Source organism: Pagrus major, chromosome 7, assembly GCF_040436345.1.
Source record: "Pagrus major chromosome 7, Pma_NU_1.0".
Lineage (NCBI taxonomy): Eukaryota > Metazoa > Chordata > Actinopteri > Spariformes > Sparidae > Pagrus > Pagrus major.
Genome location: NC_133221.1, coordinates 15,160,842 through 15,449,199, shown reverse-complemented (window position 1 = coordinate 15,449,199; position 288,358 = coordinate 15,160,842). Strand labels below are relative to the sequence as shown.

Sequence of the window (288,358 nt, the reverse complement as noted above, 5' to 3'; positions counted from 1 at the left end):
ATGTATTTACAACAAAAGAGTGAAGATGGGCTGTATGGATGTTGTTCTGTAAAACCAAACTAAAGGAACCCAGAAGCCACAGTGCAAAGATGTGTAGTGAGGTGTTCTGCCCAAAGACTGGCTGCTGCTCTGGTTTTATATTCATGAGGCACACCAGGCCCAGGTGTGTCCAATGCTGATGATTAACCTCCCATTAGGTCTGCAGCCCTGAAGACAGAAAGCAAGCAACAGCAGAGTGACCATCACAATCACCCCGTGCAGTACACACTGAACAGGTACATGAATCTGTGTAGCCCTCTTGCATTATAGTATTTTACTTTAACCTAGAGGTACTTTTTGTCATATCTCACAGGTGCTTTATTCTATCCTTCCAATGTTTCATGATTTTGTAAATGCATTCTTCATGACTTCTTTTTTAAAATTATTATTATTATTATTATTATTATTATTATTATTATTATTATTATTATTATTATTATTATTAACATTATTATTATACCAATGGTGGTCAAAGTGCACAGATGCAGTTTTAAGTGGAAGTGTTTGGGTTCATGTTTGCCATGAGTCCTGATTTAAAGTATAGGATACAAGTGATGGACTCAAATGCAAATCTGAGGCAAGGCTTGATGCAGTGTGATGATTTATTTATACCAAAATGAAAGTGAAAAGGCTTACTGGAAGGTAGGCATGAGTCAAAACCAGGAAGGCAGTCCAATACTAGTAAATAAATCACAGGGGCAGGCAGAAAACCCAATGTCCAAAAAAACCAAGGTCCCAAACAGATGAGCAACAGGTCTTAAAGTGACTACGAGGAACTTTTAAGTGTTTATGAAACAGTCTTGTGATTACTCTGATGATTATAAATGACCTGTAACAGCAAACTAGACCATCAGCGAAAAGATTGCTATTTTTATATAGTTATTATTAATGTGCCGTCGATAATCGCTAACAAAGATCTTTACAACAGCAGACGCTGATCTCGTAAGGCTTTTGTCAAAAGGGGCCGCTAGAATCAACAAAAACAGAAAGTTCCTGTAGTCACCTTAAGTAAATCAGATAACACAGAAAACATTGACTAGCGAACCAAGATGTGAAGAGCAAAACGTTCTGACAACTGAAAGGGAGACAGACAAGACAATAAATTCACTGAGGACTAATTAACTAATGGGCAACAGGTGACAGAGGAAACTGGCAGGAAAAACAAAGACAGGAAGTTTAAAGCAAAACATTACACAAAGAGTGTGAACTTTCAAATTAATACAGGAAGTTACTAAACTAAAAACCCAAAGCCATGACAGGGATAGAGGTGTTCTGTCAGTCATTCTGAAGAAGACAGACACAGATGCAGAAAACAGTTTAGAAAGTGCTGAATGATTGTGGGTTTGTTTAGATTGATTTAATTGCAGTCAAAATGACCCTGACTGGTTTCACCATATGAATTAAAACATTTCAAATAACTAAACATAATGATACTCGACTCAAACAATGGTAAATAAGCTTTGAAGCCCTAATGAGGATTGCACTCGGGATAAAAGCTGCAATTTGCATTACAGAAACACATACCTTTGTTTTGCAAAATATGCAAGCCATCTGTAACTGTTCTAAAATAATAATTTTTAGATGACATTAATAACAGAACTAATAATAAAGAAGCCAACTTTTTTGCTATAATGATTGTTGTTAAATATGTTGGTAGGTTGAGGATTAATGTGTGTTTTTGTTCTAATAAACATGCTAATATGTGATCGCTTGTAGCGTAATCAGATAATTCTGTTCCCCAACTGATGCTGTTTGTGTGTATGTGAGTCTAATAGCAATTCTTAACCTCCTCTGTGAAAAATGTGACTTAAAGTGTCTCTGGTCAGCTCTGATCTATAATGAGCACAGTTTACGGATATAAATGCTGAGGTAAGGCTGATAATTAATTTCACTTCCCTATCGCTCTCGCTGCTGTTATCTTGATACCTCTGCTGACTGCTGATGGCCACCTCAAGGCCACACACACACACACACACACAGACACACACACACACACACACACAGCATTCAATAAAAATAAACACAACTATTTCCCTCGTATACACATTCCTCAGATGAGTGAACGCAGAGGCTTTGTTTTGACATTTCCCTCATTGTGCATTTGTTTGTTTGTTGCTGGCTTCCTTGAGTTCAGCTATTCATAAATTCCCCCACAACCTGCCTACTTAGTTTGTCTAATCCCCATTAGGTATCTCAAATCTTCCAGTGGGGATTTAGTCCCTCACTGTGGTGGAGTTTATCCTTGGTGTGCCAAACACTGACTTGGCAGCCCCTCTGTCTACTGTTCAGAGAGGCAGTCAGTGACACAGAGGGGGTTATAGATGTGCTTTTGGCCCCGTTCCAGCACACAAAGAGACCAAGACAGCAGATCCTGTAAAATATCACGCTTCCTCTACTGGTGCCCAAACTGAGTTGGCTCTCACTGAGCGACCAGGGGTGCAGTGCTGCCAGAGCAGTCTCTGTATACTACCTCAAATCACCCTTTGATTTGACTGTAAATCATCGTGCTCATTTCAGGAAAGTAGCAATAACCACTGTTGAGTTTTCACTCGTCAAGTTGGCTCGTTTGTTGTACACTTTTAGAAATGGAAGTATTAACTAGAACCAGAAAGGGTTCTTCGGCTTGTCCCCATAGGAGAACGCTTTCTTGTTACGGGTAGAACCTTTTATAAAGGTTTGACTGTGAACCCTTTTAGAGGGTTCTACCTAGAGCCCAACAGAAAGGGTCCATCTGTGAAGGTTCCACCCAGAAACCTCCCACAGAGGTTCTACAGATAACCTTTCTATAGTGTAATGGTTGCACCCAGAACTCTTTCTGGAGGTTCTATCAAGAACCTTTTCACATTCTCACGTGCTAATAAGAACCCACCGAGGTGGTTCCACTGAGAACCCTTTTTATATTCCAGGGGTTTCATCTCAAACCCATCCAGGGGGTTCTACGGAGAACCCTTTTATATTCCAAGGGTTTCATCAAGAATCCAATGAAGGGGTTCTACTGGGAACTCTTTTATATTTCAAGGGTGTAATGTTGAACCAAATGTTCCAATGGATGAAACCAATGGATGAAACCTTTCACACTTTTTAAGAGGTCAAATATGAACAATGATGGATAAGTAGGGGATACAATCTGAGGATAAGCCAACAGGAGAGCCTGTGAGGGTCTCAATGAGGATGGAACCATTTGCTTCTGAAGAACCCTTAAAAAAAAGGGTTCTACAGAGGCAAATGGTTCTGGGTAGAACCTCAGCCCTTAAAGAAGAATCCATTTGGAACCCTTATTTCTAAGAGTGTAGCTCAAAGATGAAGGACAAAACCCAATCAAAACTCAGGGATTGTGCCAATGTAAGGAATGTGTGATACTAACAATGTAGATTTAATTCCACCAGGGTCATGTTATGTAAGAGCCAACAATGAATTTGCAAACAGGCTCGAGGATCATTTTCACCCTCAAGCAGTGACGCTTGTAGAAAAGTTCTGAAACTCACCTCTGACTCTCTACTCCCAATTTTCTCTTTCATCAGCCTGCACCTCAGGGCAGAACAATCAGAGGTGAAAAGAGGTCGTTGATATTCTGGACATATACTAACGCTCACAGAAAATGTAGTGCCAACGAACATCCAACCTCCCTGTAAACACATCCAGACCCTTCAGTATATGTTGTAGGATCAACCAATAAGGTAGTCTGTGTTGTTCCATCAAAGACAGCTGTATATTCATTAAAGATGTGTTATACCTTACTATCTGAAAATGGCTAAAAACCTACATCTTTCTCACACCGTCTATATTAATTTAAGCGTCACATATTTTTGCTTTTCTTTGCCAGTTGTGCTGATCAAGTGGTGTTTCGGGAAGGCCACTCACTTGAAACCGACCGGTTTAATAACGTGCAAACAGAACAGGTTTGTGTATCCCCTTGTAGGAAAATTAATTATAGCAAAATCTCCTGCTGATAAACAGAGCAGAAGACTGGCTGGTAGCATCATTTTTCCTTTTCTGTCAGTGCTTCAAGGGACTAATGTGATTTTTTTCGTTCTTTTTTTATTTGCACTCTGCCTTAAAGTTTGGAGGGTAAAAACTGCTGACGTTGTGAAAAAGAAGAGCATCTTTAATTGATTTTGAAGTGTTGCTCAGAGAGCATTATGTGCCATCCTATTAAAGTGTGATGAGTGCATTATAATGGAATCAGAACATGATTTAAAATACATTACGGATACGGCTTTGTGCTGCTATCAGGACATTAAGGACCATAAGTTCATCACTACAGGTCTGCAATGGGCCTGCATCTGTTCTTTCTGTTTTGTTTTTTAATTTAACTGAAAATCCTTAAGGTATACTATGAACAATTTTATGCAGAGGGCACCAGCACGCAGAAGGTCGTGATATATTTTAAGTGAAGGGAGGGCACTTCACGACAATTTGTCCACTGGAGGGGCACCCTACAGGCCCCTCCTGCACCCACCCTGAAATACACCAGTGCTCTGGCATCAGTGATTCTGGGGAAAGTTGTTAAGCGTTAAGTGTCATTCCCAGGTTGTCACATACAGATGCTTCGGTATAGCTGCTCGCTAAATTAAAGCATCGGTATTTGATGTCCTGGGAATGGGTTCCAAAAATCACTAACTGACAGCAGCTGAGAAATCTTGCATTGTATGCCTGTAAGCAAGAAATGGGTCCTTAGAAATTAGTTCATTTGCCCGTCATTTGTCTAATCACTGGAGATCAGCCAAGGAGGATAGTTATGTTTTGTTTTCCCCAGAAGCCTCATCAGACTCAGTTAGGTGCAGCTTTAGCTTGGAGATGTAGCCCCTGAACATGCCTCAAGTCTAAATGGTGTCTCGTCATGCTTAGCTGTGATTGACAGACTTTGAAAGGAGAGGAACACAGCTGTGAGACCCACCACAAGAATGTTGGTTCCATTTCCAATAATACCTCGTCCGTTCTGTTACTGGCCACCCTTCGACTGAAGGACAGTCCATCTTTATGAGAAAGAAACGTGGTCTTGTAGGAAGACACCATCATCACCTTGACTGCATTAAATTTACCTGCAATAACAGGTGCATAATAAAACCTTTGAATGGTAAATGGTTGCATTTATCCAAAGCGTTTTACAGTTTGCCCTAAATTCACCCATTGGCTGGCATGTGAGGTGCTGACTATTGGGAGCATTTTGGGGCTCAGTGACTTGCCCAAGGACACTTTGAGTTATGGATGGGAGCAACCAGGGATTTAACCATCCACCCTATGATTAGGAGATATTCCGCTCTACATCCTGAGTCACAGCCGGAAACTGAAGCAGTAATTTGACCCTGAAATGCAGCTGAAGGCAGAAACAGATTCAATGCAAGAGGGTGCACAAGGAACTACTGTGATATGCAACTCTGAATTACCAATAAAGAGACGGGTAGCTATAATTGAATAATTGACAGGAACGGGATAGCATAACTGTAATAGTAATTTTAAAAAAAAACTAATAAAAATGCGTAAAACTGACAGAGAGATCCAGGCTAATGCAGTAACACCAATTCAATACATGTTAAATAATTCACTCCTATATTTTCCTGGAGTGAAATTCATCACCTTCCAACAATGATGGTGTTCAGGACTGTGTCTTCCACAGAGAAGTACACTCATGTAAGTCACAATCTACCTGTCAGGGCCCTACCATCACATTTACATTGAGCAGACACACTTTTCCTTTAATCAGTCACAGTCAGTGTTGAACATAGAGCCAGAGGGACACACAGCGAGAGTAACCTTTTCAGAGCAACACACACATCCATACAACAGCATACTTTACTTTACAAGGGCAGGAATGTAATACAAAGTGTGCTTTTTTTCTAGCTTCAATCTAAACACCTTTCACAGATCATTCATACTAATACCCTGATGGGACCGATATGGCAAACAGTAGATATATAATTTAAAACCGCCTGTATAAGGTTTACACCCTCAAGTAGTGCTGGCACAATACAAGAGCTCTGACTTGGACTTTTTGTGTTTACAATGTCTATGTAAATATTTGATGGTACAATAATATCAGAATGAACCTGGAAGTCACCACTAGCTGAGCTTTATTTGTTTAAGTGAAAGCCATGCCAGCTGCGTGGCAATATTGGTCAAACACTTGGATTCACTGCCTGTATCTCAACAACTATTAGATAGATTGCCACGAAATGTACAACAAGCAATTCATATATCTAAATCTAACAAATGGCCATTTGCCCCAGCTGTAATTCAACATTAATGCTTTTGTTTAACAAATTTACATCAACATGCAACTCCCAATGAGTACAATACAGCATCAGCTTGTCAGTAGCCCTACGCTTGTAAGTTTGGGGCTTTAGTTACCCCTCTAGCATCACCTGAAGCACCACTCTTGTGCAGTAGTATAAAAACAGTAGACAGCCACAGGGGTGGTTGGATGGGAGTGCGCTTGACTTTACCCCAAGGGACCAGACTCCTGTGTGTGACCAAGAGTCAAGACTGATTTGTTTTCAAGTTATGTTAAGATAAGTTATGGTACATATTAACATAAGTATGATCTTTTTCCTAAACATAACTCAGTAGTTTTTATTTTTTTAAGGAGGATGAAACTGCCCAGATCAGTAATACATAAATAAAAATAGCTCAATAAATTAATTAATATGTCATTTAATGCAGCAAAAATAACATTGAAAATAAATGTAGCTATTAATTAAGACATTTGCATAAAGAAGCAAAAATGTATAAAGAGATGTAAACTTAAAATAGACGGAGATAAATAAATAAATGAATACAGATTTTTTTTTTAAATGAACAAATTACTACATAACGTTGAAAATTAAATGGGAAAGTAAATAAATAGTTGAATAAATGATTTCATAGTTTCTGTGCTTCTGATGTTGGATATGTATTATGACACTAGAGGTGTGGGTAGAGTGTCATAGTTTGATGCTTAAGGCCATGCGTTTGACGAATTGGGAGTAAGAATGTGTTGCAATATGGCATAGTTCACTTGTCAAACATTTGTTTTGATATGATAGTAAAAACACAGACTTATTACATTTATGACAATGCTACTGTGGGTGAAACATTGCTAAGTCTTACAGTAATGCAGTAATTGAGTCTGAAAAGCGGAGTCTGACATATCACACAACAGTCACAGTACAGGGGATAAACAGCTTCCATGTACGTGGTCCCGTTCAACCTCCAGGTCAAGTTTCTTTTTTAATCTATCACCTGATGTCTAATGACCAACATTAAGCCAACCGAAGCCTCCGGTTTCTTCTTCTACTTTATTTGAATGCGGACCATTAATGCCTTGACAGCCACTGTACAAGTGTAGCAATTAGGGGATTTATAGTCAACCCAGTATTGGCTTTTTTAGAGCAAGAAAAAACAAACAAACAATAGAAATGTTCTTGATATATTGACCAATATTGAGTGGGATATTTTACATTCGAAAAATGTTTCTGAACGCTGCCTCCTCTGGCTTAAGAGGTTGATGGTTCCCTGTCTCCTCCAGTCTACACATCGAAGTGTCCTTGGGGAAGATACTGAACCCCAAATTGCTCCCAAATTGATATGTAAAATGCAAATAGCGAATGAGTATGTGTGAATGGATGAGCACAGAAATATTGCGAGAGAGACTTGCCATAGAAAGCGCAGCACTGCTCCTGATGATCTGGTTGGCACCTGGCATGGCAGCCTCTGCTGTCAGTATATGGATGTTTGTGTGTGAATGAGGCATTTCTCGTTTCAAGTGCTTTGAGTGGTTGGGTAGACTAGAAAAGCGCTATATAAATGACGTCCATATACCATTTTACACCTCTTTGGTGTTTCTGCAGAGTGATTTGTCTTCACTTCAGCTGACATATACATCAATACCAATATGTCTGCAATCAGGTAATGTTGGGCAATTCCTCTGTAAGTTTGGCTCTAGAGTCAAGCAGGTCATCAAATAATGAAGACCACCAACTTCAACACAAACACACAAGCACGCACACACAAGGAGTTATTCCTTTGTGTGAAAAGTAATCTTCTAGTCAGTCCAAGGTGAAAGGAGCATTATGTTTATCCAGTCGTCTGCGTTCATAGTCTCTGTGACTCATCTTTAATGCTTCTAACTGAGATTAATAGAGCGTTCAATTCTCATTCCAGTGGCTCCTGTGCATCCAATTACGCAGCATACGCAATCAAACATAGTAAATATCTAGGATCACATGGAATCATTTTGCTGATTTTTGGCCGGCGTAAATCCATCAGACAAAGGGACAAAAGCAGAACAGAGCCCTTTGATTCTGTCTTTGACAGTTTTGCCAATCCATACAGTCATTAAGTCCTGTGCGCAACTAAATAGCGATTCACTGTTTTTGCCTAATTAAACCAATCTCTTTTCAAGGCTGGTCGTCTTCTTTTTAATTTGTATAAGGAGTTGGGAATCTTCTTGGATGATTGCTTAAATACCTGGAACTGCACTGCATCCTAATGGTGATGATGAGAACTAATCATTGAAGGTTAATAAGGGTGCACAGCACTAATCAGGGCAGGTCTGTCCGGTAGAACAGTTGGTGCCTCCTGGCTTTTTATCAACAAAGTCAGCAAGGAAAGGACCATAAAACTCTGCCTCGCAAAATGCAAAACAGAATTTTGTCTAGTTAAAGGGGCAGTATGTTGTTTAGACGTAGAGGACATTCAAACTCAGAACTTCAATACTTATTACAATATTAATGAGGTGATAATTCAAACTCAGAAATATTTATTTTTTCCATAACTGAACAAACAAGCTGCTCTAGAAAAATAAGTGCCCATGAACACTGTTTGAAGCTAGAAAGGTGGCAGGGTCCGCCAAAAATAAACAAAGTATAACAGTTAGTTTGTTTATTCAGTCATGAAAACGTTTATTTATTTAGTTTGTTCAGACATAAAAAACATCAGTCAATGAAGATCCTTCTCTTCTGATAAGAATTTCTTCCCCAAAACTACATAGTGCACCTTTAATTTAAATTTTTTACCAAAGTACTGCAGCTCAATTTTCACATCTAGGCCTACTCTCTATAATTGAATAAGTCAAAAAATGTTCCAGCTATCTCCTATTGAACTCCCCATCTTCCTTATCTCTTCAAAACAGGAAAAGGCAAGTTGAGGTTTGACAGGTAGATGATGATGGACGGATAAAAAAAAAGTTATTTTTCCTCAGATTCTCACTATGCACACATCACTTGGAGGATTTACTGTATATTTTATACGGTTTCCAATCACCCCTGGCTGAGACCTGGGGGGTCGACACACGCTGTTATCACTCTTAGAAGCGTGGAGCTCCTTCCTTCCACTTCTCATCTGTGTTTCCACTCCTTCTCACTTCGATCTCAAGTCTGCTGGGGATTAACCGAAGGGACCTGTAAGACACAACAAAATAATGAAAGACACAAAAATAGTGCTGCTGCCACAACCTCTGTCACACATGCAAGTGCAAGAACACATTTGCAGCGATCCACTGGGACAACGATAGGCACAGTCACGAAACACGCTCACACAAGGACAAAAACACACACACACACACACAAAAAAAAGTGGTTGTAGCCACTCACCGGGTTTGGCAATGTGAGCAGTGACTTTGACAAGATCAAATGTAACTCGGAGAGAGAGCTGGCTGTCCTTTTGTGGTAGAGGAGAGAAACTGATGACTGTTAAGGATAGGAGCAGACAGAGTAATGGTCTGGGGTGGTGGTGAGAGGCTTGGCGCTGATCACACCGTCACTTTTAGGTGGGGAGATGGGGAAGAGGCCAACGCTTATGCGGTAACCACAGCAACGCTGCCTTAAAGGACAAAAGCATGGCTGTTTGATTTTCTATTTTCCGCGTGCATGCAACATATGAGTGTTTAATAAGGGCATAAATAAATGGGTGGTAGCACGTTTCATGTATGCATACGTGCATGTTGTGTGAATATGTTTTATATAGAGTGGACATAAATGAATTATTCAAATGTGTGCATGTATGTGTGTGTGAGTAGGTGTTTGTACTAAGGTGGTATGTTACAGTTTCATTTTTTTATATTCAGTGCTTTGAGATTGCATCTGTCTCTATGCATATGCATTATTTTCTATACATAGCTAATATGGCGGAACATAACCCTGCCATGAGTGATCTGTGGACTAATGAATACATCGCAGTCCATACAGGGAATTCAAGTGGGAATACTGGCCAGGGAGAAAGATTCTATTTTAGTATAAGCATTCAGAGTAATTTTTACACTTTAATGGAGAGGACAATGCCAATGTCAAAATCCATCAATCAAATTCCAGTGTGCCCTCTCTGAAGAAGTGAACTGACTGCACTGCACAACATTTTCTTGCCAAAGTGAAAGGCTTACTCTCTAGATAGATAGATATATAGGTATATATATATGTGTGTGTATATATACATATATATATGTAGATAGATAGATAGATAGATAGATAGATAGATAGATAGATAGATAGATAGATAGATAGATAGATAGATAGATAGATAGATAGATACATTGGATTGTATGTCACTGTTGCATGTGACCTACTTTTCCATGTTTCTGGGCATTATGGCCATGTGTGACATCTACCCCGTCTGCGGATTGGCTCAGGATGTGTCCAGGACTGTGTGACTGTGTGGTTCAGTAGGGACCAGTTCTATTTGTGGCCCCACTTTGCGGGATCCATAGTCAGGTTCAAGCCGGGGGGAGAAGGGATATCAGCTCAGTTTTAATGTGTGTCTGCTCTGGACTTGGTAATATGCAAAAGCATATGGAAAGTCATGCACTGCTCCATTTATGGAAAGTTGCAGTGACCTCAAATATGGTGTTAATAAAGTATTTAAACCCTCAGACCTGAGACTGTAATTAATAAGAGGTTGGAGCCATCATTCAAGGGCATGAGGGATATTGCAGGATGGCAGGCTGTAATCTATTTTAAATTAGTTTCCACTAATCTGTTATTCAGGAGTTCTGTTTATGAATTCAGCTTTCAAGGCGATAGTTACACTTCACCAATCTCACCACAGACATCTGGTTCGATATCCTATTGATGCTGCATTACTTAACTCACCATGTACATCTCATTCTCTGTAGTAACCTCCACACACACATAAACATTTCCTCCTGTTCCCAATGCATATCCCGAAGGTTCAAGATCTGTGCATGGAGTGCATCCTAATCCCTCTTATCCTACAGCAAACATACTTTATCACATCTGCGCATGTTGGCAATTAGAGCAGGTTGTGTCAAACTTTGCCGACAGGAGCGTTGGGGATTTGGAGGGGTCTAATTAAGAGAGCAGAGTAAACTACCCCTGGCCCAGCCAGTGTATGGGCTCAGCCCTCCTGCTCTCATCTGGCTCATTTTCATTATCGGCAATAAAGAGGGGCTGTGTGAACAGAATATATCAATCCTGAGACAGATAATTGCCAGCTAAACATGCAAACTAGTTGTAAAAGACAGATAGAAGTGAGATATGTCAGGATCAGTTACAGGGGAAAGGAAGAAGTTGATAATAATGATAATAATAAACATGCCTGGCGGGGATGTTCATTAATTAATTAGATGTACTGAAAAATGGGCACTTAGTGTTGTTAAGAGTTGATGAACTCAAGAGTTTTCAGAAGACAACACGGCTGACATAGAAGGTTGTGCACAGGTTTCCCAAAATGATTTATCTGTTTGCATATCTTAATTAACTGGCCCTCTATTTTCACTGATTAAAGGATGGACTCACAATTTTCAAGTGTGTCCTATATTATCCGTACAATTTTAGCGTAAGACGGGAGCACAATCCACAAGCCTGGCTCTGTGTAGAAATGCATTACAAAGTTCAACAAAAGTTAATATAAACCTTTTTGTGCTTAAATCGACAAACTTGCGGAGAGACAAACAGCAACACAAAGAGGGATTTTGCCCTGGAAGTTTGAAAGATATGCATCGGTGAGCTGGGAGACCGTCAAAAAATCCATAAAGTTATTACCGGCTGTATGGCCCTGTCCGTCTCTTTACCAGCCCCCTCTGTGTGCCTGTCATTTGGAATGTGCATGAGAGCGTGCTGCACGTTTTCAGGACTGGACTGGACTAAATTTCTTTACCATGTTAGATACCATGTTGTTCAGAGTCATAAAGCCTGAAGCCTCACATTGGTTTCAGTTGAAGTTTAGAATGCATTTTTGCAAAGGAAAACTTACCAGGAGGAACCGTCACAGGAGGCATTCACTTCCTCTGAGTATTGTACTAATAAAGATATTGAAAAACTCCATTTCCTTCTCCTCGTTTATCCTCACCACTGTCTTATTTCCTTTCATTTTGTTGTTATCCCGAACCTCTTAAGTTCACTCCTGCTCCAAATTTGAGCAATGCTTTAATATCCTTCCATATTTTCCTCTGGCCTCACTCCAATCGCACCAATTATAACCTGCGCATCAGTAGTGGACTGAAACTGGTACAATACATATATAGGAGAACGCAAAGGTGTTAATGATAAAAGTCAGCCACTAAATGTGGCAGCCCATCTCCCTCCTTCAATTGCATTCACCTTACAGCACTGCTGTAGCTAGAATCACCTGCCCCCTCAACTGATTGCCAGTTTGTATACTAGCTAACGTTGCTAACACTAGCTAACGTTAACAAACCTATATAAAAATATACTTTGCTAATGTTAGCTAGCAAACATTAACTAACGTTGCTAATACTAGCTAGCTAACGTTAGGGCAGTACAGTATGCTGGGTGCATACTGTGGAAATCAGCCATTTTTAAACGTTATACTATTGGCTGACAAACCTTGTGAGAAGGTGGAACCAACTGTCAGAATTCTTACACAGAGATTAACAATAGAATCATTTTGGACCTGACAAACATTTGAAAATTATTGATTCTCAATCATAATAATGTTTATAAGGAAAATAGAGTTTTATTCTGCACCTTTCTACAAGCTCTGTAGATCCATATAAATGGATTTGAATCACCTTGGACTATCGTGGAGATTTACATTGAAAAAAATAAAATAAAATAAAATCATAGTTGCAGAGTAGACTTATATATTTTGATCCACTGTCCCATACAGTTGGCATTTCTGTCACTCTGGCATCTGTTAATCCCTGCTACTCAACGCTAATAATTTATCAGCATATGAACAATTAGCTGTGACCTTATTAGAATTCAGTGCATTCATTTGTTCTTTCTAACTGACAGGCAGCCTCAGCTAATCTAACATCTGTTCTATAATTGATTACATTTATTGTATAATTCAAAACTTCCTATAAACTTAATTAACATCCAATTTCAACTGTAAAAAGAATATTACAACCCTAGATACATTTTGCTTTCCAGTCTCACATGAAATGAAGTAGAAATGGTCTATGGTTTAAAAAAGCCTAATTTGTAGACACATTAGTCTTTTTGATTAAGTTCCATCCACCGCACATAAAAAAGGAAATGGGCTAAAAGGCAACATGTGATTCAGAATTTAAAGAGCCCTTTAAAAAGTCCATTGGTGGTAGCGTCCACCCAGTGGCCCCAAGTAATTTGGTAATGGAGAGTCCAGGGGCGGGGAGAGCTGGACTGTATTCAGAGCAGATGAATCCAATCATAATGAGATGTAATCTCATTTACTCTGTGGCATATGGTTTAGTTTGCTGTTGTGTTCTTGCTGAAAATGCACTTCTCGTCCAAAAACCCGAAAAGAGAGGAGCACAGTAGATTCAGGAAGCTCCTCTGAAGCCTTATTACCATAAATCAGACAGGCATGAAAAGAAGATTCAACATTGCTACAGAGTATCCTTGTATTTCTGCCTTCTGCTGATTCAGTGCTTCGCCACATTAGTTGTGTGATAGGGGGACACAAGAGATATCGCTGCCAAATAGTGGTCCCTTCAAGAAACTTCAGCCTCAAAGAACAGAAAAAAGTATAGATGAGTTGTAAGAGGTATAGGAATGATGGTAACACTTTATATTCATGTAAAAATCAAATCATATATTTAACTAATGGATGACTCTTTGTGATTGATAGGATGTATCATGATTTCCTCCTGCTCACCTTTAAGAAATGATCAAGTCAGTATGACTGTTTGATCAATTCACACTTCATATATCATCAGTTAAAGAATGTTAATTCACAGTTTCTACATACATTTATGAATATGTGAACAAATGAGCTCAATTCCAGTCACATAAAACTTTCAGACTCATGTACTATTCGCTCAGCCTTGCTGGATGCACAGCAGTGCCTGTTCTTATAGAAATATGAAGCTATTTTTATTTTATTTTTTAAATCAAGCTGGTTGTAAGATGCAAACATTTACATATTAAAGGAACAGTCCACCCCAAAATGAAAATTCAATCATACTCATTCCCATGCTGATGGAATTTTTGGAGCTTCACAGCAAAACAGCATTCTCCAAAACAACTGAAGTAGATGGGGACTTCTTTTAAATAAAAACAACAGAAGAAAAAAAACAAAAACAAAGTCAGTTAACATAAAGAGAGCTCTGGCAAAAGGGGATCTAAAGTTCATAACGCTGACTTTCCACAGACTACCACTCCATCACCAAAAAAGCCTAAAGCCGTGGCTAATGGCTCCTCATCTGGATCTCAACTCCTCTGTTGAATCCCACCAAGGTCGAGGTGTGTGTTAAACACTTTACAACAGAGGATTACCGTCCAACAGTGATGGACAAAATGTACGCATGCTTGAGCTTAGTAGCTTAGCAGCCACAGTGAAGATTTCAGCTTTAAAAAGGATGTAAATAACGTCTTTTCAAATCATGATATTTCTATTTATCTAGTCCCTATCTACTCCAGATGTTTGTGAGAATGCTGCAATATTTTTTTCACGTGAAGCTCCAGAAATGTTTTGTGGACTAAGAAACGTAACCCGGCTTTCCATCGGCATGAGGGTGAGTAGATAATGAATGAATTTTCATTTGTTAATGGTGGGCAACAGGAATTTATGATATGTCCTGCATTAGTCCATGCCTCAAATTATTGAGTTGAATTATTATTACTGTACTTCCTGCAGTCTTCAGTCTTCACCTGAGCATTGCTGTCACAAACACTGCACACTCAAAATTACAAAAACAATCATACTATGATCATTCTTTTGATAGGTCCTCCGCAGTCAACAACTCATATCTGCCACTTTGATTGTTTTATTTCATTTCTGTTCCTTCAAAGTCAGATGAGAGCTTTCTTTATGACGGTTATTGTAGAGAAAGACATCATCATCATGTGAGGGATAGCGAGCTGGATAATGATACCTGCATCAGGGAAGACGCCTTCTCCTCGGCAGGCCAGGCGGAGCCTGACGACATGGCGTGATACAGAGTTATTGATCACCTCTGTCAGACCAAGGCTTGAATTCACAGGGGCTTACCCTCCATTCGTTATGCCAATGATTAAGATGTGTCACCCAGCCTTAGATCCTCACCACATGGGTGGAAACTGATGACGGCAATGACAGGCGCTCTGAATGCTGATGCGTCTCCGTCTCTTTTTGTAAAAATTAAGACTTTTTTTTTGCACAGAAACGCTCAGAATCAGTGACACAGACAGCTATCTCTTTGTGGTATACGTATTTTCAGGGCTAAAATGGGCTACAGACCATGAAACAGCTGTGTACTCTTGACCTGCTAGAGACATTTGTGTGTGTGCACGTACGCACACACGCGTGGGTTTGTGTGTCTGTCGGTTTGTGTCTGTGTCTTTGTTTGCATGTGTGTGTTTTTGCATTATCGCCCCGTCACACAGTAATTATAAAATGCACCTGATCCACTACCCTATCGAAGGAAAAAAAAACAAAACACCAACAGCCTCTCCGCCTGTTAGTTTAGAGGGGACTGAGAGGGAAGGAAACATTTGATCTGGTTTTCATCAGTCGCTCCTAAACCTGTGTGCCTCGCTGAGTTTCTGCGGTTCTCTGACTGCTGTGAAAAGATGATCAAAGTCAGCGAGGAGAGTGTGATTATAGCGTCTCAGCCTGAGTGATTATAACAATCCAAGTTGATTAATAATCAGTTGATTTGCCCTTTGCTTCAGAACAGACACACTCGTCTGCGACATCAAGGTTTCCTCAAACAATGCATCAGTGTTTTTACCATATCGAAGCGCGCACGCACACACACTCTCACACAGACACACATAAAGCCTTTGAAGTACTCCGAAATGTTCAAACAGAATGTATTCTACTGAAGTTGGAACACCTGCGTGAACAACTCTCACATTGTACAATGCGACCACCTCTAGCATAACACCATGACTGTATTCTGAGCCTACCCCACATCATTTACATACTGTGTCAAGCATTTTCCTCGACATCTTTGCTGCTGGCTCCAACACTGATAATGTAGGTATACATGGAAACCCACAGAGAGGCAATCAGAAAGCAGCACGAGTGATCTGCCAAGACATTCTGGGACACCCATCAAAACAGGGAATTAATTAGGCCCTCCAGCAGAATATACAGTATATATATGCTCTGAATTCCCATTCCATTGGAAATCGATAACAGGCGGCCCTTCTGAGCAGAAACTGCTGTTCACTGAGAAGCTGATTTCACTGGAGCTGTCATACTTTGTTGATTTAGCTGAGCTTCGTGTGTCAAAATAGAGAGACAAAGGGGGGAGGCAGAGAAGCAGAAAGGAAGAGACATGGGAAAAAGACAGAGAGAGGGAAGGAGGATGTGTTCAAGCTACAGCTGAACACTGGCTGACCAAGCATGCGAGTCCACAGCTGGTGGCTGCCGACAGCTTGCTATTCCATTTTAGATGAGCCCATCAATTAACTACAGACGGACAGAGTTTTGCTCCAAAATGAGCCATCCACGTTAAGCTGTGGGAGAGAAATACATTATTGAATTATCTTAAAGTCACGGTTAAATAACAGGTTTATGAACCTTTTTTTTGGCTTGTGACCTCTTAAAGGCCGTGAAAACCCATTTTCTCTATCAGCTTCTTACTACAGTACGAGCTATGGGTTCTGCATGGAAAATATTTTGTCTCTGCTTCACTCAGTTGGAATAGGGTAAAGTGTCATGAGCAGGCTAGACCTTTGTAACGCACTTCGGTCAACCAAAGAGTACGATTAATCAGTTACAAGTCATTCTAAATTCTGCTGCTTGAGTGCAGTCTAAGACCAAAAGGAGAGCTATCATTACGCCTTTTCTGAAGTCTTTACACTGGTTACCTGTTTTCATATTGATTTTTTAAGTCTTCTAGTAGTTTACAAGGCACAACATGGCCTCGCACCAGACTGTACCCCAGAAATGCTTTCGGTGTATGAACCAGGAAGGTCCCTTAGTTGCTCCGGTTCCTCTCATTTAGCTGTTCAACAAAGCACAACAAAAACTGATGCTTCTTATGCTGCAAGCCATTTGAACAGCTGAGAGGTATTGATATTTTAAAACATAAACCAAAAACCCATCTATTCAGCCTGACTTTTATGTAGTTCCATTGTGAAATGGGGAACCATTTAACAATGGCACAGCTGTAAATGCTGGACAAAAAAGTTTTAAGGATATAATATGTAAGAGCTCTGCAATAAAATGTCTAAACTGACTAGACCTTTGTTCAAACCCAGACGAATCAATAGTTTTACTGAAGGTAACGGTGGGTTTCATTTTGTAGCCTGTTGCTATAACTTCCAGAATACAGTCAGGAAGGAAGTCCGCAAATATGACCAGACCATTAATACCATGTCCATGAGCATTTGTGCCTGAGTCATGTCAGATAGATTTTTATCAGCAACAGTGGTTGTTTTTAAATGGTGTTCATCGCTTACCTGTGCAAGTGTTTATTCGCCCCGAACAGCCAGATTACTTAAATGTCCATTAGCCAAAAGCTAGCAAACAATGACACACATCAAAGGTGTGTGTGTCTGTATGTTTGAATTCAGGTCAATCATCAGAGACTCCAGTTCTCTCTCTTCTTCTTCCCCTCTCCTCTCTGTAAAGTTACATTAATAAAGTAAAGTATATTTCCCCTCCAGCTGCAGTCAGCATTACAATGAATAATCACCCTTCATGGAATGATGCTGCAGTCAGGTTGATAAACAGGAGTGAAGATAAATCAGCTTTTTAATCCCATAAGATTGAAAGAAATCTATGAGCTCTCCTCCTGCTGGAACAGAGCGCCACCCGATGTGACTCTGGGTGTTTATTCCTCCAGAAGGCCTGGCTCTCCCCTCCAGTGCTCGCTGGCTCTGATCAGCTGATCAACAGCTATACCCCCCAACTCTGCCCGGCCCCCGGCAAATATCCTTAGTTCTGTTCAAACTGGCAAACACTGGTTTCATAACAGCAGTGTACTGTATTTACCTTTAAAGTAGTCTAAATAAGGTCAAATGAGGTTTTGCCTCTCCACAAGTGTCTCATCAGCTACTTAATGTGATCTCTCCACTGCTCCTGCTGATATGAAAAAACTATTAACATTGACCTACATGTGAACTGGTTAAAGTACTTAATTATTCTGTTCTCGCAATCACAGTAATGATAGGACGTATGCAAATCAGAGCTGAAGACACCATCATAGTCATCTGTAAAAGGTGAGGTCAAGTCACCGCGTGTGTGATTGCATGTATTGATTTCCTCAGGAATATCAGCGCGGATTTACAAAGGAGATACCTCCTCCCAGGAGTCACCTTCTCTGCTCCAAGCATCCTTCACCTTTCACTCGCTTCCTCTCCTGCTGTCATTTCCACCCCTTTTTCATCCCACACCTTCCACCAATCCATTCCTGAGTGTGTTTTATCTCTTTAATTCATGATTCCCTTTTCAGTCTTCCTTCCAGATCTCGATTCTTTTTTATCCACCCACATCATCATGCTCTCTCAACTTGATCTGCTTCCTAAACCCCTCAACAATCTCCTTCCAATTCTGCCTTCATCTGTCGCCATCCCTCTGCCGCAGCGTCTAGCCCTCCCTTCATCTCTCCGGTCTCTCTTTCTTCATTCACCTTAAGCCGCAGTTAATGATGAATGAGATGAACCTCCCTTGGGCTCAGACCTGGGCAGCTCTGTGGGATAGCGGTCAGCTGCCCAAAGGACGTTGGGGCCTAATTCCTTATTCATGGGCTGCATCCACGCCAGTACTACTAGTCCTCGGCATCTCTGGAGACCCATCCCTCTCATGACACCCCGTATTCAAAGTTAACGCTTTTTTTCACAGCAAATTCTACCCAACTTCTTCTTCTTTTTTTTTCTCAAAGCAGCTTAGCATTTCTTCTGTGCTACTTGATGAGCAAGCTATTTTTGTGGAATTTATCCTCACGCGTTTTTCTAACCAAAGCCCATTTAAGACAGTGACACCTTCCCTTCTGCGTTGAAGGCAGCTTCATTGAATGTGTCACTCACGGTTCAGCAGTCTATCTGAGAATGTATGCATTTCCACAATACAGTAAGGAGAAGTAGACAAAGAAACTTAAATGCGAGAATACAGAGTCTGAGTACTGCAGAAGTATAATCCGACTGTTTTGCATTTTACACATGCCACAGTTGCCGCATTCCCCTAAGTCAAATGAAGTGTCAAAATCCTTCCCCATCTGAGAGATTACTTAGCAATAAGAAACCATTTTAAACAGGATTGTTGTTTTATTTGCAATCTTTTTGCGCATTTCAGAAAGAGAGCTCACAAATATCATTCTCTCTCTACTCTCTCCCGCACCATTCCCTGATAAATTACACAACAATCACAGAGCAATCACTTCCAGCAGCTCTTTTCGGTGGAGTAGCGCGAGGTGATCCAAGCAGAGTGCCAGTGGTTCAACCGAAAACGGGAGGATTCACTGGGAAAACTGCAAGTGGCTGCTATCGGGGACACAGTGCCCTCCTTTCAAGCGAGCCAGCCAACAAGTCTGATCTGCAGCATGACAATGAGAAGAGCAAACATGTGAGAGAGGACAGAGAGAGCTTTTACGATCACATGTTCCTACAGTTTTCCTGTTTATGCATCTGTGCTTGTCTTAGTACATTCAGGCTCATAATTAATGCAGTCTTCTCTACGTTGAGTTTATTGCAATTGCATGTGGGTCAAATCCCAAGCCTCTCCACTGGCGATGTGACTCCAGTGTGAAACGTTGGCCCCCCAAACACTGTTACTGAACACTTGTCACTGCTCATCCACACACATCCCACTAATGCATACAAACACAGCATTGAAATAGATTGCATCATGCTTCGCTTGTGTGAGGGAGAATATTCATGCGCTCATGTGGTCTTTTCTCATAAGGGCGTGATAAATGCAGCCTGTTGGGGTCGGTGGTGGCAGCGGAGGAGAAATGAAAGAGGCAACAGAGAGAAAAGGGAAAGAGGAGGGAGGTTGTTGCTTTGCTCCCTTCAAAGCCTTGAGCCACATTGATCACTCCGTTCTCGTTCGCACATTAATATGGAGCATTAGTCACGGTTCATGAACAAAGAGGCCGAATGTGCCGGATTATGATATAAGAGAATTGGATGCAATCAATGTTAGCAAGAACTCTTCTGGTAGCTTTAAACACAACTTTTCAATGAAATCATTACTTTTCATATCACCGTGATTATTGTGATTATACTTGGTAACATATTTTATTTTTTATTAGGCATATCCGGTAAAGATAATGTAGGCGATTTTTTACCCGTACAAGTGTCATCCAAGTAAACCGTACCAAATTCCGGATCAACCCATATCAATCACAGGTTTAGATGAACAACTTCTGTTTAGTCCCACCCACTTCCGACTGAAGCCCCACCTAATCCAAGTATGGATATGGTTTCAGTTCATTTCGTTGGTCTGATAGACACAGTTAATTGTAGCTAATGGTGGCTCACCCCTACACGTTAAGCAGTTAAAAGTAGCTAAAATCAGTAAAAGGTTGAGTTTTGGTTCCACATAGGACACACATAGGGATCTGCTGGGCAAAAGTCTGGGTGAGTTGGCCCTTTCAATCCACCCCAGCCTCCTTCATGTGCTGACATTGCTGCTCATTATACCATGTCACCTGCATTCGTTCTTTACTCCTGTCATAATTACTACAGCCACTAGAGATCATCGCTCAAGAAATCCACATACCACACAATAAATGGAAAACATTAGTTGTGATAAGCTCTTTGTAGAAACGACCTACATGGCCAGTTTTCTGACAAGGACAAGCTGTATAAAGCATAGTAATCGTGGTCTGATGGTAGGCTGACATTGCTCCTGACTGAAACATCTAATTGCCATTAGATTTTGTAAATTGTCTTTTGTGGGTTGTGTCTAGAAAGCGCGCCTATGTTGGGGTTAGGAGGTCATCACACCATGCACACATCACAGAGACACATACTGAGAAACTATAAACATGCTTGATGCAGTAAAAATAGTGCAGTATGTCAGCAACAATAAGATTGCCTTACCCATACATGCACGTGTTAAACCTCTACTATAAGGAAATACACGCACATAAACATACAATAGGTTTCTACAGTGATAAATTGAAGCTTGACAGCCTCAATCAACACAGGTTTTGCTGTCACAAGCCAGGCTGTTTGACACAGATGAACACACTCACATCAGATTAATGTTACTGATCCAAGCCTGAAACAGACCGCTTCACTTTCCAGGCAGAGTCTGGCTGCTGTGCTCCTTTGGTTAGTTAGATGTTCTTTTTTTCTCCTTACAATATTTATCAGTCTTACAAACTACTTTCAAATTGAATAACATAAACTTTTAGCTGTATCCCAAAAATTGTAACTTTTTATTTCTTCTTCGGGGGAGCACATAACTTCTTAAAAGGGAGCTCAGCTGCTCCTGGAAATCTGGTTGCACAATTCATAAGAGCTTATCTAATTGATTAGAGGTTTATAAACTTTTCTTATTCTTCAGTTTCAACCTCATCAACCTCTTCCACCATCAGTCTGTCTGTCAGTCTCCTCCTTTAAGCCTCTATTACCCTGGCATTGGCTATCTATACCAGGCAATGGCGGTATCATTTATTTAAGCCTGCAATATTCAAAGCTGAACGCATGCATAATGGATGACTCTTATCATAAAGAATCGCAGCGCAGGTTGGTTCCCCCCCACCCCCCCCCACCCCCCCCACCCCACACACCCCACACACCCCACACACACACACACACAGAGAACTAAGGGCTGCTGGGTTATTTCTCCCGAGCCGGCAGCTCAAGTATTTCAGTCAGTCTGAGCCACGCAGCAAACGTCTCTCTCTTAACAATATTTACATCTTAAGACACGCGGCTACGCCCACATTTACCGCTTGCTTGACCCCTCGATCACTCCTATATGTTTTATTCATCGCCGCTGTCACATGAATGTTTTATCGAGGCGTCTAGCTTTTTCTTTAAAACCTCCGTTCTTCACCGGCCTCTCAATGTAAACATACAAGCATGAGTGTTGATCACATACTGTTTCAGTGGGTGTGTTCTTGGATTATCAGCTCATTGCCTTTAAGTATCAAATTAATTGCAGCATCATTGTGTATATTCCCCTGAGGACAGAGAGATTTAATTAGATATTCAATATAAAAAACCAAAATGAAATATTCATGACTTAACATAAAAATTCCTTTGATGTCCTTTGGCAGTGTTCTTTTTACATATCAAGTGAACACTTATTGATAAAGAAAATATCACACATTTACATTTGGTGCTGTGCTGCCGGGAATTTCCCTCAGTCATTTCGGAGATTTATTGGGTTTAAGCAGTATATACTGTATTTGTTACAGAATGCAAATGTTGAAAGAACCCCCCCCGTCATAAATTCTGTTTGCATTAGCCCTGTGAAGGTTAAGTGACATTAAAGGTAGGTGCATCAAAATTCAAACATATGCTTAGCATTCGCATACAGAGTGGAAGCTGGCTAGCGTGAGATGTGTCATTTGTTTAAAGGTGCAGTGTGTCAGAATTATGGTTTAAAATATCCAAAAGTAACTTGATATTTTCAACGTAATGGGAGGAAATGACAGGGTTAACTGTGTCAAAGACCTCTATTTCTTGTGTTGCAGAAATATCTACTAAAACGCTGGACTGCTGGCTGTTCGGCTAACCAGCTACAGTTAGCAGCAGTCAGCTGTTACCCTGCTATGGCCAAATCTTACATATTGCACCTTTAATCTGCACAAAAACAAGTAATAACAGATTGTGGTTTTATGTGCTGAGCTGTTGACCAAAACTTTTAGCTGTTCCTTTAAGTTGATATGGTGCAAAAGGCAATATAAAATATTAAAGCTACGCTGAGCCAGTTTTTGGCCACCAGGGGGCAGAGAAACAGACATACATAAATCTGACATACTATCAGCTTATCAAGATGTGAACAGTCACCTGCTTAGACAGTGCATTCGCACCCCACATGAGTGATGCTGTGGGATCTTTCTAGCAAAATGTAAATCCCACCGCACCTCAAATCTGAACTCAAGTTAAAGACGAAGAGTTGAGCCCACAAACTTTTACCGCAGTAAAATGAGAGTATGTAACAGAATATTTCATCGGGTCGACATTTTCCACCCCCTGGTGCTTCATAATAAATCTTGAAATATGTTATTCATAAAATGCTCATGTACTGTATGCTTTACAGGAATAGAAAATGTCTTGACTGTGCAGAGCAGAGAGTAGATGCACTGCAGTGGAGTTACACTGCAGCAGAATTAATGGAAGGGAAAGTTCTGTTCTGTCCCATCCTGTCAACTCTCAAGGTGAAAGACATGTTTTTCCATCTGACTGGACCTGTACCATGTGGGTTGGTGTCAATTTCGCTGGCCCAGACACTGAAGTGGTGAATCACGTAGAGATTGCATTCCTCCCCCTGGAGATTTCACCATCATCATTGCTTTATACTGGGGAGGATTGCACCCAGGCCCCCTGGGTTCCTCGAGACTCAGCTCACTGTGTTGAGACTGTCTGTAGCCCCCCTGAGACAGTAGCACCGTGCTTGGCTGGGCGAGGGCACTTACCTGGCAGGGCTGTAGTCAAAAATTAAACTGTAATAAAGTTTTGTCTGAAGGTCTAAAGGGGAGTAAACTAATCACAGCCCATAGGGGACAAAAAGACATTTACACTCAAAGACAGTGCAACGTGATGCTTTATCATCATAAAGCACCGCAAAATGTATGTAGATACACCATTGTAATGAAGGGGATTTAGGAAAGATTAAGGGCTTAAAACTTCACTGTTTCCCAGAAGTGCCTATTCAAATTAGGTCAATGGTATTTTAAGGATTATTATAAGATGACAGTAGGTTTAGACTTGAGAATTTAAGTATAGACCTGCTAACTCCCTTTCAGTGTCTAGATTTTTGATGTCCTTCTCCAATTAACCAGGTGAATCTTCTGCAGATTACTCAGTCAGAGCGCTCAGTTGTTTTCTTTCTGGTATCGTGTTCATTGCTGCTGAGGATGGTAGTAGGGCATAGCAGCGCGTTTGGAGTCAGATGAGGACATGGGAACACGAGAATGAATCCCAGTAGAGGCCGAGGAATCTAATAAACAACCCAGATAGGAGGCTGAAACATGTCTGGTTTCACCACAGACAGCTGACAGGGGAGCTTGTCAAACAACAAACTAGATTAAAAAAAAAACAAATAAAAAAAAACAACAAAAAACCTGAATGCAAATTTCCAACAACAGATGGTTTGTGGTTAGTTTGTAAAAGTACATTTGTATGGGAAAATAATGACCACAATCTTACAGTGCTGTTATCTCACTTTCCAGAAACATCAAACAAGAATTTTGGGAGCCATGTGCATGCTAAAATCATGAGGCTCAGCTTGTGGTGAACCCAAACAACGTTCTGAAAGCTTCATAGAGCTGCAGACCACACTGTTGACTCAGTACAACCAACAAAACTTTAAGAGCTACACTGTGCAGGTACATCATTAAACAAACTAATGTTTATTGACTTGACAATGGACCTATGAACTTAGGAAGTTAAAACATGTTTATGGTATACAGTATTCAGCACACTTTGTGTGAAAAATGTTAAAATAGATCGACTAAAAGCTTATTGCCTCTGTGAAGGAGGTTATGTTTTCATCCGTGTCTGATTTTCTGTTGGTTTGTCAGCAGGATTACACTGCCCGGAAAAGACCCCATTAACTTTTGGTTACGGATGAAGGTAAGGATACAGGAATTTTTTCTCACTTTCTTTAACATTGCGAGACAGGGCATTTTTTTGTTAATTTCATGCATGGATCTTGATGAAAATTGTATTTAGGTTTCTGGTATTGATGAGTGAGTTCAAAAGGGGATTGTTGGGCCTTGGCAGAGGTATATACGCTCCATGGAGTGCCATTCTAGTTGTAGATCAGGTCGCTGTACTAAAGAAGTTAACACATGAAAGTAGAGGTGTGAATCTTCACTGGCCTCACCATTCGATTCAATTACAATTCAGCCGTCAACAATTCGAATGCAAAATGATTCTCGATGCATTGCAATGCATCTCAGTGTATGACATCCTCAATGATCTATATTCCTCATGGCTACTTTTTCATCATTTAAATTCCCCTTTTATTCAGAAAGTCCTTCCAATACTCAGACTGCAGCAATCTACAAAATAAAAGCACCATCTTTTCAACACATGAACATTACAAAAACAAAACATTTATCCATCTACAGTGCCTTGCACATTTGTTGTAGTATATAGTGTCCATATTGTACAATAATATTGTTTTCACATAGCAGCTCTAAGGTAAGGCATTTATTGACTCTGCTGCACACACCTCTCAGAGTTATTATTTATGGCTGCTAACGTGATTAGTAATCGTTGTGAGGCGGAAGTCACGCTCAGTGTGGGTCTCGTCCAGTTCGTGCTTCCCAGCAAGTTCATAAAATCCGACATGTCCCCCGAGATGTCCGTTGAAAAAAATAGCAAGTTTTAATTTTATAACTTGCACTTGATGTCCACCTCCCTCTGACATTCCTCCTACATAAGTAGCATTAACCTAATGTCCGCCCACAACTGAAAGCGTGGGAGCAACGTTGCGACGTAACCCTTATTGTCCAGCTGAGGCCAGACAATCAACAATCAATATAAGCTGCAGACTCTCGATCGAGCTCTGTCTTTGCGTCGATGCAGAATCTTCCACGTCTGCATTGCGATGCATCGTATAACTGGAATGCACTAGCAGTAAAATAGCAATGAAGTCAATTTGGCCACCGATCAAAAGACGGAGGTGGAACACACCAGTTGCCAACAAAGGATGCAAAGAAAACATGTACGTAAACATTGTCTGGATTTGGAAATACTTGAAAATTCAGTGCATTTGTTGGCGCTCAAGATACACACAATGCAATTTGGTGAGTAACACTGAATGTACACATAACTGTGGTTTGTTTAAAAGTCACATCTGACCCTTCAGTAATATGTCATCATAAATTTGAGTTTTACATCTTATGACCCCTTGATTGTAATCAGTAACATCTGTGCCAAAATTAGGGAATAGACCTTTGAAAAAACACACACACGTGCACACACACACACACACACACACACACACACACACACAAGTATGACCTTTCACAATACAGTGCATTGCTTCAGGTCCTGGACAGCACTGTGCATTTACGTCACACTCTATAGCACCAAGGACCTCTTACCCTGGTGCTGCCCCCCACTGTGAAGCTCTTAGGAGAGAAAACACAACACACACACACACACGTGCGCGCACACACGCACACACATGTGCACATCGTGGCCTGCAGAGAGACATCTGGAGCAAGAACATCAGAGTGATGCCACTGCAGACTGAACACCTAGGGCTGTGTCACATGCACATCCATATGCATGTGATACAGCACAAAACACACACAGCTACAATATTGTACAATGTTTGAAATACACTCCGCAGGCAGTTCGTGATGAGGTCAGAACAATTATAATTATCACACAGTGAGGTCTCTCAAGATTCTGCAGAGGAACCAAAGATGGACTGAGTGTCCACGGGGAGGAACAAGGTCAAATTTAAGTGCGAGTCCATGTGGAAGTTTCATGCTGTTGATGAGTGGTAAACGCACTATGCATAGTTTCAGATCAGATATTCAGAGGGCTTCTCAGTTTGATGATAATAACTGGACCACGGCCAGTCACTTGTCTTCTTTACTCAACTAGAACATAAATAAGTAGATGATTACAATTATACAGTGTAATTATACACAAAGGGTGTCGTGTGTCCCCGTTGATCGTGATCACTCGATAATCCACAAGAAATTACATCACAATGCTCAAATGTCAACTCCAATCTGTTTCATACTCACAGCAATAAACAAATTTTGTAACAGGCACATACTCTAAACAACACAACAACAGCTAAACAATATCGCTGTGTGACATACAAATTAGCTCTAGTCATTGGAATAATTCATGTGAGTTAATTAAACTTGATTCCCCTCAGTATTCTTGTTAAAACTAATTAAATGTGGTGGTAACTGACACTTTCTAAGTCTGTCAAGAGATCCGCATAGATATAGTGGCAATTAGAGTGACAAGCGAGAGCCAAACAGCTTTTGAAGTTCAGCTCAGCTTTAACGTTGACAGCAGCATTAATGGTAAAATGTTATGTGCTCACTAACTACCTGCCAACTCTCCAGCCTTGCTTTTGAAAGTTGTTGTAAGTGTAGTGTCCCTGTATGCAAATACATCACTTTGGCCATAATGACATGTCATCAGTATTGTACAACATCACGCAGTGCTGCTCCTTCAATGGTTTAATCTGTGGATCTCCAATTGTGAGGGATCATTTGTGTATATTGTAAATGGCAGACCATTGTTTGTGTCTAATATCCAAACATGTCATAAAATTACACAAATACTGAGAGATGTCCTTCACATGTCTCTCTCCTTTCTCTCACTCTTTCAGCCAGTCATAATGTTCCTGTCAACGTACGTTTCTGCAGACCACTGTTAAGTTGAAACTTTATATTTCTTTATGGTGCAACTTTCTTTAAGTTAAATTTTCTATTTATGTTGTGACAATGCTGTGCTTATGATCTGATTGGGTTAAGGCACAGAAACCATTTGGTTAGGGTTGGGGAAAAGATCATATTTTGGCTTGAAATACCTGTTTCGGTTGCCACCAACACAACTGGAGATGTCCCGAGGTTGGCAAAAAAATATCCAGGGGTTCCACACTTACAAATGTACAAATGTAAAACAGTTAATTTAAGGCTAAATTGTCATCAGACTAAAACCAGTGGGTAACGAGATTGCATTTCAGCCAAATCATTCCGCCTCTGCACAGACCTGCATGCATCCAAAGCACAGTCAAGCATGATTGGTCAGTACTACAACAAATGTACTACTTTGATTCCAAAATCTTGTCTCTTGCCTTCAGATTCTTCATTCATATCCAGAGATCTCTATGAAATTGCAGATGAGGTGTTGCTAAAGGCCAACCACAAAGGAATCAAAAAATGGAGCGGAAGTAATGAATAATCTTGTAAGGAGTGCAGGGCAGCCAGTTGATTTGCTCTGTTTGGTCATGCCAAGCAACACTTGATGGCCGCTGACTGTGGCTAAGGTCACAGATTGTCACTCTATTGCGAAAATTTGAACCCAGCAAAAGTTGCCCCCCATGCCTCACTGTCAGTGTTGCAGAGGAGCACCACAGGAGGGAAGTGCAGCAAATAGGCAGTGCGTTCTGGATGCCAACAGGAAGGTGATCAAAGTCAGCATGTGGCATTTAGAGCATGGCTGGTGCGGGTCTTTGAGACAGCCGAACCAGGGCAGGACAAAAAAGAAATGCTGCTGTCAGCTGACCACTGATAGAAATATACCGATACTGATAAAGACAAGTCACTGTTTGGAAGTCTAGGCAATAAAATCCTCTTACTTTTGTCCCCTTTAGGTCTGTTTAGCCTGGCAAGTGTTGTGGCACATAATCTTACGGAGTGTGTCTCGCCTTAATCAACCATATGCTGAGAGTCACAAACATGAATCAAGCAACAAGAATCAGCTCCAGATTAGTTCAGCAGGGATCACAATACCTGATTCACTTTGAAGCGGTGATATTTTATTCCTTAGCAAGCCCCTGTGATGTAGTCTGCGTGTGTTCGATGTGATACCACAACTCAGAAATGAAATGCTGAAAGCTGCAAAAGTGGATGTGTTGGGCGTCCAGATGAGCTAATGTAGCTTTGACTGAGGACTCTTTTGAATCATGCTCTCGGGATGCAACTCTTCAAAAGCTTCAAACACTCAAACAAGGAGCTACTTGGAACAAAAATGTGTCTATTTGAATTATGTGGCGGTGAATGAGGAATTAAAAATAACTCTAAATAACTTAGAGATATAATACGTAGGAATTCTGTCTAAAAACCCAGAGAAATCCACAAGTTTACTCGAGTTAATGGTGCATTTCATTTGGTCACCCATCGCGACTTCCGGGATAGGGAAGCTGGTAAATGAGACTAAAATCAACACAAATAAAACTTTAAAACATGACCTCCTCTGTGAACATTTGTGCCTGATTCACGTCGGATAGATTTTCATCAGCGATGGTTGTTGTTAAATGGTGTATTCACCACCAGCGAAGTGAGTTTGACCGCAGGATCATTTGTGTTTACTTGCGTTACTCATGCTCCAAACAGCCTGATTAGCCATAAGCACACGCGTGTGTGTATGTGTTTAAATTCTGGTCAACTCTCAGTGAATTCAGCACTGACCAGAGACTCCGGTTCTCTCTCTTTTTACAGTCTCCTCAATGTAATATCTTCATTAAGTAAAGTACATTTCTCCTCCAGCTTCAGTCAGCATTCATCATTACATGAACACCCAGCAATGGAGGTCACCTCCGCAGATTGCTGCAGTCAGATTGATAAACAGGCGTGAAGATAAATCCACTTTTCAATGTGAGCCCCAAAGCAGAAGTTATTTGGAAGTATTTTCAACATTGCTTTAAGATATCTTTTTGCATCAATGCACCATTGGGAACTCAGTTGAGCATTTTCCAAACAGCTGCAAACATTCATAAATTTGTAACAGCCCCAGGTCCTCATTTATAAAACTGTCCTGAGAATCATACTTTAGTCTTAGGATCACTTCAAATCAGATTTCATAGATAATTACTTTGACGTTTTCTGCTTAAGTCATACTTTAGATCAAAACTTATCTCGAGTCCTTTTTCTGAGGCCCCTGACCACAATTATCAGCCATCTTTGGTGCTATTCCAAATGTGGAACATCAGATATGACATTATTTATGCATTGTGTGGGCAAATGCTTTCATCGTGAGCACCGAGGCCTGAGTGAGAATGCTATCCCCCCAGACATCGATCTGCTTCCAGGTTTTACATTTTTCACTTTGATGTAAACACCAGGAGTGTGGCAGAGGGGAATGCTGACCATTGCCCCAGGGCCTCCTGCATCCATACCACAGATGACATCATGGTGCGATTTTGAAATGTAGTGAGGAGCATTCATTTTCTTTCAGGAGCATGAGGGTCAGTTTGCGGACAAAACACAGGTTTTCCATTACACTCTCCCGGAGCTGGTTGTCGCCTGCGGTTGGATATTAGGGAAGTGGGAGTCCTATCTGTCACAATGCAGGTCCCACAACACTCAGCTGGCCCAGTACTGTCAGCCATGAGAGGAAAATTGACCCAAAAAAAATGATTGTGGGGAAGAGGTCTGAGATAGAGAATATGGCATGAAGAAAATTGCCTATGATTTTTTTTCTTTGAAGAAAGAGAGTTGCAAGAAAAGAGGCCTGGGAGACCACACAAAAGTCTCACAAGAATGAAACTCGGTTCAGCCAAAGGGCTTGGTTATGCCCGAACTAATTCGAACACTGTGTTGTCCAACCACGTCAGAGGGAAAAAGTGTTTATAACTGTGCAGAATGGCCACTGTAACAGGCAGGGTGAAAATTCAGCTGTCATATGGGAATAAAGAAAGAGACAATTTCTCTTGGAAGACATTTGTGGTGTAGCACTCATATGTTCACACAAAAAGTGACAGAAATCTAGTGTTAAGAATGGAAAAGAAAAGGGTACGAGAGAAGTTCAAACCCAGCTGTCTTTCACACCTCCACATACCTGGCCAATCACTGGGAGAAATGGCGTACATATCCGATTGCCAGATTCAAAAAGTTCATCCAACCATCCAACAATCACTTCAAATGGAGCATAGTGGCCCCTAATGGCTATGTAGTCCATTAAATCCTGGATAGTTGTGAAATTTGCCTTCCGAATTAAATATCTTCACACACGATAGGCTTTTTCACATGTGAACCGAAATTTTAACGTGAAATGAAGATAATGTCAATGGAAACTGGACGTTTTCACAAGTGAATGAAAATTAAAGTAAAAAGTAAGAAATTTCACATTTCACATTTAATGACATTGTGATTGGCTATTTCAAATCCAGATTCAAATTTCCACATGTACATTTTTCTATCATACCCAAAGTGAGACCATTCATAGATGCCTTTCTTTATTTCTCAGCAGTTTAGTGTGTTGAATGGTGAACTTGTGTTTTAGAATTACATTAGAGTTGAAGTGACACACACACACACACACACACACACAGTAATTGTATTCTTTAGAGGTGGCAGCACACTGTGACTGTGTGCAACAGACTGAACTGTTATTGTTCTGACCATAAATAGGGATTAAGAGGAACACAAGCTATATAGCTTAAACTACACTCAGCTGCCAATGTAATAGGTATACACAATCTGATATGAGTACGTGTTGAGTGATATGGAAAATTAATGTTGCTCTAGGGCCATTATTGCAATGGAACAATCATGCTTTTGTAATATCATAGCTTTGCTTCCCTGGAAAAAGACCGAGAGGAGTTATCCTTTCCAGGTTAAAGGTAGCATGATCTGTTTATCTTATCTAGGTGTTCCTAATACATTGGCAGCTGAGTGTATATCTGCTCCACCAACATTAATCACCGTGTTTACCACTTCAACCAGAATCAGACCATCTCTGACCACAGACCTGCAAAAACCTCTAATATGTAAAACTTTATACGGTCCTCATCAAATAAAGGCAAATATAAATAGACTGATATATATTATGTCCCTGGTAAAGATGTTTATGTAACCACACCTGCCTACACACAACCTCTTTACGTCCCAACTTGAACATGCACAGTACTCTACAGTCGCAGCATAGCAATGGATACTGAAGATAAGTAGAAAATGAAATGATGGTAGCGATGTGTTTCCACACGGTGACCTGGCTGATCCTCCATGCTCACCCGGGCCCTGATGTGTTAGGTCAAAATTAATAATGATGAGAAACATTTGAATACTAATGAATACAGAAACTGTTGAGTGTTCTCCACAGAGCCGGGCTAATGCTGCATATCAGCGTGCTCCTGCGTACGTGTGTGAGTGTCTGTATTTTTGCTCAAGTGTATGTGGGCTGCCAGCTACTGTTCATCGTAGGTGGAACCATGCTTCAGAAGTTTAGTGGCAGTCAGTAACTTGGGTTAAATACAATACAAGTGATTATCTGAAACTTTTCATCCTGCTAACAAGGTCTTTTTAAGAAGTTCAGGTGACCCTCTGCATTTGAATTTCATCCGAGCACATTAGTCAAGAAAAGTGTTCTGAAAGGGGAGTGAAGCAGTATGGCAGATTAATTTGACTTTTGCTAATCTCTTTAAACAGATACCTGCATATTAATGCAGATTCTGCAGAGAAGGGACAAGGTTTTGCTATCAGAAGCGTAGTTCTGTTTGCGGTCCGTTTCCACTCTTAGTCCAAGTAGTATTCAGGCCTACCTGCTGGCATGTCTGAGGATGGCTTGCAAAAATCACGTTGCTGCAAGCTAAGGGGAGAGTATGATGCGCTAGTCTGAGGAGATATGCTGCCAGCCAGCGTGGTAGAGCTCTGATGGATTCAAAAAGCTAGCTCAGTGCCTCGAGCGGGACAATGTAATGCCATCAAGAGCTTGTGTGACACATGGAAAAGCATTTTGAAAAGACGTATGAGCTAGAAATAGTCAAGCTAGCCGGGGAACACAAGCAACTGCTGGACAGCTCTCACAAACTAAAGTTAACTTCACAACTACCTGAAACATCAATGCAGTCCTACATGCTTCTCCAGCACTGAAAAACAAAGTGTACAACTCAAAGTCCAACTATGCAAGATTTGTGACCCCCTAACTCAGAACTGCTTCTTCAGGCACGCGTCAGACAGCCTCACTGAGAAGCTAACACCGTGTGCCAGTGCTCATTGAGTCTACTGAGCACTGGACTTAAAGCAAAGCGCCTTGTATTTCACATTATTTTGCGCTTTAATCTTTCTTAATAATGAACTGTTTGGTTACCGGTTAATGGGTGTCAGGCTATCGAATGTAAGACAAGAAATGCAGACCCATCAGTAGCCATGGCAAACATTTCAATTGATTTGCAACTAGATTTGTTTATGACTGCCTCCAAGGTAAATTACACTAAATTATATGTTTGCTTGGTATTGTTAATTTAGAATTATCTTACATAAAGCCCACTTTAAAAAATCACTTTAAAGGCGTGTGGGCATGCATATATTTATGCAAGTATGTGTCCCTGTGTTTGTGTGCTTAAGCGTTTGTGCTTAGCAGTATGAGACATTCAAGATTAAAATAGGAACGTGATTAGATCCAGTAAAACACACTCATATGTACTGATCTGACAAGCCTCAGTCAACAAGAGTCATTCATATTTTTTTCCCGAATCCTTTACTCTCTGAGACAGGTGTTGTCAGCTCTGAGCCATGCCCTGCAGAAACTCAGTGCAGTGGATGATGATATAGTAAGAAAGTGTGATAGTTACAAAAGACCATGTGTTTGTCCCATAACCCAAATTTTTCAGACCTCTCAACCAAACCATATTCCACTCCCTGATCTCGCAAATGTCTTCTGAAGTCGACTCAACCTGTGTGAGAGAGCAGTCTTTGTCCGAAGCCTGCTGAGTGACTTTGTACAATGTGTACAGCGTCGGAGCGTGTAACATGAAGCCAGGCTGAGAAGCAAACATAGCTGACTGATCCAGCACTCAATCAGGGATTGACTTCTCTTTTTCCATTTCGTCAATCCTACCATTCCTCTGTTGCACCACCCTCTTATCCCTTCTCCTCATCCCGCTCCAGCAGAATAAATCAGGATAGAGAGATAGGTACTCACCCAAATAATCAAACGGCTCATGAGATTTTGCACTGGAAAATGAGTCTGGATCTGTAACAATAGCTGCACAGTGACATTGGTTTGACTTTCTAAAGGGGAGAGAAATTGTTCTACAACTGAAGACACTTTCTTCCATGTCAGCATACACATGAGACCCCATTACCTTTGTCACATAGAATTAAGTATGCACCACAACATATAACTCTAATTATTAATATGGCATAGGGAGCATAATTATAGACCTGTATCAGATCAGAACTGGCCCTGTTTTCATAACCTGTCTGCTTGTTCTCCACAGAGTTGATAATTAGCCTTCTTTTTAATGTTCTCAGCTCTTTGTCAATGAGAACACGGGAAGGGAAAAGGCAGGGCATAAATTACACATAATTTATGCAAATGGAAACCATTTTATCATTAGGGGGACTGTGATAGAAGAAATTGTGTGTGTCCGTGTGTTTTGAAAGTTCCACTGAGAGACAGCTAAAGCTGAGGACATGCCTCCGACAAGCTGAAGCCTACTCAGAATTAACAAACCACATGACACAAGACTGTTTTTTTACCAGTTTGTACACATTGTTTTTGTCTAATCACCCAGAAAGGGGCACGCATTAAATGACGGAGTAAATAAATAGAGAGACTATGAGTGAACATGATCAGAGTGAGGTGAACTTCAGGTGAGTTGTAGCTCTGCACCAAAATCTTGTGCATCATAAAATAATAACCACTCTCACTCACAATGCATCAAAGCTGTTTTACGAACTATGCCAGCAGTGCGGCTCAGGGGATGACAGTGTTGTTCTGTCTGTCAGTCCAGGTCTGCCACCTTGGTCCAGACTAATATATCTCAAAATGTATTAAATGCATTGTCATGAAATTTGGTCAATCATGTTTAAATTGATTGTGATGAAAATGAAGGGAAACATAAAAGTTAAAGTAAATGTTGCTATAGAATATGGACAGATAACATTCGCATTAAAGGGCAACTCCACCAATTTTACTCATTAAAGTGTGTTTACAGGTGGGGAATACTACAGCATATGTGAAAAAGTAGTATAAAGTGTTTTGTGGCTCCAGAGGAAGCTGTATGTATTCTGATACATTGCCTCCAGTGATGTCGCTCAGTTGCAGTAGTACTCCCAAAGACCTGTAAACATACTTTTATGTGTAAAATTCATAGAGTGACCCTCGAAAATGATAGGGCTGTGGAAATTTATTTTAGTACGCTTGGAAAGTCTGCATTAGCCTATAGGCTACTTGTATGAGCTTGCTTATATTAATGTTTCCACTGAGCCTCGGTGCAGATTAATATTTAGAGTGCAGCAGGCGGCTATCGGAGCAGACTAACAGGCCATATAGTCGAAATGGTAAAGAGAAATCAACAGCAGTTATCCAATCTAAGTGTGCTGCCGGCTACTCCTTGTTCCTCTTAACAGCACTCGCAACACTGCCCGTCCCTCTCCATATGCTGTTTTTGATTACTGCAACAACCCAATAAACACACACACAAACACCAACACACACACACACACACACACACACACACACACACACACACACACACACACACAAGTCATGCAGCTCACAGCTGTTTTTGTGCAAAGCGAGTGCGAATGGTCAGGTCACTGATTTTCCAGCCATTTTTATCCCCTCTATTTTGGGACCCTCAAGAGAATACCCTGATTAGTTTTCACCTTCAGAAAATAATCAGACTCAATCGGTTAAAAATGCTGCAAGTATGTCTCAAGTGAGCTGTAATGTGTAAACATTTTCTATAGTCATCATCATCATCATCTCCTGTGCTGTCACCATATTTCTCATCCTCATTTTCACCTCTTCATGATTCATCACATCATTATCTATCCTCCTTTATGGTACAGTTAGAGTGTGTAACTGTGCCTTACACCTCTAAATGTGATTTATGACCATGGAAGCAATGATTATGACTCTGTTACACAGATTGACCGCAGGTACATGTTACGCTGACTTCCCTTATATTCTCTGTATGAGCTCACATGAATGAATGGACTCACTTCCATTCTGTATCGACTGTTTGTCGACTGTCATTCAGGTGCTGGATGGTGGTTTGTGTCTGTTCTGTGCAGCAATGCAGAAGTTAAGCTAAAGCAGTAGAACAGTGGCATTACTGTTTCATCAAAACTGACCCATGCAGTGACTTCATACAGGACTGCTTAGGGAGATCAATGCAGGATCATTTGCAAGATTAAATTAAATCAGCACTAAATACCACCATAAAGGCAACCAAAGGAACATCACATCCACTGGAGAAGACCACTGACTGTCAAGGGACCAGACCATGACCATAAAACTTCAAGGTTCAAAGTGATTTATTACACAACAATTTGCGTCTGGGTGAATGTAAACAGCAACAACAAGATGGTGATAACATAAAAGTCCGACATCAGGGAATTATTGTCCATCCACTTTGGACTGCATTTGAGCACCAAGCATCAATGACGTAAACACCTTTCATCATGCTGCCTTCTGCTGGCTCTAAACACGGTCTGCCCATCGAGAGCAACACCTTGATGCAGGATCTTGGGGTGGAGACAGGTCTCTGTAAAGATGTGTGCACAACACTCTCTGATTTCCCATTGCTCGGCCAGCCCATTTGAGCCCCATTTCGTCAATTTCATTTCCCTGTGACCAGAAGTTAGCCAGGAGCAGCCTAAGATTCAAGCTGGATTAGCATGTCTCTTATCCCGACTCTCTTCCTCTCCTCCCTGGAGTGGTGTTGGATCCTTTATTCTTGCCATAGACAATACATGTGTAGCAGCAAAGCCAAAAATAAACAGTAAGAAAAACAAAGATTTAGCAAAATTGTATTGCATCTACATTTGCAGCCGTTGCTACGACATTCCCTCTAATTCCAGATCAATTGGGAGTTACAGGGCCTTTATGCCTTTATGCCTTACAACCAAGTAGAAAAATAATGATTAATCATTTATGGGAGTAGCATTTTCAACACAACTGAATAGAATATATACAGTACGATGTTTTATACTATGTAAATCCAACATATTCCATTAATGAGTATAAGATAAATCTCTTCTGTCAATGAATAGACAGTAGTGTTCATCTCCCCTCATTAAGGTTTTACATAGGAATTAATTTTGCACTTGCATCATTCATAAAACCCATTGTCTTTAAACAATATCTAAGAAAATACATTCTACTGAATGATTACACTGCCTTCAGCATCTTTACATGTCATTAGCATGTCTTTGTACAGCATGCAAAAAGACATGCCGATATGAGCTTAGTCCTGGCTGAAACATACCAGTGTTACTGCTTTGTTGTGACCAACTGGATAAGACTGCCTGCACTTGGTGGTTCTCATTTCTATGCCACTGCCTGCGATGATAACTTATTCAAGTGTGGCTTTGTATGATGTGACGCAGTCTGATCACTGTTGTCAATTCCCATGAGCAATGAGTGTCTCAGTGCCGAGCATGGGTCTCAAGGGGTAATGGAGCAGCTGGAAATGCACAGGCTGTTGGGCTCTTTTTGCTCAGAGGTATCAGCTCCATTGAAACCATTTTGACTGCTCCCCAAAGCTGTGACTAACTGTCGCAGTATGTGAGTCCAACTGTCACAAGAGTGACTTTCGTGGGTTAGGGTCAAAACCTCAACTATGGAGGACGTCAATGCTCAAGTGACAGAGGTGAGACTTTTGGATTCTAGATGACATCTGGGAGAGCCAATTAACATCACTGACATAATACTTTAAATACCTTTTTTTGCAATTACCTGGCTTGGCTAGTTGGTCAGGGAGTAGGAGACCTAAACCATCTGGCAGCAGAGTGAGCAAAGGCGGATAACAACCTGGTGCCGTTCAACACGTTTCTGTCCTAGCTTGTACTCAGCAAAACCTGTTTAATTTGACAACCTTGACTTTACATCTCGCAGCTAAACTCATCAAGGCTGTTATGACTGTTGAAGGCTGTGTCATGGCCCCGTCTACAGTCTAAATGTAGCATATGTGTTGATGATGAAATGATTAAGGCCTCAATCCCCCTTGACATTCAATAGTTCTCTCACATTGATCATTCTAACCTTTGGGATGCTCTTCTTTGCCAGGAAAGGAAGGGGAAACACTTGTCCCTGACCAAAAAGGAAGGTTACTCTGGGTCTTTAGGGCCTATTCTCTTTATAGACAGAAACACAGATGGCTGGTTTGTGTCCACAATCCACAAGCTAAACAAGCTCAGGTGCTGAGTCCAGCAATTTATTTCTGCTGTCTTTGGAAGAGACCATCCTCCCAAGAAAAACGGCTGAATCAGTCGTTCCAGCAAGGGCCCCAAAACGACATATGTTAACATTCAAAGCTCTCTAGCGGCCATAGTAATTATGATAGATAGGAGCAAAGGAGTAAGTTGGTTGAGATTATTACAGAGCAAAGAAGAAAAGTCTGCGGAGTGAGGAAATGGATGGGTCAGTAAAACACTGGACTTTAACAGCTGTTTGTTTTTTTTAACCATGACTACGATTTTTAACCCTTACCCTAACCCCCAAAAGTAATCAAACAATGGGCTGTCACATCCTAAAAGAAAAGTATTCTTTTGATAATGATTTGTAAGGGTTTTGAAAGACACAGACAAATGCCCAGATAGGAAAATGCTTCTATGTTTCGTGTTTTGTTGTTTAATTTGGAGCACATGTTGCAAATTTAGAGCAAAAAAAAAAAGATGATCAGGCACTGAAAGAAATGTAAGAGTCAAGAGAAATCCCCTGCTGCTATTAGAACTGTAGAATAATTATCACCAGATATTTATCAGTGACCATTTTACAGTAAGTGGAAGTGTGTGTGTGTCACGGTCCAGTTCGTGTCGGACCTATTGGACATGTCTGGGTATATTTCCATGTTAGCTCACTTTTGGGCTCAGAACCTGTAACGCAGATGGTTTACACTTGTGTTTGAACACTGGACACTGACACTGAGAGCGTTCACTGCATTAGTCATGGCTGTGAATCTCTGTGCTTAAGTACTGACAGGCACAACATGAGGTTAGCTCCCTTTCCACTATCAACTGATGAAAGAGGCGCTGACCCCGTCTGACTTATTTGTATGCATGGTGTCAGGTAATCAGATCTGCGCGTGGCAAGTTGTCACCGTGATCTTATTGCAGCAGGTCAGCAGAGTCATTGGGCTCCAGTCCCAAAGAGAATAGAGTCCTGTTAGAGGTAGGAATAAATACAATTATTACATATGGAAAGTGCAAGGTAGAGCATACTAACGAGTTACCATCAGTGTTGCCAGATCTCACGAGAGAAAAAAGCAACCAGGCCAATGGTAACAAGCCCAAAAGAAGTGACTTGGATCTAAGAGTAAAAAGACTCAAAACAGGCGACATTACATAATGTGTGAGAAAGAGAGGCCACTTGATTAATTATACTGTATATACAGTACACGTATTGTAACACTATCAAACAGTTATGTAAGCTAAGAAATGGTTAAATGCTAAAGTTAGCTGTGGTCTAACGGTAGCTAACGGGTTATCAAATACCTTGTTTTACCTTGAAAAAAGGCTTAATGTTTCCTCCTTTTCAGTTGCCAATCAATCAGGGAATGGTGAAATGATAACAACTAGTCAGATTCCCAAGAATGTGAATATGGTCTATACGTGTTTGTGTTGTGTATGGCGGGAGAGGAATATTTGTAAACGACTTTACAGAAAAACAAGTCCAAAGTTGCTCATAATAAGCTGACTTGTCAACCCTGGTTTACATGCTATCTCAGAGGTGTCTGTGGACTGGATGAAGAGTGCAGTTGCATGGTTGAGCCAGCTGATCCTGACTGGCCGAGTAAAGGTTTGCTAATTTAATTACATCTTGGAAACTAATTTAGTTTTTAATTAATTGAGTTGATATTTGAACAAAGAGAAAGGATTAGATGCTTCCCTTAAGTTTAATAACAATTCTGTGTGCACTTATTTTCTATGCTTACAAGCATGTCTTGATACTTCAGGTCAATTATTTACTGTACTGATTGGTTAACAGTGTAACTGATAATGTATCTCTGTCTTTGCAAATATACTGAAGTGGGAGTAATATGTCATCGGTGTTATTGTGGCCAAATGTTCAGTTTACATTCTGCATTCAATACTTCGGTATGATTAAGTCACAGTAATAATGTTTCTCCCATCATCTATCATCTTTTACTTTAATAATTTAGCACGGTCAAATTAGAATGTATGTATCGGCCGTGAATTAAACATGAGCAGTAATTTGTGCAGGAAATGGAACCTGATTTGCCAAGGTATGTAGTGACATCCAAATGTATGACTAAATGACTCACCAAAGCAGATTTGAGAAATAGCTGCGAAAACACATGAAATATGCATGGTAGAAGGGATATTATTAGATCACAGATGTTCTATTCAGTCTACACAAAGGTAACCCACAGTAAGCACCAGGGAACCGGCGCTCACACCAACCTCGCTCAGTCAGTGTTAGTTAGCCAAGAGCCAACTGGAGAAGCGGCAGGAATATGAACACTGATGGGATGCGAAGGTGTGTTTCTAAAAAATTATTTATGGTTCTTTCAACTTGTATGTTTGATCTGCAAAAGCCCTGACAGCCTTAAATGCCTTGTTTTTGGAAGGCAAAGGCAACTGTTGAAAGTTAATCTGCAGTAGCCTTTTGGTTGGGATGACAGAGAGCAGCTTTAAACTGCAGTGTGGAGGGTTTAATCACAGTGTGAAAGCACCCCTCGTTTTGAACCATCATGCTAATTGTAAGCCTTGGACCCAAATTAAGAAAAGCAGTGAGAGGATATGATGCAGTCTTCCTGACCGTCTGTTCCAGATATGAATACACTTTTAACTCCCCTCCCCTGCCTCTCTCTCCCTCTCCAAACACTGGATATCTACAGATTCCTTTTCACACTATTTAGTCTATTATTTGAGGCAGCAGAGTTTTTCTGATCCAGGGTCAACATTGAGCGATTCTCATATAATGCATGCAACCAAACCGGCTCTCCTTTCCCACTGGAAGTGAAGGGAATAAATCAGCAGCAGGAGTACTGATCGTGTTGTACGTTTTTTTGTGAATGAAATGAGCCATCTTTATCTCAGCAAGTGGATACGGCTGAATTATGTCTGATGCTATTGAATTGTTATTTTCATTTCCTGGCTTTTTCTTTTGGAAAATCGAACAATAAGAATACAGCATTGCAGAAGTGAATTCTTCTTTTGATTACAATGTCTGATGGGTTTTGCCTGGGAAACACGTACACACACGTGACATTTCACTTGCTGTATTCTCCACTTGCACAATGTAGTGTGACGTATATCCGCTTTATGTACCGCACGTCCTTTTGCTTCTGGTGCCAACTCTGCAGTATAGGGTTATTGCTGAATAAGACATTTAAATGACAAATAAGAGAGAAGGGTGACTGGTTCTACTATTATGTGTATATACAGAGCTCAATAAGAAGACAGCTAGGCTGACAGGCTAACCTCGCTAGTTAAAAACACCTGCGTGATTATGTAAATGATCGAAAATGCTAAGAACACTTTACACAAAAACAAACAGTAAATGAACTCAAGGGTAAATGCCTGTTGGTAACACCAAATGCACTCCAGCTGAATTAAAACACCAACAGAAGCTGTAAATGACTCCCGACACATTTTGAACCAGAAGCCAAATGTAGGAAAAACAATACTCTGTTATGCTAAGTAATGAAGGGTGATCCTGTCCTGCGCTACCTATCATTAACAGTGCCTGAAGTGCTTGAGTGAAGCACCGTTAACAAGTCTGCTTTCAAACAGACAAACCAGCCCTAAAACTAATTCACATGGTTGTGTAAATGACTGAATAAGAGCAAAAAAACAAACTGAAATCCATTTGGCCAGAAAAAAACATCCTGCATGATGGTGCTTTGGTGAAAAATAAACTTTAAAAGTAGAGCAGCGCATGTGTGTGTGTAAGCCATTGTGTGTCAGAGGGTTACAGGGAAAGATAAAGGGGTTTAGTGGAGTGTGATAGATCCTCTTCCCAGCTGTCAGAAAAAGGAGGGAAAGCAGCAGATGCTCCTGCGGTGGTCAGCTCAGGTCAAAATGGACAAAATTTCCTTGGCTGTATTACTCCTCAATGGAGATCTCAACCAGTTTACCTTTTTCTATCACCCTGTGTGTCTGCGCTCTATCCGATGAGAAATATATCGTAGTCTGAGATGACATGTTGAGTGGATTTATTGTGTGGGAAATACACAAGGACAGCAACATAGCAGACTCAATTCAAAGGGGCTCTCTGTGCATTTATCACTTTTTTATTGGCCATATTTAAACACATTGTAACATGACGTGAAAAATGAGACCTCCCACGTCTCTCTCTGTCGCCTATACAAGCCTGTGGACGATTTGTTGAGTCAGATAACATAAACCGGTGGCTGGCTTCCAGCACAACTCAGAGGTTCTACAGAGCCCCTTTGAACTAAAAATCTTACATATTGCACCTTTAAGTCTGAATAGTCGAAGTTAAAGCTACTCTCTCAATATGATGTCCTGTACATTGCCAGAAGGTTGATGGTAGTCATAGTGCGGTACATTGGAAATCACCTCTCTCTATTAGAGCAGAAAGTTTTGTTGGAGTTTGCAGATATGTTTTGAGGGTGCTGATTTTCTCTTGCAATACGAATAAATGTTCAAATGGTAAAAAAACCCAGACAACCCAATATCTCAAGTCCACAGCCTTAAATAAAAGATAGACCTGGAGGCATATCAAACCTTTGATTTTTGAATCATAAGTTCAGTGAGCCAACTGGTATTTGACTCTGAAATCTACATCGCTTTGTACTGCAAAGTTCACAGGCGCTTGTGCAAGGACCACAAAGGTTGTTTAAATGGGAACGTTTCTTTTTTCCTTATTTTCCTGTGTTGAAATACATTGTAATTACTTTCTTTCACAGTATTTTTGATTATGCTAAAATCATGTCTTAAGTTAAATGATGTGAAACTTTGGGTGTGATTGACTACATCACCTGACCACAGCCGCTATAGGTCGCTGCCAACAATTATCCTAAATATGGCTCCTTGCACAATGACTTACTGTACAGACTGAATCACAATGTTTGTTTACAGTAACTTCCAGGTAGGAAACTCTTCATCATGCATTCAAAGTGTTTACATCTAATTCATCTATAATCCATGTTTGATGCTTTCATATCTTATTATTAGCAACACTTTCACTAACGTTACGTTGGAGACCTAATTTGCCAGTAATGAAAATTAATTCTTAGTTTACCCAAAACTAGCAGTTAGTCTTAGACATCGCTGTTATGGAGCTATCAAAGATGTTTGCAAAGCAGCACAGTACAGCAGTAATGTCAGATAGGTCGGACCAACATGGCTAACTATACATCTTGCTGAAAATGACAAAAGAAAAACACAAGTTTGACGATTTCACTTATCTCCACAATGCAAACTGCCAGTTTTCTACCAGGAAGTGACTGTTGTTGTTAGCCTGAAATCACAGTGATTCGGTCTATACAGCTGATATTGAGCCTAAATTCAACCTCAAATAAACTTGACTGTAACTCCTGCTTTTTTTTACAGCCTTCTCCACCGTCGTCCTGCCGATACCGACTACAAACTACAAACAACATATTTTGTAGTTTAATTTGGATGACTTGTTGAGTAAAAGAACAAGCAGAGCACCGATGGCTTAAGTACATCGCCTCGACGAAAAGGCTGCCTTGGATATATGTCGCAGTGAGGTTGTAGCGGCGGACTCAAAATGACTGCCTGAACAAGCTCACAGGCTTTGCTTCATTAGTTGAATTATCCGCATGAGCTGGCTTGTAGTCTCTGTTCCATGTAGACAGTTCTCATTATAAACTTTGAAGACTCAACAGTGTGTAATATAATATATTTTACATGAGTGGGGGGGGGGTATTGTGGTGCTACTGCAATATGTGATGTTTTCATTAAATACAAAGGAAAAAAAAAGACAGAACAATGAGCTTGCACAAATTTTACATGTCACTTTTTTCATCATCTGCAATGTAAAAGCGAGGATACTGTGGATGAGGCCAACGTCACTGCAGTTTGGATGAAATATCTGTAGCTTAAAGCCTTATGTCTCCGGCAGCCGTGACAAATGAATAACTCTAATCATATGTCTCCCAACTCTGAGACTCATGAATCATTCCCCGTGAACAGATTAATAGCTCATAAATCTTATGAGGAACATTATATCTCTGCAATTAGAGCAGTCGAGCTGCAGCATAAGCCTCATGGTATATTCAAAATGTTTGGTGAATATTAAAGTGAAAAGACCAGCCAGGAATATAGATCTGAGTGCAGGGAGAAACAGACTCTCACTCCAGGAATACATCACAATAGTCGAGAGCGGCTTTGGTAATGACAGAGAAAATACCAGGGAGGGGAAATTACAGCACTTGACGTGAATGATGCGCTTGTTCTGCCACAGTTATCGCAATGTTGAGAATCTTCTTCGGCCCATTTATAGATGGCTGCTGTTTAAGGATGTGGTCATTACATCACATACTTCCTGGAGAATGCAGCTTCGCAGAGACTCAATCAAATATTGGATGGATGACAAAGATGAATGAAAAAGCTTTTTTGGTGTCAGCACCCAGGCAGAGTTACTGTATGAAATGTTAAACAACACAGCCAGTGTACACACAGGGAAAACACACACAGCTTGAGCATTCGACTCTTCCTGACTGTCCAACGTTTCAACAAGCTTTCTGCAAACATCTCTGATTGCTGCAGCATGTGTTCTCGTGATGGAGCAGCAGATATTCCTTGCGGTGCTGGAGAAAAGTGGTGTATTCAGCAGCATGTAATTATAATCTGGCTATCTGACAACTTGTGAGTGATTATGTCTGGAGCATGGGCCATAGACAAGCAACCTACACTATGTCAAACCCCCTTTTATAATCTACTCATACTATTTTAGGTGATGTCCTTGGGTCCCTCCGCATTCATTTCCTTGCTGATGATTCATAAAACAATTCAATAAGGCTTAAATCATCCCTGTGTGTTACTAAGTGTGTCCTGAAGCTGAATCGCTCGAAAATGAAGCACTCTGGATCAGGTGATGTGTCAGACGAGTTTTTGTCTTGCCACCAGCAACTAGGTCTATTTAAAGTGTCACTGTCAGTGGCTCACCCTCTGCTGCTCTAACCCTCACCAGTACCGCAGCATCCACCTGTGGGTATGTTGAAGTTCCCCAAGCGGACTGTTATTAGACACTCTCTGCTTTTGCTATTTTTTGTAGGCTAACCTGGAAGTTAGCATCGACTTTGTTCCCCTCCGCCTGTAGAGTCGGACTAGTGAGTAAATGAGTCTCCTTGTTCGGTCCACTAAAGTATGGTTCTGAAAATGTTTTAAGCAAAAACTACGCTTTAAAAGTAACACATATTTGAGCAGAGTGTCTTCAGATGCCACATTGTGTTGATCCCAACTTCACTGAATGAGCACAGCATGCATTTGTTCTGGTCTAAGATGCTGGTGTGATATCTAGTGGCAGTCAATCTCGTATATTTAACCTTTGAGGTTAGGAAAACATTGTGGTTTGGGTCAAAATTATCACACTTACAAATGTATTGATTGTGCCAAGGTTACACAACAAATAAGCAAAATATTGGTGATGACATGACCCTACTTCGTCCATCGAGGCTTTACGATAAACCCAACCAATTTATTTTCTTATCATTTCTGAAGTTGATTTATATTCTTCAGGCTAGCATCAGTCGCCTGCTTCTCAGGGCTCAATCTGAATAATGCGGTCCTATGTGGTTTTCTGTTTGTGTGTGTGGCCATATCTCCCTGTGTGTAGCAGTCCACACATGCACATAGAGACCCAAATGGAAATCTAATAAAAAAGGGTGACTGTTTTTTTTAGTTTTTTTTATCAGAGCTCTTTTGTTATGCGTGTCCTCATTTCACTGTAAGTGTGTAGGTATAAGAGAGGTGAAATTGAATTTGCTCCCCTTCACTCTCCTATTTATTGTGTTAGGCCAAGCCTGCACGGAACACCCACACTGAATGACAAATAAAAGACGCGTGTTTGTAAAACCGTGTACAATATGCCCCGTATGTGCAGCAGCACATACTAGCACGTAATGAAGCAGCTTTGCTTTTTGTGGCACAGTGGTTACAGTGCTGGGTCAGACTATTGTGTTACTGTGATTACTGACTCACTACCTGCCATCTCCATGCACACCCACAACCACACAAAGCCTTTGTGAGCTGTTCTATGAAAAAAAAAAAAAAAGAAACATACAGAATATGTCCTGCATGCCACATAATGTGATTACTCCCATGATTCTTTGTGCTACCAATGTTGGGCAACTTACTTCCAAAATGTAATGTATTACATAATACTAGTTACTATCGTTTGAAAGTAATAAGTAACCTTACAATATAACTGTCTGTGTAAAGAACTGTGTTACTAATTACACTACTTTTGAGTTACTTTATCAAAAGAACAACAGAAGTGTAACTTGGCATTATAAAATGAAAGAGGCAGTGGTGGACTCAGGGTGTTTGAGGGGCAGGGGGTGAAATTTTTTTTAAAAAAGGGCACTAGGTGTATGTGGTGGTGCACCAGCATGCAGGAAGGGCACCCTCAAGGACACTTTATCAGGTTTTATCTACCATAGGGGCATCCAAGAGGGCACTTTTGCTACCTTTTTTTTTTTTTTTTTTTTTTTTTTAAATAGTATGGCTTCCATGCATCCCAACTACCCACCTATGCAAACGGAAAAGAGAAAATAATTGGCTACAATCGTGGGTTCATTTGTTGTTAACCATTAACAGCTCCTTCTACCATGGCAGCAAAGATACATGAAAGAGCTGGTTGGCCTTCCAAACTGTGAGCACTTGCAAAACTCGGGAGGCTGTCCTGGGGTGAAAACTAAACAGTAAAAGATGGGGACACTTTAATGTTGTAGGCAGCTACACAATGAAAACAAACATACCCAACAACAGCGGGCAGGAAGAAAAGCTATATGTCTCCTGCCAAAAGAAGGTATCGTTTTATTGACGAACGAAGTCGGCAGACAGTAACTGGACTTCACAGGACACTTTTCCCAATTTGGATTCATTTTATGATAAACTGTTTTTAATTCTTTTGATCAGTGGACCCTTACGCACTAAAGGAAAATAAATTATCAAACGTTATTACCACTTCAAAGGTAGAGAGTCATCGCTTTTTTCTATCTCTTTTGCTTATGAGCTGAATGACAGAATTTGAGTCCAATCTAACCATGTATAGCATGACTATATTGACAAAGGTTAAAATGGATGGGGTCTGACCAGGTTGAAAAATATCTGTTGACACTTAATTCGGGTTGTAAAGCATTGCTGGACACAGTAACTGTAATAATATCACTGCAACTCCTATTAGAAATGTGATACATTAGTCCATTACTGCTTAAAATAATACATACTCCTATACTCCATTATGCCTCTGATAATCACCTGGGGATGAAAATGGCCCGCGACACTGTCAGTCACTGCCAAGAGCACTGGCTATAAAACAGAGCCCTGACTGGCCTTTAAGAGTCATACCATGCTTGTGAATATTCATAAGAGTTTGGAACATGCACTGGCATTCAAAGCAGAACAGAGTGTACCACGGTGACAGATATCAGTCTGACTGGTGGGCTCCCTCAACAGTAGATTTTTTGTTTTTTTTACAGCCATATAAAGTCTGCTAATGAAATCTTTTTCACTGGAGCATAAACAACTCACAGTGAGGTTGTCCATCAAAGCAGTCTCCAAGGACTCTGATTTAGACCATGGGGAAATTAAATCATGATCCACATCGCATCAACTCTGTCTGCATCTCTGTCTTAATATGTCATTGTCTTTATTTAACACTCATTATATAACATTTAAATAAAAAATGCTCTTGATTGAGTGCAGAATCATCGGCGTGAAATAAATTAAGCCTGCAGCAGCACATATATATGTACGTACATGCATGAGTCACACACCACAGAGAGAGAGACAGAGAGGGAGCAAATGACCAGTGTAGAAAGTGCAAAAATTGGGAAAGAAAGTGGAACTGACTGGGAAGAGTAAACCCTTTTTTCCCTGCATGAGTGACAGGTCTGTGTGCGTTGTGTGCATGCTGAGTGCAAAGTTGAGTAGAGTTTCATCATAATTCAAGCTGACAAGACCAGAAAGATGAGATGCATTTAATTAGAGACACATGGGAATTCCATTTACACCTGTATACTTAATTCAGTATTTTATCACCTGAATAAAAGCTCACAGAAGAGCACAATACTTAAGAATCAATACCAATACCTTAAAGCTGGGGTTGGCAAATTATCCTAGAAGCATTTTTGCACTCATTGCATGTGACCAGAGTTTTCCACAGGGCCAGGAGGATGTATTGCTGAAGCTATTCGCAAAGCTAGCAGCACAGGATAGCAGAGAAAGTGCAGCCAAAATGTCCTAATACTAACATACTAGCTTGACAGCGGTGTGTGCTAACGATAGCCATTTTGTTGTTTGCCTTCCTTATGATAACAGTAGGTGTTTTATTACCTGTAAGTGAGACATGAGGTAGTTGGGTATGTTTAGCGTTGACACAATGTGCTGCGCTCACAGTACACAGCCGCTGAGCCTGCTTTTTAGCAGCTTGCTAACGCAGTAGCACAAAGCACACAGACCCTGTGAGCAGCAGCGACAGACTGTCGTTCAGCCGCTAACCAAGTACCACAAAGCACACAGCCCTTGCGCCCAGGCAGCAACACACTTCTGAAGTGGATAACGTTAGCATAAAGCACGCACCCTAAGTAACTGTCGCGCTGGGTGGCCTTTTCGGACTAAGGTACGCTCATGACAGCTATTTTTCCTTTTGTACGCTGTATCATATATATTTTTTATGTCTAATCTCAAAATAGCTTGTAAATACAGCTGTCAGTTAAATAGAGTGGAGTAAGAAGTATCATATTTCGTACTCCTTACGAGTCACACATAATGGAAACATGAGTATAATACCTCTCAATTGTCCGTAAGTACAGTACTTGAGTAAATATATGACTCAAGATTCTCGTGAGAATCTCAAGAGCCTCTAATGGTAGGGGCCCTCTTCGGTTTGTGTCTATATTCCCCACTTATGGAGAACTCAGGAGTTCAGTGTATGTTTCAACCTTATTTTTATTCACAGCACCACATTCAGTCGGCCCATATGGCAGGGGAACAAAAATTGCCCTGAAATTCACAAGTTCACTTTAACATGAAAAAAGATTTTCAGCTTTATGAGTAACACTCTTGCATAATTATCCACAATGTCACATGAAGAAAACTCAGTATTGACAAAAGGCCAACACTGGCAGCTTGCGTTAATTACTTGGACAACACAAGTGGTCAATAGCAGGTCCAAAACAGCTGTCGTGCCCTTTTTTTCCAGCCGATTGCAATAATTAATGTTACATCATTGGACATTAGTCTGTATATTTGTGCACATGCTAATTTTTCCTCTCCTGGCCATACGCTGTCTGTGACCACAAACCACACTGAATTGTCAGCAGTGACCTGTGTTCCTTTGAGGCACTGATGTGGTTAATCATGTGCTGGGAAACTTAACAGCCTGCCACTTCAATGACCAACAAAATATATGTGTGAAACGGTTACAGAAGTGCTGTACTAGCATATGTTTGACGAGGGGGGGATTTAGTTGACATGTGTTTTGTAAAAGAATGAGAATGAAATAGCGGCGGAAAGCTGCCAGGAAGGCACTGTGCCTGAGGGTCAATCACGTCATAGGCAATACCAGTGACACTCAACCGCATCAAGCAGCAGGCTTGGGAAAAGTTTTCAGACACAAAATGGCTTTCCAGTATCTGAAACAAGTACTAGATCTCAGTCAGAACTAGTTTTATAAGTACTTTGGGAAATACAGTACCGCATGTGTCACTGTTTGGCTTTAAAAAAGACGTATGTCTGCTGAAACCCGAGTGTCTGAATATGAAAACGTTGGAAACAATATAAAACACGGTTCCCAAAGCAGGCTCTAAAGTGAATAAAGCCTCATTTAAAATTAATGAAATAGAGGAAAAATGGTCTCGGTCAATAAAAGCAAATGACAGTCCTTAGGTTGATTTACAACTTGAGAGGTGTGGTGCAGAACAACAGTAGGTTTTTCATCAAGCTACTAGCTCCCAGCTACTGTATTAAGGCACAAGTCAACCAGCAAAGTAGTAAGCAAGCTTTATCAAATATTAAAGTGTGTCAGGTATAATTTTCCAATGTCAGTGTAGCGGAAATGAGGCCATGACAACGCACACTGAGGTGATAAAACAGCGGCAGACTGCTGAGTTATATGAGTTACAGGTACAGTTTGAGAAGTTAGTTAGGACAAAAAAGCGGATGCGTGTCTGCAGAAATCACTCATGTGTCTGGTGTGTGTGTATGTGTGCGTGTATGCTGTATATATTGTATGCGAGCAAGAATGAGATGTGTACGTGAGCACAAGGCTGACAGTTCTCATTAACCAGCAGACTGTGTGAGATGAGGTGTACTGAGACATGTTACAGATTGAAATGACAAATATCTCTCTGTTGGTTCGGGCAGCCGCTCCCACAGAGAGATGAGGGAGGTGGCAGGGAATGGCAAGGTGCATATCACATGTCTTTCACACAAATACAGGTTTTCTGTCCAAGTGCTATGCAGCAGCAGCACTTACATAACCTGTATGTAGGGTAAAATCTGTTCCATTGAGGTCCACAAGATGATATGGGTGATGTCGGTGGTATTGAGGAGGAAAAAAACATGCTGGGTATCAGTGTTGTCAGAAATATCAAATTGTCAAAAAATATCCATTCAGAATATTTCAATACTAATTTTCCACAGTATGGATACACCAGTATATCCATCGTCTCTGACAGTGAGTTGACACACAAACAGTTTCAGTGCCCACATAGGTTTACATGCTTTAGTGCTCAAAAACACATCAGTTTTCTCATTCTGTTTGGCGCTGCGGCACTGTATTCCCCCTGAAAATACCTGGATCGCCGACCAAGCCGGCTAACTTCAGGTTTAGCGCCCAGCTAACTTGAAGGAGGATAAAATAATTGAATCATGTGGCTGTTCTAGACTTTCCAAATGTTATTGGACCTAATGGCTCAAATTATGATCGCGGGGGTTGTGACGCTCAAAAGAATTTATCATCCGTTTTACAGAAGCTTCTTTCACAATGGGTCTAGTGTTGTTTTCTCTTAAGTTACAACCGTTTCTGGTGCATTCTTGACGTGAAACGTGACATCAGTGACGCGACGCTTCAGATAAAAATCACAGACAGGCTGCCTTGCCTGCGGGAAGTGTGAATGGGGTCAATAGTCGATTTTTAGTGGGTCGACCCGCGTTTAGAAAACCCGTGGAGACCCGCTAAATTTGGCGGAAAAGCAGTATAAGTCACAGAATCAAAGGCGTCACTATGATTGCTGTTGCTATTTTCTTCTTTCTAGCTCTGAGTTAAAGCAATTACAGCAATCACTGCTGAATCAAAGCAACGCATTTACCCTTGCTCTGATATGTAGAAAGATTTTTTTTTTTTCTTTCTAGAATTTTTCAGGCATTTGTGATCAAACCATTCTCCTTTTGTACTCTCTATAGTCCCTCTCACATCTATATTTAACGACAGGGTATACTTGTACCTTACTGGTTCGACTGCTGTGTTGAGTGAGCACGCAAATTGCTCACAGCCATCACGATGCCAGACTGTACCTCCCATACAACCAAACAGGGCTGAAATAGTTATTGTACACTACTGGGTGCATCAGGAGAAGTAGAAATAAATCCACTGAGCTGGAAAACAAAACTGTTGTGAGCAGGTATAAAATGTACATATGAGAGTCCATCAGGATGGGTAATGGTCTCCGAAGACTGAAATCATCCGGTACAATAAAGGTGCAATCAAACTTTGGCAAGAGTGCGTACGTTTTGTGTTTTAATACTGGTGTTTACAGCAAGCCTCAGAAGGACGGTTGCTCTAATGATGCAGGTATTACATCTGAGGTGAGTCATGGTTGTATCGCTTCAGCCCCTGTTGCGAACACTCACGACGCAGAATATCAAAGCTTTTGTTAATATTACATTTCAGTCACACGCAACTAAAGCGAGCTAATAGGCAATTACAGCCACAATTTGCTGCCACCTGGATCGGTCCGTTATTCTAATATTGTTGTGACTACAGCCATCGTTATCTGCACTTCTTTCTGATCATTATCCCAAATGAATTAGTTTTCCAATCCCCCTCCAATGTCTCAACCTCTGCCTTCCACTTATCGCTGAGAGCAGAGAAGTGAAAGTCCTTTATCCATCAGTACTGAGATCCAACTCCTCAGTGGAGAAATAGCCTCTCTTCTGTTCTGGCATTTATCATTTATTGATGACGGTAATTGTTCCTGGCACCACTGAACAGAGCGGCCCAGACACAGTGGATATTAAGTCGCTTTATCACCCTGAATGAAGGCTGCAGTTTCCCCGGCATCAGATATCATGTGATAGTTTACTTTCTGAAGCTTTTCATCGTCATTTAGGAAGCGAGTTTGTTGTTTGCAAGTTTTTACACTGCCCTGTTTATATGGGTGTTTCTGTATATGAAACTTCTTCTCTAATTGGATCTGAGCCTCCCTCTCCGTGGCAGCCGGCGCATGAGGTGAAGCTGTGCATCTGCTATACTAGGATGAGCAGGATATTAAACGTGTCGTTTACACTCCACAGGCAGATGGGGAGTGCTCATTGAACCTGCCCTTTCTTTAATTATTTTTGATGCCAGTAAGTGGGTTGAAAATAAACCTGCATCACCCGGGCAATGGGTGGCTCAGCTGCTAGAATCATTGCGCTGCAGTTCCACATACAGTATGAGGCATATTTAGGGATTTAAACATGTTGTTTCAGAGAAAGCTACAGATTATTGGGCCAAATTATATATGTTCACTTTGCCAATTGAAGATCTGTTGGATTCATATGAAGAAAGTTAGGCTGTGTTAGAGCCAGAGAACTGGAAAATCCAACTACGTATGAATGCAACTTCAGAAAGAAGAATAATAAGAACAATGAAGTGTTACTACAGTGATATGAAATCTTATATTCTGGTCCATTTTGAGTTCAATTTTTCTGTCTGTTGACTCTTATCTCAGCTTTCCAGTCTACAAGTTTCCTCCACATTTGCCTTGAAGGAAATATAAATGATTGAGCCTCAGTTCAGAATAACTTCTCCGACCACTTACTTTGAAATCTACATAGTTTTCCTCTCTCTTCTCCATTGAATTCTCAACATTTCTCAAAACATTTTTTCCAAATATAAGGTTAATGCTTTAGATCACTGAACAAAACTATTCCTGACAATAACACTCCTAAATACTTCATTTCGTATTGCCATTAGATTATTTGGGTGCCACAAGAGAGTTTTGAGCCAATCGGAAAGTATAAAAAGCGAGAAACATAGTTACAACAGAGACTTGTGGGGACGGATAAAGGGTAATCAGGGCATGAGAAAGCAGATATAGCATTATAGTTATCACTCACATCGTTCTGCCAATTCTATTCAGCAACTCAACTCTGAAATCACTTTCTCCCATTAATATTCTCTCATGATTTTCCAAGGGTTTTTATCTGTTCAAAAAGCTTAACGGGCAAGTGGGAGGTCCTCTGAGGCTAAGAAACCTGCATCAAAATGAAGTGATTTGAATATTAACTATGATGCCCAGAAAATGTATCCTGCGCCAGTAGCTGGAGGCACAAAAGCAACTGAGCTGGGAGATGGGAAGAGACGAAAAGGGAAGTGCAGATGCCTGTGCGATATGATAAAAACCCAGATAAGGAATCAATTAGCTGCACCAAATATCAGCTTTGTTTATCTCAACCATCTATAGATCTACATTAACTCTAACAGCCACTGAGTGTGTCGGTGCTCCAGAGGTGTGCAGAATCGCTGCCAATCAGCTTTATGTGCACGTAATGTTGTCTCACAGAGAGTGTTTTAGAGGCTCCATCCAAAACGGGAAAAACATCAGAAATGATAAATGTGTTGGCCTCAGTGTAAGATGAAATAAATCAAACAGGAAAACAGCCCTGTCATGGTGTAAAAGTAGTGCCCGCATGAAGTGAGTGAGTGAGTGAGTGAGTGAGTAAGTGAGTGAGTGAGTGAGTGAGCGTCAAACAGATTGTTTTCTCATTCATTGGCGGACTGTGGATGTTTGAGGGGCAGGGTTGAAAGAAACAAAAAGGGCACCAACTGTATGCGGCACCAGCCCGCATACAGAAAGGGCACTGGAAGGGAACCCTAGAGGGCGTTTTGTCATGTTTTATCTACCATAGGATCCAAGAGGGCACCTTTGTTGCGTTTTTTCAAACATGGGGGTACTGGGGGGGGGTGCTCGAGTGAAGGAATGATGGTGTGATTACTTAACGAATATCTGCATATTGAATGATGAGGTGTTTGTGCTTTCTTCTGCCTGATGTGTGTATTCTAAAATGTCATAATGTAATTGTGTAATTTCAATCAATAGGTCTCACTGTATCACCATGCCCTATCTAACCCAATCACCAGAATAAATGTTGGCAATGTGCGTTTCTGCAAACCAAGGACATTGAAACTTTACATTTCTCTATGTTGCAAGTTCATGTTTCTTTAGGTTCAGTTTTTTGGTTTTATGTTGTGACAACGCTGTGCTTGTGGTCTGGTTAGGTTAAGGTACAAATCCACTTGGCTAGGGTTGGAAGAGATCATGTTTTTACTTAAAATACCTGTTTTGGTGGCCACAAACACGGCCGGAGATGTCCTGAGGTCTCCTTAAAAATATCCAGTGGGTTCACACTTAGAATTGTTGAAATGCCATGGTGCCTTGTCAAAACCATCCAGTGGTTTCCCAATTAAAAATGTTGAAACACAGTCTTGAACTGTGGTCATTGGCTTGCCAGCCTTCTTGCCTGTAACTCCACACCCATCCTCTCCACCTCCAGATATGATGTTACGGTACGTAGCCCATGATTCACAAATGTGATGTATCAGTTCAGATACATTAACTGTTGACATTTTATCCTGGTGGCTGGGCTGCCCTATCACCACTGTTATTGTGTATCATCTCCCTCATGGCTTGCTTATCATCAGTGCTCATAAATCCATCAAACACATAAAAATGTAATTCTTTTGATAAATTCTATTGGGGTTGCAAACCCGAAGAAAATGCTGCTGGATGTACACGAGTCAGTTTTATAAAGACAGTTGAGATATGAGTTCTAAAACATTTATGTGGTGATTATTGCAAATACTTGTCAGCTGCACTAAAGCTTCAGATAAACAACTTTGCCTTTGATCAAGTGATTTAAACATTCTGACTAGGCCTTTGTCCCACTTCACTCTCTGCTGCCAGGAAAAAAAAAACAGCCAATAACAATTGAAGCATTATGCTTCAATGCAAACCACTTACACGAAAGAGCAGAAAAATGGCTCTTCAATGGCATTTGTTTCTGAAGAAGGCAATGAGTCCACCTCTTCTTGGCTGTCAGGGACACGACATGACGTAGCTAGCAATCCTATCTCTTCTGTTACAGATAATAGCTGGCCTGTTTCTTGATCAAGGGGAGCAAGAGCAACTGAGAAGGATCGTCAGAATCCGAAATGCAACCCTCTGGCATGAGGCTTTTGACAGATCAATTACACCATCTTGTCAATGCCACCCGCGGTAGGTGGGTGGAATAAAAAAAAAGAGACTGGCATAAGCTCCAGGATGAATTGCAATTCTGTCCTCTAGGTTGTTGGAAACAGCGGTGAATGCATCCAAGCTTGTGGTGTTGTGCCTGGGCATAGGGTTACACATAATCGAGTCTTTGAGAGGAGGACAGAGGCTGAATAGGGAGGCCAGGATATCATCGGTTCTATCGTCTAGGCTATTGTATCTGCGTCAGTGTGGTGAATGCATGAGGACAGGGAAAGGTATGGAAACATCTCAGACATTATCTCTGAATGACAGCTGAAACCAGCCTGGGAGAGAACGAGACATTAAGTACTGACAAGGTGTGTGTGTATTGAAGTGGTGATGGAGGAATGTGTGTGCATGCTAACGTTTTTCTTTTATTGAGTTCTAAGTGTGTCTGTGTGTGTTTGATGTTTGTGCTTTGTAACTTGGGCGTATTCATGTGAATGCGAGGTGAAGTGATGACACCAAACCTGCAGCTATCTGTCTCTTCCATTCCTTGCCAGGGCTTGGTGAGTTGTTGAATATTTCATCAGTGCTGGTGGTGCTGGGTTCTGCTGGCCAGGCAAGGTTTGATTTTCACCTCAGGTAGCCTGAAAGCAACATTATGCAATAATTGTTATTTTTTGCAACTTGGCGCCTCTACAGTTTTCGAGTGCAAACCACTTTTACACCACTGTCATGAATATAAAGGCTCAAGCGTATTATTTATTCATTGCTTTAAGTGAAACTGGATCATATTATCTCTGATGTCCTCCGACGGCTCTGCCTAAACTATTGGTGATTTATAGAGCATCCTGATCACCAGATAGCTTTACTTGTTGCTAAAGAAACGGCTTTCTGCCACTAACTGTAGCTGCTGTTCAGTTAGCCATGCAGCCTTTGGTCCTATGCGTATACTGGGAGTTCAGGGCACCAGAAAAGTGTCGATTACACCACTAGCACAGCTAGCTTTGACCTGCAGAGAGAATTAGGTTTTTGGAGCCTGGGTACCAAGCGGTGGAATGCTAATAGGGGCCCGGCCTGTCTGCTCGGCCTAGCCTGGTGACACTGCAGCAATGACAGCCGAATAAGATGGTGTGTTTACTGGGGAAACTACAGCTTACAATCTGCTGTACCAGCATCACAGATAGCTGTTTGTTTTACAACACCCACTGAACATACAGTTTGGAAATAGCATGCAAGCTAGCTAATCATTGTCTCACTTGTTGTCTGATTAAAGTCATCGTGGCACACTGACTTTCCTCCATCACCCTCTTGGTCCAGTGGACTACTAAGGCACCAAGAGGTGTGTGGGCGGGTGTATGAAAGTGTGTTCGACGGGAAGAAGGCACCTTTCAGTTGAACTCTCGCCTTCTCCCATCGACAAACAGGATCAAGTTTCCTCCGTATGGTGACTGGCCTCAGCCTCAGAGAAACAGTGGAAGAGGATGTTTGATGGATAGAGGAACTGAAGTTTTTAAGGTAAAATAGTTACATTATGTTGCTTTAAGTTGCCTGGTAAAATGAAATCATGAGTGCAAAAAAGATATCCTGAACTATTATTTCAAACAAGACTGAACAAACCTCTCTGTCATCCAAACTTCTAGAGAATGTCAGGGGTAGGAGAGCAAGAGTTGCAGATGGATCGAGGACATCCAAGTAACAAAAGGCCAGCTAATAGAGTTTACCTGGGAGTCAGCAGCCTCAAGTGAACTCTTTACACCAATGGTGTGCATAAATCTGCTTTAATATATCCTTGGGACATACACTGGGTAGTGCTTGCACACACACACACACACACACACGCACACACACACACACTGACATACAAACACACACATAAAAGAAGACCGATGGGTGTGCACAGAATCTGCCCTCACGAATGGCCACTTTTCTATTCTGAGATTTTGGTTCATGTGAGGATAAGCTAGCCTGGAGGATCACACACGAATAGGCTGATGTGTACATACTGTAGATGCACAGAAATTCACACAAATGCAAAAGATAAAGAAAGAGAGATGGGTGGATGGATGGATAGATAGATAGATAGATAGATAGATAGATAGATAGATAGATAGATAGATAGATAGATAGATAGATAGATAGATAGATAGATAGATAGACCTTTTGGTATTTTTAGACTTCAGGTTGCCATTTTGTCCTAATGCCGACTACTTCAGCGATGATGGTCAGGATCGGCAGCTGGTAAGCTGGGAAACTGTCTGTGAAAATGCTGTTTGAGAATTAGGTGCTAGAGAAACTGAGAAAGAGACAGCAATAGAGAAAGATGTCACCTGTTCCACAAACAATATTACAAGTTTTTTGAACAGAAGTTCTCAACCGATTTATCTTATTTCAGGGGGTTTGAACAGCAAACAGACGTGTATTACATTGGGCCTACAGTGTGGAGCCAAAGATAAATTGAGAACAAAGCATGGAGGGTAATGACAGCCACAGAAATATTTTCCTATGAAACATCGCTTTTGTAGGAGCCAAAAAAATTGATCTCCCTCTGAAATGAAATAAGCCAGACTGTCTTGTAACATTTTAATATATCATCTTCTAATATATCATCTGAATCTGAGATGCTGCAGGCCACAGGTTGTCAAAAGAATATTCATGATGTTTGCGGACATGAGCCGATTCTCCTGGTGACAGACTCGACATATTGGTCCATCAATGCTCCCTTCTGGAGGTGGTAATGACAGACCAGGATAGGATTCATAAATCAGAAGCCGGTGGGGAGGGCGGCTGACATTGATGCATGCTGGGACATAGAAAACACAGCAGAGGGAGCGCAAAAGACAAAGGGACATGTTGAATGACTTCATATGTGGAAGACAGTGATGTGTAGTACAGACAGCATAATGACCCCACATTGGTGTGGGGTATATAATCCGGGGTTTGTGAATGCCAAAGGCTGCAATATATCTGCATAATGGCCCACATGAGCTGCAGAGCTCCACACTGACACCAACGCAACCACAGTTGCACATACAAACAAACACATGTTCTTACACATACACAACCTTAGCAGTGTCGTGCCTTCAAGGTCATTGTCCATAATGAGTCACATTACCATAAAGCTGAGGTTGAGTGGTGTTGTTCAACACACGCCAGTCCACCCACCCCGAAGGATCAAAGAGAAGGTGGACTACATTATCTTAAAGGCCAGCCCTATCCTCCCACACTTTATTAAGACACAAGCTGTAAAATACCTGCTAAGCCTACATTCATCACTGTGGTTTTATGAGGCAATAAAATTCACTGGTAATTTATTTTTTACTATAGGAGGACTTAGACTGACATTTCTATATTAGATCAGTTAGTAAATCTTTGTGGGTGTTGGTTGGCCTCATCGTCCTTTCAATGTAAAATGGACACACTGTATCCAACAGCGTGTTGCTTGGTGGAAACCGGAGAGGACATCTGCTCCAGTGTTACACTCTGTGAACACCTGTGACCGTGGCTCAACATTAATCCCAGGGTCAGCCGTTTTATTTATTTATTTATTTTTTTTTTTTTGAGGAAGGTAGAAAAGTCCTTTACTTCAAGTGCAGTCCATTTACTGTGTATGTTGTGGTGGTGACGCTGGGGTCCCGACGCAGTAGTGCCAAAAACTGCAGCTCCTTGGATGGCCAGTTGAAATTTGCTCCAAAAGCGAGTCGATGCCAATAGACCACATAATAAAATGCCCATTTTCAAAGGTCATGATAGAAAACATAGACCTACAATACATAGGTGTAATACACATAATAGGTTGATTGTCAGCAACTCCCAAAAAAACATAACCATTGCAGAGTACCAGCAATAGTGCCGGACCTTCATCATATGGTTGCAGTTTGGTTAGGTTTAGGCAAGAAAACTACTTGGTTAGATTTATGAACTACAACTACTTGGTGAAGTTTTGAAAAACATTGTGGTTTGGGTTAAAATCACTACATTATTTCTGTTACTTTAGTTTCAAACATACTGTACTTACTGTACGTAAGTAACTTGCGTTACGTTATGTATGTGACAAAACTATGTTAGGGACTTAAAAGATCTTCACAGTGGACACGGACAGCTTCCTGTGTTTGTTTAACCCAACCGTCCACCTCCCGACCTCCTCCCTATACAGACTTTTCGCTCTTTATACTAATAATTACTCCAGCTGCTAGGGGTCGCCACCTAACACACACTTTACAGTCAGTCTATGGTCGTGTTTCTGATGAGGATGGGCTGGCTAATCACACCGTCTGTTCCTTATCACACATTCATTTTTATAAATAATTGTGTTTTTCAGACTTCTAAAACTTACCAGTCTTCCATTAAATATATATTATATTGTTGCTGGCCCATGACAACAACAAACATCAGATCAGATAATGCGTAGAACACCAAATTTCCTGTTGTGGAGATTAGATTTCTATCTGTTTCAAAAAACAATGCACTGTGAGATATACGGTAGCTAATGACCTCATTCCTCATTCCTTTTCTATTACATAATGCAGTTTATTCTGCTGACACAAGATATGCAAGAATGAACTAAATACATCTTTGTTTCCAGCTTTGGCTTTAATCCAAAGTGCATGTAATAGTGCATCTTATTTTACATGCTATTTGACTGCTAAGGCTGCATTCTTTGCTTTCTGACAAAAGCAATTTAATGCCTTGTGTATGGATGGAAAGGTTTTTTAACACACAGGTTGGTGAAAGCATCCCATGTGGGCTCTGGCCAAAGCACTAGCGCTCAGTCAGAGAAAAATGTAATCTCCAGCTAACGCCTGAAACACACTGTTCCTCCCCAGCAGTGAATGATGTTGGTGAACAAGTCTCAGAGGGTAGCAGAAAAGATCAACCTGAACAGATTGGGCCTGGTTCCACTCACAAGTGATTGATTGCCAGGTAAACATCATTACCATTTCAGATCTGCCCGCAGGGTTGTCTCCTGAATTGATTGGAGCTTCAACACCTATTTAAACCTCTTTTTTTCATTAAGATCATGGATGACTTTTTAACAAGGATGTATTTAGAGCAACTTGCTCTGAGAGACATCTATTATAATGCCCGCTAGGCACAATGCCATACGTATGTTAGTGTTAGCACTAACTATGCGAACAATTCAAACGAAAGAATAACACATCTCTGCCTCTGTGTTTGTAGCAGAAGTAAGAAAATCAGGTTATGCTATGCAGAGGCGTGTAACATCTCTCCCCCAGCTTCAAATCACTGTGTCACCCACCCACATTAAAAAACAAAAAAGCTGCATAAGATATTCATGCGTGCCAGTAACCTAGATTTTTAAATGTTTTAGTTGGCTGCGTGTCTCCTGTTGCTGAACAGGGCCGATGAGGCTCATCTCAGCAAGGCCTCCTCCCGACGCTTTGATGTCTGGACCGAGGCTGTGTATGTGTGCATGCATGTGTGTGTGTGTGTGTGTGTGTGTGTAAATGGGAATGAGTGTGCATATCTTTATTTTTGAATGCCCTGTAATGATGCCAGCCATAAAAAAGAAGCATTTCTGGAGCGATGCTTATCATGCATCAAAGTAGGGCACTGCCAGAGACCTGCAGCCTGGCAACTCTTGTAGAGGATAGAGGATAGGTGTGCGCAAGCATGGTCAGACTGGCAGTGGATATGACAAGGTAACAAAAACAGCTCCTCGCGTATTGCGTTACACGTGAATTGACACTAAGGATCAAAATATACGCAACTAAAGGGATAACTCATGGCTATCAGAGTCTCAGTTACTGACAGGATGACCAGCCAGAAGCTTACCAGACACTCCCCTGGTGCTGATGTCACCCGAATCCTTGTTTACAAGGAAGGCGGTAAGGAGAGCAGGTTATTCCAGTAAGACAACATGTAACCACTGCCTGTTAACATGCACGTCAGCGGCAGATGTATCAGGGACACGGGCAAAAAAATAAAACGGGCGCCTGTATGCAGGGGCACAGAACGTTGTGATATATTTATAGTGAAGAGGGCACTTCACCATGTTTTGTCCACTGGAAGGGCACTCAAGAGGGCAATATTTTATGTTCTATCTACCATAGGGGCATCCAAGAGGGCACTTTTGCTGCGTTCCTTTGAACATCTGAGTCCACCAGTGAGGCACATACACATGCACACAGCAATAACAGCTAACTGAATTTTAAATGAAAAGAGAAGAAAAGAGAAGGTTATAGTGGAGTGTAGACAGGAGTTTAAAGTCTCTCTCTCCCTCTCTCACGTGTTCTTGTTCTGGGACCCTGTCTTGTGTGATGTCTCATTCATTGGCTGCTATTATTCACATTCAGAGCTGACACAAAGAGCAAGTCTGGGCTAGAGAATAAAAAAATTCAGAGACGAGCAGAGGAATCTGCTACAATACCAGTCTGGGATTATCTAAAGCTGAGCTCTGCTGTCCACAATCAGAGGGTATTCACAGTGTTTTCATGCATGTATGTCACAGCTTTGCAATGCTTCTGGGAGAAGAAGAACTTTGGTGTTGTTGTAGATTTATTGTTTGGATGTAAACTGGAAATAAGTGCAAATCTAACAACTAATTTCTGGGAGCTACCTCTAAAATGGATATCGTGTGGCTGGTAGATACCTATCACTTACTCTGGATTAAAACTGACACACAAGCATGCCCACTGTGCATTAACATTCAATGGAGCACATCCTCACTTCAAAGACGCTCACTATCACTGGTGGCATGGTCAAAGGTTACAGCAGACACCGGCAGCCAGAGCAATCAGCTCAGCCTTTAAAGCAGACAGCAGAAGAAAAAAAAAGCCTAACTTCAGGCCACACAACAGTGAGAGGAGTCTGAAACAAGCAAGTTAGGTGAAGGCTGGATGGACAAGGCACATGAGGTACAAGGAGTTGGTATGTGAGGGCCAGATGTAACATAAAGGGTTGTTGCAGAGGCTTCACGGGGCAAACTCTCCATAGGGCCATTAAGCTCCTTGTTAGCACAGGTGTGCCGCAGGAGAAAGCCATTAAGTGCATCACAGGGGCAGCAAGAGAGACGAAAAAAGGCTTTGGATAAAGAGGGTTGGTCCAGTTGTTCACTGGCCTAATCAACCCCTGGCCAAGTGGCCTGAGAAAGATGCAGGATTGCTGAACGACCCAAAAGTCCCTGTGATACAGATGATGTACAGGAAATTGCAAAAACATTTGAAACAACCTGCTAAGTCACATGCCAGTAACACAAGCAAAAGCTGACATGTGGTCAAAACTCCTGGCCACCTATTAATGGGTTTTCCTTTTATAACACTGCTATTACTGCTGTACAGTACAATACAGTGTACAGTAGCAGCACTTGCCTGACTTCTCTCATCATAATGTAGAGTTTTTGAGTATGGCTCAGCAAAAATCAATGGAAATGTATTTTAGCACATCAATGATGAGCTCAGGCTGCAGGATTACTCTGCTATTAACGCTGACACTGTTGGACAGCCTGTGTGGCTCACTGGGCTTCGGTATGTTTCTGTGTGTTTAAAAAAGAAGCAAGAGAACCAGTGAGAGTGTGTGTCTGCCAGTCTGTGCCGCAAACCTCCCCGTGATGGGGCAGACATTATCCACGATGTACAAAATCTTTGTTTTGCACTGAGTGGTTAACAGTTCAAATTGTCGTCTCGTTTAAAATGCTATTGACTCCAATCCCTTTAACTGGCCTTGCCTACTTTCACTGAAAACACAATTTGGCTTTTAAAAGCTTTGCTTAGCAAAACAAAAAGAGTAACCTTGTGCATGGAATGTAAAATGTGGGGAACCAATCAGGCACACTCAACCTGCACTGCAGAAATATCAACCCACCTCCCTCAAAGACACATGCCGACCTGCCATCATTTCCACATTCATTCTCTCTTTTCAGTTTTCTTTTCTTCCTTTCTTCATTGTATTCCTTCTTTGTCGTCCTCTTTTTTATCCTTGTTACCTTCTTTTTCCTAACCTCCCCTTTGGTCTTTTTTAGTGCCAGATTTTCATCTTAACTTATTTCATCCTTTCACTCTCCTCCCTTGCCTCCATTTGGCAAAATTACTTACTAAGTTGGCAGAATTGCACTGCATGTACGAAATATGGCCAGCTTTGCCTTGTCCTGATTGCCAGGAATATCACACAGCGTTTTGTCAATACCGACCCTCCAACCTGCTGTCCTGCTTTTATTCCTTCTCTCCTCTCCACTTCCCTTTTTCTTTCTATCCTTGAGGCTTTCTAGGGGTTTGTAACTCTATTTTTTTTCCTTTCTCTTGCACACCCTCTTGACTCAAACCCCAAAGTACCCACAGAGGCACAAGTTGGTCATATTTTGTGATCACTGAATCGCTGGTGAAGCAGAAATTAGTACCCCCCTGTGGTGCAAAGTCAGTGTCTAGGTGCTGACCCAGCTTGCTACAAGACAGCTGGATTTGTGTCACATGGCCACGCCAGGCTTCAAGTTGGGCACATGCTGCCAGACCACAGTGGTTCAACTAATCAGAGTCCTTTCACGAACTACTGGCAGCAATGGGCGTGGTTTAGATGTGATGACTGTTCGTTTGAAAATGGCTGCTCCTTAAGAGGTTAGCATAGATGCTGCTATAGCATCAGTTATATCAGAACTGGAGAGTATTTCTTCATTGAAAGAAGAGAAAAGAACAGTACTGAAGGCTTTGATGGAACAGTTTCTAGCAGTGACTTCCCAGACCATGTGGCATGTCAGGTTATGACACAGCACGTATCAAGACAAATGTTTTCTGTCTTTTATTTGAGCCAACAGTTTGATAGAAAAATATTGTTACATCACAGTCCTGGAAAGGCATTTCTTCGAAAATATAACCTGAAGAGCTTTTTCTGTTTGAAAGAGCAACAGTATAATAGAGCACAGCCAGAGTCCTGGCAAGTGTTACAGCTTCTCTGATTCCCCCTGCAATATATGTTGTTTACTATCTAAAGATTGGAAGTCTACTGGTGAAACCAAGTGCATCATGGCTTATAACCTACTTGTTTGTTGACATTTCAGCTCAGCACATGATTTGGAACGCACAGATAGAGAGGGGAGTCCGATGATCACACCCTTCAATGTGTCAATCAAGGGCATGAACAATGTATTTTGTCATTTTATTGGGAGGACATGCTGGTATAGATACTTCCATTTCCCTGTAATGGCCTGTGATTGACAACAAGAAAATATCCAGGCTGCTTACTCTCTTTGAAACAGCTGTTTGTCTGTCTGTTCATTATGATTTCAACTTTGACTCTGGTCCAGTGTTTAGGATTTAGTCACATCTAGTGGTGAGGTTGCAGACGGTGGCCCCCAGAACCAAAAAAAGAAAAGAATTTGAGCTAGTGTTTGGTTAGTCTGTTATGGTTTCCATTAGCATAATGAAAATATTGCAAATCCAAAAATGTTGATATTGGTCACATCAGTGAAATGTTAACAGACAGCATATTTCTGTATATTTTGTGCCGATATGTTTTTTTTGGTTATGTTTTGGCGCTGGCAGCACTTGTTTCAGGTTAGGGAAAGATCACAACCTTAGTTTTAAACAGACAAAAGTCAGCAGAGACACAACATGTTTGTTAACACTTACGGAAACAACAGTCTTTGCTAACCTTAACCAACATGTTTTTGATGGCTAAACTCAACGGACGCGGCTCATGTAACCCTGATTTCTGGAGTCAAAGTCCTCCATCCACCCTGACCACTAACATGCAGCTCCAGTGTGGTTCACAAATGAAGGCTTCATTCACTCAAAAAATGTTTGCTCCAAACATAATCCAGAAAGCTATTATGCTTGTCTGCACAACTGGGAAAAGGATTTCATAATATGTTTACATAATGTCTATGAGACAGGGATATTTATAACTTGCAGAGGTTTTCCATGAGTCAAAAACATCCAGCAATCAGTGACTTGGTGGGTATGACATAGTCATATTGTTATTTCATAACTTATTTGAGGGGGAGGGGCAACAAATTAATAAAAAGGTCACCAAATGTCAGCGGTGGGGGCACCAGCACGCAGAAAGTCGTGATATATTTATAGTGAAGAGACAGCACTTTATCACATTTTGTCAGCTGGAAGGGCTCCCAGAGAGCAATTTATCATATTCTGTTTACCATAGGAGCATCCAAGAGGATACTTTCACTGTGTTTTTTTGAACATGGGGGTACCAGGGTGGGGCGATCGCCCACCAGTGCAGACTAGCACTCAAAGGATTATGGGACACAGATTTCCAAGTTTTCATTTTTTTTGTTTGCATTAGGAGGGGCTTTCAAATTTGTGTCACAGAAACCTGGAGGGTGGAAGTTTTGAGAATACATTTTTGACACTTGGTTTTAATAAAGCTCATTTTTGTAAGATTTTTTTAAAATTTATGATGTGTGGTCAAGGTTGTGACAGAAACATAAACTTTTCATCTAGACATTCACAACAAAAAATAACTTTATTCATCCAGAGATACGATGTTGGACTTCAGTTTCAGACTGTTCAGACTGCAGTTTACAGAATTTTGAACAAAATTCCTGTCTGTACTTTCCAGTGACCCGAAGAGATTTTCCCAGCATCCCACCTACAGTGGGAGCTAAAGGGTTTAAGAAGAGCTTGGAGACTTTTGACCTTGAATATTTTGTAAACCTCTTTCCTGTTGACAGTGATTAATTTCAGGTAGAAGTACAAGGTCATGGAGGCAGTAAAAATAAAGATGTCTGATCACTGCACAAAACACTAAAAGACAGGTACAACCCATTCAGCCCACTTGCTTTCAGCTTTGGATAATAGCTAGACAAAATCCATCAGAGGAAAATAGATGTGAACACTATCACTGTATCATCAACACAATACAGTACACTATAAACAAGAGACATTAATCATTGTCAAGCATGATAAAAAGCTTTGAAAGACTGCTTCTGCTGCGTAATTATCCAATAGACCTTGTTTATGTTGAAGCCTTCTGACTTAATTCTCAAGAGAATGAAGGTTAATGATAAACCTCCTTGTTTACTCACTCGCATGTTAAAGATCTGCCTCCAGTTAATTATCCTATATTGCTGCATGTTGACAAGAAGTTGCTATGAGCCTATGAGAAAAGGCCCGTAACGACAGCAGGTCACATAAAACAATACATGGGCCTTCAGATTGTTCCTGTGTGTGCGCACATACATGCATCTAACCTTTGTCTGTGTATGTGTGCGTTGCTAGACCAAGAGGAGAAAGATAATTAAACATGATATAAAGGGCACAAGAAGAGCCCCATCCAGAAAATGAGAAAGCCACCATTTAAAAAATGTGACACCCGCTCTGACACAATGATCGGTGGCATGAATGTAAAACTCATTACAGAATATTAATGAAGATATTAGGCATCAAAATAGAATCACTTCAGATGAGGCTATCAATCATTTGTGTTCTTTAAATATTGAGTAATACATTTCAGGTAACAGTCTACTCTTCAAAAAAGGATATAAGGTTATGGATAGTGGCAGCTCCTGCCAAGGGGCAACTGTTGTGACGATATCTTTATAAATTAACCTGAGTCAGATGATATTGTAATATTGCATTGTACTATTTTTACAATTTGGCTGCACATTACACAGATCACAAACAGATGGGCTGCCTTTCATGATTTCACCATCAAGACACCTTTAGATGTAAAGGTAATTGCTTCTTGGAGTAGAATAAAGAACAGTGATAATGTGATAAGTTCAATTAATAAAACTACTTACAATTCAACTATTGGACAGATATAAATGAAGACATACATGCAATGTTGGGAAAATTCTCCTCCTTCTCAAGCTCTTTAAAAACCCTCTTGGATAAGCTGGAAAATGCTTTGTCACAAAGCTGAAACAGGCTGTTTTTCTGACACAATGAGAAGGACAGTGACACTATAAACATATGATGATCTTATAGAATAGGACAGTGATATGAATATGACATGATATGACAATAACAGTATGTAAAGTACTTAAAGAGCTCATCTTTAAAAGTCCTATATGTAAATTTTGATTGAAAGCATTCAAAAATGAACTTACATTATCAACACAGTGTAAAGAAAGAATAGTGTTGACATTATGTCAAAGATGTCAATGTACTGTGTTGCAGAGATACTGTATCTACTGAAGTGAGTATGCTAACCAGCTAGCAATTTTGTATCTCAAGAGGTGATAGATCGTAAACAACACCAACACTCCCAGAATACTCCATGCCCCCAGTCCAGGCAGAGTTAGCTAATAGGAGCAAAGCTGCATGGGTAGCTGAGCTAACTATCTAATGCCAAATACAGTTACCGGCAGTTGGCTATTACTCTGGTGATATGCTGCCCCCTATGTCTTTTGAGTATGAATTCGACAGGGGATGACCTTTAAACATCTACAGCAGTAAAATGCAACATACAGATAAATGCAGCCCTATAGGCGCCCTAAAGCCCTTTATTGGCCAGCCGCCCCTTTGATTCAAGTTGTTCAATGTCAAGATATCTCTCTTATACAGATGTACATCTGTGATCGACAATCTGGTCAAAAAACTCACATTAAATACAAAGCTAAATTATGTATGGATTACAGATTACACCTGAGTGAAATCCTGAAGGCCCCCAGGGCAGGACAATCTCTGTAAAGCATCAAGGTCAACTGAGGGACAAAAGCCAAATTTGCCATTGTACTTAGATTAGGAGGATAAATGAACACATAGACATGCATTCACTTGAAATCAGTTCATCTTTGGCCGAGGTTCACTGTGCACGTGCACGTTTATACACCACTGTAATCCAACAATCCTACCTCATCTGTCTCTGTCTGACGCTGGATATGAAGGCCAATTGGCATTCGCTAGATAGCAGGCTAAAGCTGGGGTGATCTCCCTCCAAACATACATCACCCAAACTCATTTGTCCATGGATTGACGGATAATAGGAAACAGTGTGTATGATGTTGTTGTTTTTTGGGTTTTTTTTGCCTGACCTGGACTTCTACTAGTGTCAGCAGGTGTTATGTGAATAAAGGAGTTTTTAACCTTTGCTATACTCAAACATTAAGTGCCTTGGGTGCCCTTATTGCTACTCTGTGCATAAGGGTAAACATAAACAAGGATTATCATATCACTTGGCCCGTATCATCAAAAAGCATTAGTTTGAGTGAAAAGCAGCTATTTCTATTGTGTCTGTAAGGTGAAACAAGTGCTCAGTGATTACAGTGCATTTCAGTGCATTGTGCTGAGTGCTGTGCAGTGGGGGCTGTTTTAACAGGGGGAGTATGGTGTGCGTGCTGCAGCTTGCTCAGACAGGAAAATGAGTGATCTTCCCAGCACCCTAATGAGGATGGATAGCATTCTGTTTTCACAAACACAAACAGTGGCTTTATGAATCACAATCGCACAGCCCTGAATGGGAAACAGCAGAAATAAATCACTCGCATCACCGAGGGATGGTAAGTAGATGTATTGTCATCATTTGAATGCAACAAGGAAGAATAGCTTTGATGTCGAGGAATCTGTGTGGTTTAAAGTTAGTTGTGTTTGTGTTAGTGCTGCGTGGATAAAGGTTCACCTGTACCTCCTAGGTGAGGTATTTTAATCTGTAAAAAACAAATTCCGGATTAAAGCTTTTAATGACAATAGCTGTTACTGGTGTGAAACGTTGCCAGTTTAATCTTTTCCGCCACTTGAATAAACAGCCGTTCATATACTTACAGAAAGGATATAAAACTCTTGATAGACAAGCCCTTAAGCTTGGAGTCGTGATGTTGATGTAGGTTGTTGTGGTTTTTTCACATCTGCATTTCTTTTCAATGGTTGTTTTTTATGTAACACACAGTATGGAACATATACACAGTAGATTATAAAGCAGCAGGAGTTAAGAAAATATCTGAGAGTGTATTGACAACTGCGGCTTGGTGGACTGTTTGCAACAAAGAGAGTGAAGAAATGTATCAGGCACCACCAGGTTTCTCATTATTATCCTTATTTTCCATTTGGTGGTTTACCCAACAATCACAAAGCACACATGAAATGTTCATCATTAAAGTTGTCACTGCAATCACATTGCAGTTATGAAAGATATGAAAAAGAAACTTTGCGTAGAAACTTTGTTTTCCATCACAACTAGCCTATCCCGTGTAATGGTGTGATGTGCCTTTGGTGTGTATGTATCTGGTGAACCCAAACATCAGATAGATAAAGCTAAATTACCAGGCCTAGTCCCTGACATGGATGAAGAACATTTATAGAGTTGTTGGTAAAATGGGTGTGGTATTGCAGTCACAAGAAAGTGTTCTCCCAGCCCAGTCGCTGGGAAAAAATGTTGGTAGTTAACGTTTCTGCAAACCACTGATACATTCACAAGTGTCATATCATCTTCACATCACATGTCTACAGCCAGACATGTCGGCAAGGTGAAAGGGACGGTTGTGGAGTTACAAACGAGAGAACTGCCAAGCCAGTGACCGCAGTTCAAGACTGTGTTTCAATATTTGTAAGTGGCTTTGGGAAAATCTGTTGAAAAAACTAAATAAATAAAAATAAACATAAATAAATAAATAAATCAACACCTTATTGGCATGTAGATGGCAAACTAAATAATATTCATAGTTGTGTTTTGCTTCAGATGAGCAGTATAATTCTTTTAAAACCTCATCTTTATATTTATTTTTAATTAGTATTCTACCTAAATGTATGTACAGTGTTGACCAGCTTTCAACTGTGTATGAATGACATTTTTGTCTACTTAATATTACTCTAAGTTTTGCTTTTTTCTATTTATAGTGATGTATACAGATGTAATTTTTTGTACATCAAGCAATTTTTCATTCATCATGTAACATGTTATGTACCGTATGTCAGGTGCAAAACCCCTGGAAGATCAGCTGATTGCCATGGTTTCAGCATAAAGGGGATCCTTTAAATAAACAAATAAAGTATGTGTAGGCGAGCAAGGAAGGAGGTAGGAAATTGTAAGATTCAGTTTGGATGTCAGCTATAGTGACAAAGCAGGGCTTTACAAAGGTTGAAGACAGACTCAATGGGCTGACTATTCTGTCTACTGAGAGGATCAGTGCGTGGGATGTAGATATAAAAGATTTCGTTCAGGATTAGGCACAATGCCAAGCTTGCTGGATGCAGTTTTGAAAGGTGAGCGATTACCCGAGGGGATTTTTGGGCTTCTGATTGGCTGCTGTGCTAACCTGTTAGAGCTTATTGAAAATGGATTGTTGCTGACTGGGTTTTTTAGATATGGGCAAAGGCTACTGTATAAAACAGCAGCATTATATTATATGTGCTGTGTGCAGCTTTGTGTTTGATTTGTTGTGCTGCTCTTCTCTTTCTGACACATTATTAGTGTTGCGACAATAGCAGTGCATTTCGCAAATGACGAGTGTGTCTTGAGAGTTTCACTACATGTTTGCATTTTTAGTTTTAAAGAAGACATATCATGCTCATTTTTAGGTTTATAATCTCTAAATTACATGCCAATCTAACCGCTAGGCATAAATTATGCAAATGTGTGATCTGGTGATGTAGTGTGATGTCACAAAGTCACAAAATTAAAGGCAACACTACTGATGAGGTAGTTTTCTGTGGGAGAGAGGAGCTTTTGTTGGAGTGGACTTTGACCTTTTACATGCACAAGTACATAAAAACACTGAAGGAAAGGAGAAAACAAAAGCATAATAGGTCTCCTTTAACAAGAGTCTACAACCATGCTAGCGGCTCTGTGAGGATGTAATTTGGTCTAGTGGTGCTGAATGCAATGTCAGCATGCTAACATGCTCACAGTGACAAAGCTAACATGCTTATGATTAGCATGTATTATGTTTACCATGTTCACCGTCTTCGTTAAGCTTTCTAGCATGCAAACATTTGCTAATTAGCAGATTAGGTTGATGGGAATGTCATTACTTTGGCAGATATTTGATCATAGACCAACATTTGGCTTCATGAAATAAGGATAAAAAATCACTAGAATTCATGAATGGGTTCCAAATTCAATGACAATACATCCAATTCCTTTTGGTGGCTTTAGAGGGTGTAGGTGTGGAGAGGGGGTCCCGATCAGGGCGCCTTTCATAACAACCAACTCCTACTGGCCTCCTTCACACACACCTCAAACAAATAGAACAGACTTGTGACCTTTGTGCTACGGTGCAGCCGGAGCTTTAACCTCCTAAATCAGCAGCCACCATGCTGGAAATAGCCTATTTCACAGGGGATGAGAGGCTAATCTTGCTGTAATGACCATTCTTGGGCACACACACACAGTATGACACTCATACAATACTCATATATTGTTGAGTGTGTGTGTTTGTTTGTGTGTGTGTGTGTGTGTGTGTGCATGTGTGTGCAGCAAGTCAGAGGCTTCTGATAAACCAAACGCCTCCGTTTGCTCTTTCTTTACATTGTAGGTTTGTACCCTTTTTTATTTTTCCTTTTACCTGCTCGCTGCTCCCATACATCATCTCTCTCTTTGTATTGTCTTACCTTTAACTGATGAATGAACACCAATATTGATCAAAACTGGCACCCAAAACTCAACAAACAGCAGGTCTGGGGAATTTATTCATATTCAACCACTTACAGAATAACAGGTGGCATCCAGGTGGTGCTGTTGGCCTGTAGCGTTTGCACCAATCATCCATTTGGGGGTCATGGGAACAGCATTGGTCCTTGATAGTGACAGTAAAGATAGAAATCCGCTCTAAACATCCAGATGCACCTAATGAATAGCGTCATCAAGTGAATGGTTCGATATTCATTTCCTGTAAGCTGTTTTAAGTGCACTTGTGCTCTCATGAGAGTGCTTTGCCCCGCGTAATATAGTTGAGGGTCTGTCCATGTGCGGATGTTCGTGCGGTTGCGTGCGGATCAAACTTTGATATAATTTCATCCGTCTGAAAATGAATTTCAGTGACATTCCGGTTCCTGTTGCACAGCGTCGGTCAGTCTCAAATGGAATTACGTCTCAACATACATACGACCTTCTCACAAAAATGTGAATTTTTAATAAGAATAAAATTGGCCTGTCGTGTCGGCTTGCTAATGCTCTGTATTATTCATGGATGTAGCAATAATGTTCTTGAGCCATTTCTTACAATCCACGGCAGCGTTTTATACCACACAGCCTGAGGAAAGCGGCCCAGGTTGTCTATCTAGTTTCCCTGCTAAGACAAGCCAAAGCAATTGATTTAAGATTCCACATTTGTTATTCTTAGAGTCTCCGACAGCCTGATCAATATTTTTGAGCATAAACAAATCTCTTCTGAAACAAGAGAGATCCAAACTCCAAATCTTGAGAGCCGAGGCCGCTCACTGTCTTTCCCATCTGTCTTAGTCACAACTCGTACAAATCAATGGTTTGATTGGCCTCTCTAAAGATACACACAGCTTATTTCGACGCGTTTATGTGCCCTTGTGTGCACACAGCACACTCTCTGCTCCACATCAAAGCTCCACACTTTGATCAGAATGCAACACAGTCCACCTCCTCTTAAGAAATGAGTTGGTAATTGATGACGTTATCAGTTCCGCAGCAGGTGATGACGAATGCCATTACAAAAGGCGCTCATTCGGTCGGAACATGGCAATTCAGTTATTATCCTCCTGCCTGTTGGGAGACGCGAGTTATTTTCTGTCAGAGACACCATGTCCTGACAGATTTTCAAGGAAAACAGCTATTAGGAGCTCACCATGCTATCCAAGGCTTTCACATCCACCCATTTTCCCTGAAAAGCAACTGCAAACACCCAGATTATTCAAAGCAGCAAGAGATTTTTTTTTTTTTTTTTTAGCTTTTGAAGACACCCCGCCCTCAATCAGCCCCCAACTTCCCCTAAAGCACAATCGATGCTTACCAACAAGGTTGCCTAGCACCAGTTGCTTAGTAACCGGCAGTCCATTGCTTTCTACTACAGAACGTCTCGCTAATTCTATGTCAGGGCTAAATTTAGAAACGCCTTTGATTCATCCCCCTCACTGGATTGACAGAAGTTGGCTGCACAGAGGGAGTCTTTCTCCAACGGTAGCATGCTTGATTTTCACCCTCGGCGCCGCCTTTCTCGTGCTGAAATCAAAAGCTGCCAGCTATTATAAACAGCGCAGTCCCATTACATCAGTGCCAAGATGGAAAAAATGATTCATTCTTGTAGTCATCTGTAGGCTCGTGCAACTGATTACAACCAATCAGATGTTATTGCTGCTGACTGACAGATGAAGAACAATCGCCACCATTATGCCGGGTTTATCAATAAGATCAATAAGATCACCTTGATGCATTTAACTAAAGCACACTGTAGGGAGAAAATGATTGTGCTTACTGCATGTTGCTGTCAAGTCTTTCTGGTAAGCTGCGTTTTAAAGAAGAGGGGTGTGTTTCTACAGTAGACATATATCCCTTTGAATCATCAACATTGTGAGTCAAAAAATATCTAACATGCAAGTTTGGCTTGGAGAAAAATGACATTACACGCACTCACAAAATATTCTTCCTAATCACTCCATCACATTCCCACTATTCAACAATTTCTTTTTTTTCAGGCTTTGCCAACTGTAGACTGACAACTTAGAGCTGCTGACACATCCTCCTCACTCCTCCAAATTCAAAGAGACAGGGAGGGAAAGTAAAGCCAGCGAGGCTCAGAGGCAGAGAGACTAAAGGTAGAAAAACAAGAAAGGATGCCAAGTAATGAAACGGCAGAGGAAATTGAGCAGGACCGAAAATGTCGAAGCGATGGCTCATCACATCCTTGTCTATGAGTTCTCCTCACGTTAATGAACTTAGAGTGAAAGTCTGTTTATGCCTGTTTGCATTCGTTGTATCTCCATTTCTGTGTGTGCATGAGTGTGTGTGTGTTTTCGCATGTTGTCTTATTAAGACATAGTAGCCTTCACCTCCTTGCTCTCCAGACATCCATCAGAGTATTAAACATTTAGATGGGAGACAGGGCTCCCAGAGGTACCTAGTAACCTGCATTATAATGCACAACACACTCAAAACACAGATTAACATACAGTGCTTTATCTCTCCCTCTCTGACTGTCTCTCACACGCAGAGATAACCAGAGTGTACAAGATGGCAAATATGTTTTCTTATGAATATACAGAGCCACCACACTCAGGAAGTCACTGGTGTGATTGAATTGTGTTTTACAACAGACAATGCAAATATTGAATGTGGTAGTCGAAGGCAAACAATAGTATTCATCTTGAGAGGGGAGCTTCTGGAATTGTACACTGTCCCGGCCTGAGCTACAACACAATGAATTAAGTCATGTGTCGCACTCATATATTTTATTTAATTCTCTGTCTTAGTTCCCCTGTACTGTATGCGTTATCATTACCTGACTAAGATGTTAAAAGTCCTCTATATTTCGCACTTCAAAGGGTTATATTTGATAGTGTAATACCTAAATGCGCGGTGCATTATTTCCAATACTTTAAGCTCTCTCAGCTTTGCTCTCTTATCGCTTGTAGGGATATGAATTGTTACACAAATGGATCAAACCTGAGAGCCCCTTTCATATCGCTGTGAATGCTAGCAGTCTGTTTCAGAAAGCTTTGTCGAGGCAAATCTCCCGCTATGCCAAGTTTATATGGTCAACCGTGCCAAGCGGCTGACTATGAGCCTCCGAATTTAAGACAGAGAGGCATTCAGGCTCACTTATACTAAACCACACAGTGCATTAAAAACGTTCTTCCAGCCATTACATAATTTCACCAATGTGGATCCCTACGCCACAATCAACATGTTTCTACGGGGGAGCTATGTGTGGGGACCTTTTGCTAAATGTTAAAACAATTATCCCCAGTCACACATACAGAATGAAAATGCTGTTGATTTGATTACGGCACAGCTGTCATCTTCTTCAGAGGCAGAGCCGGGGACACTTCACATGGACAAACAAGCCCAAAACTTTGGATAATTGACAAAAGCGCAGGCGCCCACTGTTAACAAATATTACATTAGCCGAAGGGTATGGAAGCATGTTGAATTAAAAGAGACAGGTCATCAGAATCTCAATCAGGACTGTGTGATCGTGTTGCTGCAGAGCTGATGAAGCAGCTAACAGGTTCGGTCTGTCGGTGCTCTTCAGGTGGCGTGACAGTTTTATCTGCTGCTTCTTTTCTCTGGAAGAGGAAATGAATGGCCTGACTAGGACAACACATGCCATGTTCTCATTAGGTAGATAACGCCTGGTGTTTGATTTACTGACAGAGGCCGTGGTTGGCTCAATGATGTCATGCCGTGATATTCATGCTGATGTCATTTCATGCAACAATGAAACATGTCTTACTTGGAAATGAATGTGTTTTTTATGGTTGTGTGAGATGCAGGAACAATTAAAATGCATGGATGTGTTATAAGATCTGGATACCGGACCCAGTGATGGCATCTTTTAAGCCAAATAAGAATGGACCCTTCCCAAGTTCTGCCCATTTTCACTATGTGCTAAATCACAGTTGAGCAAGCTCGGTATCCAGATAAACCTCGGTCAACTTTCCCATTTCCTGTTAAACTTATATGTACTATGAATTACTTGAAAACAAAAACAAGCTAAAAGAAGATGGTTAAAGCAACACGCTGGGGGACCTGTACCTGTACCTCAATTACCCTGAGCATGTGGAAGGAGTTTTGTTTTTAGTCCGTCCCCGAAGACAAATTTTGTCCCATGCAAAGACTGGAGCAGGCATCACCTATTTCTTTAAAGATAACGTTACGATGTAAAGTCACATTGTATAAATGCCACGATCCTCATGGCCACATCATGTTGTAGTCACATCTCAGGTTAGCTAATGTTTGTAAAAAGCTACCTAACTATCTTGCAAACATTTAACAGTTAGCTAACATTACATCAAGAGGAGCCTAGTCAGATCACTTACATCAGCCAGATTTGCTTCCTCCTTATTTTTATGGTAACCTTAATAAGATTTGGAAAAGGACATATGAATGGAATGACTTTGCCTCAATTTGCGCTGTTTTGTCGTGTTCATAAAACTTAACAACGTGAATATATCCTTTCACTGGGTACTGTAGTCCTTGCTGTCGGCTTCTTGAAGTTTGACTCCCAGAAAGACATCTAATAAAGCTGGCTAAACAGGAGCGGCGTCGCCATCTCACTGTCAAGCTGGTCCAACTTAGCAACAGTAACTAAGGGGGACGGGACTTTGGACCGATCAATTGGATCAATTGTACAGGAGTGTACAATCCAATTCCGTTTGTGGAATACCGTTTTGAAGCTTACAGTTTTGTTTTTTTGGAGCCAGAAGTGGCCATATTTGAATGAGTCTCTATCCTGATATATGGTCACCACGGTAGCAACTTGACAGTCACAAGGTAGCCATACCCTAAAGCAAACCCTGCTTTACTGTCTATTTAACTCTAAATAGGCCCATCATTTACACAGTGAACATCATGCTGTGTTGACGAAGGCTTGAAACGAGCAATTGAGACCATAAACTCTACTGAGGTAGTGAATCAAGTGAGGAGTAGGATAATTTTCTCATAAGCTTACTTCTTCTTGAAACCAGTGGCACCACCCCCTGTTGGCTACTAGAGAGATGCCCTTTTGCATTCACTTTTCCAACCCAGAAGCTCCGTCCATATTTTATACAGGCAAGGGAACAGACGGACAGGTATGTCAGACACCACCTGTGTATTGTCCACCACCCATCAAACCGTGACATGTCACTGCACTGTGTGTTGCCGTGGCTCCAGCCCTCCTGCTGTCAATGTGCACATGCCACAGTGCTTTGACATACACTCCGACGAGACAGAATGATTGTGGCATATGAAGAAGAAAAAAGCCATTGCTGGACAGAATAGATTTAAGGAAACAATATTCTGTATTGTGTTACATGAATAACGTCAGCCAGTCGTCACAAAGCAGTGGACCATTTCCACATCAGATATTTAATTATGTCATTTAGAGAAAAGTGGTACGATTAATGATGGCCACATTTCATCCAAGTGAGCCATTTCCTGGGACCTTATTGTGCATGCTGGCTCACTGGGATGGCTGAATGAGACACTTAATGGAACTGAGCCATCATTAATGTTATTAGTTACACTGCTACACGCTGCTTTTCCTGCAATGACAAGTCAAAACATTTGCTGTGAAAAAATTTTTATGTGTTCCCTCCGTTCACTCTTTCTCTTCCTCCCTGGGAGAAGTGATGGGGGGTGATGGGGACTGAGTTGAATTCAGCTTCACTGAATTAAATTGATTTGACAAATGAAATCAAGTTGAACTCAACTGGACTGAGCCAACATTTGAGATAGCAGCACTGTATCTGCTGTGATCTTCCTGCTCTGCTCTTCTGCTCTGTTTCCATAATGAGACCTTGAGCCTGCCGGTTAGGCTATCTGTGGGCAATACAGATAAGTCCAGATGTCCACACTTGGCTGATTGCTTTTCTTTAAATCAGCCCGAATGACTCAGCCTCCTCTATTCTCCTGCTTTGATTTCCCCTGAGTTCTACTTTTCCCTTAAGCATGTGTACATGTGTGTGTATGTGTTTGTGTGCTCAAGCATTGGTAGATGTCTTTCTAGGTTTTTCCTGAAAACTTGTTGAAAAGGCTGTCTAGCTGCCGCATGGAGCTGTCGTTTTGGTTGTGTATTGAAAGCGATGAAGAAAAGTAATGATTGATTAGTCAGCTAGTTGTGTGATAGTCTCCACAATGATGACATTGTGTTACTTTAATGTGTAATTATCTAAACTACAAAACCGGCCATGTTGTTTGCATAAAGTGCTGAAAAAAGCATGTATGATAAAATGACATTCTGAAAAATGCATACTCAAACATTTTTATTAGAGGCACAGACTGTGATGAAAATGTAAACATGGAGGTCACCCAACCAATAACATTCAAAAGATAGGATTTGAACCTGCTATCACCTTGAAACTGATGCCTATTTTTAATTAACACACTAGACTGAGATAATGATGTGTTTTAATCTATAGGTCCTCTTCAATAATGAATGTAAATGTATATCCAAAAAAATATTGATTGGTCCTGTCATAAACACCTTTTCATGTTGTATTTCTAAAAGATTAAGTCAGTATTTATGAATTCAAGCAATGTAATGGAATAATGAAACTTTTACATTGATTTCTCCCATTGTAAGCAGAAACATGTGTTTTTTTCCACACCTCATACCTAAACGATTGAATAGGTCAAGTGCCAGAATCCCAAAAACGACATGACTGTTGCAGCGTACCAGCGGCAGGCGTACATGACCTTTGCCGTACGCTTGCAGTCTTGTTAGGTCTAGTCACTACAACTACTTGGTTGGGTTTAGGAAAACATTGTGATTTGGGTTTAATTACCTACATTACTCATGTATCTTCGGTTAAAAATAAACCTAGGTTACATCCATAACTGCCCCAGGATGTCATGTTTGACAAAAACAGGACCCAAATGCAGGTTAAAAAACTAAAAGCAAGCCTAGATGAAAGCTGATCCAAAGGACAAAAATCCCAAAATATGAGCAACAAAAGGCAGACAAGAGGCTGGTAACAAGAGTAATTCAAGAGCAAAAAAAAACTAAACTAAGAACAAACCAGTATAAGACAAGGACAGAGGCTGCAAACGAAGGCAAAACACGACAGGAAGACAGGGCCAGGGAACAGACGAGAGACACGGGAAGAAAACCGACAAACCAACGAAGAGTGAGGGAATAACACAAGGACTGATTAACTAATTTGACAGAGGTGCACACACATAAAGGGCGGGAAAACAGACAAAGAGAGGAAGTGGAAAGTGAAACATGACACATGACACATGAGGATATACTTTCATCATAAAACAGGGAAGCCTTTAAGTGGACATGTTGCCCTTCATGTTCTACTTTGCCTGACTTCCCCCTCTGCTGGCGTAATAATTACTACGGCCACTCGAGGTCGCAGCCTCACAAAAAATGTAAATATGCTTTCACAGTTGACCTATACGGTCGTTTTTCTAATGAGGATAATCTTTTTTTAAACTCTCCATGAGTGGTTCTCACAGATTTGTAGTTTTTTCTTTTTTGAACCATATAAAACCACTTGAGCATACGGACTAGGTTCCATGTATCATTTAACATGATTTACACCCTAACGTGTTGGACATGCATCATTTAGCAGTTACAGGCCAGAAGAGTCAGTGCGGTACCATCCATGCGGCTGCCTCCTCGCAGCTACAGCCTTACAGCGGTGAGGAAAAAGAGCCGGGAGGTTGAAAGGTCCTAGCGGCGGAGCAGTGGGTTGAGAGCACCTTACAAAAGCTCAGCTCTCCACATGACACTTTATGGCATGACCTTCGATCACAGCATGAATGTGTCTTTTGTGCTGTACATTTTCAAGCACCGGCTAAAAGCTTTTCCAGCCTCCTTTGAGGAAATAGATTTGGTCATGGAGAGATGAGAGTGACACAGAATGGCAATCTATACTCTCAGATCTACAATCTCTCCCTCTTTCACTCTCTAGTTGTAGTTTCTCTAATGCAGGTAGAAATGGTGCAAAAAGCAACACTGTGCAGCAGATGGATGGAGTTTGCGGAGACCTCTTTCCATTCCCTCTTCTGAGCCTCCTCTGACGACAGATTTTTATCTCTTTTTCTCCTCCTTCTCTCGCATATATGGATGAAAGAGATCAACACAGTCTCACACAGGATTCTTCACACACAGTTTCCTTCCTGGCTTGCTTGAAAATAAGCACTCGTCTCTATTCACTCCTTTGAAAAATCACCCTTTTACATAACCGTTTTAAAAAAATTTGCCATAAATCCCAGAGAAATAAAGGTGTCCCACATGTGCTCCTGTTTACTCATGAAGTGGGACAGACCATGTGTTGGTTACTTGAAGATAATTGCAGTAACATGGCTCTGGGTCATTCACTGATTATATCCACAAATCGTTTATTCTGGTCACGGAAGCAGAGACTCTCCTCTGGGCTGAGAGAGACTGATGTCTTTATAGAGATGACAGCTTTTATCCTTTGATCTTCTTTATTGACAACCAAGATGGATCAGATCAGGAACTGTTGCAGCACTGTACGTCGGGATTAAAGTTAGCAACACCTCTGCCAGCTTCCTGCGGAGTCCTAGTGTGCCCCACATGTCAAAATGCTGTGTGATACATCTACGTGCAAGAGCTTTTGTGTGTTTGTATGCGTAATGGAAAAGGTTTGCTAAGCAGGAGGCTTAGTAATTAGTAATCATCTCACCGTATGTTACATGCAGGGCTGTGTGTGTGCCTGCAGTGACAGCTCACGAGTGATGCAATAGAAATGAGAAGAGAGAAACAGTCGAGAAACGTGGCCGGACTGCATAAATAGCTGCCGTGGAAAGGCATTTTCTTGAAGAGGCACATTTTTAAAAAATAAAAAACAAAACAACAAACAGCTCCAGCTCACACATGAGAACAAGTAAAACCATGACAGAACAACTTTTGTTTGGAAAAAGAGAAATCTTAAATATAAAGTCACCCTTGCCTTCCTCGGATGGATGTTACCGTCTCTATGCTTTCGAAACACTGTGAATGGATCTGCACCAAAATAGCGGCTTTTTATTTGTGTGCATGCTGAACTGAAGACTTCTGAAGGTCAGTTTAAGGGTGCTCAATGCAACCTAAAGCAATTCATCACAATTTACTGAGTGAAACAAATGTGCTGCTGAACGAGTTTGTGAATGCTTTGACCTGATGTCGATGCTAAATGACAAGTCAGAGAATCATCCTCTGGGGACCATGAAGTCTATACTTTTGGGGCTTATCATGGCACTTTTGGCCAGGTCAGGCTGTGCCGCACAAACCTGCTTTTCCATCACCAGATTTGCACTTGCTGAGTTGAGCCAAGCCAAGCCGTGCCCAACCCGCCTAAGTGGGCTGTGGTGACAAGCGTGTCTCTGACAGAGAGATGTTTTGAAAAGTCTGTGTGTTGACATCAGTACTCTTGTAGCTTCCAACGTAATCTCTTAATGTCTCTCCTCCGTCCCTAATTGTACTTTCAGACATGCTGTGTTTTACTGTTTCAGGGGTCGTGTTTAGTTACTGCTGGTGAAAACTCAACATTTCCTGGAATGCTGCTTCATAATCAAAGATTTTAAATGACAACATTTTTATTGTGAAGAAGTTAGGAAATGAAACTTGTTTTGAAACCAAATTTGCGGAGCCCCTTTGTTAGCTGTAATTGTTCGATAGTACTCCGGTGATCGTGACAGTTTACTCCATACTGGTTAGCCACTCCTTTGACCGTTACCCAAGACAAGCGCGTCATTAAAGACACACCCTCAAGTAGGTAGCCCAGTTGTAGTGGAAATGCGAACTGAGTAGAGCCAGGCCAGCAGTTATACATGTGAAAATTCCAAGAGCAACAAAAGTGTTGGACGGACAACCAGAAAAAAAAAGACACACTGACTATATAATATAACCATATCTAGACCTAAAAAGAAAATCATAAGAATGATGGTAAAACCAGTACGCCAAAATAGCTGCAGGGGTGAGAGCAGCAAAAGAAGCTGCTAGATGAATGATTTACTGTCAAAATAAATAACACAAAAACCAGAAAATGTCAGAATGAGACCATCCAGCAGAGACTTATTTCTAACTCATATCATCACTTTTCTGATAACAGCTGGCAGCTCTGTGAGGAAGTCTTTCCAAAAGTCCAGAAGTTATTTCAATCTATATCAGTGAAACTTGCTCATACTTTAAGGTTACTCAACTGCTTTTAACTGTATAAAGTAAACTCTAGATAAGGAACAGCCATTAAGATGTTGTACAGTTTATTAGGTGCACTGTATGCTTGTAATTAAAGCTGTTTCAAATCTTTAGCCTCATTTAACAAATTATTCAAAACACTTTCATGATAATGCATTAAAATGCTTCTGAGGGACTTTCTCGACTACACTGCGTGGGAAACATATAAAAAGGAGCTGCTTTGTGAAAGATTAAAAAACCCACAGGAGCAATACTGTCACTATGGCAGGGTAGTTCATCAGTCTGAGGTTGTGCTCATGTACAAATTCCTCGTTCCACTGTTGTGAGCATAGCAGACACACACACACACACTCACAGAAAGGGATGCGCATGGCTGCATACACATCCAGCAATATACAGCTCAGTTAGAAACACATTTGTCAAGAAACTGACCACTAATACAATGGTTACACAGTTAGAAAATGCTCTTCTCTCAAAGAACCTGAACAACATGCTGCAACTAACTATTCCCCCATCATTCTTTAAATCTGAGCCAACTCGGTTCAGATAAGGATAGCACTGGAGGAGCTGTGGCAACCAACAGCGATGGCATGAGCCAAAAGCGTGCATCAAACCGCTGATGCCAACACAGTCCTAGCTTCGCTGCTCTGCCTGAACTAAGGCTATGCTCAGACTCCCAGCCAAAATCTGTTTTTTGGCAATTACAGATTTTATCCAGATTGAGTTTCGAAAGTCTGGACAGCGAGAGAAACACATAGATTGTGATTTTTGCTAATCTGATCCAAACCACATTTGGAGGTTTTCTGAAAATGCAATTCAAATCAAATTTCTACCAAATTGATTCAGTCCGGACACTCTGGACGGCTGCTCATTTCAGATTTCAAAGTGCAGAGCAGTATGAAAGGCAACACTGAGAACAACAGTCCGAGGACACTGAAATAAACTGTCTGCTCCGTGACTTGACAGCGCAGGCGTTTTGAAGGTGAGATAATGGATCTCCATTTCTCATGCTTCAGTGTTGGAAAGATGCATCACCAGCATAAGTTTTTCCTTTCCTGCTAAGAGTCAGAATGATACCACTCTCATATCTGTATGGTAAATATGAAGATAAAGCCAGAAGCTGGATAGCTTAGCATAGCACAGGGGGGGACACAGCTAGCCTTGCTCTGTCCAAAGGAAACAAAATCCACCAACAAGCATCTCAATGAAGCTCAATAATAAACACATTATATCTTGGTTGTTTAATGCCTGATGTTAAAAATACATGATAAAACATTTTTGTTACCTTCATACAGAGGTTCACTGTTTCCAGTATTTATGCTAAGCTAAGCTAACCAGCTGACAGCTGTTGCCTTATGTTTAACAAACACATATGAGAGTGGTGTAACTGCTGTAAGGTGCCTCAAAACATAAATATGTTTGCTGTAAATAAACCGATATACTTCCTGGTCATTGTTTCTTTAGTTGCTGCTTCTTTTAATGGTGTAATTTTGTGTGCGTGTGTCCGTGTGTGTGTGTCTAGTGTTGCAACCTTCAAATATTTATGTGTGTGTTCTTGTGGTCTCTCACACCTTGGGCTGTTCAGGCAGCAGAGTAGTGTCAGACAGGTATAAATAAGTCAATAACATGGCCTCATATCTAACACATAGATACACACATCTGTAATATCCACAGTGTTGTGCACTGTGTTCAACAGCAGCTGGGAACATTAGAGAAGGAGAATAAAAGCACACAAAGAAGTACGACTCCCTTAACGTCACTGCATCATGGACTGTCCAAACAGAAAAACAACCTTCTGTATGTATCAAGCAGATATTTGCCTTGTATTAAAAATGAAATGCTGGCCTGTTGGTGTCATCATTCAGAAATAATGGATGTGATGCAGATTGTTTACATTTTTATTGTCTGACTCATTCATATACAGTAAACATCAGATTCTCGACCAGCAGCACCAGTTAATTCTAGCCTTCAAAGTATTGATCAAAATCTAATGTTTACGTGTGTGTGTGTGTGTGTGTGTGTGTGTGTGTGTGTGTGTGTGAGTACCACTGCTGCTCCTACAATGTGGCAATGATGATAATGGATGGTGGGTCAGCATGGGAGGCTGTGTGATCCATGAGCAGTGTAAGTCCGTCACCACACTGACAGGCAAGGCTGGAGTATGATTAATCCCCACTTCCTCTGGGCATTTGTTATGAAGCTTCAATGTATATTCGTTTCCCACAATGCACTTCTTTCCATGCTGACGATGACTGAGTTTGCTGAGAAAGGTGTGGGAAATGGCTCAGCATGCATCTTTCTCAGGGAAGATTCTGTAATTTCTGTTAGTTACAACTTGGTTTTTATCCCCATTGTTATCGCCCCCATATAGAGGTAAAACTGAAAGCCATGGCACAGGAAAACACTAAGCTTGCATAGGAACATCTCAAGATTGAACCAGAAGTCGATTTGTAAGGTGTGGATGATGGCATCGCTCTGTTTTCTTTCCCCATCAAACTCATTTATAGCAATGTATACTAATTAGGTTCAACCTGTGGAATTTTCCATTACAAGGGTCTGAACAGCTGAGGTAGGCAACTGAGACTTTGGGAGAACCCGTGCACTCAGTGAGGCAGCTAGGTGCCAAACCATCAAGAGCTTTAAAACAGCTCTTCATACAGGCTGTGCGCTGTTAACATGGAGCTTCCAGGGAATCATAATGAGAGCAGTAATAGACCTTAATGCAAAATAACACACTGCACTTAATACTGTAAAGTGCATGCTCAAGTACTTGCTACTACATGCGCTTGTGGATTTGTGGGGTGGTGTGCACAAGCTGACGAAATAAAAGTGAGGCCTTACAGTAGAAGTACAGGGAGCGGTTGTGGCTCAGAAGGTACCTGTTCCTGTTCACTAATCAGAAGTTAGGTGCTTGATCCATTGCCCCTTAAGTGAAATGCAGGGTTTGTACACTGTTTGGAACATATTGTACTTTTCAATGTTTATATTTTTACACTAAGTTCACTTGTTATTATCCATTTCTTATCAGTTTCTGTCGCTGTTTGGTTAGGTTTTAGGAAGTAAAAGACTCAAAAATACTTGTTTAGGTCTAGGCAATAAAAATACATGGTTAGGTTATGGAAACATGGTTTGGGTCAAAATACCCTTTCATAATGTTAAACAATTGTTTGAAAGGATTACTTTACACGTGCATATTTTTTGCCAGTCTGTTTTCTGGAGTCACTCAGCTGTGACATTACAAAAGAATGACTGGTCAGTTTCAGTGATGGTCCTGAAGCAACATTTATTATGATGATCCAGGACCAACACCGACTTGACCTAATTCAGATTGTTTTTTTTAAAACGCCCTTTAAACAGGAAAATGCTCATCAGGGAGTCTTGTCAGCTTTGATAGAGGAATTAGGTACTCAGACTTTAATAGAACATTTACCACCGTTGAGCTCTTCTTATGCTCTCTGACAGATGTAATTGACTGTAACATCAGCAGCTAACAAGGTAAGCTTGGTTGGTTTGGACCGTCACTAATCCATCGTGTTTGCTGCTCTCTCGTTGTGAGGTTAAAGAAGAGGGAATTACTAGATTTTCCATCAGTAAATCCATGTCGGGTTGGCACAAGCGACAGAGCCAAAATCCAACTAATGCACGTTATAGGACCTTTCTGTTCCTTCCTTTGGGGATTACAGAGTTTACCTCTGAGGGCAAAGTAAGATGAGTTTGATACATATCACACATGCGCAGGCACGTACACACCTATAATCTGATGGAAACATGGCACATGTGTCAGTGTGATGTGTATTTTACTGTGTATTCGATGCGCATTTCTGAAAATCTCAACTAGGATCAATGTCAGAATGGTTGACACAGTTAGAGGCTTTAGTATGATAACAGCTGTGTCACCCTATACATCTCAATAAGCCCCAGACTTAGTCATACACACCAGCTGCAGGGGACACACAGAAACACACACACACAGATGCAGGGAGGAAGAGGGATGGTGACACATTGTAACAGGGTGAGAGACATACACAGAAATAGATACTGTCTTTTATGGGATTCAACAGTGCTGTAAATGAGGAGCACGACGGTGGAGGGTGGTGTGGTCAGACAATGGTGATGCCTATCTGCACAACCCAGTGTCACCACGGCCATCTTTCTGATTACTTATAATGGCACTGCATATATCACATTTCATCAAATAAAACTGTCCTCGCCTTAATTGTGTCCGGTCCTGTAAAGCTGTCTAAAATGTAAATAGAAGGCATAACCGTTTTGTCACCATTTCTTCAAGAGTCTTGATTAAAGAGTCAAGGCAACTTTACTGACATATACGGATGAGTGACAAATTAAAGAAAAAACAGGATAAATGAGTTTCGAGGCTGATATCCAAAGTTAATCTATAACAATATATTTGTTGTGCTTTTTCAAAAAAATGCAAACCCAAATGCAAGACAAAGAGACAGATGGATGAAAAAACAAAAAGCAAGCTTCAAATTGGCACTACGTAGTTTTGGAGAAGAAATTCATAGTCAGAATTTTAAGATTTACAATATTATTGAGGTAATTATACATCCTCAGAAATGTTTTTTTTTTACAGAACTGAATAAACAAGCTGTTCTCAGACAAAATAAGGTCCCCAGTTTATTCAGTTATGAAAACGAAGAGATAAAATTAAGTGAATCATCTGGTTCTGGTGGCTAATGACTTGACCATTTACTAAGAAACCATCCAGGTTGTCCTGCAGTTTGTTCCAGAGAACCAGTCCGAAGCACCCTCACTAGCCTTGGATCCTATTCTATATGGATAACCTCCACATGAAGACCTGAGGGGTTTGATTGGATTGTTTCAGTGAACACAAAAAAATGTACTGGAGGGAACAATTCAGAGCTTTATGAAATATTAGTATAACATTTCTGAGATTGATTCTGTGTTGTACTGAAAGCCAATGAAGAGATTTAGGTACTGGAGAGAAATGTTCAGCTTTGTATGCATGGCTGAGAAGTGCTGTATTTTGAATGAGCTGGAGCCGTGCCTTTTCAGCAAAGACCGCATTACAGTAGTCAAAGTTGAGATGAGTGCATGAACCAGTTTCTCAGAATCAGCTCGAGATATAAATGCTCTAACTTTCTGGTAGATTTTTCAAGTGAAGAAAGATGCCCTACTTATGTTGCCTGAAGTTCCTTAAAGGATAAAGCTCAAGCTCTGTTTTTTTTTTAAATATTACCAAGAAATCCAATCTAAGGAAAAAAATCATAATTGAATTTACCCTGCTAAAGTCGTGCCTGTATAGCCACAAACCAAATGCTGCTTATTCCTCTGTGCCGCAGCCCTCCATTGTCATCCAAAACCTATTCAAATCGCATAATAGAGGCATGATGTTGCATTTTGGTGACATATTCCTTCATTATGAAAACAATGCCAGCGGTATCCTTTAAAATAACCTCCAAAAATATGGTCACATGGGCTGACATTTCCAAATATCCCCCACAAAGCCAAAATGGAGCCAAGTTAACAGTTAAAAAAAGAAAACACTGCAGCTTGCCAGATTTAAATTGAGACTGTGCAACTTTCAAAAGTAGAAACAACACAGTCTTCCTCCTCAAGCCACCCCCGCCCATTTCATTACACTCAGGATCTTTGTCACTACATCCTTATTTGGTCTGGTAATGACGACCAATAGCTCATGATGGCTGAATGCTTTAGATAGATGCTGTGTAATTGACATTAATAAGTACGTTCTCTGACTTTATGTCTCTTTTTCTCCTGTTACTCTATATTTTAGCACGTCACAGTTAAATGTGATGTTGTATTTTTAACAACTGACTCACAACAAACTTAGAAAATGAAGGCAAATTCCCTGTGTTTTCTATCTTGTAATCATCAGAGCACACTGGCTGCCGTTCAGCAAAAGTGCACTTTAAACATTGGTAGTATAAACTTTGCCCTCACTTGCAGATCCTCGAATAAGACTTATTTAAGATGTAGAAGTATGGCTTTTCCCTCCTGTTGAGCATCTGTCTGTATGTAATTGGAGTTTTGCAGGGCACATGTGTCTCTTTAGTGTAGCTGTGTATATGTGTGTGTATTTGTACTAATCTCTGCCCTACTAGTAAGCAGGGTCAGTAGTCAGTCAGACAGTGGTCACATATTCTGAAGCCAGGCGCATGTCCAACAAACAAGCAAAACTCTAAACCCTTCAAAACAACCCAAAGATGGATTGAGAGATTATGAGTTCTCATCTCCAAGCAGCTTTCACACATTCTAAAAATGCCCTCAGTATTAAAGAGCAATCTCCAAATATGACCTTAAAAAGCCCCGGGTGTATACAGCTGCTGCTGCAACCAAAACACATATGTTGTTTTTGCAAGTCAGGGTTCATAACTGCTTACATCTGGTCTGAACAGACTCCACGCACACATATATTGTGCATACTATTCAGGCTGAACTGAACTGATTCACATGTCGGTTCACGTTTACTCATTAAGGGCATTGGTTCCCAACCTTGGGGTCAAGAACTTCCAATGGGTTGCAAGGTTAATCTGTGGAGTTGCAGTTGAAATTACTGATGAATTTTAGCTCTTCAGGCCAAGGTGCGCATAAAAAAGGAGAGAAATGACTTTTTGGGTGGAAGCACCGCTTTAGGGAACATAGTGAATACATCATGTGATATAATGAAGATATCTTCAGGTTCCTTGATTCTCAAGCACTTTAAACCCACAGTATTTACATTATGCCGCTAGGTCGTGTGGGATCATGGGAGTTGTTGTCTCCACTGTTAAACAACGACCTCTGCTGATGAATATCTATGTATGTGACTCAGGCAGAAATGTTCACGGACGAGGTAATGTTTTACATTTTCATTCACGTTACGTTTAGTCATGTTCGCCGTTGTCCCTCCTCACTCTGGGTTTAAACACTAGTGGAACCATTTTAGATCAAATAAGTACACGACTCAACAAAATTTATAACAATGGCCTAGTTGTTTTTTATTTTCATGCAGAAATGTTACAGATTGTATCTTTTTTTTAAAAAGGTGCATGGTGTAATATATATAGGAATTGGCCACCTGTTGGAGCAAGGCCACTTCACACAAATAGGCACTGCATTTAACCAGGGAAATCACTAACTGCTGTTAACTGTTGCTGCCAGTCACTAGTTAGCTCAGTTAGCTGTGCAGCTAGCAGTCCAGACATGAAGCGTAGGGTGCTATTACAGGACAGGATAGACTGCGGCTAGCTGTTTAGCATGCTAACTTCAGTTGATATCTCTGCAACAAACACATGGATGTCTTTGACACAATGTCAGAACCCTTATTTCCTCACATTCTGTTGATACATTTAGTTAGTCTTTCAATGTTTTAGACCAAAATTCTTACATATTGCTCCTTAAAGTTCAGAAAAATAAGAAATTAAATAGATTTTATTTAGATGTACATGTTCCAACATGATGCATTCTTTAAAAGTTGTTGTTATCCATGATCCATTTGTCTTTCCATCCATAACAGATATTGTTTTCTGATGTTCTTTTTAACCTACATAACTTGTGCAATAGCTTAGTGGAAGTGATGAAATGATGGCTCTGTAAACACTGCATTTAGTTAATTATAACAGTGCATTATGATAGCAGTCAGATAAGGACACCACAGACACTAACCACAGCTTTCTACCCTCGGGCTGTTTGAAGCATCAGCCTGGCGCTACATGGAGCTGGGATTTAAAATCACAAGTAACTGGCTGTGTACCTCTCAGAAATCCTTTTGAAAGGCGGCAGAATGTGGAGCGACTGGATTTAGTGGATTCAGAGATCGAGCGCACGCCACTGACGACAGTGATGGAGTTCCGGTCTTCACGGTCTTGCTCTTTACAGTCCAGATCTATGTAGGCTTCACTGCCCTCCCTGCTCACTCTGCACTTTCCTCCCACTCCCCGTGTCAGACAGGAAACAATGTAATGGACTCTCAAGTGTTCAAGCCCCGACGACCACAAAACTCTGGCCCAGGCCACTCCCACTGCCAGACTGGAGTGGAATCTTGTTTCATGTAGTGTACCGGTGTGTGTAATCAAGTGCTGCTCTAAGAGAGGGAACGACAGGCAATTTAGGAATGATTAAAAGCCACTAAATCACCCTGTCACTGTACTGTTTGTGTGTGTGAGTGTGCTGTAAATCCACATAGGCTATGTGCTCTCTTGTTTCTTGGTGTGCTTTTCCACGGCAAAGTTGCTTTTCATCACAACAGCTCGCTTGGACGAGCAGCCATAACTCATCGAAAGTGGCCGCCAGACGGAGGACATGATTTCCTGTCTAAATTAATGGGATAGATTGGACACCGGAGTTGGCATCGAACAAGTAAACATTACACACACACACCCCGAAGCTTGCATCAGTGTCTCTATCAGTCTTGCATACAGATTTTATTCCCCTAACCCTCCCCTCTCCCTCTCTTCCCTCTGTTTTCCCTCACCGTCTAACAGAGAAAAAAAAACTGTACCTACATTTCCCGTCTCACAAGTATGTGAAACATAAAGAGACAGAAGGTCTAAACTCTGCGGTGTGCCGTCACAGTGATGCAGGTGTGTGACTTTGCAGTAGCTGAGTTGGGACACAGTCACAATGTTACTCAGCTCCCTGGGGTGGGGGGTCCCTGTACCTGCTGCTGCACAGAGACATATTGCACCAGGCTCCTCTTGTACATACTGCTAGTGCTGTAAGAAGTGCTCATAACCTTTACTTATGGAAAAGTAGCAATACCACAATGCAAAAATACTTAATTTACACATAAAAGTGTCATGAAATATTTGTGATTAAATGTTTACATCAACTGATAGTTAAAGCAGCATTATGTAGAAACTAGCATTTTGTGCGATTTGGCACCTCCCATAGTTTCTGAGTGCAACACCACTGTCGTAAATACAAATCCCAGGTCTGTAACAATTTGTCAGATGTAATGTAGGTGCTAACTACAAACAAAACTCGTTACTTCATAACATTGTTTTGTGTTGAAAACTTTCTATCTAAGGAAACATGTATGTGATGCTGTGATCTCAGCCTTATCCTACCTTATTTTAAGGTTTAAAAAAGTTACTTAATGTTGCTTTAAGTTTGAGAATGTTTGATTTAGATAAAATGGTGTGAGAAGTTTAGAAGTGAAATCAAAATGTGGTGCAGCTGCTAACAACTCATAGTAAAGTAAAGTAAAGTATTTCAAGGAGCACCAACTCCAAACCTAAATTATTCAAGAGGTCACAAGTCAAAAAGGTTGGGATCCACTGAAATAATCTTCATTGTATCTATGATACGATCAGATATTTCTCTATATACAAATTCCACCTAGATTGTAACTCCAGCTGTCAGATAAGTTAAGGGGATGAAAAAATACAATATTTAACCCTAAAATATGGTGAGGTAGAGCACAGAGTGGCATACAATGGAAGTATAGCAAATGTGGTTAGTTACCTTCCACTACTGGACACTGATACTGTCGAGGTTTTGCAGCCAGACGAATGCCCAGAGGACTAAAAATAATTGGCAAAAGGTACAGCAGCTTGCAGAGAGAATCTACAGAAGCACAGAGCAATGAGCTGCTAGAAGCTAAAGAACACTGATTAGAAAGTGTGTGTCTCATCATTTCATTTCATCAGAGTGAATTGTGATAGAGTAGGCGAGCGTATTGTAAAATTAATAAGGCACCATATTATATGACCTTTTAAAAGGCAGGAAAAGGTTATCTATGAAAGACGAGTGGCCGTTCACATCTTAATATCTACCAGCTCTCTTGCTGTCTGATGTGGCTATCACAAATGTTACCCTGCACTGCCCTCTGCTGGTGAACACACCAAAGTCTTATGCAGCCAGAATATGACAAGAATTATATGTCAGTAAAAAGCAGTCATAATGAAACATTTTCTGTTTCAAGTGCTGACCAGATGGCTTTCAGCTGTGCATCTAAGATAGTGATTGTGCTATAAAGTGACTTTCCTTTGCCCTTCAAAAACTACCGGGCAATAACAGTCGTCTGCCTCCTCTCCATGCTGCAATTTAAAACATCTCTTCCTCCTGTCCAACAGCTGCGGCCAGATATTCCCATTTCTGCCCAGCATGACTCACCATGTACTGCTTACACATGCACGGCAGTAAGAGAGAGAGACACACACACATAAACCCCCACACAGCCGCACACACACACACTCACTGGTAAAAAAAAAAAAAGAGAAGGTGACATTCACCAGGCCGTCCGCCAAATCACCAGGCAAGCCACGGTGGTCATGGCCGACCGCAGGAGAGTGCAATTAACATCTGACATCTCTGCCACTTTATGTGTGTATTTGTGAGAGTGACCAAAAGTGTAATAGTGCTGTCTGACTCTCCATTAAAGGAATAAAAAAAGGCATGGTTTTATTCAATTAATCAAAAACATGAAGGCATATTCATGCAGTAATGTGCGTGAGTGTGTGTGGCAGAGAGAGAGCGTTGCGGTCAGTTTGTTGTGTGTCTCATTACAACTCAGGTTTGCTGTAATCTGGGCAGATAGGCAGGTGTCCCTTCCAATGTCACAGACTCTCTGAGGCTCGGAGCTGACAGGAGGAGCCCAGACTTCATTAGCAGGTCAATTACCATTTCCCAGACAACATCTGGAGGACACATCGGCCACCCAGCTGCTATTACACACCTCTTAATTTCTCTCCCCCCTCAGAATAGCATCAAAAACTGTGTAACTGCAGTCTAATGACTCCATCTTCGACTTGTACTGAATGTTGAACTGCATTAAGGCGTGTAATTGAATACTGACTGACAAAGCACCCAGGAGCAACTTGAAACAACTTGTCAGAAATGTTAGCTTTGAACTCTGGAGAAATTCCAGTCTGTTTGATATATTTGCGCATTATTCTCAGTCTTCCCCCTGCTTTGTGTTCAGACTTCATCACTGGTTGTTTCTTGTTTCTTTTGGCCTCTCTTCAAAACTATATCTGTCTCTCATGGCCTTCTCTCACTTCTACTTGGAAACTCATCTTTCCAAGATTGATCTGAGGCAAACCGAGAGCAGCAGCAGCAGCAGTACTGCTCAGCGTAGCGCTGCAGGCAGACAGGCATTTGCAAAATTGTGGGCACATAGCACGCAAATACACACACACACACACACACACACACACAGAGTGTTGACATTGATTCATTCACATGGGATCACAGAAATACGAGAGACGAAATGAGAAAAACAACTCTATTTATTCTCAGCTGACCCAGCCACAGCCAAAGGCGGCCTCCTCACATCGCAATGGGCCTGTCAGCAGGGGCCGTCTTTTTGTGACTTTGTGATGGAGGTTTTGTTTTATTTATTTATTTCTCAAATCAAGGAAGCAAAAATGGATCTTACAAGATGGAGTGTGGGGATGACAGGAAACTAGAGCATTACGGGAGACACTGACAGATGTGATGTCCACATAGGTTAAACAAGAAGTGCTGTTGTTTGTAGCAAAGATGGTTGTGAAAGCAGATTTCATAGGTCTATGCAAAAACAGTTTGTACACCAACCCGTCTTCCTATGCAGTTGCAGTAAAATGTGCTTCATGCATTGACCAGAAAGTGGCCAATTGTGGTTTTTAAGGTACACATACCAAAGCTGACTGTCAAAATATTGCAGAGGTCCGTTCACCTGTTGTGTCACACTGTGCCCAAGCCAGGCAGAGAAGACACTTACCTCTCCATTTGTTGTTTTTTTTATCAGATATTTTTCAGCTGCCACTGCCACAGTACAGATACTGTAATTTACATATCTATGTGATACCACTGGGACCAGGATATATGGCAGATATCTATAATGTATGACTTGAGAAAGTGAAAGAGAAATAGAGACTGAGAAAGAATTTAGAAATGTATAACTTCGCAGTCATATGTGCTCCTGCTGGGCCCATATTTATAGTGGCCCTGAAGGTCAAAACACAACAACATCACAGAAAACGCAACATTTCATAAAACACAACGGCATTTCAGAAAACACAACATCGCAGAAAAAACAACAAAATTACAGAAAACAACCTTTCACAGAACACAACATAACAGAAAACACAACGGCATTTCAGTAAACACAACATTTCAAAAAACAACATTTCACAAAACACAACAACATTACAGAAAACACAATATCTCAGAAAAACAACAAAACTACAGAAAACACATCTCACAAAACACAACATAACAGAAATAACGGCATTACACAAAACACGACAACATTACACAAAATACAACAACGTTACACAAAACACAACATTACAATAACACAACATTTCACAAAACACGACAACATTACACAACATACAACATTTGACAAAACACAACAACATCACTGAAAAAACACTTTTCTGTAATGCTGTTGTGTTTTGACCTTCAGGGCCACCGTACATATTAGTCTATTTTCAAACAGTCAGTGGGAAGTAACTCTAACTAAATACAGAAATACAAAATCAAGCAACTTACTTATTAATCACCTGTAACTGTGCATAAAACCTTTGACCAAGCTAAAGCCATCACTGCAGCCATAAACTGTGTGGAAAAATAACTGACAGCAGCAAATACGGCATGATGCATACGACTAAAGGTCGACAGGGATTTATCTAACTTCTTCCCTCGATTACCTCAGGCTCTGTGTGGACAGGAAACAGACCAAAGTTGACGACAATGGACTGTTAAAAAGCATTAACATTTGATATAGTAGTAATAAGAAGGAGAAGAAGAAGAAAGAGCAAAAGTGAATTCCATAAAAAAAAAACATTAAAAATGATTTATAGGTCTATGTGAGTCAACTCTTGAATTAATTGGAAAACTGTACATCCTCTTATATTCATTTGTCACCAGTTTTGGACGTTGTAATTTTCTTAAGCCTTAATAACTCTGTCAAGTCTGCTTCTATGAAGCACAGGGTGATTTGTTTATTACATAACTAATCGGTGGCCATTTTTTATCAAAGGCATTTTTAAGGAAGACATGTTGACATGTCAGAATCAGAAAAGGCACAGGTGTGGAACATGGTTTAATGCCGTTTATCTGCTTCAGTGTCAGGGTCTCGCTGTTGTGCTTGCCTTCATTAATGTTATTAGTCCCAGCTGTGCCTTTCCTACTATGTCAAGTCCAAATGTCTGCTGTAAACCAGGCCTGTTTGACAGTAGGCCAGCGAACGTTTCATGCCATTCAAACAAGAAATTCTGGTTGATACTTGTGTGTCACTGTTTTTCATCATTTATATTCACTGCTCCTCTTACAGTAGGCAACAGTACTGCCTTTGTTTTGTTTGAAAAGATGAAACACTTGGCATTTACTACGTCCCTTTGACCTGAGCCAAATTTCAGTGAATGAAAGAATTATTCAGTCAAAGCTGGGGGTGAACACAGGGTTTTCACTCTTTCTCCCCATGTTCCCACTCCAATGAGCTGAGCACCAAATCACAACAGTGACTGTGCAAAACATTTGTTTCCACCGACATACCTCATTTGTCATGGTTTTAAAATGGTTACTTAAATAATGAGAAAATATTGTTAATATTTCATCTCCTGATGAAAAAGGCAGCAATCATGAGAATATTACTCTGTCAGGACTTTTTTAGATCCTTTACAGATTACAAAGTAGTAGGTGAATGGTCACTACCTTCAGTTGCTCAGCACATTAGTACATCTAACTTGGACCACTGGGACTAACTGTGAAGATAAGATGTTGCATAACTACCACCCAGCAGCAAGCATGTTTTCCACCGTTGGGCCCGCCTCTTCTCGGACCTTAAATACTCTGACAGGAGGGAGTAGGTCAACTGAAGTCAGCAGGAGTTCAAGATGGGCTTCTATCCGGACTTTTCCATCGAGACCTGGACTTTAATAGCAATTGTCATCACTCTCATCGCAGTGTAAGTGTGTTTTGCTTTTGTTACAGTCCTCTGTGTTTGTATACAGAAGTATTTTGTCTGATTTTACAGCGTAAGTGAGGATCGAAATCAACAAGTGGGAAGTGAAGCTGTCGCAAACCGATGAGTCAGCGGATAAAATGATAGTTGATAAAAATGCATCCGAATAGACTACAAGAAATCTGAAACAGTTCATATTCACTGTTATTTGTTATTCACCTCGTAAAGATCTGCAGGTTTTCTATTAGAGCCGATGGAGACAGGAAGTGTTTACAGTATCGTTAAATCTCGGAGCTACTTCAGTTACGTCATCAACTCAAACAAACTCTATTACATAACATGTGGTGATTGTTACTGGACTAAACGTCGCAGGCAGCCGCACATCACATTCCTTGCACTATAAACAAAGGCAGAGGTTATTCCACCCTGACAGGCGCAGCAAAGTCACCAGGGCACAGCCCCACACCTGAGTCAGTCAGAGGGAGTGCACCTGTGTGGGTGCACCAAGGCTGGTTGGGCGTTGGATAGCTATTAACATAAAGGCTGCTGGATTTTTGTTGTTGTTGAAGAAATTAAGAAATAAATAAGCTTTAATAAAATGACTTGTTTTTTTAAATTACATTTATTTAGCTGATTATCAGTTATAAAACAAATACAATTCTGTGTCATTCTTTTTGAACCTGTTACATAAATTGGCCAATAATATCATTAGTAGACAGGTACTGATACCTTGTGTTTTCTCTTTATGAAGATCGAAAACTGCAGGTAAGACTGCAGAATCTTTGGGAGGGGAAGGGACTTGCGCAAGAAATGATGACATGGGACTATGGCTGGGCTGTATGACCTTGAAACAGTATCACAATATTTTTAGGCCATATTGCAAATATAATATATACTTCAATATTTTGAAATGTTCTCCAAAGCACTTCATAAATGTGAGGACTGGGCGACAAAATCAAATATCGCAGTATTTTTGACCAATTAGGCCCTACCTCGATGTTGATATTGCGACAATATTGTAGAAATAACTATTGGTGCTTAGACAATAGACTAGAATATTAACACAATGAGATTTCTGATCAATTATCATTAGAAATGGGGATGTTATGACAAAGTGGGTACAGCCAAGTATTAGAACCAGTAGTTCAGTCTGGTAAGCTCAGAAAATTGACAGCACTTTACTGTAATGCAGCCTTTAAAACTGGTATAGATAACAGTTTTGCCATGTCACGATGTAAAGACATCCAAACTCTAAGACGACATATAGTCTGATATCATGATAACTATATTTATCAAATGTATTGCGCAGTCCAACTCGGGACTTACTTGAAACCAAATGGCCTGTCACATGTCTGCTAAACAGGAACAATGGAGCTGACATGAAAGAAAGGGAGAGGTCAGTCAAGCTCAGTCTGTGCACTCCCACGCGGCCGTGAGAAGAGATTTAATCACCTTAAATAATTAAAATCACCTGTGTGAGTGTACCATAGGTGTGCAGGAGCCTTTGAATTAACAGAACCTTTATAAAATCAGTGCAATCAAATTATAGCTAAATAACATTAGGGACATTTCTGTCACAATTTGAGGGAATGTAAAACACAACTTGACTCATGACAGATAAAAAATGACGTTCACTGAGGTACAAAGAGCTGTAAAATGCATGTCATTAAATGGCTACCAGGCAGTTTTATCAGTTCTTCTAATAATGCTTTGCACTGCAGGACTGAATGTTTAGACTATACAACTTGCTAGAGCTAAAAAAAACACTTGAAATGTTGAAATGAAATAAATGCGATAAAGTAGACAGGACAAGGGGAACAGGGCAATCTATCATTTGGTTTATGGTCGGCTCACCTGACACACTGGTCTGTTCAAACTGGATAATGTCACAGTGGATCTAATTATTACAGTATGACAGATAAAGTGGTTTAACATGTAAAGTCCTAGTATTAAGAAAGAAGTACACATTATCAAAAAACTATTTATTTTCAAACGTGTTCGTGTTCCTTACACTAACCATAAAAAACAGTAAGGCAGTATGAACGAAACTCTATACAAAGACAAAGCATGAAAAGGATCAAGCCCAGAGGGATGTTACGAAAGAACAGTGGGGTAGATAAAACAACTTGGAATAACAGATGGATTTGGTGTCAGTTCTCTAATCCTGCTTATGATTCTCAGATATGGATATGCTCCATATGGCTTTTTCAAGAAAATAGGCGTCCCTGGGCCCAAACCTTGGCCGTTTATTGGGACGTTTTTGGAATACACAAAGGTGAGACACGTGATTGGTACAGTGATCTAAGCAGATACTCTGCTGATCATGGTTTTGACTGATTTGATACCTTTTTCTCTCATTTTCTTCCTTAGGGCATCCACAATTTTGACACAGAATGCTATCAGAAATATGGAAAGACGTGGGGGTAAGTGTGTGCTTATATTGTTTGTTATTAAGGAAGAGGGAGTCTTTCACAGCACACATTTTTCGTGCAGTGCTCCAGGCTGTAACTGAGTTCCTACAATATCTGCTTTTGCATTACAAGGTTGTACGATGGCAGGCAGCCTGTGTTGGCCATAATGGACACAGCTATGATCAAAATGATCTTGGTTAAGGAATGTTACTCTGTCTTCACTAACAGACGGGTAAGAAAAAAACACCAGGGGCAGTTTCCCAAGTTAATATCTCAATACTAATCGAAAAAACACAATGTCAAGAAGGCATCCTATGTGTGTGTGTGTGTGTGTGTGTGTGTGGTTTAGGATTTCGGCCTAAATGGACCATTGCGCGATGCTGTATCAATAGTCGAAGATGAGGAATGGAAGAGGATTCGCAGTGTACTCTCTCCATCATTCACCAGTGGACGACTGAAGGAGGTTTAAAAAACACTGCTGGTTTAAAGCAGACATATTATGCTCATTGTCATGTTAATAATTTTATTTTGGGTTACTACTAGAATAGATTTACATGTTTTAATTTCTCAAAAACACATCAGTTTTCTCATTCTGTCCAGTGCTGCAGCACTGTCAGCACAACTCCGTCTGAAACACTGTTATAGCTCCTGCCTCTTTAAGGCCCCTCTCTCAAATACCCAGTCTGCTGTGATTGGTCGGCTCACACACGCCTGAACCAGCACCACTCACCGTGTCAGCTTGTCAGCTTCCAGTTGGCTTCACTTCTACAGTGAATATAGTTATAAATTATGCAAATCTGTGACATGGTGATGTAGTGTGATGTCACAGAATAAAAGGCGGGACTACTGACGATTGACTACTGATTTCAGGCACTTTAGGAGCAGTATTTTCTGTGGCGGATAGGGGCTCCCATGGCGTGGATTTTGGGCTTTTTAACTTTCAAGATCTTTTACATGGACAAGAACGTATATAACACACTGAAGGAAAGGAAAAAAATGAAAAAAGCATAATAGGTCTCCTTTAACATATTTTTAATGCACACCATTTTTTTCGCATGTGCAAACATTTAATGATTTAATGTTTTTGTTATTTATCCTTTGGGGCAGATGTACACGATAATGCTGCACCACTCAAGTAACCTGATGAGGAGTCTTCAAAAGAAAGTAGAGGCAGACGAAGTCATCGAGGTTAAAGAGTGAGTAATGGTCTTGTTTGTCATGATATTTGGGCTCAGACTCTTGATCAGTATTACTCAGTTCTAATATCTGATATTGTTATTTGTACCCAACAGATTTTTATTTGTAGGTGATTATACACTAATGAAAACATGACTATGATTAACATATTCAATTTCTGCCTCTTAATCCCCTTAAATCGTACATCCTGGACCTTAACTTTTTTCCTGGTCCTTCTTCTTTTTCCAGAATCAGTTAATTGAAATGACATGTTTGCTTTCTTCTGCAGAGTATTTGGACCTTACAGTATGGATGTTGTGACCGGCACTGCCTTCAGTGTGGACATTGATTCCATCAACCATCCCTCTGACCCTTTTGTAACAAACATTAAGAAAATGGTCAAGTTCAACTTCCTGAATCCCTTGCTTGTGTTTGCGGGTATGTCAGACATTATGCTCTAACCAGAGTGTCTATCTTGTCATTTCAAGCCCTGAGTTAATGACATCTTTTCAATTCTTATTCATTTCAGTTCTGTTTCCATTCATGCTGCCAATTTTTGAGAAGATGAATGTGTCCTTCTTCCCCGCTCAAGTGTTGGATTTCTTCTACAGCTTTCTAAACAGAATCAAATCAGACCGGAATAAGAATAAACACCAAGTATGTGTCTACAGTGAACAGCTACAGTGGATTTGATAGCCTTTTTGTTGTTGGCCAATTAGTTACATTTTGTGTTCATTACCTTTCCCTTAAACACAATTGAAATAGGATGTCCACTTGTTTTGTCATGCAGAACCGAGTGGACTTCATGCAGTTAATGGTTGACGCTCGGATTTCAGAGGACAACAAAGTGGATCCAAATTCCACAAAAGGTAGAGATGGAAGTAAAGCTTGTGATTTTCTCTGAAGTCATAGCTGAGGGGTCACTTTCTTCTTCAATAAAAAGCTTTAATTTTGCTCGTACTGCAAAAGACCTTAAAAAGTTAAAAGGTCAAAGCTCCTCTCTCCCACAGAAAACACTGCTTGTGAAAGCTTTGTCAGGAGTCCCTCCTTTAATTCTGTGATTTTGTGACATCACACTATGTCACAATGTCACACATTTGAATACTTTAGCGGCTAGTTTGGCACGTAAGAATTGATCTATTACAGCTGCATTGTTGTAAGCGGTGCTGGGTCAGGCATGTGTGAGCTGACCAATCAGAGGAGACTGCGTATTCAGGAGGGGGGCCTTAAAGAGACAGGCGCTAACACAGAGTGTCTGACAAAGGGGGAATACAGCACTTCAGCACTGGACAGTATGAGAAAAACTGATGTAAACCTACTCTAGTAGTAACCAAAAATTAAATTATGAACCTGAAAATGAACATAATGTCTCCTTTAAATGTCATCTTACAAATATGGTCTTATGAATGCTTTCCATGGCAGCTAGCCGTTGACTGCTGAAGTCAAACAAAGAATCAGGTTGAAAAGTCGTGAAAGTGTTGGACCAATCAGCAAAACTACGGGGAGTCAATTGTGGGATATCCAGAATTTTTGGCTGACAGTTTATAGGAACTTTGACATTGTTTCCAGTCACAGTCTTTTACCAGTTTTAAAATCACAGTTAAAGACTAGTGACGACCCACTGAGTGCCATAATCGTCCAGTCAGATATTGGAAGGTAAAGTTCAAGTTGATTGAATGAAAGAAAGACTGCTCAGTCACAAGCTAATGCTTGTTGAGACTCTCCAGACAACAAAGTTAGGATGTGTTACTTGATTGACGTGATAGTATAACTAGTTTAATCATGGTGTCTTTGTGTTGCAGGGCTGACTGACAATGAGATCCTTGCTCAGGCCATGATATTCATCTTTGCTGGCTATGAAACCAGTAGCAGCACACTGGGATTTACATCCTACCTCCTGGCAACCAACCCTGAGATACAAAAGATCCTGCAAGAAGAGATTGACGAAACCTTTCCCGAAAAGGTCACTTGAGTATTTTTTAATTCTTCGGTTCTGGCGACAGCTGCTGCAGAAGGCAGTGTGTTTTGGGGTTTTTCATCCGTCTGTCCATCCATCCCATTCTCATGAACACAATTTTTCAGACACACCTTGAGGGAACTTCTTCAAATTTGGCAAAAAACTCACTTAGTTTTTTGTAGTCAAGACGTCAGAGATCACTGTGACCTCACGTCCGTCCAATTCATGTGGACGTGATGTCTCAGGTTACGAAATGGAAGAAAACCTCAGGAAGAGCAACGGAGGAGGCATCCCTTTCCCTGGACAGACAGATGTGAAATAGATGTTGCATGTACAGAATAGACCAACGTTACATTATACAAGTCTATAAGAGAAGACAGCATGTTTCTCACTAGAAAATATTCAATGCAGCAACTGGTTCTGTACTACTTACTAATAAATACTTTATGTTGTACCTGCCTTCAGGGTAAGCCGACCTATGAAGCCCTGATGCAGATGGAATACCTGGAAATGGTGATCAATGAGTCAATGAGGCTGTATCCTATTGCTAATCGGTTAGAGAGAGTATCAAAGGCCTCCGTGGAAATTAACGGTTTGACCATCCCTAAAGGAACTGTCACCATGGTACCAATTTACACTCTCCATCGTGACCCTGCTTTGTGGTCTGAGCCTGAAGCCTTCAAACCTGAAAGGTATACTCAAAGACCAATGGCAGGTTAAGGTCAGATTTAACCCAAATTTAGTCATCAATTTAAAATAATTGTTCATCTTTTCCAGGTTCAGCAAAGAGAACAAAGACAACATAGATCCTTATGCTTTCCTCCCCTTCGGAGCTGGGCCAAGGAACTGTATTGGCATGCGATTTGCTCTCTTGATGATGAGGTTGGCCTTAGTGGAGATCCTGCAGAAGTTCAGTTTTGTCACCTGCAAAGAGACAGATGTAAGAAGACATTTTATGGTCTGGCAGATTTTTATGTGTGATTGGGTGTTTAGAGCTCTGTTGGAGGTTCATTTGTGACACATTTCTTGTTTTCCTAGATCCCACTGGAGTTGGGTAATGATGGATTTACCACACCCAAGAATCCCATCAAGCTGAAGCTGGTCCCAAGAGAATATGTTGCCGATTCTCCTTCGAGCTAATTCTGTAACCTGTAAGGCAGTTCTCACTTTGTTTTTAAATGTCGAGCATAAAGCTTTACCTAACACCTAATTAAAAGAGAGCATTTAAAATGACAAAGCATGTTGCAAAACTTATATACTTTCATTAAGCAATTCAGTAATAAGAAAAACTTTAAAGTCTGGCCAATAACTTGGCTTGGCTAAATTCTACTAACCAAGCTGCTGCTGATGTTTGTTGTCATTCTGATTTACTGACACAGTTGTGTTTTTATTTCCATGTATTTTAAGGGACTACTGTACAATATATGATTTGTTGTAATCTTTTTGATATCTTGAATATTAAAGAATACCAATATGTGGGAGCACCATCGCTGTTTTAAATGCCTTGTCACACATACTATAGAATTGAATTGTGATGTTACCACCACTGTGTGCGTCAACTTTTGTTGCCCTAACTTTTCCTTGGTTATCTTCTCAAGTTAAATTCCTTTTATAACAGAATACAATTTAACATTACTGTTAAAAATGTTTGTGAAGACTGTTATTAGTTTATTGCAAAAACTCATTGTAGAAAGTTTACATTTGTTCAGTTGTATCAATCCAGCTTAGCTAATTTTCTACATCGTTGGTATTTTCTGGGTGGCATTGTCCTTTGCTCCTTATTTTGCACGTCAGTGAAGGTGGAGCTGAGAAGTTGTCACGAGTGTGCTTGGCTCAGGACACAATATAAACAGGCATGATCACATTCTGTTCTCCAGGCCTTTAAACTCACATGGTACGTTTGATTTATTCTGCATTAATACACACTCATACCTACATCACATTAAACTCATGGCATCAAAGACATTACTGATTTGCTCACAACCACACCTCGTTTGTGACTGAGTTTTTCATTTATTTAATAAAAGTATGTTTAATTTGGTAAATGCTTTTGATAAACCTTATATCTGTCAGTCAGTCAGTTACTTAACGTTAAAATAAACTGGTTGAATATTTCCTTTTCATGCCACTTTAAGCATTTCAGAGGTAGATATTTTACTGTATACTCCATTAAGATTACTTGAAGATTACTTTGACTTACTGCAAAATATTTTTCATACAAATGACATAACCCATTTATAATGTATGAATCTGTGTTACAAATTAAATGACCTACCAGTAAAGTAGCTAAAATTAGCTCCACCTTAACCAGCTATAACATTTAAATATTAAGTTACACATGAATGCATCAACAATAAAAAAAAATAAACCAATTTTTAATAACAATATTAATAATAATGTAATCAATACACTTACATGTTACATGTTTTTATGTAACAATAAAAATTGCGGCTTAAATAAGATTTACAGGATAATTTTATTCAGGAAAATTTAAATGCAGGATTTTTACTTGCAATGGATTATTTGTTTTTTTTCTTGCTATAATTTTACTTTAAGAAGGAATCTGAATACTTCCACCAGCAGTAAACTCACAAGCGTTGCCATTTGTGCTATCATGTTACATCAAAATACAACACTAACATACTCTCACATGATGATACAGGATGACTTGCAAAATAGGTTGTTACTGAGTTTGATGTGATCGTAATTGCAATTGTAACCGATTGTATTGCAGTGCTTTACACCTTTCCAATGTTACAGTTACTCTGGGAATATGAGACTGAACTTTGAAATATGTCATCATCAGAGCCTCACCTATAGCCTGCTGGATTTACAGTCTAGTTTGTACAAAGGCGACAATGACATGCAGGTGTGTAGTGTGAGAACACTGTTGTGGAAATCCTATTCTTTCAGCCTCAATGACTGCACACAATTGGGAGCAGATGCTTTAACAAAAAACATCTCGTCTATCAGGTTTCTGTTCCTATACCTATCAGTCGGACCGGGTCTATAAACAGGTCATAGAGCAGCACAAGTAGATAAAATCAAGAATGCCTTCCCTCTTTTCTATTCTATTTCACTGAATAACTGGCCTACTTTTAAATGTAAGGATATTATGTCTCTGAGCTTATTCCTCACTATGGCCTCACACTGATATTGTTTGACAAAAACCTAAACTACTTGCTTCAATATTTTGAGTCATGATCTCCATGTATCACTGACAAGGGCGTCAGCTGGTATCGAAAAGTCCTGGGGAGATGAGGGCTCCAATGAAAACCACATTTTTAAATAGTCTTCCGCATGTGATTTAAGGTAGATAGAGGTAGATAATTACAGCAGGGGAATAAAATGCACAATGGCACATGAAGATTAATTTAAATTCATTTGTTAGTTAATATTTTTTGATAGCCTTGCTCATGCCCAGGACAGGATGATCCCCAAAGGAAATTTTAAAAGGCCCTTTTTGGAAATAAGGTATTTTAAAAAAAAATGGTGGGGAACAAATCTTACTGATGTACAAACGTAAAGTGCCAGCGTTGCCCCCCAAATCAGGCTGATTTCATTGATCCTAGGGCTGCACACCCAAATGAGATAATAGTCGAAATACACCAAACTGAGGAAACAGGCTGAAAGACATGGCTGACATGCTCTCATCATGCTCACCCCTCGGCATGATGAGAGGTCATGGGCCATGTTGCTATACTGTCATCTGACCATTAAGGGGAGTTGAAACACTGTGTTTACACGATGCCAGCCCCTTTTCTCCACCAGGCGTCAATTTTAAGAGGATTTGAAGTAATGTATGTCTATGTTTATGGCTGTGTCTGTGCGGGAGCATAACTCACAATCGTTTCTTTAATACATCTTTGGCTTGTATTTCAGATGATTACATTATTCACTATTAACTGGAGTCGTTTGCTTAAAACTTAGACAGTTCTTCTCATTAACAAACGGGGTGAACTGCGCCATCGTTAGGACGAATCCGCGAGCACTTGACTGAGACCAAGCGACGGGCGCAAAACCCAACACTGGACGTCCGAAACAAAGAGGTTTATCCCACAAACCCGGGAACGCCCTTGTCCCCGCCCCCCAGCGAAAAGCCCGCCAGCCATTGGTCAGAACGCTGCACTACGCCCCTTTGATTGGCTGGCGGCCTCGTCCCTGAACGTCTGTTGTTCGCCCTCGCCTCAGAGCGCTTGTGACAGTGGACGGCTTTGATTCACGCTGTTGTGGAGCCTCGTTTTGGGATCCGGAGAACAATTAATGCGGCCGGAACGGAGCGCATGAAGGTATGTTTACACGGAAGGTTGTGGAGATTTCTGCTTCTGCTTTCTAGTGATTCTCTCTCCAATTTTGGCTTTTTTTCCCCCCTCTTTCTTTTTTAGTGAGAAAGCAAAAAATGCAAAAGTCCATAGACAGATCTCTGATATGTGCTCGTCCTGCACGGGGCTTTGGCATTTCTGGCTAAGTGAAACTTTACAGCCATTACAGCAAAATAGGCAGGACTTAACGCTGAATGATTATGTCAAAATAGCATGAAGATAGATGGTAGATGAGAGCAGCAGCCGCTGGGATCCAGGGGTCCTGTGTTGAGTTCATTTTCAGGCTAATGGGTGTGTGTACTTCACTGCTATTGATGCAGTATTGATTTTACCATTATCACTCCTGGCAATCTATATAGATAATGGCTAATTTGTTGTGTTGTGTGATATCTGTGACACTTAGAAATTGAACTGCATGTTGCCAGCACGGAAAATAATGACAGTCCCTTGTGTCAGACAAAGGCCCAAGACGGCAGGTGGATCCTCTGCTGTTCCTCAGCAACCACTGCGATCATTGATAGCCCTGAGCACACTGAGCAGCAGCCTGTCCTGCACTTTGAGCACGCTAGCACAGATCCTTCCTGGTTCCTCAGCCAAGATGACTAAAGTTTAACCCAGATGTTGTTTGCTATACCTGAGAGAAATGACTGTGAAGAGGGTGAAGGAAAATGAGGCGGAAAAGAGTCAACAGTTTGACATGGAGCCATTTTTGGCTTGTGTTGTCAGCTGGCTTCTGTCATGACTTGATCATTTGCTGATTTGCATTAATGTACCATCTCATGACAGCACTGTCGAGATATTTACATCCAATCAGTTTATCTACCAAGCCTCACAAAGCCAAACTGCAGCACTGCCACTTGAAACCAATGTGGGCTGCAGAGTGGGATTCAAGGATTTACCCCTGAGTGATGATTCCCATGGTGCGGGCATCCCTGGAATGCTGGAATGATTTTCCATGGAAGCTGATTTTCAGATATCATGTGACACAAAGCGAGTTTGGCCTACTTTGACAGCCCAACACATCAAACACACACTATTATCCGAGCCAGCTAATATCACAGAACTGCAAGCCACCCTCGCTATAGCCTGCACGTCAAGTAAGGAGCCAGTAAATATCTGCTGATTCACACTTTGATGATTTGTGGCGATCCACAAAGTGCACAGAGGAATTTGGACTCTGCTGCAAGAAAGTAAATAGGAGAGGAGAGGAGAGGCTGTTGCTTTCACTTTGAATACAGAAGACGGGCGACAAATTCAAGGCAGACCCAGAACAAATAAGTGGAAAAACATAACAAACGCAGATGCTTCCTTACGGGGAATGAAGGGTCACTAAGGCTTGAAAAGGATAAGGATTGTATGCTATATCCTTTGCAGAGAGCAGATCTAATGTCAACTGAACACGGGTAGATTTGGGACCCATTAGATAGAGAGTGATCGCCACCATCACAACACTAAAATCTTCTGGAGGAATGGTGTTAATCCCTCCAGCAGAGGAACAAGTCTGAAGTTGTTCTGGCAGCCCAACACCTTACCGAGACACCTTATGTGGGATTTATTTTCATCTGACACCCATCTGTATCTTGTGTAGGTTAAAGAGGTATACACACTGCATAGGAATAGCAACTGCAATAGAAGTATTGGGGCTGATATTCAGCATTTTAACAATTACCGGTATCAGTGTTGTTTGTGTCCTGTTGCTGATGCTCTGTCTGTAGTCACCACACTCACTCAATGCCCCGCCCAAAACACTATCTGACTGATTACACTTCCCAAACAAGAGCCAATTAAAACTGAATAATCAGAATCTGCAAAGTAACTAGTAACTAAAATGATCAAATAAATGTAGTGGAGTGGAAGTACAAAGCAGCAGAAAATTGTACTTGAGTGCAGAACTTGAGTAAATTGTAATCCCATCACTGCTTATTCTAAGTTTTGACACCAAGATTGAAATTTTTACTGCAAATGCGGATCAGTCATCGGTCTGCTTGATCACCAATAATCGGTATCGGACTGTAAACTCTTAAGTGATCCTGCACTGGGCTTTTGTTTTTTGACGTGAGTCATGAGAGACAGGCTGATCATTATAGCTTCTTTTGTCTGACTTCACAGCCTGTACATGATTATGACCTGAAAGTGACCTCATCCCTGCTTAAAAAAGGATGAAGCCAACTGTGTTTTCTTTTCTCTCTTTCTTTTAATTTTAAGGGTGATGTCAGCTGAGTTTGGCGTGTTATGTCTGGACCCTGTGACTAGACTGGACCTAGCTGATGAATCACAGGATACAGTGCATGGAGTGGCGGGGGTGGATAGTACATTAAAAGTGTGTGCCAGACAATTACATTTGCCTAACTCTGTTGGTATTTGGAGCACACTGAACCTGGACAGTGCAGACTGAATGGAGCAGACAGCTGTCCTCAGTCCCTTAGCAACTTAACATGCAGATATGCTAATGGCTTCCTGTTTATAACCCTGAGCACAGCCCAGTGAGACCACAGATGGGACCCCGAGTCCCATCCAATATCAGCTCCGTGCCACTCACTCACTCACTCAAAATGAACTCAGACATGCTACCACATAAATCCATTTATAATACCCAGAAGCTTATTTAACTCTTGAAATAACTCCTCTTTCTCTTTTCTCTCTCACTCCCTCTATATCTTAAGGATGAGAAGATGAACGTGGAGGCTCTTAGCCGAGCAGAGCTGCTGACTCTCCTCAGTATCTTGGAGGGAGAGCTGGAGGCCCAGGATGTGGTCATACATGCCCTCAGGGTGAGTTGGCCACTGATACACACGGATGGACATATGTCATACATATTGCAGCACACCTCACATATATAACTAATTATAACTGAGAAAGAATACAAGAAGTAACTCTGCGACCCATGAAATAATAACACGCTCTCTCGCCTGCCTTTACTGAAGGACACCAAATGAACCTGTTTCAGCATTACACCCCCCAAAAAGAATGTGAGCTAGCAGGGAGGGGATGTGTAAACAGGAAAACAGGGAAACAGAGCTAGTAAAGACAATGGCACAGGAGTCATTCTGGTTTCCCAGGCCTTTCTTTCCACTAAGCACCGACATTAATGCTGGTCACAACAGATAAAATCCTTATTTCTCTTTTTAAACTTTGTTTTTTTTCCCAATTCGGGCTCTACACAGACCCAGATATGTCCCCATTGTGTCGACACCCAGTTCAGACAGGCTGCAGTTGTTACCTGTTGTGTCTCAAATGTGCCTTGAGCAATTTTGCACTCACATTAGTTTTAATCCAGGAATATCCGCTTGCTGCTAAGCAGAAACAAAATGTTCCCTGAGGAGGAGGACTTTGGTGGCTACTTGGTACCTTGCCTAGGGTGCATAGTTTAAATCCTTGTAATAGTTGTTTGCCTCTGACAATCAGCTGCATCCAACTGCGTAGTGAGCACTTAGAAAATACAGAGAAGATGCAGTTTTTCAAGTCAGTCAGAGATTGCTGTGCATTTCCACTAATTAATATGAAGACACAGACACCTCGGACAACCTCTGATACAAGGATGTAGCGATATAACATAGTATTGAAGATATCCATGATAGTTGAGAATAAAAAACTCTTATCATGTTAATAATACAGATATGATAATACTGTGAAAATAATCCAGCACCTCTAAAAAAAATTTCACTTCTTTCTGTTCATGCTTTGTCGTAGTAGGTGGCCGTACTTAAAGGATAAGTTCACCCAAAAATTATCCACTCACTCTCATGCCAATGGAAAGTTGGGTAACATTCGAAGAGCTTCCCAGAAAAACAGTGTTGCAGCATTCTCCTCGACAACTGAAGTAGATGGGGACTTAACCTAACTAAGTCTATTAACCCTATAAGATGCCACCATACAGCTTGTTGGGTAGAATCCCAGTCTCCAGAGGCCCCGAGATCCCCAACTGATTTTAAAAGACGTTTTTTTCACTCTCCACACGCGGTTGAGCTTGTGCACCCACTTCAGATAAGGCTTATAGCTAAGTAGCTAGAGTGAAGATTTTGGCTTTAAAAAAGGTGTGAATGAGATTTCCAATTAATTTGGGATCTCGAACCTTCTGGAGACTTGGATTGCACCGGACGAGCTGTATGGATCCATTAATGAGGGTTTTTTTCAGTTGTTTTTTACATTTTAAAACAAGTCCCCAGATACTTCAGTTGTTTAGGAGAATGTTGCAACACTGTTTTGGCTGTGAAGCTCCAGAAATGTTTTGTGGACTACCTCACCCGACAGCCGATCCCCATAGCGATGAGTGGATAATGACTGAATTTTCATTTTTGGGTGATCCTTTAATGCTGGCTTTACTCAACAACAACAACGACCATATCACATTGAAGATGTCTAATGTTTAAAGATGATTTCTGTCACAGGCTTTCCTCCTTTAATCCTCAGTTTTGTGCAGTTCATTCACTCAGCTTTTCCTCGGCTACAAGGCTTCACAGTGTTTGAGTCTAGTCCAATTGTCTCTCTCTCCGTGCCTCTGGCCGCCTTTCATACTGATGACCACAGCAGCCGCTCCATGAGGCTGCCTGAGCCCTAAACGCTTGACTCATTGTCTGAAGTAGTGATCGAAGCTGTGACGAGGACAAGTAGCAACATTGACTGTCTCGGTCTAATAAACAGGCTTTGATTGTGAAGTTTATCTAGCCAGAGAGCGAGGCTTTAATCATGAGACCTGAGGGGAAGCTGCTCCAACCAGCACCAGCTCAGATGCATCTTCAGTGGCATCTGTCCAGATCTGACGCATGCAGGGTTTGAACCGAAACTCAACGCACACACACACACAGTCATTCCCTTAGGACAAATGTACAGTCGCCTTATTGTCTGAACTTCTCCTCTTTCCATATCTCTACTTATACTGCTTTCCCCCCTCTTCCTCCTTTCCTCCTTCTTATTTCCTCACACACAGCCACATTACGGGGGGTCTTTCATCTTTGACCATGACCCATGTCCTATCTGCCCACTCACTCTAACACACACACACACACACACACACACACACACACACACACACACACACTCTGGTGGTCTCTTGTGGGCCAGTTAGAGGCTGCGGTGTTTATTGTGGAAAGGATGTACAGAGTTGTAGGCTCAAATCACTGACTTCCTTTCTACCCACTGGGGGTGTGTATACCATTTTGACTGAGTGGTCCATGTTCGGGCAGATTGTGTGCATGACATGTGGCTGCAGAAGGGGTTGATAGCAGGCCAATATAGTCCAATATCGAGCTCTGTCTCTGCGCGTTGTTCTGGCACCCAGGAAGTACTGTCTGTCCCTCTCTGTCTCTTGGCTCATTTTCTAGCCTGGATCTTGATTTGCCACAAACAGTGTTTTTCTCTAACTAGAGCTCTCCCCTCTCAGTCTGTACAGCTTAAATACTGCATTGACCAAACTCGCTGTGTTTACTCGCATGTGAGGAGGGTTGTGAAAAAGGCAGGGAGGCTCTCCAATCCAAACTTTAAATATTTCCTCCTCTCAGCAGCAAGTACTTGGGATGCCTTTAGATTGCTCGGGACAACCGCATTCAGGCGCTTTTTAACCCTTCCTTCCCACCCAGAAAATCCCCTGAGGACTTGGAAGTGTATCAGTGTTTGCTTTCATTACTCATAAGATGGTGTCACCTTTGGGGCTTGTCTCTACAGATTGTTGATCGCACTGTTTTTGGCTCTCGTCACCAAGGACACAGATAAGCAGTTTTACGAGAGGGAACATTCCTGAGAACTTGACGGCAGAAACAGGTCCTGCATTCCAACAGGAGTGGCATATCTGTTGAATAGATGATTGTTTACGCCAATATTGGAACTAATGCTGTTATTGTGTTCTGTTTAATGACATAAATCCATCATAGAGCAAGTTCTCAGTAGCTAAAACTGCTTCAGCTTCTTGTAAAACATATCGCTGTTTGACAGTGGTTTTCATTCGCACTGGCAACCAGGTTTGCGGTGGTTAGAATGTTCCAGTCATGCTCAGCAGGGCCTGTTTTGTTTTTCATATGGTGTCATATCCTGTAATCCTAAAATGCTTTATCTATTTTTGCAGGCTGACGTCTTTTCCTGACTCCATAAAACAATAGGGCCTGGCTAGAGTGTGCTGTTCAGATAAGATTGTGTATTCTGTCACTGTACAAGAATCACTGCCCAATTTGGACATGTTGTCAAGATTGGTTAGGGGAAAGTATGATTAAGTAAAGAGCAGAAACTACACAGCAAAGCAGTGCCTATCTATAACACTGCAATGCACACTGGTGTATGATGTCAGTGAAGCCCTTCCAAATCAACAGCCTGAGCCCGGGGGCCTGCGAGAGTAAAGCTCTCTGACCTGAATGTTCGGTTGACATCAAAGCACCCGATGATAGCGTCTTGCTTTTATTGTTAAAAACGGTTGCACAGAACCACACACCTACACACAGCGCACCACGCACATGTTGTTGGTCGGATGCCTTTTGTCTGGAAGCCTTTCCTATCTTTAGATCCAGAAGGGTGATACCTGTAATGGTAAAAAAACTCCACCTTGTTTGCACTGAACAGGAGAGTATTTGCCTGCTACAAATAAAATAGTGATATCAGAGGTCAGGCCAAACCACGTCTGAGATAAGAAAAAAATCGCTGCTTTCTCAATGAGGTTTGTGCTTGTGTCGCCATCAGAGAGCTAATTCTGTTTATTTATTTATTTTTTCAAGAAACACCGGAGCACTTCCTTGTTCCTCCTAATGATATGCTATGCACTGTCTGACCAAAGGGTGAGAGCACCTGCTTCCATGTTTCATCAGAAACCACTGATGATAGCGTCTGAGGCTGTTAAACATTACTTGGAAGTTGTCTCATTGCACGGCCCATAAAGTAAAGTGAGGTTTTGCTTGGTGTCTGCCCAGTTATCTTAGTGCCATCTGTGGTTAATGTGTGGGTGGGAGGTGTGGAGGATACAGCTTAAGCCGTAAGTACACCTTAGCTTACACTTAAAAAAGCAAACACTTAAAATCTCATCTCTCTCTCCCTCTCTCTCTCTCTCTCTCACACACACACACACACACACAACCTTGAAACAATAGCATGATCCCTCACTTGAAACACTGATACTTAGTGGTTCTGCATCAACTGGACAAACTAATCAGTGTAACTTTAACTAACTGAAGTGAATGTACTAACCTGTGCTGTGCTGTGCTGCTATAAATGAAAAGGGGGCTATAAAGGCTCTCTTTCTCTCTCTCTCTCTCTCACCCAACTCTGTTTTCTGCAATGTCTGCGTGAGGCACTAAATTATGTTTTTGACAAACGTTTTCATTCTCCGAATATCAGTTAATCAGAGATGGAGAGATGCCACGATGTTAAGACTGAATTGAATCTTCTGAGAAATTGATCGATGGGTAATTCAGCTTCTATTTTGTTTGTGGCCATGGACACTGTTTAATAAGTTCTTGGAGTTTCCCCAGCTGACTGTTCTGTAATTTCTTAATGCTCTAATGCCCAGCACACAACAAAATGGGTCAGAGCCCTTTGTGTCTGTTTGAGTTTGCAGCCTCACCAGCTCTGTTAAATCAGATGTGACTGCCAGTGGACTGATACCCCTCACCTGCCAAGAACTGTTATTCAACACGGCTGACAAGTGGTCCATTGACTGTTTCCTTACAGAAGTAGAGCAGAGTAATTGTCCACTCCCTGGGAGATAAACTGCACTACTGAAGTCTTGCTTCTTCATCCAAGAAAACTCTGAGGCCAGAGTCATAAATCTGAACAGGATCCAACACAAGTGTGTCTGCATCTGACCTACTGTCCTCTTTTCTTTTCTCAAACAATTGCCCGAGACTTTCCCTGCACTGCAGGTTTATAATCAAGATTCTTGTTACATGAACTACTTTTTGGTTTGGCAAAGACAACCTCATTATTAGTTTATTTTGCTGTTTAAAGGTGCAAACATAAGAATAGGCCACATGTCAAATTTATACTCAACAAATAGTGGGCAGCATATCACCAGAGTAACCGCCTCATGTTGCTAACTGTAGCTGCCATTAGCTAGTTCGCTCAGTTAGCTGTACGGACTGGGAGCTTGGGGAACAGCGGAAGGTTAGCGTTTACAAAGCGAATAGGATATTTGGATTGGGCCGGACAGGGGCTAGCTGGTTAGCATGCTAACTTCAGTATATCTCTGAAAACACAATGCATAGACATCATAATTTCAAAACGGCTATTTCTTCGCATTTTGTTGATAGTTTTAGCTATTTTTTAAAATGTTTTAATTAGAATTTCAAGAATTGGCCACCTGTCATATTCATACTAAAAAAAAATAGGGGGCAGCATATCACCTCAGCAACCACTTTCTGCTGCTAACTGTTGCTGCCGTTAGCTCAGTTAGCCATTCGTATTGGGAACTCGGGGACCAGGGGAGTGTTGACACCGCTAGTAGGATATGTGGACCGGGATGAGATGGGGCTAGCTTGTTAGCATGCTAACTTCAGTAGATATCTCTGAAACAACGCATCACAATATCAAAACTGCTATTTCTTCACATCCTGATGATGAATTTTGGTCAACTTTTGAATCTTTTAAAATTCTTACATATTGCCCCTTTAACCAAAGTGAAATGTTGGAGCATCCTGATGCATTGTCCTCTGTCCTCTTGTTGCAAAGACTCTTGCACAGGACTCCTTAAATTCCATGACATTAGCTTTTCATATCTGACAGGTCTGGTCCTGCTGTCCTTTTGTCTCTGCGTCTAACTGTTCTTCTGGAGAGCGGACTAATTCACCAGGAATGCATACTTTTCCCATAACCCCCACTGCAAAGCTTCTGTATATTACGCTGGAGACAGCCAGTCATGCTAAGAACCACTTAGGCAGACATGTGCCAGCTTTGCTCATAGATGCACATGCATACTGTATATATGTCCATGAATATGTATTCATCTTCATTTTTGATTGCAATGTTGTTCTTTCAGCATGATTTTAGGAGCCAGATTAAGGGCTAAGCAGTACATTTGTAAGAGGAGATATGCACCCAGTACCATTCAGAGCTGTAATTTTGTCCTTGCTAGAAGCTTACTTCATTGTTTGAGAGTCATTACAGAGGCTCACTAAGGTAACAGGACTCCCTGGCTCTTTTCAGCTCACACAAGGACATGATTGTGCCCTAAGGCTGTAGCTAACTGACTGACAGAGACTTTTTCCAGGTGAAAAGCATCAGATTGTCTTTCACACCTCGTTAAAGCTGCGAGAATGCATCGGAGGATACAGGCTGTTGAAGAAGGAAATACCCGAGCACAACCTTTTTGATCACTCCAACATTGCATGAAATTGTGGATGAATTCTTACATACTTGATGAAAGTTAAAAAGCGTAACTGTTGATAATGAAACAGTGGGAAAAGGTATATTAGCAGCATATAACACAGCCCCTTCCCATGACTTATTTGGAGAGACAGTTGTCATCAGTAGTCGGGCAGAAATGAGAGCTTTGCAGCAGAGAGGGTTTGCTTGTTGTGCCCTCTCATAAAGAAAAGCACACTCTGTCATTATGATCAGAACTATCCCAAGAAAACCATGGGAGACCAGCTAGGACTGCTACACGCACACACATGCACACACACACACACACACACACACACACACACACACACACACACACACACACCCACACACACACACTCACACACTCACACACACAATCCAATCTCAGCCCGGCCCTTAATGGTCTGTTTAAACAGTTATTTACCTCAGGAAGCTGCAGTTTTGTCCCGAGCTTGATGAAAAAAGCCTTACAGCTTTACTCCAAAGCCCAGCACAAAAACGCGAGCACACAGCCACAAGTAAACATACACTCAGACTTTTACACACGTACACATTCAAATTCACAAAAAAAAAGGAAAAAGAGACACATACTATACTCGTACCCACTCTCACACACTGAGGCCCACTGGGTCAGCCATGGAGACAATGCACGAGACTGAAGGCATTGAGACAGTGTCTTTGTTGAAGTCCTGTAATCTCTTCACTGAGGGTCACATTCTTTGTTCAGCGGGAGAAAGAGCCTCAAATACAGCCTCCTTACTGATGCCCTCAGGATGTGTGTGTGTGTGTGTGTGTGTGTGTTTGTGTCTATGTGTGTATTTGTGCTGCCATAGCGTGTGAAAAAGAGCGGTTGACAGAGAGGCGGAAGTGAAGAGAGGCATTTTCTGAGAAACGATGATGAACAGGCAGAGGAATGCACTGCCATGCATGTTTGGGCAGGGGGATTGAAGGGAGGCCAGAGAACCGCGGTGTCTGATGAGGACTGCGACGAGACAGCGACGGCTGTCCCGAAGGCACGTGGTGTGAAGTCCGCGGCATGTGCTGACATCACTAGCCCCACCAGCTGATCCTGCATGCCTCTGGAACTCAAACCAACTCACTGTATGCAGTTAATGAGACCTCATGACGTTGTATCAGGGTGACCCGGAGCGAGGTCAATAAGGTCCCATCACGTTTCACACTGACGTTGGTTGAGCTGCAATATTTTGTCCCTCAGGGTCTCATTTTTACTCTTAAACAAGTCGCTTTTTATTCAATTATTTATTTATTTATTTTTCGGTTTAATCTAACCTCTTCATTAGAAACAGCTCTATGTGTGCGTCTGATTTCATGGCCCAGTCCTTCACCCCTGCGTCCCAGGGGAGGAGTTAACATCTGCCCCTGGTGGGGGTTGACAGTCGTGCCTCACCTCTTTGTGTTTGGGTTGAGGGGAGAGACCATCTGCTCACACTGACAATAACATCAGTCCGCAAAGATGTCCTGCACACACACACAAACACACAAACCTACTGTGGTGATATTAATACGTAAACGTATTACCTAAAAGCTCTTCTCTTGTGCGCGAGTGTGTGTATTTACATACAGTGAGTTTGAAATGAGTTACTTTGTGTTTTTCTTGGCACTGGCAGTCGGGCTTCGTGTTATATTCTTACCACATTTTTTCCTGTGCTGCAGTGTGGAAAGGAGACCTCATCCTCTCAAATCGGCGCACTGACGTACACAAACACACTGGTCATTTTCTCTGCTCAGACAGGACTGAACATGTGCATGGATTATCATACACAACTCTTGGCACCTGCTGTCTTATTGCCACTATGTTGCCTGCTTTGCTTTAAACTGTGTAGTAGAAATTAATGAAATGACCCAACAACACAATAACACGTGTGCTGTATGTTTGTGTGTATCCATCAGGCTCAGCACAGAGACGCTTTCGTCCAGGAGCGTTACGGCCAGTATGACCTCAGCGATCCATTCCTGGCCCTGCAGCGGGACAGCGAGCCCGAGGAGCGCCAGAACACGCTCACCCAGCCTCACACACACCTCCAGGGCCGGGCGGTGGGCCCAAACCCTCTGGCTGTGCTTAAGCTGGTCATGGCCCACTGCAAGAGGATGCAGGAGAGGATGATGGGACAGTTGGCTGCTGCTGAAAACAGACACAGGAGGGTGAGAGGCAATGCACACTCCTATACGATTAACACACTTTCACACGTTCAGTGAGCTCCACAGCTCGCCCATCTCAAATTTGCGTGTGGGGACGATGCCGCAGTCAGCCAGCCAGTGTCAGACTGGAGCTCACACTTGTACAATAGGCTTGTTGTGTGTGTGAATGTATGCGTGTATCTATTGGTCCCCATGATTCAGCTGTAGACTTGGCTTGGAGGAGCGAGGCAGACAGACGGCAGCCGCACCCAGGGGTGATATGCAGCTTTATCAGAGCAGAGTGTGCACCCTGAGTCATAAACACTGAAGCTATAGAATGTCTATTAGTGGACTGTAGAGAGTTGATGAAACAGACAAATCCTTGCAATTAGTGCTGAACCGAATAGTTTGAAGTTTTATTGATATTGTTGACAATTAAAACATTTCAATGCTGCACAGCTGCAAGTTTTCAACACATTACATTGTTAAAATGTAATGAGTTTGTAGTTAGCACCTACAATTACGTCTGATAAATTGTTACAGACCCGGTATTTGTGTTTACGACAGTGGTGTTGCACTCAGAAACTGTGGGTAGCGCCAAATCACACAAAATGGCAACTTCTACATAATGTTGCTTTAAACGTGGTATTTCTGCATAGTTGCAGATTAAAGTTAGGCTACACTAACATTACTAGAATTATACTATTTGTAGAATTAGATTCAAGTGGTGGCTGCATAGTATTGCCTCCGACTCATGCGATCCAAACATGTCCAAAAACTCCAGAGCTTTGTTTAGTCAAGAAGTCCAACTGAGGGGGGAAAAAAAAGATAGATGTAACCACTTAAAAACAGCATTTATGCTGTGGTTTGATCCCACTTGCTGCTTAATTGGGAACAAACAGCAGCAATCGAACAATTGAAACATTACATTTATATAATCACAATGACAAAAAAAACAGTAAATTGCTTATGTTGTTGCACAAAAGAAGGATCATATTGTGCATCTGCATTCACTTGACGCCCGGCGCTCCATTTAGTCGTATGAATCGCTTCATTCAAATTGGGAATTTTGTGTGAGTGTACTTTTAGGGTGATGACATCATTGGTCCCAAAACATGAAGAAAAACATTTGACGCTTCGTTTGAATCCACAATAGAAGCTTGTAATGAAAAGGAGGCTCTGCATCACGGGCTGAATTTGTCAGGGGCCACGTGTCACAGCAGCAATACTGTGCGGTGCAGGGAACTTCCTGTAAGGAAAATAAATCAAAGAAAGGTAATTAGCTAGTTTGAGAAGGATGTAAAATTCATGCACTGAATCCTGCAGCAAGAAATCCATCTGCATGTCGTGTCATATAATTGTTTCATTGGGCTGTATGTTTGATAGATGATAGCTGATCTGGAGGAGGAGAAACGACGGCGTGCCCAAGAATCTGCGCACAGCGATGATTTCACCTTCATGCTGCGGACAGAGAGAGACAAACTGCTGCAACAGGTATGACTGACGTGTAATAGATCAAAAAGCCCACGTGTACTGTAAGCCTCAGCAAAACTGGTGCTCACAGCTCTCACTTGCTGATAGACGAGCACATCTGGTGGAAGAGATTTTTCTGCTTCCCTTTCCCCCTCCTCTACCTGGCTGCACCGTGTCGTTCACAGTAGGGTAGCTGTAAGATGGAAGGTGCAATCCTTGTGTAACTCAGTAGGGTAGGGAGGGCCTGCCCTGTTACAGTACAGACACACACAGGCACCCGTACGCACAAGAACAGGGCTGTTCCATAGGAAACAGAGGAGGAAGAGGCCATTGTTTAGTTGTCCAGCAGCCGCGGGGCTTTATGGCCCCAGGAAACCTGAGATAATGGATGTCCATGTCTAATGCAAGGTCAGCTCACGCACGCACACTGCGAGCACACAATCAGCCACTATACAAACTTCGCTCAAGGGCCTTATGTAAGACAGGGTTCCTGAGTGTCTCCCACTCTTCCTCAAGCTTTCCCGCACGTGTTGTTTTTTGTCCACTAATCATACACCCGATTGTATTTCATCACCTCCCATTTCCCTCCATTACTCATCAAAGCTTTTAAGCTGCGTAGTCACCCTTTACTGACCTCATGGAAAGCTGAACTTTCCATAAACATGCCCTGTAAGCAAATAATTATTTAACAAGGCAGAACATGAACAACTACATGTCTTTCTCTGCCTTCTAATGCTGAAACAGCACAAACTGTCCTTCATCCCTTTTCCTACTTCTGTATGACTCAAGTGGACCTCGTTTGAATGTAGTTTATTAGACACTATGTAAGCGGGGAGGGAAACGGGAATTTGATCGCCTACAAAGGATGTCAGTCATTTCAAACCTCACTGCTTTGTGTGAGCCCTATTTTTATAAGCTTTGTGTCTAATAAACCAAATAATACATGTTTTATACCACTTGATCTGTTTCAAATCAGCTATTTGAATGAAATCATGAAGACGTTAGAGCCAGGATCATGGATGTTGTTGGCAAATAATGGAAAAATGGAAAATAATACCCTTGAAGTAGGCCTAAAACAGAGAGAAATGAGGTCCATTTAAACATTTATACAAAGACAGTCAGCTGCTGCCAATTTAATTATAGTAACAAGTGTGGTTCAAAATACATATCAGAATGTTTTACACAGAAAACTCCTTTTTTGCGAACTGTAATTTTAAAAAAAGGGGGACTGTTTCTCATCCTGTGTTGGGTCTCATGTAAAGCAGTGTTCTTTTGCCTCCTTGTGGCCAAATTTGGAAAAGCTCCCTCACACTGACTCCTTAATCTTTCTCCCTCTCTTTCCAGTTGGAAGTGGAGTGTGCAACAGTGCGAAGGTTAGAGAGGGAGCATGAACAGGCAGTCAGCCAGGTGGAGGAGTCACTGTCCCAGCAGCAGCAGCTCTCCTCATCTCTGACTCTTGAGCTCCAGAAAGCCAGCAGCCTGGCTCAGGAGGAGGCTCAGAAGGTCTCTCAACTCCGCACCTTGCTCCAAGAGGAGACCAGTGCCCTGGAGAAGCTCCGGGGGGTTCTTGAAGACGAGAAGAGCAGGGCAGCCCAGCTGGAGGCCGGGTCGAAGTGCCAGCTGGCCGAGTTCGACGCAGAGCGAGAGCAGATGAAGGCCAGGATCAGCAAAGAGGAGGAGAGGAGTAGGGAGCTCGAGAGACAGCTGGAGGAGCTCAGGAAGAGGTTAATTGAAACAGGTGGATGTAAAGAGGAGGCAAAGGAGGCCGTGACAGAGGTGAAAGAGTCGCTTTCCAAGATGATGGTGGTGTCCACCTCTGTTCAGACTGAGCCAGACGGAAAGGCAACTGTCACTCCTAAATCCACCTCACTGTCAAAGGTCAACGGCTATCACATTCATAAAGAGACAGAACTGACACAGGAAGGCAGGGGAGCAGAAAATGGAGGGGTGGTGGAGAATACAGGAGGAGTACTTTTACATTCTCCTCTTCACATTCATCCTCACCCTCATCCTCAGTCTCCCTCCAGCACAGCCTCCTCTTCCCTCTCCTCTTCCCCCATTTCCTCCCCTGTTCTTGCCAAGCGCCTGGGCAGCCCAGGCTTCCATCAGTCCTCCTACCAGGCTGGAGTCAACCAGCGTTTCCAGGCCGCCAGGCACAAGTTCCAGAGCCAGGCCGAGCTGGAGCAGCAGCAGCACGGTGGCCCTCTCTCCCCCAGGGACCTCTCGCCCACCACTTCTTCCATCCCTCCCCCACCAGAGCACAGCACAGCCAAGCAGCTGGCCCGCAACACTGTCACTCAGGTGCTGTCCCGCTTCACCAGCCAGCAGTCTGGCGTCAAGCTGGCACCAATCAGCAGCTCGCCATTTGGTACAGACTACCGCAACGTAGCAGCATCACCTCCTGGGGGGAGGTCACCTTCTTCAGGGCCTCTGTCTCCAGGCATCCGCTCCCCCCTCACTCCCCGCTCTGAGAGGACCCATCCGCCTCCGATCCCTCCCAAGAAGCCGGGCATGAGTCCAACTCCAGGCTCCCCAAGTCACTCTAGTCGGACCAGTCTCTTCCCAGAGCTGACAGGGAACTGTGGACACAGCAACAGTGGGCAGGAGGGAGCCAAGGAGCCTGACCTGGTTTTGTCTTCTAGCAGCTAACTAAATGAGTCAGGCCCAAACCAACAGTTACTGGATTCTCCATCTTAAACCCACTTCATAGCACTAATATCTAGTTGACACTTCAAAGCTGGACTGGTTCAGACTCATTTAAGTTTGTCACACCTTCAATACTACAACTTGAAGAACAATTGGAAAATAAATATTTGAAATAAAATGTAGTATATTATGGATTTTCTTTATTTGATTTAATATTTCTAACATTCATGTCTTTATTCCTTTATATAGATTTTTGTCAAAGTTTTAAGTTTTAGAATATAAATATTTATGTTATTTTCCACTTTAAACCTGTATTAAGGGTATTTAAAAAAAACAAAAAGAAAAAACATATATTAAAAAAAAAACGAAGACCTGTTTGGTCTCAAAGAAAGAAAGAGATTTTGCAAAACTTCTTTTTTCCGTTTTCTTTTAATGCTCAAATCGTCTTGTTAGAATCAAAAGAAGACTACTTCGGTCAGAAGCAAAACTGTATAACAAGTTGAAGGGCTAACGTACAGTATATGGATGTAAAGTATAGCAAATGTGTAGCTTTCACCATTTCACAATAAACTAGTGAGTAGTTTTTGTATGTTTTTCTAATGCAGTTGTTGTGGAGGGGCTCCATGAAAACAATGTTGTACTGAATGGATGGTTTACAGAATTCACAGATGATTCTTGTCTCTCTATGAATGAACTACACATGCATGTTCTGCTTTTTCTCTCTTGAACTTGTCATGAATACACTGAATCTTATCTTGAAAAGGGAGAGCACACTTTGTACTACATTACTGTAAGATACATTGTCTACACTTTGTGATATTTTGTTCAGGGAAGCTTAATCCGCCCAAATCAAGGACTATTGGTCATGAATATGTGATAACCCTTTGGGATATTCCAATAATGGACATATTGAATCTTGCTACTGTAACTGTTGTTTCTATAGCATCTGTCAAATAGTTTACTTATTGTCTTGTGTCTTGTTCTAACAGTGCTACACATCAGATGATTGTTTTAGATTTACCATGTTTTTTAAAAAAATATTTCTGGCTTTAAAACCAAGAATTGATTGAAAGCAATTGTTATTTTTGCCAATCAGTTTCAACCTGTAGTTTTTTACACCATTTGTCTGTCTCTGTCAGCTGTCTCTAGTAAATATGCATATCATGATCAGCTTCAAGATCTAGTGGTTTTAAATAAATTGAAAATGCCTTAAAAGATTGCAGTTTACAGGTGTCAGAGTTTTTCTATTAAAAAAGTTTCAGCTGCCAGTCTTCACAATCAATCTTGATTAATAGGCTATCAGGGTTGTGTGTGACGACATTGAAGGAAAATAACAATCTAGCCGAGATGTTCAATCCATTTATTTGTACAACAGAATGGGGCAGTACAGTCTTGAGCTTTATAACTGATCGGCGCACAGTTGTAGTATAGTGTGAGGGTTGAACACTGCACATAGTATAGCTAACAAGTAACTGATCCAGAGTCAGCCTACTGAGAAGTCATGTACACATACAGTATGATGTGGCCTTACAGAGGTCATGTAACATATACAGTATATGATCTTGCCTTACTGCTTTGCTCTCAATTGGCATTGACCAATACACAAACAGCTTGTTACAGTCAGGAGTGCAATATTCTAATACTCCAACAAAAAAACGGCATATTAAAATAGAAATTTGCATACATGGGTGGGAGGATGGAGTTCTTTACCATAGGAAAGAGATTTTGGCAAATAAATCTTGGTTAATATGAGTATGTTTTTCCTTTCACAAAGGAAAAGCTGTACAGCAATGAAGGTGGTGTTGCCGAAGTAAAAGAACAGAGAATGCATTATAGATGCAGCAGCGTAGAAGTTGCTTTATCTTATTTCAGTCATCATAGCTTTCATGGGTGGAGACACGTACATCAGTGGAGCACAACAGAAAACAGGTAAACATTCCCTCAGCCCTGACGGACACCGACAAACATAAATGTCTACAGTGCAAGGACAGAGCTATGCTGAGGATCATGCTATTATGTGAACAGGTAGAAATACTGTCAGTTTTTTATTGGCAAATTATAACCAAGTTGTCAGTTTAGCAATACTTTAAGCTTGATACCAGCTAAAATGTCAGATGAAAATGTCCCGATTTTACTGATGCACCTGATTCCCAATTCTACCATACACGACACCAACAATGAAATGAAAACCTTCAAACAATTCATATTTTTATGCCTCTGAAATGTGTGCTTAGTTTCTCTCATCAGCTGCCTTGGTTGTTTTCCATGTGTGCTAAGATCTTTACTGAACAAGTTCTGCATCAGTTTAACTAAAAGAAATATTTTAATGTCCGACACCTGAATCTAGGGAGGTCTGTGATTCCTTCTTTGATGTAGCAGTCCTGAGCACAGCCCTGCACACTGACCCAGCACAACTCTTTCACAACACACATCCAGACGTAACCTCTTGTTCTCCAAACCAGGATTATCTCCATAACTGCAACCTTACAGCAGATGGATATCTGTGCCTAACAATCTGCAACTCTTCAGTTATACTTTTTTTTTTTGTTTATTTTTAAATATTAATTCCATGCCCCATACTGATATAGTTTTGCTTTGGTTAGTCCTTGCGCATGTATAGGTGGGTTGTGGGCCCAGTGGAGCAGGTGTCTCCCTGGTCAGTCCCTGACCTTCCCCTAAGCATTCTGCATCTCCTTGCCAATTTTGTAACTTAGGATCTTATTCCAGTCGATCTTAGTGCGTGTGACAGGCAGCTGGCGACGCAGGGCCTTGAAGGTGGTGTCAGACATGGTCTGGTAGTTCTCACTGATTGCAGTCTGAGGGCAAGAAGAGGAGGAAACAAACATCTAGTATAATATTTTTACATTTCAAAAAAAGGTTCTTCATGTATGCAACAGCTGTAATTTTAATTATTAGTATACAAAACATGTAGTCAATAAAAGGTAGCTTACCTGGTAGTCATTTTCTGCATTCTCAATGATGTCAACAAATTCCTTGGCTGTCTGGCTTTCATTCTGTTTCAAAAACACATCACAACCATCACCTTTTACCCAATAACAATGAATGATATCTTCTGTGAATACACAGCCAGTCTCAATCTAAACAACATAACGTTTAAACTACTGTTGAAAGACTGCTTATGTATAAGCTTTTTACTTACAGTCACTGGTATTGATTCTTCTACCTCCTTATGGCTAACAAGCTGCACATTCCCATCTTCATAATAGTGCACCTGAGGAGACAGAGAAGAACTTCATGAGTAAGCTGGAGGTTTTAAAAAAAAAATATATAATTAAGAAAGATGAGCACAGTGAATTCAAGTCACCTGGATTTTCAACACTCCCACCACCTGAGCAGTGGACTGACCAATGGTAAGCTTCCACTCTGACCTACAGCGACCATTCCTGCATTAGAGAAATAAAGAGCAGTCCTACATTATAACCAGACAGCAGCATCAGGAACCTTAATGGAACTGAGAGACCAATTATATCACTTTGAGCATGTATTTTTTTTAAAAAGGCAAAACTGTTCATGTTTCACATTTATCTCATCTCTCATCTCATCTCATTTTCTTAACCGCTTTATCCGTGAGGGTCACGGGGATGTTACCGCTTTACTGGGGGTTACTGGAGCCAATCCCAGTTTTCATATGGGCGGAGGCCAGGGTATATCCCTGGACGAGTCGCCAGCTCATCGCAGGGCCCTTTTCTGATGGCAGAGGCTGCCACACAAGGTGCCAACTGCGCGTCAGGAGCAATTTCGGGGTTCAGTATCTTGCTCAAGGATACTTTCACATTTATGATTAGGTAATATTATATCAATTAGCACCATTTCCTATCAAATGTACACATACTTAGAGATGCTTTTTAACAGAGGAGGTCACTATACCAGAAGTTTTTGGGTTGAAACTGATGTCCTTCAATGCAGGCTATGATCGTTTGCTGACCATCAACCGTTTTCCCATATACCTGCAAAACACAAATTATATAGGTAAGTATGGACATGCGTCAAATGTAGTCTATATCGCTTAGATTGCTATTTTGTCACAATTTTTTGTGTGCCTTACCGTGGAGACTCCAGTAGGGTAGTGCTCTTTGACATAGGCACTAAGGGAAGTATCACAGGCATCTCTCCAGCTTCTCAGGGCCGTTTCTCCTTCATAAGGCTGCACGTCGCTGACCTCTTTTCTTAGGTGGTCGAAGCGGAACGACAAGCGGTTGCGGGGGTCCAGGAAACGTCCTTGACCCAAGTCACCATGCTCTGTGATCAGCACCTATAAAGATAGGAGAGGAAGATTGAAAATTCTGGCTTTGATGCTTGCTTTGCAGGAATAAATAGGAGAAACTTAAGGTTGAATCATACCGGCTCATCGTAGCCCTCTAGTTTGGCAGGAGTAAACTGATCCATGTTGTACTGGGCAAAGGAGCTGGACAATGACACCAGAAAGCTTTCAACATATGTTTTCCACTGACCATTTTGAGAACACTGGCCTTACTCATATTCTTCATTGTCAAAGATATAATATACCACAATTTGCAAATATATCCTTATATAGAGGCTCAGGTTATTCAAACTGTGTAAATGTAATGATTGTCTTAATTGAGCGTTACTTACTGTGATGCCCCCTCCCTGAGGAGGTTGTCATTGTTGAGAAGAAGCCGCACATCTAGCAAGACAAAAGAAACCACTGTTATCATAGTGCTTTATAAGACAAAACATTAAAATATTATTATCAGATTATATTTACTACATTACAGTATTATTATCATTGGCATTTTGTCAAAATATGCAAATTCTTACCATTGAAGACCTCATTGAACTCTCCCGGAGGGGCATGAGTCACAAAGTTGGCCGCTATGCGGACCTATTGAAGCAAATTTAAAGTGATTAACTAATTTAGCTATCACAATAATCAATTAATCAATCAAACTTTTTTATATAACACCTTTCAACAATATAGAAAACTTCAATCGTGTCTATTTATCTTGTTGTATATATTTTACTATTTTTATCTATTTCTATACTTATTTATATTTGATATTTATTTGTCAAACTAAGAGCTGCTATCTATGTTTCATTGTTTTTGAAATGATGGCAATAAAAATCTTTTCTATTCTCTTCTCTTCTCTTCTATTCTATTCTATTCAAACATTTACATTTAGGGCATTTGGCAGATGCTTTTGTCCAAAGCGACTTACAATAAGAACATTTGTCACAAGAAAGAGACCACAACATATTACCGTCGATAAAGTAAGAATGAAAAAATAGAAACAATTTTCAAGCCCTCGTCTGACCATAGTAGCTGCTATTTATCAAGGATACCTTAAGTACATAAGTGCTATGATTTAAGTGCTAAGGGTAAGAACATACAGACCAAAATGAAATTCAAAGTGCTTTACAAGTGACTGAAAAACCAGGGGATACTAAGAAAGCAAAGATGGGTTTAGAGACTAATGCACGCCAATTGCAATTAAATAAGTTAAGATAATAAAAGATAAAGCATAAAAGATAAATACAAGTAATAAAAATGGTAAATAAAATACAATAATACACGTACAAGTTGATTTAAAAATATTAATAAAAATAGAATAGGATAACGACAATAAGCAGTAAATATAGATTATATAAATATATAAAATACAGATTGAAAGAATAATGTGCCTTGCTGTACAATCAGTATACAGAGAGACACTACAAACTAATGTTTTTCCCTGTGATAAACATGATTTTCTCTCTTCAATAAGAAAAACAAATCTGTACTCAAACATCAACAAGTCGACAATCCAAAGAGTTATGAATACAGACTGGACACTCACTGAATTACACACAGCTTGTCTAGACTATGTGTCATGTCACTGTAAAGCCATGCCATCATCTTGCCCTCAGTCATTCGGTTGATCGTCAACAGATCTTTAATCTTAAATGTCGCCCGATTTTATCAGGAGAATGTCGCCACTCCTTGTTTCTAGCTTTGAATCAACCCTGCAGATGCCCAGATAATTGTCTTATAGGGTACATGGAAATTACAGTAGCAGAAGTGCAGCAGTCTGTCATTCACAATAACTTCAGCAGTGCCTCTCCAAATGGTAATGTATCCAGCTGCCGCTGGTATTACGGGGGTGTCACTATCAGGCTCCATCTAAACTATGGGCACACATATCCTGATCTCGAGCCATGTGAGGCTAACAAGTATTTGAGCTGCAACTGAATCTGTTTGACCCAGAAATCCAAAGCAAAGTAACGTTAGCCGCTAATGCAGGCTAGCGTTATATGGAGGGATACGTAGCCTACACTGTAATTAATGCAGATGTACATTAACACTGCAAAGCGAATTTTGGAAATGGGCGTCTGTACTTCTATTTCCATGAATCCTGATACAACTACTAAAAGTTTTCGGGTCCAGGTGTCCACAGTTTAAACCCTTTTATCAGCGTTTGATTCCGCCGCTAGCCGACTATAAGCTTTGACTAGCACTGGCTAGTTAGCTAGTAGTAGCCTAAAAACACAAGTTTATCGTTTCAATACGTGAGCAAAAAGTGGCATTCTCTTTCCAAAACTTAACTGTTACTCCATGTGAACATATAACACCTGTACCTCTCTACAATTCAAAGAAATTGGCGTTAAGCAAATACTTAAATAGTGTCCAAACCTTCTCCTCATCTGACAGCGGCTCCTCAAAGTCAGCCATCTTGGCTCTTTGTGACCCCACCTACCCCAGCTGACTGACAGAAACAGTGCGGCGGTTGTCATTCACGCATAAGAAATTGAATGAATTCTTACTACGAAGTGATTTTGAAACGTGTTTACGTGCTTTGGCAGAGAATGCAACACACTAAAATCGGTGACTTTGAATAAGCACAATGTAATATACTATAATCACTATGGTTTACAACACAAGAGGGCGATGAAAGCGCAGTTATTTTATTTGTCTAGCGCTTCCTGTTGGGTGTTGTGGATGTGATTTGCCTTCAAAATAAAAGCATAGGCATATGAATAAACCGTACTATTTAGTGGACAGCGTACCAAGTTGCCTGCCACTGTTTGTAGATTTCTGTAGGAGATATTTGTATTCTTATTCATCATTAATTCATTCCTAAATTCCGGCATTTTGACACATTTAGTTTACTGTTTACCAGGTGTTTCCTTTTATTTGTTAGCTTGCCAAAGGAAGCTGTAGTAGATGTTACGTGCATTTTAAGCTAGCTCCCGACAGGAACACCAATGGGAACACCCCTCTCCATTGTGCTTACACCGGATTGATATCTGCAGACTAGCGACACACACCGTTCCTACCATGGAGTCACAGGTATGATTACACTTCACTACGTATTCTTTGCTTCTGGACAGAAACCATATCCAGCAAAAAATAAACCTCATATGGGTGCAAATGTGTCACATTAGCTGGCGTTAATTACGCGGTCATTGCTATTGGTAATAGCTAGTTTACCCCAATTACTCAACGGTAGCCACCTTCCAAGTCAAGCTAGCTGACTGAGAGTGAATCGGTTGTTTTCTGTCAGCTGCCACAGGAACTTCCTGGTCAAATTGAATCCACCAAACATTGCTAGAAACAGACCAGACTCTTTACTTGGTTGCTTTGTTGATCACGCCGCAATTGCTTGTCTGGTGTGTATAAAGGAATAGGCCGGCGTTTAACGCTATAAAAGTTACTCCTGCTTGTGGTGGTAAAGTGTGTTAGCTAACTATACAAACTTGTTTATGGCCGGTTGGCTAGCTTCCTAGCTAGGGCATGAACAGGGCATTGTTCGCTGTTAGACAGTTTATATCACTGAGACGCAGTGTGAGTTATTCTGCTGCTTGTTGTCAGGTGATGACCAACCCTGGGGAAATTGCCAGTCTCTACAGAGAACTCAGTCTCTTCCCTTCTTTGAGCAGAGCAGATCTGGGACCTGTCGTCACCTCTCAGTATGGGGGCAAATACAGCAACATCTACACAGGTAGGTTTAGTCTCTGCCATACTAAGATTCTCAAATTTGCACGTGTTTATTGATACTGATAGTATTTACTCTCTTCTGCAGAATGGAGCCAGCGTGATCTGGAGAGGAATGAGAATGTCAAATTTTGCAGACAGTACATTGTGTTCCACGATGACAAGACGGTGGTCTACTCTGGAGCCTCAGGAAACTGCACTGAGATCAAGGGAGAGTATGTAAACATTTTGTCCTTTTACCTGGAGTTACCCACATAGATCTAACCCAGAGCAAACAGTGTCTCATGAATATGTTTCTCCTGTCAGGTTACTAAGTAAGGATTCCCCCACGGGTGAAATGAAGGCAGTTGTCAGAGAGTGCACAATCAAAGGAGAGGACAAACAGTTTCTGGAGGTGTGTGGCTGTCTGTCTGGCTCAGACTCAGCATTGAGTCCCAGCATTGTCCCCTGTATGGTGCTCATCTGTATCTCTGCTCTGCTACGTTTTCCACCCGTAGCCTGTGTTTTAAACCTCATATGACGTTGCATTTTGAACCTGATGTCTTTGTCTTCTCTCATCTCCTGACCTCTGTGACCCTTCAGATCTGGAGTAAAAACATCAAGATGAAGAGCATCAATCTAACAGCCTTAAAGAAGCATGGCAAGGTCTATGAAGACGGTGAGTCATACATTTATGCACTTAAAATCCTTTTTTTTTGTGTTTACCAATTTCTTTGAAACTTTGCTTTTACATGTGCCAGTCTAGGTGTTAATCACAATGTGCTCTGCACTCACAGATCAGTTTGGCTGCTTGGTTTGGTCCCACTCCGAGACCCATCTCTTGTATGTGGCGGAAAGGAAGAGACCTAAGGCAGAATCCTTCTTCCAGGTCTGTCAGCAAAACTTAATTTGATGGTTAATCAGTATTCAATCAGAAAATGGCTGCGCTGCTCTGTTGAAAATTTCAAGCATGTTGATTCTCCTCGATGTCGTTGAAAGGTTTTTAAAGTAGTTGGTACAAGTTGGTATCTATTCTGTGGTTCTCTGTTAGGAAGAGTTAGAAAATCTTTAAGCTCCAAATTCATGCTGGATATTGCATTACTTCAGTGGTGGACTAATGGCTTCAGCTGATAAACACTCGCCAAACCGGATCAAATGAATGAGAAAGTTTTTTTGCACACCACTGAAAGGAATGTTATCACTTAATCATAGAAGCGTTGCAAACCAGGTTATTTTGCAAATGGTTTCATTCTGAATTCACCACAGGTGTTTTCCATTGCCTTTCCAAAGAGAAATACCTTCCGCACTGATTGGGTGTGGCCGTAAGAATAGAAAAGCTCTTACGGCAAATTGCTCTTTATATAATTTAGTGTTCATTTATCGTAGATAGGGGAGGATTACTTTAATATAAAAGGTCAGACTAGTAGGTAATAATTTGTTATTCTATTTCTCATTTTCTGCTTGTAGACTGAGTCACCAGAGCTGTCTTCTATTGGGGACGAGGAGGAGACCATGAGAGTGGAGAAAAAGGAGGCTGTAAAAGTGAATGCAGTTAATAGTTCTGAAACCTAAAATATTTCTCTCACAAGTTTACAGTCCCTTTTTAAGCTGTAGTGTTTTTGCTTTTCCATTCCTGCAGGGGGAGCAGTTTGTCTTCCACGAGGACTGGGGAGAGGCACTGGTTAGTAAGAGCTGTCCAGTGCTTTGTGTTCTGGACATCGAGGGTGACAATGTGTCTGTGCTGGAGGGAGTGCCTGAAGATATTTCACCTGGACAGGTTGGTACAGCAACATGTGCAATGACACATGTTTTTATGCACTTCTAGTGCACTCACCCCCTTGTACTCTGTCTCTGCAGGCATTTTGGGCTCCAGGTGACACAGGAGTGGTGTTTGTGGGCTGGTGGCATGAGCCATTCAGACTTGGCCTCAAGTACTGCCCCAACAGGAGGTGATTACTGTTCACGTTAAATAAAAATAAGAATGAAAGCTTTCAGAAAATTCCTTTGTAAGACTCACAGGCTAAAACTGCAAGTTATTCACATTTTCTTCTCTCTGTCAGGTCATCTTTGTTTTATGTGGATCTAATTGGTGGGAAATGTGGTAAGTGTGTCTTTATACATACATACATACATACATTTTTCATTCTGTGTTCAGCCATACATTTTTCATTCTGTGTTCAGCCTTGGAGACAATACAGCTAAATGTGCATGAAGTGAGGCACCACAACAAAATACGTGACCTTTGATGTTTCTAGAGTGGATCATTTGTACCCAAACGGATCGTTTCACACTAAACTAACTAACTGAATATTTCACATCGACAACTGGTCTGGTTTAAACGGATATAGCTTGACTCTGTTGCAGATGTTCATGTGTATTGTATTTGTTTGTTGTGTCCCTCAGAGCAGCTGTCATCAGGCACCAGTGCAGTGTGCTCCCCCAGGCTGAGCCCAGACCACTGTAGGATTGTTTACCTGGAGTGTTCCCTCTATGGACCACACATGCAGTGCAGCAGGCTCTGTATGGTAAGACAGGATCGAGCCTCTTTTCCACATAAGACACATGTAGTTTCCCTTCTTTACAAAGTGCTTTGTACACACTTAAAAGAATAAGTAGGACTGGATGTTTTTATTCACCCGATGCTCCATCTTGTGGCTTTCTGTTCCGTAGACATACATCTGTTGAAGCAAAAATACATTCATGAGTTAATAAATGCATTTTTTTCATATGCTTTCCTCTGTGTTTGCAAATTTTATTTCTAGTACGACTGGTATACTAAGAAGACCTCAGTGGTAGTGGATGTGGTGAAGCGACCTGGAGAGGGTAACGAATACTTGTTTGTTTTTTTAAATAAATGTACATTCCTTTTTTTTTTTTTTTAACAATATATGAAACTTTGTTGTGTTGCTGCTTCACAGATGGCTTCGCCGGTATCTACAGTTCTCAGTTGTCCCCTCAGTGCTGGTCAGCTGATAGTCAGAGTGTCATTGTTGCTTGTCCTCAGCGCAGCCGCAAGGTACAGTCAACTTCTTGGAAATAGCTTGTTATTATGACAAAAATTGACAACAAAGCTTTAAATTTTTCTGATTTTGCACAAAGTCTTTAGACTGACAGTACTGTAATTATTTTTACATTAAAAAAAGTTGTCTTTCTTGTAGGATCTTTTGATGGTGGATATAAACACTGGGAGCGTCACTTCTCTGACTTCAAGTGAGTCTCTAGACATATTTATCATTTTTGGCATCATGCTCAGGTTCTTGTTTACTGATGTTTGATGTTGACAGTCTCCAAGAACTGATTGGTTCATCACATCAGCGTGCTGGGACTGCTTGAATGAATCTAATGATGCTCTACATTTGTTTGTCTGTAGAGTCTGATGTTGGTAACTGGTGTCTGCTGAACGTAGAGAGAGATCTGATGGTGGTTAGCTGCTCCTCTCCAAACTGCCCACCAAGTCTGGTACGATCAGTGTTTTCATAGTATATATTAAGTATACTATTGCATAAGTTAAACTTCTGTACTCTTAACAAAACAGTTGTAGTACTCAAAAAAATAAATCTAGCTACTGTATCACCTATTTGCAATGTCACTTCTATGCCCAGAGGGTAGGTTTCCTTCCAGCCAGGGAATCTCAGGAAGAAGTGGTCTGGGTTACTCTGGAGGACTCTCAGAAGTTGCCAGATATTGATTGGCAGATCTTGAGTTTCACCCCTCCCCCAGAGCAAGACAACAGTCAATACCGTAAGAATACAAATTCTTCATTTTAGTACAAGCTAGATGTACATTCGTTTTTTTTCTGTTTTTGTCAAATTGCCAGAAACATCTCTAAATATACTGAAGACTAGTACGATGCCACCACTAATCTACAACCTAAGAATAATCAGAGGGTTGAATCAACATCTTTTGGACAATAAAGTGGAAATTATGAGCTTTAAAACATAAGATTGATCTCAGTTATCAAATTGGATTACATTTGTTTGGACAGGTAACTTATAAAATGTTAAGGAAATGTATATTATAATATTTTTGGGGCTGTACATTCAGTTAACAACTACCTGTTTTTTTAAAGAATAAACATAGGCTGAATTTAGTAACTGGGTTTATCGGATCTGTCAACATACTGTTTTTTTAAAACGTGTACAAAATAATAATACATGCAACATGAGGTAGTATAAGTGATTATGATAAAATGGCAGACAATTCTGTTGACAGAACAAGGAGTAAAGGAGTTTACAGGAAGAAGCTCCTGAGATGACTGGTTTATTTTAAGCCAGAAAGGATAGTTTAGGAGTTTGTAGAGAGGGTTGAAAATATTTAGCTGTTTTTAGGACACCTGAAGAACAGTGTATGACATCTTCATGGGTCTAACTAATTTTTCTGTGTTCTAGCTGGCCTTGATTTCGAAGCTTTGCTGATCAAACCAAAGGAGGTGAAGGATGGAGTGAAACTGCCTCTTATTGCCGTTCCTCATGGTTGGTTACTGTCATTATGGTTCTGTAGTGTGATAAACAAATTGAACAGTTAGGTCATTTTTGTGTTATAATTATAATGTTATACAGTGTTAATGTAGTATAAACAAAAACATATATATATTTATCAATGCTCTTACATTCAGAAGTAGGACACATGTATAATTAATCCATGCTGAGTTTATTTTTAGAATTGAATCTGGGAATCTGTATCAGGATTTGTTCTTGTTCAATCAAGAGCTACTGCTACAGCTAAGTTTGGCATTGTCAACAGTTGCTATGACAATGGTGCTCTTGGTGGCAAAATGTTTAAAGGAGACACATAATGCTCACTCTCAAGTTCATACTTTCATTCTGGCTGACTGCTAAAATAGGTTTACATGCTCTAATGTTCAAAAAACACATCAATCTCATACTGTCCAGTGCATCACCAGCTCTATTCCCCCTGTCTCTAGAGATACACACTTTTGCAAAGCAAATGAATCCTGCAGTTTGACTTTTGTTTTTCACATGTAGCTATATTGTTATCTTCAAGGCATCTCTATGAAGTAAATTTGCACACTGTTTCAACACACACACATACAAGCGAGGAGCCCAGAGCAAAACAGGCTTCATATAACACCAAAGCTCATGCTAGCACTGTCATACAAACACAAAAAGCAACATGAAAAAAACAGTTACCACCATCAAACCGACTACTAGCTTCTCTTGACTGTCCCCCAATATTACAACATTAGTCTAACAATGCCCCAGACTGGGAGTATCCACATTAACCAAGCAACATGCTGACACCTAACTCAACAGGCTGAGCTACAAAATAAATAAACAGCAAAACAACATAAAAAGTGGCATAACTTACAGTTTACAAGTTTGAAGTCAGGTCTCAATTAGCCCTTCATTGATCCATTCTTAAGCTTGTCCAATCGTGGATAACACAGTCAGTAAAATTCACACAGCCTTGAACTTCCTCAGGAAAGTCAGTGGAGCAGTCTCGGAATGAAATACACACACATAATTCAATAGATTTCCAGTCATTTCTGTCACGTTTCCATCAAAAACAAAGTAAATCCACTGGGTCTTGACATCCTCACATTGGGAGGCCTTTGGGTTGATATTTGCGGACAACAACAGAGCAGTGCCCATGTTTAGCTCATAGCTTTGGACTGGCTCTCGGAAGTATAAAGGTTAGCATGCACAAGAGGTTTCCAGTTGTTATGGGGATGTGGCCATCAAAAATAAACTTAATCCACTCAGCTCTAATGTCCTCTGAGGCTGGGGGCCGATGTAGTGATTTGTGACGGTCTGTGCAGCCAACAACAGAGCAACTGTGCTTAGCTCTTACCTTTAACATAATGCTAGCAGTGTGGTGCTGATGGGAAAAAAATAATGCCGTAGCTTGGCAAAGGTAGTTCTCAAACTGTGGATAGAGATTCTCAGATTGAGGGTGTTATTGCTCTAGTTTACACAAGGAGGACAAAATCTGAATGGCTTGTGGAATCCCATGATTTCTGACTTAGACAGCCCCCAAAAACTGACTTGGATATCTTATTTCAACTTTTTGTTGGTTGGTAGGCACTCATAATATGTCCCCTCTTATCACATTCTCAAAGTCAAAATGTTCTTCAATAACAGTCCTGAGATGCGTCACATATTGATTCTTCTGAGCACATGAAGACACACAGCTTTTAACACAAACTGCCTATCTGTATATTACATACCTGGTTTCTTTGACTTAGGGGGTCCTCATTCAGTGATTGTAGCTGAGTGGCTTCTGTCCCCGTCTGTGCTGTGCAGGATGGGCTTCGCTGTATTACTGGGTGAGTTCATGTTTAAGCTGCTCAGAGCTCGATTATCTATTGATAGGATATGTACTCTATGTGTAGAAGGGAATGAGCACGGTTCACATGCTGTTTCCTACTGACACAAGGTAGTTGGAGACATAGTGTGGATTGTAATTGCTGTTTTGGTCTTGTGTGTTTTACTGTGTTGTTGTTGTATGTACATATTTTGCGTACCATCAAGGCATTTCCCCTTGGGATAATACAGTCTTGAGTCAAATTTTTTAGCCACTTCAAGATGCTTTCTCGTTTTTTCTATCTTGTGAACATTTAACAAGCTCTCATGTGCTTAAGAACCAGGCTGCTCTCTTCTCACAGGCACCAATCACAACTGCGTGTTGCCTCGTACATTTAGCTGAGAGAATGTGAGAGTGTGAAGCTTTTCTAGCAAATGGACTGTTGATTACTTAGAGTGTCTGCTTGAGCCCTTAAACAGATCTTTAAAAAATTGTGAACTTGTGTGTAGTATATGCCGGTTCATCCATCCTATTTAACTTTAAAGTATGACTACATTTTAAAAATGCAAATTCATGGTTCATGGTTTGGTTTTGTTAAAATGGGGAAGTTGTAGCAACTCAGTATATCTTGAATCTGTTGAACCATGCTTAAGGTTGTAGTGAGGTTGTAAGCCACAAAAAGCACGACTAGTTCACTTTTCTTGTCCATGTTTTCAGTTGGCCCAGGGTTTGAACCAGCAACCTGTTCTCAAGCTCACTTTGGTCATTGCTAGAGTGCTGTCGCCTTTTAAATAAATTGTGTTGACTGTATAAGAATACATCATAATGTCACCAGCACTGATACGATTGTTATTTTTTTGTTTGTTGTTTTAATTTGTTGTTTCTTAGTGAACTATCGTGGCTCTCTTGGTTACGGCCAGGACAATATCCTCTCATTACCTGGCAATGTTGGCACCCAGGACGTCAAGGATGTTCAAGTAAGAATGCAACAAATGCAGTTGTAAAACGACGATGGTCAAGTGTTTTAAGTCATGAAATGTATAATCTATAATAGTATCTTTTTCTCCCACTGGTGAAAATCAGTTTCAGTGTTGCTTTATATTTATAAACTGTCGATTCAATTGGTTTCTTTATGTAGCTAAGGTTACTGTAGTTTCTATTTAAGTCATAGTTTTATTGAGTCTTCCCTTCTTCTTTTCACTCCCCGACTTGTGATTGGTGATGTGTCTTTCTTTTTTTCACCACCACCAACCTTGCAGTTCCTCCGTGTTTTTCTTCCCACCAGTTTGCTGTTGAAAGTGTCCTTAAAAGTGGCGAGTTCGACATGAAGAAGGTGGCAGTTTCCGGGGGCTCCCACGGTGGTTTCCTGGCCTGTCATCTGATTGGCCAGTACCCAGGGTTCTACAAGGCCTGCGTGGCTCGCAACCCCGTCACCAATTTGGCCTCTATGGTTTGCAGCACTGACATCCCAGACTGGTACATCTTGGCATGCACATTCCCACACTCTTGCCCACATTTGTTTACTCATTTCCTGACTGTGTCAGTCATGCACAACCACTCAACATTTCTTGTTTTATCATTTGTACCCCTTGCGTTCAACTCTGACAGCTGTAAGCAAGTGAGTGGGATAAAGGGCATGTGTCTGCCTCACTGTTGAGGAAGGAACTGTTCAATAATGCACACAAACACTGCAGGAACAAAAGAGCTCAAAGCCATTCAGTTTTTCAGATTTATTTTTCCCCTCCTTCTGTTGATGTTGTAACTATGACTTTTGCAGGTGCATGGTTGAGGCTGGGTTCGACTACAGCACAGACTGTCTACCTGATCCTGCTGTTTGGGAACAGATGCTGAACAAGTCCCCCATCAAACATGTCCCACAGGTATGTGTATTTCTGTCTATGTCTTTTGACTGTGTGTATATCACTTCATAACACTTTGGTGTTGTTACACAATGCAGTAACCTTAGATGATCTGTCATGTAGGTACAGACACCAGTATTGCTTACCATAGGAGAAGATGACAAGCGTGTACCTAACAAGCAAGGACTGGAATATTACAAAGCTCTGAAAGCAAAGCAGGTCCCAGTCCGGTAAGCAACGTGTTTTATCAGTTATGTCAGATTTGCACTCCACAACAGGGCTTTTATTGTTCATTCACTCATGCTCTGATGTGTGTTGTTTAGGTTGCTGTGGTACCCAGGGAACAATCACTCTCTCTCTAAGGTGGATGCTGAGTCTGATGGCTTTATGAACATCGCTCTGTGGATGATTCAACACTTGTGTCAGTGATTGTACATTTCAGATAAATACCTGGTAGTGTGCCGTTTCTGCTGCCAAGAAAAGATAGGAAGACACTACTGTGTGTACGAGATATTCTGTTTCCAGGACAGTGTGAGGTCCGATCCAAAGCCAAAGCATTGAAAGTGCTCTCCGACCAGAACACACTTTGTATTCCTTTACTTTATTTGTAAACTGCCTGTGGCTAGCAGGGTTGACTAATCAAACAAATTTTATTCATACAGTTTTTAATTTTTATTTTTGACTCTTTACATTCACACAGAAAATAAAGGGCTTTTCAGTGTGTTAACTTGCGGTTGGATTCACAGAAATGAAGATCACAATCTGTCTTTTCTCTGCTTATTGTACCTGTTTGTTTTTTTTTAATAATGAATGCTGTTTTGGTTTCATGATACCGTGCACTTAATAAAGCGATTGTAAAAATACTACCAGTGTGGGATGAATCTTTGGATGCATGTGCATATGTTAAGGATTTTTGAAGCAGATGGTGAATTACTTCCTTACACATTTTCTTTAGAATTTGTAGCGAATTAGGAAGTCATCCAACTTCCACCAACAGAAAAACACTTTCCTTTCACTGTTCTTTTTTGTTTGTCTCTCCCCTCAGAGAAGGAAAGCCTGAGGTAATTTTGTTTTTTATATATATTTCCCGAAGTGGTTCTAATAAAGGACAATCATTACTGTAAAATCTTCACTTCAGGTGAAATCTATATCCAATGTTCATGAACCATGTGGATTTGACTTACAGTAGGTCACATGATTTGCAAATGACCACAAGTTTTCACTTCTGCTTAAATGAAGCTAGTTTTATGTCACTGCACAGACCTTGGCACACCACAGATGATGTTTCCACTCCCGACCTGGATTAAACATTTCTTCATCTTGATCCCATTATGAGTTTTAAGATGCATGCTATATCCACTATGGTAAGTAAAATAACATTTGATTCTGCCATCAAAATGCATTACGTTCCACAGTGAGAAAATTATGTGCCTGCTCTGTCGTTGCAATTATAAGCACAGAAATGGCTGATTTCAGTGATGTCTTTCGCAGTTTGTACCTGTCTAAACAGCAGATATACACATTCGGTGATATTGATGAAATGTACTGAATAATATCGGATTTAATGCGAAATTGAAGCAACATTATGTAACCTTTTTACCTTATCATAACAACTTCAAAATCATCTTTGTAATACGGTGAATGGTGTCTGTCTCAGCCGTTCCACCCCTATCATTTGTGTCTGCACTATGTAATTTCAGGGAGAGGGTAGGATCACAGCATTACATGCTTACTTGAAGACACAATTTCACAAGAAGACATAACGTCATGATGTAATAATAATAATAGTAATGAATTTGTTTTGTAGTACAAACTAAATTAAGTCTGACGGACGTTACAGACCTGGGATTTGCACTCAGAAACTGTGGGGAGCACTAAATACCCCCCAAAATCCCAATTTCTACATAATGTTGCTTTAGATTGACTACATCAACAAACAACTAAAATCAATTTTCTCTTTTCAGGCTATGCTGAAATATATCACCGTCCTTTGCCAGCTTCTTCAATTAGCGAGGACCATAAACACCAGCTTCTTCCCATGTGACACTGATATGAATACCACCTATGTAGACTGCTCTGACAGACCACTCAAGCGTGTCCCCATCATCAAGTCTGAAACTGTAGAGTCACTCAATTTAGGTTGGACTCAGATACAGCAGGTGGGGCCGGATGACTTATCAGGTCTCAAGAACCTTCGCACTCTGAAAATCATGGGAAATTGTCTGCCAGGTCACCTGAGAGCTTACGATGACCGCTCATGCAAGATGGAGATCCATGATGATGCCTTCAGGAGCCTATCGAACCTTACATTTGCTAATCTGTCAGGAAACAGCCTCACCCGTATACCTTGGTTACCTGAAAGCCTGAAAGTTCTCGATCTGCATGAGAATTGCATCTCGCACATTATCCACCCTTTAAAAACTCCAAATCTCGAAGCGCTCTATCTCTCCAGGAACTGCTTTTATGCAAACCCTTGCCACCAGCCCTTTAACATCAGCGAGGAGGTTTTCAGGGGGCTCCCTAAACTCAAAAACCTTACTTTGGGGTATAATAACATGACGGCTATCCCTAAAGGGCTTCCACGCTCACTGGAGCTTCTGGATTTAAGGGAGAATACAATCACAGAGGTTTTAGAAGGATCATTTGCCGACCTGATTTTCCTCAATCATTTAGTTTTGGAGTGGAATTGCCAGCGTTGCGATCATGCTGCCAGGCCCTGCTTTCCTTGCCCAGATAACCATCCGTTAAAACTACATTCCAATTCATTCTATGCTGAGAACAGCTCCATCACCTTCCTAAGCTTGAGAGGAAACTCTCTGAGAACATTTCCAAAGGGTCTTTTCCAACCTTTGAAGAATTTAAAGGGCTTGGACCTCTCTGACAACCTCCTGGCATATGCTATAAGGAATGGCACCTTCTTTTCAGATCTGAAGGGCCTCACTTGGATTAGCCTTATCTATAACTATGAACCACTGAAAACATTTCACGAACTGGTCCTCTCCCCACATATTGGCAATATATCTGGTCTAAAAACTCTTCTCCTGAGTGGCAACTTTTTCCACATCGTTTCAAACCAGAGCCTAGACGTTCTGTCCAAACTTAAAAATCTAAGGAAACTAGAACTGAGAATGAACTTCATCAATAATTGCAGATTGAAAGCTCTGACACAATTACCGTCTCTTATTGATATTGACCTCTCCCAAAACATTCTTAATTTCCTTCCAGGCTGCTCGAGTGCGTCATCTGAGATCGCAGCACAGGAAAGCTGTCAGAGGCAGAACTTGTATACACAAGATTTTACTGCGCCACCCCTAATGCTAATAGATCGAAAGATCACACCTGGAAGTGACGTCCTGGAATCCAATCAGTTAAACAGGCTGGATTTGTTGGAGGAGGCTGGGTCAAAATCTCCATCACAATGGCGCAGTTACTGCCGAAATAACCTGACATTTGACCTGTCTCAAAATGACATCATGTCTCTTCACAAAGAGGTGTTTGTAGGCATGGAAAATGCTGTTTGTTTAGACCTTTCCTTCAATTACATGAGCCAGGCATTGAGGGGTGGGGTATTTAATAGCATGGAAGATTTAGTTTTTCTTAACTTGTCGTACAATAGACTGGATTTTTATTATAACGAGTCTTTCAGTGAGCTAAATGCCACTCTTAAGGTATTAGACCTCAGCAACAATGAGTTTCACTTCAAGATGAGAGGCATGGGCCATCGTTTAGTTTTCATTCAAGGTCTGGTTAACTTGGAAGTTCTTAGTCTGGCAAACAATGGCATTGGGATGCGAATAGATGAACGGCTGGTTAGCAGCTCTCTGAAGTACCTCTACTTCAATGGAAACAACCTGAACATTATGTGGGGGTATGACAACAACAGGTACACTTATTTCTTCCAAAACCTGACAAGCCTCACATACCTGGACATCTCTACCAATGAACTGAGCTCAATCTCACCAGAGGATTTGTGCAGCCTCCCAGGAAGCATTGAGACCCTCATCATCAGCAACAACCAGCTGAACTACTTCCCATGGCAGAACATCTCAGCACTCAGAAATTTAAGTCACCTGGACCTCAGTCAGAACAGGCTCTCCTATTTGCCTCCTGAGGTCATAGAATTTGGAGAATTTCTTTCTCTCTTGGACCTCAGTCACAATTACTTTAGCTTTATTCCTCAGAATTTCTTCAAACAGGCAAGATCCTTGCGAAATTTGTATCTCAGCCACAATCAGATCAAAGAGTTGATCCAACAGTTTCTCCCTGACCCCTTTAAAAAAGGTAGTGCCCTTCAGAAACTCACCCTGCATGCCAACCCCTTTAAATGTGACTGTGTTTCATCTTGGTTTGCGGACTTTTTGCGTAGCACTCCTATAAAGATTCCTTATCTCACCACACATGTTCACTGTCAATTCCCAGAGTCCCAACAGGGCGAGAGTATTCTGTCTATGGACCAGCGTTCCTGCCAGGACATATATGGTGGTTTAGCCTTCCTCGTCTGCTCCTTCTTGGCTGTGGCGTTCACTGTCCTGCCCCTACTGAAGCATCTCTATGGCTGGGACCTGTGGTATTGCCTGCAGGTACTTTGGGCAGGACATAAGGGCTATACCCAGCTGGCTGGGAATGATTCAAAATATCACTATGACGCTTTTGTGGTGTTTGATACCAGCAACAATGCTGTGAGGGATTGGGTCTACAATGAGTTAATGGTCAACCTAGAGAACTCCGATCACAGGAGGTTTTGTCTCTGTTTGGAGGAGAGGGACTGGATTCCTGGGCTTTCATGTATTGAAAATCTACATAATGCTGTGTACAGCAGTGTGAAGACAGTGTTTGTGCTGTCCAGCGGTGCTGCTGGTACTGAGACAGTGAACGGTGTGATCCGCCAGGCTTTCTTCATGGTTCAACAGCGGCTTCTGGATGAGAAGGTGAGTAAAATGAGCTTATTTTCATGTGTGTGAATCTTACCCTCGCTGAGATGTTGCCATGGTTTCACAGCACCAAATTAACTCTGATTACATCTAAAGGTGGATGCAGCTGTGCTGGTTCTGCTCGATGAGATGTTTCCCAAACTGAAGTACCTTCAGCTGAGGAGACGGTTGTGCAGGAAGTCTGTGTTGTCCTGGCCGAGGAACCCAAGGGCACAACCCCTTTTCTGGAACCGAGTGAGAATGGCACTGTCATCAGATAACCTCAAATTTTATGACAACAACATGAGTGAAAGTTTTATGTGATCACACTTTGGTGATTGAGAATTTTCATCTTCCCATTACCTCATTTTGACAAACTTACCCTATCTTGTGTCACAATGACAGCTACATGGGTGATGTTCATCAATATGTAAGCATCATTTTTAAAAACTGAAAAGTAACAACCTTTCCATGTATGTATTTTACTTTCCAAGATTGTGTTCTGTTGTTTTATCCGACATAATTTGTTGTTGATTCTTTAAACGTTCTCTCGTGCGGTTTCTTTTTTGTTTTTCTGATCCTTGTCTTCGGACAGGTTGGGCTGGTTAGGGACATGCTGCTATTGTTGGCTGCAAAGTTAATCGAGACACTGTATACATTGTAAACTGAGAAGTTGATATCTGACTGTACAAATAAACTGGACCTGATGTCACTTGACTGGCTTGATTTCACAAGTATTACAAGAGAGTAGGTTGGCGTGCCTGCATGTAGAACACCCCCCACCCTCTCAAAATTTCACTTCTCTTTGGTTAGACGTTAGGAGGAAATGAAACTAATTATTCTTTCTAACAGGTTGCATATGACGGAAAACTTCACCTGCTGCACTCACTCAAAGTAACATGAGTCACCTGTTATGTCTCAGTTTCCTCTTTGACAGTTTCACAGAGGAAGAGATAGACATAACTTGGGGCAGGTCTGGTGTGCAGCAACACTAATTTCCTAATAATATATCAGACAGCAAGGAAGCTTTGCTGAAGTCCTTCTGCAGGCTGCTGACCAGTAGAGGAGTAGAACGATAAATGACAAAAGGACATGGAGAAATGCTGAAAGAAATAAAGGAATCATGCAACAAACAGACCTGCTGCGTGGGTGATGCAGCTTGTTGTGCTGTACACCTATTTTAGACTGTGGGCTGAAATCCAAATTTCATTTATTGCCTCGCTGCTTGTGAATACCATCTGAGAAACGCCACCTCTTTTCTGAGAGTGAAACCTCTAACACAAAAATAGTCATTCTTACTCGTTTTCAGGGTGAGCTATATTGAGTGAATGAGAACTGAACACCTGCAGTCCTTTCATAAATCTCACAAAGAGCTACAGTGAGCCCTGCCCCAGGTCTGCAATTTTTAGCATTTTTGAGAGAAGTTGCGGCTTTATCCAACCATGTATTGTAATTTTAGATTACTTATATTGTCTCTACATCTGATATAATAAACTCAATTGGACTTTATTAAAAAAATGTGGTCATTAATAATTATGACATGAAAAATTGAAATTATAAGAAAAAAGTCATGATTATGAAATAAAAAATCCTAATTATTATATTAAAGGTCAAAATAACGAGATAAAAAGTCACAATAAATTTGATTTTTGATTTTATCTCATTATTTGGACTCTGCACCTCATATTTATGACTTTTTATGTCAAAATGTTGACTTTCTGTTTACAATTTTGACTTTTTATCTCATTATTTGGACTTTGCACCTCATATTTATGACTTTTTATGTCAAAATGTTGACTTTCTGTTTACAATTTTGACTTTTTATCTCATTATTTGGACTCTGCATCTCATATTTATGACTTTTTATGTCAAAATGTTGACTTTCTGTTTACAATTTTGACTTTTTATCTCATTATTTGGACTTTGCACCTCATATTTATGACTTTTTATGTCAAAATGTTGACTTTCTGTTTACAATTTTGACTTTTTATCTCATTATTTGGACTCTGCACCTCATATTTATGACTTTTTTATATCAAAATGTTGACTTTCTGTTTACAATTTTGACTTTTTATCTCATTATTTGGACTTTGCACCTCATATTTATGACTTTTTATCTCACAATTATGACTTACCAAAGGAATACTTTTTTTCCACAAAGCCTGGTTTTCATCTTATCTTTTGTCTTTAACTGGCAGTAACGGGTTTCCATAGCCAGCTGACGCTCATGTAGGTGTATGAACAAATCAAGCCCTCCAATCATCAGGCTGCTCCTGCTGCCCCATCATGCCGCGTGGGTCGCGCACGCGCCAGCTCGGCAGAGCGCGCCCACGAGGACCCGATGGCAGGACAGGTCATCATGAGAGAGCTGAGCCGATGAGATCATGGAGCCTGAGCCGAAGTCGGACAGGGGTCGGTCGGGACTTCACGGTGATGGAGAGGTGCCTGTCCGGTAAGCTCGAGCTCAACAGTCGTTGCGTGCACACCTGGATTTCGTGACATCATGTCGGCAACATTTAGGAAACAAATGAAACTCTGCGCTCTCAGTTTGTGCGGCAGATTAATTATTATGTAAGGTACTAGCTCGAACTCATGTAGCCGTGTGCATATGAGCAAGAAACTAATCCTTCATGCCGTGGTCGTAGTAGAGTTATTCGGGCGCCCGTGTCCCGGCTGTGTGCTCACATGCACAAAGACCGTTTTATTCGTGCCCGCCCGTGAAATGTGGTGCTGTGTGGGGTCACGGTTGGGACGTCAGGTTGGCAGCATGTGGAGCTGAGAGAGAGGGGCTCGTGTGGACAAGTGTTACCGCGCAAATGATCCCGCTGTCGCTTGTTCGGGGAGGTGACTCGAGTTTTCTCTTCGCGGCAACAGCTGGCTGCCAACTCAGAAGTAAGTGCAGAGGTTTGAGGCCGGTACATGAAGTGAGCTGTCTCCTGCTGGTTACACGGGCTCCACATTTTATTTTCCTCTTTCTTTCTTTGCTAGTTTTAACGACCTGCTAGTTTGAAAAGGAGGTGTGCAGCTGGGCGCGTGCCCACCGGAACTGACCAGATGCGCTGACTCGTGAAAACCTCCATCTTAATGCAAATGACATCTGATGTCTGTAGCCAAAGATTTTAATAGTAGCGAGCTGACATGTGTGCAGCTCCTTTGTTTTACACACAGCTGTCTTTGCTGTTTAACTTTGGGCGTCATCATTTGGGATGAAACTGCAGAGTCAACGCTCCAGAGTTATTCTCAGAACTGGTGGCTCCATTGCTATCATCACATAAGGCTAAATTCATTGTCTCCAACAATGATGGATAAGGGATTGACAGCAATGTTATGACTGACAAGCAGACCTAACCAATCTCTCAGTTGCATCCCGTGCACTGACTACCAGCATCCAATCCTCTTGGATTAGAGGTGGGATTATGATTTGGATTTGCCTCTGCTTTGCAGACAGTCCCCAATATCTGGTCCATCCTGGACTTGGTTGTGCTTACTTTGATTTCCTGTGGACCTTCTTTTTGTACAGCTTTTTGTCTCAAAAGACAACAAGTGAACAAAAATAATGTATGATAGACATGTAGTATAATGCTAAATTTATACCAAAAATAATCACAGTGTTATCATGCTGTACTTTCCAATTGTGATTTAGCCTAAATTCCTTGTGCCTATTTTTAGTGGAAGCCTAAGGTACCGGTATGTTTTCAGCCCTGATTATGTCTGACAATGAGTTTTGTAAGTGCCCCAGAGGGACTGCAGATAATAAAGACCGGTCTTCCAATTCCCTCAGCAATCTGCCATGGCAATGGCCAATTACACTATTATTTTCCTGTTTCCTTCAGACCTGATCAGGCATTAGAGCCCATGCTTATGACGGTAGATTGATGCTGTCCATGGTGCTGAAATGGTGAAGCTGCTCCCTTTTCTCTCACCATTTACTGAAGTGATGGTGGCTGTGCAAGGTGTTTTGTGCCTAATGAGCAGGAAACTAGTAGTATTCTACATAACTAATTTATAGCTTGGTGGTTATACAGACTTTGTTTTCCTGTATTCTCTTCACTGAATACTGTACTAATAGTAAGATAACTTTTTCCTCTACATCAGTGGTCCCCAACCGTGCTCCTGTGGACCCACCATCTTGCTTATTTCCGTCCCCTGTGCTCTGCCCACACGTGATTAGTGGAGGTAGAGGTTTTCAGTTGATCAAGAGCCTTTCAGCTCTTGATCGGCCACACCTGAGCTAGAAAAGGTGGGGAAAAAACAGGACTGTGGATTTCCAGGAGAAGGGTTGAATACCACTTAATCACGATGTACTAAATGGCCGTCTCTTATAGAGCCTGAGTGATATATTTGTTGGACAATACCGGCCTATCACAGATACTATGGTATCGGTGTATATGTTTGTCTGATATGTTGCGATAAGAAAACTTTTTTCAGACATTATAATTCAGAAAAAGATGCTTGGGGGGTATCTTAAAAAGTTTACTGTTTCAGTGCACTGATGTCATTTTGGACATGAAGTTTATTGTTATATTGAAAATTGGCATTGAGATCAGTTTTCAAGGCTTGGTAACTTATTCAGATATTTCTGGATTTAAATCATAACTCTGCCATTTTAGACGTTTTTGTTTTATTTAGACAAAATTCTTGTACAGATGCTTCTGTTTAGACAGCATTTGACATTTGACAAGCTTGAAATTGGGTAAAGAAAAAAGTGATTTGCCTTAAAGCAAAATAACCAAGAAGTTGTTTTGGTATGAGTGTGAAAACCATCCCTATGACCAATGTGGTGATACTCAGCTGCCTATTTTTCCCTTTTAAAAATGATTGGTTTTTCTCTCAATGTTTGTCCCTCTCTCACGTGTCTAGAATCCATGATGTCCTGCTCTGTAGCTGAAAGCACAAGACCTCAGGCCTGTGTGTCCTCTAGCAAACAGTCAGTGTGCCACTTTCTTCTAATAGGACTAAATAAGACTCAGCCTCAAGCCCTTTACAATCAAGGATGGACACGTGAAAACTGAGAGGCCAAGAGGTGGCCTTTATTTTCAACCTTGTTATTCATTCTGGCGCCATAAAGAGACATGAAAATATTCCAGACCTTAACGGTTTCCTGTCAGAAGTCGACCTTTGCCATATAAAAAAATGCCTATTAACATTAGAGCCAAGCCCTCGCAGAGCAAGCTGTCTGCTGGCCCGAAGAGTAGTGGGCACACTGATGGCAGCACATCTCATTCACGCTTTTCCAGATCCCCCAAACAGGGGAAAGGAAAACAGGCTGTAACCTCAGCACCAGGCTCCCGCTCAGGGCTAGAACCAGGCTCTGTGTCAGGAGGTGGCCCTGCACCAGCGTCTAAAGTGGCTGGAGGTCAAGGGTCGGTGTCGAGGCCAGGTTCTAAGATCAAACCTGGCACAGCAGCAAACAAAGGAGTGACTCATGGTTCAGCAACAGCGCCAGGGGGTAAAACCCTGTCTATGGAGAATATCCAGTCTTTGAGTGCCGCATATGCCACTTCAGGCACCATGTACCCCAATGAGCGGGAGTCCTTGGAACCCTCTGGAGGGTATCCTAAAGGTACCATGACGCTGGGCAGGAGCACCAGCCGCTCGTCCTACACTGGCCGCACAACAGCCACGGGCAGCAGCCCAAACATCACCTCCTATGGGCTGCATCACCCGTCAGACCCCTATGGAGACCAAACCTCGCAGCCTGCAGGGACTTCCAGTCTGCGGCGCCAGTCAGGGAGACATCCACAGGGAGTGGATTCAGCTGGACAGGGAGAGGTTGATCTTCAGGCTCAGCTGAGGGATCTGCAGAGGGAGAATGACAACCTGAGGAGAGAACTGGATGGCGGGAGGGACGGAAGGATGGGGCCCAGCATGAACAACGTGAACTTCTGGAGCCCAGATGTGAAAAGAGACAAGGGGGTTAGGCGGGAGGAGGGAGTGAGGACCTCGGTTTTGAAGGACCATATCAGGACTAACCAAGAGGATTTGCAGGTGAGAAAAATGACAAATTGAAGAGTTTGTTCAAATCTTTCCACTCTGAAGACGAACAGTAAGTCTCTTTATGAGAGAAGACGTCAAATGGTGGAAATCTCATTTTGAAACCAAACTCTTTGCTTTGTCCGCTCACACATCACTTTGAGACTTTTTGTGTTGACGCGCCCATCTCCTCTGCACTTCATACCTTTTGTTCCTGTCTTCAAGGTTGCACAGAGAGACTCTTGTGCAGTTCATTTGTAAAGATGTTTGCCAGGCTCAGCGCTGTCTGTGTTTCCATGGGAACGGGCCCTGGTGGCATCCATTCTGTGTGTTAGCCAGATTGTAAAAAATGCTCACAGCTACTCCTGAATGGACAGTGACCAGTCTGTCCCGTCCCACTCATTCGGAGGCATTATCCATCTGACTGTCTCACTGCATAGTTGTGATAAAGTATCTCTATGTTCTGTCGTTGTCTTTCGTTTCCTGTCTCACACTGTCCGTCTGCATGTCCATTTGTCTGTGTGGCACTTTAATTCCCTGTGTTTCTGTGATTGTTTGGTGGGAAAATAGAAGGATGTGAATCTGCATAAGATATATGTAATTAATCCTTTATAGGGATCATTCACACTATGTAGTTTGCGAAGTCGCCGTTGAATGTGTTTAATACTCATCATCTGACTCATACAAGCGTGCAGAAACTTTGATCATATCTGCGTTATTCTGTCTGACTCCTCCCTTTTGTAACCAAGGAGCCATCTCTGCATTTGTATTTATAGCTTTTTTTATCTCACATTGTCATGCAGTGAGAGGACACTGTGACACGCACACTCCCTTTTTTCTGGTCTTGAACCAAACATGATAAAACAGAAACTTTGAAAATGAAAACAGACTAACAATCTTCCTTTATAGAGTTTTAGTTTTTCAATGTTTCACAAAATGCCTCCTTAACAACCAGAATTATATGCTAAATTTGCATGAAGATCTGCATCTAGCACTACTATAAATTAAAAAAAATCATAAACTAGAATGGCACTCAGTAGAGAGCATATCTCCGCACCGGCCCAACCCCGTTTGATTCAATCAAACCAAATCCAAAATCAAATCAAGCTACATCTAGATTTTTTATTTGGATCTGCATCATCGATACCAGCTGCCTAAATACACCTGATTTGTTTCATCAAGATCCATGCATTACTCCCTTACTTACTGAGAAATGAATGAACATGTTGAAAAACGCGGTATCTTGCAATGTTAGAAAGTAAGGAAAAAATCCTGGATTTGTCCCTTTATCTGGATCCACACCAAATAATATAATATAATATGACATGATATAATAAAAAAAAACAATGGATAATAAAAAAACTATGCACGCACCAATCACATACAGGTCTACACCCACAGAACTACCAGATTAGTAAATGTGTGTTGCCGCTCAACTACTGGTGCTGAGATTGTGTCTGCAGCATTAAAATGGAGCAGGACACTCAATGTTATGAGTCTCTGTCTGTAGGCTTGTCCTGACATGGCTCTGTCTGTTATAGATGGATCTGTTCGTCTCTGTTCTGCTCCTTCAAGTGACAGACCAATACAACTAGTGTATTACTGTCATGTGTCGGCTCATTTGTCTCTCCCACACCAATACATTCTTGTGTACTGTCTTTTACTTTTTTTATTTTTATCTATCTATTGATACTGATTATGATCTTGTATCTCTTACGTACCTTCTGACAATGAAAGCATAGGTGTACCTTTAGTTTTTAATACTAACTAGCGCTGCATTGATTAATCGATTAGTTCTCACCAACTATTTCAATAATCGATCAATTCTCTGATTCTTAAATGTGAATATTTTCTGGTTTCTTTACTCCTCTATGACAGTAGATTGAATAACTTTGGGTTGTGGACAAAACAAGACATATGAGGATGTCATTTTGGGCTTTGGGAAACAACATTTTATAGACCAAACAATAATTAATCGTGGAAATAATCTGCAGATTAATCTATAGTAAAAATAATCATTACTTGCAGCCCTAATAGCAACATTGAATAGGATACTAAAGCAGAATTAGTTAATTTTCATAGAATCCATTTTAAAATCTTTGGGAATAGTGGCACCGGAAAAACTATCCTGAGAAAAATTAACAGAAGCGATCTTGCACACTGTACAAGGCTCTGACGGAAACCAATAAATGTGTAAGTTGCGATGCGTTCTCCTACCCTCATATGTGGCCTGTCCTTTTCCTCATGCTGAACTCATTGTCCTTGATCAGTCCCCTGCAGCATCCTAAGTCAGACCATCTTAAATGTGTCTAGCAAGATTAATAAAAGTGAATCTTATACTAAAAATCAATGCGACACACCCTCTTGTGATGTGTCCAATTTTAGTAGTCATAGATGAGTATGTCAACTTGCTTTACCTTTGCTTGCTAGGAAAATATTGATGATAAAACATTATATTATAATCTCTTATGTTTCCCTTTCTGTCTTCTCTTACACTCTCCCTCCCTCTCTCTTGTAGACACACAAGGCTAATTCAGCTCCAGCTCATAATGATTGCAACTTTAACCTCAACTTTATCTCACAATTTTCACAGCCCTATCATTTAAAATCAGATAAAAGCACCTATTTGTCCAATTCCTTGTTTATTTTGAAAATAGAAAAATAAAAAGCGATATCTCATGCAGAAAATGTTATTCTCACTCTTATCTGCTGTCACCGCACTCTTCCTTTATCACCTCTATCCGCCATCTCGCCTTTCGCATTATCACTTTCCTTCTCTTTTTTCATCTGTTTCTCCTGTTTTTTTGACCTTTGAGACACTCTGGCAAGAGTTCGATCTGACAAGGAAACTTTTTAATTAGCATAAGGAATGTCACCTTTTCTCTCAGCTGCAGTGACCAGGCTTGTCCCCTAACCATCTGTTTGTTTGGTGTGTGTGTGCGTATGCTTGTGTGTACACGTGCATATGTATTTGTGTCTAGAGTCTTGGCTGTGTGTGTGTATGTGTGTTTGTGCGGAGGACTGTCCACCCACTCTGACTTGATATTCAGTGCTAGCTTGTTGCATTGATTATCTGTGTCCACCCTCGCCTTCCTCCTACATCTCAACTCTGTGTCCTTGGTGCTCCCCACCCTCTGGACTCGAGCAGAGGAGTAAGAATATCGAAGCAAAAATTAGTAATATCGTCACACCGAGGCAAAGATTAGTCATTTCACTTGTGCTCAGTGTGTGTGTGTAAATGAATCTCTCACTCCCATACTATGGGTTGAGTTAGATGCCGTGTGTTTCTGTTCTTTCCCTTTTGTTCGATTTCCTTACAGCCTTTTCTACTGTGCTCAGTCAATCATCAAGAATGTCCTGTGTCCATGGTTTCAAGCTTAGAATGAATTTCCATTTTCCAGTCAGTAAAGCTGAGAGGTTTAAATGTAAAGTAGCATATTGTATTTTGGTTTACTTTCCACTGTGTCATACGCCAAAAGCAGGAATGTTGAGTGAAATGTATTGTCCGCAGCAACACTCAGCACCCAGCCCATTTGTAATCAGTTGTTCAAGCGATTGACAAATCAGTCACTGCAGTAGTAAACCTCATCAGTCCATTTTTACATCGTTTACAGTGTGCAGACAAACATTGTTAAAACCCATAAAAGTTATTTTTAGGTAAAGGTTTTTTCAGAGTTTTTTAAATGTCATGGGTTTAAAAGACACGACATTCAAATTGTTCTGTTCTATACGATGGTACACCGAAGAAAAATTCTGGAAAAATGTACCTACAGATGGATGAATTAATAATTATTTTTGCATTTTGTTTAAATACAAACTAAACTAACGAGGGGATGAGGTGCAGGTGGAGAGACTCTGGGAACAGGGCAGAGCTAACAAGGCTGATGTGAGACAGGTGTGGGGGGAATATCGGGCAGGGGAGGAGCTCAGGAGTGGAAACAGAACACTAGGAACACAGGTGAGCAAGTAGAAAGTGACAACAAGTCAGAAGAGGGTATAACTACAAAATAAAACAACTAAAAAATAAAACAGTAACTGACCAAAAAACAAAACCTTGATAATGAACTGTCTAATGGGTTGAAAAATTTCTTAATTGTGTCCTCAATAAATTATTGATTATTGAGTGTCACAATGTGGCCCTCATAAAACTCACACAGTTGGCGAGTAACAGTCTTTCTGATTCTGAGGTAATCTGTAAATTTGGAAAATGTAATTCTCTTTGTTTTCATAAATTGCAGATTTGTTTGTGTGTCTTGTGGAATAACATCACCTTTCATCCTGTCCTTCTCACTGTACGCTCATCTCCTGCAAACAAACCCAAGTCACTTTGGCTTACTGTACCCTCTTTACATTCTCCTTGTGTTTTGAAGAGAAATATCACCCCCTGGTGGCCAAATTAGGTAACCATCACCCAACAGCTTGAAGTAATCTACATAATGGTTTGATATATAGGGTATATATTTTTTCAATCTGCTTTCTGTTTTTGCTTTCATTCATGTGTTTCTCTTTCTTATGTCACACATCACACTCTGCTGCAGCCTGGGGATATCAGAAGAAACAAGGTCTGTTTTAATCATATTTTTTTTGTATATGTGTTTGCCATCAAAGTGTGTTGATTTATTTGTTTTTTAATGTATCAGATTTTAATCAATCTCTGTCTTTGTAGCAGCTTCCGTTGACAGTTCAGGAGCTTCAGGAGGAGCTGAGGGCTCACAGGGAAATGAACAGTCGCTTGCAGCAGCAGCAGCGATGGCAAGGAAACTCTGGCTCCTATCGAGAACTCCATACGGAGCAGGACCACAGAGGAGGGCTAAGCCCTGGCCACAGCCCCAGACAAAGCCCCAGCAACCTGCACAGTCCTGGACCGAAGAACAGCCCAAGAGCCAGCCCATCCAACACCTACAACTCCAGGCAACAGGAAGCTGACGTCATCATTCACAGCCCCGGTTATGGTTGTAACACTGCAGTAGCTGCGCAGAGAGTCAGCCCAGCCAACACCCTTCAGCCCGGGCCAAGGAACAGCCCAAATCAGCCCCTCTACAGCCCCAGCCAAGGTCCGGTGGTAGCACCCAGCTCTAGCTCACTCCGGCCCTGCAGCCCCTGCCAGGTGCCTGGGTGTGACGGCTTCTCCTCATCTCCTCCTCTGGATCCATCAGAGGAGAATTTCTTCCGGTTGCAGTCGGAGCACGAGCGGCAGGCCAAGGAGCTGTTCCTGCTGAGGAAGACCATGGAGGAGATGGAGATGAGAATCGACTCGCAGAAGCAGACGCTGGGCGCCCGGGACGAGAGCATCCAGAGGCTGCTGGAGATGCTACAGGGCCAAGGCCAAAGTCAGGCTCAGGGACACTGGGGTCGGGGACAGCGGACTGGTATCATAACCATGGCGGCGCAGGAGGCTGAAACACAGCTGGAGAACATGCATGTGAGAGAGGTGGGTTTTTCTTCCTGTGGGGTGAATGGTTATATATCTAAACCATTCACCTCAAATATCACAGTGATTGTAACAGCAGGGCTGGGCAGTATGTTGGTATATATATTTATTAATGATATATCATTTTAATTGGATAATTTTAGTTTTTTAGTTCTGTGAATTAAATACCACAAATGTGTTGCCCGTATTAATAATACAAAGCAATTACTATGTTAGAACATTTTTGAGTGCTGAATATCACTTTGACCATTACTCATACTGACTAGTGCATGGTGACTATTTAAAAGCTTGAGGATAGCATTTCATCTTTTATACCAAACAGATATTATGATACATATTAATGGTTAAAGTGATATATTTTTTCATGCTGTACTTCTGCGTTTGTGTACCCATGAGTGTGTCTGTATTTTGGCGAGTGTGTGAGCAGAAAGCAGCTCAGCAGGTCTTATCAATGGGCCAGATTAACATACGGAGAGCTCTAAGCCTGTGTTCAGCCATGCAGTTTTACAATCTGACTGGTTTGTGTGTGTGTGTGTGTGTGTGTGTGTGTGTGTGTGTGTGTGTGTGTGTGTGTGTGTGGGTGTTTGTGTATTCCTGGGTATGCACATGCTGATATGGCAGTTGCTCGTATGCCACTTGTCTGTGCCTTGTGCATAACATTTGGCTTTAATTCAACAGCATGTAGCATGCAGCGAGCTTGTTGTGGCAGTGTAGCTAAAAATAATCGCAGCCCATCAAAAATTCTCTATCTAAATGCAACAAAAGATACTTGTTATTGATATGCTCATACCTCACTCTCTCCTGTTTTTCTGTCTTCCTCAGAGACTCTTTATTGATTGCAAATGTAAGGGTACGAGCCCTCCTGTGAGCGATGGTGAAGCACAGGTGTCTCTGTAGCCTCTGCCAGGAGGGCTAGTAGTAGGCTGCTCTGTGCTCCTCACTCCTGCCTTGTTTATTTTTAACTCCTAAATCTTCTTAGCCTTTAATTTCTCTACCTCTCTGTCTGTGTGTGTGTGTGTGTGTGTGTGTGTGTGTGTGTGTGTGTGTTTGTGTGTGTGCATTGCATGTCTGTGCAGCCTCTGGTATTGTTTGTCTCATAATGTTCTTGTTTTTCTGTCTATGTGTTGTCTGTCCGCCTCCATGTCTGCTGGTCCAGTCAAAATGATTGCGTGTGTGTGTCTGTGTGTTTGTACATGAGTATGCGTACACATCTGGGGCCTGTCGGCTTAGCGTTTCTAGCAAGGACACTCCCTCGCTGGGCTCCCGGTGGCTGATGGGATATCCACCCATGCCGGGTGTTCGGTCACTGTGATGATTTTGACAGAGGGGAGCGTGGGTGCTGCAGCCCATGCCAATGCAGCCACATGTGTGTATTTGTGTGTGCGTATCCGTGTGTAATGTATGGGACCCAACCATGCTATGTGTGTAAAAGGTGAGTACCTGTTCACACACACTCGGTGTGCTGTGCTATTTTTAACTGTTTGACAGCTTAACACTTTGGGTGTAATGGAGGAGGAGGGGTGAGGTGAGGTGGGAGAGAGGGAGAGATGGGAGAAAGGAGTGTTTTTCTAAGGTAGAAAAACAGGCTGTGTTTGTCTGAATATTAATGTATGATTAATGAGGGAAAACACTCTGACCGCCCTGATTGAAAAGAGAGGCGAGTGTTGTTCTTTCGTTTTTTTTCCTTCGTCTCCTTCTGGCCTCCTCTGAGAGAGGTTGAGATGGGGTGATGGAGTCTGTGTGTGTGTGTGTGTGTGTGTGTGTGTGTGTGTGTTAAGTGTGTGCATGACCAGCTGAAGCTGCAGTGTAGCTGCTAATTTTTCAGTTTTTACACCAAACTAAAAGAGTGACTTAAAGTGAAACAAATTGATTTGTTAGCCGTGCCAGACTCAATGTTCATGTACTGGAAAGCTATTTCAATTGCTATTTGCAGTTGTATTGTTATTGTTTGGATTATATGTAAATCAGATTGTAAGAGTTATGTTTAACACTGTGCATGGCCTGTTACATATAAGCTAAAATAAATAATTTAAAAAAAAATAAAATTTTAAAATTACCAAGCTAGCCCTCAAATCATAGGAATCATAGGGAAACATATTCAAAATAATGAATGATATACTGTTGATGCATTAAATGCATGTTCCAGCTTCACTGACAATGTTGTTTTATGTACAACAAATGAGTAGTGTATCAAAATAGTTCCTAATAACTGCGCTACTTTTACGTATTGAACTGTAGTGAATAAACCTCCAGTAGTGAATAATAAGAATCAGAACAGTTTTTAAAAGTGTTTTTTAATTATTCAGACACACACAACGCCATTCATCATTTAAAAGGATTAAACAATGTAGTTTATTAACATTGAGGTGAAGAAGGGTCAAGTTGGACGTGGAATTTGAGTATTAAATGTTTTCCTGATTACATATTAATTGAAGGATTTCTATGCACTTATTTAACCATAAGAAACACTCTGCTTCCTGTGAACGCCTCTTGCCTTTGTTTATGTGTCGAAGTGGTAATTTGGCCTTACGCTTGCACTTGTCATGGTTTGCGAAGGCGAGTCGGTGATGGAAGTGCAGCTATTGCCTCTATTAGGGGGCACTACTCTTAGTTCTTTTGATTAGCTGCAAAGGAAACCAGCCCAACTGCCTTTCATTACTGCGCCCATTACTCTCCTTTGAATGACTCAGCTTGTTTAGCTGGAGCTGGGATAATAAATGCCTCCCTTCTCAGTTCACCTCTGCTTTTTATTTGTCCTTTCAACATGGCTGAATGTTGGCATGGGGGCTTTCTCTGTATTCCTTGAAGAGACGATTATCACCTTAAATTTGTGCTTATATTTTAACTTCTGGGTTTGCAAATGAATGAACCTATAGGCTTGTAGTGTTGTAAAGTACCCAAGCCATACTTGAGTAAAAGTGAAAAATTTATATTAAAGGTGCAATATGTAAGCATTTTAGTTCAAAACATTAAAAACTGAAATTTTCAACAGAATGTCAAGAAGTTTTGATGTTACGTCAAAGATGTCTTGTGTTGAAGAGATATCTCCTGAAGTTAGCATGCTAACCAGCTAGCCCCGGGCCTGAAAACCTCTTTCTCCGAATGGTACAAAGTTCCTGGGCTATTGGTGTAAACAACAACACTCTGCTGGTGGTCTGGCTAGCCGCACGGCTAACTGAGCTAACAAGCTAACAGTATCTACAGTCATTGATGTATAAGAAGATGGAGTATGCAGCAGTTAGCGGTCACAAGATAAATTGATTGTTTTGATGCAGCCTGTAATCTGCAAAGTAACTCGTAACTAAAGTTATCAGATAAATGTAGTGGGGTTAAAAGTACAATATTTTCCTCTAAAATGTTGTGGAGTTGAAATATAAAGTAATAGAAAATGGAAATACTCAAGTAAAGTACGGGTACTGTACCTCAAAATCATCACTGTAGGCCTATATGGTGCATATCAGAGTAGGGGTCCTCAGAGAACTGAAATCTCTTCCCCCCTTTCTCTCTCTGGGCTTACAGACCATGACCAGGTGTGAAGTTACTTTAACCAGCTGTCCGTCTTTATTTCTGTATGGAAATCTTGTGTGCAGTATGTCTGGATATAGAGCTCCATCAGTCCTTCACCTGCTGATGTGTGTTGTCAGGAGATGGTGTGTGTGTAGTGTTGCGCTCTCACTTGTGTTTCCTGTTCAGATTTGTCAGCTTTCAGCTGCACAGACTTCACACAGAACACTGGCACATCTTATGTCAGCCTATTCTTGGCGCTTGAGATAAAATGGTCACACTTGACAAACATATATTAAGTTGTGTTTTTTAGTTCTTCTTTTCCTCTTAATGTTTACTGGAAAATGTAATGTTTGCAGTGCTAATAACATCCACAAAGCGGCAGTGTTCTATTAGAATTTAACATCTGTGGCGGTTCCTTGCACTAACTGTGAGTTAAGTTTTGTGTGATGGCACACACACACACACACACACACACACACACACACTCATGCTGAGAGGCATAAATCTGGGCCTAATCGGCTCTCCCCAGCCGCCAGGTCCCTGCAGACCCAATAATAACAGCCGCACCACTGGTCTGCTCCTACCCAGTTCTGACCTGCTGCCAAGGGCGTGCACACATACATGCACACTCTCACTGTGAGATTAGTACTGGAGATGGCATATCTACTTTCATACTGTACGTATCGTGCTGCGGATTTCAGATGGTCCTAAGGGGCTCTGGACATGACGTCTCTCTCAGTATTCGATCAATATGACTGAGTTTGTGGATTTGGCCGAGTGTTGAGACCCTAAGGGCAAAGGACTTGTGGCTCCCTTTTTTTTTCTATAGTATGACTAGCTTGAGAAGTCCTGCTGTGGTTTTTGGCCGGCCCTCTCTGCCGAGCCCCCGCATCCTCTCTTTAACAGTGACGGAACTTCAGAAATGTAGCCTTTTCAAACTTTCTTAAAGTTCATGTCAGCAAATCCGTCTTCATTGGAGTCTCTTTTCCTGCTTTTTCTTCTCGCTCATATTCTAATGCCACCAGCCTATCAGCTGAGACATTTTGACGTCTTCGCCTCTCTCCTTTCGCATCTGCATTTCTATCTCCGTCTGTCCGTCATCATTTCCCACTCTCTCTTTCTTTCTCCCAAGGCTGATGTGCTATGTCTTCTGCTTAGGTTAATTGGTGAAAAGCCCTTTCCGGGTGGGGCTTTTTAGGATCTTGATTGGCTACTTTCAGCCTCCGCTAATTAAGCCCCTCTCAACTAACAGTAGAGGACCACTGTAAATACCATCAGCAAACACTCCCTATGCTCCCTTCTCTCCACCACACCCCGCACACTCGCCACGCTCTGTTGATCTCCCAGAATGTTCGAGCGGAAAACTTTATCGGGACAAAATTACACCCCTCAAACCTTCTCCTCACCCCCCTCCCTATTCCTCTGCAAGGCTTTCCCTCTGATTTTTCCCTTTGTCTTTTTCAAACGGCTCTTTCAAAAGCCATTGAGCTGATAGGAGGACACATTTGGGGCAAGCAAATCTGTTTCCTTTTTCTCTCACTGATGGAGAAGGGATGGGAATGTGATTGATGAATGTGTGTGTGTGATCTGTGCATGTTCTAGTCTGTGCATGGCATATATGACACCATTGCCTTCAGGCTAGAATTGAACCTTTTGACCGTATCCTTCATTCAGGATGCCGGCACTTATTGCTCTAGTGTTACGTTTGATCCTATTCATTCCATATGCTCGGTCCTCTGACACATGTGGAGCAGAGGAGACATTCTTTGACGACATGCTCTCTTGCATGACTTAATTTCCCCCATTGTACTCTTAACTGTACTCTAACCATTTGTTGATAAGGAGTCAATACACACACTCTCTCCATGGGATGAATTAATGCTCCAATGTGCCCAGGGAGACAAAAAGACAGGCACACTTTCACTGTGACACATTAACACACATATGGTCAGTAGAAGATTAGGAGTGTGGCAGCGGTGGGCATGCCCGTCTGTGGGAGGCTTGCTGTGACAGCTGTAATCCCTCCTTATCCACAACTGAAGAGGATAAGGCCCTAGTCTCATCTCCTTTCAACTCACTGTGAAAACTGGCCATACGTCCTTCCTATAATATCACAAATGTTTGGCTTTGTTATGATACCCAATATATATCTCAACATTTTGAAATCTCCTCAAAAGCACCCCGTAAAAGCTCAGACCGGCAAAAAAAATCAAATATCAGAATATTTTTCCCCAAATACCTCAATATACATTTATGACAATACTGTAGGAATAACAATTGGTACTTTCACAAACTATTAACACAATGAGGTTTTTGACAAATAATAATCTTTTTGTTGCTGCTATAAAGCCGCCTTTATAGAAATGCCCCATCTTCACACGTTGTCTGTCTGATTTTGACGGCTTGTCTTTACCCACTGTCTGTCATTTTTTCTAATTGTTTTGGCTTTGATTGTACTGCAGTTTCCTTGTCCTTTAATCCATCTGCACCTGGTGAAAAAGGGTTGTTTCCCTCATTTTTCACTGTCCCTCAAGCCAGTTTATTTTCCTTAGAGGTGCTACATTATATACTTATACATACATACATTATATTAGTTATTAGTCCGTGTGTGCTTGTATGCGTGTCCATGCCATGTGCAGTTTTTTCTCCTCTCTGCTGCCTATAACATAATTAGGAAGCAGCAGGAGGCAGCCCTCACTTTTATCGCCTACTGTGCAGATGTATAGATTTGTTTATTCTGGCACCTGCAACTTTGTCTATGATTACTTTAAGCACAACATACATTCACTATAGCAGTGTGAAATCCAATGCAATTGTTGCAATGAATCCTCTGTGAAACTGGAAGTGGCGGCCGAAAGCTTTGATGAGCCCGCGGTTCAGTGAAGATAAATGTGTGTGGGGATTGACAGAGCAGAACTTGCCACCGCTGAGGTGCCCTTTAACCCCCAGCTGCTCCAGTGGAGCCGCTTGGTGGTCAACAGATCAGTAAGTGGTGGGGCTGGGCGACTTCTGGGTGTGAACAGGGCGTTTGTGACATAGAGAGCTTTGCTATTAGCAGAACTTACTTGGTGAAATACTAGTTTGACAAACGTTCAGAATGTGCAGTTCAGATGAATAATGGAAGCGTTATTTTACATTACAATACAACATAGCAGTAAAGTTTGGCATCTCCGAGCTCGCACAGGCACATACACGAACAGATATGTGATAGCTGTTGTGATATCAGACACCCTCCCACTGAGAGAAGAGTCAGAGCCTACAGGTGGATGTGGGGTGGTGTGAGGCTGATTAAAGCCAAGCTGCAACAATGACGGTTGTTTTGTGTTGGATAGATGTTGCAGTGACTCACATGTGAATGAAGTAGCTGTGTAAACTGGCTGGCAGGCTTCACTCAATTTTTTGACTGAAGCCTTTATTCTTTTTGACACTCTTTCAGAGAAGTGTTGATTTAGCTCTGTTGTCATTTTTGAGGCTTTTGTAATTGGCAGTTTATATTAGATGTTGAGAATATTGTTATTTCTTCCAAAATTCCAAATATGCTCAAAAAGCCTGTTTAACTTTCGGTGCAACAGTATGTGTGTTTCTGTGTGTGTATCCATTAGTTTGAACGTGTGTGTGTGCTTCTGTGTGGGCATAGTTGTAGGTCAGAGCTACCATTAATTATTGATAGAAGAAGTGTAGCGCATGTGCTGGCAGAAAGTGTTGCTAAGCAAGAGCTTTAGCGTGCCAGAGACATCTGCGAGAGAGACGGAGACAAGTGAGAAGCAGAAAGATAGAGACTGAGAGAGTGATGGAAACGGACTCATATGACACCTATAGCTGAGTGTGCGTCCTTCCTGCAAACGAATAGAGACTGAAAGACAGAAAAAGAGATAGCGGAGAAAACAGACACCGGCATCCGCTGTTAGAGACGGGAAGAAGTCCTCCGGAGAGCATCCAACAGGGACTAGCTTAAAGATAAGAGGAAAGTTTTTTCTTTTTTGCAAAACAAGAATTTTTAAGGATGCGCAGTAGAAGATAACATCTAAAAGAAAAGACCTAGAGACTGGGACTGGTCAGACGGATCAGTGCATCTTATCTGAAGCTGTGGGTGTTGGAAAGTGCTAAAGATGATGAGCCGCCAGGCTTATTTTTACCGCGTCCCTCCACAGGAGCTTCATCGCCGGAACCAGCTCCAGGCTGATCCGGCCAAGACTAGGGCCCTGCAGACTGTCATTGAAATGAAGGTAGGACCTACAGCGGATCGACGAGGAAATGATAATGTGTTACATGAGGAGTGTGTATGGCTGTAATAGTCTCAGTTATCAGCTTCTTAAATTTTAGTGTTTTTACAGCATCAGCTGTGGAGAACGTGTTCACCAGTTTATTTCGTGTGTAGCTGCAGCATGTAGTCCAGTTTACTTTGAGGTCAGCTTCATACCAACAAAACATCAATTATTGATGAGCTCTGCTGTAATGTGAGCAGTGGTAGATTTGGCTCTGGTTCGCCTGTACATGCAGACACAAACTTACATGCACCAACAATCTTTGAAACATTGTCTTGATGCTGCCTTGTGTCGGTATGGCGACCATGCCCGAGTAAAGGCCATTATTGGCCCATGCAGAGTAGAGCACTTATTCAATTTGTTTCAAATGTCACATATGGAAGCTTTCACTCTCATCTCAGGCCTTTGAAGTAGCTCGAGCTGTGAAAAATGCAGTTGACTCCACATGTGTCTCCGTGCACACCCACACACCCACCCACACACACACACACACACACACACACACACACACACACACCCTCACAGACACACTTAGCATTTCATTGAGCAAACGCTTGTTCCAAAAGTGGTTCCTTTACAGCAAAACCACAGTTATTTTTCACACATACTTTGTGATTTGTCTGCCTATTAACAAACGGCACATGTGCTGGGCCGGGATGCCCACAGAGTTGTAAATGCATGACAGAGGCCCCATTAAATCTGACTGCATTAATTAGAAAAAGGCAAAACGAACATTGCCAGAAGGATTTGACATATGACGTGGTGCGGTCCTCCTCTAGTGATGTTGATGCTTAAGATGAGAAAACAAATGTCCTCTGTTAATGCTGTTGAGTATTAATGACAACTGTGTATGAGTGTGTCATGTCCATCACTGTTTGTCTGTTGCTTTTTTCTAAGCGGCTTTTATTTACGTTTTGTGATTACAGAACACCAACCCTCCTTTCTGTTTTGATCCTGACGTTATCTGGCAGGTACAGTAACGAGTGCTCACCTCTCGATCCTTCTGTCAACTCAACATGGGCTACAAATATACAGAATTTTTGTTTCTCTCTGTCCAGATGATAAATTCTTCCTGAGTTGGATTGCAGCACCATCACATTCATATTTCAGAGGTTATGAGGCCCAGCTTTTCTTCCATGTATTCCCATTTGACTCAGTGTTGTTTTTGATATTCCCCTCTGTGTTTTCTTTGGGTTTGCCTTGTTTCTCTTCCTCTGGGTGATGTTTTTTTCTCTCTGTGCTCTGGAGCAGAAACAGATAGCAATCATATATTAGAGATCAAGTATAAGTTATACTACAGAGATCAATGTGAAGCAGAGGAAATGATTGAATAATGTAGTCTGTGTGTGTCGGTGTGTTAAACGTACCCTCCTGTTTGCTCGGTCCACGCCTGTTTGTGTGTTTAGGATGGTATACTATGCACCGTGAGTGAGCTAGGCAGGGCTGATGTCACAGGATGTAATAGAGGTCAGATGCTTATATGTTGCCTGTGGTTTGTGCTGATGGCATCATGCAATCTGTTTCCATTTATTCAATTACCTTTCCCGTCTCTTCCAAGGTTTAGCATTTAACGTATGTCTTAACCCATGCAGCTAAACAACCTCAGGACCTGTCCATGACAGTCCCTTCCATTCCCTCATAGATACATGCAAAGGAAAACATCTTGGCTGCACACAACTGTTAAAGTATTTTGGTATTTTAGCAAAATACTTTTCAGGCTGCTGGTATGCTTCATCAGAACTGCTTGCTGATGGTCCACTTTGGAAACCTTTCTGATGTCCAAATTGGAGAGGATGTGTCTGATGATTTCTGTAACCTTTTAAAACCAACTATCCGACATTCACTCACTTCACGCTGTGATTGACCAGCTGTGCGGAGATGAGAAAGGAGCTGGGGTTTGAACTTATCCCTTAAGCTCTATTTTCTCATTATGTACAAGCATTATCTTTTACTTTTCATGTGAACAAACAAGTGCAAATCTTTTTCCAAAGACCCAAAGAGTCTTCATTTACGATCGTAAAGGGCAAAGAAAAGCAGCAAATCATTACATTTAAGAAGCTTGAACCAGTAAATGTTTTACATTTATGTTTGAAAAAAAATGAAACAATGAATCAATTATCAAAATAGTTGGAATTAAATTTTCTTTCTGTTAACTAATCAATTTATCATTGCAGCTGTACTGAAAATGTGCTTCGCTGTTAGCCCTGTTTTTAAAAGTTATCGCTGTCCCCACCCTCTATGTAGGCAGATTTTAGCCCTCCCAGTATTAGCACATTTTGGAATGATGCTAGAGGACGGCAGAAACTCTGCACATCTTCAGTCAGAAACAGAAAACTCATCAGAGTGTAATTTGCCCCACGAATACTAAAAAACAGATAAACACTTTTCTTTATCTCTTATTGTTTCTAATTGTAGCACTTGAAGCAGTTCGATGATGTACTTGCATGATTATTGATATTTCCGGGCTGTATCCATGTGGTTTTAACATTCCAGAGAGATAAGTTGATAGAACAATAGATTATTGTCTAAACAGACAGTGAGATAGTATAGCCCTTACCAAAATCCAGAGCCTAATCTCCAAAGTCAGATCTCTGCTGACTCTTTGCCTGCCTACTGTTGCCGGTGCAGGACACCAAGATCTCTTCCCTGGAGAGGAACATCAGAGACTTAGAGGATGAGGTCCAGATGTTAAAGACCAGCGGCCTTCTGCACCCTGACGACAGGCAGGATGAGCTCAAGCAGGTGGAGGTCTACAAGAGCCATTCTAAATTCATGAAGACTAAGGTAGAATGTCTGTGCACGCCACCTGAAACGACCTCACACTGCATGAACGTGGATGCATTTTTGTAGATGCATCAGTTATAACTGCTTGAGAACCTGCTGTGTGCATGCTGCATGTTACAGTATGTTGTGTCTTTTGGCTGCTCTATCGAGGCTCTTAGCTTCTGGTGTTGCATGGATTCCAAGAAGTTTGTTTTTTCCTCTCATTTTCTGTTGAAAGCTCGTGTGCGTTACTTTCCTAACCTGTGCGATGAACAAGCATTGTGCAGCTCTCCTATCAGTGACTGGTCTGAGAGAGCAAGCTCAGGCCTATCAGCTTACGGTGCATCGTGTCTGTTTACTGTCCTACCTTTAGCTGGCAGGAAGCGCTTTGGAAAGGCCTGACTAAGACTTCAATATCCCGTGTTGTATCCTGGTTTTATTCATCAGGACAGATGCCAGCAGTGCATGGACGGACATGCGTGCGAACATAACATACAGGAGCCATGTTAAAAAATGCCGTCTCTGGTTTCACAGAGTCTCTAGCTGAGTGTCCTTGAAGTTGCTTTCCATGTGAAAATGTTTCTCTTTGCTTCATTAATGGTGCTCTTTGTAGGGTCCATTTGTCATTGCATCGGGGAAGTTCCTGATGCAATCATAAAAGAGATGTTTTTATGAATGGGGCCCTGACAGATGAATGTGAGCTTACAACGACAGAGGAAAGAGCTCTCTCCTCACCCAAATGACCTGGGACGATATACATCACAGCGACGGCCCTGGCCTCGCTCTCCCATGTCTCATCTTTCTGCGTTACACAGAAAGACACCACGCACACGGATATGCGCAGATTCATTCTATATCCTTGAAGTGTTTGGGGTCCTGGTCTTTCAGCGGTGGTGGTGACTGGTGTTGAGGTGAGACTGTGATAAGAGAAACCAGCGAGGACAGCATCCCTGCCCTCTCTGGTTTCCTCTCTGGGCTTTGGTTTACTCGAAATTGGCTTCAAAGAACATAAAAATGTATTCAAGTATGGTAATTGGGCATTAGAGCGGGTGAATTTATTTATCCAGCAAATCATTTGTAGCAGAACTTCACAAAGTTTAACACTCTGAAGCTTCAGCTGTGTGGTTGAGGAGCGTGGATGAGTGAGGAGGAGTGTGGAGGAGCACACAGCCAGCTGGGACACTGTCTGAAGTTTCCCAGCTGGCTGTGTGCCGTAGTTTAGTGGCTTGCTGTCTCACTTGTCTTTGTGTCTCTGTAGGAACAGGCCTTGTCCCCGATTGTGTCTTCCATCAGAACAGCTCCCAAGTTCCTCCTCCCCACCCAACAGCCCTGGATTACAGAACAAGCAGAAGTACCACTCTCATCAGTCTTTCTCATCTCCCATTATTTCGCTCGATATTCTTTGAATTCCTGATATGATCTAATTCTCTATCACTTGGTCATATTTTTAGTTCACTCCCTACCCATTTTCTGACTTGTTTTTTCTCCCTGCCTTATATCCTCTCACCAGTCTCACCTCTCCAATCACGTCTCACATATAATATGTTTATACCAAAAGTTGCGCATATATGCACGTTTTTGAATTGGAGTAAACCCAGTAGACGAGTTTACCATTGTGTTATTTATTTATTTTTTTTGTTTTTTGTTTGCGTCACATTCAACGTCACAGACACGCCAGAAAAAAACAGGGAACAGTTGAAAGCAGCACTGAGGCCAGTGACAGTGTTACAGTGGTTTATATCTTCAGTCTCTCTTTCAAAGTCAACACCGACTGAACGATGTTCGAGCTCTTCTTGAACAAAGACGGATGGAAAAATATTTGTGCACCATAGTTGAGAACTCCAACACACATTATAGCAAACATTATTATGTTCGCACGGAGTCAGTTAACCTCGGAATTAAAGCCGATTGTACCCTTTCCCACTGAAGAAAAAAAGCCAGATGTTAGTTGTTGTTTTTTTGTCCAGGGGTAAAGGGGTTACAGTCTCCAGCCTCACCTATTGCACCCCCCATGTCTCCTATTATTCAGCCCCCTCCATCCCTGCTCTCTTGGGCTTTTTCCTTCTTTGAGTGAGGGCTGATTGGCCATGTTCTGGTCCAGTCCCCTGTTATGAGTTGAATACTGCTCACACAATTAGAGAAATCTCTTCTCCGAATCAGCTTTGTGCATTTTTGGCACCAGTAGACAGATGACAATCTTCTGCACAAAGCTCGCCTCAGCACAGAGACCTCCCTCTGTTAGTGCATTTGATTTCCTTTGTGGCTCTCTATCCTGTTCTGATGGCCTTCCTTGAAACATTCTGTAATCTGTCAGCTATGTGAGTGTAATATTGCTCCCCATAACTGTGTCTGCCTGCATGTGTTTGTCAGCCTCTGGCTGTTTGGCTTAGTGTGTCCATAAAGCAGACAGTAGGCCTGGGAGTCCCCCGGGTGAGGACCGATAATGTAGGGCTGGGTGATAATTCAATATCGTTATGTAGCGTCTCACCAAATAAATGGGTCATGGTACAATTGACATAATTAGATATTAAAACTTACAAGCTCATGTCTAAATAATTGATACAAAAAATAGTTTTAAAGGTGCAATATGTAAGAATATTAGTTAAGAATATACAAAAAATTAACTAAAATTATCAACCGAAAATGAAAAATTATTGGTGTTATTTATTGTGTTGCAGAGATATCTACTGAAGTTAGCATGCTAACCAGCGAGCCATGGTCCATCCTGCTCCAAAGCTGCTGTGCAATGTGCCGACTAGCACATCAGGAGCAATTTGGGGTTCAGTATCTTACTCAGGGACACTTCGACATGCAGACCAGGGGAATCGAACCAGCAACCTTCCGATAACAAGACGCTGGCTCTACCCCTGAGCCATAGGCACCCCAGCTGGGACACTAATTTGACTTAGTAGCATGAAAAAGTTACAGTTTTATGATGTGTTTAATTTTGTTTATATTGCCCATTTCTGTATTACACAGCATGTGTAGTTCTATTGTTTCATTCAAAGGAATGTGTGCTTTACAACACTTGGTCAGATCCAGTCATATAACACAGCAACACATTTGCAGGAAGCATGCCTGGTTTGTGTGTGTGCATTTATGTTTGCATGAACAAAAAAGCAACTTTCTTCTCGCTTTGAGACCTTACCTCAAAGTTATCTGAGAGTATATCAGTTCACTCAATGATGACTAAAAGGTTTTCGTAACAAATGTCTGCTTGTGTTTCTGTGATTGTCAGATAGAACAGCAAAAGCAGGAGCTGAACAGGAAGGAGGCAGACATGCAGGCCCTGCAGACCAAACTGGAAACGCTGACCAATCAGAACTCGGACTGCAAGCAACACATCGAGGTGCTAAAGGAGTCGCTCAGCGCCAAAGAGCAGCGCGCCAATACGCTGCAGACAGAGGTCAGTACATTACAGTCACGCACACCAGACGGACAGACGGACAAATCCACCTACACAGATGCAAACATTCACTATGATGTCTGCTGATTATGGCAACGATAATATTAGGATGGGCTAGAATATGTGAAGACTGTTTTTAGTTTTCGGTGTTGTCCATTTTGGTGTGTATGTCTCCTGTAATACTTCTTTTTTTGGCTTTCAGTCCTTTGCTTTGGAGTTTCGTAGTCCAAGCACAACAGAGACCATAAGCTGTTTGGCTAACACTAACACATTCACAGTGATATTGTGCAGTGATCTTGGAAAAATAGCCTTTATTTGCATGCATAGACACTTGAGAGATGACACAAACACACCTGCTGGGACCTCAGATGTAATACTTAAGTGTACACAATCCTGCCTTCTTCTGCCTTGCTTTCTTTCTCTTTCTCTCTTGGACGTTGAGGTGGGTGGAAAAAATCTCTATGCGTGTGGCTCCTTTAGTCCACCAGTGGGCTTGAACGTGTAGGAGGGTCAGTCAGTCAGAAGGCTGGAGAAAGCTGGCAGCTTTTTCTTCTTCATCTCTGAAGTTTCTAAACGCTGCGGTTCTAATGATTTTATCACTGCTGTCAGGGACGGGGGTGGGTTGTATGTCGAGAGATGGAGGTGTGTATTTGTGTGAGGTGGGTGGAGATCGGAGAGCATTTAGCATTTTTCTGGACTTGGAACTGATACTTAAGATCCCTTTGTGTTGGGCAGCTGAGAGCAGCTCACTAACTATGTCCACTCATCATTACAGGAAGCAATTTAGGCCAAAATTAGGCCTAATTGTCCATACATGTGCAAGGAATTTTGGCCCTCGCAGTTAGCTGAATACATCATACTTAAAGGAATTGGTTTTCAGTGGGTGGTTTTGTGTGTGTGTAGATGTTTGTTTGTGTGTCTTAGAGAAATGGGTGTGTGTGCATGTGTGTCCTGTTGTCATAGGTGTAACTTTAAGGCAAGACCAGGAGACACGTCACCTCCAGTAATTTATGATTCAACTTACAAATTTCACCTCTCTTTCACTCACATTTAATGACAAATGTTGGTGGCTGCAGCAGACCAGTGTCAGGGGGAAATTTTAGTCATCTGATTTGCTGAAAATAATGACCACTGGTGGCTAGCTATTTTTTTTTTAAAACTTTGTGCAGCTGAGGTAAACTATTAACCATGATGCACTGTAACATAGATGGCCAAAGTTTGCCAACATTAATCAGGCAGTCATACAGCCAATATCTGGTTTAAGGTACTAAACTTCACTGAGCAAAATGAATACAGTACATTATGTGGAAGTCTATGTTTGTGTGTGGGGGTGTAAGGCAGGTTAAGTTAAAGGTCATGAAGCTTATTAGATGTTACGAGATGTTGAATTTCTTCCGATTGTCAGTGAAGCCTTGTTTTCACCAAGCAGTCAGTTCGGTTCAGTTCTTTACACATTAAAATGCTTATTTTTGCATTTCCATTATCCAAAGTTGTGCATGGTACCAAAAGAACACACACAACCACACATGGCGTAGCAAAGTCAACAGCCGTGTTGACATTTTAGTTTTGTTTCAAGTGAGATACTATTAAAGGGGCTCTGTAGAACTTCTGTGTTTGTGCTGGAAGCCGCTCTTTAATTTATGTTAGCGGACTCCATTTCTAAACTAACGTTAGCTACCGTTGCACTCCGTTAGCGAAGCGGAGAGAGGCACTGAGACGAGGCACTCAAGATTGTGCATAAAGTCACATCCTTTGGACTGCCGCGGAAAATCCGATCAGAGTACTTCACAAAGAAATCCACACTCCAGCAGCATTAAACAACTTACAAAAAACATCCACAGGCTTGCATAGGCAATCGACAGAGACAGGCTATGGCCCCCTTTTTTTCACAATCTGCTCACATATTGTCAATAAAAAAGTGATTAATACATGTAAATTGCTACAAATTGTTAACCCTTTAAGTTTATAGTGATTATACTGTTGTGAACATGTTGCTGCTCTACAAAAATGATAGATCTATTTAAAACATCCTCTTCTATTCCTGCTCTGAAATTATTCTTCTTTTAAAATGATATATTTTTTAGAAAGCTATTACTCCATAATGAAAAAGAAGTGATACGAGTATTAATAAAGAACTGAACTGAAAAAAAGAGCAGCAGATGTATGAATCAAATGTATGAATTTATGTCTTAAAACAAAAACAGAATCTTTGACGTACAGTGTTCGGGTCCGGATGCCAGTTTGAGTGCTAAAAGTTTACATATAAAGTTATTTTTGCCTAACACATAAATATTATACCATTAAAACATATAATTCTTGGTGGTGCAGACTATACTTGTATTTGCTTGAGCCAGTAAATGACTCAGCCGAAGCTGAAGTGAAAGTGATGCCCTTGAGTGGGCAGGTGGTGCGTGTTTATGCATTAACGTGGGTGCGTGACAAGGGAATTATACATGATTGACTGTAACGCTCCCGACACTGGGCACATCACTGTCCTCACTAGTCTTCTTTTACACTTCTCATAGGCTCTTGCAGCGCACACACACACGCAGATACACACAAACACATATGCTGTCAGTGCTGATTGCTCGACTCTCATCTCCGGTCTCGAGTAGTTTTTTCCTGCTATTGAAGTGGCATTTTCCCCCCGCTTAGGAGAGGCTAGGGTTTCCCAGGCTAAGTGGGCAAACCAGAGGATGAGTACAGATATTGAGTGCGCTTGAAGCCAGCCATGGTCCTGCATTCCTTTACTGTCTGTCAGTCATTCGGCTAGAAAGCGCAGCCGTTCTCACAGGATCTCCCTTCTCACCTCATTCCTTCTATCAACTTTAATTATTACTTCATATCCCTTCAGCGGTCTGTTTCGAAGTCTCATTTAAAATTCCTCAAGAGCCCAAGATTTCCTGCTACTAGCCCATCATATCCCTCCCCATATACATGTTCGTGTGTGTGTGCCGGGTGGGTTTCATCATGAATGACAGTGATTGGTACAGTAGTCCACTCCCCCAGAGACAGACTGGTGTGTCCCAGACCTGAGGAGCAGCTTCATCTCACCGACACTTGTCTCTTAAAGCAATTCACATCAGGATGGGACCAAGACGGGAGCAGTCAGCAAACAGAGGGGGCACTGTGAGTGAGGCAATGAGAAAATGGAAGTGTATTTATTTGTCAGTCAGAGTTAAGGACGGCTCCTAAATGGGCGTGATTGAATACGTCTCCAGATAACTGGAAAATGTGGAAAATAATGAGTGTGTGCTTGTGTGTGTGCGAGCATTGTGAGTCGGCTGCCCACGTCTGTGGAAACTTAACCCTTTAATACAGTATGCGTATGCGTCTCTCCTGCCCCGATCAGGACAATGCAGGGCTGTAACGATACTCCAGCAGCTCAGGTAACCTATCAGAGACCTTCCTGCATATTTAACCAGCCAGCGACAAAGAAACAGGCCAAATCCCGGTGGCGAAAGGGACTTGCATGCGCTTTGACTTTGTTTAGTTTTCTTTGGGAACATAATGTTGAAAGAGGCGTGTGGGCCTGTTTATTTGATTCAGCTGCTCCTAGTCACAATTGGTGCATGTGATGACAAGCTAAGGTGCACATCGACTCAGATTTATTTACTGTACATCAGGAAAACAGTTTGTTTTTTTGTCCTCTGGTTCTGATTTGAGATTCCAGACAGAGTGACATTCTTTCAGATTCAGATTCCTTGAGATTTTATTGATTCAAGACAATGGCTGCATGGTATAAAGTACTGAAAAAAAAGATTGCAATGCAACAATGAAAAAAACATAATTGCTGCCAAGAATTAAGCGTGACCTATATTACTGAAACAAAAGTAGAACTTTCTTCAAGAGGGCCTCTGACTTAAAAGGGAATGTTCCTAATGACACATTTTTCTGACGTTTGAATAAGAAACTTAAAATTGAAATATTGTGCTATTATTGGAGCCGTTAATCATATTCTTTGTTTCTGTTTTGTTTGTTTTGTTTTTATTGGTTTACACAATCACAAATAATACAAATTATAACACACACGAGCAACAGAAGATGTGATGGAGGGAACAAAAAAACCCTCAGAGGAAATACTACATTAGTCCTTTAAAAAAAAAGGAAAGAAAAAAATTGAATCATAAAAAAGGATTGGAAAGAGAGAAAAAAGACAAGAAAAATCAGATTCCACATGCTAGCAGGCATACATACATACATACAAGTAAAAAAAACAAATTGAAATGCCACTGACATGTGTGTGTTATGAACATTGCACAGTATCCTACAAAACATGACAACAACTAAATAAAAGTTAACATGCAACATTTATACAAAATCATTATGCCATGTGACACAATCTTTAGAAAACATGCCTGCTTATTACAACACTGTTGTCATTGGGTGAATGCAATCACATAAATAAATACATCTTTGACAGTTGTTTACATTAGTAACAGATGCTCTTTTAAAATGTCTCTCTTGAAGGGGGACAAAGTCCCTTTATTTATTTCACCAAAAAGATTTGATGAAGAAATTGTGTCAATGAGTAATTTAATTGTGCATATTAGTAAAATAATGATAATATTTGATGATAATAACCATTGCATTGCATTACATTATATAACAGTGAGTGAAGTTTGAGTTTTGCAGATAACTTACTGTATGCATGACTGTATTTGACACAGAAAGGCTTTATTTTTTCATTAGTGAGATGCAGGTAGGCTCATACACATGGTTATTTTCATTTTAGCTATGAAGAACATGTTTGCCTGGACAACACATCTGACGCACACATACATGGAATCACATGACGGATGTTGGCTGTCGAGTTGTGGAGTTTTTTGAGCAAATGCATCCCCAGAAATGATTTGTGAGTGTGGACTGGATCGGCTGCTGGTAGGATGGTTGTTCGAGCCTTGAACCCTCCAACTGTCTTTGTCTGATCCTGCTCTCTACTTTCACCAAAAAAATAGATCCTGTCTGTGGTTCATTGGTTAAAAAGGTATTGCAGAAATTTTATTCTTAGCACAAATAATTTCTTGGCATTCTCTCTGTGACCTGTTATTACTGTCTCTGCTGTCTTCTTGTGTCGTAACTAAATCCTTCATAGAGTTATTGCCATCAATATTTTGATGCAACAGATCATTTTGTGTTTAATGTCTTTGGCAGATATTAGCTGAGGCTTCATTTTGTGAAGGTCGATAAGCTTTGATTTACATACTCATCACTCACACACTTCGCAGGTGGCCACTTACCCACACAGGGGAAATCCAGACCTGAAGTAGGTTCAAGGTGCTCAAGTCAAAGTAACACATAAATAACACTGTAATATAACAATTGATAGCTTATTTCCCACTAAATGTCAACAGAAGTTTAGACGTGTAGCAGCACGTTTTGCGATGTGGCAACATGTCCATGTTTACAGGCAGCAATCTGTGGTGTTTCACTTTGACTTTCTCAGATGTGACCCTTAAACGTCCTGCGTTCTCTTTCATCACTGGCGTTCGCAGTTTGTCTGCCAGGAGACCTCTGCTGAGTTTTGATTTTGAGGTTGAAGTGTAATGACTTGGAAAAGATAGAAATTACTCAGAAATGACTTGCAAACATCAACCGTAGCGACAGTAATGAAAAACAAAAAGAAGAATCTGGAGCGGGAGAGGGAATGATTAAAGATAGATGGAGCAAAGAGGAAGTAAGAAGTGAGAGAATGGAGTTGCTTGATGGATGTAGGAGGCTGTGAGCTTTTGTCAGTGAGCGATGCGAGGGGACGGTGTGCTATGGTCCCTGCTGGACTATTTTTGTTGATCTTTCCTTGTTCTCTTTGCTGATTGATGGTTCATATACGTAGTGAGGCGGAGAAAAGATGTGGTCTCAACCTGGTTACACTCCGCCCTGTCCTCTCCCCCTGCTGTGTTCTCACTCTCTGTCTTTCTTTCTGCCTCATTCCCTTTTGCTCCCTCCGTCCATATTTTCTCTTCCCTCACACTATCTGACTCCATCTGTCTTCTCTCCCACACATTTTCTCGCCTAATTCACCTTCTCCTCCGTCCATCCTCATCCCCCATCTGTTAGAACCACTGCAAGGAAGAGTGTCGGACTTATTTAACATTGGTGAGGACTTGATGAATGCACTAACGACAACATTGAGGTGGCTGAGCTCATGGAAAACATTTCCTGTGTCAAGCTGACCACTAATTATAAACTTTGATGTGATGAGTTTGGATCACTGCAGACCAGCTATGATGTGACCTCATGTGAACTTGAGTGACCACCACTCTCAGGCCCAACAGCCTCCACCCGGGTTCATGGGGTGGTGCGGTTTGGGATGCAGTGTGAGTAGCACAGCGGCGGGGCCCCCCAGAACAAACATGGCACGATCCAAAATAAAGCCCCCGCGAGTTCTTCAGAGGCCATGTGGAAAAGCCATAAAATGGAGTTATAGGGGTCACAATGGGGATGAGATATTTAATGGTTTACACAGGGAACGGGATATATAAGTGCGTGAACGAAGGAGCCGACAAACACAAGAGTGTGTTCAGACGGCTACTTATGCATATGCACATTAGTGTTGTCTTAAAAATAAATACACATACTGCAGTTCATATGAGCCGTTAAGTTCAAGGACATCTGGGTTAAAATTCATTTGTGGGATGATTTATCCTACGTGAAGGTCTTTGGGAAGTGTGTGTGTGCTCTCTGTAAGTTTTTTTCTATTTTTGCACATTTAGAAACTAAACAAAAACACACAAACACAGGGTAATGACGGGTTTTCTTGGTCTGCTGTCAGTGGCTGGTTAACCAGCAGGCAGTGAGGTGCTGATAGAGACCGCCAGACACAATACTTTCCTTTCTTTTTGTTCTGATCTCCTCTCCCCTCAGGGTCACCCTGCTTTGCTCAGACCACTTAACCTCTAATTTCATGCACACACACACACACACACACACACACACACACACACACACACACACACACACACACACACACATATGCAATGATATACTCACACAAACTTGTTTTTACCCCAATCCAGCATGTTTCATCTGAAACATTTCTACATTTCAGTTTTAAGAGTGTTTGGTTGCCTGGTTCTGTTTTTGTTGAGTGTAGATGTCGGGTACAATCATCGGTTTCCTTCTTTTGTTTCTTCTAAGCAGCCACAGTACACAGAGGGGTGCACTTGTGTTTAAAATCTTCCCTTTAATAACTAGAGAAAGACATTTCTGTAGAAAAAGCTGTGTGAATGCTGAAAGTTGAAAAGCTGACGTTAAACTGCATTGCTGGCTTTAAAAGTTGAATAAGACCTATCATGTATGAAAGATGTTGAATATTTTAAGGTTAGTCAAAAAGGCTTAATTCTTCTAAAGTAGCAGCTGCAGGAGTATGAATAGTTGGAAAAGTGGGAAGAGCTTAACTGGCTGCAACAGTGTGACTAAAGTGTAGCAGCCTCATTGACTGTTGATTTATATTGCTGATGGATGAGATGCACGAGCCACCCTGCTCTCCCTCCTATGATGTCCGCGCAGTAACAGTGAGATAGTCGATAATGTTGTCTACATTATCGACAACAGATATGTGCACATTGCATGCTGCAGGCTGATAGTGACAAAGTTCTTTGTTGCACCATAGTTTTCAGATATTTGCATGTGATGTGGCTAAATAATAGCAAATGTGTCAGTGAGGAAAGAATTAAAGAGCTCTATATAATATCTTTTTGATAACAAAAAGGTCCCCAATTTTTGTAACTTTAGTCAGCAGCCCTGGTAATGTCAGATATGACTTTATTCATAATATGGGAACAACTTGCAGTAAATATTCAGTGTAATAATAATGATGCCAAATTCATTTCACAGTGTGCAACAGGCTGTGTCTTATATTCCTTTAACTGTCATCATCTTTCACTTTCCCTGTTGCTCTGAGACAATTTTTTGTCTCTCAATGCAAAACAGAGGAAAGTAGTGAGCCAAGCTGAACAGATAATAATGACAACATTTGAGAAGTAATGTGTGGAAGCTTTTTGCTTTGACACTGAAGAAGAAAAACTCATGGATACATGTGAAGCTGTTTGCTGCATTTTAAAAATGCAACTGCCTTACAGTAATGTTACACCGTTGTCAATCCTACAGTGTTTTGGTGAGACTGACCGTTCATCTGCGCAAGGCTCACATGCTGGAATTGTTTTTTTAAAGCAGTGGATGCGAGCGCTTGCTCCTTCCTCACAGAGATGGTTCACTTATGTCAGTTTTTATTCGTTAAGTTGTTGTTCAGTGTTTTCTGTACCACGTGATCATGAGGGTGTGTAAAACAGACCAGAAGAATGACAGAAAAGGAGCTGTTTTACTGGTTTATATCAAGCTGAAATCAATCTAATTTCAGGCACCCACAGTACACGGCAGACCTGCGATTGTTCTGCACATGTTTGCCAGAGTTACTGTGCAGTGTGGTTTGACAGGAAATGGATTCCCTGGAAAGAGGATGTAGCAACTGGCGTGCGGCGCTGGAAATGATCAGGAAAAATAATCAAAGAAGGAGCAAGTGTTAATGAGGGGGAACGCCTGCAGCGTCTCTTCCTTTATATGCGCAAATGTGTGTTGTGTTTGTGTATCTTGTGTGTGTGTGTCCATCTCTGTTGGGTGGGGAGGTAATGATGATGGATGGAGGGCGAAAGAGGGATTGAGGCAGCTGTGCGTAGTCAGGGTTAGTGTGACGGTACTCGGGGTGAGTCCCTAACATTTCTGTGTCATATATCCATCCTCTGGTACAATACCAAAAGCATGCCATGATTGACTTTTATGCTTTGGCAGAAAACATTCATTCATTGTGATGACAAAGATCCTTTTGTCAGTGGATCCTGGGAGTTCTTTGTGCGTGTATGAGTCCTTGTCTTTTTTTTTATGACCGCACTTTCCCATGTTCCCTGTAGCCTGTGGGCAGACAGCTGTGTTGCCACAGTTTGATCCACAGATGTCGGAGTGTACAACGAGACTGTGCCCCTCTCTCCACCTAGCAGCCCCTGCTGTGAGGCAGTTTACATCCGCTTATTATCCCGAGCCGGCCCTAAGGTGATCCGTCCTGATCAGAGCTCTGACTGTTGCCCTATCCTTGTCTTTGATGACACATCATCAAATGACACCCAGACTAAGACGCACTACAGGGAGCATCCCTTATTTCCGCACAGATCAGCCCCGGTGTCGTCATGTCTGGCGAGTACTTCTATATGCAGTGTGTGTGTGTGTGTGTGTTGTATGCGTGTGTGTAATTGAAGGGACCCAGAATCAGCGCAGGGTCTTAGAGAAGCTCAGCCTTTATTTACAGTTGATCCTTGAAGTTCCTCATTCTTCTGTTTGACTTTGCACCTGTGCTCGCGCGCGCGCACACACACACACACACACACACACACACACACGTACAGTATATGCATGATCTCACTCATATGAAAAAAATCCCTCTGTGGTCTTCAGGCTGTCTCACCTCACAACCTTCAACAGTGACCTCCTGACATCTCTTGGAAGTTTCTATTGCCTCATCAGGAAACTATGGATCATTTAGCACCACTCCTTCTTACATCTGTGTGAGTAAAAGGTGCCCACAGTCAGGTGTGAGGCAGTACAGTGTATATAATGTAAACACATGTATTTCATAAGCTGGGTTTTATTCACCTTTCACCAATCTGTAATAATACAGACATTAGTCAGAGTGAAAGCATACCTAACAGCAACTGGCTGTTTGAACCCAGCAGTCCACACTCGTTCGCTTCCTTATTCATCATATGAGAGTTTTGTGGTTTATAGATAGTTGACTGATTATAGCTGATATGGGACACTCTCTGGTGGTCCACTATCATCTTGAAATGAAATAGCCTTCCCTCTTGAAGTGATACAATCCAGACTTGGCCACATTAACAGTTAGACAAACATGAATTAGTCGAATATTATTTCATAAATTTTGATGATATATTTCACAGAACAGGCCTGTAAATAAATTAAGTGTAATGGCTGTCCTCTGCTGTATTTACACAGGCTGGTTGGACGTCATACAGCCAGACGAAGTGAATCGCTCACACAGCTGTGTGTCATGCACTGCAGCAGCCTGAGCAGACCTGAGTTCAGGCGTTGCATACACTCCACCAGACCCACTCTTGGGGTTTAACAACTTTTATGATGTTGTTGTCAGCTGAGGTGACATTAAAACTTATACTTTGAACAGAAGCAAGACTGAGTAAAGCTCTTGAAGTGTGTGCATATGTGACGGTTGGATAGAGCTAGGAGATCATATTAGGATTTCTTTGGTCATCCTATGACTATGCTCGCACCTAAGTGGGTGAGGAAGAGTGCAACTGTCAGTGTGCGAGTATGCAAGTATCAGTGCGTCCCCAGGCCTTTGCTGTGGTCTCCCCCATCGTCTCTGGTTCTGCCGTTATGACTGTGGTCTACTCATATAGTCCCTATGTTGTTTATCGCGGCCCAGAGCCGACACTGGGCCTGATACCTTTGCAGATTCGCCTGCCAGAAAAACTTTTATGATGAAATGTGAGGCAGGAAAAAGGGAGGTGAGGACAAACAGAGAAGCTGTTTTCTTTAAGCCTCTGTTTTACTTTGCTAACCAGTGTCCAGAATCCACATTTGGCAGTCGCTGCAAGCGTGAGAGAGGAAGTCAAGGAGAATGAGCGTGTGTGTTTATGCACTTGTGTGCATGGTTGCATGTTTAATTGCAGGTACATGCATGTAGAAAACTGTTGAATATATGCATGTGTGCATGCATATGTCAGATAATTTGTGGCTTTATTTGTTTAAAGAAATTCCCAAGAATTAATAGTTTTGCAACCACAGAATCTTGAAAACATATCAAGGTCATTTTTTTTTTTAAAATGATACGGTGCTGAGTGAAGGGCTGGAAAGTTTAAGTGAGGTTTTGGGAAAAGACGGAGTGATACAGTATAGATGTGTTTTTAATTCATCTTATCTGAGGAGCGCTTGAATGCAATCTCCAATGTCCTCTTTGGATTTGAACTGGGCCACACTGGACAGCAGTGAGCACCTCTACATCTCTCCATTACCTTTCACTTTCTTTCTGTCTTTCATATCCTACAAAAAATGTGTAGGAATGAGAGACTCGGTACTTCAGTTGTCCTAAAGCCTGCATGGCTGTCGAGATAACCGCAATATTGAAAAAACAGGCTACTGACAAAAAACAAAAAGCAAAAGGCGAGCTTTATTTAGAAAGCCAGTATTCAAAAAATCTAAATGCAGGCAATAAATGGCTGGCAACAAAAAGGCAATAAAAGAGAGTCCAAGAAAAAACTAAGAATGCAAAAACAAAGCACAAACCAGAAAGTGACAGGGAGCAAAACCTGGAACACTGAGGACACGCAAGGAGCAAACATAGATGAACAACACCAGGAGGAAAACAGACGAACTGACAGAAAGAGAGGCGAAAAGACAGACTTAAATACACAAGGGCTAATGAAATGTACACAGAGAAAAGGCGGGAAAAGGACAAAGACATGAAGTGGAAAGTCACATGAGGGTAAATTGACGACCGCAGGAGATAATGCAACTGTAACACAACCACCAAATTTCTTCATTACTTCATGAAGTCATTTGCAAAAACGAAAACAAAAAATTGAGCTAATAACCTCATACCAAGCTGTTGAGCCACCCTAAATCACTGCAGGGGACATTCGTTCACTGCAACAGCTTCAACACATCTAAACACAAATCCACACAGAAATCCACAAACCTACAAAGTCATAGTGGGGTAGTGTGAGCCTTCTTTCTCAAAGACGACCTGGCTTGAGGACTTGAGGGATTTCCTACACCGACACGTCACTTTGTCTCGCCACAGGACCCGCACCTTTAAACGGCAGTAGGAAAACTCCTGGAGAGTTTGGAGCATGGCTGGAGGGATGGAGTGTTGAAAGAGACGTAGTAGCGACGGGGTGAGAGAGAGAGGCGTTGTTGGAAGACGACATGGAGAAGAACGACTCTACGGGGAAAGGAAAATTGGAGAGGAAATTAAAGGAGAAGAGAGAGGTTAATCACCGGGACTTGTTAGCTGTCTGTCATCTCAGCGTGTGCGCCAGCTGATAAAGTCATAGAGTATTTCCTGTAACAGACCTGCTGATGGAGGAGAAGTTTCAGAAAATTGAGGAGCAGCATGTCTGTGGTGTTAAAATGCTCAAGCCCAGGAATGATTCCCATCGTCTTTATCCGCCTTCTTTCACTCTCACTCCTCTTCATCCTTTCATCCCCTCCTCCTCATCGATCCATCTCTCTCTCCTTAATTTTTGCGCCTGGCAGTGGTGAGTGCTTTAAGAGGGTATTAGCAGGGTGTCTGTACAGTACTATCACAGCTTAGTGGGCCAGCGCAGGTGAGACAGCAGGGATTTCCTGTTAGGCCTCTCTGCTACATTCTTGCTAAATTGCTCCTTGCCAGGTGGGGTTGGAGAGGAGGGGGTCTCTCTTTCTCCATTATTCTGTCTTATACACACAATGTCAAACACACATGCATACGCACACACACTCATGTCGTAGCACATGGGCATCAGCACAGGATGACGCGCATGAGCTAACACACTGTACGTGCAAAGGATTAGTGGTGTCACTGGTGTGTGCGTGTGTGTTGGTGTGTGCGTGTGTGTGTGGGGAGGACAGAGCAGGGCTCAGTATTAGACTCTGGTTGTCTGCCAGTGGAGCAATATGAGATAAATACCTCGCCATCTTACACCTGGAGGTCCTGGCCTGCTTCTAATGCTACTGCATTAGAGAGGAGCCCTTAGTGTGTCTGCGGCTTTGCACTCTTATTTTACAAATGCACATACACACACTCATAGGCAGGTAGGAAGTAACTGAGGTTGTGCCTCTCAGTTGTGTTCTAAGTTTGTCTGATGTGTTATTTTTCATTTGTGTCATGTTAATGTTTTTTCTCAATGTGGTTCGTCACTTTATGTTCACTAAAATTCTTCCAACAAGTGGTCGAAGAAGTATTTCCTACATGCACATTTACATCCATTTGTGTATCACAAATAGAAATGTCAAATTGAAAAAAGATTAATTAGTCATTTTTAAAGGTGCCGCAAGGTGTACTTTTGATTTATGGAGAGAACAATATAGGCTAGCTGTTCCCCCTGCCACCAGTCTTGATGCTAAGCTAAGCTAATTCCCTCCTGTATTAATCTTCTCATATAACTCTTGGAAAGAAAGCAAATAAGCCTTTTCCCCAAAATGCTGAACTATTTCTTTCATCTGTAGGAACCAGTATTCCTGCCTCAGGATTGTACTTGAACGTAGGGCTGCTCGATTATGCAGCCAAAAATCATAATCTCGGTTATTTTGGTCAATACTGAGATCATGATGATTTAACACCTTTTCTCATTGACTTTAGAGACATGCATTTTTAGAAAAATAATTAAAAATTTGGTTGGTTTCCTTGTGGTGTAGAGATCACCGTGCAACAAATCTTGCACAGTATTTGTTGTTGTTTCTTGCCGGACTCCATGAAACCAAAGTGTGTCCAAACGGCTGACTTGGTTTCTTGTTTGTTGTCCTCTCTTGTTGACCCGAAGGCTTTCTTTCTGTCATCTTGCCTTGAGCTGAACAAAACATGCCTGGATTTCAACAACAAACAAGACAAACTGAGAGCATCATTGCGAAACGGAATGCGGCGCAATAATGATTTTATCTCAGTTATCTTGCACTGTTTCCCAAAGGTTCACACACACACACACACACACACACGCACACGCACACACACACACACACACACACACACACACACACACACACTCATCTACGTGCTTACAACAAAGTACGGGCTATTACTGTTTTGATTTGACAACATTTATATATTTTTTTGTGTTTTGAGTTACGTTTTTACCGTTCAGCATTGGGTCACCCAGCGTCTGACAAAAGGCTTCAGCTTAATTTTGGCGTTCCACATCCGCCGACAGCCGTTGATTCGTACCAGTTGTGCGGAACAGCTTGCAGTTCCACTTGTGCTACAGTGAGCCCAAGTAGTAGCAGAGCAAGGGAAACACATGGCAACTAATGACATCTTGAATGTTTTCTTGCATGATATGCATAAGTTAATGTTGGGAATGTATCAGCACAATGTAAATTTAAAAACTTTGATCATAAAGGTCAGCTGGTCTGTGTGCATTTGGAATTCGGGCAATGCTTAATCTACCTGGGCCACCCAAGTAAAGCCTATGTTTGGAAAACACTTCCTCGTTCTCATAATCGTTGGAAGCCAAAATCGTAATTGAAAATAAAGTTTTATTGATCACCCAGCCCTACTTTAAGGTATAATACTTGAGTAGATGTACTTTCCACCGCTGCTCTCTCCCTTTATGGATCACCTTGAGTGCCCTGTGAAATAGTTGAAGGATGAGCTGGAGAGCGCTGTGAGCCTGTGCTTTAAGTGTTTTCACACCGTCCCCTCTGTGTCCAAGTAACGCTTGTTAAAATGGCTGTTAACAAGCCCTTCCTTACTGCTTCCCTTTGTCTACAGTATGTGTGTGTGTGTCTTGAATTCATATAAAACACGCACGGACAAATTAAAATTAAGTTCAAATGGGTTCACTCATTGCGCCATGGCAAAAAGTGCTGGAAATGTAATCAGGTGTTGAAGAGGATCAGAGGAGCACGTTCATGACAGCCAGCTGAGAGTGTCTCTGTGTGTGTGTGTGTGTGTGTGTGTGTGTGTGTGTGTGTGTATGTCACTGAAGGCGGTGCGGCAGAACGCTGATATATGTCCAATAAGAAGTTCTGGAGTGAGCTCAGATATCACTCATCTCATTGCGCACAGCCAGACATTGGAGGATTTCAGTGTGTGAGTGTGAAGTGTGTGAGCAGTCTGATCTATGGCAGTGCTGGCCCAATCACACAGCACTGTCAGTAACAAATGATGGGACGGGCTCCAGGCCCCTTCTCTCTCACACACACTTAAACAGCATCAGTCCACAGTGGTTCATATTATGGACAGTAGGTCAAAGCTGAAGTTTTACTACTTCCAAATGTCAACAAGTAAATGTGTTGAGACACGTCAGTTCCACTGCTGAATGATAACATATGGGCCACCTGACTGAGAAGTGGAAGAAAATCCTGGTTCAAGCTTTCGTTGTGTTTTTTGTGTATTTCTTTGTATTTCGACAAGTGTTTCTGTTTTTCAGTGTCTTCGCCTGTCCATCAAACTGTCTGTCCATTACAGATTACGTTCAGCCTAAATGCTGGCCAGTCCCATCTGTCTGTCTGGCTAAACTCTATGAATATTGAGTTATATCACCCACTCCGTGATCTCTGTCTGACCATATGTCAGTCTCACTCCCTGCTGGTCTGTCTGTTTGTGCTTCTTATCAGCTTATCAGTTACCTTCTTGTCTTTTCCAGGTAGATGCTTTGCGGGTGCGACTGGAGGAGAAGGAGCAGTTCCTGACCAAGAAGACCAAGCAGCTGCAGGACCTGACGGACGAAAAGAGCACACTAACGGGGGAGATCAGAGACATGAAGGACATGCTGGATGTCAAGGAGAGGAAGGTTAATGTCCTACAGAAGAAGGTAAGTGAGTGCAGATATTTACATCATCACACAGTGCCTGAAGTATTGCATGCAGTGTAGCCAAAGGACATATCAAACAGACTCCTTGTAAGTTAGTTTAACTTGTCAAATGTGACGAGACCTTCTGGAGAGGCCGTATCTTTCACTGGTTCACAAAGCAGAACATTTTTATTAAAGCTGGCTGCACTGATCACAAACCCACGGAGAATTATTACCTGACTCTGCAGTTCCCTTCAGTTCTATGTATCAGTTTGTCTTGCAACAGTAGTGTTTTGGTTCACTCTCATTATTCTTATTAGCTCGTTTCCACCTAAAGTAGGCAGCTATTTTTAGCGAAAAAGTAACCCTGCCCAGAACTGAATGGCAGACAAAGTTAGCTCGTAGCTGGTAAACATAGTAAAAAGCAGAAGCAGCATTGTGGGTGGATGTTGAGCCAAGATGGTATTTCCTTAAACAAAATTAAAGTGTCAGTGTTCTTAACAAATGGATCTATTAGTCTACTCAATCCACAGCAAAAAATAAACATGATAAGTAGGCTGTTTCATTGTTGCTTGTTATAAAATAAATTGTAGCGGTTAAATGATACGCTTTCTCGGCATTGAAAATGTTTAGGAAAAGGTAAAAAGTCTCATTATCAACCAGACGTGCTAGTTGCTTGCCACAGCATATCTTTTCTGTTAAAGCAAGACCAGTATAAACATCAGTAATTAGAAAGAAAAAAAAAGCCCAGTCAAAATTAACTTGGGTGATCCAAAATTGAAATGGTGGAGACCAAAAATAGACTCTAAATAGAAACATCTCTTCTTGACTGCTCCAAAGTTTTCTAACAGGTGGTTTTTTTTAACCATATCAGCTTTATAAGGTGATAACATATCAGTGACCAAAAGATCAATTGATGCAGCTTGAACAGAGTTAGCAAGTCCTGATTATAGTTAGGATTAGGGTGACACTCATAAAGGGAAAAAAAAACAAATTCAAAGAATTCAGTCTTTTTCTTTTTTCATTCTACTTTTGCCAGGAAAAACTAACTATGAAATCACTTTTATAGGGAAATAAAGAAGTGCAGAAATTTGATCAATGGCAGGTTTATTGACTGTCACCACATCAGGTTATTCTCCCTGAATAATCGGCCATATTATTAAAAAATAAATAAAAAATAAAAATGGCTCGCACACTGTCAGGTCAGCCATATCGGCAATTAATTCTCTGTTCTGAGTTCTTGCCACATGATCCTCTTGCTGTCTTTGTGAATAGTGTTTGCTAAATGAATCACTGAATGTGTGCCTACCGTAGTTGATCACTGTCACATATGGTGAACACACACACCGACGTACATTTTACTATGCAGTGGATGAGACATATAAGTGACAGCAACATCTTATTTCTGCTCCCAGAGCAGCACACATCCGTCTATGTGCACACCTGCTCACACACATGCACAAACCCTCTCACCGCGAAGCCTTAATGACTTTTATAAGGTTAGCTATTTAGGCAGGGCCTGTGGCCACCTGTGGTGTGCATGTTGGCAATTCCCCCATAGACCAATTACACACACATAAAGGTTCCCTCTCAACTTCCTTGTTTCCTCTCATGTCCTCAAATTAGATCACCCTCTCTCTCCTCCTGCCCTCCCCCTTGCTGAGTTTAATGGAAAAAAGGCTCCAAAGGTCACATGTAGTGCCATCAGTCTGTGTATGTGTGTGTATATATGAGCAAATGAATATGTTCAGATGCGTTATTACGTTTGTGTGACTTCCAGGTGTTTCTGTGGGAGAAGTTTAACGATGACCTTCATGTGCACCCAGCACTCCTCTGAGTCCCTCCTACAGATTGTACTTAATAAGCTAGTTTGTAGCAGATATATGGGGCCCCTCTGCTTACTGACCTTTTGTTCATGTTTGATACGAACTCGAAGGTTCATTCTGGAGGCATTGGTGGGAAGTTTTTGTCGCTATTGGTGTTTTTTTTAAAGACATTTTTAGATACATTTTACATTTTTTGTTATGTAGTTATTGTGGGCTAATTTACTGTATGCCTCACTTGCCATTTTCATAATTTCAGCGATGGAAAGAGCGACATAAGGTTGGATGATGGCAAATATTTGGTTTGTGTTGGCTGAAGGTTTGTTTCTCACGGCTAGTTTTTATCCCTTCGTAGATGGTTTTCATCTGTCCTTGCAGATGTCCTCACTCTTCCTCTGTGAACCCTGTGCATTTTTCCTTTTCTGTTTTTGTCGCTCCCAATCTCAAAAGCTGTTTGACTCATTCATCATGCCACAGTTTATTTTTTAGAAATCGGAGCAGTGATGCAGCACATTTTGGAAAATGGTCAGCAATATAAAGAATACATGACTTGTGTGGTCAAAAACATACAAATGTTTTCATTCAGCATTAAAATATAATCTGTCTTACATGTGTTTAGATGAAATTATTTGGAGAAGAAGTGATATTTGAATGAAGAACCAGACCATTTTACACTGTGAACCGACAGGTGTTTCACTCCATTAGTCACACTGTATACACTGACCACAATCTGATTGGTATTCCAGACTTCCCATTTCCCATCCATCCCTGGGGGCTATAATTTATAGTGCTGTGTCCCAAGGGTGAGGCAGGACTGGCGCTAGGAGTCATAGCTAGTTTTCTTCATACTCTCTTCAAGTTGCTTCTGGCCTATTATAAAATACACTGAAAAAGGTCTGTGTGTGTTTTAAGTCTTTGCTAGCAAAATAAAGTCTTCCCCAGGCACAAATCTAAAACCCACGGATGTATTTTCAAGGGTGACTCCATGTTCTTCAGCAATGACACTAATCGCACATTCAACAGATGTGTTGAGGCTGACCTGAATGTGAAGCTCACTCTAGTAACTTCAATGAATTTTTATTAGCCTTTGTCAGATTTTTGCAGAATGAAGTAGTTGAACTACTTCAGTACCACCAACAAGAGCTCAGCCATCTCAAATTAGCATGCTTATTCATAATTTTTAAATGCTGTTTGAAGTGTGCTATGGTGACAAAGACCTGTCCTTCAACTGATACCCAATGTAACTTATTTTGTTGTAACAAACACTAAAAATCACTCTTGAAAATGTTGGAAAATGTAACAAAGTTGCACTGTACTGTACTGTAGGGATGAACCGACATACTGCATCTACTGAACATTGGCATCGGCCGCTATTCAACTTGTTGTCCGCTAACGGCCTATTGGCAATTAAAATGACATTCACTTATAGCAGTGGCCGATGTTTATCTGTTGTTACATCAATTTTGCTCTGCACATTCATGGGCTACTGGCCTGTGACACCCTTGCCATCAGTGTGTAAGGCTGTGTAAGTGCAGAAGAAATCTCATCATTGAGTTGTAAACGAGCTAAAAGCACTTACTTGTCAATGATAGAATCTTTGAAGGTTTTTTCATAGATTCTGTGATTGTATTTTTGCTCTTTGGAAGGTTTTTTGCAGAAATTTTCCTTTAAAAGCTGCACTTGCCTTGTTCAATGACACTGGGAGATGATCTGTCTGACATGTTGACAGCCTTGTCGCTTTGTTCTTTCATTGATGCATTATTCTTCTGCATCATGATGTCTGCGCCTTTGCCCAGTGCTTCCCAGCTCCTCTGGATGTCTGTCTTTTCTTGAATGAAGGCTTTCCTCATCTTTTTCCATCTTAAAGGCCTTCCTCTGCTCACACATTGCAGCTTCTTCAGCACTAAAAGCCTTTTTCCTCTTACATTTTTTGTTAAGTTCTTTTTTTCCTTTTTCAGTCTTCTCCTTTTCCAGCTGGAAAGCATCCCCCATTCTCTGGAAGCTAGCCTTTTCTTGAATGTAAGCCTTCCCTTATCTTTGCCATCTCTTCCTTTTATATCTTGAACATCTCCCTGTCATCGATCATGGCATCATCATCAGCATCAAAGGCCTTCTTTTTAATGGGATATTCCCTTCGATCTTCCCTTCGGTTTTTCTTTCCTTTTCCATGTTCTCCTTTTCCAACTGGAAAGCCTCTCTCAACTTCTGCATGTCAGACTTTTCTTGAATGAAGGCCTCTCTCGTCATGGCCATCTCTTTCTTTTCCGTCTTGAAGGCCTTCCTCTCCTCAGACATAGCATTTTTCTCTGCATCAAGGGCCTTCTTTCTTCTTTGCTTTGCCTTGAGTTCTTTCTTTAAGGCTTTTCTGTCATTTTATATGGACTCCTTCTCGTACTGGAAGGTAGTCCTGGTCTCAGCTATTTGAAAGGCCTTTCTCTCCTTGGTCATTCTTTGCCTTTCCATCTCTTCACACAAAAGTTTTTCTCCATGCTTCGTCAACAGAGAGTTTTTTGGCTTTTGCCTCCATCTTCCCATCTACATATGAAGTCAAATATGAAGTCACTTCTTTGACACACAACTGTGTTTGTTAAAGGTTGATAAAATGTTGCAGGTTGATTCCTTTTCCTCACTCTCCACTACTTAAACCATGTAATTAATTAGCTGTTTGGAGCCTTTTGGTCTATTTAATTCTTTGACAGGATTAGCTCAATATTCATCAGCCTCAGCCTTTCCTCAGTTTCAGCTATAGACCGAATCAAAATCTTTGTTGATCATAACTTCCGAGTAGAAAACCCCTGCATGACACACTAGCTGAGATACACTTTAACTGCCTTTTTTTCATTATGTTATTTCAAAGTGTATACATCTAATTCATCTAAAATGTATGTTTGATGCATTAATTTCTAATAACAGCACTTTCACTAACATTGGGTTGGAGAAATAATTTACCTGTTGGGCCACAGACTATAGAAAATGCCAATCGAACCAGGGACGCTCCGATTGCTGGACGACCTGCTCTACCTCCTTTGCGCATATGTAGAAGGGCATCCTGTTGCCAAATGGTCCGGGTGCATACATAACTACAACATCCGCTGTTTGATTCTGTGTCATATGACAAAGGCTGAATACCAATAATATAACATAACAAAAAGAGGAGTCACACAACAGCTACACACTACAGCGTTGTTCACCTCATTTTGAACTTGTGTCTCAAAATTTTGGACTGGGCTTCACCAGGAACAAATCCATTTGTCAACATACTGTCAACAGTTTTACAGTGAATCTGTCTTCAGAAGTCAGGAGTTCCAATAAAAACTGTTTACAGTGAGGTCTGTGGATTACCCACAGTAAGCAGGACATTGTTTCTGGAAAGAGATGTTGCTGTAGAAATTTTAAATATATTTTTTCAACGCTGGGAGCACCACAACTGAAATTCCATCAATCTCTGATGTATTTGGGTGGCGCCAGAAAACCTGGCCAAATAATACTAAAAGTATCTGTATGGCTAGAAACCTCCAGAGGACATGAGAAAAGATGTTTTTTTGTGATTTGGGTGAACCAACCCTACCGTGTAACGTGTTATGAATAATCACTCAGTGGTGACATTTCTAAACAGAAAAAAAAAAATGTTTTGGTGAACTTGTTCAGTGGAATACAAAACTTAAATCCGAAGCCAAAATATTGAAACATTTGGGCTTTTAAGCTATGATTTAGGGAGCCGCACATCCTTTTTCTTCACAAAATATGTCTCTACTCCAGGACGCTATAACTTACAAATCTGTATACAAGGGGAAAGACAGCAGTGCACACTGGAAGCATAACTTGTTTCCTTCCTCGTGTCATACTGTAAAAGTCATTGCATTCCCCTCGTAAAAACAAAGAGCGACCCTGCATGTTTGAAGTCTTCCCAGCACAGGATAAAGCTTTCCCTGATGCTTCCTGTGTCTAAATATCAAGGGCACATTTTCCTCAATAAAGGGGAAGTATTTTGATATGACAAAACATTCTGGATACAGAAAAGGTAAGATGGATCAGCTGAAAATGGGTCACCAGAGATGCTTATGAAAGCTATGTGATGTGTGATTCATCTAAAAAGCTTTGCTGTGACCATTGTTGCTTCGCAACACAATGGGATGAGGTTTAGCTTAGATCATTTTTAAAAGTTTTGGCGGGCCTCCTCCTCATAAAATTATCAGCTCTGAATGACTCAACTAAATAGTTCATAGGGCTAATAGGGCTATTAATCTCTTGTATATGTTCCCCACCGATAAAAGAGTCAATATCTATACCAGACACACACACACACAGACATGTGTCATCCTCTTGGACAGCTTTCAGTGTCATCGAGATGCATCTGTATTATTATGACAAGCTCTCTATCTTGACTACAAACGGGTCCAATTCCCAAACCACCCAGAGTGTTGGTGATGATGACACATGCTGATGACAGTTCAGCTGATGTGTCATAATGTGTTTCTGCCTTTTTATGTGTGTGTGTGTGCGCAACTCGCTCTCTTCCCAGTCACAAGGAATTGACATCTGGAGAACTAAGAGCAAAAACAGTCTGTGGGATGTTTTTGCGGGTGTAATATAAAATGGAAGAGAAGATGATGTAAATAACAACAGGGAGTCTGTTTGGTGTATCAATCTTTAGTTTGTGAATCTCTTCTTGTTGCAGTTCTGCAGTTTTGTATTCTTTGACGAGTAAATCATAACTTTCCTCCCTGTCACTGCGTTCTTTTGGATGTTTTGAGCCATTCTGTTTTTTCTGTGATTGTGTGCCTTACTGGACTGACCTTTTATTAATTTTATTTAATTTTTATGTAGTGTTTAAAGGATAAGTTCACAAAAAACAAAACTATATCACAATAGATGTTTCTGGCTCTTCGCATAAAGACAGCGTTGCCGCATTCTCCTAAACAACTAAAGTAGATGGAGACTTGTTTTGAAATGTAAAAACACAAAAAACAAAAAAAACAAACAACAACAACAAAAAAAAGGTCAAATGGCTCCATGTAGCTTATCCAGTGTAATCCAATTCTCCATAAGCCCTGACATCTCAAATTGATTTGAAAAGATGTTATTTACACCCTCGACGCACAGTCAATGCCTTTAGCTTCGCGGCTAAAGTGAAGATTTTGGCTTAAATATGGGTGTTAAATAATGTGTTCTTAAATCAAATCCGGGATTCCTGGACTTCTGGAGACTTTGATTATGCCAGAGAAGCTGTATGTATTTTTAAAACATTTTCAAAACAAGTCCCCGTCCACTTCAGTTCTTTAGGAGAATCCTGCAACGTTGTTTTGATGTTAAGCACCAGAAATGTTTTTTGATTTCAAAACTTCCCCTGACTTTCCATCGGCATGAGGGTGAGAAGTTAATGATTGAATTTTCATTTTAGGGTGAACTTATCCTTTAAAAAGCTGACTTGGTTTCTACCTAATATTTTAAGTATCAGGTGGCGACTTCATTTATGTAGAAATTAGAGTAATTCAGCATAACCAAATTTATACCTTCTTCTCTGACTTTAGAGTTCAAGGGTCTGTTGCCCCCATCTAGGGCCAAACAATTAATCCAAACATTATTGAAACTGCTAAATGGCCAAGTTCAATATCTGAATCGAAGAAGATTTTTTCATAAAGGCAAAGCATTACAGTGAAGTTTTTGTTTGTTTGGTACAGACCCCAACAAATGTCACATCATCATGATTTTTATCAGGTTTTTTTTCAGTGAAAATGAAAATTGTGATGCAGAAATGATCATTCCAACTAATCGTAAATAATATCAAAATCATATTATCTGTCTAAATAATTTCAATCTTTTTTTATTTTTTACTATATCGTGAAGCCCTACCCCCATGAATGTTTGAAGTGCAGAACTTCTGAAACGTAAATAAGCTTCTTTAGCCCCCTTTTTTTTCCCAACACTGAACATACTGGAGAAATATCCACACAAAGATGGCCCGGCATTAAACCCTGAAATCATTAGAGTTCACTGTCGCAGAGACTACCTTAAACTGCAGCACAGCCATCACTCATTGCTGCCCTATTTTCCATCTCAGAAGAGTATGAGGATTTTTGTCTTCTGCTATGGGGCCTCTCCATGCACTTACTGCACTGCACCATGATGTCATTCCTGTTGTTTGAGCCTCACATTGATCCTAATAGTTAGAGGCTGAATTTAACTAAAAGTAATGAGGAACTGCTCTTTGAATGAAAATAACACATGTTAGGTTCGTGTGGGCATTTTTGGACTTACGTATCACAACACAGAACAGTGGCCGCTCTGTTTGAGCCCTCGGTCTACGAAAACCGTGACCAATGCATAATGATGCGTTTATTTATTTATTTTTTCATTTTTGGTTCCTTTTTTTTTTTTTTTTTTTCCTCTTTTTTCGCCGCGGGGGTAGGGGTGTGGGAGGTACACACGCAGGGCCGGTTGTGGTGCGGTTTTGGCATACATGTGTTATTCATGTTCAAACATTGCGGTCGTCTCAATCCATATTCATGCTTTTAAAAAGGCTGGCTGTGTGCATAGAAGTATAGTATCCCCTATCATGTTCCCTCCCTATAGCAACCACAGACAGGGAGATTCGATTACGTCTGCTAGAGCTGCACTGGACATGTGTGTGTATGTTTGTGTGTGTGTGTCTATATAGAAGGATGCCCTCTACACAAGAGTCTCTGTTATTTATGATAGTGTCTAGCAGGTCTCCCGAGACTTTCTCAGGGGAGCCCAGCTCTGTTTCAGCGCGCCCTCTGCCAGACTCTTTCAGCACTTGCTCTGGCCTGGTGTCATCGCTGGATCTGGCCTGGTGTCATCAGAACGGCACGGCCTTTGATTGTGAAGAAAAGTAGAGAGAGGGAGAGAGTGATATACAGATAGAGATGTTCCCCGGCCTTCTACATTTCCTCTGTTTCCTCTCACCCACTTTGATCTCTCTCTGTGGAGCTCCTAAGTTTATGAGCTTTCGTTTTTGTTGAAATACCCTCCATGTTCTTGTCCTTGTAATTCATGGATCCATACCGTCTAATCTTCTGCTATCAATGCCATATTCACTTGCGCAAACTGCTGTGGCCATGCAGGTTTATGCTGCCCATGTTTTCCTGAAAACCCCTTCACTGCTCCTTTCTCTCTCTTTTCTCTCCCTCCTCCCACATGTTTTACACACCGCCCCAAAACAACACTGGCACTTTTGAGTTTGATGCATATGGATAGCGAGGGGAAGCGCTGCATGTTGATAGAAAGGAAAATATTAGTCCAGCACGGGCACAGTGTTTATTGTATAAACAAACATGAGTATTGCTAACTGCTTTTGTGAACGGATGTGTATGATGGACCATGATCTCTCCGTCCCATTTTAAACTACTTCCTAAAACAGTCGTATAATAAGAACCAAAAAGTTCATTATGTCCAATGTCGCACCCTTTTTAAAAGCTGGGTATGAAACCTCAATACTTTTTGATTAGTGACTAAAATGTGATTACAGAACAGACTATTGTCGGCATCAAATGCTCGGTCAGATTTTTAGTAATGTTTACTTATTACTATTACTTCTTAGTTATCTTTGGTCAGATTATTCCTGATCTAAGTCTGGAAACAGCTCATTTTAATGTTCTCTAAGCAAAGTTCATGAACTTGTAAGACAAAACTGAATTTTATCTGTGTATACATGGACAGTCTTTCTTCAATCTGAGCAAAATCATTCTGATTAGAGATTCCAACTTAACTGTTTACATGGACACAAAAAAACATAATCCGATAAACGTGTGTTTAGATGATTTAGATTTATTCATTCATTACTCACCAGTCATGCTGCTGTCCTCTTGAGCAGGAACAGGAGTCTGAGATGAGGTATCCTCAAACTCTACATACACAGCGTAGCAAGTTATGTCCGCCAGTCGTCACTCTCCTCTTAGATCATCCATTAGTCGTTAGTAGGCTGCCTTCAAAATTCTCCAGCGGTTCTTGATTTAGTCAGTGGTTCGGTAGATTCTGGCTTTGTTCATCTTTTCAAACACTTGTTTGAACAACTTGTTGTTTCGAGCCTTTCAACCCTAAAGGTGTTCTTCTCTTTAATCTATAACTCCTTTGAGACCTCCAACAAATAAGTTGTATCAGCCACAGGCAAGTTTTTGTGCCTCTTCTGTGGAGCGTGAAATTTCAAAGCTACTTACCCAATCCCAGTAATATGCTAAATAAAATGTGAATTCTGAAATGAAAGTAGTAGAAAAAAGCTTTACATTTCTCAGACTAAGGTATTGCAAGAAGTATACTGACACAGAAACTAGGGTTGTACCGATCCGATCACGTGACTCGGAAATCGGGGCCGATCACGCCACTGAAGACTCGATCGGGACTCGGACGTTACGACCCGATCAGAGATCGGTTTTATATATATTTATTTAGTCATTATTTGTATTAGATTGTTGATATATGGGCTATTGGTGATTCAAAATAAAAAAAATAAAATGAGTATTTACTACCACCGTTTACGACATGCGCATGCGCAGAAGACCAGCACGCCAGTTTGTTTTGAAGCGGAGTGGCGAGTTGTGGCGCACCATGTCTGCTGTGTGGAAGTATTTTAAAGTGAGTGACGAGAACGATGCAGTTGCAAACTGTCAGATATGTAAATTTGGGATATCGAGGGGTGGTAAAATATAATAAAAAATAAGGGACACCTTGGATAGTTTTCTTCGATCTTTTTAATTTTTTAAATGTATTATAAGAGTATCGGATCGGGACTCGGTATCGGCAGATACTCAAAAATCAAAGGACTCGGACTCGTATCGGGGGCAAAAAACCCTGATCGGAGCATCCCTAACAGAAACTAGCGTATTGGAACCTGTATTTAAAAAATTTTGAAAAGATACCAACCCCTAAGCAATATTATTCAAGGTTCAAGGGTCATTTGCAGTCCCTTTATGCTACAAAAGAGAAACATATATATATATGGTGAAGTGCTGAGGATGAGTTCAGGAGGGTCTTTTGCTAGACGACAGCAGGGTGAACAGGCCTTTGCTTGTAGTTTAACCTTTAAATGATTTTAAAAGTAGAGCTAAATAAAGCTTGAATATTATTACTGACTGAAGGCTTCTATAAAACATCTAGAATATTTGTTGCATGAAGGCTGACACCACCTTAGTGTCTGACTTCGTCTATATGCATTGCTCTCAAACAGTATGTATATTATGTGTGTTGGCTCATCTCAAAATGACCAAATTGCACTGGCTGCTTCATGAGGATATTGTGCAGCACACAAGTTAATAAACAGATACACTGTGGGGTTGAGTATTCCAGGTGAGCAACTGTGTCTGTGTAACATCTGTATTTCTCGGAGATCCTTATAGATAACCCTTTACTGTACGAGTCCGTTCCAGCGTGTGTGTGATCTTGATAGATCTGTGATGAGGCCACCAATGCCTTTCATCCTAATGGATTCCATCTGACCAATCACAGTGCAGAGACATGGCCACAGATAAGCCTGTTGGAGCTGGGGAGGTTCCGGTAAACAGCCTGTGATAGGCCCCCCTGTATCCCCCTCTGCTCCTATCAGCAATCAGCCAGGGTTAATGGTGAGAGCCCGAGGCGGGCTGATTGGAGCCAGGCTACACATCAGTCAAGACAAACCCAGTGTTGGGCCATGTGTCAGGCTCGAGCTATTCAAGTCCTTCCTGACCACAACACATGAATTTCACGTCGGGAAACCAGACGTGTTCGATGACTCGCCGACGTGATGAAGAACTTAAAGCTGACTGTATCCTGATGATGACACAAGCCATTACTCAGGCTGACCTGTTTTGACCTAACCTGTTGGCAGTCACGTGTCAGAATGTTTTTCATACTGTAAGTGTCTGAGACAGGCAGAACCTGCTCAGATGAGTGTGTGTCACAGTTTGACCCTCTGCCTTTCAGTTAAAACATATGACTGTATGATGTATTTGGCCTCTCTGACCAGATCAGTGTGAAGTGGGCCTGGGTCAGAAGCTACAGGTTGGCACACGGCTGCTGTGGTCCCCACCGGGTGGCCGGTGGTCTTTCTTTCTTTCTTTCTTTCTTTCTTTCTTTCTTTCTTTCTTTCTTTCTTTCTTTCTTTCTTTCTTTCTCTCTCTCTCTCTTTCTCTTCTTTCTTCTTTCAGATCAAAGGGCGTCCATTCTCTCTCTACAAAAAAGAGAAAAAGAAGAGAATTAATACTAATGGTGCTGGGAGCAGAGGAATAAAGCGTCGGGGTAATTACCCAGCAATCACTGCAGCATTCCGCAGCTGAGGGGGGGCAGAGATAGGGTCTTGAGCCTAAAGAGCATGGACGTGGATCAAGTTGGCCAGCACACACACAGACACACTCACACTCACGTACAGACTAGCTTGCACAAGTGCAATCTGTCTTCATTGAGCACTTCTGGGTCTGCAGGAGTCTCTCCCTGCTCATTTTGCTCTGTGGTCGAGCAGAAGGAATCACTATGAAAACAACACTCGCTTCGTCTTCCTCGCTGTTTCTCTGTCATTCTCCGCGTGCATGTCTGCATCTGTGTTGTGTGTGTAAGTCTGCATGTCTGCGTGTGTGTGCTGGTGTCTATAACATATGTATGAATGCAGTGGAGGGTCTCTGTGTGAATGACTTTCTGAAGGAATGTGTGGGGGAGGATGTCTGCCTGTCATGTGTGTAAGTGCTATGTGCAGCCGCCATTGCCTGAACCTGGCCGGACATTCAAGATAATAATCACAGCTTGATTGTGTGTGTGTGTGTGTGTGTGTGTGTGTGTGTGTTTGTATTCCTCCAAGATCGGTGCTGTATGTTGGGAATAAGCCACACGTTACAGTGGATGTACAGAATTAGACAAGAGGAGTTGGTTTCCTGTTTGTGTATGTGGGTCCTTATGCAAATGCCTTTATGCACATAGACATACAGTGGGCGTCATTTACCTTGCTACTTAAATATTTTTGTTTCCCTAACGCTAAAATAGGATTTATTTAAGTGTTTGGGTTTTTTTTTGTTTTAACTTTTCAGACATTCTACAAAAAATAGAAATTAGGTTGCAGTTTTCTGGGTAATCTTTCAGTTTTATTAATGAAAGGAGAACATTTGGAGAGTTTTTGTTCTCTAGTTTGGCAACGATATAAGATTAGTTGCAGCTTATGGAAATAACTCAGGTGCATCTGTAGCTCACACTGCCTCTGCCTTTGTTTGTGCTCCAAACCAGGCAATAATGGTATAAATGTTAACATAAATTCTTACTTTTCAGAAACAAAATGTTTTTGGTGACGCAGTTATTTGTGAGGAAATAACTGAAGACTTTTTGAATAATCACATATGTTAGTGCTTTTTCCCTGGCAATAAAACAAACGAATACAGAGCAGTCCAGGCAGCAGTGTTGTCAAAAATATGGAAATATCGATAAGCATCAATACTGAATATTTGAAACAGTTTCAATACTCCGTATTTGCACTCTCCTCTCTGACAGCAATGTAATACATGCTGCCCTGTTGTGCTTAACACACAGTACACACAGTACATGTAGCTTCTTATATTTACCTTTTGATAAAAAACAAAATTTTATGCCCTCAATGTTTTTTCCCCATGGTATCGAACTTGGTATCGATTATTGATATTTTCCAAAATATTCTATCGAAATTAGACATGCCTGTATTGTGACGATGCTACCAGGTAGACTGTGGTTTAAAATATGTGGAAAATGACTGTAGTGTGCTTTTGGCCTACAAACAATATTAAAATAATTGGGTAAGGCCTTGCCTCCTAGCTTGCTGATGATGGCAGCACTCATCTGTCATGGAGGTCTTGTCTGCAATTCCTTGCAACTCCTGACATTTTGTCTGCATGCAGTACTTTACTTTTTTGTTATTTCAAGTATTACGTGTTGCAACTGTTGTTTCACTCCTTTCATTCGCATTCCATAAATGAAATTAGAGTTATGATATCTGTAATTTGTTCTTAAATTATAACCTTTGTGAGCCAGATACCCCAGCCACTGAATAATTTGTTTGATTTTAGTGTTGCCTTCTTTTTTCCTGATCTTTTTTCAGTCTATTTAACTTAATTTCTCTCTATTTCTTACTTTGTGGGTGTTCTGCTTTCCTTTTATTTGATGTTTCTGAGGCTGTTCTTTAGTTGTTAAGATATAATCAAGGTCATGTGAAGTACAAAATGTAAAACTTACATCATGCATATTCATCTGCGATCTGTACGCTTGCTCCTCTGTATTTATAGTGTATTTCTCTCGGCTTTTGCGTATGTTTGTGTGTCTGTGCGCGTGCATTTAAATGAGTGTGTGTGGACACAGAGCACCTTTGTATTTCTAAACAGGCACTGGTGGTTAGGAGCAAAATGAATGTTGGGGCAATTGAGAGGAAGCTGCTGCGAGAGTCACAGGCCTCGGTCGTAATCGTAGTGAAACCCATTGAAAATTCTGTCTCTTTCCTTTGCTCCCAGTTTCACTTTGACAAAACTTTTTTGGGCTGTAGGATAGGCGAGAACCTGCTTGTTTGGCTTGTCAGTGGGGGATCCTGCCTCTGCATGGTCCTTTTTGGTTTGGATGGGAAAAAAAAGCTTTGACCAACAGATCAAAAAAGCCCAGAAAAGGCCTCTTTTTTAAAAAAAAAATGTTTTAACTCTTCTTTGTGACTCTCTTTTTTCTCTCCATGAGGAGGAAACTGTTTTCCGACAGAAAAGAATAATGACCTATACTTTTCCTTGTTTAGAAACGTGTGGATGATTTCAGAACCTGTGCTTCTTGACCCTCCCTTCGCTCCCTCCCTCTCTCGGGCACCACTCGTCTTATGAAGTCATTGTGCTCCGTCGCTCTGTTCGATAACAGACGAGTAATGGCTCCTCGAGCAAAGCAGCATGACATCAGGAAGGTCATTTGAGGGGAATAGGGCAGAGGTGTCATTTGCTGCTTTTTGTGTTACCTTGTCCCCTTGCATTCCCAGCCAGTCAACTCAGCTGGTCTGTGGAGATCTGGTGGGGACTTAACAGCTATATTGTGGCAGTTGCCTTTCAGTAGTTAACTCCATTTGTGGAGTGTAATGTTTCCTGACAAACACATGTTTAGCTGCTACTCTTATTCAGGGAAATTTCCAATGAGGTGTAGAAGATTGAGCATGTAGAAGGTGAAGGTGAAGGCCTTGCTTAATTGTGCAAGTAAATTCGGAGAAAACACAATTTTTCATTTTAGCTGAACTCTGGAGTTGTCACAAGTGGATAAATTGGACTGTTTGCCACATGGGGGCGCCAACTTACACAGTATCCAAGCTCCAACACGTCTGTCGGACTTGCCCATGTTGCTCTGTTCCACAGGCAGAGACGGGGTGGTGGTGGTGGGACAGGGGTTAAATGAAGTGCAAGCACCCCCTCCTCACACTGAAAAGTTCACTGTCTTCCCTGAGCTTCATGACCAGACTGTGCTTCTCTTTGAAGAGCCACATCTGAGTGCTCCGGAGCTGGAGGAAGTCCTTTATTAATGTGGGAATCAACAAACGCTGATAGCAGGAGATGGGAACAGTATGCAGGTGTCCATGTTTGAGTATACTGTAACTGACACACAAGCATAATAAAATTCCAAGTTTAATATGTACATGCTTTGCTTGGATCGCAGTACGTGATTGTGGAGGACTTAAAGTAGCAGTATGATATTTCCAGAATGTCTTCTTTCATCGTGATTCGGTCTGACTCTGACCTAGATTTCTCTTGGGAAGTACACTGTGTGTTACTACATATTGTTCAGTTTGCGGTTATTGTCCCTCTGTGTATATGTGTGTGGCTATGTGTGTGTGCACGAACGTGTCAGTGCCAGGATCTCTGGGTTTTTACAACTGTCCCTGTCATATTTTCAGAGGCGATGACAAGCATAGAGAAATGAGTTGCCTCTCAGAAAGGGCGACCAATTATTGTTTGGTATTTTTATTGGTCCAAAAGAGTTTTAAAAATACAAATGATTTTTATGGTGGTCACGCTCCACGCTGGTCTCCTTTGTGTTCTGCAGAAATGATTCCTCTGGAGGCCACAGAGTTCTAGCCCTTAGTTTGGATGGAAGACAGACGGGTCGACCGAGTTTGTGGTTCTGCTCCGGAACAAGCTGCTTTTAGATCACAATTTTTTTCGCCAGAGACACAGGGCCTGATACTGTTTCACCAGCTTCTCTCCCATTACATTAGAAGGCAGCTTGTCCTAATCATGATCAGACTCTCCAGACTGCAAACACAATGACACACCAAGGTTCCCAAAGGATTTCAAAGCCCACTTGAAAGAGAATCAAAATTGTTTTGTTGACAACTATTTACTTTGTAACTTAACATGAATATATGGCAGCTATTGTTCGAGACTTCCCCTCCCTAATTCAAAATATTTGTCACTCATTTGAGGATGAATACAAGCCAAATTTCAATATAACCGACCACTTTTAACCCACTAGTTCCACCAACTAGTTGATAAGTTAGAAACTGGAGGCAGCATCACCAAGTTTATCAGATAATTTGTTAACCAGTGATTTGGTTGCAGTATCTCAGTAATTTCTAATATGGCAGCTGTAAAGCTCTCTGTATCTTTTCTTTTTCATAATTATGTCAATAATATTTAGACTATGTTGCTAAACTTGTTAGCAAGTAAAAATCACTAGTTCATTATTATATATTATAGTTCATTGTGTTTTGATTGATTTGAGTTTATAATACTTATTTTGTATTATTTGTGAACCATCTTTCCCCCTTTTTTTTTGTACAGTACATTTTTACCTCTGCATAGGAGGTCATGTTTTAACCTGTGTCTGTTGGTCGGTCGGTTTGTCAGCAGAATTACACAAAAAATTTCCACAAAACTTGAATGAGGATTGCGAGATAGTTTTTTTTTTTTTTTTTTTTACTTTTTGTTAAATTCTCAGAGAATCCATGCATTAGCATAAATCTTGATGAAAAAATTAGGCCTATTTTAAGCGGCTGGTAGCTATGACCGAACATAAAAGGGGGACTCTTGGGCTTTGGCGGAGGTATGCGCTCTACGTAGTGCCATTCTAGTTTGTCTTTGTTTTTACATAAATATGTTGATGACAATTAGGCGATTTAACAACTTCTTGGACTTGACTTTTTAAAATTTGTTTTGCTTCTTGTTTTTAGCTGGTTGTCTACTTTTATTGCCTGTTGCTGTTTTTATATGTTCTGTTGTTTTTCTTTTCTATGTCTTTTGAGACAGAGTTCCTTTGTTACGTATGTTCTTGAAAGGTGCAATATATATTGATTTAAAATTACTCATATTTTGCAAAAGTTGCTGACTGACAAATCATTAGTGCGGTTGGGCAATATGGCCTTAAAATAATATCTCAGTATTTTTAGGCTGTAATGCAATACACGATATACAGTTTATCTCAATATTTTTGAAATTTCCTCAAAAGCACTTCATAACTACATTTTTGACCAAATGCCTCAATATTAATATTGTGACAATATTGTAGGGATGACTATTGGTACTTTCACAAAACATTAGCACAATGAGATTTATGATAAATAATCGTCAGTAATGGGGATTTAATGACTAAGTGGTTAAAGGCAAGTAATAGAACAAGAAGAACAGTCTAGTGAGTTCAGAAAATGACATCACTTTACTGTAATGCAGCCTTTAAAACCAGGAAAAGACATTTATGCCATATCATAATATTCAAGTCTCAGACGGTATATAGTCTCATATCACAATATCAATATGTATTGTATATATTGCCCAGCACCTGATCACTGGTAATCAAATCTTCACATCCCACCACCTCCTAATGCTTTAGTACTTTACTATTCAGCTGTATTTTGGAGCTGCAACTGTGCAAAGTCAAGGTCAGTAAAAGGTAACCACGCATCAACACTCCCTCCTTTAAGGGGAACCTGGTCCCCTCCTATCAGCTCGTTGATAAAGTTATCGGAGTCAAAACAGTACGGCTGTAAACAGTGGGGGGCATGTGTGTGGGAGAGGCCTGAGACAGACGTCATGGTTTCTCAGGAGGTAACACACTCACTGAGAAAGACAGTCCACACCGCAGTGCCCGGCCTATAGAGTCATGGTAGCTGACTATCGTAGGTGGTCTGCTTCAGCGGGAGGTGTGTGTGGTTGGAGAGTGGGATGACATATGCACAGTGGTTAATGATAAAAGCCTGTGTGTGTGTGTGTCTGGCTGTGTGTCTTTGTGTGTGGGTGAGATGCGGGAGTATAGTTTGAGGTAGCCTCATACACTGAGAGATAAAATGAATGACTGCTGTTCTCATCATAACAATTGAGCTACTGGGAGGGAGGCCCATCTCTCTCTCCCAGAAAGGCATACGGCTGCCCCGAGCCTCGCCTGTCCACAAAAGGCATTTCTTTCCGTATGTTTTGACTTGCAGAATTCTGACAGAATTCCTTGCCCTCTTTCCCATATCCACGGCTCCCGCGGCTCGTTCCTCATCCGCCGATATAACGTTTAAGTTGCGTTGAACGTTTTTCTGCCCAATTTCACAGAAGGCCCAGCGACGAGGCTAAATATTTCATCAAGGGGTTGTTATTTCGTGCGACCAGGCCAAAGCAAACTTCAGCCTGGTGAAGAATGTAATCATTTATCTAAGACCAGAGGCGACATGCTCAATTCGACCTGAAACAGGGCCATGTGGTGCCCATAGGAACGGGGAGCATGGGTATGCATGAGTGCATGTGCATGTGTTTTTGTGCATATTTAAGGTATGTCAAAGCTACTGAGCTGCTACAATTAGAGGCCAAAGCGAGATATTTAGTTTGTTTGCCATTTATTTACTGCATGTTGGAGGGGTGGTGGTTCACCGGTGCTTCATGAAGTGGAGATCATGACTTATAATGTGTCTAGCTTTAGCTTTCGAGTGCTTACGTCCTTTGGAAAATACATGAAAAGCACCAATTCAGCCCACACACTTAAAATGAGCAAAACAAATGAGAATAAATCAAGAAACCCATGTTATCCTCACTTCTATCAGTCCCTTTGTCTCTAAAAGTGTCCACCCAAATATCCCATCCAACAGTCATGAATTGCTGGGAATTTTTATATGACTTTGGTAGTGTGAAGCTTTCCCATCATTCCCTGAAGGGTTGAATGTCCCTATCGCTTGGGCCGACCTAGCAGAGCCTGTAGCTTGGTTTGTGTAATGACTGTCATTAACCTATCAAGATCTGCCGAAGGTCCCTGGCTGCTTTTTCCCACCCCCCATGCCACTTTCCCTCCATTGCCAAAACCAAGATGGCTCTTTTAAATCCTCGCTCTCGTCCTCCGGGGACCAGAGAACACCAAAGTCTGCAGTCTAATTGGATTCATTTGTAAAATAGCTGCGGAGATTTGGACATTATCTATCTATGTACCCATGACTGGAATGCAGCTCATTCTCCCCACTGGACATTTTTACTCTGTCACCATTTCAGTTAAAATGCGGTCTCTCAATGGCCTGAAGTGTTTTTCTTGTTTTTATTGGATTCTCATGTTCATTAAATAATGAAATCTTTTCAGAGCTTGTGCCTTTCTTTTGTACCACACAAGCCCTGATCTGAGAAAGGACCACTTGGGTCAAATGTGGTATTAATGCTTTGCAGCAGTGAGTGAATGGCGCTTTGTCTGTCTGTAGAAAAAAAATCACTACAGAAGACAGAGTTGGAGACAGGAAAATATATGCTCTATGCCAACCGGTCCAAGGAATCTCAGGGAGTCCATCAACTTCTTAAATGCAACCTCCCTTTTGTGGAGGATATTAATCAGAATTTAAAGGAATGTAGATTGAGCTTCTAGAAAGTATAAGCCACAAGCAAGTCACCATGTCCTGTCACCAGATGTGCTGTCCCTTTGTAACTAATTTGTAGACCTCTGGAGTTTCATTGCACTGTGTCCTACTCCAGCTGCATCTGCTAATGTTTTGTTTGGGACAGCCCAGAGCGTTTTGTGTTTGAGCCTGAGCATGTGTCTTTGTGTGTGTTTGCGTTCTGTTTTGCGGATGTTCATCAGATAAAGGCAGTTGAGCACCACAACTGGCTATTACACCACCACTTTAGCGACATGAGGTTAGCCACAGAAAGGCAGATGCAGAGAAACAGTCCCGTAATTTGATGTGCTGACTTAACTCTTCGTATAATACCACTGAAGTGGTCCTGAAACTGATTTGGTCACACTATCCACAGGGTTTTGTTATTTACACCTCTCTGCTAAGTGTTCTACTCAGCAGTAAAATTCTCTCTTCTTGGATCCACACACGAGTGTCTTGACCCAAGCCGCACAGTGGAGGCTTTCATTGCTGTTCATCTTTTAGATGCCAGGCCAGAATGGAAGACATTACCGCAGGAAATTGGAGAATGCAGCCAGAGGCCACAGACAGTTTTCGGTGTCTAGATTCATCTTGGCGATGAATTAGCAGTCAATGGGATGATTCCTTTTTGTTTTACTTTGGTACCCAAAGGTCTCCACCCACAGTAGTCCAGTTGGGTACATTATACAAATTCAAGTAGGGTTAAAAAGGCTTTTTACTTTTCATCTTGATTCTATCTTATCAGGTTCATCTGAACTTTCCTACCATGGTTCTATTAATTTATGTTTATGTGCTTGTTACACATCAACCTGCTCCTAACCTCAACTCCTCTCTTCTTTATATATCCCTGTTCTTCTCTCTCCAGATTGAGAACCTGTTGGAGCAGTTAAAGGATAAGGACAAACAGCTGGCCGGGTTGCGGGAAAGGGTCCAGGGCCTTCAGACTGACTCCAGCAACACAGACACAGCCCTGGCCACACTGGAGGAAGCCCTGTCAGAAAAGGTACAGAACAGAGGGAGGGATGAGGGGAGGATGAGGATAGCCTTGTCACAAAAAGGTAAAGTTGGAGGTCCGGAAAAGCTGACGGCAACTGCTGAGAAAAGAGATTTGAGGTAATGTCGAGGTAGCCAGACGATGCGCTGTTAGAATAGCTGTGTGAATAATTACGCACACTATTAATGTGGGGACTTAAACTTGTTTGTCAGGTGTAGACAATAAAATCTCACAAAATGAAACCATTAGAGAACCCCTTGGTGTGGAAACTTTTATCCATCGAGGCACACTGGTCTTTCAGGAAGCTGGTGTACGGCCTCCGGCTTCGTTAAGTTGCGTGCTTTGCCGTGACTCACTGCAATAATTTACTGACACAGCCTTCTAATTTATGGACTTTGGGCCACACTAGATGAGGTCCACTCTGAAAACAGTAAGGGAGAGAAGGAGGCACTGGGAGAAGGGAGGTCTAAGGTGAACATAGACAGAGGATTAGTCCCTGTCTGTAACTGTGCTGAACATAGGGAGGGAATGATCTATAGAATAAGGGGAGGATAGAAGTTTTGAAAGGGGGAGGAATGGAGGGATGGAAAAGTGGAATGGCAGAAGAGGCACAGCCCTGATGGAAGAGGTGGCCTCAGAATTAAGGGAGGGAGAGGTCAAGGAATGCAAGGGTGGAGGCAGAGTAAAAAATTAGTAACTTCTGCAAGACATATGAAGGACGAAGAGAAAGAACAGAGCTAGCAAGAGAAATGCAATTACAAGGCATCAGACAGGGATGGGAATTCTGTAACCGATAACACAGATGCACACATTCAGAGGAAAAAACACAGTGACCTTGAGTGAACATAATTAGAGGGACAGTACAGACTTGATGTGCTGTAAAGTCCTGTTCAAGTGGCACCAATACTGGCAAATACAGTCATAATATATGGCTGTTTTTAAACTGGATTTCCTGGCCTCCGTAAGACCCGTTGCAGAATAAAATCGCAGAGCTGCAACTGCCACGTGAATCAAGGTGAACTATGCAGACTCACTCCACATGGGTGGACGGCTGGATGTTGGTCGTAAACATCCAACATTTGTTGTTTTTTGGCAACATGAGGGAGCAGATGGTCTCCATAAAGCTTCACCTCAACACTTCTGAGCTAGCATGCAGCCGCTAACACTATAAGATGATTGAATGCTTCGCTGGCCACTGTGGTGTTTTTGTTTTTAGTAAAATGACCTGCATTTCATCACACAGATCATTTACCCAATAAAACCCCTGTGATTTTGTAGTATTCCTGGGTAAATTAGTGACTCTTGAGAAGCTGGAATGATATTGCTAATGGAGTTTTTCTTTTTTGTCTTGTCTAATCAAGTCGTTAGTGTCCATGTGTTTATGAATTTGCACTCGTGGTTACAGGGTGCCGGTGATTTCTAATTGGAAACAGGCTTGAACCTCAGAGCAGACTGTATGACTTCCCAGAACTGACCATGACCGTGGAGATGCTGAATCCTGGCAGCTCTACCTTGAACTGACTGGCTTGATTTCAGAGTGACTCGATCTTGCTTAGCTTTGTTGCATGTTTAAAGTTGCTGCTTGCACACATTTGTTGGTACTATGGTCTAAAAAAATGATCGCTTTGGCAATGCAGGCTTAAAAAATGGTTCCCATTTACATGTTTGTTTGTACTTCAGGCTAAAAGATGGATGCTAGTTTACTTTTTGTTGGCACTGGCTGCGACTTTATAGAGTTCCCAGTTAGGACAGATGTGGATGTCCAGCTGCACCGCTTGTTTTCCAGTGGCTGGAAACGGGCTGTATGTGTGTATCTATTTGTTGTTTCATATTTCTGTTTGCAACTTTAGCTTGAGTTAACCCGGTTCTCTGACCTGCCACTTGTGTTAGAGACCAAAGGGACACGCTCAATAGAAAATATTCTAAAGGAGCTTACATGACAAATTTGAGTGGTGCTTCGAATGTTCATTCAGAACTACACATAAGAGGAAATAAATGCTGTTTCAGTCAGAGACATTTACATCAAGGAACTGACCATTTAATTTGACATATAGCAGGTGGTTATTCAGTTAAGGAGCTCTCATTGAATCTTAACAGTGAAAAGGATTCTGAGAGAGCCTGTCCCCCTTAATGAATTTTTGGTTACATCAACAACACGTAATACCAGGCTGGAGTGGTGTAGGTAGCCCCGCCAGTAAATGTCATTGGCATGAGTGTTTTCTTCGGAGTAACACTGATTAGTATAAGGTTTTAATATCAACACGGTACGCCTGCATGAATATGATTACATGTTACTAGCTACAGCTGTGAATGAGTCAGTCATTGTGAAGCATATCTAAACAGCTGTTGCTAATTTCTGTGTGCGACTTCAGTGCTCTGTCTGAACTAACAGCTATGCTTCATTTCAACCAGGGAAACTTTTATTATACTTTCATTTTGTAGCAAATGGTTACACAGTTAGATTTGGCTGGAATCTCTGCTTTTTAAGGGAGCTCTCAATGAGTTTGAGCTGTGACGAGCTGAGTTGTGGGGCGTATTCCTCCTAAAACAAAATGGTTGCTCCCTGACTAGGTTACGCCCAGAGACGATGCCCACTGCGGGTACATGTAATGTAATCTTATGTTAAAACGGATTTAATAAAATTTGTATTGAAAAATGTATTGTTTATGAACCGGTATCGAAGTCAAGGTATCGCTATTAGTACAGCCCTAAACAAGCGTATATTGCAGTTTCAGTTGACTGCTAGCAAAGCCCTTCTCATCTGAGATGTTGGCCACAACTTTAGATGAGTCAATGTTTGTGAATCCTATAACAAGTAGCTGACGCCAGACAGCCAATAAAAGTGTGACTTGCAACATGCCCTGCCTGAACTAACCTTACGCTTCATTAGTGGCATTCAAAAGGTGAGGTTAAAAGTCGGGCAAAGTTCAAACATTTTGAAATCAGAGCATTGCCACTGAGTGATTTTCAGGAGCTCTGTTTGGTAGATACAACTTCGGTCCTAAAACAGGAAACAACACTTCCTCGCAAGAAAGTAACGTTTTTGACACAATGTCAAGTCCTTTGACACAAGAGACACATGGGGAAAAAAGCTGAAGCGGAGTTTGTCAGTCCTAGAGGTATAAAATGGTAAAATGTGTGTGTGTGTGTGTGTGTGTGTGTGTGTGTGTGTGTGTGTGTGTTTGTGTTATTTTCTTTGTGTTGAATCCTCTATTGTCTAATAACTGACAAGATGTTGCTTGATGTGTGCTTCATTCCTTTTGGACCAGCGCAGCACAGAGATGTTTTCACTTAAAATGATCTTTTATCACCTAAATTTGTTTTTGTTGCCGACAGACTTTGAAATGAATAGCATAATGGCACAATAAACTGTAAATCCTTTTTCTGCCACGGCCCATCTGTTTACCCAGAAACCACTTCTGATGCAGCCTACATATAATTCAGCTGTGATGAGGAGAGCGTTGGCGAGCTTTTCAGACTTTTGTGGTCATCACAGGGTGTGTGTAATGTGTTTACAAGAGCGAGTGTGTGTGTTGCTAATCACACACCCTGTCACAAACCTGCTCTTGGAGCCAGTCGCTAGCCACAGTGCTGTGGTTCTAATTAACAGTCGAGGGCATTGTGCCCAAGCCGAACCCTACTCTTTGGTGTGTTTGTGTGTGTGTGTGTGTGTGTGTGTGTGTTTGTGTGTGTGTGCCCGTCTGTTTTGTTATGTGAGAGTCTTTGTTGTGTTTACATGTGCTCCACACTTCAGCCTCATATATGCAGGTTTTATTATCACATCCTGGTCTCTTTCCCTAAACCCCAAACATCCTAGAGATATTTCATAATGTGGGGAAAACACCCAGGACCTATTAACCATGTGGTCTCTCTCACTCTTTTCTTTTTCTCTTTCTCTCTCTCAGGCCCACTCTTCCAAAGCCCACTATGAACTGTGTTTGTGTGCCAGGTCTAGTTAGTGGGTGTATTTGTCCAATTACCCGGGGGTTTAAAGCTGCCAATCATGCGGCGATGCCACATCGTAAAGCCTCATTGCTGAGCTGTGCTCTGTGCCTAAATAAACACCTGAGTAAACACCTTGATAATCACTTCAGTCCACACCTAAACACACACACATGCACTTTAACACACACCTACTACACACACCTTGCATTCTCTGCCACCCATGGTGTGGAACTGGTCTCAGACCAATGCCCAACGCCGTGGTCCTCCCGCTGTCCGATGTGATTAGAGAATAGAGAAAATTATGGTGTAAACATTCCAACTTGGTTTATCAGAAGGCAATGTGGAGTTGTGAGGAAGTGATCTACAGTACTCTCCAATCCATTCTCAATAAATCTGTCTCCGTCCCTCAACTCTTCTCCTCCTTTCTCCTCCTCTCGCTCTGTTCTACTTGGCTCTAATCTCCTCACGTCCCTGCAATTATTTATGGTAGTATTATTTATAACAGGCATTTATGAATTTGTCTTTGGCCTCACTTTGTGAAGCATGCTGGCAAGCCTATTCAGCGAGAGACCGGTTGAAAATTGTCAATAATGATAGGAAAGAACTGCAATCATAAAGGACTGACAAACTTTTGCCCAAAGGAAGTGAAAAAACATCAATTGTATAACAATTCTTCAATTTTAAAGAACTTTTATGCGGCTGATAGCTATCTATGCTTTGTTCTTTATTCTCACACACACTTCTCACCAAATGTTATTTTCCCTTGTTCTTATTTTTTTATCTCACTATCTCAGGAGCGAGTGATTGAGAATCTGCGTGAGCAGAAGGAGAGGGAGGACAGGGTTCGGCTGGACGAGCTGGACAAGATGAGGAAGGAGAACCAAGAATTAAAGGACAGACTTTCAGCAGTGCTGCCCCAGAAACTTTCCCAGAGTCAGCCTGTGAATTCCGGCCCGACCCAGAACCAAAGGCCTGATGGAGAGGTCAGTATGGACACTGAGACCTATTATGCTATTTCATCTTTTTCCTTCCCTTCGGTGTGTTATATAGGTTATTGTGTGTAAACATCTTGAAAGTTGAAAAGGTTAAAGTCTGCATCAACAGAAGCTCCTCTCTCCCACAGAAAACACTGTTCCTGAAACGCCTCGTCAGTTAACCCACCTTTAATTCTATGAATTTGTGACATCACACTATGTCAGTATGCCAAACAATTGCATAATTTACTCCTAGCAGCTAGTTTGGCACGTAAGAATTGGTTTAACACAGCTGCTCTGTTGTTTTTAGCAATGCTGGGTCAGGCATGTGTGATCTGACCAATCAGAGGAGACTGGATGTTCGAGACGGGGCCTTGAAGAGACAGGAGCTAAAACAGAGCATTTCAGCCAGAGGGGGAATAAAGTGCTGCAACACTGGACAGCATGAGAAAATTCATGTGTTTATTGAGCATTAAAGAATGTAAACTTATTCTGGTATTAACCCAAAATAGAATTATGAACCTGAAAATAAGTATAATGTCTCCTTGAAACTGGCAATAGACAAGTTTTTGCTTTAAAGCAACAACATGAAACTTTCAGGACAAAGATATGCAATCCAGTTAGTTAGAACTGAGGAAGCCTCTTGGATGAGAGGTGAAATGTCCAGTTGCCTATGATACAGCACTTAGAAGCAGGACAAAGATTTTTGATTGTTGAGTCTCATCCCCAGATCATCAAATATGGATGCTTTGGGTTGGTGGCGCAGGTTTGCCAATTAACAATCAGCTATATTTCTCCCCAGAATTACTTTAAAAGTTACATAGTGTTACTTTGATGTATCATTATGAAGTAAATGTTGATGGCACAATGTAATGGCTATAGAATAACACCACACCATTGGCTTTTAAACTGGTCCTGTATAAATCTCGCTGTGACTATGCAATCTTGTCTGCCACCGGGAATGCAAACTCCCAGAAAAATGAAGTTGTGTTGTTGGTAGTTGCTACTCAGAGGAAAAAGGAAACAATCCAGCTGTCTTTGTGACAGTGGCACCAACAATAACCACTTGGAAACGCAAGGGGGAGCGGAAGTTGTCTGTTTCCACTTTGAGAATTGCTGTTAGATTATAAATATCTGAAATATCCAAAACAAAATATACATGGTTAAAACAGTTTGCATGTTGATACAAGTAATACTCCAGTCTGGTATGTGTGTGTGGACTGCAGACAGCTATTAATATTTCATCGTTATCTGCATCATAACAGACTTGCACACTCTGCAACTCTTGTGCCAACACCAAAATGTCATTTCACAGACATCATAAAACAAATAATAACAAGTACCTTTCTCACACCCTTTTACTGCTGAACACTTCAAACGAACATCACAACACTTTATAATTATTTTTTATTGTACAAAAAGAATTAAAAGAATTTACCTTTACAGCCACACTGCAGTGGTTGTAATATGCTACTTGTACCCTGTATTTACACTGCTAACATTTACAGTAACAGTAATTTCACCCTCTTACCTCCCTGTGAGCATCCACAATATTGTCAGCAACTCCCTTGCAAAGGGCCTGCCTGCACTTCGTCCCGCAGGATAAAGGGATGAATTAAGAGAGAGTGATTTATGGACGTAAAAGATCCCTCTATCCCCTTTCGGGTGCCAAGTCAGAGGCCTTGCTGTCTTTTTTCTCTCTTTTTTTTTCCTCTCCCAGGCTTACAAGCCAGGACAGACTCTCGCCCTGCCAGAATTTATGAGAATGTTTTCTTTTATACTCATAAAAAGCATACACACATCTCATTCCTGTGAAATGATATCTTGTTGAATTTTGATGTGGCACCACATGAAAGGGACAGCAGCTCAGCGTCTCTTTGTAGCAAGCAGATTCGCACTCTGACAGAAGTGTTGCCATAATTGGACTATTTTGTGTACTCGGCAGCAATCAGACCTGTTATGTAAACTTACAGCTTCTTCAAAAAGACAGATGATGCTTGCATGTTTATTTTTGCGAGTATGTGCATGTGTGTGTGTGGCTGTACATGCATGCATGCCAGCACAGACACAACTGTTGGTGTGTGTTTGTGCAGATGTGTGAATGTCTGAATGTGTCTGTGTGTTTGATCCTATTGTAGTGCAGTGGAGTGTGAAAGGTTGTGAGGCTGTAATACTCAGTGGGTCAGAGGTGAACTGACATGGTGCCTGAGATTAAAATCTGATCAAACTAACCTACCACACACACAAACACATCCACACGCGCACATTCACCTCAGTGCTGTCAGCCAGTGTGCGACCTGATTTTATACTGACGGCCACCTTTGGTCTGAATCCAGCATTAGTGAAACTGGAAATAATCAAATGATTAAACAGAAAGCCGCGGTCAAAGCCTGCACTTTGTCACGACCATGAAAAATAAAAAGTTGTGTTCTTACCATATCGTGCAGCCCTATTCAACAGCACATACTTATGTCTCATTTCTAAGAAAAAAAGACAAAGTAAAAAAAGTCTATGCGACCATAGTTTATACTGTACTTAACACATAAATCTGGCTGATGAGGGTTGCAATTGAAGGCTTCATTTGCCAACACACAAATCTGTTTTGATATATTTTCCTGAATCATGTCCTTTTGCGCACTTCAGGGAATATCAATCTGGTGTTGATTTAGTCATTTTTAGAAGGGCTTTTATCTGTTTTTGCAATTGAATTCTTCAGTCTTCACTCAGTTTAAATGCAATTTTTTGTAAGTTGATTTGGACAAAAAGCATCTGCCAGTTGAATTTAATTTATAGATTAGCTAAAACAAGACTAAAAGAGAAGCTGGTTTGTTTACATAGAAGATATTAGTAAAATAAAGGAATGTCCTGATCAAATTAGCTAAATTATCCTTCCTCACTGTCACGTGTTAAAGGTCCAGTGTGTAGGATTTAGTGGTAGAGCTAGCGATCTGAACATCCCTCATCTCACCACCTCCCCTCACAGTGGCTGCTAAATCATACAAAAACAAGAAAGGCCTTTTCTAGAGCCAGTGTTTGGTTTGTCCATTCTGGGTTTCTGTAGAAACATGGCGGTGCAACATGGCAAACTCAACGGAGGATGACCCACTCCCTCTGTAGATATGAAAAGCTCATTGTAAGGTTAGATAAACACAAGAAATTGTTTGTTTCAGGTGATTATACACTAATGACAACATCATTATGAATATTATATTCCATTTTGCCCATAAATCCACTGAAATCCTACACACTGGACCTTTAATACGACTATAATATTGCTGTAGGTGGATAAAATGGTTGCACGTCCACAACGTCAGCCCAGTAAACGCTTTTTGACATGGATAGATTAATCCAACAGTTGTATGAGAGGCATCCTCATTTGATGTTAATCACAAATACTTCCAAAAATGGAGAGATTTTTTGCCTGACAGTGCTGATCTGTAGCCATTTACCTCTCATGCAGATGTAGCGCTTGTGTTTGCCATGAGGTCGTGTACACACAGTGGCCCACTCACTGTATCTGCAGATGTTTGTATTACAGACTCAGTCAAGCTGTTAGCAGAGCTTTTTATCTTGACCTCAGAGCTCAGTTGACTTCACTACATCCTCATCCTCTTCTCATAAAACAGTATTTGTTGATTCCGACGTTAATAAAGGACTTCTGGAACTAAACACTTGCTCTTCAAAGAGGAACACAGTAAAGATCCTCAGGGAAAGCGGTGACCTTTCCAGAGAGGGTTGGGCTTAGTCAGCATGAAGGCACCACACCTCAACTCCATTGAAAAGGCTGGTCTTTTCAAACAGGCGGATGTCATATCCTCTTACCTTTTTTTGTAGTTTTTTTTTTCTCTTTTCATTTCTTGTTGCTCTCTCTTTCTTTTTGATGATAACGTCACGATCCGATGTTGATTTCTGCACTGACAGACAAACACTGACATCCACTGATATCTAAATAGAGACAGATCTCACCTTTAGGAACTTTTTGTAAATGCTACCCAGCCTCACAGTGGCCAGGCATCCTCTGACCAGTAGTTTAATAACCCAGTGCATATCCTGGTGGTCACACATATTTAACTTATTTGTAATATTTACACTTCAGAGACATTTCCAGGAATGATAATAATAATTTCAGTGACCATATATGTAATCGTATCTTTACAGGCCTTCCCCCTCCTGTCATAATATCACAAATTCCTGTTGGACCCTCCGTGCACTCAGCCCCTGCTTTCTTCCTGTCTGTGTTTTCCCCTAAAAGAACATAACAAACTCTGGTCCACTTAGGCCTAATGCATTTTGTGCAAGCTAAGATTGGATTGGATGTGTGTGCACAAGTGTGTGAGGCTAGGTGTGGAGGTAATGGGGGTGAGCACGAGGTAAACAATGACTCTGCTTGCCTTCCAGAGGGCTGAGTGTTCCCTTTTTCCCAGCATTTAATCCTTAGTACAGGCGCATGTGTATACGCATACAGTGACTAGCTTATGGGGCTCTAAGTTCACATGGTGACACTTACTGTATATTGTAGACAGGTTAGTCAAACTCAGTTCCATGATACACATATATGTGTGAATGCTTAATTTGCACACACACAAATGTGTGAACAGAACACAAGTACACAGAACAAAAATTAAAGAGCCATGCAAAATTTTCTATTCTTGCTTTTTGGAAAGGTTTTAGTTGTCTCCATGGTAACCAGACATCAACCTCCAACAGCTTAAGCGACTACCTCATCACACTGCGCGACAAAATATGACCCAGGTGCGCAACATGAAAATTAAGTGTCCAGCAACACTTTTTATTTTCGAAAACATGTCATTTTTGTCAAGCAGCACCAAACGTGTCGAGTGCCCTACCATAAGTCAGGCTTTGGATCTTTCAAACATTTAGTTGTGTTCCATATGTCGCGCCCATGGCTATATCTCCAATATGCAGGGGCCTACTTGTGCATAGGGTTTATCTGGTGGGTTTCTTATAATTGGAAAGAGGTTCTTGTTCAGATTGGCGAGTTGTAATAGTTAACAGACACTCCTCTGGGTTTTTTTTCTAATGACAGACCCATGCAGAGCTACATGCACAGTCCCAGACTTATGTAGACTTGACAAGAAATTGCTCAACGTGTGTGCGTGTTCGTGTGCGCTCACTTGATGATGTTTAAACGAGTGGCCTCAGCTGTTTCAACAAGTTAAACAATCTTCGCAAACACAGTAGACAGAGAGAAGTAAAGACCGAGAGAAAGAGGGAGAAGCAGAGAGAAAGATAATTCTAGGTTGCAAACTTCCTCTGGGATATTTTTCTCAGAGAACAAAGAATTCATCAGTGCTGGTGCTTCTTTGCTGTTTTTCTTTTTTCAACAACAAAAAAATTAAGATGTTTGGTGGTCTTATAAAATCGCAGCCAAACAGAGGGAGACGGTAATTTTATAATGATAATGACTGAACTCCAAACTCGACATGACGGACGCCCCAGGGAGAAGACTGATAGAAGCAAACCACAGACAAACAGGCAGCGGAGGAACCAGGGGGAGCGGGTGATGAAGGGATGAGAACGGATGAGGGTACAGATTGGTTCTGCTTCAGCTAGAATGTGACCCTAACCGCATATTCAGGATTGACTTACCTTTTCCCTGAAATTTAAAAGCTACCCCCATGCATGATTATCTCACGTGACCCTGTGTAACTGTCAGTATCCAATCTTACAGTGCAAAAGGATGTTCAAATTTTAAAACTATACTTAAATTCTTTTCCATCTTTCTGTATCAACTTGTAGGTGCCAACCAAAGTAGATAGACTACCAGCTGCAAGCCCAACGGTAGGTTCTTTTATGCTTCTTGTTTGTTTACGCTTGCATGTGTGTGCTTGTGCAGAGGCCACTCTAGGACATCTCAGATGAACTCAGTTCTCTGTTGCCAGACTTGACTTAACTTTAATCGGTCTGAGCTGCACTTTGTCACGCTTAGCTCAACATCCATCTGCCCAAGCTTTGTCATGTTCAACTAAACTTTGCCTCTCTCAGCCTCACAGTACTTCATTGGCCTCATCTGACGTTGGTTAGCTTTGTTTGTTTATTAAAGGGTTAGGTTTAGGGTTAGAGTTAGACTATTCAAAACTAATCTGTAGCTGGTTTATGAGGGGTTCTGAGGAAGAATGTGTTATCCAATACACTGGCAGGACAGCTAAGGCTAATGGCTGTTAAAGAAAGTGTGACAAATTGTAGTTTAAACTGAAGAGTTTAACTGAAGTCTGACAATGACCTCAAAAAAGCAGCAGTGCTTGAAAGATAATTCTGAGATGTCCTTAACTGACCGCTGTGTATGTGCTTTAATGCTGCATTAATAATAATGTATACAGTGCATTGTGGCTATCTTTGTACCTAATGTATCCACTCCCTCTGTGTCCCCAAAGACCCAAAACACAGACGAAGCATCCCGGAAGTGTCCGGACATCACAGATCGTCTGAGGCTCCTGGAGCAGGAAGTGGCCCGCAACAGAGAGGAATCTGGGAAGTCACAAGCGGAGGTGGAGAGGCTAATGGCAGCTCTGAGGGATGCTGAAATAGACAAATCATGCAAGGAGAAGAAAATTGCTGATCTTGAGAGGTGAGGGTCAAAAATTCAGCCACATTCATATCCAATCACAAGACACCATGTGGGTGTCCTCAGAGAGCCGTGTCCTTCCAAGTGACCGGATCTTTGTAAGATCTCAATTCATTCCTAAGTGCTCTATTTATAAAGGAGTAATCCACAAGACGTAAACTGTCTAGATTGTGTCCTCCCAGCACTTGAAACCACTTCCACGCTGTCATGCTTTTTGCCTGATGTAATCACACTCTAGAAATGCACACCGTGACAGATGTACATGTGTTGCTTTTAATCATTTGGCTTAATGTTTTATTGTTTGTTTTTGTGTATCAGCGTCTGCAGACCTGGGTAAGTAGTTCTTAGCGTGCCTGTTTGAAATACCATCATACCGCCGTCACCGTCCATAGCCATCACTCTTGACATCATGCCATGACTGTTGGGCTAAAACTTTCCCAGGTATAAAGTTGGAAATTGGGGCGTTTTTGGCTCAAATCTGATTCCCAGGAAAGCTCAGATTTGACTATCCCCGCGGGACAGTAAATGTACAACGCATTTATGGCAAACAATCCTGTCACAGCAGCAACACAATGAGAGACTCTATATGTTTACCTGATGTATATCACTGGAGACCTATAGACTCTCTGTTGTGCTGACTTCTGCAAGGCTTCTTCACATCTCACCGCTATCTTGAGTGCTCTCATGTGTGTTTATCCTCATATCATACTATGTTTTCACATGTGTCTCTGTAAAAACAATAGATAGGTGGTTTTGCTTCTGTCTTTGCATTACCGTACAGCAAGTGTGTGTGCATTTGTGTGTGTGTGTGTGTGTGTGTGTGTGTGCGTGCGTGCCTGCGTGCGTGCGTTTATGTGTGTGTGTGTGTGTGTGTGTGTGTTTGAGTTTGCCAGGCAGGCAGCCAGCAGCATGCCAGTGGGAGGTGGTGTATCCAGCCCAGACACTGGCTGTTTATACTACTCTGTTTATTACTGGCACAGTACTACTCAATTATCATCTGATTTATGGATTGGCATGGTGCTCACATATGTACCCAAATGAGTGGTTGTTTGATGCCAACACAGAGGTACTTGTATGTGAGTGTTTGTGAGTATATTCACTTCATGTTTGTGTGCGAGGATGTGCGAAAAAGAAGCAAAGAAAGAGACCTGTTTTTGTATGTGCGTTTGCACAATGTGTGTCTATCTTTACTTGGATCAGCTGCAGGCTGGCGTCTCAGTAAATGTAGATTGATAGTAGGTGGTTTCTCTTTTGAAAAATGTCTGTGAAAGAACAATTTTTTAAAACACACATTGGCCCATCAGGTGTGTTAACGCTAGCTATGTTCATGAATGGTTTCGAATGGGTCTGGATGGGCTGCATGTGCTGGATCCAACACAGTTTCCTGCCTCATTCATTACCCGTTTTACAGACTCTCTGCTCTGGCATGGAAACCTTGTGCTGACTCAAACTGTGTGGGAACGCATGAGCATCAAGTATAATAGGGATACAGTAGCTCCCGCATAGTTCGTTCACACAGTCTCCTCTCTGTTTCCACGCGTGCATGCATGCGTCACGCCTCTACCTCTACATGTGTCTGCTACTCACATGCAGCTGTCACCGGAGTGTACGCATGCACATGTGTGTGTTAATCTGTGCGTTTAGTTTCTGTGCATGTGTGTGCACAGCCATTTGCGAGGCAGGATTGTTTGGATTCAAGCATTGGAAGAGTTTCTTTCACCGCAGCTCGTCCATCTTATCGGGGCTGCTGTCTCATTAGTGTCAGCCAGTCACTCCTATCGGTTTGACCCCTTCCGTCTGGTCAGCACTCACAGTTCAGGGGTCACATGCAGGTCAGTCGTAGGTTATCAGAGGACGATCCACTGCAGTCAAACACTGCCACTATAAACATACATATATAGAATAGAATAGAAAAGACTTTATTTAATGTAAAAGCACATGAACACATACTTTATGTACTATTTAAGTACATAGCTGCTGGGGATGCAACAATTCTAGATTTTGATGGTACAATTATAGTCTCAGGATGGTTTCATGGTTTAATGATTACACTCCATTCATTTATTTCACAACAGTGTCGGAACATTCTCCTTAACAACTGAAGCAGATGGGGACTTGTTTGAAAATGTGAAAAAATCATGTTAAATGGCTCCATATAGCTCGGCTGCCATAATCCAATCTCCTCGAGTCTCGAGATGATTTGAAAAGCTGTTAATTACACTATTTGAAAGCTGAAATCTTATAGCTGTCCTGTCCTGTCGCTTTTTAAGCTAAAAACGTTACCGTGCACCCATCTGAAGTAGCTTGAACTTGTCCTTTAAGGTCGAAACAAAGTCTCAGTGTTGGATCCCTCGACCATTGTTTTGCTAATGTAGCTCCCCCCAAACCCAAATGAGGGGAATAGCTCTCGTGACAGTGCAGCTAACTTGAACTTGAACTTGTGACTAGTGAGAACAGAAACACTTGGTGTAGCTGAGCCTTTACAGTTACAAAACTGTGATGTTTCAAATGCAGTTAATATTGAAATCAATTTATTTAATCAAGTTTAAAGTTATTGTAGTTATGAAAAACATACAGTCTTATCAACAGCATTAAACATATATACAGACTAGAGCCCGACCGATACTTGATTTTTGGGGCTGATGCCAATACCAATAAGAGGAAGTAAAAGATTCTGATAGTGATATTTCAGCTGTTATACACACATTTTTTTTAAATGATCCCTCAAATGTGGTATTCACACACTCGTGACAAAGATAAGTCATGGAGGCAGGATATTTTATAGTTGAACAACAAACTTTATTGTCTGAAATAACATCAGAGCACTGAAACAGTAAACTTACTGGGAATTTGATATATTCCATGTATCTTTTTATACATTATAATCTGTAAAAAGAGAGTTTTCATAATGGCGCAATATATATCGTTCAGGCTTTAATACAGACACAAGAATTTTGCATGTGTGTATGTCTGACACATGTGATATCTGACAGAGTGGGCAGTGTCTCCGTGTGCTGATTAGACTTCTGTGTAAGACTGTGTGAGATGTGTCTGGCAGAGGATGAATGTCTTTTTAATCAGACTGTTTCTGTTGGAACTCGGTCAGATGGCCTATTAACCGCTATCTGGATGGAGCAGAAGAGGAGCAGATGAGGAAATACACACTTTCTCATCCAATTGGCAGTGAAGCAGAGAGAGTCGAGGATGAATGTAGCCAGAAGGTCATTATCATAAATACCTTCCAGCACATGGAGGACTCACTCACAGCTATTTCATAGCTTAGATCTCCTGGTGATCTACTATAAGCCGTCAGAGAAAACATGAGGTAGTTTAGTGTTGGTGTTTTATTTGCTTTAATGTGTGTAGGTGTAGGGCCAAACTTATCTGTGATCAGAGACACCCAACAGGCTTTGTGGAAAGCATCTGTATCTGCTGTTAGCACTAATGCTAAAAGTAAGTAAAGCTCTGAAAGCCATGGTTACACTCCCCTGGAGCATTTCGTGCAGATATGGTGGACAAAAGTGGAATAATGAATACATTTCACGGTATGACATAATAGGAGTGAATCATTCTTACCCTTTCCCCATGCATTTGATTAAGTAGCAGTTGGAGTGTTTGCCTTGTATCATTTTTCATTTTTTTGTAATTTATGTAGTTAACATGTAATTAATTCTCAGAAAGTACAAGAGAATGAGTCCAGTGAATGGAGGTTGTTGCATTAAAGCATCTGCAGTTACATAAATTTGAGATGTAACTTGTGACAAAAGATTTTTTATGTTGGATGAACATAAAGCTATGTTTCTTTTACTCTTTTCCCTTCACTCCTTGCTTCATGGCTATTTTTGTTAACTGGTTATTTCATTATTTTTCTTAATGCTGTTCCTGTCCTGTACTTTTAATGTTTCTGCGGTGATGTGGGAGCTAGACTTTGAAAAAATAAATCAGCCTTCCAGTCTCACCATATCACAGCTATTGACGTGGTAAGCACTCTGGTATGTAAGGGAGGGTTTCAGGATAAAGGAGGCGTGCGTGTGTATACATGTACATGCTGTATGTGTGTGAGTGTGCGTGTGTGTGTCTCGGAGAATACATGTTAGTGTCGGGTCTGTTGGCTGATAGGAATCGTTGTTTGTTGGCGGAAAAATATTCTCACAAACAACCATTTAAATGCACACATATCACTGTTGGCCTTCTTCCTATGACCATAATCAAACTCCAGATGTTGAGAGCATCAATCTTGTGAAAGCGAACACACTGTATGCACAAGCGCCAGTACACACAAAACCTCCAAAGACTTTGTATATAATATTTCTACGTGAAATTGTTTGTAAACTGTGCGCATTTGCAGGTGTCCAGACAAATTAAATGGGCATTTTAGCTTTGAAAATGACCCAAACTTCCTGTTTTATTGTGAAATATAGACAAGTTGCACCTGCAGCAGAGAGGAGGTGTTTTCTAACACAAATACTTAGACAATGCTCCATAAACAGAGCATCACATTACATTTTCTTACATTTAACCGCTAACTCCTTTCTGTTTGACCCTGTCACACGCACACAGACAATACATTAAAGCAACATTGAAACTGTATTTGTACTGCGATAAGACGTGTCTGGGCACCATAAAGCATCTATCATTAATAAACACGCTCGTTCTGTTTGGATCTTTCATCGCTGCATCCAGACAAGCGCCTCAGATAAAACTTAAGACTCCAGTCACTGTTATGCCACACTTTCATATCCCCACGTTTCTTGTCCTCCTCTCCTTTTCCTGTACCCCTCCTCTTTTTGCACTACAGAGAATGTATTTCATTCAGATCGTATCTGCCTGCTATCCCATGTATTGTCCAACCCTGTGTAGTAACTGCCCTGGTGTGTGTCCCTGTCAGCAATGTGAAATCAGAGGATTTTCTACCACTCTGCTGTTTATTAAAAGACAGGAGGAAGAATTAAAGTTTATGAAAGGAAGATAGAAATCAGATTTTTTTTCTTTTTTCAGTGGTTATTGCTCCTTTTGACCTTTATTTACCCAGGAAAAGTCAACTGAGAATACATGCTCTTTTCCAGCAACACCCTACTTAATATTCACAGTTTCCCACATTCAGATCTGGGAGCGGCCCAGTGTGACCGCAGCTTCCTGCTATTGGCCGCTCAGCAGCTCTACTGGAGTCATTCAGTTACTCTTTAGCTGTGTTTCCACTGCAGTACTTTTGCTATACGATACCCTTTTGAACCCTACGTAACCACTGCTACCTGCACCTAACTCCCAGATCTGCTTAGCCACTGCGGACAGTTCACCTAAATGTAGGCAGGGTTGTTACTGGCCGATGACCGATGCATTTATCAAGTGACACACTGTGACCTATACTGTACATAACTGCCCGACTGACAGCAGATACATACTGCTAACCTTGTTTTCCTCTGCTCCGCTCGCACTTACCGTCACTTTTCTGCCGCTCTCGCTTATCCACTCACTCCTTACGCTCCACTCTCTCTCCTTTGCTCGACCACACAAACTCTAAAAACAGCACACGTGTGTTTATTTATTACGACAAGGAACCTAGCTTTACTTGAGAAAACGCCGCAGGCAGCAAGCCAGAAGACCGCTGAAACAGCAGGAAGTGAAATCCTTTTTCAGAGCGCAGAGGACGAGACGACTCTGACTGTACGGACTGACCAATCAGTGGTCAGCAGTGTTTTAACTCCACCTTTAAGTACTGGATCAGCTAGGTACCTCAACAGAAGGATGAGGAAGACACAGGATAGTACAAACCAAGTTGTTTGTTCTTTTGACAATTGGGACGCAAAATAAAAACGCTCTAAAGTGTGAAAAACTGAATTGAACTAAACCGGACTGCTCGGTGGAAACGGGGCTTTTGGGCCTTGCTCGAGGGCACGCCAGCAGTTATCCTCTTGGGGAGAGAGGATCTTCAATTCCTCATAAATCTTTTTTGTTTCCTGAGTTCTAACAGACAAAACATGAAGGATAAAGACGAAGAGGAAAATAATGTCAAAGGGATAAAGGAAAAGGAAAGTAGAAGAGATAAAGTTAGACCAAAGAAAAAAACAAAAAACAGAGCTGTACTTTGACAGCCAGGAATAAAGCGGAGCTGCTTATGTTGGAAGGCGGATGCGTGGAGTGCTCCAGGTGAAAGAAGCAAGAGGAAATGTGAAAAATTACTTATTACGCTCGGTTTAGGAAATGGCTGGACTCGTGCACAGTGCTCTCTCTTTCTTTTTTTCTCTCTTCATCTTTCTAAGAAGTGTCACGGCAATAAAATACTATTTTCCCCCCATGAATTTACTCATTTCGGCAATCGACAAATCATGGCTCTCCTTCATATTTTCCACTCACATGCAGCCCAGCCCGTCTGCTCCTTATTCACACTCTGCGTGCCCTCATTTGCCTTCACATTGGTCAAAACACTTACTTCATTTTGCACTGATGGGTTGATGGGGGCGTATCGGCTATCAGTCTGCCGGTTTATACACCTGTACCAGTAGCGGCTGTGTGTGATAGCTGATATGCCCTCATGGCAAGTTTGTTCTCCATGGACAGGCCTCTGAGTTAGTAAAAACACACACAGAGACATCAAAGGTCCGAGTATAAACAGATTCCTCTCCTCCTCCTCACTGTGTAAACATGTGTGCACATGTGTGTACATATACTTCATTCACAATGGTAACAGAATTGAATGATTATCTTTATTTACGCAGCACTTTTCAAAACCCACTTGTAAGAAAGATAAAAATAACTTGTAAAATCAACAGCCGTGTCATTTTAATAAAAAAGAAATAAAGAAATTAACCAGAGACATAAAACGACAGGCCTGATAAACTGACCAACGCTGTGTGTGTTTGTACAGGGGGAGTAATATCACATATAAATACTGACATAGAGTACTGCTGTCCTGCTCTGTCTTCTCTTATTATAACAAATAATTCCTCAAAGCTTTTGAACTATCCTGTGTGTGTGTGTGTGTGTGTGTGTGTGTGTGTGTGTGGCAAGGGGGAGTGTGTATTAAATTTCTTCATCATCTTGTTAAGTGTATTTCACATTAATTGCACCCCAACATCACTCATAAAACCTGACACACACACCTTCACACACACACACAGACACACACACCATTCTAAAGGCTGTGACAGCAAATATTTGCCCATATGTGGGGGCAGCTTGTAGGTTTTGCCCTGAGTAAACACACCAGTGTGGATATGGAATAATAATGTGGCGCGTTTTAGCAGCTGCCTGGTCACAGCCTGTTTACAGTGTTGGAGGGTTCTCTTAAGCGCTAATTTGTCACTGTCAGCTTCCTCACACTTTTTTGAAAAACAAAAAAAGTGTGAAGGCCAATCTGGGAGCTCAAAGAGTGTGTTTTGATTCTATTTTGAGAGTGTGCGAACATATAGATTGTGTATAAGTGCAGCTGTGTGTGTCTTATGGTGCGTGGGCTCTGTGGGTTCATGTGTGTCTGCAAGCGAGCGTATTGACTGTGTGTGCTTGCATGTGTGTTCATGAATATTTCTGTATATTTACCCGAAGTGACAGCTTGTGAGTCTGTGTGTGTGTGTGTGTGTGTGTGTGTGTGTGTGTGTGTGTGTGTGTGTGTGTGTGTGTGTGTGTGTGTCTGTCATCATGGCAAATGTGGTCCTGGAGAGCCATTTGTAAAGGGAACTGTTTTGAGTACTTTGATTATTTGAGTACGTCAGTGCTGGTATTGTTTGTCTGTGTGTCTGTAGACAGATTTTGTCAGCACGATAGCATCACAACTGTGCAAAATACAGGCACAACACTTCAAAGGTGTGTAGTTGAGAGCAAAATGAAGACCAAGTTTGAATATGATTTTGTACTGACTACTGAGTACTAATGTAGTAATGTCATAATGACTACTGAACACTGATGTAATAACGTAGTCGGAACGTGAACATGGTGACGGATGTCGTGGCTGGTGTTCTCCCGTCTCAAGATTGTCTCTAGTTATGTGTGTATGTTTGTGTGTGTTTATGTGTGTGTGTGTATGTGTGTGCGTGCCATAATTCTCTTGCCAAGTAAGTTTGGTAAATGACAAGATCAGGCCTTAGTGTGGAGGTAAATACACAGCCATCCTGGCTGGTTAATACACGGTTCAGCTCTGTAATCAGAACCTCAGCAATGCACAACACTGACAACAGATTTATTATCCTGTGTGTGTGTTTCTGGCAGTTGCTATAGACTTGCCCAAATTTATTTTTTCAAAACACATGCCCTTGTGTGTGTGTGTGTGTGTGTGTGTGTGTGTTTGTGTGTGTGTGTGTGTGCGTCCTCCTGCCTTCTTATCTGTCGACTCACCTCTCGCACATATCTATTTTTGAGCATGTGTGTTTGCATGCGTGCGTGTGCTTGCATCTCCTGTCTGCATGTGTTTGTGTGTTTTGTTGTTGAAAGATTTACACAGCAGTGTCTCACCTCCATCGATCAAGTCTTGTCTTGTCCCAGTCTGCCAAGTTACAAAGACTAGACGTACGCACAGTACTTCTCAGTTTTACTGTACACACGGCAGCCCTGCTTTTTACCTGTGTGATGCAATATGCAGGCTTTGTTTTAACTGTGAAAATAAGGTGAAACAGAATGATCAAACATTGCATTTATTAATAAACACTCGCTAACAAATGCACCACAAATTCAAACTGTTGGTTTAGAAAAATCTTTTAAAAGTCAAATAGGGCCATTGTATATTGTGCAAGAGGAGTTTGCATCCATACATGGCACATACCATGGTCATATTGTGTTGAATACACATCATTTTTTTTTATTCCATGATTGGTTTACCTTTCTTTACTCCACTTTATCTGCTGTCACCCATCTATCTCTGTCTGAAGGCAAATCAAGTCTCCGAACATCCAGAAGCAGACGGTGCCGGGTGAGATGAGGAAAGATGCTCTGACTGATGGACATCCACACTCTTTATCACAGGTTTGAATATGTGTGTGTCTGTGCATATGTGCACATTCCTTGGCCTCTAGTTAGCTCTTCATCACCTCTTCATCCCAAAAGAAAGCAGATTGACTCATACTGCGCTCTCCTGCCCTCCTCTCTTCTTTCCGTCTCACCTCTTTTGCAAGCCGTTCTTTGGAAAGTATAATCTTATCCCCTTCCTTTATCTCTCTCTACTTGCTTCTCACTCCCTCTCTGTATAATTCTGCTTCTCTGAGCAGAGAGAACCCTCCCTCCCTCAGTGCATCTCAGAGTCAGTGCTAAGTGGAAGAGACAGGCATTTAGTCCGGCAGAAATCAGCTCCATACGCCAGCCGGGAGTGGTGGTGAAATGGCTCACTTGGGAACAAGTGAGTTTAGTCCGGCAGGAGAGAGATTCTTGATGTACCATTTTTTATATAAGTGCATGTATTATCATATATTGCCCAGAAATAGTGTTTATGCTGATGCAAAACCCGGCTGATAGATACGCTACCAGCATGGTCCCATGGATGTCTGTCTGTCCACCACTTTTGCTAATCGTAAAAATGATTTCATGATCCCTTGATTTTTCACTTCAAACATCAGCATGCAATTTGCAATGTAACTAGTAACTAAAGGTATCAAAAAAATGTAGTGGAGTAAAAAGTACAATACGTGCCTCCAAGATGTAGTGGAGTGAAAGTATGAAAGCCCTGTGATACACTGGTGTCTTGTCCAGGGTGTCCAAATGTCTTGTCCAAATGCTGCCGTTAGCTGTATGCTAAGAGCTGTAAGCTGAGCTGCGAGCACAGCTGTAAACATTTGTTTTAATGTAAACCCTTGACATAAACAAGCGTTTCAACAAGACAACCTGAAGTTGTATCATTAAAAAAATTGTGGTCAGATGTGCTCTGAGCTTTACATTTTAGTTCTTTCTGATATGGCAAAGCTTTAGCATTTCTGCACTGTGATGTCTTTCTTTTTGTTAGGTTCTCATCAGTCAACATATGAGATGTGATGAAATGTTGAACAAATAAACAAGACCGTGAGAAAATTTATAATATAATATATAATAAATATTGATGATTAAAGCAGCAATACATTAAAAAGATTACCAAAAATGCTAAAGAAAATGTAAAAGTAAGGCTATACAAGAGTTTGAACGGCTACCACATACTTCAGCTCATTATCGATAAAGACTGGGCAATATGGCCTTATAATAATATCATGAAAATTCTGAAAATTACATCACATTGTTGTAAGGCAACCTTTAAAACCAGGAAAAGAACACACTTACTGTATGCCATATCACAATATAACGAAATCCAAAATTTGAGAAGATATTTCGTCTCATATTGCAATAACAGGCCCAACTATCTGTGATGATATCTTATAAATACAGTCTATATTCTTTATATTTTGTTTGCTCAGCAGCCGGGGTGCATTGTGGCCTCTACCTCGCTCTCTTTCCCCTGCTCGTTCTCTGCTTCCGTTTATCTGCGGGTCCATCAGGAACACAGCACGCTTGGAGGGAAAACACAAACAAACAGGGCCTTCCCTCATTGCTCCCTCTCCCCGTCCATCCAGGAGAGTTTATGTGGGACTCGCCGATAGCATCTCTCCGCTCCATCGTCTCCATCGCGCCACGCTGCACTTCACAAACACAGAGAAAACACACATCGGAAATGTTCACTTCGAGCCTTCACACAGGCCTTTTAATTCTCTTTTATCTGTAACAGAGGGGCATCAGCGACACTCTATACCCCTCTCTATTTAGAAGGATTGTAGAATCTCTCCTTATAATCTGGGGACATTTAAGAGGATGGACTCAGCTTTTTTCCCACAGTCTGTGCACTTCGCTGAAACTGCATATGAAACTTCTGGGCATGCACGCATACTTAACATTTTTTGGGATCGTGAAATACAACACAGAGTTTGATGCCACACACTTGACTTTTTTTGACAGAGACAGATGTTTGCGTCTGCCTGGATCAGGCTATACTGAGTGGTTTGTGTGAAGCTGAGGATCATAGGTGTACAGCTGCTGGAATGGTGCATTCTCTCACTCACTGCTAGTTTATTTTAGTGATTATAATCCCTCCATCAAAGCAGAAAGGGCCAGACTCCATAATGATCCTTCCCAGGGGCATTAGGTGATGATTGGTGCTGCAGAGGCAATTATCTTCCCATTTCTCCCCTCTGTCTGTATCTCCCTATCTCTCGTGCCCTCTTGTTTCCATTCTTTATATTGAAAGTCAGCAATATTCTCTTCTCACTAATAAAACTCACATAACACACAGTATGCACTGACACAGACAGACGGACACATATTCTGTGCACACGCACACAGACATGGTTTTCTGGTCAGGTTTCACTCGAGGGTCCAGCGGTGGCAGCCCCATCTCAGTGGGGTGTGTGTATGAGTGTGTGTGTGCGTGCATTTGTGTGTGTCTGTCTGTTGGGCGGGGTCAGACCAGAACTTGTTGATTCTGGTGCATCGAATTACTGCCCGTCTGTCACATCCAATTACAGCTTTGGACTGCTGACGCACACAGCATGCCTCTGTACGGGTGTGTGCGGCTGTTTGTCGCTCACCTCCAGCTGTGTCGTGCTGACGTGACGAGCCACAAGTATCCGCTTGTGATTTGGCTGGCTTGGCACTTATTTCCATCACACTCAGGGGTAATCCCATTGCTCTTATTTTAGTCAGTATCACTGAATTAGCCAGCTTTTTTATGACTTTTTTGGTCATAAACAGCCTTTTTTTTTCATGAAGGAGCCCAGTTATTTATCATTGATAAATCTTGTAGGCTTGTTTAATGATAGAAGCCACATTGAGGGTACCAATTCAAAACAAATTTCCCCTGGCACTGTCTGGTAAAGTGACTTTCACTTGACCTTTTTCAGTGCTTTTAGCGTATCCTCATTTTCCGTCACAATAGATTCCCCATGTGTGAGCCATGGCAATGTTTAGCCTGGAGCTCATTTTATGCAATACCGAAACAAAAGTCTATTCAAAGTGCTGTCAGACTGAGTTATAACATTAGACACATGCACATTCACGTTGAGCTCCATATATCAGCTGTGTATCTGCAAGCATTCTAAGGTCACTAACTTGCTTTTACAAGCAGAGATGAGATTTCAGTGTGTTTGTAGTGTGGCGCAGTGCAACATCAAAACATTTCACAGTGAAGTCTGCAATTTCCCCTTTTACTAGTTATGATGTTTTTGAGTTTTCTTTGCATTCGTTTTTTGTGACGTCACACCTTCCATTTTCACACCATTTTTCAGGGAATAATGGATGGATCTTGATGAAAAAATCAGGCGTTTTTAGGTGGCTGGTATCTATGACTGAATACAATTTGATGCAGATCCTAATAAAAATCCAGATCAAGTGAATTTAAATATGTTTTATCTGATATTGAATCAGGATTGATTGAAGGGGACTGTTGGGCCTTGGTGGAGGTTGTAGAACAGTTCATCTGTCTTCTGTGTCAGTTCTGTTTTTGTAAGAGTAATTTAATTTCACCAACTGTAAATGCTGAACATGCAAAATGCATTGTAATTGCATTGAACATGTTTTGATATGTTTAAAGAGACAAACATATTTTTTGTGCAGTATTTCTGTTGCAAAAAAAATGTAATCCAAAAGATTACATTACTACTTGTGCCATGTAATTTCTATTCAGTAACTGACTACATTTCAAAGTTATCTGCCCAACCCTGCTCACATGCAATGCAACCATTGTTATTAAGTGACTTTAACCTTCTTTCCTACAACATCTAATGTGGTGTTTTTGGCTATTGTGGAACTTATGTACTGAGTATCCAACTGGCACGTCCCTAGTTTGTTCTTTGCAACAAGTGTAACTAAACTCTTTTGTTCAGATTTGAACGTGTCTCCTCTGCACGGCTCCCACAGAAGTGTGAACGTGTGAACTCAAAGGCGAGTCAACTTTTTGAGGAGTGGGAGAGAACGTCTGAAAAAAAAATGAGTGAGAGAGAATCGGGGGGGTTTATTATTTCTGTCCAGTGTTTTCTTTCACAGTTCCATCACCCAGTGTGGAGAGGGATCCTTTTCCCCCACTCACCATGGGTGTCAGAGAGGCCACACACAAACTGTGCATGTGAACGCGCACGGTCTGCTCCACACATCCACACTCACACATGCGCACACTCGAACGGATGTCGGCAAAGGTCATAGCACTTACACAGACTCTCTCTCCATCACTTATCACTCTCTTCTGTCTTGGCTGTGTCTCTTTCTTTTCTTGGAGAAGTGTTGTTCTTCTCTCACCGCAGCTATTAGCTTTCTTGAGCGTTTCCTTTGTTTCTATTTTACATGGACTGGACTTTTAGCAAAGCGTCCGACAAATACACCTTTTGTCAAATCTTCTTTTGTCAGTGAAGTATTATTCCAGTGCAAAACACATTTAATGATGAGCCTTTAAAACAAAAGTATGCTCAAAGAGAAACCCTCTCTCTCTGGCTTTGTTACTTTGGTTCCAACCCCCCTCCTCTGAAATCTTTTCGGCCCTCCAGCCTCCTCTTTCAGCTTCCCAGGATGCCATGCGGGAGACGGCAGAGCGGATCAGGGAGTTGGAGAAGGCACTGAGGGAGAGCATGAACACCTCCGCACATAGGGAGGCTCTCTGGGCGCAAGAGGAGGGTGCCCGAGTTCAGGCCCAGAGACAGGTTTACCTGATGTTTCACACACTGATGAAAGACTCAAGACACAGTATACACACACACTCATACACACACTGATAGTTTAACGCATCCCTAAACAGGAAGTGTGGCCCACCTTTAAAACAGAGTCCAGGTTTCAGCTCTCCTGGGACTAAAAAGGACCACTGAGGAAATATGAGGAACTTAACTGCACCCCCATGTGGCTAAGAATGTAACTGCAGGCAGACTGCGGTGAATGAATGATCCTTAATCTGTTAATATGTACCTCTTAACCTACAAATACCCTTATTACAAGGTGGATAGTTGTCCTTTTCTTCCTGTCTGTTATTTTCCTTTCTTCATAATTCAATTTTTATTCTGTCAACATGCAGTGGATTATTTTCTGCCTCCGGACTGAAATTCAAAACTGAGACAAAAACTTGCGGCGTTTTATTTTCTGTCTCTCATTAAACATCCCACCATGTGTTTAACATATTGTGAATTTATGTGCTTGCAATCAGAATTCCTGAACAAGTTTGTAGACTTAAGTCTTGTAGTCTTGACGGAGCACAGGCTGCCCTTTTTACTCTGTATGTCTCGCTATCTATCTGTCTGACTTCCAGCTGGTCGGCCCACATCTTTAAGTGTGTCCAAAAAAGTGTACGTGTGTGTATTTGTGTGTGTGTGTGTGTGTGTGTGTGTGTGTGTGTGTGTGTGAGCATAGGTGTGTCTGTGGTGGGAAAGAGAAACAGTGCAGGGGAGTGTGTTTCCTCCTGGTGTGAGCGTGCATTTGAATGAGAATGACCTCGCATTACTGATGAGTGCCACAAGTAACCTGAGAACAATCTGCGGTTAAAACAAGAATCAACATTTTGAGGCAGAATGGTGGCTGTATTGCCTCAAACACACATATGCTCCAACTCACACACACACACACATAAAGATAGAAGCCGATAGTGTTAAAGTAAAAGGTCAGTTTCAGTTTAGAAAATTCAGTGCGAGCCAACGCTAACTGTGGCTTGTTTTTTGCAATTTCTCGACTTTACACGCTCGACTTACACTCAGCTTGGATACTGTGTTTATCAAACAATATTCTGATCCGCTGAGAAGTCTGAAAGAAAATAATATTTATGTCTGTGGGACTTTTCGCACGCACAGAAGTGGATGATTCAGCGTTGACCTGAGTTAACCTGTTTGCAGCCAAAGAATCAGGAAAACCTTTTCCCAATTTATGACATGCTAACACTCATTGACTTCACTCGATTCAAACCAGACTCTATACATAGAGAACATAGCAAGCCAGCGAAGAGTCATGCTGGCGACTGCACTTGACGCGTATGAGAATAGAGATGCAGCCGCGACTCAAGGAAAGATGCCCATTTGGCGTGGCACTCGAGCTGCTCAGTCGTTGATGCACACTGCCTGGTGCTGTCATCACTCTGAATAATGTGAACCAGCGTGATGTCACCACATAAAAGAGTCAGCGAGTCAACATGCCATTAACATGCACTTACACAGTCGTCAGTCCGGAGGAAAATGACTTTTCGTGTGTGAGGAGGGATGTTGGTGAGGAATAAAGGGAGGGACAGGTCCTTCTGAAACATCACCTGACCCTGGCAGCATTTCAGAGCACCCTGCCAGACTCACATTCTCACATCCCTCCCCCCCTCTCCTTTCACTCTTTCCTTGATTTTCTTCTTTCTTCTCTCCTCTGTCCCGGAGTAATCAGTCTCATGATGTGTAATGCGCTGAAAGTCCTCCATCAGCCTGACCTGCTGAAATGGAGCATGGGTAATGCCCCTGGGGTCACTTTTCTTCACACCCCCCTCTCCTTCCTCTCTCTGTCTCTTGTCTCTCTCCTGCCATCATATCTGCTGTCCGTCCATTGTCCCGGGCCTCGTTCTTTCCCATCTGCCTTCTTAAGTTGTCTTGCCCGATTACCTCCACTCTCTCTCTCCCTTTCTCTTCGTCTCTGTTCCTGTCTCTCTCCCTCTCTCCCCTTCTGTGGCGTTTGAACTAGGCCTTTGAACCAGCAACACCGACGCAAATGGACAAGAGGGATTTGGCCCTTACCTCTGAGCCCCCAATCAGCTTAGCAACTAAAGGGGCTTTGGGCCAGTCTTAGTGAGCCTTAGCCTGGCTGGGGGGCTTTGCCTTGAAGTTGAGCTAAATTAGCACGCACAGGCTCTTGGCTAAGCTGATTAGGTCCCTAATTTCACTAAAATGCATTGTATTCCTTATTAATGATGTGATTGTGAAGTGAGGTCTAGCCTGGGTGGCTGGCTAATGGGGGACTGGGAGGTAGGCACTTGGCGCATGAGGGTTGATAGACATGTGGTGGGTGTAAATGGAGTTTTGTGTGTGTGACCCTTGGCTCTCAAGATGAAAAGACTGGCTTGGATTTTTTTAAGCCTGAAAGAAGACATCAAACATGAAACGTGGTGTGATTTTGGACAGTTTGATGTCTTGTTAATACTGCTGGATACCAGGTCAGTTGTTGTTGGCAGGGATAAAGAGGTGTATTTTATTACAAACAATGCTTTGTTACATTCCCAGGAAGTTATGACTGAAAGTTGTCACTTTCCCACCATTTCGGATTCCTCTATTCCACCCTCGCTTTGCTCTCAGCCTTTCTTCTCTCCCTCCATATGTGATATTCATGACCAGTCAGCGAGCACGTTATCTGACATCTGTGAAACACACCTAGAAAAGCGGCGGAGATGGAGAGTGTCCTGAAAATGTGTGAACGATTTGGCCCCTTCATAAAAGAGGCCCATTCCTTTTTTCATGTCCTACCCCATGGAGTGCTTTCCCCTGAAACCTTTTTTTCTCTTTTTGCTTCTCCTTCACTTTTTCCCCCTGTCTTCAAGACCCAATACCTCCGAATTTATTGTTTAACTATCTTATATCACAAATCTGCAAATCATCATCATGTTAGCTCCAACAGTCCTCCATTCACATCATCTGAACAAGCCTGCCTAGTAATGCATCCTATTGTAAAGTAGTTGTGAGACAATTAGATACTTCCTGTCTTAGGATAATGACGCCCTGAGGTCACATCCTGTGTGTCAGACGCCACTCAGGTTGGACACGCAGGCCTGTGTGGCTGGAGGGCATGTGTTTGCGGAGGGAGGAGACGTAGTTGAGGGCTTGAGCGTTATTCTCACCTGCTCTGAAGTGGAGCCACACTTGAGAGGGAGATAAAATAAGTGGAGAAAGGTGGGAGAGAAGAGGGAACCTTTGTTTTTCAGCGCAGGGGTCAAAGTACATATCATTCAACTAACCTTTGACCTCAGTATTTTCATCTCTCCCTGGAAGTCAACTGGTGATTTGTTTTCATGTTTAGGCAGTCATTTCACCTAATTTTAGCATTCCAATACACATACCCCCCGAAATTGGCCATAAAATCCATAAAAGTGTGTGTTTCATGACTTTACCATATGCATGTGTACATGTGTGTGATTGTGCATGCGTAAGTCTATAATAGACTGTGTATATTGAACTTTAAATAACATGTTACATGATTTCCCTTGTAGGTTTTGATTATATTTAAACCTGTGTGTATTCATCTCCCCTCGAATAGTTGGAGGAGCTGATGGGGGCTTTGGAGAAGACACGGCAAGAGCTGGACGCCACCAAAATGCGCTTGTCCTCCACTCAGCAGTCCCTGCATGAGAGAGACGGATACCTGAATAGTCTTCGCTCAGAGCGACGCAAACAGCTGGAGGAGATTCTGGAGATGAAGTTAGTCTCACACTGCGCTGTATTAATATCTTATCTTTTCTGCCTTAATCTACCCTGCTTAACTTGTTTCCTTGTTTCAACAGATGTACTGTAAGTCTTTTCAAATCGGTGGAGGCCACACAGAATAATAATCACATCCTCTGTAGCTATATCCTGTACATTCATAGCTATGCATTTCTCTAAAGAAAAGGTTCAACTTTTTCTCTCTAAGTTATGTGAATTAATTAAACTGCATTTGCATCTGCATGTACTGCAGTGCAAGAGTAGCTGCAGTAAGACTTACAGTAAAATAAACCACAAGTATTTGTGGTAGTGAATGCAACACCCAACTCATAAAAGTATATGCTCAAGCATCTTTTATTGACATGGACATGATTTGCGTAGCGCTTCATCAGCACAGCAGCTTCAGCGCTACAGCAGAAACCTGTGTCTAATACTGTATCAGGCACATTTATCCGCTCACCTGTTCACATGTGCATCTGTGCATGAGTGTTATAAAGACGTCAGTGCTGAGGTGTATTTTGAAGCAGGATCAGCCAGTGTCTATAGCTGCCTTGTGAAAAGTTACATTTATTGAGGACAGGTGGTGCAGCCTCCGACAGCAGGTCAGAAAAAAGCGTGTGTGCCGCCGCTTTTTTTCATTCGTGTGTGACAGAGAGAGAGTTACAGAAGCGTGCGGGACTGGCTGCATTTCCATGTGTGAGTGTGTGTCGGCGAGTACATATGAATGTGTGAGCGAGTTCAGTGATCTGTCAGTGGAGCAGCTACATGTGTGTTTGCTTTGAGCGCTCTGATTGAAGGAGCATGGAACCACATATCTGGCTGTCATGTGCTGCAGAGAAATGCCTTTAATGTCAGCCACTCGGTGCAGTACAAAAGGGAAGGCTGGCACTTATGTATTGAAAACACAACTTTTAAAACCCACGGCCTCACAAGCCCCTCTGATCACACTAACTCTAAAAGAATGTGTGTGTGCGTCTGCGTCTGCTACAGTATACGCACATGCACAAAGGGAGAGTGCCCCTGTGTATCACACACGCGCACCTATGATACAAGCCATCTTCTTGTCTGTTTCAATTTCCACCATCCAAACATTACCAGGGATGTTTAGCAGAGGAAATGGGTTACACATGATACAGACACAATCCATGCTTCTAGGTATGTCCGTAAAATTAGGAAAATGCTCCTGGACCTGGCATGTGAATGATACTTTTGTACTTTACTGGCACTTGGCTTAAATCATTATTATATTAACGTTAGAAAGATGTCTGAAGAAGAAGGAGGAGGTTAGTGTGATGGTTGGTTGACATAAACAGCAACAAAGTAGATGGGATTCTTTCCTTTTGTGTTCTTTGACGCAATGCAAGTCTACACTGGTAAGAGCTAATGGAGAGGGCACGGGGGGCATGAGTGTGTGTGTGGTCCCCTGTGCGTCGGATTCTGTGTGTGTCTGTGTGTACGAAGAGGTTGGAGGCAGGGGTTTGGGGTCACTGATGATGAGGATTAAAGGACTGTTGAATTGCGAGGGGGGCGAAGCTTCGTGAGACTGACTTCCATCTGAAACAAGCCACAAAGATACGCACACAGAATGTACACACAACCTCAGCGAAACTCACATATAATCACTCACGTCTGCAGACACGCACACACTTACACAAACTTTGGCTTTAAAAAGGGGGCCATATTCCCACAGCACAGCTCTGGTCCAAGTTAGCACAGGGGAAACTAAACAGGAAAGATAAGGCAGAGAAAGAGAGGTAACGAGAGAGAAGGAGGGAGTTAAGAGTGAAAGCGAGGAAGAAAAAACGAGACAGAAAGAGAGAATGAGAGGGGAGGGGAGGATGGAATGGAGGGGCTACGCAAACTGAAGTATTTCAAATCTTAGAAATCATGAGAGAAGTTTGATTGCATGCCAAGTTTCTCCTTCTCTCCGCTGTAATGTGGCATTTGTCAAGAAGACCAGCTGAAGCAAACCATGTGAGGCACGTTCCCCAGTGAACTGGAGAGCTCTCTGTGTGTGTTTTTTAATGTCTCTGTGTGTGTGTGTGTGTGTGTGTGTGTGTGTGTGTGTGTGTACACGCCAGAGGGAGAGAGAGAAAGAGAGAGAGAGAGAGAGAACAGACTCTTGGCTTTTCAACACTGTTAATGAAAGAGACAAGAGGGGAAAAAATCATTTTCAATATCCTCTCATTGCATGCTGGGTTTCCTCGCTTGTATTGTGTGTGCGTGTGTGTGTGTGTGTGTGAAAGAGAGAGAGCATATTCATATTTGCCCTTTTCAGATATAGAGCTAAATGCTTGATGTATAAGGAGCGGTGCGGGTCTGCTCTATCACCCCACACCAGATTGAGTTTCCACCATACTGTACAGGATTCACACACACACACACACAGACACACACACATACACAGATGGCCTCAAGAGGAGCTAGTCATTAAATGAGTCCAGGGTCACAGGGTGTAGGTGCACAATAGAGAAATTATGTGTTTGGACATTTTGGATAGCAAGTCATTGAGATGTTTCCACAGTCTGAATGGGATAATACTACATGCCACAACACTGCAGTGGCTTACTGAACCTGATCCTCCTGTAGACACTGGGAATGTAGCTGATATTATCTCTGTTTACATTTTAGTGATGGAAAATGATGATAGAGCAAAGAAAAAGGTAGCGGCCGCTTTGAGGCAGGCGCGTAAAGAGATGCAGAGTTGACAGAGTGGAAATTTTTTAGAGGTAGAGAAGGGGAGAGTCGACAATTTGAGAGATGGAGGGGAAAGTCATGCAAACATTAGCAGCCCGACTGTGCAGGACAGTAGATGGAGGAAAAGAGAGAAGTTGTGGCGGAGGGCGAGGGAGGAAATAGTAAAAGATGGAAAAAAGGGAATGATGGAGTGAGGGAGTGATTGATGGAGGGGGTGATCGATGGAGGGTGGGAGGGTGCACGAGAATGATGGAGGAAGTGGTGGAAGAAAGAAGAGGGAAAAGATGGAGTAGAGCTGCGAGGGGTGGGTGGGAGCACAGTCTGGTTAGCAGAGGAGAGCTAGAGAGAGGAAAAAGAATTGTGTGAGAGTAGAAAGACTCGACACAAGGTGAGTCAACAAACACCTGCAGCACATCCAACAATAAAGCACATCCACCTGTTGATTCGCATTTGGATTTTCACACAAGCGTTAAAGCATTAGTGGTCCAGTGTGTGGGATTTTGTGGCATCTAGCAGACTGTAACCAGCTGAACACCCCTCGCCTCACCCTCTCCTCTGAAAAAATAAGGCAAAAGGCCTTGGTTTGTCCATTCTGGGCTACTGTAGAAATGGCCAACTTCATTGATAAGGTCCTGTAGACATAAAAGACTCATTCTAAGGTACAGTTACACATGGTTCTTTGTTTCAGGTGATTATACACTAATGAAAACATAATTATAATTATTATATTCAATTTCTGCAAATATATAATCCTAAATACCTGTGAATTTTACACATTTGAGAGCCTAATTTGCTTCATCTTCTAATTTTTCTCTACTTTACAGAAACACCCCAACATGTTGGAGAAAAACGCCACATAGAAGAAACTAATTCTTATAACAATGTTAACTTAAAAAGAATTCAATTATATCAATTAAACACTCTTCTCATGTCATTCCCTTGAATATTTGTACAGTTATTCACAGAAAAAAGCACGTTTTTAACATTTTTACATTGTCATTTACCAGAACATGTGAACTATTTGAATAGAAACACACCTTTTGTGCCATTCTGCAAAAGCAAAATCAGCTATATCTAATTCTCACTCGTATTTATCATGTCATTAAGTCAACTCCCTCACACAAAGCCAAATAAACTTTTCTACAGATTGGAAATGATGGCAATAACCTCTCACCTGTAACCTTGAAATCCACTTCTGCCGGTGACGCGTCTTTATGTATCCGTTTGTTGGCTAGTTACAGTAATCCATGGCATAATGAAGCTTAGAGCAGTAGCGACGTTATGACTTTCAAATCCCCAACGTAGACATCCTGTCTGCAGAGCACCATCGCCATGGTTACTCTGACTAAACACACAGAGAGACCAGCTGTACTGGCAAGGTCATGTCCCCGCTCGCTGATCTCTCCGAGGGGCCTGGACACACACACAGCTTCACAAACTCATGCGCAGATATACACGCATTTACACGCCCTCATTGAAACACGTGTACGCCGAAAAAAGTATATTTACAATCTCGAGTCTTCATCCTAGCGGCTTTAACTCGTTAACTCGTATGGTTTTGAAATTACGTTCACATACACTGGAAGAAAAGCTGCAAAATCTCGTGAAAGGCATGCAAGGAGCACACATGCGCACATATGTACACATTCACCCAGCCACATGCACACACGTATGGTGTTACAGTGCCATTGTTGTGATAGGTAATGATGAGACATCGAGAGGTTGGTGCGGTGTGTGAATGGGATTCTCTGTATTGCAATGGAGAGGAGGGGGCTGACCACACATCACCTTCCTCTCTCCGCGAGCCCAGTTTGTATGCGTGTTGCCTCGTGGGAACTTCAGGCCATTCATCATGTCTGTCTGTGCTCCCGTGCCCTCTGACACGCGTGTTTACCTTCGACCGTGTCGACTGTCGGGCCTGTAGGCGTGTTATTATGCCAGGGCCGAGGCATGCTCCACCCTAGTCCTCCTCCTCCTTCTTTGAGGTTTTGTCAATGGAGGGCTTCATCACATGGAAATCCCTGCTTCTAAGGCTTTGTTCAGTACAGTAAGGTAATGACAGACTTAACTACCTGGGTCCCATACTGTAAGCTTCAAGGGTGGAGCGAACAGTCCACAGATACATGTTTGAAGTTGGCGTTTTTGTGCCATTCAGCTAATGCAACTGGAGGCTAAGTGCCCTAAATTGTACTTTTGACCCATTTTTCTCAGACCATGTAATTTTCTTGGACTGCACTCATGCAGCCGTCATATTGTGAGCTCATTCCTCTCAGGGTTTGGCTGTTCTAGCAACAATTATGGTTATTTTTATTTTTTTTTATCGCTATGTATTAATATTTTATTGGTGCTTATATCCACATAGTATTTTTGGCAAGCATAGGCCCACCCAGTAAATATGAGCTGAAGTTTTATGTCCTGTACTGTATGTAAACCCTGACTTAAAGGCATAATATGCAGAAATTGTCGGTTGTTATTTGGTAAGAAACCATTCGAAGTTTGCTCCTCCTCCCTGGCTCAACTCAACTGAGAGAGCAGCAGTGGTGAAGCGAGCTAGACACTGAATGACGAGAGGGAGCAGGGATATCATAAAACTGATATTTTCTGATTGTTTCACAGTAGTTATGTGCTTAAGCATTAAATAGACATGCCAACACCTCGGCACAACCTTGCAGGATGATGCTGCATTGCTGTTTTTTGTGCCAATTAAGCCGAAGGGCAGGCTTTGTCCCCTTTGTTTATCTCTCTGCTCTGTGTGTGTGTATGTCTAGCTCAACCCCGACCTGAGTTCACACAAAGACACAGAGCAGAGCAGAGAGATGAGACAGTGATGTAATCTGGTCACTACTTTTCAATAGAGTCTCAGCTTTGCACTGTTTATTGGGCCACACAGCACTGCCCAAAGGTTAACACCCCTAAACATCCTGAACACAGTAAAAAACTAAACAAAAAATACAGGCAGGATGTCTGCAGATACAGACAGCATCACACACTTCTAGTGGGTCATAAGTGATGATTGACAGAGATTGTTTTTGCGAGTCTATACATTGTGTTTTTTTAAAGGCAGTTTGTGTATATTATGCCTTTATGTTTTATGAAACTAGCACACAGATGAACACACCCTTTTTCCTACCGTAAGGTAAATTCTTGGTTGCTGTCATAGTAGAGAGGATTTGTGAGCTATGGAGTTGCTGGTTAAAGTGACATTGTCTCTTAAGCCAGTGTATGACTGCATGACTTGAAGGCTAGAGCTGTCTTATGAAGTTGATGTTGACCTGAAGGACGCGTTGACGTTCAGAGAATGAAGAGGATAAAAGGAGTTAAAGACAGCGATAGACAGATATGGAAGGGTCTTTCCACGGACAGAAAGAACTTCTTGTCCTAAACTAAAGATTGACATAGTACAGATGGGGTGAATGTGACACACGAAAACAAAAAGAATACAGTGATTGACAACTAGAAAAGGAGAAGGAGAGGCCATGACAAGGAGGGAATGGAAAGATGTTGCATGTGAAAACTGCTTTCACCGTCCAGAGTCACAGTTTGTCCCACCAGAGCAATTCATTCTTACATCGTCTCTTCTTACTTTTACTTCATCACTCTTTTAACACTGTCCTCCTCAACTTCCTCTGAGTATTAAGTGCTCCCCCTTGCTCTCTTTTGTTTTTCTCTTTGTCTCTTGTTCTATTGTATCTCTGGACGGGTGGAAGAAGGCCTGGAATTTATCACACATACCTAATAATTACTATCACAGGAAATGGTCCTGAGGAAGTAGGTGCACTAGCCATGCTAATAAGTGTCAGTCGCAAACACACATACACGTGCACACGCGCACACACACTCACACACAGCTAATTAGTGTCATTTGCCTGGTGTAGAAGTCTCAGGAAAGCCCAATCTGATTGGCCTTAGGCAGACTAACACCCCCAAGTTTACCCGGTTGTATAAATCTCAAGACTAATTGATTGGAAGTCTGTGTGTGTGTGTGTGTGTGTGTGTGTGTGTGTGTGTATGTCGTAGCATTCAAGTGTATGCCTGAGTGGGCAATAGATTAGGTGGGCCCTGCAGCCATAAAAGAGGCAGCTTAGGACACAGAGGTGACCAGTGACAGCCTCCTGAACGACGGTCCTGCCCTCAGGGGTCACCTAAGGAATGAGGAGAAGGAAGGAAGGAAGGGGGGTGGGTGTTAATGTAGATGGATAGATATGCCACTAAACCAAATCTAAACGTAGATAGATAGATAGATAGATAGATAGATAGATAGATAGATAGATAGATAGATAGATAGATAGATAAACACATACGTATAGAGATGTGCAGATATGCATTCCTGCACAGAGCCCAAAGGATACCTCAGCCACATTCTGTTCACTCTGCTGCCATCTGGCAAAAGATACAGAAGTATCCGTTGCCATACCACCAGACTACAAAGCAACTTCCTTTCTTCTCCTCTGCACTCAACCATGAATCATGTTTTTTCTTACGTAGCATAAAGGGACTACAACTTGCATTTTTGTTGTGCCACCCTGTGTTGTTGTTGAACCTTGATAGCAGCAGAGATGGAGCACAAAGGGTTAACTGAAAGCCCAAAGAGAGTGTGCAGCATTTAGAGATTTTAGAAAGAAAGAGGGATGAGTTATTTTAAATGCAGCTGTGTGTAATATGTTGCTGCGCCGTAAAACAGCCATTAAAACAGTGGCTTTGTGAAATGCCCTCATGGTTTACCATTATGGGCACATGAAATGCTGGTGTACCCACACAAGTGAGTCAATGAGGCTTACTGGCATATATTCACACACTGTAAACACCTCCAAGCCTCTGCGGTTGGCGCACACACCTGAGTGCCGGCTCCGATTTTTTTCTCCTCTGTGGCTTCTCGTCTGTCTGCCTGTATCTGGGTAAAAATGTGCCTCTGTCTTTGTTTTTCACATTTTTAACGGGTCAGCGCACGGAAAGACCTTTAATAGCCGAATGTTGAGAGCTCTGTCTTTGCCTTTGCCGTTTTACTTCTACACATTCTCACCTAGTGTTCCTCAATCAGAGTAACATATTGTTACATAAAGACCTCAGTAAGAGTTCAGTCCTTCTGACTCTTTGTTGGCTTGACTTATGTTTTATTGGCCCCGCGGCTCTCTCCATCTTGTTGAGATGGTTCCCAGGAGGTTTTAATAGAGAACAATAGTAGAACGGACTGCTTCCCAGCACCGGGCTGCTTCAACACTGCACACCAGTCAGCACACACCAAAGCAGCCCCTGGCACTTCTGGATTCTGTGTGTGTGTGTCTGATCTGGTTAATTCAGGGATGTAGACCCAAACTGTAATTATCATTATGTACTTCTCGGCAGTGGCAGGAAACAGCCCAAGCAAGTTTGGATGAGCGTTTATATCCTCACTGGTGCGCACTGAATTTGTTTGTGTGCTAAGGACAGCATGTGCATACATGCATTTGTCTGTGAGTGTGTGTCGTGCGTGCGTGCACGCGTGCACAAAGGAGCAATGATGTGAAGAGCATGAGAGCTATTAGCAGTGAAAGATAAGCAGATTGTGCCAGTGGCTGTGTGATGATTTTTCCTGCTCTTGTTTTGGCCCTGCTCTCCTTCATTTGGTCTCTGCTAAATGGAGACATATTGGAAACATGACTGTTCTCTCGGGGCCGGTGGGTATCCACAGTTTAATACTGGAACGGAGTGGAGAGAAGAAGAAATGAAAGGAGGGAGGGAGTAGAGGAAATGAAAGGAGAATGCTGGAAAGAGAATAAGAAGAAAATAAAAATAAAATCAGGAGAGAAATTAGGGGTCACTGGAGTTGATGTTACCACTAGGATTTGAGATCTCATTAAAACGAAAACTACATTTGTCTTATTTGTTTGCGGAGAGAAATTTCCATTCACAAGCATCACAGACACTGTTAACTTTCACAACTCGGCAATAAAACTTGTGTCTCACTTTTACAATATCAGAGTTGATGTCCAAGAAAAAGCCGAGCCAAAACCCACTGAACAGAGACGGAAAGAGAAAAGAAAAACGCACAAACTGAAAAGCCAAAGTTTATTTGGAGCGAGCGTCACATCTCTTCAAGATGGCAACCACAGTTTAATCTGAGTAGTCCTTCATCTTTAAAGCTAGCATCATTAAGACAGAAAAGGCCTTCATGTGGGAGGATAGACTGTGCAGAGACAGGACTGGTCACCACTAAGTAAACAACACAGGGAGCCTGCAGAGACAAGAATGGCTAGAGGGAGTGTGAGCAAAGACAATGGCACGACTTTCAGCCCCGTAGATGAAACACAGAATATAGACAGTGTGTGTCTGCGTGATTGAGAATGTGGCCATTCATGAGTTTCTTGATATGAGCGTATGCGTGTTTATGTCTGGAGTAATTTAAGTCAAGATCAGAGAACAGAGCAACATGTCGTGTCACTTTAGCGTGTCATTTTAACATAAAATAATCAAAGCCTGAACAAGACAGCATGTGTGTATCCTGACATTACTGTAACCCAAACCTCAGTGATGTGTATCCATATCCGTTATTATGGTGCGTGAGGCTTTTGGAGAGAACACGTTATTGTTACTGGGATGGTGTGTTTCCTTTCATTTCTGTCTGTGTTTATGCTTAAACTGTATCGCCCATTGATGCATTCTGTGACAAAAAAACACACTTTTTCAATTCTGTCGTACTTGAAGGCACAGACGCCATAAAAACAATACAAGAATCACCAGAGCTTACTCTTTCAGTGATGGCTGTTTCTCTGATATACATTAAGAATATTATTATTATTTATTATCATCAAGTCACGCTTTTATGCTGTAAGGCATGGCCTCCCACTATCTCACATTTTACTTCATATACAAATATTACAATGTCCTTGAAAGTCTTATAAACAGGTACGTTAGGACGTAAGGACATTTTAATCATTCGCAGCATTTTTTCTGTCACCGCACAAGCACTTCATCCCAGCGAAAAGGGCCCTGAGCCTGGCACGAAATGAAAGATGCAACAACAGCTAACAACGTTTCAAACCAGAGTGGCACAGGTTCAACAAGTTCAACCAGACAGCTGATCACACAGAGACACAGTGCTAGAAACACGTCTCCAAACTCTCAAAATGTTTTTTGGAGGCACATAAAAGGTTAAAATATAGCACGTATAAAAATATATAAATATAGTTTTCCTAACGCACACCTTCGGGACATGAAAATGGATGGAATTGACAAAATGTTTTGTGCCATTTGTGAAAGGGCAGGTAGGACAAATTATAGTGGATCATAGCGTTTTGTGTTTGTTATTGCTATTTGAATGTAGGCTATATATAACTTTCTATTATTAGATTAAATTGGCCGTCAAAAAAAGTAAAGTCTAGCATAAATTCTGGATGTAACCGCTATCTATAAACATTTGTACTGATCCATATAGCACAAATGATAGATCTGTACAGCAACAGGTAACGTTCAATGTTTTCAGATATCACACAAAGTTTCAGGCAGAACGCAGAAGACTGATCTTTGGAAGTTTTTGGAAAAAATGAATGTGCAGCACAGGCTACGTAATGTAGAAGTTGCATATCATTGAACAATTAGTTATTTTATTAAAACTCTATTTGCATTGTTTTTTGCCAGAAATACAACAGACAGACAGCGAGGGGGACAACAGACAGGGTCATCACTTGTAGCGCAAAATGCTAGACATAAAAATATACGTGACAGGAAGCTGGGCCACATTGCAGTGTCTGTGATTGTCCTTAAAATTGTAGCGGTACTTATGAGTCATAACTCATAACTTTGAGTCATGTAAAACCATCCAGACGGAAATAAAACAGACCTCCAAACAAAATATGTACACAGTGATGATTCAAATAACATTTCCACTTTTTCCAGTATTTTTCACATTTTTCAGTAGCATGTCTCACAGAAAAAGTCAATCGTTCCACAAAATAAATGACCTGAACTATTTCTGTCTGTTCCAGGATTGCTGGAGACTCTTTACTCATACGTGTCCTGGTTATAGCTGTTTTACTACCTGCTAGTAGTATTTGTCATAAATATCTATCCTGTAATTTCAGCCCAGCTGGCAAGCTTTGTGCTGATTATTGATCTGATCTGTATTAACACCGAGTAGAAATATCAGGACACTCCCAAAACTATGAAAGTGACCTGCAGATTACAGTACAACTTGTTCGATAGTTAACCATCTGTTCATTAAGCACAAAGAGAAAACAGCAGAGACAGAAAACATGCATCTTTTGTCACCTAATTTGCTAGTAGTGTTGGTATGTGCCGCTGTGAGGCCAGATTTGCTCCTATTAAGCTGTGTGGAAGGAGAAGGATTCCATTAGGCTAATCTCTACAGTCTGCGCAGCTCAGCAAGGTACAGTAGGCTAACCCTAACCCCTGCCTGCGTTTTCACTTGGGTGTTCATTTTGGACCTCTTACTTTTAGATTTTCTAGTACTAGATAACAATTAAATGCAAGCAATATATTATGGAAATTACGTAAAATGCCCATCACTACTCTCAGTAAATTTTTTGATCTCTTAAGGCTCACATGGTTTTTATATTTCAGTCTTCTCCGTCCGTTTTTGTACAGATATTTCCTGTGTTGAAAACTTTTGAACATTCATACAAAAAACACAAACTTACGGTAAATAAATTACCACTCACATGCTCCATAGTGTTTTTTGACAATCTAACTTATTGAGAAAATAAAAATATAAACCATGCTTAGCTAAGAGAGCTAAGACATGATACGAGCCTGTTCTTAAACATACATGCAGTCATCACACAAACACATATGATTTCAAGGTGAAGAAAACATGTATAACAAAAGTCCCTGTGTTTCCACTGTCTCTTACTCTCCTTCTGTCACACACACACACATACGCGCTCACGATAACGTGCACTGAGGTATCTCTGAGCCACAGGTCTCTGGGTTCAGCATTTACTGAAATCAAATGTGTGTGTTTGGCCTTGGGTTACACACTCGATTGAATTAAAGAAATGGTGCAAACGTGCACAAGCGCTCACTTACTCACACACACACACACACACACACACACACACACACACACACACACAGAGCCTCACAGGGACACAGATCTCTATTAAGTTAAAAAAAGAGAGTTGAGTGTCCTCTTCCATTGCGAGGGCTTTTATGTGATAAGATCGGCTTGGGGTGCTCTCCTATGCAGGATTCCTGAGCACATCAAACAACAGTAAACCACATCACAGAGGCAGGAAGAGCTCAGCTCCATTAGCCAGCCCATAAAGAACATGTGTATGTGTAACAAGAGAGCTATGCTAGCCACTACAAAAGGTTTACACACATAGGACAAACATACAGAGGTATGCAGTCCCCTGAAATACTCAGAAATCGGTGTGCACTTTGGTCAAAATGCAGATACACGTACCTGTCCTTGAGCACATACATTGCTGCATGTGTGTATGGTTGTGTCATTGTTCATAGTTCTTGCACCATGCACCGCTATGCACTCGTAAACACTCTGTATGGAGATGATTCTGGCTTTATTACTGTCATCTGAGCACAGCATTTTATTCATTCCAACTGGGTCTTAAGCTTTAAGTAATGGTCTGCCTTGAAAAAGTGGCACACAGGCGGGGCTAGAATAATGCCCTGGTGACATGAAAAAAACAAGAATACTGAAATGTGTTCGCTGGCCAGATGGCAATCATTAGCTATATTAGTACACAACTGTTGCAGACCCCCCCCCCCCCCCAATACACCATACGCAACACTCTCACTACAACTGCAACACTGCTCCATCTCTCCATCCTGTCCTCCTTCGCTTTCTGCAGAAAGAGATGTCTCTCTTATGAGGTGTTTAGTGACAAAAGGCCAAAGACACACCTAAATACAGTGAGAGAGAGAGGGAGAGAGAGAGACAGAAAGACAAAGAGAGAGGAGGAGAGGGGGGCAGAGGGAGAAAGAGGTTGACCCAGATTGAGTTTACCCGTTTTTCTTGCGCTGATTTGAAACAGATCTTCAGTGTGTCTGCTGTCCAAGCCACAGGCAGTGAGATATCACCCCTCTACTCAGGCTCCAGAGGATCTGATTCAAACTGGATGTCCATCACTCACTGTGACTTGCCTTGCTCTGCTATGACAGGATGTCTTAATCATCTACTGTGCAGAAGTGAGTGAAGAACCACAATGAGAAATGTATACAGTGTATGTTTTAATGTGCATTAAACAATAGCACAGTGAGGACAGCAAGTAGTCATGATGTGGATAGAACAAATGTATCCCAATGACTGCATGAAATGGAGACACAGGGCCCACCCATCTCTCTGCTAAATCATCCTAATATGTATTAATCCAGAAGATTAGGCTGCCTGCTAGTATTACAGGCATTCCCGTGCCAGTCAGCGATGTTCTGCCCACCAAGGTTAACATTTAATCCTGAAGATGACACACACGCAAACAGTGTTATTGCCACTGGTGCCACACAGGATGCCAGCGCAGAGTGAGCGTGCAAATGTTGCTGAGATTGATATGTGAGTGCGTGGGCGTTGTGGATGGAGGCTCATGGTGAATGCGTGGTAGAGGAGAAAGAGTTTGGTGGATGGCGAGAAGGAAACAGAGGGTGTTCAGAGAGGAGTTATGCACTATGGCAGGCCCTAATTGCTTGCGGCTCCTGTTGTGTGTTTGGCTTTGTTTGAGCATGTCCAATATAACCAGTCATAGGGGAGCCTCTGCCAGAGCTAACACACACACACAAACACAGTGCTGAGCCATGGAGTCGGCTTTTATGGCATTGAAGACTTCAGTAACATGACACCTAGGGCAAACACTGAGTAATAAAGCAATTGTGGCATATTGTTTGGATCTTCCTCCTGGCATGGTTTGTTTGTCAGACTCAGAGTGTCTCAGTTTCCTGACATCAGTGTCCTGACATGTCACTTTTGGAGCTCAGTGTACAATAAACACCCGCGCACACAGACACATTGGCAAAAACAGTACACATGCAGGATAAACACTGAACGCAGTCATGCACACACACACAGAAACACACGCCCACATGTGTCTGCACGCACGCCACACTGCAGACATCTCGACATGTCAGTCACAGCGTCTTTCGTGCCAGTGTTTCTCCAAACTTCTAAGCAGCTTGCTGGTATGTGTGACTGCATGACTGCAGATAAAAGAGCAATAAACATCTCTTTCTTGCTTGCGAACTTGTGTTCCTCGCATTCACGTCACCTCTTTTTAAAGTTGCTGTTCTGTGACACACATATTTTCCATGTCAAAATGTTTGTATGTGTCGGCACCCTTCCCAACAGAGTCAGTTTTGGATCTTCTGCAGCTCTGAGGTGGTCTCTGGCCCACTTTGCACAATAATGAGAGCTGTTAGTTAATGCCCACCATACCACCACACTGTAGCTATAGATTGAGTTTTTCTCTTGACTCTGTAATTCTCTTTATCTCACCAAGTTTTTCCTTCAAAGTCCAGGAAACACACAAACACACCTCAATTTCCCCCGCTGTGTCTAACAGTGGCAGAAGACCAAACAACTCAGGGGGGTGAGGGCAGGCCCAGGACTCTGTCTGTACAGAAAATCAGATTTGGCTTTATTCAGTGTTTAGAGAGAAGACATTCTGTTTAGGTCAGGAGGTCCAAAGTGGGGTCCGCGTGCCAAAGTCGGCCGCTATTAGGTTTGTTTAGGCCTGCTAGATGTTCCCAGCAAAACACATAAAAGTTAATGAAAAGAAAAGTATATTAATCGCTGTTTATTATGTTTTAAATATGTTTTTTACATATATATTTCTGTGAGGTAAACTTTAAGTAGACCTATGTAGGATCCCCAATATTTTTAAAGTCCAGGCAACAGAGTCACTGACCAACCTCTCTTTATAACAGCTGCTCAGACCTGCTGTTGTCAGGATATTGTCAGATATCAATAATAAAGTTTTGCCAGATCTTCCATAAAACAATCTAAACTCTATTAGTGTGAGAATGATGTTTTTCTAGATTTGTATGATGATCTCAAGGTAACTGATCGCCTGTTAATAACCTTCCCATTCGCACATGAGGGACACCTGATAAAGATGTAATGTTGTGCATCTTAGCTGAGTAGCAGGTCTGTAGTTTTGTTTGCATGTGTGTCTAAGAAACGGTGCTGAAGTGAGGGTACATTAGGAACTCGTTAAGATAATGAGCCCACTCTCACCCACAACTCTCCAATGTCAGTGGGGCGCAGAGCAACACATGGTAATACTATTACTGCCTCCTCACAGCATGCACACACACATATAGAGGCAGAGGCATTAAGCCGTGTCCCTCTTTTACATATAAACATAAACATCTTGAATTTATTTCTGTGTAACCCATTTAATGTGCCTGATGTATATTTAATGCAAGATTAAGAAAACTAAGGCCCTGTCCACATGTGCATGGGTATTTCTTAAAAGCAAAGCTTTTCTATGCGTTTTGACCTTTTGTGCACATGGAAACAGCATTTAAGTCACTGAAAATCTGACCTTTTGGAGAACTCCTTCCAGGGTGAAGATATTAAAAAACCCAGTGGTCACTGTTTATGTATGCACGGGCAGAAACTGAGGTTTTTGGACTTCACTTCCTAATTGGGTCTTATCAGTGTATGCAGCAGTGTATGAAATTGATAATACAACAGGGATCCAGGGTGCAACTATTTTGGTTGCACAGGTGCCTAAAAACCTGCACGACTAAACAATTACAATGGTCGCACCAATGCACCTGAAATTTTGTTATTAATTTTGTTTTTACACAATTGAGGTTATCACAATTGAAGAAAAAACGCATTTGCACATTTATTCCTGTTTATAGTTATTGACATAACGTGTTAAAAAATGAGACCAGGTGCACCTCACTGAAAAAGTTATGTAGAAGCAAGTAAAGAAAGTAAAGTAAAAATGGTCCATATCGTCCAATCTGCTTCCTGTTTACAACGGCACATGCATGCCCAGTGTACGTGCATGGTCATATGATGTGTTTTCAGGTGTGTTATAACGGAGAGGGATTATTTCTGAAACAGTGCTAAAACACTTGTCTGGATGAAAAAAAAATTTAGTTTTTAAATCCTGTTTTCAAAAATGTCCCTGTACGTGTGGACTAGGCCTTTAAGTCCTACTGAAACTCTGAGTCTCATATTCAAGTGAACACAGAATGAAATAAAACAACTCGTTCACACACATACACACACACTCCTGTATGTAACCATAGCCAGCAACAGGACTGAGTGGAAGCCATTGTTAAAATAACTGTGATGTAATCTACCAAGGGAGCTGGCTCGGCTGTGTATGTGTGTGTGTTATCTATCTGGAAATCAGTGGGTCTGTCAGCAGCATCTGACTGCACACTACCACTGCTCTCTTTATTAAAAACCAGACGCATGCTGGAATCCATGCACAGGTGTGTGGAAGGGCTGGCCGAGCACTTTTCACAGTTCAGTACCGTCTGTGTTTATGTGTGTGTGCTGTCTGTGGATCCGTTTATGCATGTTTGTGCTGACTTCTGACAAAACATAATAAAGGTGAAAGGAAACGGGGAGCCCAAAGGTCAAAAGGCGAGTGGACTTTTTTGATGCAGTGATTACAAAGCACACACTTTGTGCTGTTTCATGCTTGCATGCACACCTTCGGGTGTTCCCGCTTGCAGCTTCAATTTTCATACCCTCGTAAATTCATAAAACTCACACGCGCACTCAATCTTCTACCAACAAGAAGTGCCATTATGACAAGAGCACGAGTTGTTTCGTCCTCTTCACACGAAATTTGCTCACAACCACTATACTTTACAAGTGAGGGTATGTCTCTATTGGGGATTCACACCGACTGACGAACAAGCAAATGAAATGACACAACAGGCTCAATGTACCAGAGGCATGATCTGTCTACACCAGCTTGAACGTACAAATTACCCAGATTATAGAGCGGTGTGGGTGTATATGTCTGTCTGTCTGTGTGTGTGTGAGTGTGTATATGTGAGTGTGTACTCTTGTGTCTACCTGTGCGCCTACTGTTTGTCTTTCAATGCTGAGAGCAACGACTGTCAGTTTATACGAGTGTGTGTGCATGCTCAGATATGTGTGTACTGTACTTCCAAATGTGTGTATTCCTGTGTGTATTGACAGGGAAATAATAGTGAGGTTTTTTATCAGAAGGCCAGGTAGTAATCATGTTACTCTTTGATCCCATGATCCTTACAGATCTGTCTAAATATACAGCAGACCTGTCCAGACCTGGCAACCGCTCCTCTAATCAGCACCTTCACCTGGCCCACTGTGTGTGTGTGTGTGTGTGTGTGTGTGTGTGTGTGTGTGTGTGTGCGTGTGTGTGTGTGCGTGTGTGTGCGTGCGTCTGTGTGTGTGTCAGAGAGAGAAACACAGAGAGCGAGACTTTATGTCTGTCTGCATCTCTGTCTTTCTTTCATAATGTTTTGCTTTGAATGTATTTTTTCCCCCTGCACGTTTTAAAGCACTCTAAAGCCGGGCTAATGAAGTCTATATAAGTTAGTATGTGGTCAGAGTGTGTTTGTGTAGCAGACTGTAAAGAAAGCATGCGGTTCCTGCTGCTTCAACACAAAGCAGAGCAGTTTGAGCTTTTTCTGTTTTACTTACATTTTACCATCCTTCATTAAAAGAAAACTCTTAACCAAGGTTGGAATCAAAGGGACGCTAATTATTAGCAGATGTGCGTTCGTGTGTGTGTGTGTGCTCAATCTATGTGATAATCCGCATGCATGTAGCTTTTTACATGCAGTACATTGACTCAAAGACACTATATTCTTTTAGTTTCTTTATTATTTTACCCCACTACATATCAGAGGGAAATACTGTACTTTTTGCCTCCACTACAATATAGTTTCAAATTACTTTACAGATTTTACATGCCAGATCTGCGGTCAGCATATCATATGATCATGATAATCCTCATCCTACACATTAAAGGTGCATTATGTAAAAATAGGCCACCTGTCAAATTCATGCTCAAAACAAATAAGGGGCAGCATTTGACCAGAGTAACCACAATCTGCTTTTAACACATTCTGGACTGTGAACTCACAACACCGGGGGTGGGTTGGTGTTTACAGGACAGTCTGGGGCTAGCTTGTTAGCATGCTATCTTCAGTAGATATCCCTGCAAAATAATATATGTGTCATAATGTCAAAACTGTTATTTCTTCACATTCTGTTGGTAATTTTAGTGAATTTTTAAGTTCTCACCTCAAATTTGTATATATTGCACACATCAGTGCAGATTGTGCAAGAATAATAATCATTTAACACTGGAGTAGTTCTGAATAATAAGTACTTTTTTTGATACTTTGATTTACTTAAGTCAAATCAGTACAGAACTAGTACACTGTAAAATCTTACAAAGTGATCTTAATTAAAAGAATCGAGGAAATTGATTATTTCAAAATTGCTTAGACTAATTATTTCAAGTTGTGGAAACTTTTTAGCTCATACAACTTAAATTTAATATTCTTCTTTACACTGTAATTCTGAAGAAATCAGTTTCCTGACTATTTTAAACTGAAGTCAACTTTTAAAATTTGCATTAAATTGTCTAAAATTGGCTACACCTATGATATATTTTGCCGAGTTGTGTACTTACATTATCAAAAATGTTTCAAACAATGTCCAAACCCAAAGTCTGTAATTTTCTTCAAGTAACAGCACGTTTCATTTGGTCTCCTGTTGCTAAAACTTCCAGAGGAACATCAGATGATACATCAGAGAGCGAGGAAGGAAGTCGTTGAATATGATTAAATATAACGTGAGTAAAACTTTAAAACATTACCTTGTCCGTGAATATTTCTCTCTTCTGAGTCACGTCAGGGAGATTTTCATCGACATTGGTGGTTGTTTAACAATGAAGACAACAACTCCCATGATCCCACAGTACTTCAAAACATGAACAAATTACTTATTTGCAGCAGCAGCACCTGCTTCTTCCACTACTGCATTACAGAGCTTGACAGACTATCTTATATATAAAATGTATATGCACATTATTTAAGCATACATTATGCAGTAGCTGTGAAGAATGACAAATTTTACCACTATAATTAAATTTCAAAACCATTTTTTCCCTTAAAAAAAAAAAACAGTCTCTCCCAACATTTGGTTAAGGTTTCAGTCTGTGAAGGAATTGGAGCGCTCTGCTGGAAACACATTGTGGGTATTGTAGTTCTCCGGTCATGCAACTTTTATAACAGCTGAGCTCATGTGGCTGTGATTGGAAATAACTGTGATTGGCTGATGGAGTGTGGGGTGAATGTTAGTGTGACCTTGTGTGTCCTTTACACACTGACGGGAAATCGACCGGTCCAAGCTCCAAGGAAAGCTATAATTCTGAGAGTAATACGGGCCAAAGGAGCGCGCGCACACACACTTCTTATCTCACGCACGGGTACACGCACACTCGGCTTGCATAGAGTAAGGTCCTAGCTGCGCTGTAGTAACCACATTAATTGGGTTGTGTAATTGTCTGGCAAAGCATTGTGGGAAACAGCCCATACAGATCTGTCCCTTCACCTCAAACCGCTTTTTAAACATGGACTCCCATCGTCATGACAGTGCTATCCAGGAAATTGCTGAACATGTGTGTATATGTGTGTCTTAGCTTGTGTGTGAGTGTATGTGTTATACTGTGACCGCCTGTATGTGTGTGTGTGTGTGCCTCCATGGCTCCTTTAAGGGAAGTGAGTGTGGTGGCCTCCCATTCCACCGCATGTCGGCTGTGGTTCAGCTGTGGTCCACCGCCAGGCCCTACATTTGGAACACAGAGAAAATACACCAGGGGTACTTGCTCCCACTGTTTTCTGGACCCGTCTTTCATCGGTTTGTGTGTACGTGTGTCTTTGGGGTGCACGTTTGTGTGTGTATGTGCATGTGTAATAGTACGCCGCTACGTTGTACTCTCTGCCCCTGATATTTTAAGGCTTTTTGGCCCCACGTCATGAGTGTGCGCTGTATTTCCAGGCTGCAGTTAGATGACCGGAGTGAGAGAAACCCGTACGGAGGACAGGAAAGGCAGGAGGAATGAGGAGAGAGGAAAGCAAGGCGGGTAATTGAAGGGTTCAGGGTAATACTTAGGCCAAGGATGGCTGTTTCAACGTGTTTGCATAACCTCCTTGAACTTAATATTTAGCCCCACTCTGGAGTGAGTACAGGGCACGACAGAGCCAAATAGAGAATGATAGAGGGAGAGAGACGACGAATGATAGAGAGGTCCAAGTCCAAGGCGGAGGTGATGCCATTCTCTCCTCCGACGAGGGGCTCCTCTCTTTGATTAGCGAAAGAAAGGGAGGAGAGGAGGAGTTATGGAATGAGGATGGAGAGAGAAAAAGACAGCGCATTGTGGTGGCCTTCCTGTACAAGAGCCTGTGATGAACTGTTTGACAGAGGGTTATTTTAACACACAGGAACACACAAGACCGTGCAGAGGCCCTCTGTTTTAAATGACGCAACGCAGAAGGTGTCCTCCTGGTATTTTCAGTTTACATTACTGACAGTACAGAGTATAGGCTCCACTCATACCAGTAAGGACACAGAGGGAAAGAGAAAGAGAACAAATGAGGCTCCTGTTTGTATCTAATGTGAGATGTGCATAGTGTTTTACAGTTATCATACAGCACAGCGTAAATAAAGATTACTTTGTTTTTATGATTGTTTCACATAGAAACAAAACCGAAGCGGAAAGATAATAGACCATATTCACACGACGGCCATTTTCTTCTGACATCACCCTCAGGGTGGGAAGCTCAAATTGTGTACTTCTGTGTTCCAGCTCGCAAGTCCTTTAAACATAGGGAATATGACAAATTGTTATCATTTTACCGTTTCCTGATTGATCAGCAACGGAAAAGACAATGGATGGTGAAAATCTGTCGGGACATTGGGCCATATTTTAAGGTAAAACCACAAATTCGCTAACCCATTAGCTATCGTTAAACAGCAGCTAACGTTAGCATTCAACCACCTCCTAGCTAACATTACTGTTTGATAGTGTGAAACGGTGCAATAGTTTATTGTTTATATGCAATATTTTAGATAGAAAGAAACGTTAGTTAGCAAGTGGTTGAACGATAACATTAGCTGTCGGCTAACAGTAGCTAATGGGTTATCAAATTTCTTGTTTTAACTTGAAATACAGCCCGATGACCATCCAGATTCAGTTACTTGTCAGTGGGGAGCCAGTAAAATGATAATGATTTGTCAGATTTTCTAGGTTTATACAACTCGCAGCGTAGAACAGTAGTATAACGTAATCCCAGCATTTCAGCTTCCCACGCTGAACATGTCAAAGGAAAATGGACGCCATTGTGAATGTGGATAGAAAACTCATGTATGATAAGTTTTTGCTCTTTTCAGATGTGAGGATTTGCCCTTTTTCTTTGTTTTACATCACTTGGACTCACAAGAAGAAGACATTTAAAAATGTCATATTGTGCTTGAGGAAAGTTAAACGATTCTGACATTTTAGAGACTATAAGCCTAATTAATAACAACAACATATGTCTGACAGGTGGCTCTACTTTTATTTGTGAAGTCGTCATCTGACCTCAACAAAAAACACTCTTTCCTTTTCCACATGTTGTATAGTCTCATCTTTTGATGTTAAAAATGGCGAGAGGTTGGTTGTGGGACAGTTGGATCAGAGACAGACGAGGGTGGGGGGGGCATAACTCATCAGTGTTTATACTGAGGCCACGGTGCTTTTTCTTAACAGGCTGCATATGTGTGTATGTTTCTCTCCCTCTGCTTGTGTGTGTGTGTGTGTGTGTGTGTGTGTGTGTGTGTGTGTGTGTGTGTGTGTGTGTGTTCTTACAGTAGTGTGACTGGAGCAGTGTTACTCATTCTGTGACCCTCACCTCTCTCTCAGATGACAGGGAGCTTTAAACAACCCAGCTGCTGTATATGTGTGTGTGTGTGTGTGTGTGTGTGTGTGTGTGTGTGTATGTGTGTGTGTGCGTGTGTGTGTGTGTGTGCATGTACGTACTTGTGTCTGGCTGCTATGCAGGGGAGCTCTACACGTGTGTGGTACAGTACAGCCCCCTGTCTTGTTTCTGTTGCCTTGGGGAGACACTGTCAGTCAGCTGAGCGACGATAAAAGCGAAAAACACACCTCCCCTTCAAGAGAGTGGAAAATGCTGCTCAGCTATTGGTAGATCCCTAGAGGTTTAGGGTCAGAGCTATACCTCATTGGTAGGGGCCTGTGTAGGTGGGCCTTGTGCTTGACAGCTTTGGAGATTGGCAGAGGCTTTTGACTAATCTGATGTGGATTGTGTTTTTCCCACATTGATGTGAAAGAACAAACTTACACATGCGCACACACACACTCAAGCAAACATACCCACACATGGAGACCCTCAAGGTCTTCCAAATCGGAAAAATCTGCCGATGACATCATGATCATCACTGACATCCCACCAGGCCTTGTTTATTTATCTATCCTGTTTTTACAACAACAGGAATCCTCCCGACCCTGAGCTGATCCTCAGAAGGTGATGCAATAGAGAGGACACTTAACCACAGTAGTTGTTCTGTCAAAGACAAGCAGAGCTTGTGTTTTGTAAAGGAATAGTTCAACAGTTTTGTGCAGACACTGCTTTCATTCTGAGATTAAGATAAGAACAGACTGTCAATCTTAAATCTTTGTGTTAAGTATGGAGATGGAGTCAGGTGGAGGGATGCAAACAACCCCTCTGATACTTACTAATTTTTTTTTTACTAGTTTTGTAGGGACAACAAGATGTAGGGATGCGCATGCACAGTGTAGCATCCGACTGTTGTTTACCAAGAAATTGTTTCCAAATGTAACATGTAAGCTTAATTAACACTATTAGTTAATAATTAGGTTAATAAGTCAAGTTTAGAGATGTTTGGAGCATAGTTTTCAAACTTTGGAGGGAGCCGAGCCATCTGTTCCCTCTTCTCTTCTCTTCTCTTCTCTTCTCTTCTCTTCTCTTCTCTTCTCTTCTCTTCTCTTCTCTTCTCTTCTCTTCTCTCCTCTCCTCTCCTCTCCTCTCCTCTCCTCTCCTCTCCTCTCCTCTCCTCTTCAGCTAGGCTAATCGTCCAGGTCTGCACCTTACAGTATGCACAGACATCGATCAATCCTCTCATCCTTTGGAAAGAAAGCAAATAATCATATTTATGTCTTTTAGATATTGTCTTTGCATTCACAAGATTTTTGAGAGAGAGTTAGAATGCTCTCTTCAGCTCATTTGTCTCGCACACACACACCCTCTCACAGCCACCTGGTCTCTCTCTCTCTCTCTGTCTGTCTGTCTGTCTGTCTGTCTGGGTCTCTCTCTCTCTCTCTCTCTCTCTCTCTCTGGGCTGGGCTGGAATGCAGCGGTGGCCGTCTGGTCCTGCTCATCTCTGGGAGCAGTCAGCCATCTCTCCTCGTCCCTGCTACCACTCTAAACATTTGGCTAGTTTTGGCAGATTTGTTGATTTTTGTCCCCTCGTATTTTCCCTCTTGTTGCTGTAAAACTGATACATACTCTTTCAATTAGACCACCACCCCCCTCCCTCCCCCCTTCTCCTCTTCCGACGGTCAGACCACTAGTGTGGGAGTGGGGGTGAGCAGAGTAAGTGGGTTGTATATTTTATTAGTGAAGTGAAAACACACAGAACCTGGCCCAGTTCTGGGAGAACCATCTGCTGTCATGGATTTTTTTCTTGGGAAGTACAACTCAAGGTTAGCATGTAAAGTTTATCATTCTTGCTTGAAGCTTAGTATTAGCATGTGCCGTCTAATATAGCTGCTCGAGAGGGATATTGGAGTTGACATGAATTTTCAAACAAGACAGGCATGTGAGTTTTATTTGTGGTGCGTATCCTATCTCATAGATTAAGATAAATAAAGGCTTTAATCCAGGCAAGCACACAGAAGGAAGTGGGTAATAGATGCATCTGGCATGTGGCTTCAGGTTAGCATGGAGCTAATCCTACCTGAGGTAGCCAAAACTTGGACCTCATAAAATTACATTTAACCCACATTTAGAGTTGAAACACAGATTTAGCATCTTTTCTGGCTTTGCAGTGAGCTTCTCAAATGAATCCAGAGCGTGTGTTTTATGTTGGAAATAGACATTTTCCCTACCTCCTCAGTTGTAAATAACACAGTGTTCCAAGGCCATAAATAATAGTGTCACTCAACCATGCCCCATTCTCATGTCCTCTGCTTGCTCTCACCGCAGGCCTCTAGTACCGCCTAGCCAGGGGCCCCCGGCCTTGTGCCGCACCTTCACACACTCACAATCAAGGGCCGGCCATAAACTGCCCGTGGAATGTTTCTGCAGACCCGGACAGTTAAGTGGTGGAAAGGCATGATCACAAACTAGAAGACCTCATAATGGATGTTCTGGGAACAGATATTAGTGGGCTCCCCATGTTCTTGCTAACAAAATACATCACACATGCACACACGGACATGAAAGCCCAAATGTGTTCACAGACAGGCGAATGCACGCACACATGCACACATAGCACTTAGGGGCAGACAGTATTGATGGTTCCCTCGGGCATCACATGGACGCATCTGTTTCTGTCCCACTGACTCTCCACACTCATAATTTCAAGTAAGTCATAACACAAATTATAAACACACATCCCTCAACCGTGACGCCTAGGAATAACAACATGGAGTGCGTTGAGCTGATTTAGGGTAGGCTGGGACTCTTAAATCTTTACCTTTGCTGCTTTCTTCCCTTCCTCCTCTCGTTTTCTTCACTCTTCTCTTCTCTCTCATGCAGCACAGGTGGCAGTCACTCTTGTCAAACACATGCTCTTCTCTCTTCTAATGCCTTCATCTCTTGCCATCGCTTTCCTTTTTTTCAGAAATTGTTTCTGCTCTTGACCCATTGGCTCTGCTGTGCTTTATCCCCTCCTTCACATCCGCAGTTACCCTCCCCTAGCATTCTCTTTCTTTGAATTTCTTTTTTTGCCAATGTACGCATCTGTGTTCATGCTCACTCTCGACCCCATCTTAACCCCCTCGTGGCCCAGAAATCCGTGTGCCCATCCAGTTCAGTCAGACATCACAGTCCTTTCGATGGCAGCCCCACCTCAAGGATGTCTTCATCAAAGTCTTCTCTCCTCGTTTTTCATTCCTTCGTCCTGAATTATCTCCTTCCGCCTCACGTCTCCTTACCCTTCTCTTCTTCCACTCTGCATTCCTTTTTTTCGTTCCATATCGTCTCGCTGACCCCCCGCCTCCCTTTACCTCTCACCTCTCTTCGCATGGTCATGTACTTTAGCCATCCATCTCCCACCTCTGCAGATCCAAATGTCTCAATATGTCCCAGGGACCATGAAGGTTCAATTGGAATCACATGTTGTAGTTCAGCTGAGAATTTCACCCCTTATAAATAAGATGTCAGTCCGGCCTCTGCTTTTCTGCAGCCTTTCATGCTCTCTCTATTCTACTTTATCATAGGTATGTGAGATATATATAAATGCACAGCAGTTTATGTGAGCTTCGTGTTTACTCTGTCAGCCAAAATAATGTTATAGAATAAAAAAAAAATAAAATAGATGAGATCTTTGACTCTGGAGATCCTGCAGTGTGATTTATTTGCCTTATGACTTCACCGTGCATGGGATCCGACTTTTACGAAGACTAATCACAAGTTTGTCATGAAGAACCATTTCATTGTCGCACTTTCAATCAAAAGGGAAATTAAGATAATCCTTTGTTTGTCCAGGACGCGCCAAGTCGAAGTTAAGCAGGGAGTGAGATGAGAGGGGAGGAAAGAGAAAGGGTTCACCCACTCAAGATCAGCTAGCAGATACAGTACAAGCATTTGTCTCTGTGTGTGTCTGGCCTGTGTGTGTGTGTCTGATAAATGAAGCCTGTCTGCTAGATTCATGTACGTTGCAAGTGTGTTCTACAACTAAGGCCAAGCGGCCACTCAAATTAGATGTGATTAAATACTCCAGTGTGATTCAGGTTCAAAGGCTGTTAGTAATACTAATCAGCACACACACGCTGACACACACACACACACACACCATTCACACACATTCACTGATTGAGGATGTGGGAGACCAAGTTTACAGGATGGCTAATCATAATAATGTCCCCTTTTTTATTGTTTCAGGAAGACATCACTCAGCAGAATCCTGCTGTACCAGTCAGAGAGCACCCACAGGGAGACAGCGCTCTAATCTGTTGTGTTTCTTTTAGAACCTGGAAGTGATTAAGCGGTGAAGCATGGCAGCCGCTGCGATTCAGAGGTTTAGTTAACGTTTCGCTCAGAACGTTTTAGGGTCGATCAGTAATTTTCAGTCACGAAGTCGGTACCCGTGCTAGGGAATGCAGGTGAAATGGACGTGACGAGCATGAGACAGCAGCGCATGATCTGGTCACAAAGAGACAACATGTACTACGTCTCTTTGAGTAGAGCTTCTTGGTAGAGGTCTACAATTGCTGTAGTTTCACAGGGAAGTGTCAACGCACAGAAACTACTTGGGTTTTGTGTGAAGCAACCCGGGAGTTTTTCATTGCAACACTCACAATACACACATTCTTTAGTCAAGTGTATGTCCAGATACGACAAAAAGACTCTTTAATCAAGTAAACATAAAAAAGTACTGGCTCTGAAATGTACTCAAAGTATAAAAGTAACTAGTATCCCCCTGAAGGACATTTCTACTGGCCATTTTTGTGCAAAGCTCACTGAATCTCACGTTGTATTAATATAATTCAAAGACTATTAAACTGAAAGGTATAAAAAGTAGGATTTGTCCAAGCTGTTTGTAAATGCACCAGAAAGATAGTTGATTGTTGAGTCTCTTTCCCAGGACGTCAAATACGTCAGGCAGAAGGCTGCAAGGTCTCTGCAGTTACGAGACACTAACACGCCTTTCCTCCCCATTCAAGTCTCCCTCTCTGTCTGTTTCCATCTTGTTACGGCTTTTATGTTGTTTCATCTTGCTGCATCTGCCATGCGTGATATGCACTGATAGGTTCAAATCAGTCTTGTGATGTTGGGAAGGCAGCGTGCAAAGACGAAAATGTAAGGAGTAGAGAGTACAGATATTTGTGTTAAAATGTAAGTAGTACAAGTAAAAAGTTGTCAGAAAAATAAATACTCAAGTAAAGTACAGATACCTGAAAAATCGACTTAAGTAGAGTAACTCCCCAGCCCTGGCAGAACTTGCTGGAATCTGAAAAGTATCGCATCATTATTATCTTTCATTAGTTTCAATGGCTTTCATCAGTTTCAGTCAGCTGAGGCAACTTGCTGAATGGAAGTGAAACAATGCTTGATTAAGTGACTCAGTGGTGGTCAGAAAGAGACTGATCTCTGTTTGTATTTTCACATGAATTCACAGATCTGATAGACGTCACAACCTTTCACCGCACCCTTTTCTCCCACCAAGTCGCCCCTGCACTAAATGCATCACCCAATTAGATTGCTTACGTATTGGTGACTGTGTTTTTCCAGCTTAGTGAGCGATTCTTTGCATGTATTTACTGTCACATGCTGACCTAAGTTGAAAAAAATGCTTAAGCTGTAGTTGCATGCAGTTAATGTTAAAGGAGATAAGGAAGTGTAACTGTTGGTCCCATATGGGAATTTCCATGTCTGGCAGCGTGGTGTAAAGATGGCCATCCTTTGTGGTAGGTTAGGGCTGTTAATCTGACACACTGTTTATGAATGTGACACATTGTGCTGCATTCCTTGCCCATATATGACTCTGTGCATCACCTCTTCACTCTATTTAACACAGCTAAAGATAAAGTAATAGAGCTGGGACTGCTGTTGTGCCCGTGCAAAATTCATCATTAGGTTTTTCTTGGCAGTGGATATAAAACTGAACCGTATGAAAAGAGAATTCAAAATCAGTTCCACTGTTGTTTGATTGAATTTCTTGATGGCAATTTTTGGTTATTTTCCACATTCTACATTGTGACAGGCCAGGTCAAACACTTAAAAGCACTCACTCTGGTACAAGTCCACTGTAGGTCTGTGCGTGTGTGTGTGTGTGTGTGTTCCCATTACAGTGCGCATTAAAAGGAATAACAGTGGAGGTGTGGGGAGACGAAAAGTGTCACGTCGGTCCCGCTCTGTGATTAATGGTGTGATTAGCCGCTCCGATCCATGTCAGAACCCACATGCGTGCACGCACAGATACACGCCCAACATGCAAGCACACCTTCGAGCACGCGCAAACACACAGGGGCCTATTAATGGCCTCGAATGGGAGAATCCAGAATCCAGATGCGGCATGCAGATAATTGTACTAAAAACACTGAATGTTGAGTCCCGGGCCAGCAGGATTTTATTCTGAGTTCAGCATGTTTATTTTCGCAATTGACTTATTTCTGCAGGGACTTAAATCATGGAATAAAAACACTCCAATGCAGGTCAATTTTTAATTGAGTCCTCCCTCCTCTTCCTATACCCCTCACCTCACAGAAACCCACCTCATACTGGTTTAATACCATTCTAATTTCAAATGCGATTTAGGAGTCTGGAGTTCAGCCGTGTTATGTTTATCCAACTTAACATATCTGCAGTGCCTACAAACTTGTTAGACAGCTTTAGACTCCTGCAGTGGTCATTCAGATGCACTTTGCAGAGACTTAAATATGTGTTTTACGGTGTACCTGGGGTCAATGGCCACAGTGGAGGAGGTGTGTGTGTGTCTGGCTATCCGTTGAAATATGTTTGTGCTTCTGAGTGTGTTTACAACAGTGGGCGGATAGAATGTTTGTCACAACACTGGATTTACGACATCCTGCTTGATGACGAGGCTAGTAATCACCGATCCACTCTGACTTCTCTAGAGGGGGTTACGCAAGGCATTCCCCTCCTGTGGGTTCAAATATGTACGTCTGGTTGTCTGCATGATGACGCTCTGTGGTACTTTTCCCCTGCACCTGTAGACAGTCACACCCCCGTCCCTACACACACTCAGACTCACAGACACAAACTGCGGTAACCAGTGGTGACAGAGGAAAGATGTCATATCCTCCTCAGCCTGCTCTATTAGGCTCCATTACATGATCACACGTCCATGAGTCACACTGAGGTACCACTAAGACAGCGATTAGCAGACCACTTCAAAAGAAGTCTGCTTCTTTTCTGTGGATTCTCTGTCTGAGTTTAAGGAGTTCTGGAATGACTGAGTTTGCTGAAACATCTGCACACATACACAGGCTGTGGGCGTTGTCTCTGTGTCCACCTGTCTGTTTTATGACTTTAAAACATTTTTAAAAATAAATATGAACACTTTGTTAAAATACTTTCTCCATTTATGACAGCATTCTTCTAACCTTTTGCACCCTTCTTTCCACGTCCCCTCAGGCAGCAGGCTTTGCTGGCAGCCATCAGTGAGAAGGATGCTAACATCGCCCTGCTGGAGTTGTCCTCCTCCAAAAGGAAGAAAGCCCAAGAGGAAGTGATGGCTCTGAAGCGGGAGAAAGACAGGCTCATGCACCAGCTCAAACAGCAGGTACATCCACCACAAGCAACCACACAGCTTTTTATACATGCATATAAATGATGAATTAAATTTACAGCTCTCACAGTCTGAGAGGTTGACTGCCCTGCAGATTAATCAAATTGAGCCTGGCCTTTGTGGCCACCGTTTAGGACTGATTCTGGCTTTGTGAATCAAAGCAGGACTCCAAATTCAAACCTGCTGCAGACAGCCTCATGGGCAGACCTTTGAACTTTAAAACCAGGAACAGATAGAGGTAAATAATTCCTGGTAGTTAACAGAGTAGACTTCCCCGCCTCAAACCACTTGCTGCGTTCAGTCATCATAAGCCAAGCTAATCAAGCAGGAGCTGTGATTCCAAATCCAGGCACATAAACACAGGAGCCAAGCTTTTCTCTTAACAATCCTGTTGCAATCAGAGTTATTAGAAGCACTCAAGACGCAGACGTACCGTAGGTAGGTATCATCACTGAGTCACCGGCGGACTTTTTCTGTCATGCATCTTCTGGTCATGCGTCTCCCGGAACACACTCACGCGCATACCTACGTGCACACGCCTACTTCCCATGATTCCCTGGCGTTCAATATAACCTGAGGCGGATGAAGGTATGTGGGTCATTAAGGTCTGGTCAGACCACATCACTGACTGAGCTAACGTGAATGCTAACAGTAATGAACCAGCAGCAGGGAGTCCACATATACGGTCTCTTGAGTCACAGGGGCTTCTGGGAAACATGGTGCATTTAAAAGTCAACAGATGCAGTGGCCGGGTGTGCATTTTAAGTGCGGACCTATGTTTGTTCGTGCCTTGTAAACGGTAAACAGTTCCTAGGGGGTGCAATTCTATTCAAGGAATTTCAAGGAAAGCCTATTATCTGTTTACTGCACTTGGATGCGTCATGTTTTCCCGTTGGGTTACCAGCAGTTACAGTCCACCTGATGATGTGATGAGCTTTAATTGCAATGATGTGGCCCCCGGGGCTGGAGCATAGAGAAAAAAGAGAAGAAGGAAAGGGACGGGAGAGGAGAGCAGTGGGCAGCATTTATTCAAACTTTCTTTGCTTCCTCTTTCTTATGCAAACCTGCTTTTTTTTTTTAAAAGTCCTCAACAAGTCCTCGATTTCACAACTACTGCAAAGTGTTGCGTTGTACCAGGCAGTGCCATGGCCACCTATCACCAGCCTTCTAAAAGTGTGGTTCATCTGTTAATGGATTATGGGGGCTGTAAAGTAAGTAGTTCATATAGGGAGTATTTTGCACTACTTGGGTTCCTTCCATTTCACAGAATGAACTCCCTGGAGACCATGTTGTTCGACATGACACACACCGCCTCTCTGTCTTCTGACCCATTGACACACATATCAGGATAGGTTGCCTTCCTCAGGTCCTCACCAGCCAATGGCGGAAGGAAACTGACCAGGAAATGCCGAAGAATTATGGAGCTCAGAGTCTCATAGGAGAAAGCCGATCTGTAGACAGCAGATAGATTTACAGATAGCGCTGCCCTGTCTGACCTCCCCTCGTCCCTCTTTTGGGAGATCTCGTGCGTGTGTGTGTGCATACAGCCGGCAGCCTTAGACAAACTTTCCTTTCTCAGACAGTGTGCTTCCCTTTGAGGCCTTCTTCACCACAGACAAACACACAAAGATACAGCCACATGCATACACATGACGAATATAGTGTTTAGACTTCTCGAGCAGAGAGTCAGAACAAATGTGTCCGCATGTGGGAACTGAGTGGTCTCATCCTTGTGATGGATGACGAAACATCGCCAGTGCTTTGAAGCTGAGAAAAGATGAATTTGGCGTCCTCGGAGGTGTGCCATTTTCTGTGATTTTCTCCCCTCCCCTTTCAGCCTCTTTTTTGGACCAACTTGAGCATCCGTCCCCTCTGTGCTGAAAGAGGGATTTTGCGTTCTCAGAGGTGTGCTATTAAGAGCCGCTTTTGTAAAACTATCTGGGTCAGCGTGGCAATGTTGCACACACACAAACAAAGCTGATCAAAGGAATTTGTATACGTGTTGTGAAAATTGCGCAGCCTTCCCCCCGGCTGCCTGTTTGTTTAAGGCCCTTCTTGTCAGCCCTCTGCGTCCATATGTGTTAACACAGCTCTGTTCTAATCAGGACAGGCTTGTGATTTACAGAGCGCTTGGATTGAGGTTTGGGATGCAGCTGTGAGCACAGCAGCGGGATCGTTGCTGCCATGTTTACACCAGCAGCTGCACTTTGATACACATGCAGAGACCGCTCACTGCACACACATGAAGTATAGGCCAAATCTGTTATGGTTAGAGATGTCAATGAAGAACTCTCCTCTCTCGTCTCCTCCACCAGCAGTGCCACCTGTGTCCGTTCCAGGCTGCCTGATCTACAAGCAGGCCTGGAGGCCATTACTGAGCTGTTTACTCTGCGGAGCTCGTAATTAACACTAATTAAAACACACACATTCCACCACACAGACATTTTATATGCGCACACCTTCTTTACACATGCACGCAGCAATATGCCTGCAAGTAGAGAGCTGATGTGTGTGCTTTTGCATATGCGTGTGTCTGTTTGGCCACATGTGGGCTGCCCCTGACCACACAGTCAGACTCTTCCAGAAGCAATTCATCACTTCATTCATTTGTGTGTGTCAGGTCATTTAATATTAACTATGTGCACACACACACACGCGCGCACACACACACACACACACACACACACACACACACAAACACATGCAAACACATTCTAGGACGTTTGGCTCCTCATCCTACCAAATATGGTTGTAATTAGATGAACGGGAACAAGTAATACAGTACTTATAGGATTAGAAGAAAGGACTAAACACACGTTAGCCTTCTGGACCTTTTGGCCACAAATTAGTTTTGAAAATATTTCTCCATGAGAATTAAACAGCATTATTAGAGTCCGTATGGAAGCAGCTGCAGCATGTACTGTGTAGCTGTACAGTAGATTCATCAGCTGCATGGTATATGACAGTAATTGTCCCAGCCTCAATAACAGGTGTCAGCTCTGTAGCTGTTTCGTTGAGGCTAGCTCCACCTCATCACACCTGCTAGTGTGAACACCTGAGGTCAAGGAGGGCCGACACCTCAACCTAGCCTTTAACTATTCTAACCACTGGTCTGGTGTCTGTCTGCGCCCTCCTCCATACCTCACTTTTCATCTTTATCTCTTTCCCTCTCCCCACTGTGTCAGTGTTCTCACCTTATCTAAGCAGCTCTTCTCCAATTTAAGCTAATTGCTAACCTCTTTAATACCAGCCACATCCTCTCCTGTGATCCCGACTGGCTCGTTTCCTCAGTCATTAGGCCGCAGCTCCTTATCTCAGCAGCGATGTCCCCAGGCTGTTGACTACTGTAACACCATCTTTCTCCTATCGTCACAGCTGACTCAGGCTTTTTTTCTTTTCCTGCCACGGCTGTGTCTCATTTAAAGCAGGAAAGCCGCAACATTTTGGATGAGAGATGTGTGCATATCTTTCCTCAGAATCATCTTCATCCCATACACAAACCCACCCCCCGCTCTGCAGTCATGTCCCCCCTCCGGGGGAAGTATCTGCAGTTAAGGGAATGAAGCTGAGCCTGTCAATATATCTGCACCCACTCTGTCTCTGTCTATCTCCCAGACAGCTGGCCTCACTGGATTTAGGCTGATTGTTAGCGTTAGTCAGGATCGGCTGTTATCTCTCTCCAAAGCAATGATGTTGGCGGCTTGACAGCCTCTTCCAAAAACACTCACACCAATACACACAGATGCACACACACAAACAAAGGACACAAAGTCTTACTTACCCATTTACAGGCATGCATACTTGAGTGTAATTTTAATCAATGACATCTAGAATGAGGTTGCTTCACCCGGGCCAGAACGCCTGTGGCTGAATGGAACACTCACTAACTGTTCTTACCAGGATTCATATAATCCAATTAAATGATAATCTTCAATTTGACTGACATTTGACAGACTCACAATATTTTCATCAGGCACTCCGACTCACTCAATTTATGACCTGTCAAGTGTTGTTAGCGGCACTGTCTGTATGATCTTTGATGGCTTTCAACGTGCTCTCCCCCTTCCAAGAATCTCTCAGCATAATCAGACCCCAGGATCATATTTAACAAACAAATAAGCAGTGTTGAGAAAAAATAAATGGCCCAGTGTATGCGTCTTATAATTATGCATTATAAATTTACTTGTTTATCTCTTCTTCCTGGCAGACTCAGAGCAGAATGAAGCTTATAGCGGATAACTACGAAGAAGAACACATCCACCCCCAACATCATCCTCACCATTCTCACCACCTGCATCCAGCAAACGTGCATCACCGAAGCCTGCCGAGAGGGCCCCCTCATGCCAACCACCGACCCCCTATGGACCCGGTCAGTATGATGTGCATGGACACGCACTCAACCACACCAGCCAGTTTAAAGTGTGGGCTTGTTTACACAAGATGACATATTGTGGGCTCTCATTTCCATGCTTTTAAAGTCGATATCATATTTGTCTCGACTACCAGTCAGTTGTGGTCAGACTCGGCAGCATAAAATTTCCCCTCTCACTTCTCCTCTGTCTCTTCTCCCACAGCCCTATTACTTGCTGCCAAGTCAGAGTTATTCATATCAGTTAGATAAGGAGCCTGAAGGGGAAAACTGCCAAATGGGTGTTTTTGATCGATGGGATTTGTGTGTGAGATTAGTTTATATATCACTCATCTCTCATCTGAGCTCCTTCTTCTCTGTCTGAGTATCATATCCAAGACTGCCCGAGGACAAACTTAATGTGTCTGTTTGAAGACAGCTGAAGAAGAACAAACTGTTGTTGTTATCAGTACAAAGTGTTTGTGTATTCGTGCGAGCGTGCATGCATCCAAGTGTGCATACTTTAGCCTTGTGCATGCCTGCACTGTATGTGTGCACGTGTAGATGCACACCTGAGTCTTTGTTGATACTGTGTACCCAGATGAAATCGCTCTTTCAAAGAAAGACAGAGGTGATTTCACAGTCGTTCCATCAGCTGATAAAGGCTTTGAGTTATGTGAATGCAATATAAACTCATCACGGCTCTATTGTTGTCAAGAGGTAGCGATCAGGGGGATTCCAAACTATGAAGATGAAGTGCGTGTGTGCGATTGTGTGTTTGGGGGTTTAAGGCAAATACCTGGGGATTTCCACCTCAGTCTAGATCCCCACATCTGTTCTATTTGATAGGCACTATTACATGTTTCTATAAATGTTTCTATAACTGCTGTCTTAATTGGAGTGAAACATGCGCTGGGGATCCCCCTGTCCTTAATGCCTCCCTAACACACGCAAATACACAGAAGCTCACAATCACATGCACGCATCACCCCACACATACCTCGGCAATATGAAAGAGGACTGGAAAGCTGGTTTTAATGTTATGTTAGCCCTTTTTTACGCCTGTGGAAAGACTCTATTTTTGTTTTTGAAAAGAATGTGAGGGTCTGGTGTTGATTGACATCCATATGCACTCACCTCAGACTCAGACACACTTGAGTTATATATTACACTAGGGTAAATTTATGACAACATTCAGCTATAGAATGAATCCACATCTAATGCTGACCATTTTTGCAGCATATGCTCCAGTATGTGGAAGTCTAGAGTGGGGAAACAAATGACATGGAACGTAGCTTAGCCTCTGTAATCCCACGACGACCATTTTTATATTCTAGCTGTGTAGTTGTTAGCTTAAGTTATGTTATGTTTTTCATCTGACTTGCTGAAATAATATTATAAAGCTATCAAGTCTCCGCATTGTTCTGTTGTATTGAAGAATACTTGCAGCCACAGTAGGCTTCATATTTAACTATGAGCTGCAGGGGTCCAGTGTTTAGTATCACACATTACTCTCCTCTATTTTTCACTTATAAATATCTTTCCTTCAATATGGCTATCCAGCTCTGTTTTACTGCAGCAGTGTTTATAGTCTTTGACATATGAAACAGTAGCCCTCTGCAAGCGATATTTCAACTTTTCATGTTGGACTTGCAAAGAAAGTGTTATTAGGGTTGCTGGGAAATCTTGTTAAGAATGTGGGGAATAACAAAATAACTCATAAATCGCAGCAGATTGGCGGGATTATGCTTCTGTTAAAGTTGAATTTTTATGCCTATAAAAGGGAACTGCGATGGCTCACGCTTTGTATTGAACATTTGGGGTACAATGAAAGTCGAATACGTTTTAATGGGGGGAAAAGGGGCGCCCCAGTAGCTCAGTTGGTAGAGAGCCTGTGTCGTGCGCTGCAGCGGCTCAGGGTCTGAATCCGACCTGTGGCCCTTAGCTGCATGTCATCCCCCTCTCTCTCTCATCCTGTTTCCTCTCACTCAAGCTGTACTGTTAAGCCATGATAAGGCATGAAAAAAAGGGAGGGGTGTAAATATGGATTCAAAGTAGATCAAATGAAAGACATTGCCAACAAATGTGTAAATTTGCAGATTATTCAGATTTAGTTGTGTCTCTGTCGCTGACCCTCTTGTGTCAACCACGCACGCTTCTAAAACAACTGACCCTGCTGACAGAGGTCAGCTTATCACCTTGTGGCTTTTCCTCATATCTGATCTTTGACCTAATGGGGAAGTTCGGCAGAGGTCAGACTAAGGACTCTGAGGTGTGTGTGCGTGTCTGCATGTGTGTGTGTGTGTGTGTGTGTGTGTGTGTGTGCATGGGGCGTCAGATCACACAGACTGGATGTGGCTGAAGTCCCTTAGGTAAGACTGTTTTCCCTCCAAACACCGGACTTCACATCTCCTTTAATCTCCGCCTTTCAAATGTGATTAATTACTCTACTTGTTTTTCTTGACCACTTTGTCTTCTCTCTTCCCTTCTCCACTTTTTCACAAAGCTTTTGCCACATATTTTATTTGTATCAAACCTCTGCTGTCTGTTCTTTGAACATCGCTTTTCCTCCTGATGTGTTTTCTTTCCGCCCACATTCTCTCTGTCTCTCTATCATTCTCCCCTTCAGTCCTTTCTCTCCCTCCATCTTTTTCCTTTCAAATGTAATATCCAAGTGCGGCCGGGCCAGTGGTTCAATGCATCGGCGGGTCCAGGAATGCCACTCGAAAGATGATTGATGATGATAATGATAATGATGATGAAGAGGGTCTGCACGCTCACCCTGGAGACCACAATGCCTTTCCAAGATACAGCTAGTGCCATGAATAACATAACAGTGACCACACATGCATTTTTTTTTTTTTTTTGCATTTGTATTTGCATTTGCATTTGCTCAAACACATACACACTGCATACATCCAATTGGCTGTTTAAGACCCATAAGCACCAAATGCATGCACTGGAGTTGCGGACACACAAAAATAAGAGCGCACTTCAAGGTTTTCCCAAGCAGCCAAACCACATGCCAGTCAAAGTTACAGTTAGTGGGTCCATCCCATCCCAACTAGACTCCCAGTCCTCTACTCAATCTGTGATGGTCCGAGGACAGGTGAAATCTAATCAGAGGAGACAAGCACAGGAAGTCGATTTAGCCTCTTGAGATGCACCCCAGGTCTGAGTCTCAGCATGGACTGTGTGCAGTCTGACGGGGAAGTTGTGTTCACGTTGTTCTCATTTAGCCATGCCAGCACCACTGCCAGATACTTGGCAGCAGCCTCGGAAGGAAATAGAAAACAGCCATAAAGTGTTTATCAGAGAGAATTATACAACCTTTTCTTCTGGGTTGTTGTGCTTTTTTTCTAAGCCTTAACATGCTGCCTGCTTCACGTTTATGAGAAGTAGCACATGGTATTTGGCCTGTTTGTGCGTGTGTGTCTCCGTGTGTATGTGTTTGTGCGTGCACGTGTGTGTGTGTGTGTGTGTGTGTGTGTGTGTGTGTGTGTGTTTAACCTGGCAGAATGAGTGGTTATAGGTCTGGCTCTGTTTACAGGGCCTGTCACAGCCGTTCACTGCATGTTAGCATTTAGCATTGAGCATGTTCCATTGAAAGGCCATTATATCTATAGCTTAGCTGCTTAGGTGTAGCCTACTGAGTTTACCGAGCCTGTCACAACCACTCAGTCCAACCAAAGCCACTGTGGAGTATAGCCAAGGCCCTTGTGTTTTTTGCACTTGTGTAGCTTTAGCATAGACTTTAGCATTGTGCAGGCAAGGGATTGGCTACAACGATCTACCAGCTCGTGCTAACCATTGTAATGTTAGTGTCTGAGTGAATTAGCCTTCCTGTTAGCAGGGCTCTTGTCTGCACAGTTTCAGCCCCAAGGAAACCCCTTGTGTGTTTAGTTATTGGCTCCCTAACAATTATATTGGGGAAAGCATTTCATGATATCATACACAGCTTTTCTGAATGAGGAACACGAACAGGATTGTTTTGATTAAAATCCACAGGGGGTTAGGAGGACCATAAGATTAGGCAGTGAGACTTTACTTGTAACGACATAACCACTGGGCAAAAGTTTGTTTTAAAAGGGAGCCATTTTCTGCCACATATATGCAGTTTTTGACAACGTGTAAACGGATGGTTAATGAATGGATGACGATGATGTTTTTTTTTTTTCTCACAGGATGATGAAGAGGGAATATGGGCATGATGACCATCACCAGTGCGACCCTGCATCTATTGGTTCACAGTGAGTCTCTATTTGACAGCTTTTTTCCTACTTATTTTAGAGTTGATGGACTCCTTGCTTGGGCAGTGCCGAATAGTTCAAAGCTTTGAGGCTTCATTCATAAGGTTGGCGTTAGAATTCTGAATCAGCATTCGGCTTGCACAGCGTTTCATGAAAAATACATTTCCCAAATCCACAATGTTTGTATCGAACAAAATATTCTGCTTGAATCCATATTTGTTAGATTTAGCCTTTCATAAACAAGTACATGTAAATGTATGTACATGTTTATGTGCAAGTATGTATTTATGTTGACCAAACTGACAAGTTACAGTCATTAAAGCACGTTGATTTAATAAAAAAAGATTAAAAGATAAACATTAAAGCATAAGCATTAAATGTACAAAATTGACATTTGGTACAGCTGTACTCCCTGCCAGGTTGTAGTACTGTATATCTGCTCTAGATATTTTAATGATCTTCTACACAATAGGCTTCTTCAGTGGGCTCGAGTAACCATTAGCCGGGAACATTGATGGCACCACAATAACCACAGCATTACCCAACTATGACAGAAGAGAGTGTAATAGAACCCGGCTCCTTTTCCCATTGCTTATGAATTTCACTCGACTAAAGAGCCTCAGTTTATTCAGAGGTTTATGGCTGCCTTTCTGTGAAGTGCTCTCTGGTTGTGCTGCATGCTGTGTGTGTGCACTACATGTCTGTATAGGCAACTCTGGTATTAGACCTATACACACCCAGCAGCCTAAAGCGAGCGTACCAGGGCTCATAGGTGATAAAAACGACACAGTGAGAAAAACCAGAGATGGATAAGTCTGTCTCTCCGCGCCCCACTTTTTCAGTTGTAGTAAAGTTTTACCGCGCTACCCCACCCTGTTTTGTGCCAGTGTGTGGGGTAGTTAATTTCAATACAACCCAGAACAGTCATGACGCTTTTTTTTAAGGCTGCGAGCTGAAAAAGCATAAAATGAAGAATGCAGAGTCATAAAGGATAATTCCTGTTTGGGGGGTTTTATATCGAAGCCCCCCATAGACTCAGGATGCCTTTGAACACAGACGTGCGGAAAGAGGTCTGTGCAGGGAGGGTTATGGTTTGCTTGGAGCTAATACACGTGTGTGTGTAAGACAAAAGGAGACAAAGAAAAAGATTTATAAATGTACATGCGAGAGACAAAAGATAGAGTTGGGAAAAGAAAGGGAAAGGGGAAGGGCGCTAATATATTTATGTGGGAACCAGAGAGAAAACCAGGCAGCATGGTATACTCATAGTTTCCAGTGCATCTCCTTCTTTCCCCCCAGTAATCCACAGGTGGACCATCACAAGCAAATTCTATCACTAACCTCAATGTCTTAGTAGTTGTGCACTTTGCCCTCCTGCTGCCTTTGGGATTAAGAGTCCTATAGCTTGTGTGTGAGCAAATGGTTTGTCTTCCTGCAGCGCAAAGCTTTAGTGTGTTTAGCTATGATGTTTGTGTGTGCATTTGCAAGCATGTGTGTGTGTGCGAGAGAGCGTCGCTGAGCTATACAGTGCTGGAGCAGCCCACATAGCCTATAATCCAGTCCATGTGTGCTGAGAATGCAGCAGTGTCAGGATTCACCGTAATGAAACAGACCACACTGCCCCCTTTCTCCCTCTCTTTCCATCTCTCCATCTTTTTCCATCGCTCCCGTTCTTTCCACCTCTCCCCAGATCTCAACTCGCCCTGCTCTAACGTATATTCCTAGAGTTAGACCCGTGACTAGCCTACTGCTTCGGTATCTCCAATCAGATATCACAAAGGCGTGTGTGTGTCTGTGTGTGTGTGTATGTATGTGTGTATTAGTGCTTCTTATCCTGATCTAATAGAATAAGCCCAGCACATTAGCCTTTAGCACAGAGTGGTGTTGTGGCTAGCGATATCAGTGCTACTCATCTATCCACTGCTGTTATTCTGGCAGTGCACAATGCGAGCGCAGCTAACATGTATTAGCCATCCTCTATGTGAGAACAGATGGGAGCCATTTAGCGGTGTGTAGCTACAGCGCAATAAGGCCAGACCTAATCCCCATATCCTGTCCCTGAGTGAGCCCTCCCTAATATGAGCAAACAGAGATGACAGCACCGATAGACAAATAGCTGGGGATCTGTGTGCATGTGTGTGTGTGTGCATGTGTGTGTGAGCATGCTAGCTTTGATTGGTGTTTCTTATGGATAACCTTGACTCCCAATGCTAGGCTACATGTTGAATTCCATGCAAACTTAAGTGCTGAGTTTTAGTTGGCGAGTTCAAGTTCTTAGCATCCAGGTGTGGATTTGTGTTGGTTAGCTATGGTCCTGTCCTAAAGGACACAGGCTCTGATTGGCTCATTGTGGTTGTGTATGTCCTGCTGTTGATTACAGAGGTTTTGTTTACCCTCTTGGCCTCCCAGACCCCCCCTCCCTCTAATGAAATAAGAATGTCCTTTTGGACAGAGAGCACAAGAGAAGGGGGTTGGAGGAAAAAGTGAAGGAGAGCATGGGGCCAAAAGAGTGAAGCAAAGTGGGGGGAAGAGGTTTTCTGGAAACATTATGCTTTTATCCCACCGTGAAGTTATTTGTACTGAATGAAGCGAAAAGAAGCTGAGAGGCTTTCCAAGTGGGGACAGAAATATGTTTGTGTATGTGTGTGTGTGTGTGTGTGTGCGCGTGTGCATGTGTATGCATGCAGGAAGGAGGGAGGCCTTGTTCAGGTTAAAACAAGTCAAGAAGATGGCTTTCATTTGCCCATGCTGTGTTTGCACTGAATGCAGTGTTTGTATGTCTACATTGTGTATGCCAGTAAGCATCTCACGCTTGTGTGTGTGCGGCTTAAATTAAGCAAGTCCTTGAAGGAGTTTGAATTCAGTGGGAAACTGAAATTGGACAGCAGATACTCAATCCCATTTATTATTCTAAAATGCAATTTAGTTCAAGTGTCACCGAAATGTTTGTGCTTGTCTCTCAACTGCCTGAAGTGCTCCTCCCGACCAAAACTAGCCTCAAAACTGAACTGACTCATGAATGACTCATTTCTATAAGGTTGAACTTTTATGAAAGTCAGAATTTGGGTGCATTTTTCATCACTTTCTTATACAAACTGTAAAATAAACCAGCTGACATATACGTTTTTCCTTGTTGTTACAAACTGCCCATGTGAACTCCAGGGACCCCTGACCTTTGTTTTGCTCTGCTGTTTTAGTGGTCATTTAAAAAAAAGGAAAACACAAGATCTTTCAGAAATGCTTAAATACCTCTGCTAAGAAGTTTATGTTTTCACTCTGTCTGTTTGGTTGGTTGATCAGCAGGACTGCACAAAAACTACTAAATGGATTTCCACGAAACCTGGATGAAGGATGGGTCTACTGGCCCAGAGTAGTCCAGTTAAGGGACAGATCCATTCTTACTTTCTAACGTTGACATTTTTGTTAATTTCTCTGGGAATAATGCGTGGATCTTGATGGAAAAATCAGGTGTATTAATGTTTTGGCCCTAGCGGATGTATGCGCTCTAAAGTGCCATTCTAGTTTACAATTGATTTAGTTTGATATCAATAAAGGGGCTTGTATAAGCTGCAGAATAAATGTGACTTACATCTGTGTCCTTTAATGTATTAGCACTGGAAGGGTTTTTTTTTTTTTTTTCAGATAGTTGGATCCACTGTGCAACAGTCTACAGGGGCTAAGCTACTGCAAAAATGGAAGGAGGACAAAAATCTGGTGCACAGACACATTAAGGCAGAGAAACTTTTTGTCTTGTCATGTGTTCTTGTAATTTTTTCAGAGTCATTGATAGGTTTACAGCATAAAACAGAGAACAATTAATTTTAAACTGTATTTGTTATTGTTCTGAGATTACTGAATTACTTATTATTCTGGAGTTGAACCAGGCATCACTGAGAGACATACAGAGCTAGTCAAGTAGGACATTTCTCTGCTTTGTTGACAGTGAGGATGCCACAGACTAAAATCTTGTTTATTGATAAAGCCAGACCTGTGGCATGCACTCTTCTTGGTACTGAAGCAATGTTGACGTTGTTATTAATTGGCGGATTATTGATTATTGGCTTGCATGGTCTAATTCTGCCAACTCTGTTCTGCCTCGGCTGTGGCAGACTCCAGCAGCACCTGTGACCGGCAGACAAATCTCTTCGCCGTTGTCTGGAGAGACTCTAAGGCCTAGTCCACACAAACACAGGTATTTTTGGGAACAGGGTTTTAAAACAAAAACGACCTCCAGCTCGAAGTGTTTTAGCACTGTTTCAGAAATAATCTCTGAACCTGAACTTTTATATCCATTTCCCATGGGCATTCACACACTAGACATGCGTGTGCCGGCGTAAACAGGAAGCAGATTTTATTCCCTGTGGTTGGTTAAAATAAGGTGAACGAGGCAGGAAAACATGACGTGCCCTTCATTGAATCCTCCTGGATAATGCTATTTTTAATACAGCATTGTCAGCAGCTGTTTTTATCTCTCTTTGCCATCATTGTATTATCATTGTCCATTTGTGTTTATAGAAAATATAACATCAAGTACAGCAATATAAAAACCGAAATACTCTAATAGAGTTTTTCAAAAGGTTTTCAGTGACCTAACATTCTCACTGCACATTCTCACAGATTGATACTGTAACTGTGGGAAATGACATCACGTTTCAGTGTCCGCAATTGTACCGTTTTGATAATAGCAGTCTGGATGCCTTTCACCAGTAAACAAAATACCACAATTTAAATATCAGGTCTACTAGATTATAATTGGTATGTTTTAATTCAAGGTTGACTTTGAACGAAAAGTCTGCCAGCGGCATCTAAAATGGTTCAGCCAGCCCTGCCACTTTTTGCTCACTGTGTGGTTGAATCTTCAGTGTAAACAACTATTACCCCGCACTTTAATAACTATAAACTGATGGCACACATATTTACGAGTTGCCTGAAGAGATATTGTAATCATGTAATCAACGCAACTTAATTCATTTATCGGTACTCGTTAGAATTTCAGGAGTGAATACAAGACAGTTTTTGGTCATTATTCTAATTATATATGCCGAGGCTGTAGTCTAGCAGACCAACGATCCCTTTCTGTGTGTGATTGTGTGTACATACATAACCTTGTGTGAATTCAGCAAATGTTTGGGTCCGTGGGTACCTCCTCACACGTGTGTAGCCGTGCTCTGCAGCATGTCTTTGGTGACCAGTGAACCACAGAGTTGAGGTCAGCAGAGGCGTCTGACCGAGGCCATCCCTCAGCCAGCTGTCAGCATCATCAGCCCGTGAGGTCAAAGGTTGTTCCACCCGGGTGAACATGAGTGGAGAGAAGTCAATAACTCAGCAACACCTGAGCAACGACATCTGTGCGCGCTGTGTGTTGTATCTATTTTGGTGCATCTTGAATTATTATCTGAATTATTATCCAGAGGGCCGTTTTCTTGTGAAGGGGCATGGTGCTGTGGGTCTTTATGTTAGCAGCAAAATTACACTTTCCATGAGAATCTGATAGCAGACAGGTCCAAGACTAATGGAAGCTGTAGTTCTTGAAATGCAAAAAAATATAAATGTCATTCTGTTAATAAGGACATGGATTTGACATTCTGCCACATTAAGATTTTTGGATTTGAGATAGGAGCTAAGTCTCAATCATCTCGAGTTGTGTGTGTACTTAATTTGACAATGACATATTGGTTTGTATAATGCAATGAACATTATTATTTAAGATGGTGAATGGAAAGCGATGACAGAGTTGTTTTGTCACTGTCGGTGTATGAAGCTGTAGACAGACAGGACCCAGAGACGCTTCTTCAGCCCCAGCAGACAGAGGAGGAGGAGGAGGAGGAGGAGGAGGAGGAGGAGGTGATGGGGGAAGGAGGCTGGAGGGAAGGAAGGAAGGACTGGCAATGTTGTGAGGCAGACAAGTTTATTCACGTTGTTTTTTGTGGTTTTCTTGAAGTTAGATGCTGGAGAGGACAGTTAGACACCTGATGTGTGGATCATAAGGCAGTTTGTCTGAGTAAACTCCCTTTCCCCACCCACAACACACTCATTACACACGCAGAGACACGGCCACACACACGCACACAATCGCTTGTGCTGAGCTGCCAATGTTCAGGAGCAGAGATTAATACTTACGATCTCAGGTAAATCCCTTCTCATCAGTGCTTATCCGTGCAATGAAAATCTGCATGTGTGTGCTCATCTAACCAAAATTAATCCATCCGATCCTGCATGGGCAACCCAGGAGAGGAAGGGCAGCCCAACCAATGCTCGACTGGGAGATGATGTTATTTGTTCAGAGGCCTGTTTATTCAAGACTGGCAAGCTTCTTCTCTCATCCAAGCTGGCCAAGTAGGACCAAAATGGGATTCATCCCGCGGCCGCAGATGGTGGCATGAGTCAGCATCCTCTTGCAGCCACACTTGGCCATGTGCCCAGACATTATCACTGTCCGCTGCCCCGAGGTTATTTCAGTTGTTCTTTTAGTTTAATAGTATTTAAGGATTTCATTTTATTGGCAGTTTAGTTCCAGTTTGGGTTTGCGAGGTGCTTTAGGGCATTTTGAATTTTGGATGAAGCGTGTCCCAATACCTTTGTAGAATCTGTATTTTACACAGTCTAGTTAGCATCCCCAGTTCAACATATGGTCTCAATGCCTCTTTGTCCTTTTGTAAAGTACACTGCTGAGTGCTTTGACCTCACTAGATTTACCAAAGCACATTGCTATAATGTAATCATTAAGTGTTTTCCCCAGTCGTTGTTGTTGGGGTTTTAAGTTCAAGTGTACAAACACATCTGCCAGAAGACAATAAGCACCTACTTTTCTTTCTCTAGTGTGTAATTTAAATGACTGCACTGTAGTGCTTTCTCATTTGTGGCCACAGATTCACTGGCTCAGGTTCATAATCACAGACACTCTGCAAGTAACACTCGCCCTAAAAAAAATGGGCTTATCCTGATTGGCTATGCATATGCAAACAATTTTACATGGTGCTGACAAGTGATTGCTTTTTAAATTAGTACTGAAACATTCAAAGTTTGTCGAAGTCTGTTGGCTGGAATACTTTTACTGAGCCACCTCTTTCTCCCCTCACTGTCTGAACATGCCAGGTGTGATTCAGTCTGTCTGTAAACTCCTCTCTGGTTTGCTCTCTGAGCAGAAATGGCTCAGCCGGCCCACAGTCATAAATCAGTACACCTCAAGCTGTCGCTATTTTTCATCTCTCTCTGCCTCCTTTTTTCCTCTTTCTGTTTTACTCCTTATCAGTTATCTCCATCGCTCCTTCAAATGCAATTCCCAAAAAATACATCCAGATATTTTTTTAACGGTTGGCTGACAGAGACCCAGAATGCATTGGAAATGCAGATCTTAATGATAACCTCCACACATGTATTACTAAGGCATACAAAAAAATGTCTAAACTGTGTCTGACATGACTTTTGTGGGGGAAAAAAGTCAAATTTGCATATTTAAATCTTGGCACTTATTCCTTCTCCCCTCATAAAAAAAAAATCCAAAGTACATGATGTATAAAGTTTCCCTCTGGACACAAGATATCTCCTACTTTACTCCTAAAGTTAATTATCAGTATTTGTGCACTAGACGCTGCATGACTGGCTTCCAAACTATTTGTGATGTCAGTAGGCCCACCTTTTAAAGTTTCCATGAAGTCAAAATCGCTGTTCAGGTGTTGCTATCTCATGTGTCTTGCTCCGTATCTCACCTATACGCCAGCACCAGGCCTAACAGTGGCAAAAAAAATCTGTTTCGTAGGTAGGAGTTTATAACTTCCTAGAAACACATTTAAGATGTTGATGACTTATCCTGCACTAGGGGGCGTATATTAAATATTTTTTCAATAAATGCTTTCTTCTTTTTATGAGTGAGCAGACCTCGCAGATTACTGTACAAAAAAACAACTTTACAACTTTATTCAGTGATTTGGGTTAAACTGGGTCATGTTTTTTGGAGACATTTGCTGGTTTTCCTGCCCAGCTCTGGACAGGTAGCTTTACTTGTTGCTAAGGTAACTGCTTACAAGCGCACTGATAACCAGCAGCTTCTTAATGAAACACCTTCGGACTGGTGCCATACGCGGCCTCCTAGCTTCTGCTAAATGCACAGTAATTAGCTGCCGTTAGCTTAGTAAGCGGTTCTTGCTGACTCAGCTCTGGGTTGCCAGGAGCCAAAGCAAGAAAACCACCTCTGTACTGTATTCCCGTCATATTGGCTTCCATCTTCTTGGCGGCTGTGCTGTTTTGTCCCGGTCCGGTCATGTCAACTGGAAAAGTCAGCATCGGTAGCTCTGCGGTTCGGGATGGGGCGTAACGTACAGACCGCACTATTGACTTCTGCCTGTTTTTACAGGAAAAGCGTAACTATGCCGAAGATAAATAGCACGTGACTAGCCATTTCATTTGGACTTAAAAGTCAGATTTTCAATGGGTGCAGAGAGAGTTTATACTATAACTCTGAATATACATTATTCTACACAGTGCAGCTCAAACATTCAACTGGAGGAACAATAAGAAAAACGCATTTTTGACAGGAGGGGCACAGATTGGTTAGTTATATGTAGCGTTAGTTCTTACTGTGTGTGTAAAAGAGAGATTGAGAAAGAGAAAGAGAGAGAAAGAGAGGGATTGGCAGGATTATAAGGGTGTTTTGTGAGCTTATGGAGATGGCAGCACACAAAAGCCCTTCCCTCGGGAGAACCTCGCACCTGGGGAGGCACTTGTGAACATTGCGTGCATTTTTGTGTGTGCGTGTGTGTGTGTGCGTGTGTGTTATAGAGCAAAATCATTGTGCATGAGAGAACTCTCAGTGGGATGCTCTGGAGGTCAGATCCCCTGTTCAAGCCGGATTACATCCCAAAGAGAAAGTCTGAACATCTACAAAGAGGCACTGATGGAGGGAGGTATAGGGATTTGGAGACAGAGAAAAGGGAATCACAGCCTTTTGACTTTAAACCTGTTATTTTCCTCAGACTTCCTGTGCTCTCCCCCTTCTCCCTCTCTCTCTCTCTCTCACTCTTTTTAACAAACACACATAGACGGATGCACACACACACACACACACACTAAAAGCACTAAAAATACCACACTGCCTCAGGTCTTGGGTAAGTCCTGTGTTGTTCCCCAAACTGGGTTTTTAACTCATGGACCCGCCCCGAGGCTGCCAATCATAGACATGCCCACTGCTCTGAGGCACAGATAGAGTGAGGTGGGAGGGTGGGAGGGGTGAGGTCTCGCACCTGCTGACTTTACTATAAGTGACACTTGATCACTACTGATATTGTACCACTCACTTAAAGGATGTCACACCCTGCTACATACAGCACTCCTGATGCTTCGACTCAAGCACCACCGCACGCACACACACACACACACACATACGCAGACATACTGTACATACTCTTAAATCGCCTAATAGAAAGCAAACATTTATGATCAAGATTGACACCCACGGAAACACTGTGGTGGAGAAATAACACTAAATGTATTTTAATAAGTAATAGCAGAAGGAATTTCACTGTTTTCTTTCCGTATTCTAGAAATGCCAGAGCTGCTATCGGACTCTCCTTGTAGAATTGAAGAGGAAAACTAACAGGAATTTACCTGTTTCCTCCCGCTGAAAGTCATCCCGGTGCAGAGTCAGCGGAGAGGCTTCATAGCTCGGGCTATCGCGGAGCTACTGTAATAACATCAACAACCTTTGGACTGCCACTCAACATTAAGGGCTGACCACTAATTAGGCCTCGTATAACAGTAGGCTGCAGTTTATTTCTCACGCTAGCCCGTCACTTCCCAAAGGTCGTCCACGTCTGGGAAGCTTGTAAAAAGCGAGATGTGCTGTGTTGCCATTTGTCAAAACAGCAACACCTTCGTCCATAATTGATGTCTTGCAGTGTAACTTGTTATGGTGTGTTTTATTTCCCACAAAAGAAGAGCCTCTGACATTCGATATCAGTGACCTACACAAACCTGCGTAATGTTTGTTGAATTTAGGCTTCAAATCCCAAAATGGGTCACAGGCCTATTGCTGCAGGGTACCCATATGACATGGGTAGTAAAATGTTTTAAAGCCCCTGAGTGTTAGTGCTACAGAATAAACTTCTCATTTGGGCCCCACACTGAAAAAAAAAAGTATACAAACCCCTGGCCTGATTAAGAGTTAGTCCAACACAGCTCAGCTTGTTGGGCTGAGTGGTGTGTTTTCAGCCAGGTTGTGTTTTCCAGTGAAACCTAAGAATTGGATGCCAGCATGGCCTCTCTCCCTGTCACTAGATCAGCTCAGACAAGCAGATTAGTGCTGTAGCTGCTCTGTCTGTCCCTCACATCTTTTTTGGATGTCACAGCTATAATCCTTGTCAACAACCCGATGGGTCAGGCTACTTTACAAGGGCGTGTTCTTTTTCCCATACATGTATGCACTTACACATGCAAGCAACTTACACATGTGGAGCAGAACTCCCTCTCTTTCTCTCTCTCTTATCTGGGCCCATGGAAAAGCCACACTTGTACGATGACATTCAGCACAGGATTAAAGCCCATGTAAGACCCTCCTCGGCTTACACAGCCGCTGCCAAGAGGGGATCTATACAACCACACACTCTCATGCAACCGTGTACACACACTGGCCGAGAAACAACTGAGCGTGCACATACACACACGTACAGTAAGCAGGCAAGCGCAAACTTGTTTGTGTGCGCACAGTCTCGCACACACAAATCCATGCACCCTTAGCATGGTGTACTCTTTATACTCCAAACCAAAGGAAGTCTATCTCCTCAAAGTCATGCACACATACACCACGCACAGGCTCGACACACACACAGACACACACTGACGTCCTTTTGTCCTGCATCCCACAACTATCCTCCTTGCTCTTCTCCCTGAAACAGGGGTATCCTTGCCAGGAATGAGCCAAGACACCAATCCCATCTGTCTGCAATGGAATCATGGACCCCCCCAACACACACACATACAAACACACACACACACAAACAAAACCACACACACACACACACACATAAACTCACATACACATAAAGCATTGTTTGCACTCATGTTGCAATTTACATTAGAGAGTGAGGATTCAGACTGAGCGCAGATTGAATACAGACTCTTTGAGTTTCAGATGTTCTAAGGCCAGACATCGTCAGGACCTTAGTTAAGATACTGCTGTGTATCTAGGTCACATTGTGTGTATGTGTCGTATTTATGTGCATACCTCCGGGGTTTAGTTGTTTCGGGTCTGGAGAGGATTCTCATTGGAATGCATTCTGATTGGGCTAGACAGCGATTCTCCTCTGATTGGTTGTTTATCCCGGGGCTTCCACTTTGGGGGTTGCTTTGAATCAGTGCATCTCTGTCGCTCCCTCTCCATTTCTTTCGGTTTCTTTTCTTCTTCTTCTCTCCATCTCTAGATCTTGTAGAGTGCCGCTGGCTGTGTGTTTGATGTGAGTGTGTTTGACGGGCTAAAACAGAACCAGCAGTGGGCTGCTCTGTGTGTCTGCCAATCCAGAGAGGCTCAAAGTGGAGATAGCTGCCCACAGTAACCTTAGGTGCTAAGTGGTCAATTACAATGTTTTTTGTCAAAACTAAGTTTTGTTGATTCACGCTATGTTCGCTCGTACAGACACAAAGTAGTTGGCCTCTCATGAAACTTTATGGGTGTATTATGTTGAGCACATAATTAACATACTCTGCAGATTCTGACTAGACAGTTGTTATGTGATCTCGCATCCATACTACACACAGGGAAGTAGTCCATTACCTGTTGCAGTTTGTTTCCCGAGTATGAAATAGCTTTTCTGTCTTTTTTGACCTTGTGGGAGGTGTTGTTCTGACTGTTATGATACAACATTGGCAAGACTGACGCCTTGGCACGATGCTCTTACTAATAGCTTCCCGATCCTGCATCTGTGCTGGAAGCGATCTCCAAGGAGTGGCAAACAACTGCAAGCATTGTGTCAGAGGACATTTACATAAAGTTGATCTTTTCTCAACTTTCCCTTGGGGTGCTGATGGGTGCCTTTGAAGTCTCTGTATTGACATTTTACTCCCAATACCAAAATCTCTTGAGTAATATTAACGTGTTGTTCTTCCTCTTCCTTCTGGGCAGTGTGCTTAAGTAACCGCGGTATCCTCAGGTCTGCTAGGGTCATCCCCTTTCTCTCTCTTTTTTACTCTGTTTCCATCAACCTCAAATGTCCCCATCAATAAAGACAAAATACCAGAAAATGGCAGTTGTCAACCCAGATGACAAAATTGTTGTGGCCCTGATCTGGCCCACACCAGACAATTCATCTGGTCCGGTCCACATACCACCTGGAATGATGGCTTTTGGGTGGACCACTCCTGTTTGCTTGATCTAAACCACAAGCGGGCTATACCATGGCCACATGTCAGCCAAGAGCATACCAAATAAACCAGAACTGGCCCAAGTCTGTGCCAGATTCAGCCCAGATCAGAATAGAAATGAACTGTGGCCCAGACTTTGGCCATTTCTGGTTTATATGGTTCACCCTTGGCTGACTTGTGATCATGGTATGGCCTGCTCCTGGTTCAGATCAGAAGTGGACTCATTCCACAAGGAATGTGGGCCAGATGAATGTGTCTGGTACAATTTTGTTGTCTATGAAATCAGCAAATGTGTTATGTATATAATATAATATCAAAAAATGAGTATAACATCTCAAAATCCAGCTTTACATGACAGTTTTTGATGCTCTGCACTATGGACACATTTCTATGTCAAAAAAGTACTGAGGATTGGTTCCCAGTCTTGGTTCTCAGTCAAGACAGTGCTCACTTGTGTACTTTTTTTTTCTGTCCGACTATTAATAGACTGTCTGATGGTTTGATTTGGATACTCAAACTCTGACTATTCTATTGAGACTTCAGTCTATTGGCACATGGCGGCCTAAACATTTGACGAAGATAACTTCTGATATCAGAGGAACTACATTAACCTTCTTGTGACAGACAACCTGCTCTAGAAAATAACAGCTATCGCCCACCTGTAATTAAGACTATGTTGAACTGTACACCAGCTGGCAAAGGGTGGAAGAGAGGTAACTGAGCAAGAGAGACTTGCTTGATTATTCTTTCTCACCAAAAGCAGAGTAGAGTACGGTAGGATAAAACCTAACACCAGTCATCAATAGATGCCATTGTACTTTCCCTCCACTCTAATATCCTATCCAGGAGTGGCCTAGCCTGTCAGAGTGTGTACGCAGCAAGGCTTCAACCCTGCAGCTATGGGATTACCTCTACTGCTGGGTGGTCCCTCTCCTACTGATCTCGGAACAGCATTGCAGTTTACTGCGCACTCATTCTAGGTGTCAGGATTATGAATCAGGTCAGGTCACTGAGGTTTGTCCAGGGATATTGCAAGCTTATTGCACTTGTTGTTTGGCTTTATTTGAATACATTTACATATAGATTTATGTGTGCTGACAATGAGACACAAACCTCAAGGTTAGAGAAAGGGTCTTGTGAGTTCAAGGTTGTTGGATTGAATCCTCAGTCTCCTTCTTAGTAGGACTTGGCTGGGTAAATGGGTTCTGCTTGAGCTCTAGTGTTACTGCTCAGTGGCCAACATTCGAAAGCTGTGGTTGTATTATGCCGCGGTCAGACCAGAACTGGCGAAAGCGAAATTTACTCGCTTGCTGTGGCAAACAGCGGGCGGGACAGGATATAGTGCGGGCAGGGGTGAAAGCTCAAGCTAGCCAGCTAACATTAGCATTCCACAAGTTGAAACTGATCTGTGTTTTTTATCAAACTTTTTATTTATCCTTTCCTTGTACTCACTGGCAGCCAAGCAGATGGTGCTTGTTTTTGTGCAGTTATGCAAACATGAAAAGGCAAAAATCTGTACCTCATGAATGAAAGGTCAATCACATACTCTTTTTTTGCCATTTTAAACGAGGAAGAATCAATCCACAAGATGAAGTGAATGAAACGTTTTGGGTAGTGTATTTGATATGACTGCGGTTGCGGTTGCAGGCATTAGAAAAACTTACTGGACAAATTAAAGGTTAGGAAAAAAGACAAAGAAATCTTTGTGATGTCTGCGTGACCTTACATAAAAGATAGACTCATAATCACAGGCGGTTCAAAGTCATGGCCGTTAGTCATTGTTTTTTCTCTTCTCCTTGGCTTCCAACCTTTCCTTCCATCCTTGAACTCATCACTCTCGAGTGGTTAAGCTGGTTGTAATGAGGACAGAGCACTGGTTGGCATTCCCGACTCTCACACACACAAACGCACACACACGTAAAGACCCGGCATATGTTCTACATAACATAAATCCCAAAGACAGACAGGTAGTGTGACAGGAGTAGAGCTGTCGGAGGCCTGGAGTTCTCCCCATCTGAAGGGATGGGAGCGGAGGACAATGTAAACACACTGTCACACACATAAACAAGGCCCCGCTCAGGTTTCACTGCACAGTTAGAGAAAACTCACCCTCTCCTTTATTGAGAAAGTATTTGTGTAATTTGTTTATGTGAGATTCCATAGACCTAATGGGGAAATGGCTTTTTCGGGATCACACTACACCTGAGTTCAATTTTCACAAGCTCTCTCACAGACAGATCGTAAAGATGGCATACCAGAGCGAACGCAATCTTTCTTTCTCTACTGCGTCTCAATTAAATTTCTCTCTCTCAGTCACATTCTTTCTCTCTACCTCCTCTCTCTCTTTTAATCTCTCTCAATGAACGATGGCTGTGCTGAATAATTATTCACCAAATACTCAACAGGTGAATCCGAGCAGTGTTGAGGCAATATTTAATGTTGCGTTTGGTTTGACATCAGTTTCATGAGAAGGGTGTTTTGGGACTGATAATGTAAGCTTAAAGTTATTTGAGTTTTGATGTATTTCAGTAAAATGTCCAAAAATGTGACAAATACCTCCTAGCTGTGAAACATAGCTCCTCATTAGCGCATGCTCTTAACCAATAAAGCTTGTCTGCTGGCAAGCAACATGTGTGCATGTGTGCACTTCTGTGTATACTTATGTTTGGGTCAACACAAAGGAGAAACAAAAATCTTTTAGGGAATAAAAAACAATATTTTCCTTTCCTTTCATAATCCAAACAATCACTGCGCCATAAAATCTATATATTTACAGTATGTATTGTTCTATGCTAATAATATTCCACAGCCAACTATAATGGCACACACACATGTTGATCCATGGTTATGTTCACCCTCTTGCTACTCCAGCAAGCCACCATGTGTTTAGCAGCATCAAAAACAATGGCTTAGCAGACCCTTCTGCACTGCGGTGCAAATGAACTGAAGTGTAGGCCAGAAAACAAGACCCAAACATGTGTTCTCTTTGTTTTGCCTTCTAATTACATATACACATAGTTATTTCTCTCACACAGTGTTTGTGTGTAAAGTGTGTGCGTCTCAGAACTGCATGTGTGTGTCTGTTTCGCTGTTGTAACGCAAGGCTTTGTGTCTGGAACTGGTGTGTCTCACAGCAGGCATTCCATTCAGACTAACTCTGTTTGCTTAGGTAATAACTGGGCTCAGCCATAATTTGTTTGTGTGTGTGTTTGTCTGTGTGCACGTCCTGTACGCGTCTGTGTTTGTGTGTGTGTGTGTGTGTGCACGTTCAAAAGAATGACTCCCTTGCATTTTATACATTTGCGCATAAAGACAAGCCCCGTCCCTTTGAACTTAGAAACAAGCCATCTACAAATGAATGGCTTTTTTGTCTCCTTTCTTGCCCAAGTCTTGTTTCTTTCTCCCCTTAATTCCCAAATTAATACCCAAAATACTGCCTCAGTACACCCATAACGTTCAGCTACATCATTTCGTTGTGGGATGTTTTGAAGTGTAACACACATACACATGCCACCTACTGAGAGCATATTTCCCCTCAATATCGGGGGTCAACAAGGGCTAGTGATTGCCAGATCAGCTAAAGGGGTTGCCAGATCCGAGCTGTTGCTGCCAACTGGTGAGTCGAGCGCCACACACACACACTGAGATCACAGGCCAGAAGTTTTATCAGTGATGTCAGCTGTTATGTCAGCTCAGTCAGCCGGGCCTTTGCCTCATCCTACCACTACACACACACACACACACACATTATCATCTGATGCTCTGATGTCAGAGAGCGGGAGGAGAGCCTGATTAAATTTTGTGTATTTTGGACGAAACAGCAAGAAGTTCAGAATTCACAGTTTTCAAACTGTTCCTATGTGTGTGTTGATCCTCAAACGACAAAATAACTTCAAGCGAGCGCGTGTTTATATGACTGCATGCATGAGGTCCACCTTTGTTTTATATGCGTGTGAGTGTGTGTGTGTGTGTGTGTGTGTGTGTCTGTGTGTGTGTGTGTGTGTGTGTGTGTGTGTGTCTGTGTGTGGGTGGGTGGGTGTAATGAGGCAACATACCGTGACTTTATCATGGCAAAGCAGAAACAGTATTAACAACTGGTGAAAGATGTTTTGTGGACATTTCTCGGATTCCCTTTTGGTGGAAAGAAAAATGGGGAGAGATGAGAGGGAGAGAGGAGAGAATGGGGGAGGGATGGGAAGAAGGGGGGGGGGTCAACAGAAAAATGAATAGCTATAGATATTTCTGTGGGTTTTAAACTGTGTTGCTGTTCAGTGATCAGTTTAAGCCTCCCTGTACTCATTCTCTATCATCGCTTTGTGGCAGTTTTGAATTTCCAAACACAGGAAGTGTTGCTTGATTTCCTCTTTCTTTGTATCTGAAGTGTGTGTGTGTGTGTGTGTGTGTGTGTGTGTGTGTGTGTGTGTGTGTCTTTCTCTTCTTTCTCCCTCACATTCTCACACACGTATACAGATGTGGGATAGTTGTTTGCTTTTCTTGCCCAGCAAAAATGCTTTCTTCTCTTTGTGACCTGCTCTGGTGTTACCTGACAAGTGCGTATGTGTGTGCGAGTGTGTGTGTGCGAAGAGAGCGAGCAAGTGCTAAACCCAGTTCCTCGCCTGAGTGCCGCTGCAAAGGCCCAGGTTGACAGAGAGGATTGAGAGTGTCATCCCGGGGGATTAAGCATAATGAGCGAGATTGACAGACAAGACAACATTGGACGCTCACATAGACACGTACACACACATACGCTCGAAAACATACACGCAGATATGTACACAGGCAATTATAGAGAGGTGTATCAAAGTGCTAGGATAAGCCCCTGTTTAAATGCGTGTGAGCAGGCCATTCCACCATTGCCTGCACGCCTCCACAGGGAGGGAATGGGGATTAAGTCCTCCTTACTTTCACTGTATCTTTTCTTTTCTCTCTTATGTTCCCCCTCCCAATCTCTTTTGTCCTTTCTCTTTTCTGTTTCTCATTTTTGTGTTTGTGTGCGAGAGCCAGGATTGCGCTCCCTGGTGTCAGAGTCTTCTGCCTTGCTCGGCATTCCTAAAGATGGTAACGCACATTATTGTAGGGCAGGTTGTAGTAGGATTTTTGTGTCACCAATAATCTGACCACGTTGGATTAGGTTTGTCACAATTCCAGAAATGTATAATCAACACCAATACCAGTGGAACTCTACGGTTCCTGATACCCAGCTGTATACTACAGTAAAATCCAAAAACAAAA

The 288,358-nt window shown here is 41.7% G+C and overlaps 6 protein-coding genes across 8 annotated transcripts; 5 read left to right on the top strand and 1 right to left on the bottom strand.

Moving 5' to 3' along the window:
* Positions 1-96,180: 96,180 nt before the first annotated feature.
* Positions 96,181-103,336, top strand: LOC140999420 (cytochrome P450 3A40-like). The gene is made up of 13 exons (XM_073469789.1): positions 96,181-96,308; positions 98,487-98,580; positions 98,676-98,728; positions 98,849-98,948; positions 99,066-99,179; positions 99,824-99,912; positions 100,182-100,330; positions 100,422-100,549; positions 100,683-100,761; positions 101,695-101,855; positions 102,315-102,541; positions 102,627-102,789; positions 102,888-103,336. The coding sequence occupies exons 1-13, from the start codon at positions 96,238-96,240 to the stop codon at positions 102,987-102,989; spliced, it is 1,530 nt and encodes a 509-aa protein (XP_073325890.1). The 5' UTR covers positions 96,181-96,237; the 3' UTR covers positions 102,990-103,336.
* Positions 103,337-106,067: 2,731 nt separating this feature from the next.
* On the top strand, positions 106,068-122,948 carry cttnbp2nlb (CTTNBP2 N-terminal like b). The gene is made up of 5 exons (XM_073471166.1): positions 106,068-106,138; positions 108,835-108,942; positions 117,380-117,631; positions 118,994-119,101; positions 120,425-122,948. Exons 1-5 carry the CDS (start codon positions 106,133-106,135, stop codon positions 121,727-121,729), a joined length of 1,779 nt encoding a protein of 592 aa, XP_073327267.1. The 5' UTR covers positions 106,068-106,132; the 3' UTR covers positions 121,730-122,948.
* A 124-nt stretch (positions 122,949-123,072) lies between these two features.
* On the bottom strand, positions 123,073-128,453 carry capza1b (capping actin protein of muscle Z-line subunit alpha 1b). Its single transcript, XM_073470704.1, has 10 exons — positions 128,376-128,453; positions 126,527-126,590; positions 126,341-126,392; positions 126,089-126,152; positions 125,793-125,999; positions 125,615-125,694; positions 125,052-125,130; positions 124,887-124,958; positions 124,678-124,740; positions 123,073-124,542 (listed from the first exon to the last, which is right to left on the bottom strand). Exons 1-10 carry the CDS (start codon positions 128,412-128,414, stop codon positions 124,402-124,404), a joined length of 861 nt encoding a protein of 286 aa, XP_073326805.1. The 5' UTR covers positions 128,415-128,453; the 3' UTR covers positions 123,073-124,401.
* A 502-nt stretch (positions 128,454-128,955) lies between these two features.
* apeh (acylaminoacyl-peptide hydrolase) lies at positions 128,956-138,642 on the top strand. Of its 3 annotated transcripts, none has more exons than XM_073470698.1 (23): positions 128,956-129,032; positions 129,555-129,684; positions 129,766-129,892; positions 129,984-130,071; positions 130,260-130,335; positions 130,454-130,545; positions 131,124-131,198; positions 131,296-131,433; positions 131,514-131,605; positions 131,717-131,757; positions 132,060-132,181; positions 132,419-132,479; positions 132,575-132,672; positions 132,815-132,866; positions 133,027-133,115; positions 133,259-133,397; positions 134,045-134,128; positions 135,862-135,942; positions 136,809-136,897; positions 137,206-137,396; positions 137,698-137,800; positions 137,903-138,009; positions 138,103-138,642. In XM_073470698.1, the coding sequence occupies exons 1-23, from the start codon at positions 129,021-129,023 to the stop codon at positions 138,206-138,208; spliced, it is 2,193 nt and encodes a 730-aa protein (XP_073326799.1). In that variant the 5' UTR covers positions 128,956-129,020; the 3' UTR covers positions 138,209-138,642. The 3 variants fall into 3 exon arrangements, with proteins under 3 accessions (XP_073326799.1, XP_073326800.1, XP_073326797.1); XM_073470699.1 differs by lacking the exon at positions 128,956-129,032 and adding an exon at positions 129,308-129,352 and having other exon boundaries at positions 138,103-138,307; XM_073470696.1 differs by lacking the exon at positions 128,956-129,032 and having other exon boundaries at positions 129,384-129,684; positions 138,103-138,307.
* Positions 138,643-139,830: 1,188 nt separating this feature from the next.
* On the top strand, positions 139,831-143,080 carry tlr9 (toll-like receptor 9). The gene is given in 4 exon segments (XM_073469745.1): positions 139,831-140,119; positions 141,396-141,419; positions 141,422-142,707; positions 142,807-143,080. Coding segments are annotated over 4 exon segments (1,806 nt in total). The 3' UTR covers positions 143,014-143,080.
* A 4,742-nt stretch (positions 143,081-147,822) lies between these two features.
* LOC141000099 (ERC protein 2) lies at positions 147,823-270,736 on the top strand. Its single transcript, XM_073470732.1, is given in 18 exon segments — positions 147,823-148,677; positions 153,201-153,224; positions 153,329-154,093; positions 162,792-162,836; positions 164,494-164,649; positions 167,867-168,034; positions 183,403-183,570; positions 204,026-204,163; positions 208,894-209,082; positions 214,834-214,875; positions 215,469-215,668; positions 224,518-224,611; positions 227,194-227,200; positions 229,148-229,287; positions 232,844-233,004; positions 262,024-262,171; positions 266,385-266,546; positions 270,710-270,736. Coding segments are annotated over 18 exon segments (3,489 nt in total).
* The last annotated feature ends 17,622 nt before the right edge of the window (positions 270,737-288,358 follow it).

Coding starts and splice junctions, on each gene's coding strand:
- apeh (XM_073470696.1), top strand. CDS start 129,477: ATGAACAGGGCATTGTTCGCTGTTAGACAGTTTATATCACTGAGACGC. Junction 132,182..132,418: donor AGTGCAGCAGGCTCTGTATG/GTAAGACAGGAT, acceptor TTTTATTTCTAG/TACGACTGGTATACTAAGAA. Junction 138,010..138,102: donor GCAAAGCAGGTCCCAGTCCG/GTAAGCAACGTG, acceptor TGTGTTGTTTAG/GTTGCTGTGGTACCCAGGGA.
- cttnbp2nlb (XM_073471166.1), top strand. Junction 108,943..117,379: donor TGGTCATACATGCCCTCAGG/GTGAGTTGGCCA, acceptor TGTATCCATCAG/GCTCAGCACAGAGACGCTTT. Junction 119,102..120,424: donor GAGACAAACTGCTGCAACAG/GTATGACTGACG, acceptor CTCTCTTTCCAG/TTGGAAGTGGAGTGTGCAAC.
- capza1b (XM_073470704.1), bottom strand. CDS start 128,414: ATGGCTGACTTTGAGGAGCCGCTGTCAGATGAGGAGAAG. Junction 124,959..125,051: donor TGGGAGTGTTGAAAATCCAG/GTGACTTGAATT, acceptor CTGTCTCCTCAG/GTGCACTATTATGAAGATGG. Junction 124,543..124,677: donor ATGCAGAAAATGACTACCAG/GTAAGCTACCTT, acceptor TCTTGCCCTCAG/ACTGCAATCAGTGAGAACTA.
- LOC140999420 (XM_073469789.1), top strand. CDS start 96,238: ATGGGCTTCTATCCGGACTTTTCCATCGAGACCTGGACTTTAATAGCA. Junction 98,581..98,675: donor CGTTTTTGGAATACACAAAG/GTGAGACACGTG, acceptor TTTCTTCCTTAG/GGCATCCACAATTTTGACAC. Junction 99,180..99,823: donor CCAGTGGACGACTGAAGGAG/GTTTAAAAAACA, acceptor CCTTTGGGGCAG/ATGTACACGATAATGCTGCA.